Source organism: Clytia hemisphaerica, unplaced genomic scaffold (genome assembly GCF_902728285.1).
Source record: "Clytia hemisphaerica strain Z4C2 unplaced genomic scaffold, Clytia hemisphaerica genome assembly, whole genome shotgun sequence".
Classification (NCBI taxonomy): domain Eukaryota; kingdom Metazoa; phylum Cnidaria; class Hydrozoa; order Leptothecata; family Clytiidae; genus Clytia; species Clytia hemisphaerica.
The window spans coordinates 73,086-361,443 of record NW_027103571.1 but is presented as its reverse complement, the minus strand read 5'-3'; the positions used below and the strand labels follow the sequence as shown (position 1 = coordinate 361,443).

General features: G+C 34.8%; 11 protein-coding genes and 1 long non-coding RNA gene across 17 annotated transcripts in view; 4 read left to right on the top strand and 8 right to left on the bottom strand.

Moving 5' to 3' along the window:
- The window catches only part of LOC136801083 (uncharacterized), a 19,142-nt gene extending 3,831 nt beyond the window's left edge, over window positions 1-15,311 (top strand). Inside the window, exons 4-13 of the mRNA XM_067057713.1 lie at window positions 6,172-6,263; window positions 6,443-6,616; window positions 7,810-7,943; window positions 8,144-8,343; window positions 8,783-9,043; window positions 9,357-9,510; window positions 13,221-13,357; window positions 13,952-14,119; window positions 14,358-14,549; window positions 15,019-15,311. Coding sequence (XP_066913814.1) covers window positions 6,172-6,263; window positions 6,443-6,616; window positions 7,810-7,943; window positions 8,144-8,343; window positions 8,783-9,043; window positions 9,357-9,510; window positions 13,221-13,357; window positions 13,952-14,119; window positions 14,358-14,549; window positions 15,019-15,216 — 1,710 coding nt within the window. The 3' untranslated portion in view covers window positions 15,217-15,311. The remainder of the gene's footprint in view (window positions 1-6,171; window positions 6,264-6,442; window positions 6,617-7,809; window positions 7,944-8,143; window positions 8,344-8,782; window positions 9,044-9,356; window positions 9,511-13,220; window positions 13,358-13,951; window positions 14,120-14,357; window positions 14,550-15,018) is intronic.
- Window positions 4,425-5,041, bottom strand: LOC136801064 (uncharacterized). 2 transcript variants are annotated; one of them, XR_010845799.1, is made up of 3 exons: window positions 5,023-5,041; window positions 4,687-4,752; window positions 4,425-4,459 (listed from the first exon to the last, which is right to left on the bottom strand). It is a non-coding gene; the product is annotated as an uncharacterized lncRNA (long non-coding RNA). The 2 variants fall into 2 exon arrangements; XR_010845798.1 differs by lacking the exon at window positions 5,023-5,041 and having other exon boundaries at window positions 4,687-4,845.
- Window positions 15,312-17,141: 1,830 nt separating the features above from the next.
- On the top strand, window positions 17,142-20,197 carry LOC136801066 (zinc finger MYM-type protein 1-like). Its single transcript, XM_067057690.1, has 3 exons — window positions 17,142-17,582; window positions 18,111-19,067; window positions 19,259-20,197. The coding sequence occupies exons 1-3, from the start codon at window positions 17,142-17,144 to the stop codon at window positions 20,195-20,197; spliced, it is 2,337 nt and encodes a 778-aa protein (XP_066913791.1).
- An 8,178-nt stretch (window positions 20,198-28,375) lies between these two features.
- Window positions 28,376-31,243, top strand: LOC136801082 (dapdiamide synthesis protein DdaC-like). Its single transcript, XM_067057712.1, has 4 exons — window positions 28,376-28,912; window positions 29,269-29,472; window positions 29,783-29,956; window positions 30,431-31,243. The coding sequence occupies exons 1-4, from the start codon at window positions 28,418-28,420 to the stop codon at window positions 30,665-30,667; spliced, it is 1,110 nt and encodes a 369-aa protein (XP_066913813.1). The 5' UTR covers window positions 28,376-28,417; the 3' UTR covers window positions 30,668-31,243.
- A 13,075-nt stretch (window positions 31,244-44,318) lies between these two features.
- LOC136801081 (zinc finger protein GFI1 homolog pag-3-like) lies at window positions 44,319-46,831 on the bottom strand. 2 transcript variants are annotated; one of them, XM_067057709.1, is made up of 2 exons: window positions 46,493-46,831; window positions 44,319-45,469 (listed from the first exon to the last, which is right to left on the bottom strand). In XM_067057709.1, the coding sequence occupies exons 1-2, from the start codon at window positions 46,698-46,700 to the stop codon at window positions 44,841-44,843; spliced, it is 837 nt and encodes a 278-aa protein (XP_066913810.1). In that variant the 5' UTR covers window positions 46,701-46,831; the 3' UTR covers window positions 44,319-44,840. The 2 variants fall into 2 exon arrangements, with proteins under 2 accessions (XP_066913810.1, XP_066913811.1); XM_067057710.1 differs by lacking the exon at window positions 46,493-46,831 and adding an exon at window positions 45,670-46,281.
- A 25,920-nt stretch (window positions 46,832-72,751) lies between these two features.
- LOC136801080 (zinc finger protein GFI1 homolog pag-3-like) lies at window positions 72,752-74,217 on the bottom strand. Its single transcript, XM_067057708.1, has 2 exons — window positions 73,634-74,217; window positions 72,752-73,434 (listed from the first exon to the last, which is right to left on the bottom strand). The coding sequence occupies exons 1-2, from the start codon at window positions 73,755-73,757 to the stop codon at window positions 72,806-72,808; spliced, it is 753 nt and encodes a 250-aa protein (XP_066913809.1). The 5' UTR covers window positions 73,758-74,217; the 3' UTR covers window positions 72,752-72,805.
- Window positions 74,218-114,061: 39,844 nt separating this feature from the next.
- Window positions 114,062-125,085, bottom strand: LOC136801078 (kinesin-associated protein 3-like). The gene is made up of 13 exons (XM_067057707.1): window positions 124,989-125,085; window positions 123,397-123,528; window positions 122,947-123,107; window positions 122,339-122,524; window positions 121,169-121,926; window positions 120,323-120,544; window positions 119,210-119,375; window positions 118,675-118,800; window positions 118,323-118,421; window positions 118,025-118,110; window positions 117,205-117,385; window positions 116,199-116,320; window positions 114,062-115,247 (listed from the first exon to the last, which is right to left on the bottom strand). The coding sequence occupies exons 1-13, from the start codon at window positions 125,021-125,023 to the stop codon at window positions 115,014-115,016; spliced, it is 2,508 nt and encodes an 835-aa protein (XP_066913808.1). The 5' UTR covers window positions 125,024-125,085; the 3' UTR covers window positions 114,062-115,013.
- Window positions 125,086-144,911: 19,826 nt separating this feature from the next.
- Window positions 144,912-196,456, bottom strand: LOC136801077 (TNF receptor-associated factor 3-like). The gene is made up of 5 exons (XM_067057706.1): window positions 196,333-196,456; window positions 195,498-195,583; window positions 151,489-151,654; window positions 149,729-149,846; window positions 144,912-146,036 (listed from the first exon to the last, which is right to left on the bottom strand). The coding sequence occupies exons 3-5, from the start codon at window positions 151,572-151,574 to the stop codon at window positions 145,119-145,121; spliced, it is 1,122 nt and encodes a 373-aa protein (XP_066913807.1). The 5' UTR covers window positions 151,575-151,654; window positions 195,498-195,583; window positions 196,333-196,456; the 3' UTR covers window positions 144,912-145,118.
- On the top strand, window positions 191,340-195,498 carry LOC136801076 (photoreceptor-specific nuclear receptor-like). Its single transcript, XM_067057705.1, has 4 exons — window positions 191,340-191,609; window positions 192,851-193,261; window positions 193,862-194,572; window positions 195,160-195,498. The coding sequence occupies exons 1-4, from the start codon at window positions 191,597-191,599 to the stop codon at window positions 195,396-195,398; spliced, it is 1,374 nt and encodes a 457-aa protein (XP_066913806.1). The 5' UTR covers window positions 191,340-191,596; the 3' UTR covers window positions 195,399-195,498.
- A 2,035-nt stretch (window positions 196,457-198,491) lies between the features above and the next one.
- LOC136801075 (high-affinity choline transporter 1-like) lies at window positions 198,492-209,275 on the bottom strand. Of its 2 annotated transcripts, none has more exons than XM_067057703.1 (8): window positions 209,212-209,275; window positions 208,766-208,812; window positions 205,179-205,402; window positions 202,537-202,644; window positions 201,297-201,727; window positions 200,699-200,852; window positions 200,197-200,438; window positions 198,492-199,827 (listed from the first exon to the last, which is right to left on the bottom strand). In XM_067057703.1, exons 3-8 carry the CDS (start codon window positions 205,369-205,371, stop codon window positions 199,279-199,281), a joined length of 1,677 nt encoding a protein of 558 aa, XP_066913804.1. In that variant the 5' UTR covers window positions 205,372-205,402; window positions 208,766-208,812; window positions 209,212-209,275; the 3' UTR covers window positions 198,492-199,278. The 2 variants fall into 2 exon arrangements, with proteins under 2 accessions (XP_066913804.1, XP_066913805.1); XM_067057704.1 differs by lacking the exon at window positions 209,212-209,275 and adding an exon at window positions 209,076-209,139.
- A 5,063-nt stretch (window positions 209,276-214,338) lies between these two features.
- LOC136801074 (mitochondrial substrate carrier family protein S-like) lies at window positions 214,339-247,758 on the bottom strand. 3 transcript variants are annotated; one of them, XM_067057700.1, is made up of 9 exons: window positions 247,659-247,758; window positions 246,961-247,084; window positions 238,742-238,895; window positions 238,372-238,440; window positions 237,909-237,968; window positions 237,252-237,372; window positions 236,683-236,822; window positions 216,705-216,770; window positions 214,339-214,921 (listed from the first exon to the last, which is right to left on the bottom strand). In XM_067057700.1, the coding sequence occupies exons 2-9, from the start codon at window positions 247,016-247,018 to the stop codon at window positions 214,747-214,749; spliced, it is 843 nt and encodes a 280-aa protein (XP_066913801.1). In that variant the 5' UTR covers window positions 247,019-247,084; window positions 247,659-247,758; the 3' UTR covers window positions 214,339-214,746. The 3 variants fall into 3 exon arrangements, with proteins under 3 accessions (XP_066913801.1, XP_066913802.1, XP_066913803.1); XM_067057701.1 differs by lacking the exons at window positions 246,961-247,084; window positions 247,659-247,758 and adding an exon at window positions 239,619-239,713; XM_067057702.1 differs by lacking the exons at window positions 246,961-247,084; window positions 247,659-247,758 and adding an exon at window positions 239,038-239,113.
- Window positions 247,759-271,160: 23,402 nt separating this feature from the next.
- LOC136801073 (serine hydroxymethyltransferase, cytosolic-like) lies at window positions 271,161-285,756 on the bottom strand. The gene is made up of 6 exons (XM_067057698.1): window positions 285,377-285,756; window positions 276,512-276,726; window positions 275,376-275,747; window positions 274,976-275,107; window positions 272,196-272,309; window positions 271,161-271,640 (listed from the first exon to the last, which is right to left on the bottom strand). Exons 1-6 carry the CDS (start codon window positions 285,643-285,645, stop codon window positions 271,339-271,341), a joined length of 1,404 nt encoding a protein of 467 aa, XP_066913799.1. The 5' UTR covers window positions 285,646-285,756; the 3' UTR covers window positions 271,161-271,338.
- Window positions 285,757-288,358: the final 2,602 nt, after the last annotated feature.

The window sequence follows — 288,358 nt, the reverse complement described above, 5'->3', positions numbered from 1 at the left end:
TTCGTTCGTTCGTTCGTTCGTTCGTTCGTTCGTTCGTTCGTTCGTTCGTTCGTTCGTTCGTTCGTTCGTTCGTTCGTTCGTTCGTTCGTTCGTTCGTTCGTTCGTTCGTTCGTTCGTTCGTTCGTTCGTTCGTTCGTTCGTTCGTTCGTTCGTTCGTTCGTTCGTTCGTTCGTTCGTTCGTTCGTTCGTTCGTTCGTTCGTTCGTTCGTTCGTTCGTTCGTTCGTTCGTTCGTTCGTTCGTTCGTTCGTTCGTTCGTTCGTTCGTTCGTTCGTTCGTTCGTTCGTTCGTTCGTTCGTTCGTTCGTTCGTTCGTTCGTTCGTTCGTTCGTTCGTTCGTTCGTTCGTTCGTTCGTTCGTTCGTTCGTTCGTTCGTTCGTTCGTTCGTTCGTTCGTTCGTTCGTTCGTTCGTTCGTTCGTTCGTTCGTTCGTTCGTTCGTTCGTTCGTTCGTTCGTTCGTTCGTTCGTTCGTTCGTTCGTTCGTTCGTTCGTTCGTTCGTTCGTTCGTTCGTTCGTTCGTTCGTTCGTTCGTTCGTTCGTTCGTTCGTTCGTTCGTTCGTTCGTTCGTTCGTTCGTTCGTTCGTTCGTTCGTTCGTTCGTTCGTTCGTTCGTTCGTTCGTTCGTTCGTTTCGTTCGTTCGTTCGTTCGTTCGTTCGTTCGTTCGTTCGTTCGTTCGTTCGTTCGTTCGTTCGTTCGTTCGTTATTAGCTGTCTACTGGGCGAAATCATAGATTTCTAATGTAGGAATTATATAGGAAATCTAACATTTTCTATATATTTCATACGTTTTGAAAGACCATATTTCCTACGAAATGTAAAGATGGAGATTTCCTATTCAGACATTTCCTGACACATGGAATTATCATATTTACTAACTTTACATATAATGAAATGTCAAGTTTAAAACATTTCCCAAAGGAAAATTTTCATAATTATTATCTTTACACAAGGATGAAACATTAAGTTTAAAAGATTTCCAAATTGCAAATGTTAAGTTTCGATGTATCAAAATAGAGCTAAAAAGGAAGGAAGACACAAAGGTTACTTTTTAATTTACATTTCATGTTACTGATCTATTTCATCTTTAGAAGAACTAAAAATTCATATTAAATAAGATAAAGTAAATTTAATATTTAGATAATCTAAATTACAAGGTAAATAAACCAGCTGCGCTGGAAGGTCAGCCTAAATTGCTTAATATGATTAGAAAGATATGTTGTTAAAAATTGATATGATTTACTAAAACGAGAGTAAAAAAAATCATCAAATTTACGTTTGTATACAATATGGATTAACGAAAATATGCCATGTTACAATCTGTATGACAGAATAATTATTTGCTCTTAATTAGGATAGATATTTAGATAATAAAAATTAGATATACAGATGAACAGCAACAAAAGGCTACATCAACAACAGATTCAAGAAAATAAAAATCCTTGCAAGGAAGTTAAATGCAAGGCATACTGTACTTATCAAAAATCACAAAAAATTTATACACTTTTCATTTTTTATTAAGCTTAGACTTATAATTATATTCAAGCTCAAGCTGGACAAAAAATCAAAAAAGTTTTAAAACCAAAGATGCTGTAAATCAGTAAAAGTTAAAATGGTGTCATTCTTATTCATCTTAACTCGAGAGAAATAGTTTAGCTTAAAACTACATATTTTTTATAATAAAAGCAATGAAAAATTCAAAATAAGGTTTACACCGACACCCAAAATACTATTTAAAATTTATTCAAATTTAAAGTTTTATGTTTAGCATATCCGGTGTCGTCCCAGAAAGACTGTAATTATTGTACTGTATTTTCCCTAATCTGAGCCTAAATATGCTTAAAAGTGCAATATTTATCTATCAAAAAATATTTAATCCATTTATATACATTTATTATTTATCATTATTAGTCCAGAATGTATAACTTAAGTTTTCACTGCGATTTGAAAGCAGACACTTGCATTTGTTCTTTTTGACTTGGCGGATCCATCAAATCAGAGTGAAAAAATGCAAGTCTAGAAAAACATAATTTTTGTCAATAATTTGATGAAGAATACTTCAGCCTTTCTGAAATTTACATAGGAGCTGCACTTTAAATATATATACTTGATTAATTTCCATTTACGCTTGATCATAATTATCTCCAAGTCAAAAAGAACAAATGCAAGTGTCTGCTTTCAAATCGCAGTGAAAACTTAAGTCTAGAAAAAATCATTTTTCCGTCAATAATTTGATGAAGAACTTCGTTCTTTCTCAAATTCACATAGGAGCGGTACTTTAATATACTTGATCAAATTCCATTTACGCTTTATCATAATTATCTCCAAGTCGGTCCAAAAAAACAAATGTATATAACTGCCAGTGAAAAACGCAAGTCTAGAAAAAAATCATTTTTGCGTCAATAATTTGATGAAGAACTTCGTTCTTTCTCAAATTTACATAGGAGCTGTACTTTAATATACTTGATCAATTTCCATTTACGCTTTATCATAATTATCTCCAAGTCGGTCCAAAAAAACAAACGTAACTGCCAGTGAAAAACGCAAGTCTAGAAAAGAATCATTCTTGCGTCAATAATTTGATGAAGAACTTCGGTTTTTCTCAAATTTACATAGGAGCTGTACTTTAATATACTTGATCAATTTCCATTTACGCTTTATCATAATTATCTCCAAGTCGGTCCAAAAAAACAAACGTAAACTGCCAGTGAAAAACGCACACAAGTCTAGAAAAAAATAATTTTTGCGTCAATAATTTGATGAAGAACTTCGTTCTTTCTCAAATTCACATAGGAGCGGTACTTTAATATACTTGATCAATTTCCATTTACGCTTTATCAATATTATCTCTAAGTCCAGAAGAACAAGCATATAAAATGTACCTGGTATAAAATGTCTATCAAATCAAAAGAAAACACCAAGTTCGAGAAAACATTATTTTTGTGAATAATCAGATAATTAAGCTGTGAACTGTAACATATATACACTCCATCAAATTCCAGTAATTGTTGGTGGTTATTCTATATTCAAGTCCAAAATGAAAAAATATGTTTTCATGCTACAAAATAATGAGGTCTAGCAGGTAAAAAAATAACTCACAATTCAGGAAAAAACTTGAGCAAATAAGTTAAAATCTTCATACTTTAAAGAAAAAAGAACATCCTTATAATCGAACTCCAGTGTTGTATCTTCCTTAGTTATAAGTTTAAAAGCCACTTCAACAAGATATAATGATTGTATAAATAAAAGCTGGCAATGGGAATAAAAACACCGAACGAACGAAAAAGCACCGCCTTGGCAGCCATATTGAATTGTTTTTGACACATATCGGGAAACCAAACTTAGCCCGATTGGATGAATTGAAAGCGTATCCCAACCGGAACGCTGCCCTAAAAAAGCTGGAGAGCAAATACACAGATCGGGAAACCAAACTTAACCCGATCGGATAAAAACTTTAGAAATCTGGGAAACACATTTTTTTTTCTGACCCTGCTTCTTCTGCGGAATAATAGCGAAATGAATGCTCAGCTGGGGCTGACCAAAAAATACAGAAAAAATACAAATGCTATGTATACAATGTATGAGGACAAAAACTTAAGAATATTAGTCAAATAAGTTAAACTTTGGTCAAACTTTTTTTATTAAAATTCCAAGATCAGTATCCTATTATTTCAAGCAACTTTTAGCTCTTGAAACAAACACTCAAAACATCAAAGAAATCAGTAATCGTCACTTGCCAAATAACTCGATTTCAGGATCATAAGTCAATCAGCTTTCTTCAAAAATCGTGAAAATCGATAATAATATGGTCAAACTATCAAAAGTAAATATGAATCTTATCACGAAATTAACCCAAGGGCTCTGACCTTGACGGCCGACGGGGAAGTACCACTGGAGTTTGAAAAGTTGATCCTATCAGATGTGAACTTTTGGCAAAATTGGAACCTTGTCAGAACAAAAAATTAAAAGATCTCCCATTTTCACCCTGGAATGGCAAATATTAATAAAAGTAGCCGAAAAACTTTTAAATTTTCTTATTTCCACCCTGAAAATTGTCCAAAATAATCAAAATAATCGACCCTATCAGAAACTCATCTTGAAAATTAGAAAATTTTGCACCCTGTTAGATATCTTCAGAGTATAAAAAAGAGACCCTGCCCAGCAGAACGTCCCCATACCCAATTTTGACTAAGTGCCCCCCCCCCTCCGGGAAATTAACAAAACATTGGCTATAAAACAGCAGTTTATAGTAAAATCACTTTATATACATTTGATCTCTAGTTTCGAGAGAAAAGGTTATACCTTGTAAAGCAAATGGACTAGGAATAGTTGAAAAAATTTAATTGAATTCTGTGATAAATACCTTTCTCGTTTTGTCTGTCAGATCATGTAGTGTAGGCTATCTGGATTTTTTCTTTATGGTGCAGAGAGTTGTACAGTTTCAGTGCTTGATAAAGTCATTTAACCTGTATAAAAATAAACAAAACTGATGTATATTGCTCCATCATTCATTCACAAACAAAGATAATCATTTTAATCATATCTCGGAATAGTCAAAAATTGAGAAGAAAGCGTTGCCAAAAACATTTCATTGCTAAAAAAAAAACTTGAAATGCCTACATATATAGCAAATTATCCAGCTTAAAGTTGTTTTAAAAAAAGTAGCAAACAAATAAGCAGATAATTCCCTTACCTTACCCTTGATCTACTTGACGAAAAATGGTTTCGTGGAGTTTATGTTATGATACAGCATCACGACCTGTAGTGTAGAAAGACAAAAGAGTCAAACATTTTGACAACAAATGAACAGCAAAGGAAAACAACATTTACAAAAAAGTAAAAAAAAGTAGAAAATATACCCTGATCTGGGTGAATCACATGACAAATCGCAAAGGCAAATTAAAGAAACAAAAAGATACAAAAAAATCCTTAAAAATGAGTATTGTCTGATTGACCCTTAGTTTAGGATAGATAGAAATAGCACTAACTAGACTCATTTGTTGATATAAATGGCTGAGGTAATACTTACACATCATGATTTTGTGGTTGTTTCTCCTTCCATTTTTCTTACACCAGACTCCAGATCAGCTTATCACTTCCACCACTCCAACTTTAACACTCAAAGAAACCACAAAATTGAAAACTGGTTTTGAATGTTTTGATTTCGTGAAGCGAATCTGGCATCTGGTCAGGGGGTTACATTATTAAATTTTGCTTAAGATACTCTCAAAAGATCATCTTTCAAATAGATGGAAATCCTTGAATTATCATATTTTTTCAATATATTTCAGATATTTACACGTTCGAAAGGTAGACTTTCAAAGTCCGCTTGAAATTCATTGAAAGAGGCCCCCCAGCGGTTTGCGTGATGGCGTGATTGGGACTTTTTTCTTGCGTGATGGCGTGATTAGAGACTTTTTTTTGCGTGATGGCGTGATCAAAATTTTGGCGTGATGCGTGATAGGGCTAAAATTTGAGGCGTGATGCGTGATTTGGGCTATTTTTCGCTATTTTTTGCGTGATGACAAATTTTAGCGATTTTCGTGATGCGTGATGGAGAAAATTTTTTTGCGTGATGGCGTGATTAGGGGTGCCGCTGGGGGGGCCTCTTGAAATACTATATTTACAATTTGGGAAATCTATGATTTCGCCCAGTGGTCCTCATGATTGGCTCACTAGTTTTTTCTGATTTTTTGCACAAAGATGTGTAACTATCGAATGTGACGGAGCCCGATTTCGAAAAAAAAATCTTTGTGAAAAATTGGATCATTAACTTTTTCTGATTTTTTGCATGAAAGTAGGGTCACCATCATAGGTAAAAGATGGCTCAAGCAGATTTTTGCAAAAAAAACTTTGTTGGCTCAAAAAACACATGTTTATCTATAAGAATCACTATTAATAAGCATACATCAATGTTCTTAGTTAAATTACTCAATTTCTTATGAGATAGATGTTTTTTTTGCTCACAAAGTCTTGAATATGAAAGAATATTTCAAGAGCATGAAATTTTGGTTTCTAAACATTTTTTTTTATACGAAACAAACGACTAATTTAAATAGATCGTCACTATTTGTGTTCTGAATGATTGTTTAATGGTCACGCTCACGTAGATATCAATTATAAATATGTTAAATGCATAACCAGGTAGGTCCATAAAAGTATCACTTGTTTATTTTAGTTTTCCACGGATGCTTCAAGGAGTGAATACGTATTTTTCATCAAGGATTTAGCCGTAGTTTGTTTCAAACCAAGAGATACAGAGTCGTACAAGTATAACCCTGGATATATTTTTTTTATGATATCATTTTTTATTGCCCTATTCTATAGGAACAAAATCAGCTGAGAATAATAAAGAATATGCAATGAGTGAATCTGTTCAATTGGGCTATAATCCAAGTGTAAAATCTTCTTTCAACTTACTTGAAACCAACCAAATTTTCATCGTTTAGTTCTGCTGGTTCTCAATTAAAGAAAATATTTGGCGTTCAGTCATTTGGTGGAAGAATTACAGAGAAATCGTGCTTGGAAATATTTGATTTGGCATACCGTTGTGCATGTTTTGAAATGTCTATCAGTGGCATCGAATCACTAAAAGATTCTCTCATTCACCATTGGACAAAATGGTAAGATAATAAATATTTAGAAAACACTTTGTATCTTTTAGAGTTCGAACTCAAGTACCAGTGGATACCCCTTAAAACCCACAATAAAAAGTGGTACCCTCTATCTCATTGTTTAGTTGGAGTGTAAGGCTGAAACTTTTTGTGTCGAAAGTACGTTGTCTATGATTGTCTTCCCTAGCAGTGATGTTTTGTAGAAAACAGTTTTCAGTTTTTCACGAGGAAGTGAAAAAGTGCAGTTTTAGCTATTTACCCCTTAAAACCTACAAAATGGTTTTTCTCGAATAACCTTTTACAAAAAAGTTCTTTTGACCTCAAATTTTGAACAGTGATTCACTGTAAAGTTACTAATGTTATGAATATACCATTAGTACCTAAATGATCTCAAAAATATGTGTTAAAATCAAAATACCCCTTAAAACCTACAAAAATAAGGCTAAAAACCACAAAGTCCGACCCTTGCTAACGCGATACTCAAGCTGATGGATACAAATTTGGTGTTGCTTCGTGATTCAATGGTTCAAAGGCTTGCTAGAAATTCATTCCCACAACAATATTTTCATTTTTCAGGATTTCATGCCCATAATGCAATTGTGTGTGGTTTTTTCGTCAAAAACGGCTACGAAAGGCCAAAACCTTCATTCGCTTCATTTTTGACCTATGGTTCTAATGTTTTTCTAAATCTCCATCAAATTTGTGACATTTTGGTATGCAACATGACCAGGTTTTGAGAAAGTCGATTTTCAGATTTTATTGATCATCACCATAAAAGTGCTTTAAAGTAGAATTTTAAGGGCCTGTCATTTTCGTTGGGGTCTATTCACGAAGATGAAAAGGATTTTTTCATACCTACCATAAGTATAGGTATCTAAAAAGTATAGGTTTTATGACCTTAAATTCAATTGTGTAATTTCTAGGTCCAAAAAACCTGATTTTTTGAAGGGATTTTTGATAAAATTTTGAATAACTTCGAATTTTAAGATACTTTAGCATCTTTAAAATCCTTAAAATTTGGTATTTTATGAAAGAACATTTATAAGAGGTTGTAAAAAAGTGAAACATACCACATAAAATTAAATCTGGTAGTTAAAAAGCCAAAAATGCAACATTGTGGGTTTTAAGGGGTATGTGGTTTTAAGGGGTATCCACTGGTATCTTACTGATAAAAGTTTTATCGTTGATTTTTCAATTTTTAGTGAGACATTTAAAGAAATCAACTTACGTGGATATCAAATGATCAATCAAGATATTTTTGCGATCAGTCATGCTTTATCACATTATCATTTTATTTCAACAATTTGTCTTCGGAATTGTGGAATTGATAGCAAGGGTGAGAGGGTGCTTTTTAATCTTTTTTTATATCTGAAAATGTCCTGGCAGTGTATCAAAAGTATACTAAAAATGTATTTTTGAAATTCATTTCAATATCAAATTCATCAATTCAATTCCAAGGGGGTCTTAGGTAAAAGTCCTGTTATATTGTTAACTGGAATAATTTTCAATTAGATTATATTTTCATCTTTTAATCAGGGCTCAGTATTTTTCTGAAAAGTTTAACCGATTACAACGCTTTGAAATGCTTGGATATTGGAATGAACAAACATATCGATTCCAACGAAACTGGCAAATGTTTTGAAGAATTCTTGAAAACATGCAAATTGGAAACATTAAAGCTTATGAGTTGTGACATAGGAAGTGTTACTTTTTCCACATTTTTACCCGTTATAAAGGTAAGTACTAATCGCTTACAATACCAGAAAGAACACTTAAGATTAAAGTTAACAGTAAAGCACTTTCCCTGATATCGAATTTAAGAATTTTCCTTATAATCCGGAGGAGTATTTTGGCAAAAATGGTTGCTGGGGTATGCGCGGTGGCCCCTAAGGTTCAGCATTTTAACCTTTCAAAGTCTCTCTAAGGGGCGCAAATAACAGAACGTTGTCAAAAGAGTCTCTCTAAGGGTCTCGAGGTTTTAAGATTTGGCCAAAGTGTCTCATTTTAAAGTTTTTATGGGAAAATCTTTCAAATTTGAGACAAGGTTTTCTGGTCAGTTTGAGGGGTCTGGCACATACCCGTCATCCCTCAACTCTATTATCCCCCTGGGCTCATAGGATGCCAATTAACAGTGATTTGGTATTATAGTCGTTTTATATTCATTTATCATTTAAGGAGCACGAAACTCTTGAAGAAATTGATTTGAGTTTCAATGATGTTGACGATTCTCTTTGTGAACCGATTTCTGAAATCATTTCCAAAAACAACAGACTTGCAAAACTTGTTTTGTGGCACAGTTGTTTGACTGAAGAGCCTGCAACTAAATTGTATGGAGCTTTAGAAAAGAGGTCGAAAATATTTCCAAAGCTCGAGATATCTCTCCACCACTCTCAATTTATTTCAAACGACACAATTACGTTGTTCGACACCTTTTTGGTAAGTCCATTCATTTTCAATTATTCATGTAAAAGTACAGTAATTACCTATTCAAAAATCCAAATTGGAACGAAATTAAAACATAGAAAGTCTTTGAATATGTTGATAAGAAATAAATCTATGAAAGGAATTTCAATCCTGTGCTTGTCTTTACTGTTCCAAACAATACTTCGAAAGATATTGCCAAAAAAACATTAAAAAGTACATTCATACAGTTAATTGATGTGTGTTCTCTTTATTGGAAGATTATTTATTACTGCTCTGTAAATTCGGCAAATCGAAGAGGTGTTATTATTTTAACTTTTTTCCGTAGGAGAAGGTAGAAAAAGAAGAAGAAGAAGAAGAAGTAGAAGTTGGTGATGTTTGTGAAACTATTAAAATCAAAAGTAACAAGTCTGAAAATGAAACCAATTCATCTGCTAAAGATATGAACGATTTTTTAGATGTTGATAATATCAAGTTAGAAGGTATAGTCATTTGTCCAACCTTTTGAACCACTCTTTTCTTTTCTTTCGTTTTGAGCTCTTTTCTAGATACTTCAATTTATTCAGTCTTACTCTAGGGCTGAGTTAGGTCCCCGTATGCGCATCGCTCGGCGTATAGTCATTTTTTCTTTTGATCATGAAAGTATAGTCCCCGGGGGGGGGGGGCGCTCGATTTCGAAACGACGGTATGTGCCGCGCAAAATCTGCTTTTCAAAATCGTACCCTTACAGTGCAGTTCAATATGGCTGAAAAGGTACCCTTTCAGTGCACTTTCTCGTGATTTACCCAACCTTTATAGTGCACTATATTTCTCGGCTGTAAATTGCGTGAAAGAAGAAGCTTGGGAAATTTTCTGTTTCAAAGAAAAACTGAGAAAATTATTAATAAATATGTAACTTAGAAGCTTCATTTTGTAATAATATTTTATTTTATTTAAATATTAAATAAAATAAAATATTATTACAAAATGAAGCTTCTAAGTTACATATTTATTATTAAGCTGATTGCCCAAACAAATTTATTTAATTACATAAAGAAAATTATTCTTGTCAGCTGTAATTATCAGACAATAGAAACGTTTTCAAACAAAGGAGAAGTAAAAACCTTTCTTTTTAACAATTATTTTGAATTAAAATGTTTTAAAATATATACTTTCATGATCAAAAGAAAAAATGACTATACGCCGATGCGCATACGGGATCTAACTCAGCCCCTAGAGTATCACCACCGTAAAAATTCTCAATGACAAAATTGAATTAGTTCTTTGATTGAAATGGCACTATCAGTCTTTCATTTTAATCTATATATTAATAGCCGTAGTCTGTTTGTTTGTTTTCTGTTTTGTTTTCTGTCTGTGTGTCACTTTCGATTTCGCAAGCAATGTTTTGTTCTCGATAAGTTTGTTTTGATTGACAGATCGGATATAGCTAGTCTACACAATAGACAGATCCAGGCTTTTAGGCCTTACTCTTGGTCTATAGGCACTGCTATAGGCGGCCACTAGTGACCCCCACCGGGAATTGCTTGTTAATAGGATTAAAAATAGTAGAAAATTTTCACAAAAGATGTTTATCAATAGAGATTTCAAATAAAAAAATGTTTAAAACACAGCTGATTGGCTTAGGTTTCGAAACTCTCTATTGTTTCATTAAAACAGTGCGCATGCGCATGCGATTTATCTGGAGAATTTCAATATTCAAAACAAGAGCAGTGCTCATAGCATAGTAGGAGTTTTACGCTCGAAACGAAGGAAGATATGACGTAGCCTAGGATATAGCCTGGTTTAGACTTTATTCAGCCTTTGTTTTGAAATTTAAGGCCCATCTACATTTAGTAATTTTAATTTCTGCCCAGCTTTGCGTGACCCTGGTTTTTCTCTTTTCTTTTGTTTGAAATGTTTTCGAATGTATTTAACGATCGTATTTATTAATGACATTCGAAACATTTTCAAAACAAAACAAGTTTTTTATAGAAAAGAACATTTCAAATGTAAATCAAAACATAAAAATTAAAAAGTTTGTCGAACAATAACAGCATTCAAAGGAGAGTCTGCTAAATGACGCGCCTTACGCGCCCACGCGCCCTCATATTTCTAACGCGCCTTCGCGCCTTACGCGCCTTACGCGCCCACGCGCCCACGCGCCTAACGCGCCTGACGCGCCTTGAAAATTTGACGCGCCTTAAAATTTCGACGCGCCTTCAAAATTTGACGCGCCCTAGAATTTCGACGCGCCTTCAAACTTTGACGCGCCTTCAAAATTTGACGCGCCCTATGATTTCGACGCGCCTTCAAAATTTGACGCGCCCTATGATTTCGACGCGCCCTAGAATTTCGACGCGCCTTGAAAATTTGACGCGCCCTAAGATTTCGACACGCACTAGGGTTTTGATGTGCCTTAAGCTTTCGACGGTTTTGACGGACGAAATAATGGGACCGGTCTAATCATACACGATTGGTCTATAAAAGAATGTCGGCGTTAGAAAAGATTGAAAAAGTAACAAAAGAAAAGTGTTTTGTTGCTAAAGGGTCGGCGGAAGGCATCTTTTTCGTTTTTTTTTGAAACTGCATGTGCTCCTACCCCTTAAAGCATGTACTCCTACCCCTTAAACATACCTATTTTTGGGCTTTAACGAGGTGTATCAATTTAGCAGTGATGAATCTAACCAGGCAGATTGTCCGTAATTCATCAAACTCGAAACATCTTTGAAAGACCGTTAAAAATTGTTTCGTTAATTTTGTTTCAAAGATGGGGTGGGCCACTTGAAACAAAGTTTATCAATTAAACTGCAACTTGTTTATGATTCTATTTGATGAAAAATGATTCACGTGGCCCCGAAGCTTTACCATTCTAAGCGTTTTTTATGTACCCTGAATATCAGAGGTCAAGTTTTCAAAGAGAAAATATCGAATTTATTCGCGCTGTGATACTCACGGTATTTTTTATGCGTAACAAGACTCTCACCCAACGTTTGAATATGGAGGATAAATCAATAAAGTCGAAGTAATTGTTCTCATTACTGTCAGTTACTTAGGTAGTGTCAAATTATCAGGGCGGGTCGATTTTTTAGGGCGCGTCGATATTTTAGGGCGCGTCAAATTTTTAAGGCGCGTCAAATTTTTAGGGCGCGTCAAATTTTTAGGGCGCGTCAAATTATCAGGGCGCGTCGATATTTTAAGGCGCGTCAAATTTTTAGGGCGCGTCAAATTTTTAGGGCGCGTCAAATTATCAGGGCGCGTCAAATTTTTAAGGCGCGTCAAATTACCAGGGCGCGTAGGCGCGTGGGCGCGTAACATTTTAGGGCGCGTGGGCGCGTAAGGCGCGTAAGGCGCGAAGGCGCGTTAAAAATATGAGGGCGCGTGGGCGCGTAAGGCGCGTCATTTAGCAGACTCATTCAAAGGACGATAAAAAAGCAAGAGAAGAAATTAATTCATCTCTTTCTTCATATAAAAACATTCAAGTGGTGATACTGTTAAAAACTGTGTACGTCATTTTAAGTTGCACTATTCTTTGTGGCTTTCCCGCTTTTTCTTGAAAAATTCTCACTTCTACATTTTACTCCTCTTTACCATAATATTTTCTCAAATTTTCTCAAACTGAAGGCGAGCGAAGAGAGACAAAGATCTCCGGGGGAGGGTTAGAGTCAAACTTTGAAAATATCTTTTTATTCATTTGATCGTTTTTTTAAGCCAGCTTCAACATCCAAAGGACTTTTAGTGCGTTCAGCTACAGCTTAACCGGCGTGCGACACCGGATACCGGCTAGTTATTTATGATAGCAGAAATGTTTGTGCTTGTTGTTCGTGGTCATTGTCTTTGTTTTTCATCCAAAAGCATCAGGGCTGAGTTCGAGTGAACGTCCATCGCCTGGGTCGACCGCCATACTGTGCAAGGGAAAGTATGTTGTAATATCTCTGATACAATAGTATATTCATGGGTACCTTTCATCATGCACCATGGTATCTGTGTGAAGTGTGCACAGAGACAGCAATGTGTTATGATTCATAATCGAAATTAATTAATTTTTACTTTGGAAAAAGTAGGACCCACTTCCTGCACTTCCTTGATGGAGGGAAAAAACTGCAAGTTTACACACACTAATTGGCTCAATTCCACTTTATAGTGACTGTATCTAAAACATACATTGAGTACTTTACCAAAAAGATAGAATCCAATGTTTTTATCTTACCCATAGTCGGCGAAGAAAACACATTTACACTGAAAGAGATGTTGGTTGACGTCATGCTTACTCAGCAAATTATTTTAAAAAGACAAGTCTTGCAATATCAAAAACAAATGGAGCATTTTCAGCTATCCATCAATATGGTACAGGTATGTGATGAAACTTTGCCCAGTATAACATATTTGAATGTAAACAACATTTAATCATTATGCTTTTTACCGATCAAATTTCACAGGCCATATTGACCAAAGTAAAAAGTCCCTCCCTTTTCAAATGAATTTTTGGTAATCTTCCATCAAAATTGCCCAGGTATAAAACATAACCCTATCCGTGCCGAGGGTTTTTTTAAAAATGTTTTCTATTTGCCAGGGGTAATATTTTTAGTATTTTTATTTGCCATTGTCGGATATATCCGATTGGTAATACAGAAAAACTTTTTTCGGGAATAATATTTTGATAATATTTTGCGGTAATAGAGTTGACATTTTTTAAACCCCTCGGCAAAGAAACATTAAATTTTCATGTCGGATATATCCGACATCGGCAAATAAATCGAAAATTTAAATGTCGAATATATCCGACAACGGCACAAAAAGGGTTAAAATTTGCAATTTTACGATTTGGACTGACTATGACTAGGCTTGGTTGGAGAAGTATGACTTTGAATAAAAATTACTAATCACGTGAATAGTATTACGAACTAGTGTGTTATATGCGTACTGTATAATATGTTTGTTTTTTAGATTCGCACGCCAAGAACGTTCTGTATTTTACCATCTCCTGAAGATAAATCATGGAAAAAGACTTCTTCATGGGGCAAAGAAACATTTCGTTTACATTTGTTATGTGAAGGTTCAGAAGGCGGTTCTGTTGGTGATATTCATTTCCTCCAAGACCATAAAGGATATCTTGTAACTTACTCTTTTCTTTTGTTTTAACAGTAAAACTTAACTAACTATACTGCAGTGACTTTTTATTCAGAAATAATGCTTTTCTAAGCCACCAAAAGCGTTTTAGCCTCGTATAGCTAGGTTCTGCTCCACTGCAAAGACTCTAAACCCTCATCTACTTCATTAGTAGAGACATTGTGAGTTCCACTACTAAATAGAAATCTACACTTTTCTAAGACCTTTCTGTGTCACCCTTCAGATCGAACAACCGACGGAATTTCTGAAGAAAGTGTTACCAGTGTTGACGATTGGAATGAAAGTATTATCCACAGCTGCTAAGATTGCTGGAACGGCTATTGGGGCTGGTGGTTTGGTTCCCAGTGGCGATGTCTTGAAAACGTTAGGAATCGTTTCGCAAAAGTCCGGTGATATTGCAGCTCTTCTGCAAAAGGTAAAAGAATTGTTATTACATACCGGGTGATCCACAAAAGCATTTCTCCTTGAGATGAATTTTTTCGAAAATATTGGGAATTTTTACAAAAATCTTTTAGGCTAACTTAAATTTTGATGTGTCATAAATAAAATTCTGATCAATATTCAAAAAACTTTTCTTGTGAAAAATCGCCAAAAAACGTCAAAAACGAGGTCATGTTTTCGAAAATTGTCCCGCTGTGCGGGTTTAGGACAGGCTAAGAAAAAACCAGTAAGTCACTATATTCGTTGGCCCTGAGCTGTCTCTTTGTCACCAAAGTATACAGCAGAGTCATTTACTCACGAATTGCTTCACTCGCACAAAAAATAGCAAAACAAATATTTTACTGAGGGTCTTAAAGTATTTTTGGCCTTGCTGAGATGTGCAGTGCAAGCAAGTATCAGGCTATAAGATATGTATTACTTTTGATGTACTTTCTGGTGTATAGGTCCAAGAGAGTATCAAAGAATGTAATCATCACGATGTTGAGAATCCAGAAATCCAAGTCTCAACAGGGGCTGCTTTACGTTCTTTGGAAGTTTTTTTAAATGAAAATGATGAATTACGTCATTTTGGTGGATTACAATCGGTTGCCGGTCCTGATGGTCGTTGGGCTTGGGTTTGTGATCAACATGCCAAATTTTAAATCCAGTGAGCCACGGTTTTGGGATCGATTAATGAAAAATGATGGTAAAGAGTTCATAAGACGATCTATTGAATTTTATAATTTGATGAAACTTTTGCAAATGTTGTGAGTATTTTTATACATGTATTATTTTATACACATTCTTCATTCGTACATGTTTGGTATATAGGCTATATGGCAAATACCATATCAACGGGTCTGTTACAACCCTTTTATGTCAGACGAACATTTTGATACTTTGAAACCGGATAAAAACGCTCAAATAACGTTCATATACTTTAAAGGCAGAAACTTTCGCAGGCAGAAACTTTCGCGTTTTTCGCGAAAGTTTCTGCCAGGTAAGAAATTAAACCTGAAAAACACGACAGTTTTTTTCACGAAAAATAAACTTCCCTACTCAGTTTTGCACTGTTTACTAAATTTTTGCGTGTTTTATGCGTTTTTGTTACCAAAAAAGCTAAAGTTTATATGAATTCGCGAAAGTTCTATCTGTGAAATTTCGGCTAAAACCATAATTCGTGAAACTTAAATTCGCGACTTTTTGACTTCGCGAAAGTTCCTGCCCGCGAAAGTTTCTGCCCTTAAAGTAGCACTAACTTTGCTTTTGCAATTCGTATCTTTTATTATTGTCCCTTTTGAGGATGGTCTTTTTCCCATTTGGATAAAGTGTTGACGAGGATATTTGACCTTATAAACCTTATAAATTCTCATCTGTACATCCAAAAAGTTTTATTTTCAACATTTTACCGCAACTTTCACTCTCTAAGAATAGCTGTACCATTTGTTAGCTAATTCAAATTATACATTATAACATATATATACACTATAAGTGGATAAATTTTGGCGGGGATTAAATTTAACGAATTTGGCGGATTTGGCCAAAATTTGCCAAATTAAATCCTCGCCAAAATTTCCAAATTCGGCAATTCGCCGAATTAAATCCCCGCCAAATTTAGAAAAAATAGAATTATGTGAAAAATCACAACTTTTTAGTATATTATTGAGTAATTTTCACCCATTTCAGTGAGACAAAATTTCCAATTCGCCAAATTAAATCCTTGCCAAATTTTACGAAATTGATCTATCGCCAAATTAAATCCCGCCAAAAAACGTATTTTGGCCAATCACCAAATTAAATCCACGCCAAAATTTATCCATTTAAGGTAGTGCATGATTAAAATGTTCTTTTCTTTTATACAGATTTTTATTCATTTGATAAATTATTTTTGTAAAGTATTGTAAATTTTTCAGATTTTGCATTTTTCTACTTCAATTTATATTTTCACTAACAAGTATATATCGGGACCTTTCTTATTCCATTCAGGGAATTGTATGCTGTATATGGAAGCAAAATAAAGTGTAGTATCTAATTTGATTCCTGTCTCTATTGAATTGATCTCAATTTTCATAGGATACCCAAAAAGGTCTATCATGGGTAGCGTGGTGGCAGGGGGGGCAGGGGGGGCAATGCCCCCCCCCCCCAGCGAGCGTTTTTTCAAAGGGGCGCCGAAAGTGGAAGGGCGCCCATTAGCCCTTTCTAAAACTCGAGTAACTACTAACTCCCTAACTAACTTAGACTGAAATGATACTTTTTTACTGTGGCGCCCTTTCTTGTTGCTAAGAAACGTCTAAAAACAATAATTTAAGTGGGCCCAGAAGTGAAAAAGAGAGAGAAAATCTTTATTATAATTTCATTTACTTTGTTCGATATTCTGTTTGATTTAGGTGTTTCTCTTTATTGACACACAATTTTCTCTCCGTTTAGGGTCTTAAAAGGAATAACAATAGAACAGATGTCCTCCAAATTGAGCCCGAGAGATGACTTGTATGTGTGCGAGTATGTTTTAAAGATATATTGAGAGATAGCACGAAAGTACAGAAGTAGTATAACAACAAGACAGACAAAGAAAGAAAGCAACATAAAGATGAGTACTTCAAACAAGAAAAAGAAAAGTGGATGTCAAAACCGAAAATTTAAAAAGATGCGATTAGACGAGGAAGCGAAGTATAAAGTTCAGATGGACAATTATTTCAAACCAAAATCTCATGAAAGTACCGTAAATAACAACATAAGCGAGACATTAATTCAAAATCAAGAGTCTTCTACACAGTCCTTTTCAGAACAGCTGGAGTGCTCGTCTGGACCTGGAGTTGATTTTGAACCACAAATGATTGAAAATAGTACTGATTTTGAACCTCGTAATGTAAGCGTAAACTTTTCTGATGACATATCTTCAATGGAAATAGAAGACGCGTTTATGATAGAACATCGTGACCTTGACCCTCAATTAGAACACTACGACCATCAATCAGAATCTTCGGAGGATGATCAACATGATGAAACTAAATCTGATGACATCGAAAAGGTTTTTAATGTGTCTTCCGTTCTTGGAAAAAGCCTAAGCCACGAGGAAAAACTAGCCTACCTCAATCAAACCCCTTGTCAGCCTTCAAAAACTGAATTAAGCAAAAGACAGAAAATGATAAAAAACGTTAATAGACACTGTTCTGAAACTGTATTTTTTCGAAAAGACGGGTCGAATCGATCATGGCTTACTTACTCGCTTGAAAGTACAGGCACGACGGAAGCTTTTTATATCTGGTACGGCGAATGAGGAAATTTAAGCGATTTTACCGACGAAGAGGAAAACTTCGGGTATTTTTGTGAAAATCTGGTACGGCGGCCGCCGTACCTGCCGTACCCGTTGCGTCGTGCCTGAAGTAACGCGTTGTATTGTATCCCATGCCTTTTATTCTCTGACGAAACTTCCCGAGGTGAAAGTCAACGTAAAAATCAGGGAAGCGCATTTGTCAAAGAAGGATTCACAAATTGGTGTAAGCAGTACACATCAGTACCAGATCACGAGGCATCAACTACCCACATCAACTCAAAGCTTGCCCAGGTTATGTTTCAACAAAAGAAATCGATGAGAGATATTTTGGATGCCCAGGATAAAAAGCAGGAGGAATTGAGAAAGCTGGAGGTTGAATCGAACCGAAAAATATTGAAGCGAGTGATAGACACTATAGTTCTCTTAGGGAAACAGGAGCTTGCTTTTCGAGGACATCGAGAGTCGCTGGCATCTGATGAATCGGTAAACAAGGGAAACTTCCTAGAAATATTAAAGTACCTTGCCAGCTACGATGATGTGATAGTTGCCCATTTAGCAAACGTGGAAAAGTCCCATTTTGAATTAGAGGAGAAGAAAAAGGGCACAAAGAAAGGCGATAAGGCACGTAGGTTTGGTAGAGGTAATAAGTTGACTTTCTTAAGCAATGACACACAGAATAAGCTCATCGAAATAATTAGCAAAGAAATTGCAAAAGAAGTGGCAAATCTCATTAAAGATAGTGTAGCTTGGGCTATAATTGCAGACACAACCCCAGACGTTGCTAAGCACGAACAGTTCAGTTTGTGTGTTCGTGTTGTTGAGAAAACTGGATACGTAAGTGAACATTTATTATTTTGTACTCGAGTTGGTGGTACTACCGCTGAAATGTTGATTAACCAGGTGTCGAAAGAAATGAAAACTTTACAGATATCCTTCGAAAATGTCGTAGCGCGAACGTACGACGGTGCTTCTAATATGTCGGGAAAGTACAATGGCCTGCAAGCAAAATTTAAGGAGCTTGCTGGATCACACATCATTTTCATTCATTGCTATGCCCACAACTTAAATCTCGTCTTGAGCGACGCTGCTACCGCTTCTGTAGGCGTTGAACAATTGTTTGACAATTTACAGGCATTATATGCCATGGTTTCCAAATCGCAACCAATTCATCAGTTATTTGAAGATTGTCAGAAAGCACTAAAGGAAAAGTCAGTTCTCTCTTTAAAACGAATCGATACCGTACGTTGGAGTGCCAGGGAATTTGCTTTAGATATTTTTGTGAAACGTTACGATGCGATTATAGAAATGCTTCAAAAAATCGTGGGTAATGTTGGGAGGTCTTACAAAGCAGAAAAACGAAGTACAGCAGATGGGATATGCTTAAGCTATTTTCAACGAAGCAGTTTCTAGCAACAGCTTATCTGTTTAAGGAGATCTTCTCTATTACCGGTCCGCTAAGTCGAAAATTGCAAGGAACTAACATAGACTTTGGAAGTGCACTAACAATCCTCACCGAAGCAGAGAATCAATTAACAACCCTGAGGAGAAATCACCAACTCATTATCGACAACGTAGAATCTGAATTCGAAGGAGTGGAATGGGAACAAAAGAGAACCCCCAGAAAGCGAAAACCCGCACCGGAAATCGTACAAAGAGGAGACAGTGAAGCTGAAGAAACAGTTGAATCAACTCCAACTGCCCAGGATAAATGGCGAATCGATGTATTCAATGTTGCACTCGACCAAGTTACGTCAAGCTTAAAAGATCGATTTTCCGATAGCAAGCACGTACTGGAAGCATTTACGATCTTCTCACCAAGGTCGTTTCCTAATTTCTTCCAAATCTATCCAACGACGAGTCATGTCGAAGCAAAAGTCAGGAAATTTTGTCAAACCTATGAGATTGATTCATACCGTTGTGCTTCGGAATTGTTTAGCTTTGCGAAAGCGTTCGAAAAGTTCAATCTTGATGTCATCGAAACGAAAGCATACGTAACAGATGATTTGGCTGATGACACCGATACCGATGTTGAACCAGAAGATGATGTCGATGTCACCAAGAATACGTTTATTGATTGCCTTTCAATTCTAACGGACAGTACTTACAAGCTGATCGACGCCTATCCAACGCTCGTTCGTGTTTACTCTATCGCGGTCGCTATTCCAATTACATCGTGCTCTGCCGAACGGTCATTTTCCACATTGAAACGTATCAAGACCAGATTAAGATCTTCTATGCTGCAGGAAAGGTTGGAGGGACTTATGTTGATGTCAACGGAGAGAAAAATTTTAATAGAACTTGATCGAGATAATATAATTGACTTACTCGGAAAGAGTACACCAGAGCTTTCAAAAGCACTAATTTTGTAGATTGATTAAGACCTTGTTACTTTCTTACTTTTCATTCTTTCTCACTTCTTTAGAATTTATAGCTTATTCTTTTGTCTTCTCATTTTCTATTTGTTATCGTTAGTCCTAAGATTTTACATCATACGCGTTTTAAACTTTTTAAGTTCACAACAACAGAAAATTAAGCTAAAATACTCGTAACACAGGAAGATAAAAGTTAGATATTTTTAATTTCCTTAAAAAGGCCTAACTCGTAGCAACTTGAAGAAAACAAACAGTTTTTCTAACTATATACGTCGTATAGGATTTTACCTTGGAAAATAATTTGTGTTTAAGTGGTTTTTATATTCTAAAATAAAATAAGAGGAAATAAGCTTCATTCACATTATTTGTATCTGTATTCTCAACTTAATTCAACATCCTTAGAAGTTTTTGCCTAAATAATGAATTCTTAAATTCGAGGGGGCGCTTACTAGCAAAAATGGGGGCGCCAAAAAGGACAAAATGCGATTTGTCCCCCCAGCAATGAAGCACCCACCACGCTACTGCGTTGTAACTATCTTTTATTATCGTTTAGATACAAAACAACATTCTTAAAGATATTTATAAAAACTAATTAAGAATCAACATAACTTGTTCATTTATATAACGTATAGTGGACTTTCTTTTTAGTCTAGAACAGTCACTATTTTTTATTTTAAAATACAGTTGACAAACCCCCCAGCAGTGTCTGATCAGTGATCAACACTGCTTCTATTTTTCTAGTAAAGATAACAGGTGACTCATGGGTAGCAGGAAGTGCTTAATCTTTGGTACCACACCTGACTTCAGGCTCTGTCTTCATCTTGCCACAATTTTGATTGGATTTGTCGTTTTCTGTTTTATTTTATTCATTTTGGTTGATATGTCTTTTAAAATGTCTATATTTTTTGTTTTGCGTTCTTTTAGATTATTATTATTTTTTCTCAAAATAAGGTATTTGATGTCCATAGGTATTGACGCTAGCTAAGTCTATTCACGATAAGTGTGCACTCTTTTTTCTTTTTACCTATAACTTTTGAAGGAATTCTTCAATCTTTATAAATTTGGTATCATTTTTTTCTTCTTTGTTTTCATCTTCGTTTTTAGAATTTTCTCAAAAACTTTTTTATTTCAAATTGTTCCACTAGCAAATATCTCTCCAACGATACCAAATTTATAAAGATTGAAGAATTCCTTCAAAACTTATATGTAAAAGAAAAAAGAGTGCACACTTATCGTGAAGAGACTTTAGTAAAGTTCAGTGACATTGACTTTCTTATATAACTCTCTAATTCGACATTTAAGGGGAATTGGATTTTCATCAAATAAGAGAGCTTATCGAATAAGGAAGCGTCGTTTATGAGAGTTTCTTGTTGACGGGGACTTTAAATTTATCGAATAAGGGAGCCTATCGAATAGTAGAACGTCGAATTAGAGAGCATCATCTTATAATCAATAAGAGTGTATGGTGTAAAAAGGACCTTCGATTGTGTTTCTCCTATCATTTAAGGATATAGAATTAATAATATATCTGCATCCAGCAGCAGCCAGCAGTCGACAACCTCTGATTCGAACCTACATTATTGGAATCTTCCTCTTATTCAAATAGGATTCTTGAAAATCAAATTAGGGAGAGTCAATCCGATATAGCCAATTAGCATCATCCCGTTACCTTTAGTGGATTTTAAAGTACCCTTACCGTTTATTATCATTCTTTGAAGTCATTATTCATCGTTGCATGTGTGAAATTCGTTTTATGGTCTTACAGTCCTGTCAACTGCCTTTGTCCATCGAGGATTCAACTATTTCACATGTTTGTTTCTATATCCAGTTTATTGAGAATTTAAGAAGATTAAGAATAATTCTCGCTTAGAAGTGAAAGATCATTGTTGAAGGTGCTAAGCATATATTATAAAACCTTATGATATTTGTTGATATATTAAAGGTTTTATATTTAAAAGTATATATATTTCAAGAAGCTCCTTATCGGCCTTATCCCTTCTCCATCCCTACTTTAGAGGAAAATCGTCAAATTCAATGAATTCTTTTTATACAATTCCTTTTCTCTTTTCATCATCGAGTAAGATTGTTCCTGCAAAGATGCTTCTTCCAATAAATCTACTTCATTCTTTTTTTTGTTGCAAATATTAAATATCTTACTGAAAATGAGAATTTCACAATCATACAATATTTAATACAGCAATTGACAATTATTTATATGGTGCCAAGGCACATAAGATAGGAAAACAACTAATTTTGATCTAATTATTCTTAGGAACATTGTAAAACGAAAGCTATAATGTACCATAACTCGGGAATGTGTGAACTCAAAAGATAACGTAATACTTTATATTACTGAGGATGCCGATCTTTTTATTCTCGTCCCTAAAGCGACTTATACACCACTTCTTTTTTAACAATATGGACATATTCAACCTCGTTCCATGCGTATTATCGGCTTTCATACTTTATGATGGCGCTAGGTAATTCGCTTCCATAACTAAGGATTTCTTGGTCAAATTTTCAAGTCTATTATGCTGTTGTTTACAAACCGGATATCTGCGGAGTTAAAATAAATTTTGATAAAACCCTAACACAGACTATTTTCCAGATTCATTGTTATCAAATGTTTCGAATCTTTGAGAGTGGACTTTTTTTCCACGGGGCAAACACGCCTTGGTAGTCTCTTTCCCGGGGATTTTGACCAGTCATCAATTTTATTTACTTAAGATTTCTGAAAACACACGCTGTTTTTTTTCAACAAGGCATATATAGGCATAGGCAGCTGATCCACCCACAACAACACTCAAACAACTCAACAGACTTCACACCGTGCTTCACACGCCTATAATATACCTCTCCAAATGTAACATTACTGTTATTTATATCATTGTAAATGTCAGCTGTTTCATCTCATATCCAGTTTCACAAATTGATTGCTCGAACTGAACTGTTTGTAAGATATTTTTTGCAGGGTCAAGATTTTTATATCCACATACTATTGTAAGAATAGTTGATATTATTTAACCTTTTACACGGTCATGTATTATGTAGGTCAGAATCATACCATACCAAACTGTGTGATTCTCTGTCATTTTTTCAGTTCAAAATAAAATAAAAAAGGGAAAAAGATGTCAGGTCTGGGGTGTGTCTGTGGCGCTATTGGAAATTTTGAAATCTAGACTCTAGATAAACCGACTTCCCAGTCAAAAATTTGCAGTAATTTTAAACTTACTTTGTTACAATAGCATCATCATTTAAAATGAACGCCGCTGAGGCTCGAAAAATGGGACCCTGCGTGTGACTCAAAAATTGCAAAAATTAGCGAAAAAGGTGACCTTAAATGGGACTGAAATTCCCTTAAAACTTTCCACTTTTTCCCCAAATTCCCCCAAAAAGGGAAGGACCTTACTGTTTTTGTGTTTTTGTTAGACTTTACCTGGAAGTCATAGAGGTGATAAATAGAGGTGGCACATCCAGGTATCCCTTTTTGCCCAAGTGCCCCGGCCCCTCCAGGCCGATAAGTTCATTTTTTTTATTTTGACCTACTACCAATAACATCCTTATACCTTGCTTGATATCAAAAGTAAAATATTAACACCATTCCTATTTCAATACTGTATTGGGTATCAATTCGATAGATTGCACGAGGCGACGATTTCGCTTTATTTGTCATTTTGACATGTTGATAAATAAAGTGTGTCTATAACCACCCATATGGTTAAAATAAATACAGTCACACAAAAGGTCTTAATCTGTGAATTACTGAAACGTAGGATGGCGTTTGTTTCGAAATATATCTCCATTACGATTCTTTGATCGTACTTAAGACGCTAGATACACGCTTTTTCTTTTATAAGAATGCACTTTATAAGAATGTCCATGATGAAAATGGCCAATATGCTAAGAATATCACCATCATGAAATTTTACTACTCAAGCTAAGAATGCCATATTTTTAGAGCATTCTCAATTATAAATTGTCAATTACCCCCAAGTAAGGCTAATTCCTTTAACAAAAATGTCACTTTATGCTTGAGACGTATGTACTAAATGTTAAATCTAGTCTGAATTAGGATCCTGACCTTAGAATGCTGTAAGAATATTTTCGGATGATTTTTCCCAAAAAGTTAAGAATATTCATGATGAAATGGATTTACACCATTCTTATAAAAAAAAGCGTGTATGGTTCTAAAGAGGTTCTATTTTCGTATTGTATTTTATCGTCATATTGATTTTGATTTTAAAAAATTAGATTACATTAGACGCAAGTAAGATATAATCACTCAATAAGGCTGTTCGATGATTTTGAGTTGAAAGAGTGTGAATGGAATAAAATCTTTTGGCTACCAGAGCTAAGGGAAAATGGTACGAAACAAATAGCGCTGAATCGTTTTCTGTGCTACACCTCTGTAGCCTGGTATGAGGATAATAGTAAGCTGTTAAATATACCCATTGTGTTGGCTGTCGGGGAATAGCAAGTGAGGATGTTTAACCACCTTTTATATTCTCACTACTAAAAGTTTGTGCCAACTATGGTTGGAACCCACAACTGCTTCGGGTTACTTGGTGGCTGCCTCACCAACTGAGCTACATGCAGGATTATGTGATAAAAATATAGAAGTAAATAACAATGGCATTCACAGCCCCCCCCCAGCGGTTTGCGTGAATGCGTGAATAGGCATTTTCGGTTGCGTGAATGCGTGAATTGAAAAAATTTGTGTGAACGTGAAAATTCACTTTTTGATTGCGTGAATGCGTGAATCTGGGCTATTTTGTGCGTGATTACGTGAATTTTTCCTTTTTTCCACCGATCAATGTGCACTTTTCCCGATTTTCCAATATTTCCCCGATTTTTCCCGAAAATTTTCCGATTTCCTGAAAAATCGGGTTCTTGCGTGAAACACGAGGAAAATTTGCGTGAATGCGTGAATTTCGAAAAAAAATTGCGTGATTGCGTGAATTGAGGGTCCGCTGGGGGGGGGGGCCTCATTCACATTTGTCTTCATTTGATAGATTAGATTATTACAGTAGAAATTTCCTAGGCTTACAGCGGGATAAACTATATGTCAGCGTGTTTTCCTTTCCCTGCCGAGATGATATTTCATGATAATGTTTCATCGAACTTTGCATGTTTTGCTGAAAACTTTCTCCGCCTACACAGCCAAAATGAAAAAAAATTTCTATTAGATTTAGTATTTTATATTGACTTTTGTTTAAAATGTGGTACTGTCTTTTACAAGAAATATCTTGAAAATGGTTTTTGAAGATAATAGGAGGAAGTGTGAACAGATGGAAAATTCCCAAAGACAAACGAAAAGATTCTTAGATAAGGAATATTATAAACTGACATATGTTTCAATGACAAATGAAAATAGGAAGAGAAGTACAATATCTCTAAAAAATGAATGTTATATTTGACATCGGAAAACCTTTGTTTTTTAGACAATAACCAATTTAAACAAACACTCTGAGTATATATAAATAAATTTGCGGAAAATTAAATAGAATGGCTATGACAATAAGAAAACTCAGCATGGACTTGGACTAAATTATATGATATCTATCTAAATAAATGGAAGAAGTGTTTTTTTTTTGCAATGTAGAAGTGCTGTTGCTTAAATTTTTATGTATAAATCATATCATTATATGTTTTTGAAAACTTTATTGAAGTGACCTTGGTTATAAACTATTTAATAAACGACCCCTCCTTCCAAACGCCCAACCTTTCAAGATTTCAACGCTCCTCCTAAAAATCAACACATCAACAAACTCGCGCTGTGTTTATTCGAAGAAATACGGTATCGCAAAAATGAATCTGGAAAGATTTCCCGGGAGCGGGAAAGTTAGGACAGGAGGGATTTAAAGGGATTTAGGTTTAATAATTTTGTGTGTTTACACAAGAAACTTTTTTGGTTTACATTTGCTTATAACTTGTCTGAAATGTTTGGATACTTACTTAAGTAGAAGTAATGAATGTCCTTTTTCTTAATGTATTAAAATATAAAAAACTCTAGACACAATACTTCAACATACAAAAACACTAACACGTTAAACGCTAAAAACTTGGGAGTATTGTTACGAGTAAAGTTGCAAGCGACTCTAGAAGCTTTGAACGACGTGTGAAGAGGAATGCAAAAATCTACCATCTTAAGACCACGCTTGAAAATTGATAAAATGCCTACCCTAAAACTACGCCTAAATTGTTGTTTACGAAAAAACTTTAAAAACGCCCTCCGCCTCTCTCATAATGTTCTCCAAAAAAGTAAATAAATACACACAATTTTATGCAATTGTAAGTTTGCAACGTGTGTTTTTTTTACTAAGTGGGACCATTTCGCAATTGTATGTATGTATGTATGTTTATTTCATGTTGACGAAAAGGTAGCAACAAAGGCTAATACAAGTCAACACTACTTTACAATCTTAAAAAAGCTAATGTTTTGTTGGCAGCTCATCGTTGCTGCTACTGAGGCTAGATATTGACAGCTTTGGGTTGGCAAAGTTTTTATTTGTTTTTATCAAGCGAAGATTATTTGTTCTGGGAATTCCTCTCATACGCCAAATTGCAAGGTAGGTCAAATATATAAACTTCTTTAAGGAAACTGTAACGGTAAAGATCGTGCGCATAATTGTGGGTCCATTATAGCAATAAAAATGTTTTAGACCTGATATCTCTCCACTTAGTATTCAACTATTAAACAAGAAAGATCAATGGTAAGTTGAGTAAGTCAGGGAGAAAGATTGGCACCCACTGAGTTTCAAGCCCGAAGGGCTAGAGTCGAGACTCCTGGATGGGAAATGAAACCACTTATTTTCAATCCAGAACACAGGCGCGTAGTTTTTGCACAAACTCCGGATTATTATTATTCTAACTATCGCTAGATTTAAAAAATTGTAGTCCTCCAGAAAAAAGGAACCGCTAGATACAATCCGTTGTCATGATTACGGCACATTCTATGCGCGTTTTGGACGGGAAATAAGTTGCTTCAATTTCTCTTGCCTGGGAAGGGTTAAATTTTCGCCTCTAGCCCTTCGGGATCGAAACTCAATGTCAGCGCCTGTCCCTACCTCTTGGTAGAAAGTTATCGAAATAGGGTCTCCATGCCACCTTTGACTGCAGTTGCAAGACTTATTGTTATTAGGGAAAGATTAGGCTGTTTGGATAATCTATCGAATTCACAACCCTACATTTGTTGTGTATCAAAACACCAAAAGTCTACCACGCTGCTAAGAAGTTGACTAAGAAGTTGAAAGGTGTATTGTATATAGAAGAGAAACCGTTTCGCAAAGTAAGATGCTAAGATTCATGAAGGTACCGCGAAAAGCACATGATGACTATCCAAGATCTTGGATAAAGTTGATATTTTTATTCCCGTTGCTGGAAACACAACTCAAAAATGTCATCAATACTTTTTAAAAAGAGTCAGTGATAGAGAATCATAACATAAAGTCTGTCTATTATTTCGATTCAACTAAAGTGACATTTCCGTAATTAAAAGTTTAGTAATTACTGTTATACATTTTGGGATCATGTAAAAGATTTCTTTTGAAAGAAACTCGTTTCAATTACACTTGGAGGTTTCTTGGGAATATGTAAATAGTAAACAGCATACTGATACAGTCTGCTAGACATTAATATGGTAATATTTTCTCTTCATCTTTGTTTTTTTTGACAGTGATTAGATTGACACATGCGCGATAAAATTTCTATTATTGGTCTTCAGAGGTTAATATACTCGAACGGCTCCTTATTTCAAACAAGCTTTCTTATCCCTTCAGTTAACAGTACGTAATAAGCCTTACTCCATAACTAGAACTTTTATTCCCTGGTGCGTGTTCAAGTTACAGAGACTGTATTATAAACACACCCTTCTCACAGACCTAATAGGATTTTTTCAGCCAGTGGGGGTAAAAATAACGGACCATAACTCGACGAGGATTGATAGTCCCATGTCTTTCATGATTGGGGATCTGAATTTTATTTTTCGAGCCAAAAAATTCAGTGAGGATTGAAAAGAATAGCACAATATTTTGCAGTGAGGATTTGTTTATCTGATTATTTTCAGCGGGGACAAAAATTTGAGTATAATTTTCCACTGGAAACGATATTTTGGCCAATTTCTTTCGTCACAATGGGTCTAGAGAAGGGGGTGTTATAAAAGAAATACAAAATCCAAAAACAACTTAACTTTTTTAGATAAAAATACTAACGAAAACAATGCTGGTCAGAAGAATCACTGGCAAACAGTTCAAAACCACATTCCCAACACGAACTATATTCACGGAGCTGGAACAAAAAGAGCTGAACCAACCACGAATCAAATGTCGTAATAGACCTTATCTGGCAGGCGCCAAATCCGACAAATTCCCGGAATATATATCAATGAGTGTCAATAAATATTTCTCTGGTATCAAACTAAAAGACCCTAAAAACACTCCACATATGAAAGATATAGCTTTGGAATTTCGTAAACATATCGATGAGAACTTAAAAACTCACAGTGCTTTCCTACTAAAAGGTTTACCAACAAACGGTGTTGATGAAATTCAAGATTTTATATCAGGAATGGAATATAAATCGTTTTATTATGATGCAGGGAATGCAGCAAGGAGTAGTGTTGGTGAGTACCTGTACACAGCTTCGGATGAACCAAAAGATGTTTCAATCGAACCTCATAATGAAATGGCATATTTGGAAACATTCCCGAGTAAGGTAAACCTTTTTAAAGTTGTTAAAGAATTTGTCGGATTATTTCAGCCATTGGGGGGAGGGTAAAAATAAAGGACTATAAAACTATTAATTATTATATTTTTACGGCTGTGGATTTAGATTTCATTATTTTCAAGTCAGGAATTTCAGTGGAGATGGGGAAAAAAGCAGAACTTTTTGCAGTGAGGATTTTTTATTTGACTTTTTTTCAGTGGAGACGAAAATTGGACTATTATTTTCCATCGGGGACGAAATTTTGGGCAATTATTAAATTCGGAAAGGTCCCAGGTGCGGGCTGCGGGACAGGGTGTAGTGATAATTCACTGTATTTATTCTGCGATAAAAAAATTTATTTTCAGATAATGTTTTACTGTGCATCAGCAGCTGACTATGGAGGTGATTCACCAGTTGTTTTTAATCGTGACATCAAAAAAAGTCTGGATACGAGTGACGTATATGAAAAAATGAATAAGAAGAAGATCAGATACATTCGTAATTTATCACATGAGAAAAACTCACCATATTTAACATGGCAGGAGACATTCAAGACGAAAAGTGAAGAGGTAATTTGATTATCCAGGGGCACTGACTTTGACGACCAACGGGGACTGCTGCCACTAAAGTTGAAAATTTTTCTAATTTTGACCCTGAAAATTGTCCTAAATAAGCAAAAGTCGACCCTCTCAGATATACAGATATACATCTTGAAAATTAGTGAATTCGAACCCTTTTAGGTATCTTCAGAGCCGGAAAAGGAAATCTGACCAGCGGTCCCATACCCAATTTTGCCAAAGTGTCTCCCACAGGTGGAATTGTAAACAAACCTTTGATAGAGACACTAATGAGAGGATTTCATTAATTCACTATCCATAGAAAGCGGAGAAAGTCATGCAGCGTGAGAACATGGATTGGGAGTGGCAACACAACGGAGATCTTTCATTATGGAACACAGTGAGTGCAACTACACAACACCCTGTAACGAAAGAAGAAATATGGTTTAATCAAGTCACGGCTGCACATTCATCTTACTATAAAGACATGTCAATTGTAAGTTATCTTTCAAAACAATATTTCATCAGAAAGTTGTAGAGTCTGCTAAATCAAGCGCCTCACGCGCCCACGCCATTTTTTCATGCGGCTTGAATTTTTTGACATACCTTATATTCTTCACGCGCCTTTATTTTTCACGCGCCTTGATTATTTTCATGCGCCCTTGAATTTTCACGCGCCCATATTTTCTACGCGCCTTAATTTTTTTCACCCGCCCATATTTTCCAGGCGCTTTTAATTTTTTTTCACATGCGCCCTAAAATTTTTACGCGCTCTAATTTTTCACGTGTCTTGATTCTTCACGTGCCTTGATTTGTCACTTAAGAAATCCTTAAATTTAAGTTTCCCACAGTTTTAAAAGAATTACTCGGGGGTCTCAATAAGAAGAGGGGTTCCGAAAATTTCTGAAGAAAATTAATAAGCGGGGGAGACATTTATTCGCGACCTTAGAGTAATCCTTTTCTTTTCCAGAATGTGAATAACCAACATTTACCGGCTAATCAATTTCCATTACATACTTGTTACGGTGATGGTGAAGAAATAACCGACGAAGAGGTGGATGAAATTCGTTCGGCCACGTGGTCAAATGCAATGTCGTTGAAATTACAACCTGGAGATGTTTTATTACTGGATAATTTATTGGCGTTACATTCAAGAATGAGCTATGAAGGAGGAGAAAGAAAAATATTGGTTAATTTAAGTTACTAAGTTACACAAATATTCACAAAGTTTTTTGAAGGACCACGGTAATGACAGGTCGTCTAATATATATCATGACTGTCTGAACTAGACCAAACGTACTAGCAATTTAAGAGTCTTTCGTATTTCGTCCGATGGGATCTGTTTTTTGGGCGAGTGGATAGTGCACTCTATCGTCAGACAGGATAAGAACGTCGCCTGAAAAACTTGACATTAATAACTAAAAATAGTAACCCTAGAAATAAAGATTCAATCCGAGATCATTGCACAATTTTAGCATCTACATTTAGAAACATTCACGAGTATTTTAGGACCTAAATATTGGTCCACATTTGAATGTGACTATTGATCTGCAATTTGGACTGTCGCCGAAAATTAATGATTCCAAATAAAGCATTCTAAAGATTTTGCAATACTATCTTATCTCCAAACCCCAGTTTCCCAGGATCGATCGATATATTGACCTGTCAAAACCTACACCTTTTAGCCACAATTAATTAAAACGACGCGATTTTTGCATTAGTGTTTATTAATTAATTATTTTTTATAATTTGAAAATTACAGTAGCACTATGCAGAATTTCAACATAGTGATTATTTTGGTTTTTTTGGTTTTTGGGGTTTTCGTTGTTATAATGATTATGTTTGAATTAGTGTTAATATTTATGTGGGGACGCCAGTTAAATGATTTTTGTGTCTATTCATTAAGTGACAAATTGTTTTATTGTTAAAAATTTAATTAGGATTGTTAAATTGCAACAGATGTGTTTCACTTGATAAGGGTGGTCCACGGTCAATTCAAGGACTGAGCTAACCCAGTTGGAACAACGTTTTTTCGACGTTTATTTAACGTTCACAGCGTCAACGTTAAATGAACGTCGAAACAACGTTGTGTGTCAGCTGGGAAATTGATAGACACTGGGGGATATACTGAGGACAGCTAGATTACTATGGGTGGACTAAATTGAAAAAAAAATGAATTTGCGGAAAATGTTGTTGCCATTATTTTTGAAAATCCACAAAGCTTCTGATTGGTCAATCGCTGAAATTCTATTGCAAACCACGGCACACTTTTCAGCCAAAACACGCTATCTTGTCCTCCTTCGAGATTTATAGATCTGTGGGAAATTCCCCATACTTTCCCATTGTTAGTAAAGCCGTTTAGTCAAGCCCAGTTAAATTAAAAACTATAAACACGATGCATTGCAAAAGATTTTTAATTGTCGAGCACTGTCCGTTAGGGTTCTTTGTCAATGTTGCAGTGTTATTTTTCCATCACCAAAATAAATAAAATTTGATATCATTCTGACAGTTCCTTAATTTGACAGGAATATTTCAAAACGTTTGAGTACCTCTTCAAAAGTCGATTTTCTTTCTGCTGATAATTCATTCAAGCTATATTTAGGAAATTAAATCTCTACTTTGTTTCAGTCATTCTGCGATATCCTATCACGTATTAATGTTTCAAAAAAGTGGTGAAAAAAGGAAACTAATCATATCAAGGCACCATTAAAAAGATGATAATTGCTCCAATCTGATTGGTCGAGTATATAAGAGGATACATTTCTGAGGTCATAAATCTGCGTCAATTTTCACTAATCCGCTATAATGGGTTTTTATGTGTTGAAATAAATTTGTAAGTACTTCCCTCTCTTATACAAAAAGGAACGTTTTTACAACATTTAAAGTATGAAAATTTTACTGAAATATCATTTGTTTTGGATTCGATTTCATGGCAAATTTTACGAAGATAGTAGTGAACTTTAAGAAATTCACATAAATCTTGAACTTACGTGAATGTTTAAGCAAAACCCGTTTCAGCATTTCCATTTCCGTTATTTCCTTATTTCCGGTATTAATCTGCTCTTTACCGTAGATTATTATTACCGCTATTTCAACATTCTGAGAAAATTACCGGATAAGAAAATTTAAGAACAAAAATGAAAATCAGTGCTTTACGTTTCAACACGTTTTACTTTAAATCAATGGTAATTTGATGATGCATGGTACTTTTAATTTTGCTTGGTTACCTAAAGGAAATACAAACGTTTTTTATTTGAGTAATTTTTTTCGTTGTCTCTCTGAATTCTTCTTTCCCTTCCTCTTTTCGTTATGACTATTACCGGATTTTTAATTTCCTATTAAGAGCTATCATGAAACGGAGTATAATGGATATTTGAAAAAACGAATCATTGTGCCAGCATTTTGCGAAAAAGTCAACTATCTCCACCATGTCATCATTCGAAAAATACTAAATTCTATTCTCTACAGTATACAATTTGGTACCTTCCCAACTCACAGAACTCAATCCATTTAGGTCAATGTGACATCGACAAACCCTTACATTCAGCCACCACTTATACCACTCCTACATCGAGACAGTCATAAAAAAGTCTAGGCTGTCCTTAAAGAGCTTGTAATTCGCTCTACATACGAGTTTAAAGTTTATCTAGTTACTTTACTATAGGGGCCACTCACACATCGATTTGTCCCACGACTATAACGTCGTCAAAATGACGCTAAGTCCAAGAAATCCTAATAGGTAGTTTCGTTAGTTAGTGAAATCATCCTTTCATCGCGAAATTTACAAAACGTTAATTTCAATGTTTCCTTCATTAATCTGTGACCGATAATTAATTACCCTCTAATTAAATCTAGTTTTCCATGAAGTAAACCATTCATTAACTTTCGCTGAATATTGATTCAAGAAATGTTTCTTTATTTGGAAAATGATATCACCTGATTTGATTATATTCTTTTTGCTAGTGATATCTTACATTTGCACTATATCAGTCACTCGCACTCGAGTAATGAGTTATTCTGACAAACTACTGACCGTTTGGAAACGAAGAAGCTCGGTATAATCTAAACGCAAAACCTTATGATTCAGAGATACAGGTGTTTGCGCTACATGCTTTTTTTTATAAGAATACACTTTATAAGAATGTCCACGATGAAAATGGCCAAAAAATTTAGAATATGCTAAGAATATCACCATCATGGAATTTTGCTACTCAAGCTAAGAATGTCAATTTTAGAGCATTTTAAATTATAAATTACAAAGTACCCCAAGTAATAAGAATCCTGTAAGAATATTTTAGGATAATTTTCCCAAAAAAAGTTAAGAATATCCATGATGAAATGGATTTACACCATTCTTATAAAAAAAAAGCGTGTACGTCAAATTAAAGCTCTAAACCCTGACTCATAAGAAGACTTTGTGAGATAAATAAGCGATCCTTGACCTGTTAGATGCCAGGGCCTCAGTTTAATTGTTTTTTGAAAATTAAGGGGTAACATATCGATGTTTCCAACGTGGGGGGTCAGAGGCAGTGACGCTAAGAAAATCAATCAAAACACATATTTTCAGGGCTTGATGAATTTTAATTATTCTAACAGGTAAGTCATAGATATTTATTTATTTTGTTAAGTATTCTTGGTTGATTGGGCTTTTCCAGAAAAAAAACGTGCACCCCCTGTTGAGGAGGTCGAACCTTTTGTGACCTACCCCCTTGGAATTCCAGGTAATTTTAGGATCATACCCCTCTGGAATTCCGAATTTTTACAAATTTTCAATCATTACCCCCTTGGAATTCCGCTTATTTTTGACGGATTTTCGTCTACCCCTATGGAATTCCTCTGCATTTCAAACCTTACCCCCTTGGAATGAAAATGGGCCTCCTACACAGGGGGTGCACGATTTTTTTCTGGAAAAGCCCATTAGTTTGTGTAAAAAAGATAACTCGATTTAGTTGTATGGTGCATAGAGAAAAGTCAAAAAGATAGTGGACGCTATAATACCTTGGGAATCTTTTCAGTGTAATCTAGTCTATCAAAAAGCCTTATCTAACCTACTGTAGCCTACAAAGCACCATATGAAGGCACAAAATATTCTTATAAAAGAGCTTGGTAATACTCATCGCAAAGGCATGGTGATAGGATATGATAAAGGATATTGGTGTTTCTAATCCTCAAGCTTGCAATATTCTCAACTTCCTTTTCATTAAAGATTACACGTTTTTTATAAGAACCAGAAAATTTCTATTTTGGAACTGCCACTTAACTACTCCCGATATTTTACGGGTTTTTAAAGGGTCGCAAATAAATTTATGTTACTCGTAATTTTGCATGAAGCTTAAGTTGTTTTTAGGTTTGGTCAGATTTCAGCTTATCATAAAAGCTGTTCCTGTGCATTTGATGAATCAAGGTGAATTCACCACAAAAACAACGTTGCAAAGAAAAAAAAAACGAAATCGAAACCGGATTCAAAACTTCCTGGAGTATTGAAATACTGAAAGCTAATGTTGGTAGCACGTACCTATTAACAGTACTTGTTCTTAGTCATTTTCAACAAAACTCTAACGCCCCGAATATTAAGGCGTCCGAATAAAAAGGGGGCGGGAATTCGAAATTATTTCGAATTGTAATAAACGAGAAGGGGGTTCTTATAATCAAGGGGTTGGAAATTGTTCCTCTAAAAACTCCTAAATAAGGTAAGTCTTTACTAAAACTAGAGTAATAATGACTTAAGTTTGGTAAAAATGACTTTTTGTGGTTTTGACCGCCTTCTTGACCATATTTCGTCAACGATTGAAACAAAAGACCACCAAAAGTTAATTACATTTTACTAGATTCGGTCCTCTACTAGATAGATGGTAAATGAACTTTTCATTATTGGCACCTTTTTAGTCAAGGTAAAAACTTATGATCTGAAGCAACACCATGGAAGAAAGCGACTCAATTCAATACATTTTCCTAAAAAACCGTTGGAAAAATTTTGATATGTGAAGCTCAGGCTTTTACCCCCTGAAAATTTCAAAACAACTTCTTACCTACTGGAAAATGAAAGAAACTCCTTTAGAACCCCTGAAAATTCCTCTAGGATTACCCCCTGGAGCTGTTCGTACACCCCCTGTATGGATATAAGAAAGAAAGATCCAATACGAGTTGAGTAGTGACTCAATAGGAGTCAGTAGGTACTTACGAGAAAGAACACTACGTGTCTTATTGTGTTTATTTATGGTGACAAAGCAAAAAGAGTTTGTAAAAGTAATAAAAAAGGTCTTGATGGACACAATTATGACTAAATGAGTCACAACCATACTAACTTAGCAATTCCTAAAACAAAGAGAAATATTTTTTGTCAATAGGACAGTGCACCTATTGTATTTCTGATAAGCAGGGACTATCAATATTAATGAGATTCGCAAAAATCGCTTTTTCATTTATATAGGAACAATTTTATAAAAGCACCAGCATCAGACTTAGTTCCTCAGAGCAATAGCTCTATTGTTTGGAACAATCAAAATATAAGAACAATCTCAGGTTCAGCCTAAAATCTACTGGTTATTATAAAAGAATATCTAACTTTTAAGTATCAATATAATACGCATAAGTATTTTCATAATTTTGAGATATTACAAAATGTTGGATGCTACTTAACCTCAAATGATCTTAAATGAGTCGATGAAATGCATTTTAAGCTTCCAAAAGACGTAATACAGAAGAAATCACTTTTGACCGATTCACCTACGCTTCAAGCTCATGAAAGAGTGGTAATAAACGTTCTCTAATTTTTCGCTAATATCTTTTTTAATATATTTGACAAAATTTGAGACATTTTTTTGTACAATTTTCAATCACTGGAACAAAGCAGGAAAGAAGTACCTTGAACATTACAAAGTTACTCCTCTGAACTCATAGACTATAGTCTTTCAAGAGACATTTCTACTCTAAAATTCCGTCTCTCTCAGGGTTGTTTGCCAGAGAACCCAGTACTCACATACCAAACTTTCACCGTCCTTAGGAAATGTGATGAAATAGATATATAGAGAGAGGGTGGGTTCAAGGTTTTTAATGACACGATATTACCCTTTTTGTGTTTTCGGATATTACGGCCTATTACGGTATTTGAGAAAAAAATTTCGATATTTCAGACCCTTGACAAATTGGTTTGGAATTTCCTCAGACAAAGAAAGACTTACTGAATAGATAACTCGCTAAATCGTGAAAAGCTATATACGATGTTGATTATGGATAAAATAATGAATTTGATAATTAAATCGTATATTATGCCTAATTTGTATATTTACAGGTAACAATATTAAGGTTCGAAAAAGGTCTTTGAAGAATGAGAGCAAAATCATTTTACCATGAGTCATTTGGTCTAGTATTGTAGAGCAAAGCAAGAAACGGCCTAACAGAAAAAGAGAAGCAAACCTAAAATCTGCGATTTCGAAATATCGGATATTTAAAGGGCCCACTAAATCGCTAATTAACTGCTTTTAGTGGTACTACTTAATAACCACTTAAGATTTCTATAATCTTTTCGAGTGGTCATTTAAAACCCACAATGTCAATCAATTTGATTTCGCGATTTATGATGACTGAAATTTACGTGATTTGTCAAAGTAATTAATTTTGCTCGCTGATTTCTGATAGGCTAAAAAACCGTTCAATAAGGCAATCAAACAACATCAATATTAGGAAATTAATCTACGTAAATGTGTTACCAAATTTAGACCCCTTTGGATTTCCTTCTTCTTTCAAAAAAATATTGGAAATTTTGACGATTCTTTAAGCGATATCATTAAATGTGCGCATTAGCGAAAATTCTGTTCTTTCGCTATAGTAACTTTATGATGAGTTGACCTTTTACTCTGCGTCATATAGTTATACGTATCAACTTTCTTAAGCAAATAGGTCAACATATTTTGGAAAGGAAAATCCCGTTTCTTTCTTTACACACCCTTGTCTCACACGGTGAATCTCTGCACTGCCATAAGAAAACCCTAAACAGAATAGACAATAATCTAAAATTTGTTTACACTAAATATTCATCCCTACTTAGGAATACCATGGAAACAGTATATAATTCACTCATTTCAATCAAGGCGATTTGTCGCCCCTATTTCAGCAATGATTTCGCCTTTTTTAGCTCCATAAGCGAGAGATTCGCTTATAATACGGACTAGTTTACGAGATTGTATTAACTATCCCTAATAGTCGGTCAACGAGTTGCTGAGTATTGAGAATACCGAAGAGTTCTGTCTTGGATATTATTGGAATACGGTATGGGATACTCTCTCGGTTATAGAGAGATATATATGATATATGAGTTCTTCTATCACTACAACCTCAGCATACATATATATTACAACACTTCTGTGAACTTTTATCAGTACCATGCACGTATTTTGATATTACACTTTTTAACGAAGAGATAGTTTGGGTGTATTTGATCATAACATGTAATCAAAGGTCATACTCGCATAATTTAGGTTTTAACCACATACCGTACACCGTCATGGCAAGTATGCTTGCTGAAACGACAGATTAGAGAGACTAATAGATATGTAATCTCATATCAGATAATCTATTCTGTATCTACCACGCTCTGTTCTAATGCTTAGTGGTGAATATGATGAACCTGCCTAGTTTTTTAACCAAAAAAAATCAAAACCACGTTACTTTTCGCTTGATAACTAAAGCGAAGAAACAATAAACTCACCAGTTTCGTGAGCTAATCACCAAGCTCAAAAGCATATTTAATATTTATCCCAAATCTTGATTAAGATCAAAGCAGCGCATCAACCTGAGTAGATTCTCTTACGGGACCATGGCCTTTAGAGTAAATACTTGTTATGTGTGAAGTATAAGAACTTGGTGGGAGGTTAAGATATTTATAAAATCTTGATTTCTTTGAGAGAATCAATTTGACTGATGATACCCCATCTAACGAAAGATCAGTCGAAGAATTGTCTCGTTCCCCAGTAGATGATTGGGCATTTCCAGAAAAAAATGTTGAGGATATTGATTATACCCACTGGGTATCCTACTTTACTAGTAAAGACCTGCTAGATATCCACTCTTAAAAATATGCTCAACCCCCTGGATATCCTCTCTTATAAAGATGCTTACCCCTGGATATCGTATTTTTTACTTGAAAAGAAACTTTACACCCTGGATATCCGCTCCATTGTAGATATTTAACCCCCTGGATATCTGCTTTTGAACAAAAATTGTTAACCCCCTGGATATCCGATATCCTCAACAGGGGGGTGCACGGACTATTTCTGGAAAATCCCAATTAGGCATGACTTTTGAGTACAAGCAAAAGGTTTTTTGGTATTGAATGATTTTTAGGCAAAAAAACATTTCTGTTAGGCTGATCACAGTGTGTTAAATCATGGTACTTACTTAATTGATAAAGTATGACTAACTTTCTAGTCAGCGTCTTCCACCAATAAAATCTTTAAATGATAGAGATAATGCAATCAAATAACAGAATATACTTATCTATAGGGTGGGGCTTCACATTTAGAAGAATCATGATCTTTCTGATTTACTTTTAAAATTAATTATCCTTAATAGCGATTTCAGGGATATCCACAAGTAAATCGCTAAAAATATTAAGTTTTTTTTAACAGAGCTTCGAAAGGAAATTTTAATCGTAAAATTATGATATCCTTCCATGCACTCAACCAGTAATAGGAGAGAAAAGAGATACTCGATTTTTAATACGTATAAAGACTGCGTGTTAAAGGAACTTCGTAATCTACCCATTTTCATGCGGAAATCGTTCCTCTATGGCGGAAATTAAGAAGCTTCCGATTTTTCAAAGATGCAGATTTCAATTTCTTATGCATCAAAGGTAGTATGATTCAAAACATCACAATAATTCGGTTTAGTTTTTGAAAACGATTGACGAAAATGAGGGCGGATTATTTTTGTCTTTTTGATTTTTTATTGATAACATCTACCGACTGATTAGCACTCCCAATTTGGAGAACTTCCGTATTTGTGTGATTTTGATTTCCTCCTATCATCAAATTAACAGCAGTTATAGTTTTTGATTGAACTAAAACAATTCAAGCTTGTATCCAAAGACTTCCCTGCAGGTACGAAGTAGTAAGATCACTTTTTAAGAAGTCGTCGACGATTTCTTTAACGGTTCCTAGAAAATTTGCACTAAAATTTAATTAACCTTTGTTTTTTAACTACCTGATAAAAACAAGTCCCCATCGGGCCTAGGGTAGATGAACGTTATTCCAGCAGTCGTTTTTTTAATCTTTGGCTCGTTGATACACCCGTTACCTTGCAAACCCAGTAACCTGTCCTGGGATAATTATAAGTTGTAAAGTCTTGATTCAATGAGTAATTATTTTACGTCTGGAAATTGCATTTAACTTACCAGGAAAGCGAAAGTGCAGTGGTTTTAGCATTCCGTTTTGGAAGTAAAACTTTTCTTCCTTCCTTTAGTCTCATTTCCTTATAGCAAGAAGATTGCGAGTCTGTAAAGGTTTGACGTAATTGAGTAATCATATGAAAAAAAAAAGATTTTAATTTTCTTTCCCTTTAAGGAAAATAGTCCATGCAGTAGTCAGTTTTAATGGCGAGAGACAGAAACTTAATCGATCACAGATTAAGTTACTTCCTTTAGAAGAAAATCATAAAAACTCTTTTGGCTGATAAAACTGGAAATCGAAAATTTGTGCAAATTTCCTTCGTAAAATGTTTGATGTGGTTTAAAAAAAGCTGGTTTTAAGCAAAGACACCGAAAATGACGTTTTAGTTAGAAGAATATCATTGAATAAAAATTGAATTTGCAAGTGTAACTATTTTTTTGGAGATTCAGATCTTTTTGGGTGGATTTAAATTCAATGAATCTAAACTCAAATATAAACCTTCCTATCATTATGGAAAGCCCTTTCTTTTGTGGAAAACAGCAAAAAAACATTTCTTACTGAAAAGAAAGTAAGTGCTTGGTAAAGTAAAATTATATTTTTTAAAGGAGCATACACGACGATATTCTCACCGAAAAGATTTAAGATGGAACACCGTAGGATTTAAAGCTTATAGAACAAACTAGACTACAAACAATACAAACTATTAGGGATCTCAAGGCTGAATTGTTCTGAAAAAATAAGGAATATCCAGTTTTTTAGCTAAGTTAAGCTTCTTATAAAAAGAAAACATGTATATCATAATAAAAACTCATTTTCCTTCAAAAATACATGAGGAACTGAATTTTTTCTAAATACAAAAGAATATTTTCCTTAGAAAATACGGATGAATAGAAATATTTTGGGAAATTGCCTCTGAACAGGACAAATAATAAATCACCAAGGGTCAGTGACTTTTACTATACATTCGAATCTCCTTATAATTCTAACTAGAATATTGGTACCCTCAGCTAGAAAGTAAAATACTCTCTGTAATTCGAGTCCTCCTGGTACCTTGAGGAATTAGAGAGAGACAACTGTACTCACAAAATTGTGAAAATAAGAACATGTTTTAAGAACTATTTTTAGGTTTAAAACTCAAAAAGTTTTGAGCATCCAAAGGCTTCAACAGTTTTGAAAAAATCTTTAGAAAAATAATTCTTGAGACTTTTAATCATTACAGTCGCGGTTATAGTACAATAACTAATTTAGCAGCTTTGTCAAGACAGAAATGAGCCTCAGAAAAAAAGTATTTGTTCTTATGAGAAAACTAAAATTTCAATATTTATTTATTTATTTATTTATTTTTCTTACCCCTGTTTTCATCGAAACTTGGTGATGTGGCCTAGGTGATAAAACTGACCGAAAATATCTATAAATAAATAAACAACTCTATATTTGGGGAGATAACCACCCACTATCTATATATGGCCCTGTTGAGATTTGATTTTGAAGACTATCAAATTCAAATGAAATTTACAAACTGTTTCCATAGAGATTACTGTATTCTTATTTTCAGATTCACTTTAGCTTTCATTCAGCATTCAATATTTTACATCTTTCGTTGTTAATTATTCAAGGTATTCTGACGTTTCAGCCCTTGTTGTATTATTTGTTTTGTGTAGCTTGAGTTTTGCGAGCAGCCGATTTCAACATGTGAGGCTATTGACCTTTTCATGTTTCGCCCATTGATCTTTTACCAATCTAATTTTAAATTTGCAAGTTTACATATGCAGAATATTGCAAGAATGGTATCCTTGATACGTGTTTATTTTTGCAAAAACAAAGTTAAATTGTTGCTGTTATCAACACCTTTTTAAACAAACTCTATTGTCCAAACAATAGAAGAGTGAAATAAACGTGTTCTAGGTCAAGCAAAAATACTTTGTATTTTCAAAACATCAACACAAATACAAGGAGGCATATTTTTGGGTCTTTAGCCAAACTGAGGAGAAAAGCAATTTAAAAACAGTTGAATTCCATCATTGGTCGATCTACTTTTTTTGTCCTACGTCATGAAAATTAACTAAGAAATTTTGCGCGGGAGAAAAAATAACGTATTTTTGTACAATAACATATAATTAATGGAGAATGTAATTACTACATTTTTCAATCCCCCATGCACCATGAGTAATTCAAAAAGTTTTGTCAATAAAATCGGTTAAAAAAAATGAAAGGCAAGCAAAAACATGCCAAAATGAAGAATTTGAAAGAAAAGCTGATTATCAAAAGAGATCCTTGTTTCACAATATGGCTGTATTTTTCAATGTAAATATCTTCTAAATCAGCTAAATCTACCCACCTTTTGGGTGAGTACAACGACCAGGAAAGATACATACGGCAACCGAAAAAACCCTCACTTTTCTCTTTCCGTTGGCAACTCCTGAAATAGGCGGAGTTATTATAGTTATAATATGCATAATTCTATTTTAATTGTTTTTCCAGTCACGAAAATCAGCTTTCCTTGGGCGAATAAAATGTAAGAAGATGTACTATTATCCTTGGTGGCTAAAATCTCAGACCGGAAAAGACTTTTAGATAGTGTTAAGTTCCTGTATTTTCGAATGTCGACCCAATTCTTCCTTGTTTATCCAAGGTTTATCATAATGAGAGTACATAAACCAAAGTAAAAATCAATCAATAAATGTTACAACCATTTCAAAAACACGGTGCTTACAGGTTTTACATAGGGGAATACCAGAGTTTTTAAGATTTTTCTACATCGCCGTTGTATATAAGTATTTCCTTGTTTTCTACTGAAAAATAACAAGCAAAGATAACAGCACCCTTGATTGATCCGTTTAAATTAATAGGAGAAGATCTACGTTGTGTTTTGGGAAAAATTTGATTAAAAATAGGTCAAGAGAGGTATTAACGTCTCAATTTAATTGTAATTCATTCCACATGAATTGTCTACGCAATCTTTTGATATACTTCAAACAATGAAAAACATTTTTTGTCGATCTACCGTTATTTTAAAAATGTCAATCCCTTTTGTGCTTTTGTCTTCTATGACAAGTTGTGACATCGTCCTAGAAAAGAATTTTTGACAACTTTAATTTTTGACAGTCTGAAATATCAGGTTGGGACAAAAGTGAGAAAATGGGATAAAATTTTACGTGCTTACCTTCATTTCAATAGTTTTTAATAAGATTTTCACGGTTCAGTTGAATTGGCGTGATGCAAAACGCTCAAAGTAGGGTCCCTAAAGACAATAGTATATATACCCTTATTATTTTGCTATATTCCCCGCGTGAAAAACATTTTGCGTATATTTTACCCATATCAAATAAGTTTTTCGTTAGGGATCCTTTAATAGCGATATTGACAAAAATAATTTTTTTTGGTATTTTTTCAAGGCTCATCATTTTTTTCCGTCATAATCTAAGCCTTCCAGATGTTGAAAACTTGTCCGACTTTCAGAGCTTTAGCCTAGCGTGTCGTCTGAAAATTTCTACATCTGGGTGCCAGATAACTAAAGTTTCGAAATAGTGTGGATGCGCGTTCTCAAATTTCACTGGAGAGAAGTCCATGATAGGATTATCCAACTTTGTTTTTCCAGTGGCAGAATAATAGATAAATTTAATAGTTTCTGATATGACATTGACAATGTGTACGTCATCGAAAAATTAATAAAGAATTAATCATCGCTAAAAAATCCTACTCGAACTATTCAAATGTGCTAAACCTCAAGAGAGAGAACCTATAATTTTATACGAGATAATTTTTCAAAAAGAAAACGGGTCAGTAACAATAGAAAGCTTTTATTGTACAATTTGCGTGGAACAAAATAACATTTTTTGACAGTTTCAACACAGCGCGCCTAATATTGATTTTTTTTCAAGTGTCGAAAAAGGTTTAATAGAAAAATTGTAGCTATATTGGTTGCCAAGACAACCACATGTAAACATCGTAGGAGTATAAAATTTTTCTCTTCAAAGACTAGCAAATAGTCGTTTCATTTCATGATATAGCTAGACATTTTCTAAAGCCTATAATTATTTCTGAAAGGAATCTAAAACCGCTACATAATTTCTATACTGTAATGCATATTGCTGGCTATTACCCCTTTAATCCAGGTCCAGTCAGATTCTATAAAGAGAAATTTCGCTGCTAAGGGCATGCTACAATGCTGTAGTAGTTCAACCTATAAAAGCGTTGCTTAAATTTTCTTCGAAATAACGATAAAACAAAGAGCTGGTGCTTTGAAAATTTCGATGAGGGTAAAAAAAATAAAGCAGATCCATCATTTGCAAGAGACTATAATAATAATTCTGAAGTAGGCCAAGTTTATTTTTGAAAAGGGGGACAACGGAGATTTGAAAACATTGACTATACTGTTTCAATTTCTCTATTGAAAATAATTTGAGTTAGAACGAGAAAACAAAATTTAGGGTAAAAGACGACAGAAGAATATATACATACTATAGGACAAAATTTGATTTTTAATTAACACTCTTGGTTATTAGTATATTTCTATTTGACTAGCAAAAGAAATAATCGTTAATATGAAAAAAATAACAACTTTTCTTCAAAAAATATAAATCTATTGGAAAAGGGATCCAGACCCTTTCTTTCACTTTAACATATTTTCTTCAAATATATATAATATATGTACAAATTGTTTTGGTGGGGAAAAATTCTTTCACTTTTTTTACAACGCTTATGTTTTTCCTATGTACAATTTAAAATATTCAAGAAAAAAATATTTCAAAACCTTTTTAAAATGGCTGGATAATATTTTATAATACTTTTGTTACAAAAGTTTCAACATCGATATAGAAAATTTAACCAACTTGAAAAGAACTGGAGTTTCTCAAAATTTTTCAAAGACTCAAAAATTTAAGCACCTTAATCTTAAAAAGAGCATCATATATCGAACATGAGAAATAAGAACCAAAAGTTTGATTAATTTGGTTAGTAGGATTATTGTATATAAAATTTGATCATAAATTAATTCTAATGAACAAGTCCCTGTTCCTTGTGACGTAAAGTATGTCTCCTAACATCAACTTTACGGTAAAAAGCACGTCCGCAAATTTTACAAGCGAAAGGTTTGACTCCCGAGTGCCGTCTTAAATGGGTTAACATATTTGAAGATTGACTGAATAGTTTACCGCAAATTTCACATTGATGTGGTTTTTGTCCGCTGTGCATCATATCGTGTTTTTTCAAGTCTGATTTTCTTAGAAAAGATTTATCGCATTTAGTACATTGGTAAGGTTTAATGTTCGTGTGGATTAGGCGGTGAGTAGATAGAGAGGACATTCGCTTGAAGTACTTGCCGCAAATATTACAACTGAATCGAGATTCTGTCGTTTCTTGTTTCTTGATAAACGGCATCGGGACGACGACGTCGTAATCGGATTGCGACGGCATCGGTGGTGACGGAGTCGGTAAATAATATTGTTCTTGTTTGCATATAGAGTTTGAAGAGCATATAGAGTTTGAGGAACATCCGACGTCGGTGATTAAAGGTGGTGGATGTCGGTATATCGGTGACGGGATAATGTCGAGATCACTTTCACTTGTGGTTGAGGTGACTGTTGAGCATGGTGAATGTAGCGCATCGAAGTCGGAACTTGAATCTGTTAAAAAAATAAGAAAAAATAATATATAAAATATTTAAACGGAATTGCATTTTATATCAATAAAAAGAAAGTGATTTTTCATTTTTCAATGTTGGCCGTTTGAATCATGCGAAAGAAAAAATAAAAACTGAAACCCCGAGAAAAGTAAAATTTTCTGTGTGCTTGATATGAATGGAAAATTATTTTCAGACACTTACCAAATGCTATACTAAATATGTTTTGTACTGAGAAATCGCCATTTAGGATATCAGAAAATAACATTTTGTTAGCTCCAGATGAAGTTAGCGGTGCATAAGCTGATGATGTTGTCACGTCTTCCATAACTTTTAATGTTTTTTATTACAGTTTAAAAAACGTTGGTCCCTCAATCAAAATATCAATTTCCCTCTTGATCGATGTAACGAGATATGAGTGTCTTAGCAATTTGTTAAAATTAACAATTTCTTTATTTAATGTGTGTGATGTGACGATATAATTTTTTTTTCTGTTGACAAGTTGTGAAGATTGTACAACCTTTTTCCAATTATCTTATTCTTAAGTAAATGGTTTTTTTTTATAATCGAGATTGCCCTCTTCGTTGAACCGTTTTTTATCGCTGTTGGTAAAAAATTCTTCTTTGATTGAAATTAAGCTTCCCTCTTGAAAATAAATGTAAAACCAGACTTCATAAAATGATCACTTTGAAAGTTCTTTAGAACTATACCAATTAGTTGAACGATACGAAAACTGTTTCCCCTTTTCTTCTATTTTTTTTATACATGAATATGTGATCGTTGCTACTACATCTACTACGCCTCACAAAATGCGTCTCAGAGCTCATTTACAGCAAGTTTAAATAATATTCCATTTCCATTCAAGCACATCAGAATTGATCAAAAATAAATTAATTGTTAAAAAATTGATTCTCTTTCTTATTTTTATATAATATGAATTCATTCATGATCATAATATGATTTTTTTTGTATTGAGAATTCCCGAGAGAGGGAGTTGAATTGAATGAAAAAAAATCGACCGACTTACCGTACGATGTATATCTTTGTTTTGCTGTTTCTATCCATTCTCGTCGCCTGGCAACCAAACGTCGTTCGTAACTGTCAAAATAGACTGTATGCTGTTGGTCTTCATGAAACGCGCAGTCGTCAGGCTCATTTTTAGTCTCCCGTTGCGCTATCGGCTTCTCATGATAATGCCGATAACTATATTTTCGTACTAAGAAAACTTTTGGCATTTTTGAGTTGTATATCCGTTTATTATAAAATATCTTCTTTTCTCAAATAAATGAAAATTCTCAGCTCCTAGTGTTGCAACTTATAGAATTTTCACAGCTGTAGTGAGATGTCCAGCTCGTAAAAGTGTTTGAATGATACTGCTTTATTTACAAACTTTAATGCCTCATTTATACTAATTCCGTTCTACCAATATCTATTGTTCTTAATGAACTTGATTGACACATTTTTACAAGCTCAATTAATGGCTCATTAACTATGTTTGAGAAATTAATTTCCTGAAACTTTTCCAATAGCTTTCGCTCCTTAATTAACTGCATTGCAAACTCACTATAGAAGCTATTACCTTTAAGAAATCAAAAGGGCAATATTCACTACAACCTATTGTTTTTTATATTAGTCTATTGTCTTAATGAATGAAGCGTTACACTAATTATTTTCACGGTAACGACTATTTAAAAAATAATTACTTTTACATGTAAGACATTGCCTTATTCTTTTTTGGTAAAAATGATTCAACATCGCAGCGATCGCAAAATGGCGGATCAAACAAAAATAAGCTTGCCACAATTACAGGCTTTGGTTTTTCGTTTATGTAACATGGTCAGGAAATTGATGACTATTGTTTTCAAAAAGTCATCCCAATTGGGCAGGAAATTCGGGGTAGATACGGAAATATAATATGTATACTACGGAAAATCGAAAATCAAAACGAAAAAATGGATGGACCGGAATCAAGAATACAAATGAAATTATCAGAAAATCATAAAGATAATTGGTAGCAGGAAAGTAGTAAATAATATCATCTAGGATTATGATCAAAGTCGTTAACTAAATCTCCTCTGGCAAAGTCAGGAAAGATATTTTTTCTTTGACAATCACCCCTGTCTCGACCCCCGGGGGGGGGGGCACTTAGGCAAAAATGGATTGATGGGTATGTGCAGATGGTAGGGGTCGGTTTTTTCACCTTTCAAAGTCTCTCTAAGGGTCGGAAAAATCAGAAAGTTTTAAATTAGTCTCTCTAAGGGTCGGAAAATTCAGGATTTTAAGAAAATTTTTGATTTTCAGAGAAAAAAGTGTTATAAGGTCTCTCTAAGGGTATGACTTTTTTCAAAAATCGGTCTCTCTAAGGGTCGGTTTTCGGAGGTCCCGTCCGCACATACCCCTCATTCGCCAACCCTAGTACCCCCCCCCCACGGGTCTCGACCACGAAGATTGTCCTCTTTAAATTTACCCTTCAACATCACTTTCTGAATCTAACTGATGAATATTAGAATCCCAATGATTCATTTATAAGGGATTTAATAAAATTAATAGTTCACCATTTTCAGTATAGTCAGTGATTATTCCTCCAAAAGACCTTACCAAATATCACTTATCAAAATTGATATCTTTTAATTTTTTGTTTTGATATGACCTTGATTTGAAGTAAATAACGAATGTCTGGAAATGGGACGATGTCATTATTTAATTTTTAAAGACTTTTATTTGAAATTTCCATTATGTGGAGTCTCCAACTAGAACCTTTATTATTCGAACAACTTGCTGCTCCTTTTGCCTTCATAACGAACAAGCAATACCTTATAAATCTGTCTCTATAACACAAAATTTCCATAACTTGAACAAGTTTACGTGGTTAACACCCCCTTCTCACAGAGCCACTTGGAACCCTTCCCACTGGAAAAATTTGCCAAAATATCGTCCCGATGGAAAATTATACTCCAATTTTTGTCCCCACTGATTATAATTAAATAAAGCTATCCTCATTTTACCCACTGAACTTTCTGACTTGAAAACAAAAGAATTTAAATCCTCCAGTCATAAAAGATATGGGAATATCAATGCCCATCGAGTTTCAGTCCGAAACCACTGACACGTTGAAAAGTTCTGCCAGTTATCTGTGAGAAAGGCGTTGTCGGAGTCATGAAGATTATCCTTTGAAGCATAAAATGCATATTCAACCTTTTTGATTTAGATTAAACTTTGACCAAATATTTACAAAAAGTTAAAGTTGGTGAGTTCAAAATTTTGAAAGAACTTTGAGGATGCCAAATTATCATCAAATATGGCGGAATAAAGTGGCTGAAAAACAATAAGAAAAAAAAAATTTTCCTAGCGCAGGAAATTAATAATGTCTTCGTTGCCAACATTTATTCATTTCATCGGAAATTAACACGTGAAGAAAATTATCCAAAAGGAATATTAGCTTTGATATCCTTGAATTAAAAGGCCTCTGATAGGATTTTTAAATGAAATTTAATAGGTCGTCAACAATTTTATAATTCCGTCCTGCGAAAAATGATTGTATGAGTAATATCGCGTCATTCTATGTTCTCTTCAATTTTCTATGGCATAAGAATACTTTAAACTCATTATTTTTTGGGACAAAGACTACAAATGAGACCAATTGTTCTTATCCTAGACATTTAGGCCCGCTATTTTGTAGGTCCCAGACGGTATTTGATCTCCAGAGGAGCCAACAATAATAAGAAAATCCTTTAACAGAATCTTCGTGATAAAATTTGAGGTAAACTGTTTTGTATATAGATTGCAGATAGGATTTTAATCAAAATGTATCTATTCTGTATACAATTGGATCATTTTAATCTTCTTTGTCATTTATAGGGGTCACAAACAGCAGGATAGAGAGAGAATATTTACTAACTCTTTTCTTCTGCCAAAACAAGTTTTATGCACAGTATGTATGTGATAGGGAGAAAGATGAGTAAAAAGCTAACGTACCACACTTGCAAACGCCTCAGGACAGTGCAAGACTACAGATACCCAACAGCGAACACCCATGTTTTCAAGCTCTTTGACGTTCATTAGGGATATACGTAACCTTTTCATATAAAACTTGTACACGCCTGAATAAATAAAAGAATTAATCCATAAAATGTTTCTTGGAGTTATTCCTTCAAAGTCACCATTAAAGAACAAACGTTCGTTGGTGTAAGATTAAATTGTTCAGATATCATATGATATGAGCCCTCCGAATACATTCAGGATGGGTAAAAAACGAAACACGGCGCTGACAGACACTGTGACTTGACAGACGCTAGCTGCTAATTCATAGCGTATACCATGACACTCGAGCGACACTGAGAGAGCAATGTTCACGCGAGTTCGAACCTTTTGAGTGCCAGGGCACGTAACAATGTCTGTCAAATCTACCCACACTCGTGTATCAGAGTAATGTTACCCAATTCCCCTCACATGACATGGGTTGACCCGGGCGAAGGTATATTCACTTGGCAAGTGAATCGTAGAGACACGGTGGGTATCGAACTCGGGCCTCCCAGGCGAGTGTCGAGGATGATAACCCCTGGGGGAGGCATTTAAGGAAAAATGGGTACAGGGACGTGCCACTGGGCAGGGTTCCTTTTTCAACTTCTGGAAATCTCTGACAGGGTCCCAAAATTACAAAATCTCAAGAAATTGTCGCTGACAGGGTTGGCATTTTGTTGAACTTTGCCTCTGTCAGGGTAGAATTTTTGTCATTTTACTTTATAGCATATTTTTCGAAAAAGTTTAACAAAAATTGGTATTTTGACTATATGATTTATGGCAAGTTCTAAAAATTAAGAGAATGGGCCAAAGTTTCGAGTAAAATCAATATCTGACAGGGTCCATTTTTCAACCATCAGCAGTATGTCTCCGTCAGTCCCCCCCCCCCCCCCCGGGTGATAAGTGCCTAAATTGTTCATGGAAAAATTAATCTAAGGAGATTGTATTCTAATATTTTGAGAGTTTTTTGATTGAAGTCAGAAATACCTAGCCAGACCATGAAGAGTAAACAAAGATGTTTTGAAGCATGGCATTGTCAAGATAAAGTAGCTAACTAAGCTATCCGAACCTGGAGCATGGGAAAAGCTAAAAAAAATGGGAGGATCGTTTATTCTAACATGATTAATTCGAATAGCTCCACTAAAAAATTACGTTAATTATACCTTGCCCGCAAAAAACCATCCGTCTTCAATTTACATCTAATTTGCTTAATTGAAAAATGACTGTTTTATTATGAGAGAGTTCACATCATAAAAATCAATTTCTGTAGCCTGTAACAGTTAAATCTTTTCCAAACTATTACTGATCATAGTGATTTGATTAGTGAGCCTTGGTACGGGCTAAATAATTTTCCATGCAATCAAATACAAATCAAAACAAAATTTAGTTTTTCACGAGGTATGTATGAAAATTGATGTGAAATTTTGGTTTTATCAACATATTGCCATGAATTACAACTAATCTCTCTCTTTATGTATTTGATTAATTAATTTCATTGACTGTAAATCAAAATCGAATGTTATCTAATAGGTTGGGATGTTCCCAGAGATCTTTGTAAATCACATACACCATGAGTATCACAACAGCTCATTTGTTTGCAAATATTATATCGGAAAGTAAAATGCGCTGAAACCTTTTCTAATTAAAAACAAGAAAGCCTAAGCGACGTAAAGGCCATTCAGTGGTCAACATATTTTTCCACTGCAGAGTGCCATAATACAACTTAATCTAAAATGAGTGAATTTTTTCGATGCATAAAGCAACTCGAGTCGGGCGAGCGATTAAGTATTTGATTTTTTTTAGATAGGTATCTCGAGGTATTCGTTATATGTGGTTTTTTCTTACGCATGCGCCAATAGTAAGTCAGATAATTCGATTTTTAGCCTGGACTTGTCATTTGATAATTGCGCAAAGAAAGTCAAATCTTTTCGACCAGTTGCGTTTTAAAACTAGCCTAAACTTGTAAAATTAATGAGATTTTGGAAAGTCACTTATTTTATTTTATATTACTTATTTTTTGAAATGTAACAATAGATTTTAAATTCGCTACCCTTTCAAAGCAAGAGATTTTTCCACCATGTCACTGAGATAGGGTTTGCTATAGTACCAGACACAATGATGTACACTTTTGTTTAATGATGTAAAATGGGCGAATCTTTAAGCATATCCTAAATAAACCTGTCTAGTGTATTGCCAATCCACACCAAAACCAGTTTTATTGAGAACCAAACTATTCTTAGTTACATTTCCCTTTCGAGGCAACATTCCACTAAACCCTCTTTGACACCATTGAATTTTTTAAGGTACTGATTTTTGGACAAGTGAAGACAATTTGTATTTAATGGTATAACCTTGCTTCTTATTAAAATTCAACTTCCTTATTGGGAGAGACTTATTTCTCGTTTACTTTTTTCCGTGAACTTGTCATCGTTCAACTTTTCACTTGAGATTACTTCCTTATGACTCAAAGAAGAAACATTATGTGAAAACTTGAAGAAATAAAGATTTTGTAGTTGAATTTGTAATTTGAAAATGAATGCAAAGTAGAGAGGATAGTTTTAATTTCAATAAACGTAGAGCTCTTTCATTGACATGGTCTTCTACCCAGTCCAAATCGATGAATTTTGGATCTTCTCATTTCGTGTAAGTAACAAGGAAAATGTGGTTTAGCAAAATCATTAATCCTTGTTATAAAATATGGTTTAAGCTTCCTTGACAGTATGATTCATGGGTAGTAAATACTAAAATCTCTTGCAGACGACAGAAATTAGCAGTTACTTCATCTGGTGGTTACAATGAGTGCGTTGCATCCTAGACTCTCTTATTTTAACGATTACGTCATCAAAAATAAGCCTTTAAATTACGTCATTCAGGTACTTAACACAATTGGCTTTAGTTTTCCACGTACTATCAGGCTCCAAATAAAAAATGTCTTTTTGTTGACTTTTTATTACTTCTAGGCAATAAAGAAATTTTCCATTAAGCAAAACAGGCCTATGCATATAAGACTTAAAGGCTTTATTTTTACACAAGTATTCCCGTTCCATTTAAAAGACATATTTAAATTAGGATGGTGTCTGCCTATTGTTATATTGTGCTGGTATAAACAAACAAATGCTTTTCTTTTCCTCTTCTTGACCAATCTTGCTTCACATCCCTGTCAATCCAATGTGAAAAAGCTTGTTAATCAAAATTGATGAGTAAGCAAACGATATACCTAAGCCTAACATGGGACGTGGTCTCAGTTGTCTTATTGGCAGGTGTAGGTTATTGGTCTATTCAAGATAATACCATAGTGGTAACTGATCCTTTAGATGCTGGTAAATTCCAGCCCATTTAATCCGAAAATGAAGTGAAATTCTTATTTGTAGTATTTGGTTGTTTGCAAAGTAGCCGGATATCGATTTTACACAAATGGGTGTGCACAGGTGATCTCTCATCAGCTATAGTATACATGGATCAGAAAAACCGGCTAAAGTAAACAAAAAAAGACTTAAAACGATACTTAAGTAAAATACCAAGTTCGGGATATACCCAATTTCCTATTTGTTTGTTGACAAATCTATCAATCAATCAAAACAGCTTTTGTGAAAGCAAAGCAAACGTTTTAGAGAAAAAAAGGTGTAATCAAGAAAAAAAGTTAAGTTTCAATTTCCTCGACTAATCCTTGATGTTTTATTCTTTGTATCCAGTGCCTGATTACACGATGGTAAGAGGCTTTTTGAAGAAGGCAGTAGTAGTAGATGAAATTCGCAGGCTAATCAGTCTTTCTTACGAGAGACTGAAGTTTAATTTTGTAAGAATCAGATTTTGCGATAGAAGCTTGCACAACTGTTCTTATTATTTACACCCCCTTCTCACAGAACTGGTTGGATTTTTCCAGCCAGTGGGATTAGAGATAACGGACTGAAGCTCGATGGGGATTGATATTCCTATATTTTTTATGGCTGAGGATTTTAATTATTTTCTAGTTTATTTGATTACTATCAGTAGGGACAAAAATTGGAGGGTAATTTCCCAACGAGGACGAAATTTTGGACAATTTTTCTAGTGGGAACGGTTCCCAGTGGGTCTGTGAGAAGGGGGTGTTTCTTTTTATTCTGAAAGGAGACCAGAGTCTACTTCTGGCTGAACTTTTCTTTTTTATAATTTTTGATGACGCTGAGTCCAGTGAAGTAGACTAGGAGCGTTTGGCGAGGTCGCCATTTTGAAAAAGAATGTTTAAAATCCAAATAACAAAAAAACTACTTGGAGTTGAAAAATGTAATCAAAAATGAGAAACAAACATCAATAACAGATTTTCAATCCCTTATTCTAAAATAAAAACATTGCTTCGTACTGTTTTTACCTTTCAGGTGGACTGTTTTACAGTCCGCCTAGGCAAAAGCATATTACCATATACTACCGGGCCCCTTAATTGCGCCATCCAAATAGCTTTAAGTGGACCCCGGGCTAGGTTCTTTGTCAAATCTGCAGTGTTATTTTTCCATCACCAAAATAAATAACAGTTGATATCCTTCTGACAGTTCGTTTATTTGACAAGAATATTTCAAAACCTTTGAGTACCTCTTCAAAAAACGATTTTCTTTATGCTGATAATTCATTCAAGCTATATTTAGGAAATTAAATCTGTATTAATGTTTCAAAAAAGTGGTGAAAAAAGGAAACTAATCATATCAAGGCACCATTAAAAAGATGATAATTGCTCCAATCTGATTGGTCGAGTATATAAGAGGATACATTTCTGAGGTCATAAATCTGCGTCAATTTTCACTAATCCGCTATGATGGGTTTTTATGTGTTGAAATAAATTTGTAAGTACTTCCCTCTCTTATACAAAAAGGAACGTTTTTAAAACATTTAAAGTATAAAAATTTTATTGAAATATCATTTGTTTTGAATTCGATTTCATGGCAAATTTTACGAAGATAGAAGTTAACTTTAGAAATTTACATAAATCTTGAACTTACGTGAATGTTTAAGCAAAACCCGTTTCAGCATTTCCATTTCCGTTATTTCCTTATTTCCGGTATTAATCTGCTCTTTACCGTAGATTATCTTTACCGCTATTTCAACATTCTGAGAAAATTACCGGATAAGAAAATTTAAGGAAAAAAATGAAAATCAGTGCTTTACGTTTCAACACGTTTTACTTTAAATCAATGGTAATTTGATGATGCATGGAACTTTTAATTTTGCTTGGTTACCTAAAGGAAATACAAACGTTTTTTTTTTGAGTAATTTTTTTCGTTGTCTCTCCGAATTTTTCTTTCCCTTCCTCCTGTCGCTATGACTATTACTGGATTTTTATTTTCCTGTTAAGAGCTATCATGAAACGGAGTATAATGGATATTTGAAAAAACGAATCATTGGGCCAGCATTTTGCGAAAAAGTCTCCACCATGTCATCATTCGAAAATTTTGGGTTCCTTCCTCCTGGCGGTATGATCTGGTGGTCCTTTTGCGGGAGGTTAGGAACCCTTAGTTTTGTACTATTTGTTCGTGTTACATATACTATAGATAAAAAAAAAAAAAAAAAAAAAAAAAAAAAAAAAAATCATTCAAAAAATACTAAATTCTATTCTCTACAGTATATAATTTGGTACCTTCCCAACTCACAGAACTCAATCCATTTAGGTCAATGTGACATCGACAAACCCTTACATTCAGCCACCACTCATACTACTCCTACATCGATGCAGTCTTAAAAAAGTCTAGGCTGTCCTTAAAGCTATGAAAGAGCTTCTTATTCGCTCTACGTACGAGTTTAAAGTTTATCTAGTTACTGTAGGGGCCTCTCACACATCGATTTGTCCCACGACTATAACGTCAAAATGACGCTAAGTCCAAGAAATCCTAATAGGTAGTTTCGTTAGTTAGTGAAATCATCCTTTCATCGCGAAATTTACAAAACGTTAATTTCAATGTTTCCTTCATTAATCTGTGACCGATAATTACCCTCTAATTAAATCTAGTTTTCCATGAAGTAAACCATTCATTAACTTTTGCTGAATATTGATTCCAGAAATGTTTCTTTATTTGGAAAATGATATCACCTGATTTGATTATATTCTTTTTGCTAGTGATATCTTACATTTGCACTATATCATACAGTCGCTCGCACTCGAGTAATGAGTTATTCTGACAAACTACTGACCGTTTGGAAACGAAGAAGCCCTGTATAATCTAAAAGCAAAACCTTATGATTCAGAGACACAGGTGTTTGCGCTACACGCTTTTTTTTATAAGAATACACTTTATAAGAATGTCCATGATGAAAATGGCCAAAAAAATTAGAATATGCTAAGAATATCACCATCATCACTCAAGCTAAGAATGTCAATTTTAGAGCATTTTGAACTATAAATTGTCAAGTGCCCCAAGTAATAAGAATGATGTAAGAACATTTTAGGATAATTTTAACAAAAAAGTTAAGAATATCCATGATGAAATGGATTTACACCATTCTTATAAAAAAAGCGTGTACGTCAAATTAAAGCTCTGAACCCTGACTCATAAAAGAGACTTTGTGAGATAAATAAGCGATCCTTGACCTGTTAGATGCCAGCATAGTATAAGAAATCCGCGGCTGGAATATGTACCGCATTGTCTTTTCAGTTAATTGCTGTTCCATCTCTGTCTCCGAGCTTTATAAGAACATCAACGTCAGTTTATTATTGGTAGATAGTTTTTGAAATTTTGCTCTTATTTTCGTTTACGAAAAGTTTTTTTGCTAGATATCTTTGAATCTGTACCCAATAGAACACTTGAACTAATTTTGGACATATTTTAGGGGTATTTTGTGGAAACAATAGTTTTTCACCAAAATTGAAATTATAAGAAATATGTTCAAGATGACACCTTTCCTGTCATTTTGAATGATAAATTTTGAAGGTGCTGGCTTGAAATTTTCACAGTATTATCTTGATGTACTATTTCATTAATTTCTGAGAAAATTTCACGGAAATATTGTGAAGGCATTCGAGTAGCAAGCATTCGAGGCACTTTATTAATTTTTGAGTTCTTTCAGCCCAGCCATTTTGTGCTTGGTTAGATTTCTTATTGTTGATCTTTCCTGCACAATGATTTTATACATTTTATAATGCAAGTGTATTATCAAGGGCATATTATTAATGTCTAAACCGCACTGAGAAGTGAGTATTAATGACAAACCAATAAAATTTACCATTAAAGATGCTACATTACTGATTTCTTGATCAACAAATAGTCATCAAATACGACAGAGATAGAACGACAGAAATTCAGATGTTATCATTCCAGCCGCGGCTTTCTTATACTATGATGCCAGGGCCTCAGTTTAATTGTTTTTTGAAAATTAAGGGGCAGCATATCGATGTTTCCCACGTGCGGGGTCAGAGGCAGTGACGCTAAGAAAATCAATCAAAACACCGATTTTCGGGGCTTGATGGATTTTAATTATTCTAACAGGTAAGCCATAGATATTTATTTATTTTGTTAAGTATTCTCGGTTGATTAGTTTGCGTAAAAAAAATTTAGTTGTATGGTGCATAGAGAAAAGTAAAAAAGATAGTGGACGCTATATCACCCTGGGAATCTTTTCAGTGTAATCTAGTCTATCAAAAAGCCTTATCTAACCTACTATAGCCTACAAAGCACTATATGAAGTCACAAAATATTCTTATAAAAGAGCTTGGTAATACTCATCGCAAAGGCATAGTGATAGGATATGATAAAGGATATTGGTGTTTCTAATCCTCAAGCTTGCAATATTCTCAACTTCCTTTTCATTAAAGATTACACGTTTTTATAAGAACCAGAAAATTTCTATTTTGGAACTGACACTTAACTACTCCCGATATTTTACGGGTTTTTAAAGGGTCTCAAATAAATGTATGTTACTCGTAATTTTGCATGAAGCTTAAGTCGTTTTTAGGTTTGGTCAGATTTCAGTTTATCATAAAAGCTGTTTTCCTGTGCATTTGATGAATCAAGGTGAATTCATCACAAAAACAACGTTGCAAAGAAAAAAAAAACGAAATCGAAACCGGATTCAAAACTTCCTGGAGTATATTGAAATACTGAAAGCTAATGTTGGTAGCACGTACCTATTAACAGTACTCGTTCTTAGTCATTTTCAACAAAACTCTAACGTCCAAAATAATAGGGTGTCAGAATAAAAGGTGGCGGGAATTCGAAATTATTTCGAATTGTAATAAACGAGAAGTGGGTCTCATAATCAAGGGGTTGGAAATTGTACGTCTAAAAACTCCTAAATAAGGTAAGTCTTTACTAAAACTAGAGTAATAATTACTTAAGTTTGGTAAAAATGACTTTTTGTGGTTTTGACCGCGTTCTTGACCATATTTTGTCAACGATTGAAACAAAAGACCACCAAAAGTTAATTAAATTTTACTACATTCGGTCCTCTACTAGATAGATGGTAAATGAACTTTTCAGTACTGGCACCCTTTTAGTCAGGGTAAAAACTTATGATCTGAAGCAACACCATGGAAGAAAGTGACTCAATTCAATACATTTTCCTAAAAAACCCTTGGAAAAATTTTGATATGTGAAGCTCAGGCATTTACCCCCTGAAAATTTCAAAACAACTTCTTACCTACTGGAAAATGAAAGAAACTCCTTTAGAACCCCTGAAAAATCCTCTAGAATTACCCCCTGGAGATGTTCGTACACCCCCTGTATAGATATAAGATAGAATGATCCAATACGAGTCGAGTAGTGACTCAATAGGAGTCAGTAGGTACTTACGGGAAAGAATACTACGTGTCTTATTGTGTTTATTTATGGTGACAAAGCAAAAAGAGTTTGTAAAAAGTTATAAAAAAGGTCTTGATGGACACAATTATGGCTAAATGAGTCACACCCATACTAACTTAGCAATTCCTTAAAGAAGAGAAATATTTGTTGTCAATAGGACAGTGCACTCTATTGTATTTCTGATAAGCAGGGACTATCAATATTAATGAGATTCGCAAAAAATCGCTTTTTCATTTATATAGGAACAATTTTATAAAAGCACCAGCATCAAACTTAGTGACTCAGAACAATAGCTCTATTGTTTGGAACAATCAAAATATAAGAACAATCTCGGGTTCAGCCTAAAATCTACTGGTTATTATAAAAGAATATATAACCTTTAAGTATCAATATAATACGCATAAGTATTTTCATAATTTTGAGATATTACAAAATGTTGGATATTACTTAACCTCAAATGATCTTAAATGAGTCGATGAAATGCATTTTAAGCTTCCAAAAGACGTAATACAGAAGAAATCACTTTTGACCGATACACCTACGCTTCAAGCTCATGAAAGAGTGGTAATAATAAATGTTCTCTAATTTCTCGCTAATATCTTTCTTAATATATTTGACAAAATTTCAGATATTTCTTGTACAGTTTTCAATCGCACTGGAACAAAGCAAAAAGGAAGTACCTTGAACATTACAAAGTTACTCCTCTGAACTCAAATTATATACGGACTACGGACTTTAAGAATTTCATCGTGAATGTGCTAGTGTATTCCGCATGTGTGAATACCATAATAAGGTTATCAAAGGCATATAGGAAAGCAGGTAAGCCGCCAAAATATAACAATGTGTCTCTGCTTTGAGAATCTCTTTGAAAAGTCGTGTTACCCAACAACGTAGTCTTTCTAGACGGAAGTCGTTTATAATGCGTGTAGTACAGTAGTATAGGCTTTATGTAATAATACGATTATATTGTTACGGGATTTAGTTTGTATAAACTATTTGTATAGACTAAAATTTTTCCCTTCAATACTTTTTTGGAATTAGTCGTCTAGCTTACTACTAGACTATAGTCTTTCAAAAGACATTCATACTCTAAAATTCAGTCTCTCTCAGGGTTATTTGCCAGAGAATCCAGTACTCATATACCAAACTTTCACCGTCCTTAGGAAATGTGATGAAATAGATATATAGAGAGAGGGGGTGGGTTCAAGGTTTTCAATGACACGATATTACCCTTTTTGTGTTTTCGGGTATTACGGTATTTGAGAAAAAAAGTATTTCGATATTGCAGACCCTTGACAAATTGGTTTGGAATTTCCTCAGACAAAGAAAGACTTGCTGAATAGATAACTCGCTAAATCGTGAGAAGCTATAGACGATGTTGATTATGATTATGATTTAACATTGCCAATATGGATAAAATAATAAATTCGATAATTAAATCGTATATTATGCCTAATTTGTATATTTACAGGGAATATTAAGGTTCGAAAAAGGTCTTTGAAGAATGAGAGCAAAATCATTTTACCATGAGTCATTTAGTCTAGTATTGTAGAGCAAAGCAAGAAACGACCTAACAAAAAAAGAGAAGTAAAATCTGAGATTTCGAAATATCGGATATTTAAAGGGCCCACTAAATCGCTAAGTAACTGCTTTTAGTGGTACTACTTAATAACCACTTAAGATTTCTATAATCTTTTCGAGTGGTCATTTAAAACCCACAATGTCAATCAATTTGATTTTGCGATTTATGATGACTGAAATTTACGTGATTTGTCAAAGTAATTAATTTTGCTTGCTGATTTCTGATAGGCTAAAAAACCGTTCAATAAGGCAATCAAACAACATCAATATTAGGAAATTAATCTACGTAAATGTGTTACCAAATTTAGACCTCTTTGGATTTCCTTCTTCTTTCAAAAAAATATTGGAAATTTTGACGATTCTTTAAGCGATATCATTAAATGTGCGCATTAGCGAAAATTCTGTTCTTTTGCTATAGTAACTTTATGATGAGTTGACCTTTTACTCTGCGTCGTATAGTTATACGTATCAACTTTCGATATAAGCAAATAGGTCAATATATTTTGGAATGGAAAATCCCGCTTCTTTCTTTACACAACCTTGTCTCAGCCACGGTGGATCTCTGCACTGCCATAAATAAAACAAGAGCCGCAAAGATGCGGATAAATATTTCCTTTACAAATGATAAAATAATTATTGATGTCCTCAAAAGATTTCAAAGTGCTTTATCTCAGATAACATCAAGCAACACAAGTCCCCAAGAATTTCAAAATTCGTTTATGTAATTGCAAGTATATGCAGGATTATTCCTAAGATGACGAAGGTTCAAACCTACGGATTACGGAGTATATCCAAGCTGAACTCGACTGAGAATAACAATGCAGAAACCAAATTGGCTAGACAACCTTTAATTTTCGTTACTCTCGGGTACCTAATAGCCCGGGGGGGGGGGGTACTTTTCCACCCCGGGGGGGGGGGGGTACTTAGGCAAAAATAGGTGCTGGGTATGTGCAGACGGTAAGGGTCGGGTTTTTTACCTTTCAAAGTCTCTCTAAGGGTTGCAAAAATCAGGAAATTTCAGAGTAGTCTCTCTAAGGGTGGGAAAACTCAAGATTTTTAGAAAAAATTTTTGATTTTGAGAGAAAAAATTACAATAAAGTCTCACTAAGGGTAGGGAATTTTTGAAAATCAGAGAAAATTTTTCGAAAAAGTCTCTCTAAGGGTCACTTTTTCACTAAAATTTGGTCTCTCTAAGGGTCGGTTTTTGGAGGTCCTGTTCGCACATACCCCTCATTCACCAACCCTGGTACCCCCCCGGGTTTTCCACCTAGGACATTCTTATTCCAACCCCCCCGCTTATTAATTTTTGAGAAAATGTTTTTGAAAGTTCCCTTTTTTGTCCCAATTCTGCTGTATTAGCCTCCTTTTAAAAAATAGACCTTTTTTCAAAGAGGCCACCCTGTTGAATAATTATGTAGTCCAGCAGAAAAAAAGTGATAAAACCATGCATAATTATTACAATATGCATGATACAGTAATTATGCATGGCTCTATCATTGTTGTTATGGCTGGACTACATAATTATTCAACAGGACGTCCTCTTTGAAAAAAGGTCTATTTGCCACCCAGGACATTTTTATTCCAACCCCCCCCCCCCCCCCGCCCCCCCCCCCTTATTAAGTTTTGAGATTTTTTCCAACCCCCCGCTTATTCCAACCCCCCGCTTATTCCAATCCCCCCGGCTATTAGGTACCCGAGAGTAGGTGGACTTTAGTTGGATTTTAGTATTATACTAGCCGTCACCCGGCGTCGCACCCGCTGAGTAGAGTGTTGTGTTATTGAACAAGCGCTTATTGTCAGAAATATTAGCCAAAAAGGGGAAATATCTGAAATGAAAGAATGACAAAAAGGAAAAAAGTTGTCGCCAGGCCAGGAAATCACAAATTGTCAATTGACACTAAATTTTTCTTCATTTTTTAAATGCATATGTGGAAGAAAATGTCAAGTTTTAGGGTACATTGAAGAAAATATATATTCATAACAAATGTTTTCCATCTTTTAAATGCACGTGTAAGAAATCTCCAGATTTATAAAGTTTTCCAATTACAATATGCATGATACAGTAATTATGCATGGCTCTATCATTGTTGTTATGGGTGGACTACATAATTATTCAACAGGACGTCCTCTTTGAAAAAAGGTCTATTTGCCACCCAGGACATTTTTATTCCAACCCCCCCCGCTTATTAAGTTTTGAGATTTTTTCCAACCCCCCGCTTATTCCAATCCCCCCCGGCTATTAGGTACCCGAGAGTAGGTGGACTTTAGTTGGATTTTAGTATTATACTAGCCGTCACCCGGCGTCGCACCCGCTGAGTAGAGTGTTGTGTTATTGAACAAGCGCTTATTGTCAGAAATATTAGCCAAAAAGGGGAAATATCTGAAATGAAAGAATGACAAAAAGGAAAAAAGTTGTCGCCAGGCCAGGAAATCACTTGAAAAAATTGTCAATTGACACTAAATTTTTCTTCATTTTTTAAATGCATATGTGGAAGAAAATGTCAAGTTTTAGGGTACATTGAAGAAAATATATATTCATAACAAATGTTTTCCATCTTTTAAATGCACGTGTAAGAAATCTCCAAATTTATAAAGTTTTCCACGTCTTCAAACGCGCATTGAAGAAAATAAATTCATAACAAAAGTTTTCCATCGTTTAATTGCACATGTAAGAAATCTCCAAATTTATAACAAAAGTTTCAACCTTTTGCCTTTAAAACGCACGTGGAAAACAATCTACAAATTCACAACCAAAGTTTTCCACGTTTTAAATGCACGGGGAAGAAAATCTCCAAATTCACAACAAAAGTTTCCACGTTTAATACGCGCACGTGGAAAAAAATCTCCACGACCAAAATTTTCCACATTATAAATGCATGGGGAAGAAAATCTCCAAGTACCAAGTTCAAGACAATGATTCCAATTGTTTAATTCGATATTCAATACAATCAAAATTTGAAGAGTTAACATTCTTCATATTGGCCAAGGTGTTCCGGTTTATATCAGCTTAAAAAGTTTGAAATTACAGTTCTGTGAACCACAACAGAATTTTCCCCACAAAGAGAGTTTTCACTAACTGTCACTAACCAGTTAATTCATTGTTTTAGATAAAAACGCCAAGGGAAATTCAATCATTAACCAGTCAATTTTGCTCCATGTTTAAATTTTTAGCTCAAAGCTAGCTAAATCATAGTTCATCACCAACCATCGCCATCTGCGATCTGACCATTGCGCATTGGGTGGTGCATACCATAAAAGTGAGTTCAAACTTTTTTTTCAGGTATAACATGGTCAGATTTATCCACAATCACTTTAGGTAAATATACAGGCGAAATTGAAGTTAGCTTGTTGTGAAAGTTGACAAAATGTCCTGTTTTTCCAAGACCATCAAGATAAGAGATTGTATCTCTCACACCAAGAGTATGTAAACGAAACATCAAATCCAGACAATCGTACAAAAAACATGATCCAATTCAACTCATGAAAGCATAAAAACCAAAGAAAAATAGCGAAAGAGCAACATTTGTTGTCTATTTTTTGCCTCCATCTTTGTTATGACTGTTAAAAAGCAGTGTGGTCCGATCAACAATACGCTTTCGAACCGGGCGACGTTTTCCGATCGGCAAGGAGAATAGACCACCGTACGCATATTTCCTACGACGTGTCTTGGAAAAATGACGTCTTCCGCCTCGAAAAAAGAACATCCTACTGTTTTCACCGCCGGAGCTTGATTTAAAAAGAGACTCGTGTACAAACTCACGAAATTGACCAAAACCGAGCGTTAGACTTGGAGGAGAAGAAGAAGAAGAAGAAGGAGAAGAAAAATTACCGTTTTAACAAATATTTCCTTCTGGAAAGGAAATATTTAATTATATACATAAAATTTGTTCCTCGTTTGAGAACTACACTGAATATTCATCCCTACTTAGGAATACCATGGAAACAGTATAATTCACTCATTTCAATCAAGGGGGGGGCGTACGGGGTTCGCGACTTCCGAAATACCGAATAATTTTGCCAAAATTTCCAAAATTCCGCAAAAAAATACTTGCAATTCCGATACAAATTTTTTGGGTATTTTTCCTCGTTTTGACTAATTTTTCATCAAATTTCCCAAAATTCCGAAAAAAAAGGGATAAAAACTTTACAATACTGAAATTTCGAAGCTGAAATTCATGGATTTCCGATACCGAAACAATTTCAGAATTCCGAAATACCGCAGGAATTGTGCCTGATATCCGAATTTCCGAAGAAAAAAGAGTCGAATTCCGCAATACCGAAAAACCGTACGCCCCCCACTACAATCAAGGCAATTTGTCGCCCCTATTTAAACAATGATTTCGCCTCTTTTAGCTCCATAAGCGAGAGATTCACTTATAATACGGACTAGTTTACGAGATTGTATTAACTATCCCTAATAGTCGGTCAAAAATAATTCAACGAGTTGCTGAGTATTGAGAATACCAAAGAGTTTTGTCTTGGATATTATTGGAATACGGTATGGGATACTCTCGGTTATAGAGTTCTTCTATCACTACAACCACAGCAGACATATATATTACAACACTTCTGTAGACTTTTATCAGTACCATGCACGTATTTTGATATTACACTTTTTAACGAAGAGATAGTGTGGGTGTATTGGATCATAACATGTAATCAAGGGTCATACTCGCATAATTTAGGTTTTAACCACATACCGTACACCGTCATGGCAAGTATGCTTGCTGAAACGACAGATAAGAGAGACCAATAGATATGTAATCTCATATCAGATAATCTATTCTGTACCTACCACGCTCTGTTCTAATGGTTCATGGTGAATACGATGATCCAGCCTAGTTTTTTAACCAAAAAAATCAAAACCACGTAACTTTGTGGGCCTTTTTGCTTGATAACGAAAGCGAAGAAACAATAAACCCAGCGGTTTCGTGAGCTAATTATCAAGCTCAAAAGCATATTTAATATTTATCCCAAATCTTGATTAATATCAAAGCAGTGCATCAACCTGGGTAGATTTTCTTACGGGACCATGGCTTTTAGAGTAAATACTTGTCATGTGCGTAGTATAAGAACCTGGTGGGAGGTTAAGAGATTTGTAAAATCTTGATTTCTTTGAGAGAATCAATTTGACTGATGATACCCTATCCAACGTAAAGATCAGTCAAGGAATTGTCTCGTTCCCCAGTAGATGATTGGGCTTTTCCAGAAAAAAAATTTACCCCACTGTTGAGGATATTGATTTTTCGATTTTTTGATTATACCCGCGGTATATCCTACTTTATTAGTAAAGCCCTCCTAGATATCCACTCTTAAAAATATGCTCAACCCCCTGGATATCCTCTCTTATAAAGATGCTTACCCCTGGATATCGTATTTTTTACTTGAAAAGACACTTTACCCCCTGGATATCCGCTCCCTTGTAGATATTTAACCCCCTGGATATCTGCTTTTGAACAAAAATTGTTAATCCCCTGGATATCCGATATCCTCAACAGGGGGGTGCACGGACTATTTCTGGAAAATCCCAATTAGGCATGACTTTTGAGTACAAGCAAAAGGTTTTTTGGTATTGGATGATTTTTAGGCAAAAAAACATTTCTGTTAGGCTGCTCACAGTGTGTTAAATCATGATACTTATTTAATTGATAAAGTATGACTAACTTTCTAGTCAGTGTCTTCCACCAATAAATAATGTAATCAAATAAAAGAATATACTTATAGGGTGGGGCTTCACATTTAGAAGAATCACGATCTTTCTATCTGATTTACTTTTAAAATCAATTAATCTTAATAGCTATTTCAGGGATATCCACAAGTGAATCGCTAAAATTATTACGTTTTTTTAACAAAGCTTCGAAAGGAAATTTCAATCGTAAAATTATGATATCCTTCCATTTCCATGCACTCAACCAGTAATAGGAGAGAAAAGAGATAACTCGATTTTTAATACGTATAAAGACTGCGTGCAAAAGGAACTTCGTAATCTACCTATTTTCATGCGGAAATCGTTCCTCTATGGCGGAAATTAAGAAGCTTCCGATTTTTCAAAGATGCAGATTTTAATTTCTTATGCATCAAAGGTAAGATAATTTAAAACATCATAATGATTCGGTTTATTTTTTGAAAACGATTGATGAAAATGAGGGTGGATTATTTTTGTCTTTTTTATTTTTTATTGATAACATCTACCGACTGATTAGCACTCCCAATTTGGAGAACTTCCGTATTTGTGTGATTTTGATTTCCTCCTATAATCAAATTAACAGCAGTTATAGGGTGGGGGGGGGTTTGTAGCGTTCAAATTACCATTTTCCCGTCAAAATTTTTGCTGAATCCCGGAATCCCGAAAATTGAAAAATATAATAACACCGTCACACCGGTTTGTAGAGGTTAAAATACCGGCATAATGACAAAAAAATAACGCCGTCGATTTCCCGTCTCATTTTTCGTCAAATCCCGCAATACCGTTTTTAAATAGGGCCAACCCCGTCACACCGTAAAAGTGCAAACCCCCTTATAGTTTTAATTGAGTTAAAAAAATTCAAGCTTGTATCCAAAGACTCCCCTGCAGGTACGAGTAGTAAGATCAGTTTTAAAGAAGTCGACAATTACAAAAACCAATACATTATTTGAAAAGTTCTTAAAATTCGGACCAAAATTTAACTAAGTTTTTTTTGAAAATCACCTGATAAAAACAAATCCCCATCAATCAAAAAAGACATTGGACCTACAATCGATTGACAGCAATCGTATTTTTTCGATCTTTTGCTCGGTGATACACCCGTTACCTTGCAAACCCAGTAACCTGCCCTGAGATAATTATAAGCTTATAGATAATTATAGTCTTGATTCAATGAGTAATTATTTTACGTCTGGAAATTGCATTTAACTTACCAGGAAAGCGAAAGTGCAGTGGTTTTAGCATTCGGTTTTGGAAGTAAAACTTTTTCTTCCTTCCTTTAGTCTCATTTCCTTATAGCAAGAAAATCGCGAGTCTGTAAAGGTTTGACGTAATTGAGTAATCATATGAAAAAAAGATTTTAATTTTCTTTCCCTTTAAGGAAAATAGTCTATGCAGTAGTCAGTTTTAATGGCGAGAGACAGAAACTTAATCGATCACAGATTAAGTTACTTCCTTTAGAAGAAAATAATAAAAACTCTTTTGGCTGATAAAACTGGAAATCGAAAATTTGTGCAAATTTCCTTCGTAAAATGTTTGATGTGGTTTAAAAAAAGCTGGTTTTTAAGCCAAGACACTGAAAATGACTTTTTAGTTAGAAGAATATCTTTGAAAAAAAATTGAATTTCCAAGTGTAACTATTTTTTTGGAGATTCAGATCTTTTTGGTGGATTTAAATTCAAGGAATCTAAACTAAAATATAAACCTTCGTATCATTATGGAAAGTCCTTTCTTTTGTGGAAAACAGCAAAAAAGAATTCTTACTGAAAAGAAAGTACCAGTAGCGGCCTGGCTTAATTTTCTTGGTGGTGCAAAACATGAAATTGGCGCCCCTGTTTTTTGTCCTTATTTGCGCCCTCCATCATTAACCATTAAGTGAAAATATTAAACTGTAAGAGCAGTGACTGGTTGAAAGTAACGCCCGGAAACTTTGAGTTAAAAAAACTTTTATTTATATGTGGTGGTGGTAATGATAACTTGATATCTGTTTCCTTGTTATAATTTGAAATGTCATACTCATATAGTTTTCTGAAAAAAGGAAAATTTTTAAATTTTCAACTTTTAAAATGTCTAGAAATGCCCCAATTTATACCGATTTAGCATCAAAAATAAAGCTCCTAAAATAAAAAACATGAGCTGTTGATACTTGAAATGGAAGTTCTATACCTAGTAAGTCGATTTGCTCAATATTTTTTCAGAAAAATTCATACCTGATAATCTTTAAAATTTTGCGGCACTGGTCTTACTTTAGTGTCGATTAAAGATAGAATGGATGAAAGAGGCCCCAAAAGTCGAAGGTTGGCAGGAATAATAGATATTAGTAATTTGTGCGCCGCAGGCAAAAAAATTTTGTATACAAAAGGTCAAACAGCTTAAAAGATCTTCTAAAAAGGAAAAAGTTAGTCAGCATAAGACCACAAAACACCACAGCGAGCATCAACAAGTTTCGATCGTTTTCTTTTTTGGCAATCTCTAATTTTGGGGGGTGAGCATCCTCTTTAACCCCTGGTGGATACACAACACTTCTCTTGCTTTGACTTTTTGCGATTCAATGTTGATAGTATTTTTGAAAAAATTCAAGAGAAAGGATGCAAGAACGTAAAATAAAACGAAGCGCCGCAGGCAAAAAAAATAAACATTGCACTTATAGAAGGCGCTATAAACTTGTCGAAAGGCGCCAAATCGCCCAATCAAACATCAACTAAATTTTGGCGCCCCTTTGAAAAGCTCTTTTGGCGCCCCTCTCAGGTCTTTCTGGGTGGTGCACTGCACACCCTGCACCCCCTGCCAGGCCGCCACTGGAAAGTACTAGTGCCTAGTATAGTAAAATATTCCTTTTTTAAACGAGCATACACGACAATATTCTCACCGAAAAGATTTAAGATGAAACACCGTAGGTTTAAAGCTTATAGAACAAACTAGACTACAAACAATACAAACTATTAGGGATCTCAAGGCCTCTCAAGGCTGAATTTCTGTGAAAAATAAGAAATATCCAGTTTTTTAGTTAAGTTAAGCTTCTTATAAAAAGAAAACACGTATATCATAATAAAAACCCATTTTCTTTCAAAAATACATGAGGAACTGAATTTTTTCTAAATACAAAAGAATATTTTCCTTAGAAAATACGGATGAATAGAAATATTTTGGGAAATTGCCTCTGAACAGGACAAATAATAAATCACTAAGGGCCAGTGACTTTTACTATACATTCTATAACTATATACTATAATAATCTCCTTATAATTCCAACTAGAATATTGGTCCCCTCAGCTAGAAAGTAAAATACTCTCTGTAATTCGTATCCTCCTGGTACCTTGAGGAATTAGAGAAAGACAACTGTACTACTGTACTCACAAAATTGTGAAAATAAGAACATGTTTTAAGAACTATTTTTAGGTTTAAAACTCAAAAAAAGTTTTGAACATCCAAAGGCTTCAACAATTTTGAAAAGATCTTTAAAAAATCATTTTTTGAGACTTTTGATCATTACAGTCGCGGTTATAGTACAATAACTAATTTAGCAGCTTTGTCAAGACAGAAATGAGCCCAGAAAAAAGTATTTGTTCTTATGAGAAAACTAAAATTTCAATATTTATTTATTTATTTATTTTTCTTACCCCTGTTTTCATCGAAACTGGGTGATGTGGCCTTGGTGATGGAACTGACCGAAAATATCTATAAATAAATAAACAACTCTATATTTGGGGAGATAACCACCCACTATCTATATATGGCCCTGTTGAGATTTGATTTTGAAGACTATCAAATTCAAATGAAATTTTCAAACTGTTTCCATAGAGATTACTGTATTATTATTTTCAGATTCACTTTAGCTTTCATTCAGTATTCAATATTTTACATCTTTCGTTGTTAATTATTCAAGGTATTCTGACGTTTCAGCCCTTGTTGTATTATTTGTTTTGTGTAGCTTGAGTTTTGAGCAGCCGATTTCAACATGTGAGGCTATTAACCTTTTCATGTTTCGCCCATTGATCTTTTACCAATCTAATTTTAAATTTGCAAGTTTACATATGCAGAATATTGCAAGAATGGTATCCTTGATACGTGTTTATTTTTTCAAAAACAAAGTTAAATTGTTGCTGTTATCAACACCTTTTTAAACAAATTCTATTGTCCAAACAATAGAAGAGTAAAATAAACGTGTTCTAGGTCAAGCAAAAATACTTTGTATTTTTAAAACATCAACATAAATACAAGGAGGCATATTTTTGGGTCTTTAGCTTTAAAATATAAGCCAAACTGAGGAGAAAAGCAATTTAAAAACAGTTGAATTCCATCATTGGTCGATCTACTTTTTTTGTCCTACGTCATGAAAATTAACTAGAAATTTTGCGCGGGAGAAAAAATAACGGATTTTTGTACAATAACATATAATTAACGGAGTACGTAATTACTACATTTTTCAATCCCCCATGCACCATGAGTAATTCAAAAAGTTTTGTCAATAAAATTGGTTTAAAAAAATGAAAGGCAAGCAAAAACATGCCAAAATGAAGAATTTGAAAGAAAAGCTGATTATCAAAAGATATCCTTGTTTCACAATATGGCTGTATTTTTCAATGTAAATATCTTCTAAATCAGCTAAATCTACCCACCTTTTGGGGTACTCTTGAGTACAACGACCAGGAAAGATACATACGGCAACCGAAAAAAACCTCACTTTTCTCTTTCCGTCGGCAACTCCTGAAATAGGCGGAGTTATTATCGTTATAATATGCATAATTCTATTTTAATTGTTTTTCCAGTCACGAAAATCAGTTTTCCTTGGGCGAATGAAATGTAAGAAGGTGTACTATTATCTTCGGCGGCTAAAATCTCAGACGGGAAAAGACTTTTAGATAGTGTTAAGTTCTTGTATTTTCGAAGAGCATGTCGACCCAATTCGTCCTTGTTTATCCAAGGTTTATCATAATGAGAAACACCAAAGTAAAAATCAATCAAATGTTACAACCATTTCAAAAACACAGTGCTTTCAGGTTTTACATAGGGGAATACCAGAGTTTTTAAGATTTTTCTACATCGCCGTTGTATATAAGTATTTCCTTGTTTTCTACTGAAAAATAACAAGCAAAGATAACAGCACCCTTGAGTAGTCCGTTTAAATTAATAGGAGAAGATTTACGTTGTGTTTTGGGACAAATTTGATTAAAAGTAGGTCAAAAAAGGAGTATTAACGTCTCAATTTAATTGTAATTCATTCCACATGAATTGTCTACGCAATCTTTTGATATACTTCAAACAATGAAAAACATTTTTTGTAGATCTACCGTTATTTTAAAAATGTCAATCCCTTTTGTGCTTTTGTCTTCTATGACAAGTTGTGACATCGTCCTAGAAAAGAATTTTTGACAACTTTAATTTTTGACAGTCTGAAATATCAGGTTGGGACAAAAGTATGAAAATGGGATAAAACTTTACGTGCGTGCCTTTATTTCAATAGTTTTTAATAAGATTTTCACGGTTCAGTTGAATTGGCGTGATGCAAAACGCTCAAAATAGGGTCCCTAAAGACAATAGCATATATACCCCTATTATTTTGCTATATCCCCCGCGTGAAAAACATTTTGCGTATATTTTACACATATCAAATAAGTTTTTCGTTAGGGATCCTTTAATAGCGATATTGACAAAAATAAAACATTTTTTTGGTATTTTTTCAACGCTCAAATTTTTTTCCGTCATAATCTAAACCTTCTAGATGTTGAAAACTTGTCCGACTTTCAGAGCTTTAGCCTAGCGTATCGGCTGAAAACTTCTGCATCTGGGTGCCAGATAACTAAAGTTTCGAAATAGTATGGATGCGCGTTCTCAAATTTCACTGGAGAGAAGTCCATAATAGGATTATCCAACTTTGTTTTTCAGTGGCAGAGTAATAGATAAATTTAATAGTTTCTGCTATTACATTGACAATGTGTACGTCATCGAAAAATTAATAAAGAATTAATCATCGCTAAAAAATCTTACTCGAACTATTCAAAAGTGCTAAACCTCAAGAGAGAGAACCTATAATTTTATACGAGATAATTTTTCAAAAAGAAAACGGGTCAATAACAATAGAAAGCTTTTATTGTACAATTTGCGTGGAACAAAATAACATTTTTTGACAGTTTCAACACAGCGCGCCTAATATTGATTTTTTTCAAGTGTCGAAAAAAGGTTTAATAGAAAAATTGTAGCTATATTGGTTACCAAGACAACCGCACGTAAACATCGTAGGAGTATAAAATTTTTCTCTACAAAGACTAGCAAATAGTCGTTTTATTTCATGATATAGCTAGACATTTTCTAAGCCTATAATTATTTCTGAAAGGAATCTAAAACCGCTACATAATTTCTATACTGTAATGCATATTGCTGGCTATTACCCCTTTAATCTAGGTCCAGTCAGATTCTAAAAAGAGAAATCTCGCTGCTAAGGGCATGCTACAATGCTGTAGTTCAACCATATAATTCTATGGTTCAACCTATAAAAGCGTTGCTTAAATTTTCTTCGAAATAACGATAATACAAAGAGCTGGCACTTTGAAAATGTTAACGAGGGTAAAAAAATAAAGCAGATCCATCATTTGCAAGAGACTATAATAATTCTGAAGTAGGCTAAGTTTGTTTTTGAAAAGGGGGGACAACGGAGATTCGAAAACATTGACTATACTGTTTCAATTTCTCTATTGAAAATAATTTGAGTTAGAACGAGAAAACAAAATTTAGGGTAAAAGACGACAGAAGAATATATACATACTATAGGACAAAATTTGATTTTTAAGAAACACTCTTGGTTATTAGTATATTTCTATTTGACTTGCAAAAGAAATAATCGTTAATATGAAAAAAATAACAACTTTTCTTCAAAAAATATAAATCTATTGGAAAAGGGATCCAGACCCTTTCTTTCACTTTAACATATTTTCTTCAAATATATATAATATATGTACAAATTGTTTTGGAGGGGAAAAATTCTTTCACTTTTTTTACAACGCTTATGTTTTTCCTATGTACAATTTAAAATATTCAAGAAAAAAATATTTCAAAACCTTTTTAAAATGGCTGGATAATATTTTATAATACTTTTGTTACAAAAGTTTCAACATCGTTATAGAAAATTTAACCAACGTAAAAAGAACTGGAGTTTCTCAAAATTTTTCAAAGACTCAAAAATTTAAGCACCTTTATCTTAAAAAGAGCATCATATATCGAACATGAGAAATAAGAACCAAAAGTTTAATTAATTTGGTTAGTAGGATTATTGTATATAAAATTTGATCATAAATCAATTCTAATGAACAAGTCCCTGTTCCTTGTGACGTAAAGTATGTCTCCTAACATCAACTTTACGGTAAAAAGCACGTCCGCAAATTTTACAAGCGAAAGGTTTGACTCCAGAGTGCCGTCTTAAATGGGTTAACATATTTGAAGATTGGCTGAATAGTTTACCGCAAATTTCACATTGATGTGGTTTTTGTCCGCTGTGCATCATATCGTGTTTTTTCAAGTCTGATTTTCTTAGAAATGATTTATCGCATTTGGTACATTGGTAAGGTTTAATGTTCGTGTGGATTAGGCGGTGAGTAGATAAAGAGGACATTCGCTTGAAGTACTTGCCGCAAATATTACAACTGAATCGAGATTCTGTCGTTTCTTGTTTCTTGATAAACGGCATCGGGACGACGACGTCGTAATCGGATTGCGACGGCATCGGTGGTGACGGAGTCGGTAAATAATATTGTTCTTGTTTGCATATAGAGTTTGAAGAGCATATAGAGTTTGAGGAACATCCGACGTCGGTGATTAAAGGTGGTGGATGTCGGTATATCGGTGACGGTATAATGTCGAGATCACTTTCACTTGTGGTTGAGGTGACTGTTGAACATGGTGAATGTAGCGCATCGAAGTCGGAACTTGAATCTGTAAAAAAATAAGAAAAAATAATATATAAAATATTTAAACGGAATTGCATTTTATATCAATAAAAAGAAAGTAATTTTTCATTTTTCAATTTTGGCCATTTGAATCATGCGAAAGAAAAAATAAAAGCTGAAACCCCGAGAAAAGTAAAATTTTCTGTGTGCTTGATATGAATGGAAAATTATTTTCAGAAACTTACCAAATGCTATACTAAATATGTTTTGTACTGAGAAATCGCCATTTAGGATATCAGAAAAAAACATTTTGTTAGCTCCAGATGAAGTTAGCGGTGCATAAGCTGATGATGTTGTCACGTCTTCCATAACTTTTAATGTTTTTATTACAGTTTAAAAAACGTTGGTCCCTCAATCAAAATATCAATTTCCCTCTTGATCGATGTAACGAGATACGAGTGTCTTAGCAATTTGTTAAAATTAACAATTTCTTTATTTAATGTGTGTGATGTGACGATATAATTTTTTTTTTCTGTTGACAAGTTGTGAAGATTGTACAACCTTTTTCCAATTATCTTATTTTTAAGTAAATGGTTTTTTTATAAGCGAGATCGCCCTCTTCGTTGAACCGTTTTTTATCGCTGTTGGTACAAAGTTCTTCTTTGATTGAAATTAAGCTTCCCTCTTGAAAATAAATGTAAAACCAGACTTCATAAAATGAGCACTTTGAAAGTTCTTTAGAACTATACCAATTAGTTGAACGATACGAAAACTGTTTCCCCTTTTCTTCTACTTTTTTTATACATGAATATGTGATCGTTGCTACTACATCTACTACGCCTCACAAAATGCGTCTCAGAGCTTTTTTACAGCAAGTTTAAATAATGTTCCATTTCCATTCAAGCACATCAGAATTGATCAAAAATAAATTAATTGTTAAAAAATTGATTCTCTTTCTTATTTTTATATAATATGAATTCATTCATGATCATAATATGATTTTTTTTGTATTGAGAATTCCCGAGAGAGGGAGTTGAATTGAATGAAAAAAAAAATCGACCGACTTACCGTACGATGTATATCTTTGTTTTGCTGTTTCTATCCATTCTCGTCGCCTAGCAACCAAACGTCGTTCGTAACTGTCAAAATAGACTGTATGCTGTTGGTCTTCATGAAACGCGCAGTCGTCAGGCTCATTTTTAGTCTCCCGTTGCGCTATCGGCTTCTCATGATAATGCCGATAACTATATTTTCGTACTAAGAAAACTTTTGGCATTTTTGAGTTGTATATCCGTTTAATATAAAATATCTTCTTTTTCTCAAATAAATGAAAATTCTCAGCTCCTACTGTTGCAACTTATAGAATTTTCACAGCTGTAGTGAGATGTCCAGCTCGTAAAAGTGTTCGAATGATACTGCTTTATTTACAAACTTTAATGCCTCATTTATACTAATTCCGTTCTACCAATACCTATTGTTCTTAATGAACTTGATTGACACATTTTTACAAGCTCAATTAATGGCTCATTAACTATGTTTGAGAAATTAATTTCCTGAAACTTCTCCAATAGCTTTCGCTCCTTAATTAACTGCATTGCAAACTCACTATAGAAGCTATTACCTTTAAGAAATCAAAAGGGCAATATTCATGAAAATAATTACTATAACCTATTGTTTTTTATATTAGTCTATTGTCTTAATGGATGAAGCGTTACACTAATTATTTTCACGGTAACGACTATTTAAAAACTAATGACTCTTACATGTAAGACATTGCCTTATTCTTTTTTGGTAAAAATGATTCAACATCGCAGCGATCGCAAAATGACAGTCAAACAAAAATAAGCTTGCCACAATTACAGGCTTTGGTTTTTCGTTTATGTAACATGGTCAGGAAATTGATGACTATTGTTTTCAAAAAGTCGTCGCAATTGGGCAGGAAATTCGGGGTAGATACGGAAATATAATATGTATACTACGGAAAATCGAAAATCGAAACGAAAAAATGGATGGACCGGAATCAAGAATACAAATGAAATTATCAGAAAATCATAAAGATAATTGGCAGCACGAGGAAAGTAGTAAATATTATCATCTAGGAATATGCGAATATGATCAAAGCTGTTAACTAAATCTCCTCTGGCATAGTCAGGAAAGATATTTTTTCTTTGACAATCACCCCTGTCTCGATCACGAACATTGTCCTCCTTAAATTCACCCTTAAACATCACTTTCTGAATCGAACTGATGAATATTAGAATCCCAATGATTCATTTATCAGGGATTTAATAAAATTAATAGTTCACCATTTTCAGTATAGTCAGTGATTTTTCCTCCAAAAGACCTTACCAAATATCACTTATCAAAATTGATATCTTTTAATTTTTTTGTTTTGATATGACCTTGATTTGAAGTAAATAACGAATGTCTGGAAATGGGACGATGTCATTATATAATTTTTAAAGACTTTCATTTGAAATTTCCATTGTGTGGAGTCTCCAACTTGAACATTTATTACTCGAACAAGCAATACCTTATAAATCTGTCTCTATAACTCAAAATTTCCATAACTCGAACAAGCTTACGTGGTTAACACCCCCTTCTCACATAGCCACTTGGAACCCTTCCCACTGGAAAAATTGGCCAAAATATCGTCCCGATGGAAAATATACTCCAATTTTTGTCCCCACTGAAAATATTCAAATAAAGCTATCCTTAATTTAAATCCTCAGTCATAAAAGATATGGAAATATCAATGCCCATCGAGTTTCAGTCCGTTAATTCTTTTTACCACTGACACTTTGAAAAGTTCTGCCGGTTATCTGTGAGAAAGGGCGTTGTCGAAGTCATGAAGACTATCCTTTGAAGCATAAAATGGATATTCAACCTTTTTGATTTAGATTAAACTTTGACCAATTATCTACAAAAAGTTAAAGTTGGTGAGTTCAAAATTTTGAAAGAACTTTGAGGATGCCATATTATCATCAAATATAGCGGAATAAAGTGGTTGAAAAACAATAAGAAAAAAGAAAATTTTCCTAGCGCAGGAAATTAATAATGTCTTCGTTGCCAACATTTATTCATTTCATCGGAAATTAACACGTGAAGAAAATTATCCAAAAGGAATATTAGCTTTGATATCCTTGCATTAAAAGGCCTCTGATAGGATTTTTAAATGAAATTGAATAGGTCGTCAACAATTTTATAATTCCGTCCTGCGAAAAATGATTGTATGAGTAATATCGCGTCATTCTATGTTCTCTTCAATTTTCTATGGCATAAGAATACCTTAAACTCGTTATTTTTTGGGACAAAGACTATAAATGAGACCAATTGTTCTTATCCTAGACATTTAGGCCCACTATTTTGTAGGTCCCAGACGGTATTTGATCTCCAGAGGAGCCAGCAATAATAAGAAAATCCTTTAACAGAATCTTCGTGATAAAATTTGAGGTAAACTGTTTTGTATATAGATTGCAGATAGGATTTTAATCAAAATGTATCTATTTTGTATACAATTGGATCATTTTAATCTTCTTTGTCATTTATAGGGGTCACAAACAGCAGGATAGAGAGGGAATATTTACTAACTCTTTTCTTCTGCCAAAACAAGTTTTATGCACAGTATGTATGTGATAGGGAGAAAGATGAGTAAAAAGCTAACGTACCACACTTGCAAGCGCCTCAGGACAGTGCAAGACTACAGATACCCAACAGCGAACACCCATGTTTTCAAGCTCTTTGACGTTCATTAAGGATATACGTAACCTTTTCATATAAAACTTGTACACGCCTGAATAAATTAAAGAATTAATCCATAAAAAGTCTCTTGGAGTTATTCCTTTAAAGTCACCATTAAAGAACAAACGTTTGTTGGTGTAAGATTAAATTGTTCAGATATGATATGATATGAGCCCTCCGAATGCATTCAGGATGGGTCCTACCCACGAAGGTGTAGGAATCACGGCGCTGACAGACACTGTGACTTGACAGACGCTAGCTGCTAATTCATGGCGTATACCATGACACTCGAACGACACTGAGAGAGCAATGCTTGTGCGAGGCCGAACCTTTTGAGTGCCACGGCACGTCACAATGTCTGTCAAATCTACCCACACTCGTGTATCAGAGTAATGGTACCCAATTCCCCTCACATTGCACGGGTTGACCCGGGCGAAGGTATATTCACTTGGCAATATATTCACTTGGCAAGTGAATCGTAGAGAGACGGTGGGTGTCGAACTCGGGCCTCCCAGGCGAGTGTCGAGGATGATAACCCCTGGGGGAGGCACTTAAGCAAAAATGGGTCCCTGTGCCGCTTGGCAGGGTCCCTTTTTCAACTTCTGGAAATCTCTGACATGGCTCTAAAATTACAAAATCTGAAGAAATTGTCGCTGACAAGGTTGGCATTTTTTCGAGTTTTGTCCCTGTGAGGGTAGAATTTTTGTCATTTTACTTTATAGCATATTTTTTGGAAAAGTGAAAAAAATGGTATTTTGACTATGATTTATGACAGGGTCTAAAAATTAAGAGAACGGACCAAAGTTTCGAGCAAAATCAATATCTGACAGGGTCCATTTTTCAACCACAGCAGCACGTCTTCGTCAGTCGTCAGTCAGTGCCCCCCTCCCGCGGGTGATAACCACTACGTCTAAGTTGTTCATGAAATAATTAATCTAAGGAGTTTGTATTTTAATATTTTGAGAGTTTTTTTATTGAAGTCAGAATTATTATGAAGAGAGGAAAAAGCTGCGTTAAAGCATGGCATTGCCAATATAAAGTAGCTAGGTAAGATTTCCGAACCCGGAGGATGGGAAAAGTATTAAAAATGGGAGGATCGTTTATTCTAACATGATTAATTCGAATAGCTCCACTAAAAATTACGTTAATTATACCTTGCCCGCAAAAAACCATCCGTCTTCAATTTACATCTAATTTGCTTAATTGAAAAATGACTGTTTTATTATGAGAGAGTTCACATCATAAAAATCAATTTCTGTAGCCTGTGACAGTTAAATCTTTGGGTTAAGGTGAAGTAAGTAAAGAAGCAATCTGATTGGCTGATAAAGAACTGGTCATTCAGGCTAAAAATTTTCACGGGCTAAATTCATCATCAGGCTTTACATACTCTCTCAGCCTAGATTCGTCATGATTTTTTCGATTAGAAAAATAAATTTTAAAATAGTAAGACAGAATCTTGTGTTCTCCGTGTTCTTGTGTCCACCACGATGGGAAAAATAAATTCTAAAATAGTAAGACCGAATCTTGTGTTCTCTGTGTTCTTGTGTCCACCAGGATGGGAAAAATAAATTCTAAAATAGTAAGACCGAATCTTGTGTTCTCTGTGTTCTTGTGTCCAACACGATGGGAAAAATAAATTCTAAAATAGTAAGACCGAATCTTGTGTTCTCTGTGTTCTTGTGTCCACCACGATGGGAAAAATAAATTCTAAAATAGTAAGACCGATTCTTGTGTTCTCTGTGTTCTTGTGTCCACCAGGATGGGAAAAATAAATTCTAAAATAGTAAGACCGAATCTTGTGTTCTCTGTGTTCTTGTGTCCAACACGATGGGAAAAATAAATTCTAAAATAGTAAGACCGAATCTTGTGTTCTCTGTGTTCTTGTGTCCAACACGATGGGAAATTCTGCAATTGATAAAATCGGACACAAGAACACAGAGAACACAAGATTGGATTTGGGAAATTCTGCAATTGATAAAATCGGACACAAGAACACAACACAAGATTGGATTTGGAAATTCTGTAATTGATAAAATCGGACACAAGAACACAGAGAACACAAGATTGGATTTGGGAACTCTGCAATTGATAAAATCGGACACAAGAACACAGAGAACACAAGATTTGGATTTGGAAATTCTGTAATTGATAAAATCGGACACAAGAACACAGAGAACACAAGATTCAGTACCATTTTATTTAAAATTTATTTTTGCCATTGCGGACACAAGAACACGGAGAACACAAGATTCGGATTTGAATTCTGAAATTTATCAGCTTTGAATTAGAATACGGAATTAAATAGCCTGAATCTTTGATAATAAATAGCCTGGATCTTTGAAAAAATGGATAGCCAATGAGATTCGAGCTTTACTTCTTCACCACTACTGAAATTTTTCCAAACTATTACTGATCATAGTGATTTGATTAGTGAGCCTTGGTACGGGCTAAATAATTTTCCATGCAATCAAATACAAATCAAAACAAAATTTAGTTTTTCACGAGGTATGTATGAAAATTGATGTGAAATTTTGGTTTTATCAACATATTGCCATGAATTACAACTAATTTCTCTCTCTATGTATTTGATTAATTAATTTCATTGACTGTAAATCAAAATCGAATGTTATCTAATAGGTTGGGATGTTCCCAGAGATCTTTGTAAATCAAATACACCATGAGTATCACAACAGCTCACTTGTTTGCAAATATTATCTCGGAAAGTAAAATGCGCTGAAACCTTTTCTAATTAAAAACAAGAAAGCCTAAGCAGCGTAAAGGCCATTCAGTGGCCAACATATTTTTCCACTGCAGAGTGTCATAATACAACTTAATCTAAAAGGAGTGAATTTTTTCGATGCATAAAGCAACTCGAGTCGGGCGAGCGATAAAGTATTTGATTTTTTTGAGATAGGTATCTCGAGGTATTCGTTATATGCGGTTTTTTCTTACGCATGCGCCAATAGTAAGTCAGATAATTCGATTTTTAGCCTGGACTTGTCAATTGATAATTGCGCAAAAAAAGTCCGTCTTTTCGACCAGTTGCGTTTTAAAAGCCCATTTCGCTGCGCGCTGGGCCAACTACCCTAAACTTCCATCTCCACTTGAAAAAGTAATGAGATTTTGAAAAGTCACACTATTTTATTTTATATCACTTATTTTTTGAAATGTAACAATAGATTTTAAATTCGCTACCCTTTCAAAGCAAGAGATTTTTCCACCATGTCACTGAGATAGCGTTTGCTATAGTACCAAACACAATGATGTACACTTTTGTTTAATGATGTAAAACGGGCGAGTCTTTAAGCATATCCTAAATAAACCTGTCTAGTGTATTGCCAATCCACACCAAAACCAGTTTTATTGAGAACCAAACTATTCTTAGTTACATTTCCCTTTCGAGGCAACATTCCACTAAACCCTCTTTGACACCGTTGAATTTTTTAAGGTACTGATTTTTTGACAAGTGAAGGTAATTAGTATTTCATGGTATAACCTTGCTTCTTATTAAAATTCAACTTCCTTGGGAGAGACTTATTTCTCGTTTACTTTTTTCCGCGAACTTGTACGTCGTTTAACTTTTGAGATTACTTCCTTATGACTCAAAGAAGTAACATTATGTGAAAACTTGAAGAAATAAAGATTTTGTAGTTGAATTTGTAATTTGAAAATGAATGCAAAGTAGAGAGGATATTTTTTTAATTTCAATAAACGTAGAGCTCTTTCATTGACATGGTCTTCTACCCAGTCCAAATCGATGAATTGTAAGTAAGTAACGTGTAAGTAACAAGGAAAATGTGGTTTAGCAAAATCATTAATCCTTGTTATAAAATATGATTTAAGCTTCCTTCATAGTATGATTCATGGGTAGTGAATACTCAAATCTCTTGCAGACGACAGAAGTTAGCAGTTACTTCATTTGGTGGTTACAATAAGTGCGTTGCATCCTAGACTCTCTTATTTTAATGATTACGTCATCAAAAATAAGCCTTTAAATTACGTCATTCAGGTACTTAACACAATTGGCTTTAGTTTTCCACGTGCCATCAGGCTCCAAATAAAACATGTCCTTTTGTTGACTTTTTATTACTTCTAGGCAATAAAGCAATTTTCCATTCAGCAAAACAGGCCTATGCATATTAGACTTAAAGGCTTTATTTTTACACAAGTGTTCCCAGACATATTTAAATCAGGATGGTGTCTGCCTATTGTTATGTTATGCTGATATAAGCAAACAAATGCTTTTCTTTCCTTTTTCCTGACCAATCTTGCTCCACATCCCTGCCAATCCAATGTGAAAAAGCTTGTTGTTCAAAATTGATGAGTAAGCAAACGATATACCTAAGCCTAACATAGGACATGGTCTTAGTTGTCTTATTGGCAGGTGTAGGTTAATGGTCTATTCAAGATAATACCATAGTGGTAACTGATCCTTTAGATGCTGGTAAATTCCAGCCCATTTAATCCGAAAATGAAGTGAAATTCTTATTTGTAGTATTTGGTTGTTTGCAAAGTAGCCGGATATCGATTTTACACCAATGGGTGTGCACAGGTGATCCATCATCAGCTATAGTATACATGGATCAGAAAAACCGGCTAAAGTAAACAAAAAAAGACTTAAAATGATACTTAAGTAAAATACCAAGTTCGGGATATACCCAATTTCCTATTTGTTTGTTGACAAATCTACCAATCAATCAAAACAGCTTTTGTGAAAGCAAAGCAAACGTTTTAGAGAAAAAAAAGGTGTAATCAAGAAAAGTTAAGTTTCAATTTCCTCGGCTAATCCTTGATGTTTTGATTCTTTGTATCCAGTACCTGATTACATGATGGTAAGAGGCTTTTTAGAGAAGGCAGTAGTAGTAGATGAAATTCACAGGCTAATCAGTCTTTCTTACGAGAGACTGAAGTTTAATTTTGTAAGCAGATTTTGCGATAGAAGCTTGCACAACTGTTCTTATTATTTACACCCCCTTCTCACAGATCTGGTTGGATTTTTCTAGCCAGTGGGAATAGAGATAACGGACTGAAGCTCGATGGGGATTGATATTCCTATATTTTTTATGGCTGAGGATTTTAATTCTTTTCTAGTTTATTTGATTATTATCAGTGGGGACAAAAATTGGAGGATAATTTCCCAACGGGGACGAAATTTTGGGAAATTTTTCTAGTGGGAACGTTTCCCAGTGGGTCTGTGAGAAAGGGGTGTTTCTTTTTATTCTGAAAGGTACGTTTCTTAGCAAAAGTAATTTACTCTGCTTAGAATGGTTCTTATCATATGCTTCTGATCAAAAGTGGGCGTTCTGTTCTTTTAAAATTGTTCTTATACAAAAATTGTGTAGGTCTTGACATACCATTTTACTAATTTTTAAACCGATCTCTAAAAATTTGAAAATTGTAAATCAAAAGCAATTATTTTGAGATTTAACCATTTAAAAAAAGCGGATTTGATTCATCTTGAAAATTCTGAAAATCAAGCTAATCTTACTTTTACGATGTACTGCTTTTTTAATTTCACTAAGCCTAAAAGCAAAGAAGTATTTTCTATGTTATTTTATCCATGGATCAAAATTATATCTTCAAGGTATTATCAACGCAAAAACATGCTATTGAATTACAGAGGGTCGATAGTCGGCCTGCAACCCTAGTACCCCCTCCGAACTTGGTGATAACAGACCTAAATAATATTATTGAGCATTTTAGGGAGAAAAATTCCTAGCTTAACGTACAGTATATTGGGATTTATCAAGACTTAAAACTATTTATCGATTGAATTTGAAACTTTAAGACAATAAGTCGCTATCACACACGCGTTGACACACACTCTCAAGGTCAATGAGATAGGAGTGTCAGAATCTATACAGACATAAAGAACACTGCCAGGATGGCAAAAGTTTACAAAAAATACTACTGTACACAAGAGCTATAAGGAAGTTCGTTTTGTTTTCTGATCACAAATCTGAATATACAGTAGAATGAGTCATAGCTGAATGAGTTGCGAATGCCTAACAAATATAGAGGACATCGATCTATCCAATAAAAGAACATGTTTAATATCCATCATATTGCAATTAAAATGTTTGACAAACCCACGCCTATTGTAGGAAGATTAAGAAACGCAAAATTATGATTAATTTCTACCGGCCATTTTTTTTTGACGATCAGCGAAACTTGAAAAGATTTCTTGTACTTTTTGCGCATTAAAATAAGTTGCTGAAAGTTCAAAGTACCACATGATGATTAAATGTCAGCTCTGTCAGCTCTGGATACATTTGCAACTCCTTAGATTCTAATTTAATTGAAATAACACCCTTCACTTCGGCTGAATTTAATTTTTCGCTTTTTACAGGATCACAGGTTATCAATTTGATATATACCGGGTGCGCCACAAAAAAGTTTCTCTCTTTAAAACTAATTTTCTCGAAATCTAAAAATTCTAAAAGAACCATTCCTATCCCATTGGAAAGAAGAAAGATAAACTTAAATTTTGATGGATCATTTATTAAATTTGGTTCATTAGATCGAAAGTTATGCTCAATCGAATAAAAAATTTACTTTCTGAATGTGCTCAAAAACGTTAAAAATTGACCTATCAAATCAAAAAGAAGCATAATTACATGATGCATCAGTAATTTCGTTTTAGTCATCAAAAATTATAATTAGTTGTCTAAATGACCTTTTGTTATATAAAGGATGGTTGAAGTACATGAAAAGGAAGAAAATTTGTCGAAAAAAGCCAAAAGATCTTGTAAAATTCAGAAAAATACATCAAATATTGGTTTCGAGGTACATCCAGCCTTCATAGACTTTATCCAGTCTACAACCAAAAATCTGAAGAAAATCTGAAGAAAATCTCGGTAAAAGTAAATTAAAATGATTTTGATGAAGACTCTAAACCCTTTTGACCCATTAATTTCAAAATTTATGTTTTTGATTACTGAAAAATGTTCTTAATCACGTAAAGCCTATTGCGATTGCTAGTTTTAAAATAAAACTTTGATAGGTCGATTTTTAACGTTTTCGGGCACTTTCTGAAAGTAACTTTGTTTTTCAATTGAGCATAACTTTTGATCTAATGAACTGAATTTATTAAATGACACCTCAAAATTTAAGTTTATCTTTCTTCTTTCCAATGGAATAGGAATGATTCTTTTAAAATTTTTCGATTTTGAAAAAATCAGTTTCAAAGAGAGAAACTTTTTTGTGGCGCACCCGGTATATATACATATATATCATTAAAAGATAATATAAACTATGTAACTAACTATCTTAGCCTAGCGACAGGTTTCGGTAACAATTTTTCTCCTTTGACTTCGTCACATGTCATTAAAGTCGCGAAATGGAAAATATGAGTCTGAAGAATTTCTAAAACAACCAGAATAAAGGACAAATATGATAAATGAATATCCTGATCGGTTGAATACGTAACTTTAAAGCTTTCGACAATAAAGTGAACTCGCGTTGATGGGTTGAATCCAGCATTTCTATTATTTATCAAAACTGAAGCTGAAAACACTATTATTCATCTCTCAAACCGGTAAATTATTACAGTGCAGCCTGACCTTAAAATTGTCTCTCTGTCAAGTATAAAAGTCTAACAGAACTTGTAATGACACATTTTTTGATTACAAGGAAGTGTGCTCAGGATGACTGAGGTTATTAATCTATATAATTTCAACCATAACGGAAGTGGCAAAAGGATAATTGTGAAAAGAATGAAGAAATCTTAAAGTCCAGCCCACTCTTAACTATATAATTTAGCTTTTAGTAATTTCGAAATATTTTACTTAAATCTGTTCGCAAATTTTATACCATTTAGCGCTATTGTATGACTTTTTCTTTCTTCCATAGATTAAGAGGCGTAAATGATGCGTAATTGTTTCCTTCCACAAAAAAGCTCAATCGGAAATCCGTAAAAATCCGCTAAACAGCCATTTTAAATTGAAATTAAAATCCTAAATATAATTCCACAATGATTTTAACACTACTTACCTTTACCGATTATTATATTCCTTTTTATTAAGTGTTCTTAAAGTATCAGATTGAATATGAAACACAACATAAAGTTCTAGAGGACATATCATTCCCTTTAGAGAAAGCATCAAAGTCGTCCCCAATAGGAATATACCTGACATTTCTCCCCAATGTTTGGACAATAAACACGAAAATGCCATCCCTAATAGAACTGTTAAATTGGCCATATCCTATTGATTTACAGCTCAATCGTTTTATCTGAAGTTTTATCCGAGGGGCAAATCACAAAAATAAATCTCGTACACAATTTTATAAATAAAAAATAAATCAGAAATAAATCATAAATCAAAAATAAATCAGAAATGAATTAATAAATCATAAATAAATCATAAATGAATCAATAATTCAAAAATACTTCGAAAAAAAAATCACTTTTCAACTTTTTTTAATTTTTTTAACTTTTAATTTTTTGACAATAATATTGCCATATAATTACTCCCAATTATAAATTAGAGATAAATCAAAAATAATTCAAAAATAAATCATGAATAAATCATAAATCAAAAATAAATCAAAAATTAATCATAAAAAATCATAAATCAAAAATAAATCATAAATAAACCATAAATAAAAAAATAATTAAAAAATAAATCGTAAATCAAAACTAAATCAAAACTAAATCAAAACTAAATCAAAACTAAATCAAAAATAAATCAAAAATAAATCATAAATCTCGTACACCATATTTCGAGTGATTTGCCCCTCGGTTATATTCCCGCCGAGTTATAAAGAGGGTGGCTACCGAGGGTACAAAATACCGGTATGTTGGTAATTCTCTTGCCTTAAATAACCGGCGCACCGGCCAAATATATACCCCTAAAAACACTCTATAACATTTTTTAATGATGTCTTTGTATAGATTTCAATAATACTCTTATTCAATTTACACTGTTCAGTCTTAAGTTTGATCAATCTGTCATGACATTTTTTGTAAAAAGCATGACACAAAATATAGCTTAGAATTCCATGCTACGATTTCGTCTTTTTTTATACTGATGGCAAAATGAAATAAATGGTTTGGACTAGAGTTTGAATTTCTCAGCTCCTAATGACAGTTTTCAACACGGTCGATCAAACTTTCTTTCATTGGTCACACTTTCTTAGAATAAATACAACTTTCTAAACTCGTTTTAATTCTAGAAAGGGAGGACAGCGCTTTTTTTCTACTGGAAATCTTTTGAGGAAAAAATCTGCCTCACTGATTAGACCCGTTCTTATACCATCAGCTTAGAAAAAAACAGGACGGGTCTCATGTCTACACAAAATAAGAAACTTTTTATTCCATATCCTTTCAAGGATAGACCGTAGAGAGTATTGGATATTGGATTAAGTAGTCAATTTCCTTTCTTTCAACTTCCCACATATTTTGCAGAGAGCCTGCCAGTTGACCAACATCAGATACATATTGGAAATTATTCATTTCTGGCCTGAATAGGATGAACAATGAACAAATAAACAACCTCAATATATTATGAATGAATCAAATTATTTTCAAAACAGCACATTTGAACCGCCGGGGGGGGGCACTCTTTCTAAAAACGACCGAAGGCTCGACTGAAAAATTGACGGTCAAAATCGCATCCTTACATTGCAGAAATAAGCTACGAAATTTGACACCCTTACAGTGCATCATTCTGTTCATCAGACCTTTTCAATGGAACAACTCCCTTTTAAAAAGGTTTTTTTTTTAGACTTACGTTACAGATGAGAAACATACACGTGTACAAGAGCGGGAGCAGCACGCTATTGAATGATTTGATTTTCTTTCTTACGAAGAAAACAGTCATTTCATTTGAAAATTTTCATTGGGACAAGGTAATTTGCTGCACTTACAGCGCAGGTACAGGTCAAAACATATTCTTATCAAAAAACATACCCTTACGGTGCACTAGCTGAACCTTGAAAAACCAACCCTTAATTACTGCACGCCTGGTAAGTCATTTACCTTGATATGAGTGACCCTTCCCCTGCACCTTCGACTCCTTCGATGTCTTAGTGCACCGATAAACAAAGAGATTGCCCTAAAATAAGTATAAAATCCCTGTCTCACAGCCCCTTTGGAACTTATTTTCCTCAGTAGGGATAAAAATTCCTATACAAATCTCAATGGGGATAGGGATAAAAATTCCTATACAAATCTCAATGGGGATAGAGATTCTATTGTAGCAAGGTTAAAAAATCTAGTGGGATGGTTTTGGAATGCAATTTTTAAAGATTTTCTAGTGGGGCTGAACATCCTGGGTGTTTTCCCACAGGGGAAGAAATTATTGCCAAATTTTTCAGTGGGGCTGGGGTCCCAGCGGGTCTGTGATACAGGGGTGTAGTATAATTTCACTGTTCATGCTGTAATTAATCTTTTAACGAGAAGAACACACTGGAGAAAGGTTTCGGCTAGTTTTCACCAGAGAATACAAAATTTGTCTGTTTTACCACCCTAAAACCACCCAGTCTTTTTTTCGCGCCTAAAGAAAATAAAAAAAGTGTAAAAAAAGGATTGCATCGAGTTTAGGGCGGTAAATTAAATGATAAAGTGACACGCGCGCCTGACTGCGCGACTACGGTCGAAAAGGTGTATTATGGAAAACTCAAAATTCATTTTGGAAAGGAATCATGTGGTTTATAATATTACATTTTTATTACATTTTTATTACATTAGAAAAACGCGAAATTACTGAAACACGATTTTCGCAAATTGCGGTATATTAGCACCAGACAATAAGATGTCAAATTAAAATTTATAGAAAATGATCTCAATCATTACATGGAAGAAATAACTTTCAAAACTCACTAAGGAATATATGATGTGATCATTTTAATTTCGTTAGGCGATGCAAGAAGGGTTATAAGGTAAAGGTTATATAAGATGGTTTGCTTGTTTGAGATCATTTGATTCAGTTTCAGAGTATGACGCATCAATAACAAATGTTGCTAAGCCCGTTAAATAAAGTCTTTGCTTTATGCAGTAGAGGATCGTCTTAAAAATATGATACAAATATGGAGTCTCCATAACCCAGACACACACGGGGGTTTATAAAGCATTCTTACCTGACTGAACATGAAAACCTCGAAAACCTGTTCGATTTTGGGGAACAACGGTGTAAGATATGTTCGAATATTATGTAAATAATTTTTTATGCAAATGTTTTTAAAAGATTAAACGGCCTCAATAGAGCCTTCCAAAGGTTCATTAAGCTACAATTATGGAAAGAATGAGAGGGACGCTGCACTCGCAATTCAATCATCCTGCATGCATTTATTTCAAAACTTTCATTATCTAAAAGGGATTACTGGATTACCTCGCCGGTCAAAATTCAAACAAGAGAAATAACAAACAAATGGATTGATCAAATCTATAAATTGTAAAGATGTAAGATTGTTTCATAAAGGTCAATAGACCTGAGAAATAAAGTTCTATAAATTGAATTATTGGTGTTGTTTTTCGTCGCTGGCGTAATGGAGCTTGACGTAAGAGATCGGAAAAGATTGAGCTTTTTCGTAAGAGCAGGTGTAAAGAAAAGCCGGCGCGTAACTTATGTAATAGTATTGAGAAGGTTTCTAGAAGTTGGTAGTGAATCCATGTATCAAAGATTGTCAGCTTGAAGATATGTTAAGCAATATATCATTGTTTACAAAATCTGTAATGTTCGCATATTTGAGTGACGATGATGTGAATGTATGCTATAAATATCATTTACCCACGATCATACTGATGCCTGAACTATATCAAAATAATTAGTTTTGTATACAGGAATAAAACATTGTTCTCTTGAGATTGGTTAAGAAAAACACTGCGCCTTTATTAATAACATTGTTGTCTGAATTGCTGAAAAATGCGTTTTAAGGAGAAACCGATATAACAGCATATAAACAGAATGTTTATAGTGACTTTAAGATTAAGGCAAGACTCCGGAGGTGTATACGAAGTGATTCCGAATATGAGTATGTACGGACTAAAATTTGAAACATTGACCGTTTGGGAGACTGAATTTCGAAGATCTACTCCTTGATTTCTTTTTGTCCCCAGTGTTGCAGGAGTGGTTCTACCTCGTTTAGTGGTAAATGGGCTATTAAAAAGGAAGAATCAAGACAATCAATGTCTCCTCAGCTTTTGGTTGGATAGTTATTGCGTTCATACATCTTAGTTTAGTTTTACTAATCGTATCTTACGCTATTCACGCTTCCCTTACCCGTCTCTAAATAAGGTGCAAAATTCAGATACGATGTAATTTCTAAACGAACTGTAAGAGCTTATTCACGACACTGCCCAAACGCCCGAAAAATGGCATCTGTTTGAAAGGGATATCGAAAACCATTTCTTTAAGCTGAATCCTGAGGGGTTACTTAGACAATATAAGTTTTCCGTATGTGCGAGCCAGTGTCCCTTTTTTAGACCCTCGAAAGTCTCTCAGATGGGTACAGAAAAAAGGAAATTTAGAGGAAAGAGACCCAAAAATTTGGAAATATCAACGTCCCTCACAAACCTAGTACACCCCCTCCCTGGAGCTGAATTTAATGAACTATAGATATCCTACATCCTCTTCTCACAGACCCGGTAGGATTTTTTCAGCCAGTGGGGATAAAAAATCGGACTGAAACTTGAAATTTTTATGGCTGAGAGTTTTAATTCTTTTGGTTTCAAGTTAGAAAATTCAGTGGGGATGGGGAAAATAGTATAATATTGCAGCATGGGGATTGTTTTACTTGATTATTTTGAGTAGAGACAAAAATTTGAGGATCATTTTCCACTGGGGACGATATTTTGGCCAATTTCTTCAGTGGGAGGAGGTCCCAGTGGGTCTGTGAGAACAGGGTTCCTAAAAAGCTCAAACCTTTTAAATTATACTTTTTTTCTTTGACTAAATAGCGGAAAACAAAGTTTAGCACTGATTTTCTTTTAGAGATATGACAAGAAGGAAGAATTTCCAACCCTAGAAAAAAATATATTGGAAACCAATCTTCTTGTATCCGAACAGGAAACAAAAGTTTGTCGCTATTCGACGCCCAGATCGTCAGACTAGCCAGTACCTCAAAGAAAACCTTATTTTTTGATTGTTCACTGCATGTACTGGTTTAATGATCGTTTGGTGCTGGCTAAACGAGCAGACATATACATTTAAAAATCTGAATCTCAAAATATTTTAAGCAATATATTTCATATTTTCTTCACAATAACAATTTTTCAGGAAATAACACATTTGCCTGCACATTCTGGGGGAGAGACAAAATCTAGAATAATATATATATTTTTTTAAATTAGTTGATATTTTACTGTATTGGGTGAACTATTTATTGCAATGATATCATACCCTTCTTTTACGTAAATTTATAAGACCAACTGGTGAAAGTCGCTAAAAATCTTACGTTGATTTTTTAAGATGAAAAAAGTCTAATTGATCTTTTTTCACGCATTAACCCTTAGTATTTATGACTGTGTTCATCAAACTCAAGCGTTGGGAATCTCATCACCCGTCATAAATTCTTGAACTTTGGACTAAAATATAAAAATTTTGGCTGAAATTTTGGGGAAATAGTCTCTCTTAGTGTGGTGAAAACTTCCAAATACCGGTCATACCCGTCATCTCGCAGACCTAGTATCCTACTGACCTTTAAGCCATGACAAAAACAAATAGCGGCATCCTCTTATGACAAACCGTTACAAAAATAGCTTAGGATATATGTCTAATTTCTTTTGCCGTTTCTTCTCTCCTAGACCAGGATATCACTTAATTCCGTCTGTCAAAGTATTTTGTGTAAACAAAACAGGAACAAGATTTTTATGCTTTGTCATGGTGTGATATTGTCACTATTTTATCATATTAAAAAAACTGTCCCATATCGTTCCGAACTAACACACCCCAAAACAACTTGTAAATCAACTATTAAGTTGTTTTTTTCGTGATTTTTAGTTGTGAATTTTTTTAACATGATCTACCTTTATTCAATTACAGACTTAAATGAGGTTTAAAATAAAATCGTTCTCATAAAAAAAAACGTGTATGGAACACAACATTCACGAGAGCCACCCATGAAATAATATTATTACGTACTGAAAAACACCTCTGCATCCTTCTTTTGGGATTAATATCCAAAAACCACCCTAAAATACTGGTTGACGTTTGCTTTCGAGTATTACGCAATATGTGGTATTCGACCAAAATGATTTAATTATTGCAACAAATATCTATCATCAGCACTTAATATGCATTCAAAACCCCTAAATTGTATGCCGTCTGCTAAACTATACCACAAATAAACTTTTATTGAACATTTGGAGAGTCATTAACCCTAATTTAACACTAATTTGTGTGCTATTAGACATGTTAATCATATTTTTAGAGTTTCTTGATGTTTTTTGTTGCTTAGGGTAACAAGTTTGCAAAATCAGAAAATCCTTGAATTAAACCATTGAATTATTAGATTATAACAGTACAGCAAGTTCGATTTTACGCATACACAAGCCTATTACTTGATTCGTAAACGCGTAAAACAGCTGCTATACTGTTTGTTTTTTTACACACACCTTTCCTAAAAATCTTCTATTTCCCACCATTCAGGATATGAAGTATCGTCATTTTCTAACAGAAAGGACCCAATATTGAGTTTCCTCGTATTTGCGTGGGCTCACTCGAACAAATAAACAAAAACTTAAAAAGAAGGAACCAAATATAGAATTCGGTTAATTGGTATAATGCTAAATAAGAGGTATTGGAAAGATTGGTCATAATTTGAGAACTGCAGAATGTAATTGTAACAAATGATGATGATGATGATGATGAGTACGTTCTTTATAGACCATGGCCAGCAGATTGCTAAAGTTTCAAAAATAAAGTAAAAATGTGTAAAATTGTAATAGATCAAAATGAATGGTCAAAGCTTTTACACCGGCATTTTGAAAAAAAGTGGAACGTTTTAGGTGGCTGGCCACGGCCTAGTAGGCTTCCAAAAGTAAACTGTAAGGGTTAAAACAAAACGAAACTTTTTGGGCAAAATTTTGAAAAAATCTGAAATTTTTTGCCATATAATGGACAAAGCTTTTCAAGAACCTGCATCGTAAAAGGTTGATTTTTTTGCCTGAATTTACTCAAATTTGACTAAATATTCTCTGCGATATACCTCACAATTTGATATAACCCTCCAATTTTGAGACCCTAATTGACTTATGAAAGAGAAAACGGTACTCTGACCAGTAGCACATCCAAGTACCCCTTTTGGCCTAAGTACCCATTTCGGGCTAGTCTTATAAGCAAAATTAATGGTTATCTCGACCAAATCATCCAGAGTTTCCGGTTAAGTAAATTAATGTAATTTTTCCAGTTATGTTCGTATAAAGAATCTACAGTCATTTAGTAAAGTATTCTTTCCTTTAGGTGAAGACACATTATCATTTTACAAGATTACTACAAGATTACTATTACGTCGAAAACACGAAGAATTTTGAACAGCGAACGAGTTGACTATTTTTTTTTCCTTGTTGTCTGTTGATAGATTATTAATGACTTTTTCTTGTATTAATCTCCAATTTTCAATAAACTAGGATATTAGGGCATTTATTAAATTGATTTATCCCTCTCCTCAGTGCTCTGTATAGCGGGAAATTATATAATGACAATTAGTGTGTATATATTCTAAAAATCAGGAAAAGGGAAATCATACCGGGGTTTGGAAATATATTCCAAATGAACCACGTTAATGTGATTTTCTTTAACTTTTTTTTTTCTATTATTAGGATGTTCTTCAGGGGCTTAAGGAGATTAAGGAATCAGTTGGCATTTTACGAGAAATCCCAATTGATCACAAGATTTCCTCATTTTAAAAATGCATTTGTTTCGAATTCTGGACATTTGCCTTGGTAACGAAACAGCATTTCGTTTTCAATAAAACTTCACCAATGCCAATGTATAATATTTCTAATTTTCTTTAAAACAAAATCTTATAACCTTCTTAACATGATTTTCAGTTACTGTATTCTGAGCAGTTTGGAGTAATTTTGAAAAAAAAAAATTATTTAACTTTTCCAGCGCACAACTTTTTTTTGAAAAATGTGAAAATTTCCAATTTTCTTTTGAAATCTAAAATTTCAAATTGGCGCAAAAGTTACAGGAGTTGTAGCCTTGAGTCTGGGTCTTGGTATATTGATTAATTTTTAATGAATACGTCATTCGGGTTTGAAAGGGTTAGTAGGTGAAATGTTTTTCTAGGAAACTTTTGAAAAAGCCGTGGAAAAAATCTTTATAATAAATACCCTATATATCACCGATCGAGAGGAAACCTTAAAGAAACAAAAATTGGATTGGACCATAAAAATTGTTCATGATGTGAGAAAATGCCTTCCATCGAAAAACTACACGTACATCCCAATTGAAAAAGACACTGTTATTTGAAGAATTCAAACTAGATTTGGCTAATTTAGGAATTTCTACTGGAAAGAAATAGAGAAGGGGTGTATCAATGAAAAGGGTGTGTCAATAAAATGTTTTCCTTGTTAAATTAAAGAGGCTCTTGCAAATTCGCTTGTCTTTATATTACTGGATGCCACTAATACCATGGAACTATAAAAGGTAAAATGAAATAGGCAAGGTTGTCATTATTGCTTTAAAGTATATCATATTCTTGTCATTCATTTTGCAGAATCAAGGTTTTTTTATTAATCTTCTAATTTCCCACTTGGTTGATCCTTCAGATTTTGATCCCTTCCATTTATATAACTGACATGAAAAATGGCAAATACTTTTTATTCAGGCTTTTATGAACAATCCAAGCCTCAGATTTGAATTTTTCTAAGATTTCAGGAAATGTAAATTCTAAGCACCTTTGAACTTAATTAGATGAATTAAATAAGCACATTAAGTAAGAACATTTGAAGAACATTTAAGTCTGAAAGTCAGGAAAGAAATAAGAACAACTAACCAAATTTCAGTTTTCTGGCTCTTACAAAGAAAGCTTGTAACATGAAAATTGAAAAAAGAAAGAGGGAAGCAGATTGATAATTTAAGAATTTCCATAAGATTTTTTCTAAAAATAATGTTTGTAGTGTTTCTTCGGTATCATTTGAACATTAAAACCTCAGGAAATTCTGATTGTCATTTTTTTAAACCTTATAATGCCAGTCTTTCCAAATTCGTACAAAGTATAGCCTTAAATGTTTAAAGGCTATGCTTACATTCTCTAACAAAGACTATCAAAGTCATGCTTCTTATACCACAAACGACTACAAATCTGCGATCCAGGCTAAACAATCTAATGTTTCAGGCTCTTAATAAGTTCTTGGTCTAAAAAGAAACGTGCTCAATAGGATCATTTTCACCGAGGTTTTAATGGTGTTCAATGACGTCCCCATCAATCAAATTGCGAAATAAGTATATAGATATACTGTCAAGACCAAAATTCATCAACTTTTACTGGTTTTCAATTAAAAAGTAATGATTTCTCTGCATTATGGCGTCGAGGTTAACCACTTTCATCAAGATTTGAATCAAGTTTTCCTAGAAATATTAGTCATAACTTTCGAAAAATTATCGAGCTAGTTCAATCAGTCATTTTTGAACAAGGAAATTCAAAAATTCTGCTCAATAAGCGAAACCTGCTCCAATTGAAGATTAAGTTTAACTCAAACTTCGATTAAAGACTCTTGGGTTAGGGTTAGGCTAAGCTCATATGTAGATATCCCTCTAATATTTTACGTCCTATAAGTCATTACTTCTACTGAGAAAGTAAAACGAGTTCTGATTTCATCAATTTAAATAGAGACACAGTTATTATTTTTTCAATTTTTAGAAAATTTGGACTAATTTCCGATTCTCCAATTCTTTATATCTATGTTTACAACTTTGTTAACATCCGGCTATTGACACATTACAAAAATATCAACATTTCTTCTCCTTGTATGTGGAGTAATATACACATTCCAGTTTTTATGACTGCTGTCGCCAAATAAAATGATCACACATCCGCCTTGGCTACGCCTAGCGGAACCAGCAATATTCATTGAAACAAATTTTTTGTTATTCATCTTTATTGTTATTGTGGAAAATAATGTTAAAGGAAACTTGCCATTTAAGTACTGGGATGGTTTTAGTAAAACTGTCGATCACCTTGACTTCGAATGATAGCAAATAACTTTGGAGAAGATGAAGCCCAAACGTTGAAAATAATCTTGGGGTATTCCCTTCTCGGTGATGGCTCATAATACGACCCAACCAATAGCAGTTTATGGAGTAACCTCCCTTTTAAACTGGCTTGAGTGGGGTGTATTTCAACTTCTATTACACAAACAATTAATTTAAATGGGAAAGGGTTGCATTTGTAGACTGCCTTTGCTGCCGCCAAAGGGCTGTCCTTTCTTAATCAATCACAACATTTTTTGACATAATGACCGAAGTGAAACAAATAAGTAAACCCAAGGATGGACTTTGGTGTATACAACTTTTCTACCGTAGCAATGCGGTAGCCCTTTTTCTCAAGCAGAGTGTTGTGAAGTACCAAGTCTTTGGTGTGAGTGCCCGTGGTTGAACATATGCCCGTGGTTGAATATCCTATCTTTGCACTACAGTCGCAATACATAAACCAAGTTCATACATCCACAATGGGCCAAGAATCTTCACAGGGTCACTGAGACAGGGGTGTATTGTTTGAGTACGAAACCCAAAGATAAAGATCGTGAAGATAATTTTCAAGAATTTTTTCTAAAAGTTCTATCGTTTGGGGTAAGGTTCCTCTTACCTGTCATACCAGGCTAGGATTCCACGGCCATTCTCTGGAGAAAGTATACCAGAAATCCGGGTTGCTAAAAATTGGAAAGCCTAGCAGTTTCCTGACTCAACAAACTCTAGTGTCCGTACCTCTAGAAAAATCCTTTTGCAACTTTCAACTGGGATTGAAAGAAAATAGTGGAAAAGTCCCTAAAAGTTTGCGGAGTCTGAAGATTAAAATAAAAGAAATAAAGTATTACTCCCAAACAAAGGTTAATATTAACAGTTCTATTTTGAGCAAACTGCATCATACAAACATCAAATATTATGTGTGAATACATAGTTGTACATACATAAAGTGTAGAGGTACAATATAAAGAAAATGATATCTAATTTATTGTCAATTAGAATTCAATGACAGGACGTCGCCAGTCGTGAAATAGAAAGGTGATTACTATAAATAACAATATGTCAATAAAAACCTCAACTCCTCTTCCCACTTCAACATGGTTTCACTATTACTGCTGCTGATTACCCAAATTATTTCGGTATGCAAAGATGTTAGTGTTAGTTCCTTCTAGCAACAAAATACAAACAGACATACGCCCATCAGACATTCACTTTCAACCAACACGCTCGTTATCATTATTACTATTATTAGTCAGCTTGCCCGGGGGGGGGGGCAGCTGGGCAAAAGGACCGACGGGTATGTGCGGGTCCTAAGGGTACCTTTTCGAATATGTTTAAAATGCACTGTAAGGGTCGGAAAAACTAGAGATGCACTGTAAGGGTAGAAATTTTAGAAAATTCTTGAAAATTCTAGATATTTTGACCAAAAATACTAGAATTTTGACCATTTTTTGCACGAAAGGGATCGAAAATTTGGAGGGAAATGCACTCTAAGGGTATGATTTTCACTGATGTTTGCTGCACTGTAAGGGTGCAATTTTAAAAGCCAATTTTTGGCCCGCACATACCGTCAGTTCGCAAACCCAGTGCCCCCCCCGGGTCAGCTTCTCAAGTGGGTGATATAAGGTGGCATTTGTTCATTAGCTGATTTTCAGGACTCCGTCGTTACAACTTCTCTCTAAGAGATGGCTGAAGGGTCGGATCGAATTCCCGCTCCTTTAAATCTTCCGTTCAGCTCAAAGATAGCCGAACCAGTTGACCGAGGAACACGTGAAAGTAATTGAAAAACATTCTAACAGTCCTTGATACACGTAAAATATTGACTCTATCAAATTCTCCTATACGCAGGTGTTTAAGACAACTAGGAACAGAAAGGCTAACGCTCATCTCACGTATATCATACGACCATATCCATTAGGTTGTTAATGTTGAGTCCAGTCTTGTTTTAATTACTTATTGAGCTTGTTATCTTTCTACTTAATGCTATCGAGGTGAAGAATAAAGATCAAGAGAATATCCTGAGAGAAAACCCCCTTTAGGTTAGACAGGCTATCAAGAGTCTTCGGGACACTTCCGACTTAAAGGTTTTTTGTTTTTACGTTTTTACGTTTTTATATTTCATATCAGACACATGTTTCATATCAGGACAATCAATGTCTTCCTATTGTTATATTGTGCTGATATTAGCAAAAAATGTTTTTCTTCCCCTTTCTGAATAATCTTGCTCCACATCCGTGTCAATTCAATATAACTTGAAAATTTAAATTGATGAATAACGATATCACTCTTAGTTTAAAAACAAAACCTTTAATACTTCGAAGAATAATACTCCATCTCATTTAGGCCTCCCACTGATTTTAAACTTTTAACGAACAATCAACTTAATTGATACCAAGAGTTTTCTCAATTCAGTTTTAAACTCCAGAGAGTAATGAATCAAAGAGATCTATAGGTATAGAACACCCGTACCATAAAATGGTTCATAATAAACCTTGTAAAATATTCCCAATTCTCCTTAAACACCCCTTTGACACAGACACGATGGGACCCCTACTAAATGAAAAATTTGGCTAAAACTTCGTCTCCAGTGTAAAAAACACCCTCAAATTTATTTTGTTTTCATCCCATTTGAAATTATATGGAGAAATATTGCGCTTCAAAACCATCCCCACTGTTTTCTTTTGAAATGGCAATAATACAACTGTCATCCCCATTTGAATTTCGATAAAATGTTTTATTCCCGGCCGGGGGAAGAAGTTTCATCCACGCCCAAAATAGATACAGGAAATAAAAAATATCTTGGGAGAGAACGCTTTGTAATGACATTAATTTCCGCCGATCCAATTTTGTTTCTTTTTCGGTTCAAAAACTATGAAAATACGACGTAAACAAATTACATTACCCCAGTATAATGTTTTGAACTTTTAATTTGAAAGCAATTTGAAATCAGAGACATGATGTGATTGTCCCTGCTGAAAATTTAATTTGCGTTTTATAACTGCATCAAATTAGGCTTATTAACCTGTTGATATATGTAACGGCTTGATCAAGATTTATGAGCTTTCTACTTTATACCATCATCCACCCTGTAAACAAATCTCCGGCTATGGGGTATAGATGTAAAACTTTGTCAGACAAAATATCTCCAAAGCTAAGCCCAACGAACATAAATGTTTATGAACATTGAATAATTCTCATAAATGACAATACAGTATAAATATTTTACAAGTATTTGCATTTGCTGTTTATTGACTCATGACGTCAGCTCCGTCAGCTCAAAGTGCCACAATAAAAGTAGGGCGAAATTTTTTATACTTTTGATACAGCAGTTTCGTCACTTGCTGAGCCCGCCCTTCCAAGTTTATGTCCATGATTGTAGAAGAACTGGGGAAGGACCAAAATCCACCAAAAAATAGAGCAAAACTTTGTACCCGGTGACAAAAGTTTTTTGTTATTCCTTCCTTATTTGAAGACTACACTTAAACTGTTGCTGCACTTTCTTGCAAACTACGAGGGGCAAATCACTCAGAAAATGGTGTACGAGATTTATGATTTAATTTTGATTTATGATTTATTTTTGATTTATTTTTGATTTATGATTTATTTTTGATTTATAAAATTGTGGACGAGATTTATTTCGATTTGCCCATCGGCAAACTAGTTCCTATTTTTTAGGCCAAAAATTTGTTTTATCCAAAGGAATAGCGTTTCACAGTGTTTAGAATGTGCAAAAAGTGAACAGTTTTCTTCATTGCCTGACCATTTTTTCCAGAAAACTTTGGCTCCCTCACTTCAGAAAGCTCACTGGTGTAAAAAGATTCGTTCAATTCTCGTTAAGAACATTATAACATTATACATACAAAATATCAAAATATATTCTGATAGTAAACTTAACGTTTAAATTTAAATTTGATTTTCTTGAATCACAAAGACCTGCTCATTAGGTACAGGTACCATCATTCGTGTAGGTAAATAGGTATTTGTTCTTATAAAATTCTGAGGGATAACCGATGGTTCCTCAGTGTCTGTAAACACTTCTGGAACTCTCCTTCCTATTGCAGTATTGTAGTAACTGTGAATATCGGCATCCGTTTGTCTGTCTTTTAAAGATGCCAGAAATAATTTTTGTCCTAGACGACGTCTATTACCACTTATAAATCCTTGGTCAAGATCAAATGGTTGGCTGACTATATTTCTATTAATTGACATGTCATCCTGTAAAGAATCACCGTCTCCAATAGTGTTTGAATAGAGATTCGTTAAGAGTTCTTCATATCCCTGTTTCGATCTTTGGTGTCTTCTGGCCTGACGTTTTTGTCTTAAAAATTGTTCGAATAATGTTAAAATTGATAAGCGCCTTCCGCGAGGGCGGAAAGCCTCCTCTTCATCGGGGTTTGTAAGATCGTCGTCAAGTAAGTCCTTTAAATTCCTGCGGTTTCCAGTAACGCCCTCTGCGTCGTCGTTGGTTATCTCTTCAACATAATCACCAGCTCCGTCCTCCCCGCCCTGGTCGTCGTCATCCTCTACCTCAACTATAAAGTCTTTTTTACCGCCCTTACTCTCAAGGCTAGTTTCTTTTAACGCAGCTTTTCCCTTAAGTAGTTCTGTATTTTTCACATTATTTTTATCAGATAAAAGATTCTTTCGCAAAGTCTTTTTATATGCGTCAATATCGCGTACCAATTTCTTAAGCATTGATTTCCATCTAGTTCTAGAGCTTTGACTCTCTTTATTAATCTTGCGTTTCAATTTATTCAAGTCAAGAAATAAGCCATGCTTTTTTGGAAGGTCGTCATCAGTAGAAAATCCAGGGTTCTGATTCAAATACCTTGTAGTCGAGTTTGCGACTCGAAATTTAGGGTCTGTAGCATTGCTAAAATGTCTTTGTGTTGGTTTTTGATGAACATTTGATGATTTGCTATTAGCTCCAGCGATAAAAAACGAGACTCCAATACTTGGCTTATCAATAAACTTAGTATCCTCTACATCTCTGGTTTCTTGTAATGAAGCTGTTTTCTGTTGGATGCGCTCCAGAATCGATTGAGGATCATCGATAACATTAGCTTGAATATCTGATGAATCTAATGTTATGTTTGAAGTCAATGAAGGAGCTTTTTGTGAATCTGGCGATTTCAATGCTGCATTTGTTGATGAATCCAAATATTTATTGGAAACAGTCTTTGGTGTTGATGATTCTGCAGACGTTTTTGTTGTTGCGTTCACTGCATTGCTCATTGAATATTGACCAGGTGCTAGCTTCTGAGAATCATTTATGTCTTTGATGACATGCTGGTTGGGTTCAACGATTGACGGAGAGGACGAACCTGAATTTTGTGGAGTTGGTAAATAAATGAACGAGGTTAGATTGTTGGTAATGCATGTTATATACAGTAATATAAATGTTCTATAATAAATTCAGTCGTGGCAAGTTCCAAATGTTTTGTAAGAATAATGGGCTATTCCATTTTATGTTTATACAGACGAACATTTCCAGGGGATGACTTGAGCAGAATTTCCAGGGGGTCTAAACGAGTGTTGTTTTTTTGGGGGGGGGGTAAAAAAATATTTCTAAATTTCCACCGTCACTTTAAGGTATGAAAATAAATTTTCCACGGGATTTTTGTAAAATTTTTCCATTTTCCAGGGGATATCTACGCATTTCCAAGAAATGTTTTTTTGGCTTGATAAGGTTCGTCCACCCCCCCTGTATAGAAATTTAATAGAATGGCCCAATAAATTCAGTCGTGGCAAGTTCAAAATGTTTTACGCATACTACTACATCCACGAATTTCTCAAACCAAATTTTAGAGTAATTTGCAAAATGTTCAATCGTTTAATCCTAGAAGAAAATGCTCTACGAAAAGTTAGACGAAAGTCTTACCTAAATATATCTGCTGCAGCAAAGTATATAAAATCAAATACTGGTATATTCTTTTTTTTAAAGCCATTACCAATCAAAAGATAATCAAATAGAAATCAATTAATTAAAGATAATCACATATTCAGAAAGATTCTATTTACCAAAAAGATTTAAACTTAGAAATCTGTACTTTTCCAATTCAGTTTTGTTTACAAACATATTAAAATATTGCATTCAATTAGCACAATTAGCGATCTGATTTAGATACAGAAACTCTTTGAATAAGCTTTTTAATTTGTGCTCAAAATGAGTAAGTATTCAATAGCAAAATTGTCTTTTGAGATAATTTCGTAAATACATTTGAACCAGATTCCAACGATACTAGTCTGTGTTAAGCCGTAGTAAAATGATTACTGGAGTAAGGAATACTGCAAAGAGATTTTCTTGAAAACTAAAAGCCGGGATAAACGAGTCCAACATACCATTTTTTTCTCCTTTGGACGCAATGCTGGAATTGTTTACTCGAATGCAAAAATCGGAAAGGAAAAAAAACAATATGTTGGAAGAAGAAGGAAGTGCTAAATGGGAGTTTGATTGCTATCAAACATTTTGTCCAACATCTATTCCACTTAATTTCCCATCCAGAACACTTGCGCGTGGTTTTTACACAAACACTGGATCAAAAGTAAAATCTATTGCTAGATTTCAAAAAATGCAGTCCTCAAAAACAAATGAACCACTACATACAATCTGTCGTCATGATTGCGGCGTGTTCTAGCCACGTTCTACTGGATGGGAAATAAGTTCTTGCGCCTGAGAAAGGATAAAAATTCTACCCTTCGGGCTTTAAGCTGAATGACTCAGACTCAGAGTGCCATAAAGAAAGTTTCAAGGCTTAAAATTGTATCACATATCAAAGGTTGGAAGTTATATGTAACGTTAATTCAACACGAAACGGTTACACAACTGCTGCTACTGTGTCTTCTTGCTAAAATAAGTTTTAAAATTGATCCAAAAGAGTAAGCTAAGTTTGTAAGGAAAAATAAACAGAAAAGGATCACTTAGCAGAAATTTGGACGCTTAGAACATGCCACTTTCACCCCTCTATAAGTGACTGTAGAATGAAGGTAGAGGTAGCCAGCTATGGTGCTCAAGGTTGTGGGTTGGACCCCCATCTGAGTAATACAAAAGATTCCCAAAAATGGTACTTGATGCCTCTCTGCTTGATGCTCGTCAACTAAAGAGACGGATCAAGGGTAAAGTGAAGCAATCGAGTGAAAGGAGTGGTGCCTTCTTCTACTTCCAGATCGACGATCGATCGATCGATCGGTTTTCATATGAAAACTCTTAACCCTACCTACTGAGGGCTTTTTTGGCCCCTTAGAACTGAAAGGGGGGGCACTATGTTTTTGATGACGTCATCAATTGTATCAACAATTAGCAAAAATCACCCAAAAAACTCAAAAAAAGTGATGTTTCTTAAAATTGCTATTGAAACAGATCTTCATTTTTCTTTTAAATTTGAAAACTTTTACAATGTACTAAACGAAAATTAAAATTTAAATAAACAATTTTGTCTTAACGTTCTACTATGGTGCGCCAAAACCAAAGAAAATGTAATAAAGATTCAAAACCGCGCAAAATCAGAACATTTCAACTTTTTCAAGTCGGTGATACTTCTTTTTGTCATATTCATATTTATTTTTTGCTGCTAATTCTCCTGTAAGATAAAAAAGAATACAAATGAAATGAACACTCAAACTGTACCTGGTAACATGTTATAGTATCTTGGAGTAAGCACAGAAAAAAGAGCAAAATAGCCTGCACTGCAGTCGTGGGATGGTAGTGGTCACGGACAAACCTGTCATTGGGACTAAAATACTTGACCGATGAAAAAACTTTTTAACCAAAACATTTCCCATAAAATTTGATGAAAAGTCATAGCATTTCAGCTTCATAGCCTCACTAGTTAAAAAATGCCGGCCAATTTTCTAACAGAAAAAGTGCTCCCCCCCTCTCAGTAGGTAGGGTTAAATTATTCACGAACAACTAAACTGACATGGTACGTTATTTCGACGTCTGTCTGACGTTATCTTGACGTTACAGATATCAGTAAATGAAAAGCTCTAAAATTAAAAAACTCGAAGGGACAATTTTCCTGGGTGCAAATTTCTGGGGCAAATTTATCGGGGACTATTTTCCTGCTATAGCCAGCTTAGTTGCGGGTAAATGGTCTGTAAGTTTTTGAATGTTAAATAATATAATAACAATTTTCCGAACCGATGCATCTAATGTCTACAACCAGTCGAGAACGTTTAATTTTGCGCTCTTGTTGCACGTTTAAGTTGTAGAGAGTCTGCTACTGTGCTTGCTTTCAATAACGAATGTACCGAAGGGCATGCTTTTGTGCACGATTAAAAATTTCATTACCAAGAAAAGTGACAAATATGATAAAATATTTTCTTTAAAACCTAGATTAATAGATTTCATTTTTGGTGATCTCAGCGAATTTAAAGAGATTATGTGGTTAAATCTGGTTAAATTTGACGTACATTAAGTGGATAAATTTTCGCATGGATTAATTTTCGCGGTTTTCGCGAATTTTGGCCATTTTCGCGAAATTTAGTCCACGCGAAAATTTTAAAGGGCTTTGATTCGCGAAAATTAGTCCAAGCGAAATTATTTGGAATTTTACAATCGCGAAAATAAAAGTGAAATCAAAAAAAGAATTATTACAAGTGTTCAACTTCAATTTACTTCAATTATAAACTCTAGTACTTTCTTTGAAGTTTTTTGAAAGCTTCTGAGTGACTTTGTCTGCCTTTGTTCGATTAAAAAACACATCTCTTTTCTAAAGTCTATTCACGATAAGTGTGCACTCTTTTTTCATTTACCAATAACTTTTGAAGGAATTCTTCAATCTTTATAAATTTGGTATCATTGGAAAGATATTAGTGAGTGGAACAATTTGAAATAAAAAAAACTTTAAAAATATTATAAAAATGAAGATGAAAATGAAGAAGAAAAAAATGAAGATCTTGTAGAAAAGTGCTATAACTTTCATTTTCACTGAAGTGAATCCTTAATCATCGAACGTCATCACTGTGAAAAAAATTCTCTAAAATAATCATTCAGTCAAAAGATATCAAACAAAGTTAGAAGCTGATTGAAGTCTAAAAACCCTGTTTTCTGCAGTTTTTTGCTGTTTTTGGGGGTCAATCACTTATGAACTTTGTATCATAACTTTATATTGAATAAATATTCTAATAAAATTTCTTCACAGTGATTATCTCCTAAGATCAAAGAATCTCTCTAGTGAAAATGAAAGTTATAGCACTTTTCTACAAGATCTTCATTTTTTCTTCTTCATTTTCATCTTCATTTTTAGAATCTTTTTAAAGATTTTTTTTTTCAAATTGTTCCACTCACTAATATCTTTCCAATGATACCAAATTTATAAAGATTGAAGAATTCCTTCAAAAGTTATAGGTAAAAGAAAAAAGAGTGCACACTTATCGTGAATAGACTTTTAGTTACAATTTATATAGTCGCGAAATTAAATAAAGAAGGCCATTTTTCGCGAAAGTTAATCCACGCGAAAATTTTAAAGACCCTTGATTCGCGAAATTTAATCCACGCGAAATCTTTAAATTCTCGTCTCTCTCGTCTTCTTAGTCCACGCAAAAATGTATCCACTTAAAGAAATAAAGTTCGATTTTGAAAAAAGGAAAATTTTAATTCAAATATTGGTGTAGTCTAATTCATATTTGCCATAACTATACGTCAATACAACAAATTGCTGACAAAATGCTAATCTAATCATGATTTCACTTACATACGCTTAGATCATTTTCACACGTTACAGTTCCGTTTCGCTCCGGTATGATTTTCTTTACGGATCGAGTGTGTTCATATTGGTTTCGGAACGTTCCGTTCCGATGAAAAAAGTGGAACGAAATCGTTTCGATCTGTTTTGCTTTGTAACGTCTTCTTTTTGACGTTTCGAATTTTGACGTTCACACTTGTTTCGGAACCGTTTCACCTGAAATCTTTTGCAAACTTGTTGGGTCTTCCCCTCGTTGAGTCCATTGTTTCAAGAGGTTAGTTTGGGTATCCCTTAGAAAGGACAGATTGTGTAAATCTGTAAACGATTTTCCCAATTTATTTTAAACGAGTAAATATTTGGAACATGGATTTTTTAATGCAAAGTACGTGAAAAGTTTTTTAAATCAAACTACAGGGTATCCGGAAATAAACTAGCAATTAGCCATGGCTAAAAATGCCCAACAGAGGTGCAGAGCATACCCAGCGTGGAGGAACCAGGACTAAAAAAACTCAAAAGAAAGTACATTTGAATTAGCCATTTAGTCAAGGGCAGCTCCATTTTTCAGAATGAAAGCGAGTCCAATATTTTGCTTAAATCAGAAAAAAGCTGACATGATATGAACCAATACATTATTTTTTATGAGCATAACGTCTATAAGTATATATATGACGATTTAGCCCAGAGGCCTCTTAAGGCTTTTTGATAAACTGGATGATGCGATTAAGTGGCTCGGATTCTTTTTGGCAGTTCACTGCTCTAATATGCAAGTAGAATTTACAGAACGCCCAACCCCCTTTTCAGCTGAATTATGGAGACGGCAAAAAATAGTGCTTGAAATCGAAAGTACCGAAGGATTGCAAATTAGTTCTAGTATACTTTACTGAATTCAGCATCCAAATTATCAAAGAGCAAAGTTCAGCCAAAAGTAGACTCTAGTCAAATGAAGACTCAGATTTGGCAAATTATTAAACATAATACTAGCCATAACTTTCATTAAGGTGCCACCGCAGCAAAACGAACACATAGAGCTGAATTTACGTTCAAAAGGAAATGATTTTAGCCCTACAGTAATTTTTGTTAAGAGTGACCTCTCATCTGAAACAAAATTCTTTCAAATGCTAACAAATGTGTCAATGGAATGATTTACAGTCTACTTAGAGTGACATCCATGCCTTGTCTTACACGTTTTTTAAAAGAAAAATTTCATAAGAATACGAGGCTGAAATTTGGCCAAAACCTAAGAATAAATTAAGAAGAATCTGAGCCTCAGATTTCAGAAATTACTGAGAAGTACTATTTTTATCAATATTGATATTTAAGCCTGAAAAGCTCATATAAAATTTTTGAGCAGCCCAGCCAAAATCATATGACTTACTGGTTTTTCCTATAAAAAGCGTATATCTGAAGATACTGCTCTTCGTATGTTATTTTACTGATGTACACGTTTAGCAACATAACTGTTCGAATACTTTGAATAGAGTAATATTTTTAACCTATGAAGAGCGCTTAATAACTAAGGGAATTTCCCAGAAAAAGGAATTTCCTTAGATTCATTAACTCTCCAGGGATAAGAAAAAAAAAACTGAGATTTCAAAATGAGTAATCAGATCAAAATAACTCCGGAAAAGTCTTTTTGATGATGATAAAACAATAGAGAAACCGTAAGATAAGAATGCTACCGTTAAGCGGAACTAAAATACTGAATAACGCGCGCAAAAGTATGAGATGTTTGCCCACCTTCCTTATGCGTGAAGCTATGAATGCCATCCTTGGGAGCTTTAGACTCCCTGCGGTGGCAACAAGCTTTTGCAACAAAATGTTTTTTCATGTAAGTCGTTATCATCTAATACAGCACATGAAAAGTGGTCTCCTTTATGTCTAACGAGACCTCTCAGGACATAGTTTTGATCATTTAAAAACAAATTCTGTCCAAAGTCTATGTAACGATCACCTCCAAATTCTACAAGGTAGATTGTAGGTGCAACAAATGACACTAGCGATGTATCGTGACAAATATTCCCACAACTACTGCACATTTGATTTATCAATCATAACTGGGTTTAAAAGATTTTGCCAATTATGGAAGTCATCTAAAAGATTTAAGTTTAATTCTGAAATGTAATTCAAAAATATACTACATTGACAAATTAATTCTTCACCACACGCATGATCCCTTCTATTCTTTAACGTGTCTCAAATAAAGCTTTCTCCTGCTCTGAAAAATTACGAACAATACTTCCTGAAAGAATCTGAGAAAAATAAACAGGGGTTTCACTTTTACAGTATGACGGTGTTGGGCTTTTTTACCTGTATCGGTAAATTGCCTGTTTTTTTTGTCGGTATTTCGATATTTTTATCAATAAAAAACGGTATTTCGGTATAAAACTGTTTACCTTTTAGTTTCTTCATGAGTTTCATGCAGAAAATTTTCAAAAAAAAAAAGCTATTTACTGTCCACTATTTTAACCAGTAAAAGTTTCTTGCTTGCTTCGCTCGCAAAATCTTGGATGTCCTATTGCCTTATTGTCATGGTGAGGTTGTTATTCAAAATAGCTCAAAATAAGCAAAACTTTACGATTATCTAAACAAATATTTTCGTTATTTTTCTGCAGGCGCATTTTTTTAATGACAACTTTTGTGATGCAAATACTGAATCCAACGAATGAGTCTAGACAAAATTTTCTCCATCAGCACTAAATGATATGGTCGTCTCTCCGTATTCACTTATATTGCTACTACAATACAATACGCTGATACTGCAGTAACTTACAGAGATAGTAAAGGTGGTATTTACTCCTTCAATAATTAGTAAAAGTAGGTAGCTCTAAAAACATCTTGTGCAGCATCGAACGATTAAAAAATAATTCACATCATGATGCACATGATGCGTTTTTAGGCAATCTAGGCATTTTAAATTTTAAATCTTTTCTTGGGCGAAATTCTTGGAATGCAGCACCAGGTACGACAGGTACGTCGCTCGCCGTACCATATTTTTGCCAACAAATGGTCAGTGTTAAATAAAATGAAAAATTGTGTGACCAAACAAGGCAAACTTGGCTAACAATATAGTCTAGCATGCTAGACGACTTAACTCAGTAAAAAATAGGAAGTAGAAAACTTGACAGGAGCATCAATATAGTCGTCTAGAATATTTTGTGCACAACAAACTTTTCATAAAAATTCTCTTTTTTCATGTTTTTGGATAACATTTTCAGGGGGTCTTGTTGGTTTGTTTTGGTTTGTTTTTTTTTCATTCCCTTAGAAATTCTCATTGGTTGAAATTTTTATTTGTTTATATATTTTGTTGTATATGATTGTTTTCTCACCCCGCAGAAATCTGCGGGCCCTGCTGGAACTCCCGTAAGCTACGGAAACCACCTTACCCAGTCGTATATTTTAACCATATCCCGACATAAAAATTTCCCGCTTTCAACAAAAACGTTATAAACGACTGGATTCCCAGTCTACTAACAATAGCGTATTAAGGCCGTTTTTCAATAACAAAGGAGAGCGAAAATTATCGAAAATTTTCGCGCTCGCTTCACTCACGTTCTTAAACTTTAGAATTCGCGTCCTCTAGTTGTACCACAGCACCACCTCTATGAAACCTGTGTTGAAGTCTACGGCTTCTCAGACCATGATTGGCCCAAACCTCGATTTTAAATTAATTCTCAATATAAAAGATATCTTTCGGGTCTGCGAGGAAGAAATTATTGGGGGAAAGGCTTAATTTTTCATTTGCCTCCCGTAACAAGCAAGTAACTTTGGCGCGGCAGACCTAAAATATTGCTTTATGAAAGCTCAAATAGCTGTAAAAGAGACCTTAAAAAGTCGACGATATCGAGAATAAGGTCTCAAAACTAGCAAAAAACTTTATATATTGGCGAAAAAGTTGGGTATAAGAATAGGTCAATCTATTTAAAAGAGACCATAAAAAGGTTAAATTTACCCCAATAAGGTCAAAATCGTTTAACCAAAGTACTTGTTTGTACAGTTTGTTAATTTGTTACTAACTACACAATAGATTTGATAGCTGAAAATTTATTATTTTCGAAAAAAAACATAAATATAATATCGGTATCGGTATTAGGTTTCCTTCACCGACGGTATTACGGTATTTGACCCAAAACTTTGTCGGTATGACGGTATTTAAGACCCCTGACCGCCCCCCCACCCCCCCCCCTAAACATCGCAATCACGTTTTTCAAAAGATGTGCAATGTGCAATTAAGAAGTCCCAAACAGGCTGACAAATAATAGATAAGTTTTCTTCATTTTCTCTATTGTCTGTGATGTCTGAATTTAAAATGATACTGTATGACAATTTGTTAACAAATCAAAGAATAAGCTCTGTGTCTCAATTTTAGCAATGTATTGGCCAAACGTAGAATATGCTATTTCCAAAAATGAGTCTACTGCACATGTATATTACCTTTATATACCTCTATCATTTTTGTACACGTACCTCTCTTGATCTATTTGTTCTTCTTCTGAAGAAAGCTCATCAATAATTTCTGAGAAATTCCTTCATCAGAAACTTAAGAATGCTCATCATGATTTTTCTTAGACATTTTCATAGATATTTGAATATTTATACCTTTTTCTGTTTTCTTGTTCAGCAAAAAGCACAGCTAGCTACAAAAAGCAAGTCATTGTCAAATTTCAACCATCGTGGATAGCTAGGAAAACATCCTTCTCTGTCCGTGCATAGCTAGGAAATCAATACAAGTAGCAACAAAAGAGATATCGCGCGCAAACATTTTTTTAAACGCGGCGGCCCGCTCAGAATCGGAAGAAACAACATGAACATGAATATTTTTCTGGCGAGAAAGTCCGATACACGTTCTTTTTTATTATAAGAACATTGAGGCTGAAATTAGTCGAAAAATTAAGAACATCGTAAGAACATACCCAGCCTCAGTTTGGAAAAAATGACAAGAAAGTACAATTTTTTCCTCCTTTCAAGCAGTTTTAACTGAACTTAGGGATGGATTTTCCAAAATCGAGAGTCAAATATTTTCCAAATTTTATCAATTTTAAGTGCTCTTTATTTAGCATGATATTGTCGATTTAGAGTAGTCTGAAAAATTAAGAACACATTTAAGAACATTTAAAGCTGAAAATTGCTAAAAAAATAAGCACATCCAGGCTCAGCCAAAATTTAGGTGTTCTAATAAAAAAAACGTGTATGTGAAGTAACAAAAGTCCCTGCGGGGCAATTATCGAGTCGTACCACTTCTATATAGAAAGAAAGTTCTTGTGCGTGTTTCACTAAATTTGCAATGTTTATCAAAGTTTCCCTCTGTGTCATATTAATTGTCATGAGACATCTTTTTTACAAAAAACAATTCTCGATAACTTTAACCCTTTAAGTGCCATGGTAATTTTTTTCTAATTTTTTTAAAGAAAATCGCTTGTTTAAACTTTAAAGGCTTATATCTCGAGATCTAGAAGGAGTTAGAAGCTTGTTCATAGCTCGTTGGATAGCTTAGAGTCTCTTCTTTCTTTTAGGCGCCTTCGACGCCGCCATATGCGGACCTGCCTGAATGATAGAAAGATGCCTAATTGTAAAACTTCAAATTAATTCGCTGAAGGATAGAATCAAGTAAAACAGGGTCACATTTGGAGGTTCTTGTATCACTTGTTGACCCTCAACGGCTCCTGCTTGATCGAACAATCGGTGTACCAAGCGACAGTGACCTGCAACGATGAACCGGAATATGGAGAAAGATTTTATATTGGATTGGCAGAACCTAAATTTAAGAAACACTTCGCAAACCACTACTCTTCATTCGCAAATGAGAAGTACGAAAAGGAGACAGAACTTTCAGGACAGGACATTTGGAGGTTGAAACACAAAAACCGACACCCAAAGATTACTTGGAAAACAATCCGTCGTTGTCCACCCTTCAACCGTGCCTCGGTAAAATGTTCACTTTGTCTCAGTGAAAAATTTGAAATTGCAACATTCAACCAGCCTGACAAGCTGTTGAACTCTAGAAACGAACTGATTTCGAAATGCCGCCACGTGAACAAGTTCACGCTAAAGTAAAACAACACGACTCGAAAGACTGACGTCAATTGTTGTCAAAAGAAGCCAGTACATTGTTCTTCGTAAACATTTAAGATCATGTTCACACGTGACGGTTCCGTTTCGCTCCGAAACGAAATGAAGCCATTCTATTGGCTACATTGGAGTTTTTTTTTTATTCTAACTAACAGAATGGCTTCATTTCCTTTCGGAGTGAAACGGAACCGTCACGTGCAAACATAGCATAATGCGAACTCTAGCTTTTTTAATTTTATTTTCAACTGATGATCGTCTCCACGGCGTGAAACTATTAGTTTTGAAATAAAACACATTAACTTTATTCGACAATAGTAGATATCCAGGCTATATATTTTGGCTCAATTTTAATCTGCTTTTACAGTCTTTCTCGTGTCCCAAAGTATTGCAAAGATCTCAGGGTCACATTTGCTGTCGAAGTTTTGATAGATTCATATATATATTTTTGAAATCAGCCTTTAAAATGGAAGAATGATTCATCAGGTTCTTCGGGGGTGCTTTTAGTGTAATAGAATCCAATGGGATTTGTATTAGTTTTTTTTCTTTGAAATACAACCAAATTTCCGAAGCAAACAAACAAATTTAATTTAAAGAAGGATAAAAGAAAAAGAAAAAGATAAAGAGATAAAATAAATATTTTTTGAAAAATAATACAGTAATTACACACCAGTAAAATATTTCAAAAAGAGGGAAATCGAAAAGTTAACACCCCTTCTCGAATTAAAACGACTTTTTGAGATGGCCTTCAAAACAAAAGTAGGTTCAATAACATTATGCCGTGTAAATTGAAGGTAAAGGTGGTGGTTTACTGAAAGAAAGAAATTCTATTAGATTGATCCCTTCTAGGAAATGTTGATGGAAGCAAGCGATAGTCAGAGCTTCCGTGATCGAAGGGTTGAATTTACCTGTCCGGGGTGATTTCGGGTGTCCGGGAGGGGGATGAGATCAATGATATTAAGCCAAGGGACAAAGTCTTGATATGCGCATAGGGCGCGGTTAAATGTTGTATCCTATACCTCCAATGTATAACTTTTTTCAGGAAGAACATATTTTTAGTTATTTTTAGACTTTCTAGTCGAGATGGTTTGTGACAAATACCGTTTGGATAAAATCTTCCAATACCAAAACACAAGCGCTTTGCCACCGCAATTACAACATGAATACAATGACCTCTTACAAAGATCAGAAGCGAATGAAGAATTATTGGACCAAGTTTTAACACCTGTTGTTGGTATTCTAATGGCGTTTAGTTTATCGATCAATAGTCTTATGATTATCGGTATAATAAAAACAAACAAAAGACTGTTGATAAGTCACAAACTTCTTTGTTGGGTATGTGTTAACGATTTATTAATGTCTTCAATTACAATGCCTTATTTCATGGTATCGAATTTCGTAAGTGATAAATGCCTACATTCGACTATTGCTATTTGTTTTGGGGTTTTGGTATCAATGAACAGCATGCAAGCCTTAGTATTGGTCAGCCTATTACGCTACAGGTCTATTAAATACCCTTTAGATACCGTGAATAAAAATCTGGTCCGTAAAATACTCATGGCACAAATGATGGTATCCGTCTTATCATGTGGTTTGCATTTTTATTTTTACTATCTCAATATTGAAAGAGTAGATTTATATTATATCGATTGGCTTTACTTTGGAATATCTGCTTTATGTTTTGGTGGCTCAGCAAATTTTTTCAATGCAAAATCAAGTATTGCTTTAAAACGCATGTGCAAAAAGAATATGGCTGCATCAACTCACCAACACTTGCAAAGACACCGAAAAGCAGTCACCCGGCTATGCTTGATGTCTATTGTTACTTTTGTATGTTACGCACCAAATATACAATACCAGCTGTACTCAGCTGTGAGAGTTTTGACCTCAAAGACATCAATATATCATATCTTTAAAGCTACTTTAACTCTGGACATACTTTATGCACCAATTCTTCTATGCCCAGCCTTGAATTCATTAGGTTACGTTTTTTGGGACGGTGAGATATTGAAATATTATAAGACTGTTTTGAAAAGAAAACGCTCTGAGTAAAGAAATGGAATCAAAATTTCAATTGGATGGAGTCATTCGTGTTTTGATGGTACAAGCAATGAAGTATAAGCCCGAAGGGCTAGAAGTCAATCTCCTTGGTAGGATTTGAAGCCAACAAATCCTACCAAAGTTGCGCGGCCTTGAGCGGCTCGCCTGATTTTTACTCAAATGACAGATTGAAACTAAAATTTACCGCTAAATTTCGAAAAAAATATCAATCGTAAACAAAGGAATTGCTAGATTCAATCTGTCGTCAAAAATGCGGCGCATTTTTTAAGGCTTCACTTTTTCTTGCCTGAGAAAGGTTAGAGATTGAACTCTAGCCCTTCGGGCTTTAAACTCAATGGGTACAAGTACATGTCATAAATTTTAAAGAAGTAAGTTTTCAGTTGCGCATTGTTTCGTGAAACAGGTAGAATTTACTGGTCGAATGAAGGATGGATTTTAGAATTGACTGACTTTGAAATTGAAGTTTCTGAGTATAATTTCCGTGAAATAAGACTGCATACACTCTGATATCATAATAGTAGCACAATCTCCGAGAATATATGGTGTTGTTATATATGAAAATCTATAGACATATTCAAAATTACGTCACAGCGACGCTTACCTCGTTATGTAATTGATTACCAGAAGAATTTACAAGAAGTTGACTCAATTTCATTTAAAAGACTCGAGAGACTTAACACAGGAAAAAATCTTAAAATCCCAGGCCTGAGAAATGGTCATTCTCGGAGTGGAATTTTTTAAGCCCTGATATTTTTTAACGATTAGATATTTCGATTAAATTTCGGGGGTGATTTTAGCCATTTTACAACCCTGGGGAAAACTTTATGCAAACTTTCCCATCCCGAAAATGGCCATTTCCCATGCCTGGGATTTTAAGATTTTTTCCTGTGTAAGAACCTCGAAAAAGGTTTCAAAACGAGGCAATTTTTGCACTCGAAATAATTAATGAAAAGACTATTAGACATAAGAAAACTAACTGCAGAGCTAGATCTTGAAAATGTCAAAATAAGATATTTGGGTTATCGTTTATTTAGCATTTCAAAGCAAAGAATAGAGAGACTATAAATTTTTTTAAAATAACATGAAAACAATTATTCCTAAAAATTATCAACATAAAATTTACAATTTGTGTGTTTTTATTCTTTTGATTTTCTATAAAAATTCAATATATACGTTTTTTGTACAATTAAAAATGTTTGTGATTACAGTATACTCCCAGTTATTCGAACCTGGACTTACGACGCTCGCCTTGCATCTACTGACCCAACTTAGACAAAACACTCTCGGTTATTCACACTTTCAGTTATTCGAAGCGATTTCTATTCCCCATCGGGCCCATAATGGGCTAAATCACCCTCAGTTATTCGAATTCTTCTTATTGGGAGATCGTCGAGTGATAATATTAGTTTTCTGAGGATAAAACACTTTCTATTCATTACTATTTACACTCTTCAGCAATTTCCCCAAAAGTTTAATCATTCTCCTCCGGTCCTGAGGATTGAAGCAAACAGGGGATCCTCAATCCCAAAAGCCCATCCAATTAAGGTTAAGTTGAAAATATAGCGGTCTTTCTCAGACTTGAAAAAACTGTGTGTGGGCTAGTCTCAAGAAAGAACTAAATGATTTTTTTGAGTCGAGATTGGGACTTTCTGGGACTTTAATTGAATTTAAAAAGGTATCCCTCAAAGTATCTTTTAAATACTTTCTGGCAATATGCTTCACCTTCCTGACAAAATCAGGACAAAAGCATTTTGAACATCCTTCCTTCGTCACTCCCCGCTTATCAAACCCTATTCACCCAAATCCCCACAATGAAGCATGTGAAAAGGTAAGTAGGGCGTTCACCATAGAGTCTTCTGCAATTCCTTGCAAACGAATACACCACCAACAGTATGTCACATATATTATGAATTTGGGTGCTTGTAGGTCACAGAAAATCTCTTTTAATATCCACCTGGATTACGCCCATACATTGACGCATCACGCCCGTAAGCGTAATCGTCGACGTACTGTTGCTGTCCGTAATTCGGATAATCGATATCTACGTCATCATCTTGCGAGCTTCCGTAAGAATTGTTGAAATAACCTGCAGCAGAGCGTTGTTGTGAAGCATCCAACGACATGTTACTGCGCTGACCGTTTGCTGTGATGGGGCGGTCGTAAGGGTCAGTAGACATCTAAAGATACAAAATAAGTATTACAAGTAACAAGTGAACATTCATACTGTCAAAAATGGGGCTAAATGGAATATTTTTATAGTCGACGTACGCACCGCCCTGGGCTCAACTCCACTATTTTTCCAAATATTCGAAGACCATATTGTAGCAAAAATGTGAGACTCGGGATGTTAACCCAAGGAACGATTGTGAAAACTTTCAGCCAAATAAGACCATCTTAGAAGTCTCAAGTCTGTCCCAAATTTTAACTAATTTTCCTGAAAAACCCATCCCAACTAAAGTAAAGAATTTTCATTTTAAAGATAGCTAGCAAAACTTTATAATTCTACGTCTGTCGCACTTCATTGTTTCCTGAAATGGCCTTTGTAGAATAGCGAGTTTATGAAAAAAAATCTTGTAATCCGCATTTTGAGGGCAGAAAATCTGCATTTTGACAATATTAGTACCTTATTAAAAATAAATTAGAAGTTGATCATTTTGAGCTGAAAACTTTTTTTTAAATCGAGGCTGAAAATTTTATGAATCTACGTTAAGTAGACTATTGAAAATCATTAAAAACCAGCATTCTGGGAGCCACTAGAATTTTGTGACGTCACACACAGAAAATATACTTAGAATTATAGTTTTGGGAAAAAACCATTTGGGGGAAAGATTTTTGAGATGACCAAGATGAATTACAAACATTTAGATAGATTTTTTTGTAAATCACTAATTCTGAAGAAGTTTTCAAATTTGACCTGCATTCTGGGGGCCAGTTACTGTTTGTGTATTTTCTCTGTGGCGGAGACGGTTCGCTTCTGATTTGACTAAATCCTGATTGACTGAGGACCGCCCTCGGACCGGTCAAAATGCAGGTTATTCCAAATTCCTTCAGTCACACCGCCGTTCTCAAAAGTGCAAAGAAATAAACTCGCTTATAAATAGAAAGATAAAATAAGATGGAAAACTTACCACACCACGGACATATTCACTAGGGTAATTATTTGGGTCATCAATAGGACCACCTGCAGTATTGTAACCTCCATAACCTCCTGGACCATCCTCTCCGTTCTCAAAGGCTTCGTCTGGGTTCCCTGTGGTGAAAGAAAAAGAAAAAGCTCAGATTTATAGGTTTTCAGAAACTTCCGTCATTATGTAAGAGAACGTTCGATTTGCATTAAGTAATAGCTGGTTTAAATTCGAATATTTTCCTCGATAAAGTACTGTAGGGTAGGAATTTAAAGTGGATATTCACTAATTCGTATTTCTTTTTTTGAGTTGTTTTAATACAAGTTGCAGGAAAATAGAACTTTGAAATTTATCAAAAAATGGCAGCTTTTAAAAGAACGGCGAATGGTAGAGCGTCCAGACGGTAGTTTTTATTTGGTAGAAAAATCGGAACTTGTAGAATTCTAAAGCGTCTAATTAGAAAGCGTCAACTCTCACTCTCAATGCTTTTGCTTACAAAACAAGCCTGATTCTTATCGCAAAAAAAACTACCTTAAGCTTATTGGGCTATTCCAGAAAAATTTTGTACCCCCTATGTTGATGAGATCTTTTTTTAAGAAGGTGACCCCCTGGATTTTTTTCCAATTTTTCAGGACCCCCTTGGATTTTTTTCTCTCATTTCTTTGGATCACCCTGGATTTTTGACCTCGTTATACTAACCACCCCTGGATTTTCAATCTAATTTTACTGACCACCCTGGATTTTATCATTCAAAAAACCTGAACACCCTGGATTTCTTATTTTCCAGAGCACCCTGGACCACCTCCTCAACATAAGGGGTACAGACTATTTCTGGAATAGCCCATTTAGCTAGGGTTATTTTCTCACGAAAACAATTATCTAGAACTAGCCATGTAACAATTATACCACAAAGACAGACCTCTGCCATAACAAGAACTTCACGAACACTTCGATCTGCCTGTTCATTCAGGTTTAGCAGATTTTGAGTACTGAATCATGTCTTTCTTACCGTAAAAGAGATCAGTTCTTGAGAACAAGTCACCACCGTATGGATTTTCTTCATCGAAATATTGTTCGGGCATGTCCCTTTCTTCAGGGTTCTCCGTTCCCTCCACCATTTGTAACCACTGTGAATTGTGCCAACGGAATTTCTCAAGCGTGATGCGTGAACACCAATCGCTGTCACACTCCTAAAAATGAAAATCATGAGAAATTCTTAAAGCAATAAAAGTGCATAGTATCTATAGTAAATTATGGTTTTTGATCGATATATTTTCAAAAGGTACCCCTTTCTTGGTAGCCTCTTTAAAGAATATTTTCAGATTTTTCGGAAGCTGCCGAAATACTAATATCATAGAAAATATCAAGCGCATTGTTGCAAACTTACGGAGATAATATCGAGCGCATTGTCACAAACTTGCAGAGATGATATCAAGCGCATTGTCACAAACTTACAGAGATAATATCGAGCGTATCGTCATAAATTTAGAAAGATAATATCAAGCGCATTGTCTCAAACTTACGGAGATAATATCAAGTGCATTGTCACAAACTTACAGAGATAATATCGAGCGTATCGTCACAAATTTAGAAAGATAATATCAAGCTCATTGTCACAAACTTACGGAGATAATATCAAGCGCATTGTCACAAATTTAGAAAGATAATATCAAGCTCATTGTCACAAACTTAGAAAGATAATATCAAGCTCATTGTCACAAACTTAGAAAGATAATATCAAGCTCATTGTCACAAATTTAGAAAGATAATATCAAGCTCATTGTCACAACCTTACGGAGATAATATCAAACATAATGTCAGAAACTTACAGAGATAATATCGAGCGTATTGTCGCAAACTTTTCGTACTTCTTCGTTTTTATCATGCATCAGATCAATCAAATACGCTGGTGCCTCTGTTCAAGTGTATTTGGAGTTCAAATATTAAGGAGATAATAATTCCATTGTCTTTACTTTTTGCTTTATTTCTACTGTGTCTGAATTAGTCGTCTAGCTTGCTAGACTAATATCTAGACTTTTAGCATTTTCAAGGAAATTATTTATGACACATACGAATCTAATCTCCTTAGGGCAAGGACATTAATACTTGAAAAATAAGAAAGGATACGAGTTTCTTTGACGATAACATTTCGTGTAGCTTGATGGAAGACCATTTGATAAAAAACGTAAACAATTTGTAAAACCAATTCATCGTCCACTTGTTTCTCTGCAAAAGATGGCAAAAGAAACGAAAATTGTTATGTTATTGTAGTAAACAACATAAGTTTTACGAACGCAGTGGACACTAAAGCTCCCTTTTCAGATAGTGGGAACCTTACCAAGAACCAGGATTTTTCGCTCCGTTTCTTTGCATAAAAAAACGGCTAGTATAGGCTACTTCTCAGAAAGCTTTCAACCCAAATTCATAAACTGGATTGGATAGATCGTTTGTAGTGGATGCTAAAAAAATGGATGCTAACCTTTTAAAAGTTCGATGAGGTCGTGAATGATTCCAGATTCAGCAAGCAACGATGCACATCCTTCATCACTGGCAATAGTACCTGTCATAATGATCACTTCAAGCACCAAGTCATCCTCTGTCACTCCTATAACAAAAGAAACAGTTAGAAATAGTGAAAATAAAAAGATATCAAGTAATAGGAAGTAAAACCGCGTTATGGAACTACTCATAGCTAATTTAAAAATGCTTTGGAGGGCAGTTACTTTGGTCTAAAAAATCGAGATTTCCGAAATCAACGAAGTTCAAAGTTCCTGAAAAACATAAATGCAAGGATGATCTAGTGCAAATTCAAAAACCCTTAGAATTAACCACAATACTTTTTTTATCAACAACGTACTACTTTCAATCCCATTAATATCCTTCAAAAACCTTGTAACAAAATGTGAGCTATGCCAACTAGTTTGCTAGACTTTTCTCTACCTTAGAGACTAGAGCAAAAAAAACAACAACAAAAAAACGAAAAGATTGTCAAATTTCTCACACTTGTGACTTACCTGGTACGATTTTGGATTTGATAAAATTCAAGAGATCGTATTCTTTTAACATCATGGCATATTCAAGTTCAGGGATGTTCAAGTTGCCAAGGATACCAACACATTCCACAACAAACTCTTCTTCTTGGAAATTCTTGATGATATTTGCCAAGTCAGAGATGTAATTCTACAAAGAAAAGAAAAACATGAAGTTTTATTTTCTGATTTTTATATTCAATCCACTATTCAATATTCAATCAAAATTTTCATAGTACGCTCCCTCATTCCTCACATAAATGCTCTACCTGAAAATTTATCTATTGAATACGTGAAATAGTCATGAAGCCCGATCTCGCTACAGGAGAGCTAAATCCGTGCCCATCTGACAAAATGAATTGATATGTCTCAATGAGTAGCGTGGTGGCAGCGGCCGATTTTTTTGGGGGCGCTGAAATACAAAGGGCGCAAAAAGACGCTTCCGATTACTAATTTCAGCGCCATTTTTCTCTTTTGCACCTTAGATATAGCAGTTTTCGGTCAAAATAAGAGAAAATACGAAAAAAAATTTTGTGCTCGCGAAGGGGCGCCAAAATCAAAATTTCCTAAAATTGCCTCCCAAGTTTACTCGAATTTTAGTTGGCCCACCGACTGGTCTCACTTACTAAGAACTTTTTGGGGAGAACTTGACATCTTCACTAAGCTTTATCAGTAACAAGCAGCTAGGCTAAGATTTTTCTTAGAATTAATAGATGCTTCACAAGCATTGAGAATAATGATACATCAGCACTTTTCTTAGAACTGACTACACAATGTATTTTAAACAACCAGGTTTCTAAGGCTCAAGCCCTCAAATGAGTCGATTTTCTTTCACTATCTCTTAAAGTGAAATGTTTTTAGATAATCTAGCCACGGCAAACGATAACCTGACCTAGTAAGCATATATATGGTATAATATCAGAGGTGGTCACAGCAAATTTTCCATAGAATGACCTAGAATGCTATGCAATCCCCAGTCACCTCACGTACAACAAACCCTTTACAGCTATGATTTTTGAAATCTCCATAGATGTTGGGTATGTTAACAGACAAGTACGTCATCTCATAGAAGCTCGATTAGCTTTTATTTTTACCTACCACAAATTCACTTTTGGTTGGCCCATCATGTTGTGAAATGTTTCTCAACATTTTCATCAACAATGGATCTTTAAACTTGATGGCTCGTCTCATTAACAATCTGAGCCCGTTTCCTTCGCATATCAATTGAGCGTTACGTCTATTGGCTGCTAGGTTAATGGCAAGTGCGATGAGTTCAATTTCAACACGATCTGTGGGATTCTCCAGGATCATTTTCATAACCTACATTGTATAGAAAAAAAAAATGTCGTAAAATCTTAAAGAAACAAAATCAGGCAATGTTCTCCTAAGTTTGTAATCTGTGTTATATGATGATATGCTATTTGTTACAGCATGATATCAGCCTAAGTATAAACAAATGGAAACGACGACTAAAATCTGCTCCTTCCAGCATGCTAGATTATTACTTCGAATAAGAAAATTTGATACTAGAATTTTGATTTTATCAACCAACATAAGCAAAAAAGTGCGTGTTTTGTTTTGTTTCGTGGGACAAAAAGTGAGGGAAATACCCAAAAGGCACACTGATTTTGTCCCAGGGACTAAAGTAAGAGAAGCACAAATGTTATTAAAAGAAAAATGGGGTGGAGTCACGAGAAAGCGTTTCAGGCTGGTGAGATGGAGCATGTTGCATTGCACAAACAAGAAAAAAATTTCTCGTGTCCCCAAGCATTAACAAACATTAGTTAAAAAACAGCTAAAGAATATTTTAGTCTGAAAAAATTTATACCCGATAACAAATTTCTCTCAAATTAAATTTGTGATGATACGGAACAAGTTTCATACACAGATCAAGAATTAATGAAAATTGTTCGAAAAAAACAACAACACTTTGAAATATCTTACCAACGGTATACAATCCGTGTAGCTGAAATACGATCTGTATTTATCATCCATGCTGATATGATACAAGATACATGTCACCACAACACTGTGATGCTCAAGAGATATCAAATCCACCAGTTTGGGAATCAAACCACATTTAACAGCTTTATCTCTCATCTCAGTATCAAAGGTTAGATTCAAAATCAACCTCAAAGCGATATTCAATAAATCATCATTTTGAGCAGGAATCAATTGTGCAGCTTTTTCCATGACCTCCATTTCTTTCATTTGGTCCTTGTTGTCTTTGAAGATGCTCAGTTTCTTTAAGAAGGACACAACCAGTATCAACAGCTCCATGTTTTGACGTTTCATCATTTTAACCAATAAATCTATAATGCTCTTATTCTTCATCTTGATTTCAACTTTACTATCTTCAGCCAAATTTAACAGTAGGTAAACACCAACTCGCATCAAATGGTCTTGCTTTTTCAACAGGTTCTGATACTTTTTATAACTTTTTTCATATTCTTTTTTCATCTCTGGTTTCTTTTCAGCTTGTTGTTGTTTCTTTTCCAACTCTTCAAGCCAGAGTTGATGTTTCTTAGTCTCTTGTTCTAAGATTTGCAAACACATAGCACCAACTTTGTGATGTGATATGACGCTATGGAAATCTGAGAAACTGGAGAAACAAAAAAAGGTGTAGATGATGTTTGTGGTAAGTTCGGTACTTGATTTCCATTCTTCACGAAGAACACGTGACAATGCACTGAGAACGGTTTCTAAATTGAAAATGAAGAATGTTGTATCGGGTATACCTGGTATCACAGTATGACAACATTATGATACAAGCTCCTTAAGCAATTTTAGCACAACGTCAATTGAATAACAAATCAAACGAACAAACTCGTAAAGATTAATTACAAGTACCGGAAATAGCATCTACTTTTCAGATTCTTCCCTTATACACTTATTGTAGATATTTGCTTTAGTGATGAAAGAAATTTTAAGGTTGCAAGTCCCCACCCTTAATTCTTGGAAAAATTCTCCTATCCCCTCTAGTTATGAAAACGACATAGCACTATTAGGGTGTCATTTAAGAAGAAAGAACTTTTTTCTTCAGGAAAGCTTTTCAAACAAAAGCGCACAATAATAAAAAATCATCAAAGCCAGTAAAAAATGAAAAACAATTACCATTTTGCGCTAACTCAGTAAGATTATCAGGATTTCGTGCCACCTGTAATATCATGGATGATCCTTTGATCTTACTGGTAGTATCGTCGTAAAGGAGTTCCATATACTCCTCAACATCATTAAGGTTTGCACTTTCATCAAACTCGTTGCTATCAAATGGATCGATCTCTTTCTTTTTCTTCTTCTCTGCATTGATAAAAAAAGAAAACTGATGTATTTTGGATAAACAACATTTCTTTTGTTTCAATGAGCTTACAGGTATAATGGTTGTCAACCCCAGCAAATATTTTCTGTCAATTAAGGTAGAACCAATTCAGAAAAAATAAATACGATTCAATTATGAAGGTTAGTATAAAAATTCATTTATAAAGCATAACGACCTTGGAATTTTGCTCAGTGATCAAAATCGTCTCGGCGGCAATTGTCCCAAGGTGTTAATCATTGTCCAGGGGAAATCGTCAGGGGGGTGTTTCCAGTCAAGAAATTAAAAAATTCACCCAATACCCAATCTTTGAATTTAACTGGGATGAATTATTGGATATAAGCTTTTAAAAGAAGAGTTCAATTTGCATAATTTCCAATGAAGTAACAACTGACATTTTTCGTACCTAGCCCAGCATCTTTAGGACCTCCTTTCCTTTGTTGCAAATAGTATAACAATTGTTCGACTTCTGGTATTCGTGATGGATGTATGAGACTGCACTTGTCCACCACCTCCTTTGCCAACACACTAACGTCAGTGCCACCATTTAATGATTTCAATCGTATACTGAAAGTATACGAGTATGAAAAATTTGTTACATATAGGCTTATATTTTATGACGCTCTCTAATTCGATTTTCAAGGGGAATTGAATATCACCAAATAAGGGAGCATATCGAATCGTAGAGTGTTGTTTAGGAAAGTTTCTTGTTGACGGAAGCTTTCAATAATATCGGATAATATAAGTATTGAATAGTACAAAGTTGAAAAACAAGGTGAGCTAAGTTCGAAATACGATAAGGCATAAGGTATAGACAACCAATATTTCGTATACTTTTATTACAAAAGAAACTTACACTTTTTGGCATTCTTTTCTTTCCCCCATCATGGGTTCACCCATCTCCCCCAAAATGACGGCTTCCAGTTCATAATTGACCACCAGTGCATTCTGGTTAGGGTGAACATCTATGGTGCCCCCTTTTACTTTCCTAACGATAAAAAGGTATATAGAAAAAAGCAATAGAAATACATAACAAATAGTTTGAATAAGTGATACTTTTATGGACCTACCTGGTTATGCATTTAATACATATATAGTTGATATCTACGTGAGCGTGACCATTAAACAATCATTCAGAACACAAATAGTAACGATCTATTAAAATTAGTCGTTTGTTTCTTATAAAAAACGTTTAGAAACGAAAATTTCATGCTCTTGAAATATTCTTTCATATTCAAGACTTTGTGAGAAAAAAAATTCAGTAATTTTAAGAGCATTGATGTATGCTTATTAAAAGTGATTTTTATAGATATATAAAGATGCATTTTTTGAGCTGAAAAATTCTTTTTTTACAAAAATTTGCTTGAGCCATCTTTTACCTACTTTCATGTAAAAAATCAGAAAAAAACAATGATCCAATATTTCACAAAGTCCGAAAAACCCGTTTTTTAGCTGTTTTTTGGCCCAAATTTGTCCCCAAATTTTTTTTTCGAAAATCGGGCTCCGTCACATTCGAGGATTTATAGTTATGCATCTTTGTGCAAAAAATCATAAAGAATGAAAGAGCCAATCTCGAGAAAAGCTAATACCTAAGTAATTGATAATGTGCTTATAAAAAAATAACAAATTTGGCCAGTTTTTCTATAAAAACACGCCAAGCAACCAAAATTTCATGTCTAAACACACATATTCTTTAAAAGTAAGCCCTCATAAGCAAAAAAAAAACATCTATCTCATAAAATAATTGAGTAATTTGACTAAGAACATTGATGTATGCTTATTAATAGTTATTCTTATAGATAAACATGCGTTTTTTGAGCCTACAAAATTTTTTTGCAAAAATCTGCTTAAGCCATTTTTTACCTATGATGGTACCCTATACTTTCATGCAAGAAATCAGAAAAGAATTATGATCCAATTTTTCAAAAAGTCCAAAAAACCTGTTTTTTAGCCGTTTTTTGGCCCAAATTTGCCCAAAAAATTTTATTTTCGAAAATCGGGCTTCGTCACATGCGAGGGTTTATAGTTATGCATCTTTGTGCAAAAAATCAGAAAAAACTAATGAGCCAATAATGAGGAAAGCTAATAATGAACAAACGAACGGACAATATAGTACCTCCAGCGGGGTAGGTACAAAAGAAAGAAAAAGTTGTATAAATGCAATAATATGGACAATATAGCTTAATGTTCCAAGTTCCATTTCTCAATCATCTTTTCCACAGCTTTTAAGCTTGAAGTTAAATTTTTCTTAATAATTTCTAGAAAAAGTTTATATTTTGCAAATGAGGTTATGGTGATATCAAAAAACTCAAGTAGAATTCTCTCCTTCCTTAAAGTCTCTTAGGATAATAGGATGGAAAACAGGAACTTGGATGTCTGAGGGAAAAAATAAAATCATGAAATAAACAAAAATGTTTTTCCAATTATGTTTCAAAAAATGAAATTTACCTTTTCAGAAATCTTGCTTCATCTTCTCCTTGCATATTGTATTGTATTGTATTGTATTTTTTTTTTTACCTTTGTTAGAAAATCCTAATAAAAGTAAGAAATTTATTATCAGTCACTTCCTTGGATTTAAATAATGTGATATAAAACGGTCTTACAGTAGGATCTGTATAACATCAGAAACATATTTTTCAAAGCTTGCATGGATTAATTTGTGCAAAGGTTAGGTTAGGTAATTTGTGCATTTTAAAAGAAAATAATAACGAAATGAATTCTCTTCCATCAGATATAATAATAAGTATTTGACAGAAGAAATGACTTTTTCAGATGTTTTTCTTTTTTTCATTTTGTAAGTTTTCCTGCAAAGAGGAGGCATTGTTAAAACCCTTGAACAACCATTGAAGATTTCTAAGCATCAGCTGATGTTGATGATGTTTGTATTAGTGAGGTCTGTAAGCACATGAAAACGTGTAAGAATACTTCAGATGGTGATAAAAGCATGAAATTTGGCACAGATGATCCTTAGGGGGTCTTAAACTTAATTTTAAACAGTAACACCAAATTTTGCCACCTGGCCACTTGCCAGATGACATTATTAAGTGGCTGGGCAAAAAATTATTTTTTTGAAAATATTCAAAATCTGATGGTTACAGCGGAAAGAGCATGAAATGCTGATGAAAATTGATGTATGAAGCTTGCCTTGAAAATCGTTCTATCAAAAGTTATAGAGGTTGAAAGTTTTGTAATGACGTCATCACAAGCCTTTCCAGGCAAAACTTAAACTCGTAATTGACAAATTGACCAAATTCAATGTTTTATACATGAATTCATAACAAAATTCATTGCTTTTTTATTCTGGTGTTCAAATTGAATTAAAAGCTTCAAATCCTACAGAACACTAAAACTTAGATTTTGAGATTCATAAGGCAAATCAACCCAGCGTTCTCCCTTCAAGAACACAGTGTACAACCAACTAACTTTTTTGGACGTTTTAAAGGGACATAACAGTACTTGCGAAATTTGAAAACAAACTGTATGCAGCGGATACAAAATCAAAACAAATGTCACATGCCAAAATAAAAACTCAAACCAAATATGGTTAAGTTTGATTGTTCAATTGTTTTACAAGTTTGTTTTGGACGTCACGTGATTTTGATTGTTCTCTTTAATGACACGTGGTTCGCGCAATGTTTACATTTTACTACTTAAATGTCCCTTTAATTTAAGCCCTCCTTTGTCGTTTAGACCCAAGCATCAGAAGGAACTTCGAATTCTGACATGGATTCATGTATAAAACACCAAATTTGGTCAACTAGTTCCATTATAGTGGTATTATTTTTAGGTTTTGCCTGGAAAGGCGTATGATGACATCATCACAAAACTTTCAACCATCATAACTTTTGATAGGATGATTTTCAAAACGCATGTTTTATACCTTGATTTTCCTCAGCATTTCCATGCTCATAAAAAAGGCCTGATTTTTTGGGGATTTTCCCATAATAGTGTAGCTTTCAAAACGTACTACGTTGGCTGACTAGATCGACCTACTTTTTTCAGGAAGTTAAAATTTGCATTTAAAATGCAATTTTTCCCTTAAATTTATAATTATTTAAACTAGTGTTAATATCTTAACAAGATAAAAATGGAAATAATGGAAAGTTAATGGTATAGTGACCCCCACGTCTACAGCTCACGCTGCGGAAAAACACTCTCGCCTCAAACTCGATTTTAGTGCCGTGGAGATGTTACAAGATGGCTGGAGGTTTTTGTACAGAAATCTTCAAAAATGGAACTTCAAAATGGAGTATCTGAAAAACTACTTAAAGGTTGAAAGATATGTGACCCCACGTTTTCTTTCTGATGATAAGGGCTTTTCATTAAACTTGGTTTGACATTTTGAAAATGAGTTTGAAATTTTGACTATGACCACCCTAATCAAATATCCCAGGGCTTTCAGGTGCTTTGACCCCTCAACCCCCACCATGGCTCAGCCAAACAAACGGAGGGCACCGGGGACACTGAGACAAAATTGGGTACGGGACGTGCTGCTGGGTAGGGTCCCTTTTTCAGGCTCTGAAGATATCTGACAGGGTCCAAAATCTACTAATTTTCAAGATTTGTATCTGCCAGGGTCCACTTTTGGTTATATTTGGAAATTTTTCAGGGTTAAAATTTGAAAAGTTTTCAGTTTTTTGTCTACTTTTAGTCATTTTTGCCACTTGTTAGGGTGGAAATTGGAAAAAATTTAAATTTTTCGTCCTGACAGGGTCACCATTTAAACAAAAATTCATATCTGACAAGGTCAACTTTTCGGAGGGCTTAAAGCGCCCCCAAAACCACCCCTGCAATTTTTGCAAGCGAGACTTTTTTGGCGCAGACCTCAGCTTAAATAAATAACAATTCGACTTTACATTGTTTCCACACTTGACTTTCAGTCAGGACTTCCTTTCACTTTATCAATATTACGCGAACGGCAGTGTGGGCTAAATTATTTTAGTTTGGCTTTTGATTTCAAGCAAAGGTCTTAGCAACAGGACGTGCATACATAGCAACAGGACTGGGTAGATCTAAACATAGAATTAAAAAAAAATACAGATCATTGTATAGAGCACTAAAAAATACACCCCTTCTATGTTTAGTTTGTTCTACCTTGGATTATAACTTAAAATATCTTCAAATAACCTTTGTCTGCCATTAGCCTGCACGTTAATCTTTGCCTGCTTCAATTCTTAGATAATAATAAGAGAGGTGCGCTTAGCTAAGCCGTGCTCACGGGCAATAAATTTATGTTATTTACTTAACTTGTATATTTTATGGTATTTATCCAATGAAAAGGATGTTGACAAAATATGCATGGCACTGACAAATTATGCACGGTATTGATTATGGCATCATTACAGTAATTATGTTATTTTATTGCTAAATTTAGAAAGACAAGCAATTAAGAGAGTGAAATTTAATATTAGTTTCCTATCTAGATTACAGATTAGCGTTAGAATATATGGTAAATTTTCATGAAAAATATTTCGCAATGGTAATACGCCCAATCGCACCCACAGGAAAGTTCCAATGTTCCAATGTTTCCATTTCAAGAAATTTTGCGCAAGTCATCAATGATGTAAGAAACCAACGAAAGAAACCAATAAATAAAAGATCAAAGAGAAAAGCTGTAAGTGGGAAATAATGATTGTTCACCAAACTTTGGGATTTCTTGGAAGATTCCCCAGATTGGTGAACATGAAGAAATAGAACAAAAATTCACCCCCTTAAGTAACCTGAAAAGACCGGTCCAGACCGATCGGCCAAAAAGCGACAGAAAAGCGGCTTTTTAGCGGCCTAGATTTTACTTTTACCGGTCCCACTCTTTTTCTATTGGCTATGGATCGGCCACTCTCGTTTCACGTTTCACCAGCCGCTGCCGATCGGACTAAAGTCCGGTAAAAAGACCGGTCAATGCGTTTGCAGGCAACAAAAGAAACAAAACAAAGTTTTTGGAAGCTTCATTGACGAACAATCTCCAAAAGTTTTTCCCCCGGGGATTTACCACCTTTTTTGAGTTCTTCCTTTCTTTCTTTCTTGCTTTCATTCATAAAGATAAAATTAAAGACCTGAATTATGTTACCTTTTAATAAAATTAGACAACTGTAATAAAAGGGCTGACCCAAAAAAAGAGCTTCTTTTTATATTATAAACCATTTATATTTCTGAAGGAAGACCGTTCCTTGCCTTTGCCTTGTGGTCTTCATATGAGCTCAATTTATTTTGTTTTTACTCTTTCGTTTTAACGAAAAGACTCCCTGCCTCAATACGATCTTCTCTAATTGTATTTTCCTCGTAAAAAAACACCCCTGCCTCAGTTTGACATCTTCTATAATTATTGTGTCTCCTCTCTGACTAAGAACATGCCCCTGTCTCAATTTGACCTTCGTGACCTCCTCCAATTTCAATTTCTCTCGTAACAGAAAGGCACCCCTGTCTCTCTTTGACCTCCTTTATATTCTCGATATTTCGTGTGACCTTCGGAACTATAAGTTACCCCTACTTCAGTTTGACCCGCCTGTTTAACCCTCTTTTGTTTTACCAACTCTGTTCTCTACTTTATATACCGTTTGCTTACAGCCTTCTTTCCTCCTAACCAAAACAATATAGAATAAAAAATAATTATCTTACTGATCTTACCTTTGTTCTTTGTCTTTGGACGAAAGTGCTAAGCTATTTACTCATCATAGTAAATTAATCTCACTTTGCAGCTAACAATAACTGTTTTTCTAAAAGTCCCACTGTATATAAACAAAAAAGATAAAACCCATCACTGCTCTTCAAACTTTTTTCTTCTTCCTTCTTTTTGTTTTAATTTAAAAAAAGGCGGTTAGTGTAAAACGCAGGTCACAGGTCACAGGTCGCAGGTCAGTGGTGACAGGTTAACTCTAATCAATGTCATTGCAGAGGAAAATGTTTGGAAAGTACAAAGAATTATCAAAAACATAATTCTCAAGCAATTTCATCTATATAAAACCATTTCAAACATCAAAATTTAACCATGTACTTTTATCGATCTTTCGCAGTTTGCGCCGTGTATAACGCAGACCAGAAAAGATTTGAAACCATATTATACGTATATAACAGGTATATTACATATTGTAATGTTTGTAATGTTATATGATGGTTACATATAATAAAACAAATCGCTCTAAAACTACCTTCTCAGAGAACTCACGAGCTTCTGATTGGTGTAATTTTATATCCAGCCATATTGTTATCATCACATTCGGCATGCTGAATATTTTTGGTGTTTTTCTCTTGTAAGACATGATATTTTGTAATTCTGTCAATATTTTTGCGGTTAGTGTAAAACGCAGGTCACAGGTCACAGGTCGCAGGTCGCAGGTCACAGGTCACAGGTCAGTGTTGACAGGTCAGCTTCAATTACTGTAAAACACAAAGAAAATGTTTCAAAAACAGTTGTTAATGTCAAAAATATAATCCCTAAGGTATTTTATTGATCTAGAACTATTTTAAAGCTTAAAATCTACCCACGTGCTTACCACGTGATTTCGCGTTTTACGCCGTGTATAACACGGACCTGTAATACTTGTATTATATATTACATCTGTATCACACATGTAAAAAAATTATCTTTTCAATGTTATACGCATGTTACGTATGTTATATACAAAGAATAAAGAAATACTCGAATATCGATCTCACCTTTGCTTTAAACAGCCCCCTAACAGGAAAATAGCTATTTCAAAATCACTATGTCATATCTCATTTTATCTCCTGCATCACCTTGGGTATGATAACAAGAATTGATGAAAGAAGCGTCAATGGGATTTTATTTTATAAATGTTTCAATATTTTTATCTCCTGCTTTGTATTTTTGATAAAATGACGTCACTATTTTCATCTCTCTAAAACAGCTCTCTTGGAGTATTTATTGTTTTCAAAACCTGTCAATCTATATCCACTTGCGCACTTGCAGCGTCAGCATCCTATTATGCATGAAGAGTATTTTATTGTTAATTGGTGTACAAAACCTCATACTTTGAGATAACATCATTATTTACATGATTCAAGTGTCATTTGTTGTCAATATTTGGGGTTGATGATTTGTCGTTTAAGTCAACATATTTTGATATTACATTTCCATTACATATGATATGTTCAGGAACTTAGGGATCTTCTCAAAAATATAATCGATTTTCGATTATTAAAGTTCGATTAATCATTCGACTATTTAATCGAATAGCTGCCGTCATTTAGTCGAATAGGTTCGACTATTTAATCTCCTATATTCGATTATTTAATCTCCTTTATTTGATTATTTAATCCTTGTATTCGATTAATTAATCCTTTTTCGCTTATATCTTAGGGATCCTCTCAAAAATACCGAATTTCGGTAAAATGGTTTTCGGTTAAACTCGGCTGTTTGTTTTGGACAATTTTCCCACCCATCGCAAGTGAAAGAGGATAAAAAATGCTAAAAAATGATATATAAAAAAGTACAGGTTGTAATCCAATTTTCATCGATATTTTTGCCTTGAAGTTATATCTTTTTTCAAATGCTGTAACGTCAATTTTAACTTCACGTTTCAATGGAAGCGCAATTTCGAAAAAGAAATCCCTTTATTTTACAAATCACCGACACAAATCTACTCATTCTCTTTAGCATTTTTTACCTCCAAAATAAATAAAACTTACTGGTTATCCTTGGCAGTTTTTGATATCCAAAAATGAATCACCATAATAAAAACAAAGTTTAGATAAATAAAGGCTCTCATCGAAAACTGAATTTCGAAGGGAGGAAAGTCTGTAGTGAAAACTGAAGCAAACAAAGCATTCCATTTCCATACATGCATACATACCTCTTACAACCATATCTCAATGTAATAAATTTTATAACTTTCTGTTTTCAAAGTCTTTTCAAAATATGAATAAAATCACAATATTTTAGGTTTAATTTTTAGAAAATGTTTTCTTCTCAAAACCAAACTCACAAATGAATTCAATGTTTTGATTGCAACATTTTCGAATCTTTCGAATGCGTGACGCAATTTAATTGGCAAAAAATAGAACTCGCGCGAAAAACAATGCAGCGACTTCATTTTTTAGATGAGAAAAAGTGCAACAACATCAATAATTCTGCGCGATGATTCGATCTCTTATCTAGCCATTATCTGGTACTCGATGTAGAAATTTTCTTCCGACACGCTAAAGCTCTGAAGGTCGGGAAAATTATAAACATCTGGAACCTTTGGATTACGGAATTTCTCCTGACCGCGTTCGTAAAATTTAGAAAGAGTCTGGGGACGGTAAAAAGTTACTAGTGCCCCGAACTAAGAGTACACATGCAAAAAAAATTTCCCGTGCGATTTCTACATAGTGCTCCGAACTGAAAAATGTAAACAAAGCAGGACGCGAACTAAAAATTTATTGAGAGTGGCTCTAAACCCAAACTCAATTACAGTTCAATTATAGCAATAAAATGCGAATTCTTTGCTGCTACTAGAATAAATAAGTTTGTCTCCTCACATCAAATGACAATTTCACCTATTCAAGATCTTTCACTGCCTAAAAAAAGTAAACAAGCAATGTCACGAACCAAACAATTAGAAGAGAGTGGCCATGGGCCAAATTTCCCTCAATCTAGTCCAATTTATACAGCAATATGTGAACTTTTTGCTATTTCCAGAATCACTAAGCTTGCCTCAACACACCAAATGAAAATTACACCTGCACTAGATCTTTCACTACCTGAAATATGCATGTCAGCCTCTAAAAATTGAGTTTGGCGAAACAGGCAAAGATGGTCCTATTACCAAAAAATAAAAGCTTTGTCTCCAAGATACTGATACAATATATGGGAACCTCCCTCCAACTTTGTTATTGATGAAGGAGGATTCTGGCTTTTCCAAATAAACAACACACAGGTCATGATCAACAAGTTTGTTGATGTCGGTTGGGGTTGGGCGGTCCGCTGCTCTGCATGGAGGGCGGTCGACAGGCTCTAAAGGTCTAAATTGGAATGCAGCAGTTTTAAATTCCAGCATAAAATTATTGGTAAAACTAAAACAAAACATACCTGATATGCTTTCTTTGATATAACCAGTCAACCACGAAAAACAAATAAATAACAAAAGATAATAACCAATGTCAAGCATTTTTAACTTGGTGCACTTACTAAGAAATTACACTAGGTACTAAATATGATACTGAAAAAGTAATGAAACTGTCAAGTGTCAATAAATCTACCAAAATAAACCAAAAACAGCCAACAATCGAAGGTTTGAATATTTCTCAAGCCTTCTCAGGCAGCAGAGATTTTCATGCTAAATTCAGTCGGGTGCAACCGATAGTCAACCAAAAAGTGTAAGGACGGCTAGACACGACTGTGATGCGGTACATCAAACGATGACTACTATAGGTCTCCGATGGTATATTGGTCCGCTCCTTTAGAGCTTTAGCGTGGGCGGCCGCCAATACGCCATCGGAATATCAGATAAATCTAGCCATTAAAAAAAACCTGGATGTAAAATTTGAATCCATTTTTGCAAACAGAATAATAGAGCATGACGTAACTTGTAAGAAAAAAATGTTGCATTGACCAATCAAAATGCCATGATTGACGTTTGCGAACAGAACAATAGAGCAAAAGATTGTTTTCTTCCTGCTTTTATATGACGTAATGACGTATTCTTGATCTTGTGAGTGCTCTCCCTTTTATCCTTTTATCATTTTTTTGTTTTGCCCTTTTTGATTTGAACATGAACACAGCGATGGAGTGCTATTTTCGAATCGAAAAACAATAACAAAGACATAAGAAGCAACTGTGTTGAGAGGTTGATCACAGAGGAAAGTGTGTGGAAATAAAAAGATAGAAAAAGATAGAAGTACTTTATCGTGGAGAGATCGTGGAATTGTTATCCAAACATTAAGAAACTTAAAGATGATGCGATAATGTGATTCGCAAAAGGATTATTCTATCATTTCATAATTTATGATGCCCCTTGGTAGATCAAAAATCCTTAAAGGTAAGAAGAATTATGCAGTCATTGGTTGATTTGACTACGGCTTTTTGAAAATATTTTTTCTTCTGTCTTTCAAATCCACAGTAGACAAAGGCTTGTTTGCGCTGTTTTCGATCTACGTAAGAAAAAATAACCGATATTCGACTATCTTTTGGAAAAAATTCGATTATATTTTGGAATCAAAAGGATTAATTAATCGAATCATAAGATTAAATAGTCGAACCAAGGGGACTAAGTAATCGAACTGAGGGGACTAAATAATCGAACTGAGGTGACTAAATAATCGAATTTCGATTGTTAAATAATCGAAGTACTTCGATTATTTAAGCGAATTTTTCGCTTAAATTCGATTATTTAAGCGAATTTATTTTTGAGAAGATCCCTTATGTTATGAGTTGTATGTTATGAGTTGTATGTTACGAGTTGTATGTTACGAGTGCGTTACAGTTTTCCTGTCTGTAATTTGTTTGACCTGTGACCTGTGACCTGTGACCCGTGACCCGTGACCTGTGACCTGTGACCTGTGCTTTATATCCATGTTTTATATCCATTCACGCTATCTACATCACATTCTGTATTATAAATATTTTTCGTTTTTTGTCTGTTCTTGCATCATATTTTATGATTCTGTTATCATGGCTCCGAATGGGGTTCTAGGTCCCCCCAACAAATTTAGGTCCCCCCTACGATTTAGGTCCCCCCACTTTTCAGTAAGGTTCAGGTCCCAGTTGAAATATAAAGGTTCAGGTCCCTGCAAAAATTGCTTTCAAGGTTCAGGTCCCAGCAAAAAAAGCTACTGTCATTTCTGGTAGTATTATTACTAGTTTTTTTACGTATCAACATGGGACGTCAACCAACTGAGGAAGAGAAGAAAAAATTCATGTACATCATAAAAATGCGGGGTTAAAAAAAATTGGGGGTCGAAATTGAAAATTTAAATAAATGTTGCCCACCATGGTTGGGCAACGAGAAAATATTGGAATTTTAAGGGTAGAAATTTGCCACTTTAGCCTACATTTTGATAGAATGTAAGAGATAAGTTCAATAGAAAAATCCTTAAAACTTATTAACCAAAACAATAGTGAGGGGGTATTTTACAGCTTCCTAATTAGCCCCCCAGAACTTTAGTGTAGCCCTTCAGCTCCCCCCACTTTTTTAGGTCCCCCCTGAGTTTAAAAAATGAGACAGCTCCCACCCACTTTTAAGCCAATTTGAGATTTACACCCCCCCAAATAAGTGGGGGGGGGGCGGAGCCATGATATTTTTGTCAAAAATTGTCATTAAGACATTAAAATAATAACTGAATAATTAATTAGTTCCATCCTTCTAAAACCACTCTCTTAGGGACCTTGCAAGCTTCTGTTTGGTGCCATTTTATATCCATTCACACCATCCACATCATATTTTGTATAATAAATATTTTTCGTGCTTTTGTCTTGTTAGGCATCATATTTTATGATTTTGTCATTATTTTTGTAAGTAAGTGTCACTATGTCAAAATAGGTATTGTTATTCTATTCAATTGTCATTTTATAATATCTAAATAGCATGTATTACTTTTTTGTAATTTAATGCGCTATGTATTGATGTTATGTTATGTATATGTTATGTATATGTTATGATCTTTTTTTTTTTCTTCCGGTCTGCACTTTGTTGACCTGTGACCTGCGACCAGTGACCTGTGACCTGCGTTTTACACTAACCGAAAAAAGGTCTAATCACCTGTAATCACAACATCCTTTAAAATTTCGTATGTTTTTTGTCTTTATTCGAACGTTTTGAAGGGATTCAAATGTAATGATAAACATTCAAACGTCAATATTCTTGACATTCTCGACAGTCAATAAAAAGTAAAGACACCAGATAATAAAACTTTTTGGAGTCATACATAAACGGGGCCCCCCCAGCGGTTTGCGTGAATGCGTGAATGGGCTTTTTTGGTTGCGTGAATGCGTGAAAATCGAAAAAAAATTGCGTGAATGCGTGAATTGAAAAAACTTGCGTGAACGTGAAAATCCATATTTCTATTGCGTGAATGCGTGAATCTGCCCTGTTTTTTGCGTGAACGCGTGAATTTTTCCTTTTCACAGTTTGTAGAAAACCCCAAGGTGCGCACCTATCCCGAATTCAAGGGATGCCAGGTGAAGGTGCACAAAAAAATCAGCAACTTTCAAATTCTCTATTTTATATAACGATTCATGATTTAGATGCGCTTTTCTAGCAATCTAGACACCTTAAATTTCCAGATTTTTTCGCTCGGGCCAAACATGTATTGGCCCTCGAATCTTAAATAACTCTAATTTGCCCCCTTGAAAGTGTTTGTTTAAGATAAAACCATGGTTATGCATGATGAGTGATCCAGGGCCAGGGCCAGCCAGGGCTAGAGCCACTGGGGGCAGGAGGCGGCCATGACTTAACCACGTTTTTGCAAATAAAAAGAAACTTATATCAAAAAAATTTTTACCCATGATGTAGACTTTCATTTAACCTGATTTCTTGGCATTATTAGTCTGAAATGGAGTCGTATTTAAGCACATCAGAGGTTTAAAATAGAAATTTTCTCCTGTCGGCGCAAAACAAGGTTGCGCCTCCTTAGTCACTATGTTTTCGGCCCCTCCACGTTAGGAAATTAATTCGCAAGCCCTGATTAAAACCTTTCTTTTTATATTTTTTTGATCGCTTTGCTCGCAACAAATGTTCATTCTTTTAACATATTTTACAAGCTATCAAGCGATCGTACCTTGGCTCTAACGAATTTATTAGACTACATTCTTTTTCAATGGTATTAAAGAGAGCATTTTTAGCCAAACGCGAGTGACAAAAATGCAAAAATTTTCTCTCTGCGTAAACCATGGTTGCGCTTCCTTACCCCTGAGCTAAGCATCATAGTGTCAGCCTCGAGTTTGTTTGACCTATTTTTGATGATGTTTAAGCTATTTTATGTACAAAAATTCGCCTGCGGCGCATATCTTTTCACTTACTGTCGCGATACGTTAACTGCAGAAGCTTCACCTTTTCCAAACGATCGTGACAAGTTAGAAGAATCAAATATTTTGCGTGGTGGTATGTAATTAAAGTTGAAAAATTACGTAACGCTTTCTATTTGGGGGCTTCTTATGACGCTATCAAAAACACGGTGTTTTATAGTCAGGTCTACAGGAAAAAATCACTACCGAGTTAAGTTTTTCTCAAGTGCATGACCAGATCCGGTTGAATAATATCTCGAGTACAGCCTTGTCATACTTTTTTATGCAAATCGAACGTTTTACTCCATAATGGCGGAAATTACGTAAATTACGTAACTTAGCGAAATGTGCAAGACCTCTATTTTTGACATTTTCCCCGATTTTTTCCGAAAATTTCCCCGATTTCCCAAAAAATTGGGTTTGCGTGAATTTCGAGAAAAACTTGCGTGAATGCGTGAATTGCGAAAAATTTTTGCGTGAATGCGTGAAATTTGGGTCCGCTGGGGGGGCCTCATAAACCCGGCAAACGAAAACAGAATAAAAGCGGCCAGCAAAAACAGCAAACCGGTAACTTGGCCAATTTACAAGGCCGCTTAAGGCCGGTTTAATAAGCCGTTTTCTGTAGCGGACTTTTATCGGCCTTTAATATGGCCCGAACGGCCTAAGTGGACAAAAATCCGGTCACAGACTGGTAAAAGAAAGTGCGGTCTTTGGGCTGATCGGCTTTTCATGGACTTAAAATCGCTTGGGGAGTCACAACTAATATCCAATCACAGCGATATCGATTGTTTTATTTTGCCCAATCAAAAAATTGCTGTATGATTGTTTAAAAAGAAGTATCCAATCAAATGAAGGTAAAGCGCTTTCCTCCAATCAGAAAGGAATCTTTGCAAAAATAACGCTTGCATCAAATTCATCCCTTAGAATCAAAGATTGAAGCAAATAAAGTTAAGGGGTGACGTCCATATTTAAAGTCGCCACATGTACAGCGGGAAAAGACTGTTAGTGGGTAGGTATATCGGAATGTTGAGAGTTACCTGTGGCATTGATGACCAAAATGAAATTCCATTAAAAACTCCAAGGAAAAAATCAAAGACGCTTATCGTAGCGCTCACTTCTTCCCTTTTCCTTTAGCACGCTATCCAAAATCCTTTCCCTGAGCAATTTAGGGGTGGTTTCACAGTATAACATTCTTCCCTCGGGAGTTTTAAAAACAAAGGCCGTTTAAAGATTGTGATGGAATTTGGCCGTTGTAAACCTCCGAAAATAGCGACTTTTGTAGCGGGCCGTTTGTTTTGATTTTAGCGGGAATGAAAGCTTCGGTAAAATTTTGGTCAAATCATGAAGACCGTTATTAAGGAAGTGGGTAGGTATGTTTTGAAAGTTACGGTCTTTCCCCGTTACGCGTGGCGACTCTGAATAGGGACGTTGGGCGACTTCTCCTTATCCAAGGCAAGGCGGCGCTGCCGAAAAGGCATTAGGGGTCTTCGACAAAAAACTTTCGAATTTTTTATCGGCATTGGGTTGATAAGCTTCAGCCCCCTCCCCCCGTTGCTCTTATCGGCCAAAATTTTTCAAAACCAACTTTTACATGTTCAAAAACACAATTGTTTCCAATCATGTCCGCCATCGGGTTGATCTCGCCTTCTCACCTGCCATCGTTGTATTTTTGTCTATTTGCACCAACATTGAGTTTGTTCATACCCGCATTGATATTGTTATAATCAAAACGAAAGTCGCAACATTTTGAAGGAAACGGCAGCACGCTGGCCAATGAAAAAAGAATTTATTTATCAAAGCTAATTCAAAACTGTACTTTTAAAGTTGCAAATTTGTGCGCGAAGGTGAAAGCAAGTGATATTGTGCTTTCAGTGGAATTTGTGGAAAAAATCAGAAAGAAATTGGCTGGAAAGATTTTTGTCCCATTGCTTGTTTTTTTATTGGTGTGTAGTTGGACCCCTCCACCCCCTTATCGGCCCAATACCGTTAAAAAATTCCAAAGTTTTTTGTTGAGGATCCCTTGTAAAACTGCAGCGCCAAAAAGCAGGGCCAGTCATTAACCTTCATTACCTTTGATTACCTTTGATGTGTTTCAGCAAATTCTCTGCTCACTCAACCCGTGGGGTCCGGTGTTTGACCATTTCAACAATTGAATTCGAGTCAGCCATCCTGTAAGGGAGATAGGCAGGGAGAAGTGGCTGGTTGGGAACATCTTGCAGAAATTGATCAAGTTGTTTTTTAAAGGAATTTTTGGAACATATTTGGTCATGTCACGTATTTGGTAACACATTGAAAAGTCTTGGACTGGTGTCTGAAAGGCAGCTCTTCCAAATGTTCTTGTTTGTTGTATTCACTGGTTTGAGGTGGCATTTTCTTCCCAGACGTTGGTTTGTATATGAATAAATACCGCCTTCCCCTTCACCATAGTTAAAATTTGGCACCAGTTCTTCGATTATACACCATGTATATATAATTTGGTATCTTTCGCGTCTTCTCTCTAGACTGTACATATATTGAGGTGTTTGAGCTTCTCCCAATAATTCAAATTGGGTGGAAGTTGGATCCCTTTTATAAAGGATTTTTGCAGATACTCCAGTTCTTGCATCAGGGATCGCTTTGTAGGAGACCATAGCTGGGAGCAGTATATATTCCAATGTCTTCCAAAGAGTGATCATTACTGATTTATCTCTGGACTTGAAGGTTCGGTATATCCAGGCACTTATACCCTTGACTCTGTCAGTGATCGTTTGAATGTGCATTTCATATGAGAGGTTGTTTGAGAGTAGGATACCCAGGTCTTTCACTGCACTTTTTATTTCGATTGGCTGCTGTACATCTGCTGTTCATCATATACACAACAATCTCATTGGTTGAAATTTAAAAAAGACAAACCGATGGAGCAAATTACGGAAGCAACTGAAAAGAAGAGACCATTTTCATTTTTATTGACAGATTTCAATATAAAAATTGCATTGGGAATACTTATTGAAGCTTTTTGGTAAATGAGACAAAACTCCAAAAAAGCTGGTGTTTTGAAGCGCTTCCGTGCGATCGAAATATCGCTAATTGTGACGTACTGTTTATTTTGCGAAATATATACTGTAACCATTTTCTAATATGGTCTACAAACTAGCATTTCTAGAATTTTGATAATGGAAACTTAAATATATAATGAAGAAAAAAACAAACCATTTCAATTTTATTTATACCCCCGGAAAAATTATGTATTACCTATTATGTAACTTTACATTTCCCGACTCGCTAACTCATTTGCCAGGATGTGCATGACTGCCTGACTGTGACTGACGGTGAAGGCTTCTTCATAAAGACGAAAGACATGTACCGTAAGTTGGTCTAATCTCGACATCCCTCTTCTAATATCGACATCCTTCTTTAAAGATAGGAATAATAGTAAGGTCAGAATCGCGGATTGAAACTAATTTTCTTTGCTGAGCAATCAGTTGAGGAGTTCATCAGTGATTACGACCTTCCTATTATTCCTATCTCTAAAGAAGGATGTCGAAATTAGAAGAGGGATGTTGACATTAGACCAACTTACGGTATCTATTTTTCGGATCCGGCATGCGGGAATAGTGTCGACAGTTACATCAAAATGCCTCGAAAATGTCAATATGAAAATTGCGTAATCAGAGAACGTATGTCTCGCGCATTATAAAAAGGCTGACACAAACTTTCAATAATTGGATTGTAAGATCGAGTTAAGTCTCTTTTGTTAAGTCACCAGGGGGTAAATAAAACAGACCTTGATATATTTATCGTTCGTTTCAACTTGACGATTCGTTTAAAACTCAGCCTCCTTAATATTTGGGGTAGGTAAAATATGTACAAAGAAATTCATACTTTTCCAACCCGGCGAATCTTTAAAAAAGAAGCGAACAATAAAATATAATTACCCTTTCCAAATAAACCTCTTCGTTGGCGAGGGTAGTCTACTCTGACGTAATTGTAAAATTTATGTGATGAGAGTTTGACATAGTAATGTAATGTTGTTTGGGGAATTATGAAGTTCTCTGGAATTTCGATTGCATTTATTCAGTTTGATTTTGTATGACTTCTAATGGTACTTTTTCTAACGAAGTTTGATTACTCTGTTCTCACACTTATGTCTTTTTTTTCGCGTTCTTTTCCGTGATTACTTTTATTTATATTTTTAAAGACAGGTAATAAGGCATATTGATGTAACTGTCAGGACCTGCAGTCGACCTGGTAGGTTTAGGTATGAGTGTGGTTTGGGTGTGGTTACGTATCAGATTGGCTAGGAATTGCTGGGTTATCATCAGTTAGGGTTAGGGTGTTGGAGCTCGAAACAAGCACTCTTTTGTGATTTTCTCTTAATACAGTCTGGTCTGCAGTTTGTACAATAAAAATAGCCGTCAGAAGCACTTTCCTGGCATGAATCTGTGGCGCAGTGGATAAGGCATTAGGTTTCAAAACATCAGAACTTTGCATTTAGTGGGTTCGAATAGACCTTTTCGCCTTTCCGTCCGCCATCTTGAATTGTATGCAAGAATACAGGAACGAAAATGCCGTGGTTGGATTTAGTTGGAATGTATGCAAAACATATGCAAGTTTAAACAAAGATTAAAAAGACAACAAAGCATCTTATAAATAAATATTATAATCATTAGAACAATAAAAGATGGAATTTCTTAATCCAAAAGGAAATATTTACAGAACAACAAAAGCCTTTTAGGAATTTGTTCTTAAAGACATTGCATATTCTGTTTTCATGCCATAAAAAATTCCACAAAGACGGAGTACACACATCAAACTTTAAAAACACGCAAACTGAAAGCAGTAATTATGACGTCACACTTTCTCAATGTTTTGATTTGATCATTTGGCGGCTCTATTCCCAGGAGAATAATTTTCCGTCAGCCGAATACAGTGTAGACCTAAAGCTCTAAAACAGCATCTAATAACATGAAAACCAGAATATGATTCTTCAATGGGAATCAAAACTATAAAGTGCACTTACAAACATCAATTTGTCAGATCTAACAAAATTAATAACCGCACTGTCATCATTGACAATAAAACAAACGATTTTCTGTCAAGAGCCTTGTAAACATTCCAACAACTTCCATCGAAATGATCTATCACAGTTCAGTCTACCATTTTCAGTGCGGTCCGAGGATTGAGCCGAGAACGCTCCGCAAACTCCTGCGCGGGTGAAAAACTTCAATCTGCCAATCATTTTCTCAAGCGAAGAGTACGCGAAGCGATTCTAGCTTTACGATAGTGCCGCGCATCATCAATGGATAGTATTCAATTATCATTATCCCTTTATTTTCATTCCTAGAACTTTTGCAAAAAAAAGGAAATATAGAAAATTTGTATTTTTTACTGCTCTATTCACATACTGAATTTGAAAGATCTTCTATGTGGCGTTTTTTTGCAAACTTCAAAAAACTGATTTTTGTCCCGCCTTTGCGGGACTTTGGCTTAAGTGCTTGAGTGCAGCATAGGGTACAAAGTCCAAACATGCGTTTCCCGTAATTTTTGTGTGAAGAGTTAGGTCTATACTGGAATAAGGATTGTTTTTTACCTTCGCGGGTGATTTTTCAGTTTGAGTTTCTGTCTAATGTTATGGTCTTTTGAAGTCCTTGTTCTAAGAGATGAGTGAATATAGAGTACCCTGCCCAGTTGGCGACCGAAATTTTTGGATTCGAATTTTTCACTTACTTTTAACTTTTTTGAAAATCCTTTTCAACCAACGGTTAGACAACTTTTAACATGTTATTCGTGCTTGTTTTGATTTTTTATTTGAGGCGATCTTCTTAGAATAAAAAACTTTCGAAGCGAGCGGTACTAGTGCCCAGTTCCCGACCGACGTACCAGTCTGCGACCGATCGTTAAAAAGAGAAAATCAGTGCTCTACTTACAGGTAAGGTCATATTGATTGATCAGGATGATAAAAAAACTCATAAGCTTTCCCGTATTAAATTTATTTACGCTCGTTCTTTTGTTTTAAAATAGCTCACTTACATTTCCCTTCGGCATGTTTTTTCAGAATTTTTCTTCAAGTCGCCATTTTTTTCTAAAGTTTCTTTTTGTTTTGTTTTGAAAGTGGCGGTCTATGGAGAGTCTTCATTTGATAAAAACGCGGGAATTTTTTATGCCTGTTTTTTTCTCTTCGCGTCTGGAATTTTTTGATCACAATGTAGAGTCTTCTTTTTCATTTTTTGAGTTTGGTCGGTCGCAGACTGGACGTCAAATTTCGAAGCTGATTGCATCAACTTTTTTATCAATATTTCACACGAAGGAAACTGTATCGAGCTGATTTTTACAGAAATGCTTTCTAACATACTCATTGTTTTGGACAAGTATTTTTTAGCGTGGGAGTTGAAGCGTTTTTTCTTACGAAGCTTTTTTGTCCACAGGTAGCCATTTTTTATTTTTTTTGAAAAATCTGGCTTTTTCGTGTGCTTCCGTGCAAAGTTGGATCTTTCGGATTCTACTCGTTTTTTTCTAAAACCTTTTTTACACAGTACGGGAAATAGGTCAAGGCGGATAACTACCAAAAGAAATTCTCCAGAGGTTTGTTTTTGTATGACTTTTCTGGGTTCAAAGACGTTCGGTCGCCAACTAGACCGGTCGCCAACTGGGCAGGGGACTCTAATTGTTTTTAGTTTTCAAGAGAAGCTAATTTAATCTTTCTTCTACAAGATTACACTTTAATATACAGTAATGCAAATTATGCATGTAGGTTTTTAATTCATACTTTCTTTTTGCATATGTTTTGCATACTTTCTAAGGGAATTCCAGCAATTTGGCCACCATAATTTTTGCATACAATTCAATATGGAGGATGGAAAGGCGAAAAGGTCCATCTCGCCGGTGGCGATCTGTCGGTAAGTTATTCAGTAAGTTAGAAAACATAGAAAATAACTCACAAAGATCCAGAAAGTCAGAAAAACTACAAACAAGAGACTGGAAAGTACGAAATAAGTCTAGATCTGTCTTTTTTGTCTTTATGACCATGACTGCTCTGACCTGACTAACCTCTCCTCTCCTCTCCTCTGGATTAACTACACTGGTGGTTCTAATTAACCAACATAGTAGTTAAAGGTATACTTACCCTGTAGCTTCTTTTAACTAAAGTTGAAATGAACCATCAAGAGAAGACCAAAAACTCACGTACCTCACTTAACTGTACTGGTCTCACTGAAAGGTGAGCACTGATTTGTTGTTTTGGTACCTAGTTTTGTTATTCAAAATGGCGTCCGAGCAGTGTATTCGAATTTTTAATCTGCTGACTTTCCGGGTTTTTGACCACCCGTTTCTTTCTCTAACGATCCGGATCTCGCACTTTGCAAAATATCGGGGCGGGCATGGCGAGGGCGGTTCGGGCGCATGTTGGGCAGATCTTGTCAATCAGGGCGGGGAGGTACATACAAGGTACTCCATGATCTTTACTCTACACTTTAAGGAGAACGTACGGAAAAGCGTTTGATGGTTTCGACCTTTTTTTTGTCAGTTAAATCGATGGTGTGTAAAGAGCGAGCTTGAAATTCGCAGGGTTATCCGGTGAACGGAAAACGTTGTCATTACAAGGTATTGTTGAGTGACTAGCCACTACCTGCCAACGAAATTTTTTGCGTCTCAATGGTCCAGGGTACACTTTGGATTATTTCTCAAAAATCATTGTACTACGGTAGAGTATATCAAAAGTGGCATAACTCGAAAATGAAGAAGGGCATGAGCAAACCGAATAGAATTTCATAATCATATGCGAAGACCGTTCGTATGAAAGCCTTTTCTTTCTTTCTATTTTGTTTGCTTTTGTTGAGAAATTGGTTTCTTTTGCTCACTTTTTGATCACGTGATTAAATTTTGGACCAATCCGACGAGAGCGTATTTATCCACGTGATCAAAAACTTAGCAAATTGAATTTTATATTTTGTTGTTAGCAAAGGAAAAATTAGCAAAAAGTTGCATCAAAATGCTTATAGATCAGGGCTATTTATACCGACTATGGTTGAGAGTGGTCTCCGGCGTTAAGTCGTTGTCAGATTTTAGTCAAGTGTGGCTGGTGGAAGGTGTAGACTTTTTCAAATCAATTTTCAGTTGTATTTGAATGAATTTAGATGATTTTTCTTTTTTATCAGTCGAAAATTTAAATGTTGATAGCCATTCTGAAAAAAAATATTCACTTTGAAACTACGATGTTTGACGCCAAAAAGGTGCTGGACTCTTTATGTACGACTTTGTATGCAAAATATAGGTGAACAAAGGAGAAAAGTATGTTTCTTAGTAGCCTCCTGCCGCTGAGTGATTAGTAGATTCTAATTACTCCCCGTATGGCACGTATTTGCTCTAAATGACGTGCCTATGTAGAAGAATCTGCGATGTTGGCAGACAGTCTGATCTTTTTCATCCAATTGGATGAATATCATGAGCTTTTGAGCTTTTAGCTATCGACTAATGATGAATTTGAATGTTTATTTTTCCGATACAAAACTATTTTTTTAGTATTTTAAAGAAAGCTGTTTGTTGGTAAATATAACATAAAATAACAATGGTTTATATATAACATTTTATACAAAAGAATGTTTTTCATAAAAATAAAAAGCAAAGGTTTTACAAAATGAAGAAAGGTATACAAAAATAGGAAGTCACTCAACGGTAACATCAAAAAATAATACATCTTCTTTGACAAACCCTTCTGCATCTAAGCGATCGAGCGCCATAAAAAGCGGACAACCAGACGCAACATTGGTGTCATTTTTTGGCCGTTGAAAACTAGCTGAGTCTTTATTCGGTGTCATGACTTCTGTATGATCACGACGCCGATTTTGTTGATTGATTAGTGTCATCTTCACTTTCTTTTGGAAAGGCCATTCTAAGACTCGATCATGGTCGGACTTCATGACGACAAGGAAAAGGGACACGTGTGTTCCTTCTCCAACTCCATCGCCATTGAGGTAAGCACGTAAACAAAATTTGTATCCATAATCACTTGAATAACAAGGCGCACTATGTAAAGCGTGGAGTTCACCTGATAAGACTTGTTGTCTTCTGGAATGAAAGTCGTCAATCTTCCATAATATGCGACCGTTATATCTAGTGTTTTCATGTATCTGTAATCGTAAGTCAATATCATCAATGTTTCTGGTATTTTCTTCCACTGTATTGGTCAGTATTTTTAATTCATTTTGTTGTTCCGAAACCGTGTTTATGGCACGGCGGCGTCGACCCAAGGACGGTGAGTTGGGTCCACTTTCAGTATGTTTATGATAGTTGCGTTTCAAAATATTCAATTCGTCTTGGAATGTTTGAAATTGTTCCATGAATTTTTGTTTGAGTATCTCGTAATTAATATCAGCACTTTCTAAAGTAATTTGTAACTGTTCAATCCTGAGACAGAGCTCATCGTTACGTTTACGCTCAACGGCCAACTGTTGGCTTAGTTGAACAGTCATTTTGGAGTCACTTGGTGCTGTTTCTGGTGTCCTTGGCATGGTCGTTAGTGAATCTGAGGGTTTTTCTTTATCGGTATTTCTTAGGGTGTTGCTTTCTTCCCCTGGGACTTCCTGGAAAAAAAGGGAAAGATTACATTGATCATTAAATGACTTCAAGTGCACAAACATTTTACGAGGTTCCGATAACTTTACGTAAGGATAGTCAATTCGAAAAAATACCTGAAAAAGATGATAAGATTTTCACTTGACTTTCTTACTCTAAATATAGTCTATAATGCTAAAAGCACATGAGTAGCTTACTTCTTCCAAGCATCAATAAATTGATACCAAACATGTTTTTACCATTCTTTTTATCTGTATAATGGAGCATCCGGAGAAACATAAATCCCTTAATTGACATGAGATAGCTTCTGGATATTTTTCAATAATTTTTTTTGGTCCAGCGCGCAGCAGAATGGACCTTTAAAAAGCAACTGATCGAAAAGATTTTGTCTTTGTCGGGGCCTGTGCGCGCAATAAATTAACAAGTCCAGGCTAAACCAACCGCCGATCTAGAATTTTTGCCCCGCCTACCCACGCGATGTTTGACCTATGTTTTGGATTGAATTGGTAGTAGAGTCAAATTTCCTGGTTAGATTAAAGGGTTGTTTCAGGTAGGGTCAGGTAGGGTTAGGGCTAGGGTTGGGGTTGGGAGTGAACCCCTGGATGGGTTTTAGCCCCCGGGTAGAGTTTGGAGTAAATACCATGTTTAAGGAACTTTGAACTCCTTAATGCAGTTGTGACTCGATGGTCGAGTGGTTAAGGCGCTGGCGTTCTAATCATAGGTGCTTTGTATATAGTGGGTTTGAATCCCATCAGCTGCAAAAGTTTCGAAATTTCGAGATATGCATCAAAAACTTTCAAAACTTAGCAATACAAAGAAAGTGTCAAAGAATTGAGTGGAGGATGGGAAGGAAATCTTTCTGCGTCATTTAAGGAGCCCGGTACGAACGACATTCGGTTATTGCCACGTCAGCTGGACCTTCACGCCGCTCCGGCTTCTTGTCTTAAATTGGACACTCTTTGATGAAATGTTACAGTATAAGTAGGCGCCATATTTAGTAAATTGTAGTTGCTTTTTAAATACAAAAATGGTGTAACTTAAAACGGGGGAGGCGAAGGGGCAGGCTTTGTGTATGGTATAACAAAAATCGCGTGACTGCAAAAATTGAGCTAGGGCTATTATCCTATCTTAATCTATCAATTAATAGATTAAGATAATGGCCCTAGCTCAATTTTTGCAGTCACGCGATTTTTGTTATACCATAAAAATTGGAGAGGCCCCCACGGGTGTCCTGGGTGGAAAATTTTTGAAAAATCAATTAGCGGGGGAAACAGTTATAAGGAACCCGATGGTAAATAAGTCCGTCCCTGAAGGAGGTTGGCTGTAAATAAATATGAAGCTGGTCTTTCCTTTAGATTTACGTAAACATGGTTTTTTCGTTTATTTGATATAATGATCCATTATAGATATAATCGCACGATGGGTTATTTTTTCTTATTTGGCACGCCCTCAAAGAGAGCAATTAATCGTTAATCACACTCTCCAATGCCGAGCCAATGTTTACAAAATTGATTTTAATGTTTTTTTCTTACATTTTTTTGCATCGAACGTTTTAATTGCATTCGAAATTTATTTAGCGAGAAAGAAAATCAATAAACAACAGTAAAAGAAAGACATAAAGAGAAGAGAAAAATATAAAACTCTCAGTGTAATTTCTGTAATTTATTTTCCTAACTGGGAAAAAGTAGCGAAAGCCATTGTGCGATTAGCTCGTGATCACATAATAACTCGTACAATTCGAAAATTGCACTCGTGATTTTTTTGTTTTGAATTTTCCTCGTCCTTTCGGACTCGGAAAATTAATAACAAAAAAATCACTCGTGCAATTATATTCGAATTGCACTCGTGTCATGTGATTACATATACGTAACTATAGATAAAAAAATAATAATAAGACAATCGAAATTAATTAGGTCGCGCCCAAGCGGATTCATAATTTTTGAAAAGTGCCAAGAGCATGATACTCTCACTAGGTCACCCAGAAAATATGATCATAATATCATCAATATGTACTTTCACATTTTTAAAGATATCTTTCCAGAAGAGGTGTTACTTTTTTGATTTGTTTTTTTTTCGAATCAAAATGTATTATTGCTTTCAGAAAGTCTCAATACTATCTTTCCAACGATGTATAACGTTTTGATTATATAACTGACTAATTCAATTTGTATAATAAAAAATGCTTTAAAATGGAAAGATAAAGGATACACAAGAATTATAAAAGCAAACGATGCCTACCTTAAAAGTTGCTGTGTGCTGATCACAGAAGACATTTTATTGAAAGGTCGCGGTTTAAAATTTGAAATGTACACAGATCTATCGCTCAAAATACATTGCGAGAGCTCTCAGTTAATAAAGAAGTAGTTACAACGTTCACCTAACGTAATATGAATGTTGTATGTACATTATATGGACTTCGTATCAAGCATAGTCTGTTGCAATTCAATTCTACTCAATAAACAGCACTCAAGAAAAATACTTGCCACTGAGAATAAAATGGCAAGTGTCAAAGTAAGTGTGTATCGACTAAAATTCTTTCAAGATCTCAATTTTCAAAAACACTTGAAAAAGTATTATTCCAAAAAACACAAAAGTGTGAGCCAAAATAATGTTAATTGCGCAATACCACGAAACCTAGTAACCAAACAGAAGTAAGAATTTAGTATAAAAAATTGTAAAGGGCCTGTAAAGACCAGTGGCGTTGTGGCAGGGGGGGGCATGCCCCCCCCCCCAGCGGAGCTTTTTTGAAGGGGCGCCGAAAAGCAACGGGCGCCAAAAAAGGATTTTTTAAACGCCCTTATCTTAAAGATCATACTTTATACGTCTTAAATTGCGCCCCATGACCAATTTTACTGAGATAGTTTTAAATTCTTGCAATTTTTTTTGCTCGCTTCGCTTTACAGTTAATTGGTAACTTCTTTGCAATCTAGCTAATTTAATTTTGTAATTAACTTTTCGTTGACCTTTCAGGCGTTTGCTTCTTAACTTTTAAACATTCGTTTCCCAATAAAGCTTACTTAGGGATTGTCAGTTATCCTTTATTAACTATTCTGCAATTAGAACTATCAAGCTTTAAAATACCGGAGAAAACGAACAATTATAGTCAAGTAGAATTAGTGATAATTTTTTACCTGAGCCTTACCTATTCATAATTTTTCAAGAAAATCAGCCTGAAAAGTTATTTCCTTAGATGATGTGCTTATAAAATTAGAAATTTAAATCAGTCTCAATTTTATGAGAACACGAGGCTGAAAGTTGACGAAATTCCAAGAACAAATAAGAAATAGTTTGATTTAAAGAATTAGTGTTAAGCTCATTTCATTCCAATCAGTGACTAAAATAAGCCTAATAAGAACAACTTAGAGTACCTTAAGAGAAGAAATTTTGGCAGAAAGAAATTTCGGCCAATTTGGCGAATTGCCTCAAAATTTCTTCCCGCCAAAATTAAATTTCCTTCCCGCCAAAATTAAATTTCCTTCACACTAATCTCCTTTTCTCCTAAAAACCCCTTTTGTCATCCTTTTTAAGCTTAAATATTGAACAAAAAATGGGTCGTTCCCCAAAATTAATTCTCGCCAATTTTAGAAATTTTATTAAATCGCCAAAACAAACCCCACCAAATTTCTTCCCCCAAAATTTCTTCTCATAACATACTTTAAAAAAAAGAGTAACATTATGAAATAAAATTTTTGAATATTACCTTCGAGTTTTGTATGAGATGGTGATTGGTTGACCTGGACAAGGATTGAATTTTCTTGTTGCGACAGTTACAATGTGAGTTTTGTTGTGGTAATATTTGTTTATGGTGATGTGAAAACCTGCCAATGAAAAGAAAAGATAGGAATAACAATCTCATTTGATTGGCTGTTGAAATAGATAAAACAATAGGCTATTTTTCAATGACCTTCCGGAGAAGTTTTTCCTGGCTACAATAATTGCATTGCTTTTTTCGGAAGAACGAAATAGAAATTACGAGGGAAAAGATTTTTTTAAGATGGGCCAATAAGAGGCCACCGTGTAAAAAGATCCTGATCGTAAAGCGTAAAATCTGGTAAGGACCATTTTTCGTCACCAACGGTAGTCCAAACAGCGACTGTTGTTCACAAACAAATTTGGTTTATTTTCTTAGTAGGAGATTAAACAAACACCGCGCGCTGAAACACTCTTTGAAAATACGGATCTCATCAACAGAGATATGTGTACCGCGTACATGAAAGACATATTTCAAGAGCCTAAGCACAAGAGAGGAGTGCTATAACACCTCCTTGTAATGACCATATATAGAAGGTAGAACCCTCCATCAATAATTGAAACATTCTTCGTCTTCCCTCCAGTGTATGAATAAACTTGTTATTGAGTCCCAAATGAAAATAACAGGAAGGGAGAGGTGTGGAAAAAGGTGCCCACAAACATGGAATTCAAATAAGAATATCATAAGTGACCTAGTAATTACTCTATTGTAAAATATTCATTGAGCAAAAATCTCAACTTTGCGGGGAACTCGTAAAGATTCGGGTTCCGCAGTCAAGACAAGTTAAGATATTAACCAGGGGGGAGTTTTTCTGACGAAACACGACCGCAAAATGCTTTGATATGTTTGAAGTTGAACCAAAAATGTTAATTATTATCTGCTGGGGGTAAAAAGGCAGAGAGAAAAATGGGACAGAGCCAATCATGGAAAGCTTTATCTCAACGAGTTATGACTGGAGCAACAAAAGCAAAATAAAATAGGAACAAGCTAGATGCTGGATGGATTTACCTGATGATGAAAGTTAGATAAGGAGAACAATGAAAACAATAAGTCAGAAAATATAACGTTTAGCGAAAACATAACGCCTTAAATTTTATCATTGATTGTTGGTGGGAGTGGGGATAGAAACAGAAGGTTGTAAAAATCAGTTTTATTGACAATTGAATGATGGTCTTCTCAAAAATCGGAGTCATGTTTTGAAAAATTCAAGAAAAACTGTTTTTCTGGCGATTCTCGGCTGTTCCGGTAATTTTTAGAAAGTCCCAGCTATAAGAATCAGTTTTATTGACAATTGAATCATGCTTGCTGGTGGCATTGTTATCAATAATGTTTTTGCGTGAAAAAACAATGAAATATCAGGAAAAAGTCCAGTGAAAATCAGCAAAAACGGCATATTTCCCGCATTTGCGACCGGAAAATAATTTTTCTCGAAAATCGGACTGCAAAAAATCTGAAAAAACTAATGAGCCAATCTTGAGAAAAGCTGGTAACAGACGAACGGACGGACAGACGAACAAACGAACGGACAACGGTTAATTTATAGGACGCCGAAGTCGGTCCAAAAACAATATTTCTTTGTTGTTGTTTTTTTAAGAAGATTAGGCAAATTTTAGAACGAGTCCCACGAAGGGTTCATTCCTGCAAGAGTCAGCTTGTGGTAAAGGAATTGAGTTTAAAAAAATCTTTACAAAATATAATTTAAACAATACCTGTGGCAATTTCCATTACATTCAAATTTTAATTGTTGGGATATCGGCATTGCAGGATCGGGATGTCGTTGTTCTTGTATTTCCATCACGTTGTCTGGCTTTGAATCTTCTTTACACTACTTTCACTGAGTACTTTTATTCTGGATTTTATTCTTTTCAACAAATGCTATAAAAAACCATATCATATATGAATTGGCATTCAATTTTTCTTTCGATGGTAATACAAATTAATCAGAGGGGAGAAGGTTCGAATAATGCCCAGTGGGGTGGTAGAAAAAAATCTAATATAAAATTTTAGAATATAGCAAGGCAAACCAATGCTTAATATCTGGCGCTGTGGCATGTGTTTTTTTCTGCGACGAAAACGGGTACTTTCTAATTTGACTAGATCTTGAATGGCCGAGGATGACGGTAAATCAGCACTAAAACCTTCCCAGCTTTAGCGGGTCAAAAATGCGGGTTATTCAAAAAATCGCTACACCCATTCCGCCGTCAATATATGATTTTGATCTGTGCTATTCACGGTATAGATCTAGCGCTCTCGATGCATTATTGAGTATCGCTATTGAATAGTGCTATCCGTAGGTTACCGGAATTGAGAAATTACTTCCAAGGTTTATATAAAACTAAGTTGCAGAAATGACAATCCGACAAAATATTAAATATATAGAACAGTTAAGACCCAGTCAAAATAATCAGAAGAAAGTATTTGAAATGCAGTCCAAGCTATCTGAATTGTAGACCTCTGCAAAGCTGGTATATTGTATATCGTTATCAAGAATCATTTTATGTGATAGTTATCAGACAGTTGCGAGTACAATATGAAAAACATTTTAAGAGTTCCGAGATTTTTCCGTATTTTTATGATAACTGGTTTATCGGTGACCCAGAAAATTCACTTTTTGTGTTGGAAAAAAGCACAGGGCACTTTTGTAGCAAAGTGACGTTAAATTGCTGTTACTGCTACAACGCAAAAAGATCTTTTTATCAATTCATATTTTGTGCATGTAAAATACAAGATATATTGTACTCTTTTTAACCAATCAGATTGCAGACATTTTTTGGATTGCCAATAAAAAGAGATGACAGCATCCTAGGTCCAAGCAAGCCAAGCATCCTGATGTCTGGTAAAGAAAGCATCTAAACATGCGCCATCCACCGAATACAATAAATAGAATCATCTTTGAACCGTATAATATTTGAGCTGTACCAAGCACAGTTGATGTTACATCAACGAAAGTTGAAAGTAAACTAACTTTATTAAGATGTTGCGACGGCTATTTATACAAAGAAATGTGCCTTAATACAAAGCTGATATGATTAATTAACACACAGTTTCGTCAATCCTATAATAAGTTTGTCATTACTGTTGTCAAGGGCGACAAAAAATATTGGCTTTATATGTTATGACTATGCTGTAAATTTAGCTTAGCTTTCCGTCTTTTCTTGTATGTTTCAAGCAACATCTTTTAACTTTTTTTCTGCAAATTACTCCGTGCGGGGGATGGTATTTAATTTAGTTATACGCCTACTAGATTTGACGTCAAAATTGAGCTAACGCCTATGCTATAATTGCTTTAAGTAGCTCGGTGAAGTGTGCATGCAATCAACAATGAATGGTTTAAGGTGTGACTGTATTGGTTTTTAGGCTTTGAATTGGATATCATTTGAAACTATATTTTTAGATTAGACTTTCGACGTGTGAGGTCCATTTTTAATTATGGTCAAGAATACGATTCTGATGAATCAAATCGAGCATGATTCGGACAAGCTCTACTACAGTATATAAACTCTACTTGAGTCGCTGAATTGAATGAGTTCTCAACTCTGGCGGCTGAGCAGGGGGTTCTCCGTAAAGAATTTCGCTACTTCTTTGAGATTTTTACGCTATTTCCACCTTGTCTCTACACGTTTTTATAGTGAGGATAATATGAGGATTTGGTGGTTACCCCCTGAACAAGCAGCCGCTATGGCTGACATGGGCGAAATTTTCATTCTTTTAAATAGTTAAATGAGTGGTTCAAAGAACTACATGACAAATTCTAGCAGGAGTTATTGTGTCTGTGCTCTACAGGGTAGCTAGGGTTGATCAGTTTTTGCCTTCTCACTTCTACTATTGGTATACTTGTATAAAACATAGGAAGGAAGATTAAAAAGCAGTGATCGGCTCTTAAAGCCCTTAAAGATCATTAATTGATCAATATTTCTTTTGAAAAAGCAGAAAATTTTAAAATTTGTCTTGCATAAGTGTGGGCGGGGACGAACTTTGTGGTTTCTTCCGACTGTCCGAGGCTGATTAAGCAAAAAGTATGATGACCTAAGTTGGAAAAGAAAGAAAATGACACATTTCCGTATCAGAGCAGAGGAAATAGCATACACGTTTCTTATAAGAACAAACTATATAAGAACATAAGGCTTCGATGGTTAAAATGTTAAAGAGGTTAAGAACACTTTAAAGCTTTTTAAACTCTACAACACCCAATCTCTTAGAAAATTGTCAAGTATACTCAAGAAATGGTGAAAATAAGAACATCTTCAGAACATTGTCAGGCTTAAGACTCAGTTAAGTTGAGAACATCTAAAGGCTTCGAAAATTTTGGATGTTCTTATGAGAAAACGTGTAGTAGAGAATCTTTCAAGAGGATTTTTCTCTTTCGTTTTTTATCTTCATTATCTAAAATTTTAACTGTTTTTTAACATTCCACTCGCAAATATCTTGTTAAGAAACACAAAATCTAATTGAATATTTTTATCTATCTAAATTTAGAATCATCATCAAAATTTATCAACTTTTTAAGCCCTGACCAGAAGAAAATATTTGTCAAAACATATGAATGACAATTTTTTAATATTAAGTAACGACCATTCTCTTCAGTTTTAGCAAGTCATATATGAACATTCAAAATTGGTCACTTGAGTATATCATTTACTGTCCAATGCCAGTGGTAGGATTAAAGAAACCCCTGTGTCACAGACCGGCTGGGACCCCAGCCTCACTGGAAAATTTGGCTAAAATTTCGTTCTCAGTGGGAAAATACCCTGAAATTTCAGCATCAATAAGTTTGGGCCGACTATAAATTTGGGCCAAATTAAAAGTTTATAATTAAGCTTTCCTTATTTTCCAGTATTTCAAGCTTTCTCCTATTTTCCATCTGCTTGTAAATTTAGAAATTTACAAATTTTTAGTCGGTCTTAATTATTAGTCAGTCCTTAGTGACTAAATTTTTACGAGGTGACTAAAATTAGGGTCGACTAATAATTAAGGCCGACTAAAATTAAGGCCGACTAAGTTTTGGCCGATAAGGTATTTCAAGTTCACGACAGGTAGCAACAAATACTAATGAAAGTCAACGCTACTTTACAATTTGTACAAAATGCCGAGACCGTGAATATACACGCTTTTTTATAAGAACATACTTTATAAGAATATTTATAATGAAATTTGCCAAAAATTAAGAATATACAAAGAATATAACCATCATAAAATTTGGTAATTGAATCTTATAGCGGTCTTTGAAACAGAATAATTTTACCTGTACATGGTTTATTATCCCTTATCATTGCTCAAGACTTTCCCGTTCAATGTCAGTAGGTCTTTGATCGGATTTTCCAGTGGTGAGAGAGTTCAACCGACTCTCTGACACAGGGGTGTTATAACCTTATAAGGGTTTGTTTTTCCTTTAAGGAAAAATGACAGATTTTAATTTCCTAAAGAATTTGCAAAATGCAGTAGCGTAGACAGGGGGAAGGAGCATTTGCTTAGGAGAGCAGTAGTTATGTTTTTTCTGGGAAATTGACTTTGATTTTATCCCCATTCGAAATTTAATGTTTAAAAATTGCACACAAAAACCATCCCTACTGGATTCTTAACTTTGAAACAATAGAATTTCTATCCCCATTGAGATTTCAATAGTCGAACGTGCGCAACGCACTGGGCTCGACTTCAGTGGCTACAAATTATTCATAGGCCTGATTGTAGACCCCCAGATATTCACCCAAGGAACAAGTGTGCAAAATTTCAGCCAAATCCGACCATTTTTGAAGTCTCCAGGCTGCCCCGAAGTTTTAGCTTCGTTTTGGCGAAAAACTCGTCCCCAGGCCCCAAAAATCAAAATTTTCAAAAAATTAAAAAAACAACCCCAGATATTCACACAAGCGTGGCCCACTTCCCTAGTATGGAAATAGACACACCTCATAAATCATAATCATAAAAGTCTATACGCCCTCTGGTAACCTCATTGAGACTATTTTGACCCCCAGCTCATGGACTACTCGGTTCCAAAACTGTAAAAAGGTGTGTTTCAGTGATGCGGTTTTAAGGTACGATCATTTGATCAAAAGAACTCTACGGAATTAAATAAAATGATAATCTAATTATGGATATAAAAAGCATGTATTTAGACCCTCCTTTACAGATGTAAGACTAGTTTTTTTTGTTTTAATGTTTTAACATTTGTCGTACATGTTAGCCTGCCATTTGTTACCTGTGTATTGCACGTAGATTTTTACAACAAAGCACTTACCTATTTGTTGTAAAAAAAATAACTACTGCTCTCCTAAGCAAATGCTCCTTCACCCCTGTCTACGCTACTGCATTTTGCAAATTCTTTAGGAAATTAAAATCTGTCATTTTTCCTTAAAGGAAAAACAAACCCTTATAAGGTTATAACACCCCTGTGTCAGAGAGTCGGTTGAACTCTCTCACCAATGGAAAATCCGATCAAAGACCTACTGACATTGAACGGGAAAGTCTTGAGCAATGATAAGGGATAATAAACCGTTTACAGGTAAAATTATTCTGTTTCAAAGACCACTATAGCAAAATCTTTCGTTGGGGAACGAGCAGAAGCCTAAGTAAAGATGATCTGAAATGCTCTAAATTTTAGCCTAAAATTGGGATTCTTAAATTCAGATACCAAATTTTATGATGGTTATATTCTTAGTATATTCATAATTTTTGGCAAATTTCATTATAAATATTCTTATAAAGTATGTTCTTATAAAAAAGCGTGTATATTCACGGTCTCGGCATTTTGTACAAATTGTAAAGTAGCGTTGACTTTCATTAGTATTTGTTGCTACCTGTCGTCAACTTGAAATACCTTATCGGCCAAAACTTAGTCGGCCTTAATTTTAGTCGGCCTTGTGGACCCTAATTTTAGTCACATCGTAAAACTTTAGTCACTAAGGACCGACTAATAATTAAGACCGACTAAAAATTTGTAAATTTCAAAATTTACAAGCAGATGGAAAATAGGAGAAAGCTTGAAATACTGGAAAATAAGGAAAGCCCAAATTTATAGTCGGCCCAAACTTTAGTCACGAAGCCAAAATTTAATCACTTAGGGCCGACTATGTTTTGGCCGATAAGGTAGACTATTACACACATACATACAAGAAGACTCTGTAACTCCAACTTTTTAATATTCCTTGTGTGTGTTCGAGATACAGAGTCTTCTCTACCAAGGAATGCGGGTTGTTAAAGCAAAAGACTGAGAAATGTTTCCGTGGTGATATAATTATTCCACGGTGTTATGAAGGTTTCATTAACCACTGAACTGGCACTCAACATGAAAAAAATAACGATTAAAGGCTAAACAATGAATTTTGAAGCAATGCTTGTGGTACAAGCTGGGAACGATTGACTTTGCGGCGGAAAAAAGTCTAACTAGGAAAAATGATGAACAAAAAATATCAATATCTTTAATCACTTCCGTTGTCTGACTTTAATGTGTTACGATTGGAAAAACTTTACAGATGCAGTTTTATCAAGATGCATTTAGATGTAGAGAAATAATAGCTAGACTAGCAAACTAGTCTGTTAATTGAGCATGTCAGAGGGCGGGATCATAAAGGCGGTGGGCGTCTGCTAAAACAGGAGCTGCGTAGGAGAATGAGCAAAAGTTGGTGAGAGAGTGCTTATTGCCACCGACAAAATTTCTTCCTACGCTTACCTAACTCTTACGCTCACTTTTCCTGCGTAGTACCGTTCCAGTCCGAATGGCGTGCTAGTCTAAATAATAGCAAAAATTAATATTTTCTAAAGACACCAGAGACGATAGCAGAATGTCTTAATCGATACTTGGACGGCATCTTATCAAGGGGGATGATGTCTTCGGGAAAAAGGTATTATAATTTTCTGGGGTACAGACTAAAATTCTCAACTTCAAATTTTTAGAGGGTGGACACGAAGTATAAGTATAACAGAATTCAAATCTATGATTTTTAATTTAACAAATTGTATTTCGTTTTCTCTAACACGTAGCAAGGAAATCTTTATCGCCAAGACAAAAGGAGTCGACAATTCTTTTCCCCCATTAGTCTCTTTTTAGAAGGTTTGGACAGTAAAGACAAAATCCGTTTTCTACAAATACATATTTAACAGATCTTTTCTGAGTCCTGACCTGTCCAGGGTTAATTCTAACGTCTGAAAAACAGGAGAAATGACTCATTTTGAGGTCACGAGTAAAGTATAATGTCCGAAATTCCAACTTTTTGTCAATACCGTTGCATTGGAAAGAAAAGATCGTTAAAAATATCTACAGTTATGGATTTAATGTCGTCCTTATCAAAACTTTTGATCTTTTTCCGAAATAATCATTAGATGAGCACAGGTGACTATTTAGTTCAAAGAGGAAAAAATTTATTCATCTTTGGCACGGAAAAAAGAATCTGTCAGTTACCAACATCTGTCACTTTCAACTTTTACCGGTCAAAAATTTCGTCAGATAAGTTTTTTGGTTTTGATGAGTTTTCAAAATTGTCCTCATATATGACCCTAAAAGTAATCTGTAGCTGAGGCATAAAAACACCCCTGTCTCACAGACCTGATGGGACCCTAGCCCTACTGAAAAATTTAGCAAAAATTTCGTCTCCGGTGGGAAAATACCCTGGAATTTCACCCCCACTGGGAAATTTACTTTGATTTCATCCCAATTCGAAATTCAATGTTTAAAAATGGCACTCCAAAAACATCCCAACTGGAATTTTTGACTTTAGAGTTTCTATCCCCATTGGAATTACAATAAGAATTTTTATCCCCGCTGACGAATTAGTCCCATCGGGGCACAGGGGTGTCTCACTACCCTTTAAATTTTGCCTTAGAGAATGTGCAGTGGACAATAAGTTTTTAACTGTGAGCCCTTAATAGTATTCAAGGTTCTGCATAAGTGAACTGAAATAACCCGAATACCTGAAATACCAAACATCATTTACCAATACCAAACATTTTAGGAAAATTCTATAATCTTGTTCTAAGAGCAAATCATTTAAGAAAAAATCTTGAGTAGGGAAGATTTTGATCCAAACTGTTCTGTATTATTGTAAGGACGAAAATCTGAACACCGAATCCGGCAATGGGGAAACAATTAGTAATAGTAATGATATGACATTGAGGGAAATTAGGGAATAATACCCCGAGTTTCATTTTGAAATAGTTTGAAATAGCTCGAACGAAGTGAGGGCTATTTCAAACTATTTCAAAATGATATGAGGGGTATTAATCCTAATTTCACGAAATGCCATATCATTCCTGGTTAATTATATGACTGATTTTATTATTTTTTAAAGAGTTTATCCGAAATGGGGATTCCAGAAGTGAGACAGAAAATTTATGACGTTTTACTATAGAAAGATGATGTATTGCTGCTCCAAAACACAAATTATTCCATATCACTTTCAAATTGTTGCAGATATTTCATAAATAGAATGTCAAACAACAAAACCAATAATCAAAAATAATCCATTATACAACAATATTATTGGAACGAGGATTCTTCATAAAAATTGTATTTTTGGCTCCTTTGCAAAGACGCCTGTATTATTATCAGCAAGTATCCAAGTTCATAATCAGTGCCATTATTCTTTCTTTCGTATCTCCACACAAAATTGTCACAAATGAAGTGTTCAAATTAGCTATATGGTTCGTATTCGGATATGCTCTCCCATTCTATCTCCTCAAGTCCACGAAACTCTCCGCCCATTTCTGAAAAGCATTTATCTAAATGTTCGCGTTTTTGTTTTTAGAACTTTGCCATAATAAAAGAACAACATCATCCAACAGCTTGACAAATTCAACAAATTCTTCTTTGTACTTTGTTCTTGTACTTTTCCTCCTTTGACCAGACAGCTATACTCAAAATATTTTTGTATCGAATACTGTTTACTTTCTTTCTTTCTTTTACTTTTTGTGATCGAATAATGCCAAAAATATTCGAATGTTTTGGAAATTCGAACGTTCATTTCGCGTGAAATTATGTTAGGAGAAAATGGTTTTGATCAAAAATATTTAGGCGGGAGCGGGGTATTACAAATCAAGCGGGGTATTACGAAATAATACCCCGCCGAAGGATAAGGGCACGCAACCTAAATAAAATCAGTCATATAATTAATAATCGGTAATAAATAAATATCGATTAGATTTTTCATCATTTTTGTCGAAAACTTGCATTATTTGTGTATCAAAATTCGTATTATTATAACATTTTACACAGTGATCATCATAAAGAAATAAAAAATGTCCTTAATGTTCGAGGTACTGGCAACTAGCTAGCCTTCTTTTTCCAAAAGTAACTTTGAATATTAGATTTCAGTTCATTTCAGCAAAATAAACGGTAATAGATTGCAATATCTAATGCCCATTAAAGCAAATCTCAATTAAAAAAGTGTTTTAGAAGATCATCTTTCAAAGCCAGAAAATCTGTCGCTTAGCATAAATCAAAATTACGAAGTAATTAATAAACAGGTCAAGACCTGATGACCTGATTGCAAAAAATTCATAACTTTGGATTTTTTTAACGATTTATCAATATGTCTGCTGAGATCCTCAAAACAACTAATTCGACGTTCTACTATTCGATAGGCTCTCTTAGTCGATAACAATTCAAGTCCCCGTCAACAAGAAACTCTCATAAACGATGCTTTCTTATTCGATAAGCTACCTTATTCGATGAAAATCCAATTCCCCTTAAAGATCGAATTAGAGAGCGTCAACTGTATGTTTGCTTATCTCTGGTTTTAATTCCCTATATCCACAAGCTACGCCAAAACAATTTTCCCTCGTCTGCATTTTCCGCTCCTCCACGTTTTTTTTATAAGAACATTTAATAATTTTGTAGCCTTCAGATGTTATTAACTTTTTGAGTTTCAAGCCTAAAAATGTTCTTAATATGTTCTTATTTTCCCCAATTTTTATGTATGTTTGTCCATTTTCCTAAGAAATTGGCTGTTTTTGAGTCCGCGAAGTCTTAAAATGTTCTTTACTTGTTCTTAACATTTTGGCCATCGAAACCTTATGTTCTTATATAGTTTGTTCTTATGACAAAAACGAGTATGACACAAGAAAAATTATATTAAGACCTGTTGTGACAACTGTAATATACCTCCTGTGTCTTTGACCCAGTGGGATCCAACCCATACGTTATAACCCAATGATAGAATTTGTCAAAATGGCACATTTTTTCACCCCACTGAACAAATTATTCTCCCACAGCCCACTGGTAATGTTATAATTAATAATGACTAACGCACACATCACTCAAAACCAACGTTCTGATTTAACACCCTCTTAAAGTAAGCTCTACACGATCCTATCGTCTACACAAGATCACTAAAAAGGGAATAGTTTAGGAGGCGTGATAAATTTGGGCGGAGTAAGCAGTGGCGGAGGTTTTTACAGTGTTTGTTCCAAACTCTACAACCACTTTTTCCCCGTAAACCGCCCTGACGCTCTGACTATTCGCTTATATATTTTCCCGCGGTTACTGATAATAGGGGGCCAAGTCTCAGGTCTCGTGGTAACTTTTATATGACTAAACGAAACCTATTCCATTTAAAAGTTTAGTATATAATTAGAATTTTCTGAGAAGAGTCAAATTTTTAGAGCCCGGGAAATTTTTTGTGACCAAAATAGTGACGCCAAAGGCAAAACTGCAAGATGATCGAAGATCTATGATATTGACTTTCAAAACTCATTTTATTAAAACCATACTGTCATTTTAATAAAACAATATTGCTTTATTTTATTCAGAGAACTTGGTTGGCAACTGAGGTAGCTAGGTCTACTCGTCTGCCCTTTTCTTAAGAGATTAGTTTTTCCTTGAATGTAAACTATCCTCTTAATTTCGGAAGACATTTCCTCGATAACTTGAAAACCAGTAGGTCTGAACTGAGGAAAACTTTGTTAATTTCACGATCCTTCCTTATTGAGACTAAATTGACCAAATTGCAAGGGGCAAAAAGAAATTTTCCTATTTTTCTGACTTTGACTCTGAGACTTAATTTTCTGATTTTTCCAACCGAACATGGATTTCCGGGTTCTAGAAAGGCACCCGTACCCTTCACTCCCCTAGGCAACTCCCAACTCAAACAGCCGAATCCTTAAAATACTACCTCAGGTCAAATGGATTACACGTTTTTTTTTCAAAGAACAAACTATATAATATAATATTAAGAACATTTTAAGGCTTTGCGGACTCTGATACATTGAATTTCTTAGGAAAATGGACAAAAATGGCGAAAATAACAATTTTAGGCTTAAAACTCAAGAAATTAAGAACATTCCAAGGCTTCAAAAATTTTAGGTGTTCTCATAAAAAAACATGAATCGAACAAAGATTCATTATCATTTGAATGTTGTCAAAGATATCAAAACTTACCTTTTTTTTCCACTCGATCCCTTTAAATTTTTTCGGCTAGACTATTATATGGTGATAAAAGCCTACAGTAACTTCATTTCTGAACCAAGTAATTCTTTATTCTTTGGTTGGTTTTATGAAAGAAATCGGTTCCCGGGGGGGGGGGTGGTACTAGGGTTGCGAGCTGACCGAGGGGGTGCCACCCGACTTTTGAACTTTGGATTCTTACCGGGACTAAAAAGGAGAAAACAAAGGAAAATTTTGAGAATTTTACAACCCTTAGTCGTACATCTGGCGATAGTAGTGTGTTGCCTTATTAGTTCGTTAGTGAGACCCCCCAGCGGTTGGCGTGATGGCGTGATAGAGGGTTTTTCGTGGCGTGATGGCGTAAAATTTTGAAAAAAACGGCGTGATGGCGTGAAAATGAAGTGCCGGCGTGATCGTGAAATCGAGTTTTTTTTAGGCGTGATGGCGTGAAATTTGCAGTTCAGCGTGATCGTGAAAATTATATTTATTACTTGAATCGTAATTCCATGTCCATTTTAGCCAGTTTAGAGGGTTTAAATTTCAAAATTTTCTTGGTCGGCCCCAACTATGGTGGGGCCTCTTATAGATCTCATTTTAAAACATAAAAGAAACGGTGCAAACAGTTTTATTCATCTGCCATTTATCCTTGTAACTTCCAATTGTCTTTAGCAGTTGCTAGCTAGTCTTCAAAATAAAGTCGAATGCTACGAAGTAGGGTCGAGAATTAAAAATTTCTCCCGTCGGCGCAAACCATATGGTTGCACTTCCTCCGTAACTAACATTTTCGTCTCTTTCTTAGATGCTTATTCTTAGATGCGTCAACAAAGACATCAGGTTCTTTATTTCAGGAAAATATATTTTTGTAGCAAAGCTTTAAGCAGAAAGAAGCAACAGGTTTATTATGAGATGTAATTTTGAGCCGATTGGCATTGATCAAAGGAATTAACATGTTTATTAACCATATTTTGGAAAAATGAGGGCGATTTTAGCCATACTAAATTGAAAATTTCTCCCGTCGGCGCAAACCATGTTTGTGCCTCCTCGTGTTCTCCTTTTGAAAACTATCCACGCTAATTCACAATTAATGTCCATACCTCCCATCAACGGGGAGGACCAGAGGGCATAGCCCCTCATGTTTTTACCAAAGAAGCTACTTGTGCGTTTAAAATATTTCCATTATTTTTACATGAATTATTTTTCAAATTGAATTGAAATGGGTCCTATAATAGCACTTTGAGCCCTTCAAAATTCAAAAATTTTCTTCGTTGCCCAACCATGGTGGGTTTTGTCAATTTACTCAAAACCTCAGCCCTCAAACCGGGGCCCTTTGATGTGACCCACCAGATGTCAAACAATTTTTGATATGCATAAGTCGAGATAACGTCATTTTTCCTATCCGAAACACCCGAAAAAACAAGAATTTGACCCTTGTGTATATACTCTGTGGTGCCTAATAAACGTACAGACCAAAATAAACGTACAGGGAGGAAATAAAATTGGAATTAATAAACGTACAGGCTGAAATAAACGTACAGGCGAGAAATCAGAGCTAAAATAAATAATCGTACACGCTAAAGTAAATAAACATACAGGCTAAAATAAACGTAGTACAACATTAGTACAGTATGAATCGGGCGATATTGGGTCAAAATAAATAAACGTACGGGGGGATAAACGTACAGGCGTGAAATATCTTCAAAATAAGTAAACGTACAGGTCCTAATAAGGTGCGTACAGGCGGGAAATTTGACACGAAAAAAATAAACGTACGGCACCCGAGAGTAACTAAAAATAAAAAAACAGAGGTTGCAAATTCCTTCCAGATTTTTCGGGTGTTTCCGATAGGAAAAATGATATAATCTTGACTTACGCGCATGAGAATGCCGAAAAACTGATTGACAGAAAAATTAAGTTTCTATAAAGGCATTTTGTCCATACCAATCGGTCTAAACGTGGTCTTATCTGATATTCCGATGGCGTATTGGCGGCCGCCCACGCTAAAGCTCTAAAGGAGCGGGCCAATATACCATCGGAGAGAAATAGTAGTCATCCATTGATGTGCCGACATAAGTTTAGCCCTCATTTTCGGGGCCGTGCTGAACGCTCAAAAATTGTTTTTTGAGATCTGGCGCCTCAAAAAGACCGTCAAATCACTGTCGTTAGTTACCACGTCATGAGTATGTCGGCAAAAATTACAGACAACATGGCTGATGTAATTTTCAAAAAATGTGTGCTGTTATGGTTGTTTTTGGTTTCTTTTGATGGATTTTTTTGTAGTTTAACTGTACTTATCACTCCCTGAATATTAGTTTTAGTATCCAGTGTAATTTCTGTATGTGCACCAACCCAAAAAATGTGTTTCTACCACAGAAAAGTTGATAATCATAACTTTTGTTTTTGTTTGTTTTGATGGCTGATTTTTTCTGCACTTTCGCAAATTTTATACCATTCAAAGACCAAAGAAACTAAAGCAGGTATGTTCCTATGGGCTTAGGCTTTTATCAGTAACTTTCATGTTGTTCACGGCGGCAAAAAAATGAGTTATTTTCTCCCACTGGCCTCAAATTAGCTTATTAGTGACTGTTAGGTTGCCAAACCTATAGATATTCTTAAAGGATATGATTTTGCAAAAAAAATTCAAATTTCAAAAAATTTTCAAAATTCGTGCCCAGTCCCTTTTTAGCAGTTTTTCTAAAAAATCTGAATTTGAAAGTCAGAATCAAACCTTGAATCTACTTCAGTTACAAAGAGCATAAAATTCTGCGTCAGAAAATGGGGTCACTTTTTATTCTAGGATAATCTGGTCACGAGATATCGTAATTTAAAATTTTTTGGAGACTGGAACGAGGTTGCTAAATATAAAACCATAAAGTATTCAGGGGGTAAGGTCGAAAATTGTTCAAAATTCGTTTTATTGGCTTAAACAACTCGAAGTTATCTATATTTTCAGCCAAACAACTTTTAAAGCCCATTGAAGGTTTATTTCTTTCTGAATACTCAGGTTAATATCGAATTTTATGAGGATTTCTACCAGAAATAAAAGTTTAAAAGTCAATTTACTCGAAACTCTAGTTTTTGAAACATGGGACCCTATTTAAACACCCTCTTAGGGTTGTCGAAAAATCGTCAAATTTTGTAGGTAGGTTCCCTATGATGAAAGAACGATTTTGAATTTTAGAATTTTTGAAATTCCGATTTCCCGATTTTTAATTAACGAAAAACCCAAATTTTACCCCCGTCTTTTAAAAAAATGTTGCCTAGCAACAAGAAAAATGCCTTAATTGAAAAAGTCTAAAATTCAAATTTTTTATTTTCACTCAGGCTTACTTCATGCCAAATTTCAGGTCTCTACAATGTCGGAAACATACCGTATAAATACCCCTCCAAGCTTTTTCAAGCAAAATTGCCTGGTCAATCGTTGATTTTTACCATATATGGGCAAAACGAAAATCTCAATTTTTCGAGTTTCGGAAGGGTCTCGATAACAAGTGACCCCATTTTCGAGCACTACTCATTGAGAGCTATCGAATGGTCGTACTACCAAAGAGCTAACTGAATTTTTATTTTTTCGTTCTAAATTCGATGACGTCATCAGCTATCACGTGACAATTTTTTTTTTGAATTTTTTTTGACATTTATTTTGGAAATTCATATAAAGGTTGATGGTGGAACAAAAAGTGTATAGTGATCAACAAAGTGGTCGAAAATGCCGCAAGTTGTATTAGGTTGCTGAGCGAGTGGGAGAAAAAAGGCCATTTTGTGCCGCCGTGGTTATCTATCTTAGACCGTCCTCCAAATATAACTGTTGTCCACCGGCCGACAACCAACAAACCGACTTTAGTGTTCCAGAACTGAAGTTTTTTGAATAAAATCTTTATTAAACTTCACAAAAGTGTTCATTGAGGGTTAGTATTCATTTTCTATAGCTCTAGTTTTTCTTTTAGTGTTATTATAGATGCTGATTATGACTTTTCTCTTCTTTCAGGCTTTTTTGTGTACAATGTTATTTCTATTTTGTTTTTGCTTCTGTGATCAGTTTAAAGAAGGAAAAATACTTATTTGAGTATTTCTACATGCCCTCCTTGTGAAATGAATGATAATATTTTGCATGATTCCTTCTCCAAAAAGTTTTGTATTTGAATTTATTCCGTGAAACCTTTTGAAGTTTTTTCTGACCCAAATTTTGTCGGCCATGACACCTTCCCTGTCCAAATTGCACTCGGGCCCATTTTTCTAAAAAATTACGCGGTCAGGCGAAATTCCGTAATGTATATCTTCCAGATGTTGAAAATTTTCCCGACCTTCAGAGCTTTAGCGTGTCGGAAGAAAATTTCTACATCGGGTGCAAATTTCTACGTGGTCCAAAACTGAATTTATCCAGAGATTATGAGCGTGAAAACTAAATTTTCTATGAGTAATGGCGTGAAATCGAAAAAAAATTGGCGTGATCGTGAAAATCAAAATTTTCAGACGTGATGGCGTGAAATCGAAAAAAAACTGGCGTGATGGCATGAATTTTGGGTCCGCTGGGGGGGGGCCTCGTTAGTGTACTATGTAAACCATATTATAAAGAGCAAAAAAAGGAACTAAACTTAATTAAATGTTCTAAGTATCCAATTTATGGTATCAGCAAGTTTATCGGTTGCTAAGAACACGAAACACAAGTTTACACGTGACATGCATGATTTTCACCAAAAAAATTACAAGGTTATGTAACCTTTAGAGAAGATTTGCGTGACTCCATGCAAGGAATTTTTGTATAGTAAATGCGGAAAATTCTCGTATGCACAAAAATTAAACAATAAATTATTAAGATTGAAAATAGGTAACTCTTATTTCTTAAGAAAAGCAAAAATGTTTAAATCCCGTATTAATAGGGAGTGGTCAGAAAGTATCTACTAGGGGGGGAGGGGGTAGAGGATTTCAGGGGTGTTCAAATTTTTTTTGAGGGTTTAGGGGGGCTTCCAAAATATTTTCAATGGAAAACGGGGGTTCGAAATATTTCTGGCAAACTCAAGAGATAACTCATTCAAATTTCATGGTTTCACATTTGAAGATTTGAATTTTTTTTTTCTATATGCAAAGAAAAACTTTACTTTTAAATTCCAGATGATTCAGACATTGAAAGCTACATTTCTGGGCAGAATCAGTCCGAAAAAGAGCTATTTTTGAAGGGAATCATTAGTCCAAAATCAATCTTCTGTCGGCGCAGACCATGGTTGCACGTTTGAAATCAAGCCACTTGCTGCCTTCTATATAATGATGTAGTCCTCCCCACATGGGTGCACAACATTTTGATATTGAGGCTTATAGCATCACTCACAATCTGGAAATTTACTGTATTTAAACCCGCAATTTATATGTGACAAGTCGCCCTTATCCAAAAGTAGGTATAACTGAGTATAACCCCTACCTTATTAATCAGTCAGCTAGAGTGTAGGGAAAAAATTTAGCAAGGGGGGGGATTCGGAAAAAATTTCCAGGTTAGGGAAAGGCGAAGTTTTTTTTCTCAGTTTTTTGAAATACCCTCCACTCCCCCCTAGTAGATACTTCCTGACCACTCCCATATGTTCCAGGCTGGTCCTAGATAGAAGTTGTTTTTTTTTAGAGGATATTCGAGTTATGTTAAACTTAAAATATCTGTTCAAATCAGTTTAAGGTCATTTGGCATGCGCATTTGCATGTATTTTACCATGGATAGTACTTATATACTTTATTTAAAGCAAATGATAAGCTGATCCTTATTTATAAGGAGAGGCTTATAAACCTCTTATCTCGTTACGACATACGTAAGTTATCTCAGGAATTTGGTAACTCTATCATATTGGAATTCATAGAAGTTAGTCGCTCTCTTTGATGCAGTGAAAATACGATTAGTGAAGGATATTAAAGTAATGGCTCTTTAGGAGCCATAGAAATACACCTTCTTTTACAAGAACAAACTATATAAGAATATAAGGCTTCGATAGCCAAAATGTTAAGAACAAGTTAAGAACATTAAGGCTTTGTGGACTCAAAACACCTAATTTTTGGGAAAATGGTAAAAAATACTCACAAAATGGTCAAAATAAGAACATGTTAAGAACATTTTTAGGCTTGAAACTGAAAAAAATTAAGAACATCCGAAGGCTTGAAAATTTTTGGATGGTCTTAAAAAGAAAATGTGTAGAGTATGGAATCCATTATATTGGCTTAAATCATAATATCTTATTTACGTGACCAATTTTAAGCAGCTTTCATTAAAACGGTGCGGTAGTGGCTTTTTTGTGGGAATGATTACAGGTTGAAGAAACATATTTACATTTCTGTAAATGACCGAGCGCTCGGCAAAAGAATGTTGGAGCTTGAAAAAGCGAACTAAAGGTCTAAGTATGTGCTGCATTATTTTGAATCTTTTTGTGCGTTCTTTTGAAATGAATCACTGGCCCACTATTGGTTGAAACGCCCTCTGCGCCGCATTAACTCGTCTAGTCTACAATTATATCTATTTTGACCACGGATATTATTTTACCCGAATTAGCGAACACCATAAACCTACGCAATGAATAATTGCCATCAACAATTACCGCAAATCTCTCTATAGTTTCCGGTCAGCTGAAACTGAAACTTTTGCAAAAAAATAATTTATACAGTTTGACCTAATGTATATACAGAAAAAAATTAATCCCCGTAATCTCGTTTGCTGAAATTACACTGAAATTATATACAATGGAATTTTCATAACTCGAACACGCAAAGCACGGAGAACAGAAACTTGTTCGAGTAAAGGAAATTTCGAGTTATGGAGTGAGGTTTTCCAAAACACATTGTGAACTGAAGGGACGAGGAAACTTATTCGAGTTAATGAGACATTTTTACTGGTGTAACATAGAAATCTTTTTCTACACTTCAAGTTTTGGAGGGAGACCCTGAATATTCCCGGATGATTTTCTAGAATTAGTGAGCACCCTGGGGAGGGGGTACTAGGTTTGCGAGGTGACGAGTATGTCCGAATCGTTAAATTTTATGAATTTTGGACCCTTAGGGAGTCTCAATTTGCTTATCAATAGTTTTCGCATCCCCCTTTGAGACTTTCGAGGTTGTGGAAAAAGGGACCCTAATGACTTGCACATACCTGGCACCCATCTTGCCTAAGTACCCCCCCCCCCGGGTGAACACCATAAACCCACACAATGAATAATTGACAATTACCGCAAATCTCCAGTTTCCGGTTAGCTGAAACTGACTGAAACCTTTGTACACAAATAGTTTGTACGATTTGACCTGTTGTATATACAGGAAATATAAAAAAAGCTACCTTAACTATTGGACTAATTCACGCAAATGAAGATTTGAAATTCTAAAATAACATTTCAACGTGGCTATTGACACAAAAAAAAATTTTATCGGTGAAAAATATTCGTCACTTTTCTCCGACGAAAATTTTTATCTGGGGTATTTTTCAAACAAGAGTTTTTTTTGTAACTATATCTTTTTTATTCTTTAATAACATGTAATTCCATATTTTCATTAAACTCGATTTTTTCCTCGGCCTTGTTTTCACTGGTTTCTACTTTATCATCTGACTGTTTTTCTGTTTGTTCACCTTTGTTTGTCATGGATCCTTGAGGGTTTTTTCGTCAGAGAATTCGAACTTCTATTATTCGAATCTTTCAATAATTCGAATTAAAAGTGTAGTGTTTTTAATATTGGCCATAACTTTCCAAGCATATGTCGTTTAATAGAAAGGTTGGTATCGTTGGAAAGATATTTAAATACGCTATATATAATACGATATATTTAAATTTTTCACTGATTTGTTTTTCAAAATTCGTTTAAGAAAGGGAAGAAAATGGATGAAGAAAAAAACGAAATTGTTGTAGAATAGCGCTATAATTACCATTCTCGCAATTTAAAAACGGTGACTTTACTACGAAAAAAAATTTAAAAATATTAATTCCGTCAAAAGATATTTACGTAAACAAAGTGTTCAACTGATTGACCCCTAAAATGCGTGTTTTTTTGCTGTTTGTTGTAGTCAAGCACAGACAAACTGTATTTGATATCTGTTTTGATTGGATTAAAAATTTTGAAAAATTTTCTGTCCCAAATTTTGATAGGCAAGTTCTCTACTAAATTTTACACGGGAAAAAAAGTCAGAAGATTTTAATTTCCGTCGAAAATCTATCAGGGATCCAATTTTAGCTAGAAGATTCCCATGAGGGGAAACGATAAACAAGAAAACCCAAAACCTATGCTACTTAAAAAAGGTGAATTTTTTTGGAACAATTAGGATTTTTTTTCACAATTTAAAGTCACTTTAATGCAAATGTTGGCAAGCAAATTTAAAATTAATTGAGTTGTTCGGACCATTTATGGTCCACCTTTTGAACCTTCCACCTTTTGAACGGCAATACCACACCCCCGGTAATCTCTTAACAACAAAATATACAAATAAAAAAACAAACAATGATTCTTCCAGCCAATTATTTGATCCGGTGAAAACTATTTCATTAGAGTTTTTTCTCGTAGGCTCAACTCGACAGAACAGCGGAAATATCTTTTAAATTGATTTTTAATGATAATTGATGTCATTAAAAATGTAAGATAAACAATCAACAAAGTGAATCCTTGTCCTAACATCCCCTGCTTAAGTAAAAAGAAATTATCAAGATTTCCAAATAAAGATATTACATATCAGGGTATGATGGATATATTGGGTAAAATTTAGCCGAGGCAGAATTTTTTGACCTCCTAAAATTTTTGGAAGAAGGAAATATTGACTGAAAACTTTTTCACAATTTTAGGCAAATGCATGAAATTTAGTTCTGCAAAATATTCCAGTTTTCCAGTAATTACAGTAACTGTAATGCAAATGAAATCCGATGGAAAAAATAAGGTACAAAATTGCCACCTAGAGTATTTCGAAATAACGCAAGGACAAAATGGCAACTGTTTCTTCATAAACGGAAACAATTACTTGCGTTGAAGCATTTCCGTAAACGGAACAAACGTTTTCCAAAGTTATTATCACAAAACTTTATTTGGCTGTTTTTTGGTAATTGGGGAAATACATGAGAAAGGTGTCTTTATGATAATGATGAATTTTTGATAGTAATTCTACCTCAAAAATCAGGTAAAGATTCCCCTTTAAAATACTGAATACAAAAAATGTTGTCCTTCCAATTGAAGAAGAGATTTTTTTTCATACGTATGATTTTCCTTTCCAAATACAATAAAAAATTGTCTTTTCAGTATTATGATTTTCTTTCTAGATGATTTTCCTTTCAAAATACACTATAGAATATAGGAAGAGTGATTCTCGAATGAAAACAAACATTTTGATGCCAAAAATCTAGTTTGAAGATCTATAATAAACCTAAATTATCATAAAAAACATCATAGATTATTTTGGGTAAAGCTTTTCAGCTGCATTTCAGCAAACGAAGAGGGCGTATAAAGTCAATTACAAAGTCTCAAGCTGAGATCAATCATCATCAGATTAAACATTATGTTAAGACCAAAAATGTGGGAAAGGTATTCAATTAATTAGTACGTAGGTTGGGTTCCTGTTTGTTTTCCTTATTGGTACAAAATTATGATAACTGTCTTCAAAGATTTGATTTGTGAATTCCGCAGAAGCGTCAGCGATATACAAAGGGCTCTTTTAATGACAAAATCACCGGAGGCCGGAATTGACCAAAATTGTATAAGGTCCCCCTTCCACTGGATAAATTGGCCAGAATATCGTCCCAACTGAAAATTTATACCCCGACTTTTCTCCCCGCTTAAAATAATTAAATAAACTAACCCTCACTGCAAAATATTTTATCATTTTCCCATCCCCCTTGAATTCAAATCCACAGCAACAAAAAAAAAATATTGAAGTATCTTCCCCATCAATTTCAATTTTTCATACCCCTACTGACTGAAGAATCCTACAGGGTTTGTAAGAAGGGGGTATATAGATTTCGAAGATGTGTAAAGTTTTTATTTTAGCTGAATAAATCTGACTTTTGTGGCATCACTCTACATAATACATTGCCTCGGTTTATCAATTAGAAACGAATTTGAAGGCCAAAATAATAATCACGGAGGCGTAGCCAAGAGGTGAAGAGTTCACCCAGGTTGCTTATTTTTGAAAGAAAAGACTTAACAAGCTACATCTTTTGTTAATTGAGGTTTATGATAAAGGAAACGAGTGGTTTGCAAGCCGGAGGCGGAAATAGTTTGTTGACCTTTTGACATTGAATTACTTGAGTACTGTCTGTCTAATGTGGATTTAGTGTAAGCAATTTAGTGGTAAACTGACTATTAGTAAGAAGTGTAGACTTCGTTATTTTGGTCTTCTTTACGTTGCATTATATAGTTAAGTAGACAGCTTGATTTAAGCTATTTAAGCTTGATTACTCAGAAGTGGGCGAAATAAAAAAGCATCACATTGTTTAGGTTTTGTTCTATACTAGGCTCACAAACATTTTACCAATGAGTACAAAATTGCAATTAAGTTTAACCCTTTAAGTGCCACGGTCATTTTTTCTAAGTTTTTTAAAGAAAATCGCTAGTTCAAACTTTAAAGTCCTATATCTCCGGACGACTGCGCGGACCTGCCTGAATGATAAAAAGGTGTCCAGTAGTAAAACTTCAAATTAATTTACTGGAGGACAGAATCAAGTAAAGCAGGGCCAAATTTGGAGGTTCTAGGATCACTCGTTGACTAAAAATGGTCAAAAAACAGTCAAAATCTTAAAAAGTGGATTTTTATCAAATTTTTGCATTTTCTTTTTACTTTTTCGCTTTCCTCGCTGGAAAGACACACTTTTATTTTTTTTTGTTTGACCGAAGACCAATCCAATGCCTACGAGTTAGACCAAAAATGACGATTTCTAACTCAAACTGGGCATTACTAGGCTGCTTGCATCCACTAACGGATTTGTGCTCCTTATTGCCACCGCAAGGAGCCTAAAGCGACCGAGGATGGTATTCATAGTTTCACGCCCTAGGATGGTTGGACAAATAGCTCACAATTTTACGCACTTGTTTGTCCCTCTTCTTATACCGGTTAAATGGTAGCCCGGTATTAAGTTTGTCTTTTTCTTATCCCTAGAGAATTAATGAATCTGGGAAATTCCTTTTTTTGGGAAATTCCCTTTTTTATACCACAAGTAGTTATTAAGCTCTCCGCGAAGGTTAAACAAACGTGTACATTAGTAAAATAACATATGAGAGCAATATCCTTAGATACACGGTTTTTACAGAAAACCAAACAGTTATGGCTCTGGTTGGGCTTGTTATATTAATTAAAATGGAAATCTGTACTTCTCAGTAAAGAGTGTTCTTAATTTGTGCTTAGGTTTTCACCAAATTTCAGCATTGTATTTCTATAAAATTGTTATTATGAAAAAGCGTGTAAGGCAAGGCAAGGATGTCACTCTAAGTAGACACCAAAACAAAACGGGCTTTACTTTTGAAACTATAACTGTAAATCACTTCCTCGACACATTTTGTTAGCATTTCAAGACTGAATTTTGTCTCGGATCGGATGAGAAGTCAAAATTTACTGTAGGGCTAATACATTTCCTTTTAAAAGCAAATTCAACTCTGTATTCGTTTTGCTGCGGTGGCACTTTAATGAAAGTTATGGCTAGTATATATACTAACTGGGGTTTTGTAGAGGTCTGCGATTCAGACTAGGGCATTACAGGAGGGCTTCACCTTCCTACATAGCCCATGACCAATATACTCGTCATTGGCACTTAGAGGGTTAAAATCTACTAACATTTAAATGTCTTTTTAGTTTCCACTACCAATTAGACTCTAAAATTAGTTTTAAATTGGTTATAAACTTTATGGAAAATTTCGAATCGAAAGTTGAAAAACTGTCAATGTGACTAAATAGAAAGGTCGTAAGCTTTTGAACTTTCACGTCTATTTTCGGTTTCGTTCTAACTTTCGAAATTACGCTGTACGGTCAACCGGTGGTTTGTCTTGGTGATATTTTCATTCTTGGTTAATTAGTCCGGGAGCTGGGGGAGGTCAAGTATGACAGTCGTAGAGGCACGTGCAAACATATATCATCATGTAGCACTATGTCTGAAGTTTCCGAATTTACTTGTTTGCTGTACGAAATTTTCTTGTAGGTGTCTATTTTACGGACCAGAATGCAAAATAGCGATATTTGTTTGACGTTAATTGTGTTTACTAAATTGGATCTAACTTCTCAACGGTTTATTGAATTCAAACGACCTCCCCTAGCTCGCGAACTAAATGTGCCGTCTTAGGATTGATCAAATCTTTTAAACTTATGATGTGCATTTGATTCACCTTTCTTATAATGAGGGCACTTGATGTTATGTTTTGTGAAAGCTGGTCAAAAATTCCTTGAAAAGCGGTGTCTTTTTTTAAATGGGGGATGTTAAAAAAATTATTAGATTCTCTTGAAACCTTCCCAAAAGTTCGCCAAACTATGTAAAATTATGGAATATAACAAAATGTGGGGGGAAGCCCATATAAGGACCCCCAGACCCCTCTCCTCCGAAAGCCCCGACCACAAGGCACCAAATTTTCTTTTACCCCATCATAGGTATATTTATACCAATTGATGCGTAACATGAAAAGCACAGGCCGAAATCATATATCGACCTGTGTCGACCAATCCAGATTCTATTGCACCAACTCGAAAAAAAACTTCTCGTGTCCCCAAGCCTTTAAGTTCAATGTTGATTTTTTTTCGCGTCGTTGAAAACACAACTCAGAAATGTCATCAACGCTTTTTAAAAAGAGTCAGTGATAGAGAATCATTACATACATAAAAATTTGTCATTATTTTGATTCCATTGAAGTAACATTACCATAATTAATAGTTAAGTAATTACTGTTATACATTTGGGAATCATGTAGAAAATTTCTTTTGAAAGAAACTCATTTCAATTACACTTGGAGGTTTCTGGGGAATTCGTCAATAGTAAACATTTATATTGATACAGTCTGCTAGACATTAATATGTTAATATTTGCTCTTCATCTTTGATTTTTTATCAATTTGTCCGCATTGTTTGGGACACACTTTCTTTCTTTTCAACTCTGAAATAAGAATTAGTCTGATTTCCGAGATATCGTATTACTTCGTATAAACACGTCCATCCTTGAAAAGAAGCTTTTCAATAAAAGTGTGTATAAACATCTAACCTCTAAGAGGGGCGTTTATTTGAAAGAAGAAGCTGTAAGGAAGAATGGTCAAAGCCGTTTTTTTCTGTGAGATGGAAAATTTCTTCATAGAGATATTTTGGTATATAATGACACCCGCAGGCCCCACGATGGTTGGGGCCGAGGGCCAGAAAATTTTCAGATTTTTTACCCCCTAGATTGACTAGAAAGGCACTAAAATTTGTTAATCAAAACAACTCAGAATGTTCTTAAAATCCCTATCGTACAGCGAAAATATACATCTATCAAAGTTCAAATACAAGATTTCTTTCTGATGTAATTATTCTAGAGAATAAAATCACTATTTCTCGCTAAATAACCATTTCAACTGAGACGGAAAACTTTGACAAACATTTCTGTAAGACAGAAATCCGTCTGAGGCGGAAGAACTTTGATCACTGATAATAGAAAATATCCAATTAAAATCTGCAAAAATTTCCGATATTTTCAGCCGGAAAAATTTTTTTCTCAAAAATCGATCTCGTCTATATCTGCTGGCATTGCTGCGAAAAATGAGAAAAAATAATGATGAAATCTCGAGAAAATGCCAAAAAACTGTTTTTTCCGACATATTTCCGGCATTTTCGGCCGGTTAAGTATTTTTATTGAAAATCGGGCTCTTTCTCATTTTAGGTACTGCCATTTTATATCAGTGTGCAAAATTTCATGAAAAAATATAAAGTACAGCACGACAAACTCAAGAAAAGCCGTTTTTCCGGCAATTCTCGGCTGTTCCGGTGATTTTTAGAAAGTTCCGGCTTCAAAAATCAGTTTTATTGACAATTAAATCATGCTTGATGGTGGACATTGTTATTAATAATTTTTTTGTGTGAAAAAAAACAAAAGAAATATTAGGAAAAAGTTAAAAAAATCTGCAAAAACATCAATTTCCGGCATATTTTCAGAATTCTCAACTGGAAAAAAATTCTCATAAATCGGAATGAGCCATGTTTTGGTCATTGCTAATACGCATTTATGCGCAAAAAATGATGAAATCTCGAGAAAATGCCAAAAAAAACGGTTTTTCCGGCATATGTATTTCTATTGTATTGGTATTGCCATTTTTGCATCATTGTGCAAAAAATCTGAAAAAACTAATGACTAAAACGAAAACAAACAGAAAACCATAACCAATAGACCAGTTACTTTAAAATTTTGGAGATATTTTCTTGTTTTTATTAATTATAGTTTCATAAACTGTGATAGAATTTTAGAAATTATTTTATAGTTTTGATGTTTTCATATAATTTTTGAAAACGAAAGTGAAAAAATCCAAGATGGCAAAATCCTCTAGTCTACTTCACTGGACTCAGCGCCATCAAAATCATCAGAAAGCAAAGTTCAGTCAGAAGTAGACTCTAGTCTAATGATCATAACAGACTTTTATAGTCCTGGGGGCAGCTCATGGAGCATGTTATTTCGAATAAAAATAAATCCAAAAACTAATCCAATCTAGTTTTTCTTAGTTTGGGAGTGCACATTGATTTTAAGAGGCCCTTTTTAGGTGTTTTTCATCATTAGACATGATGACCGGTTAATGGGCCAAAATTAGATGCTGGTCAAATCAAAAGGGTATAAGAATTATTATTTTGGCATCTGGCATGATTTATCAAAAGATTTTCTTCAGTTTGATCGTTGCAGCAATTATTCAAATCAGCGGCAGCAATTATTCAAACATATTTTTTTGTCTGTGCCAATTTTTTCAAAGAGATATACACGCTTTTTTTTTATAAGAATGGTGTAAATCCATTTCATCATGGATATTCTAATGTCTACATCATGGATATTCTAATGGATATTTAACTTTTTTGGGAAAATCATCCTAAAATATTCTTACAGGTTAGGATCCTAATTGACTAAAAAATGGTCTAAAAATGGCATTCTTAGCTTGAGTAGCAAAATTTCATGATGGTGATATTCTTAGCATATTCTTAATTTTTTGGCCATTTTCATCATGGACATTCTTATAAAGTGTATTCTTGCAAAAAAAAAGCGTGTATAGCATCTAATGCCATAATTAATAGACCATTTTTTGACCATGAATTGTAACTAATGACCTGTTTTTAATACTGACTATTTTCACTTTCCCAAAACAACACACCGGAAAATCAGTTTCTCGCACGACGAGGTTCATCTAAACCGTACTCAAAGCTATCTTTCCAAAACTTCCCCAAACAATTGAAATAGAAAACGGTTTTCACTGAAATTTTGGAATACTTACGAACCAAATCTGGCCACCAATAATTAAAGCTGTACAAGAAAAAGTGTGCACATTATATGTTCCAGTACTAAACTGTGTTATTTTCAAAATGGCTACGCCGCACCCGAATCTTGTCACTTTCGCGCACGTTTGAATGCTGAGTATATAGAGTAGATATTCTTGGCTGCAAACCAGAGATCTCAGGGCATATCAATGATAAGAATATGACGAGCCGAGTTACAAGATTAAAGCCCAAGACAATATACATCCGTGAACCATAAGTCTAGACCCTATCAATTTATTTATCAGACTCTCATCAAAATAATTTATTTCCAAAAGAAATTTGAGAAATTCCTGGAATAACCATATTGATTATTGGTTGAGCGTCTCCTCTCCTGACAGAGAGGGTTGATTAAAGGTTTTATTTTTACATAAGTGTTCCCGTTTCATATCAGACACGTATTTTATAACAGGACAGTGTCTAATTATTGTTATATTATGCTTATATAATCAAAAAAAAATGTTTTTCTTTTCAACTTTCTGACCAATCTTGCTTCACATCCGTGTCAATCCAATGTGAAAAAGCTTATTTAAAAATACAACTTTTAATTTCGATAATAAGCCGACAGGTCGTTAAAAAGGTCATAATGCCCTCCCAGGGCTGGCTCTTCACGAAGTTTTTCGACGGTGACGAAACCTACAAAAGCCTCGTAGATGTTTAGATGGATATAAAATTTATGTCAACTTTATGATTTCCCGAACTGAACGAGAGAGGTGTACTTTAAATGTTTTTATGTGAACTATGTAGCTTTTGGCTGAAAAAAATAGTGGGAAGAGCCAAATACCCAATCCTGTAATCTGAGTAATTAAATATAGTTCGTTAACGCTACAGCGTTATATTTTGCAAATATGGTTGGATGATATCCAATCAAGTGGTTACAATTATAATTACCCGTAAAGATGTAAGGACCGAACGATTCCAAATTTTTTAAGTTTCCCCTTTCTTTGGAGAGATTAAAAATCACTTTAATTTTCATGATGCAACAAAATATTTTTGGAACCTTTATGCTCCAGTATAAGATATAAGAATTTTACTTTTTGTCCAGCGAAAGATGAATTTTGCCGGTTTAAGACTAGTCTACATAATAGACAGCTCCAGGCTTTCAGGCCTTTTAGGAGTTTTACGCTCGAAACGAAGGAAGATACCGTCGTTTTTTATAAGTTTCCCATTTCTTGTCACTTTTCCGGAATCTTTCCGCTATTTTTCCCGGGATTACCGGCATTAGATTGGAAAGGGTTTGTTTCAAATGGAAAGGAGAATCTTGTGTTTACTCACGAAACTGCCTAACTTTCCGAAGCTCATTTTTCAACTACCTGAAGTCCTGGTCTTTTTCCGCTAGTAAAGTGGCAAAGGAATCTTAGTGCGGAAATGGGAAACTTATAAAAAATGACGGTATGACGTAGTCTAGCTCAAGATCTAAAAATGATTCGTCGGAAACAATTTGCCAACTTAGGTGAACGAAGCAAAATTTTTGGCGGATATAAATAAAAAATCATCGAATTCAAATACACTTTGGTGAAAATTTCTGTAAAAGGCTTTAAAGGAACATAACAGTACTTGCGAAATTTGTAAACAAACTGTATGCAGCGGATACAAAATCAAAACAAATGTCACATGTCAAAATAAAAAATCAAACCAAATATGGCTAATTTTGATAGTTCAATTGTTTTACAAGTTTGTTTTGGACACGTGATTTTAATTGTTCTCTTTAATGACACGTGGTTCGCGCATGTACATTTACTACTTTAATGTCCCTTTAAATGTTTAGGAATAATAATGCACTTTGGTGAAAATTTCTGTAAAAGGCTTTAAATCACAAAGTGTCGTCTATGATCATAATCTGTAAACCCGTAATAATTGCATCGTCTGTACAAAAGTAATTAAAAGTTGGTCTTGAGCAAACTTTTTTAAAGATTCCAGAAAAAGAATTGAAATCATTGCTGAAATGAACTTCTGACTAAATTACAGTATTTATTCAGTTTTAAAGACAAGAAACAAAATTAGCCATACAAAACACTTTTTCCAGTCAAAGACGAAAGAATCAGCTCATCATCATAACCAGTCTGCCATTTTGTTAATTTCGCCTTAGCGAAAGTATTACGATAGGCATGGTGCGGCGGCGATATCGGACGAAAATTTAGAAAACGAAAGTACTCCATTCGGTGGACGAACTTACTAAATTTAACTTACACTTTACACGTTCGTTCCATTATTATGAGATGATATGTTTTGTCTTCTCTTCTTCAAATTTAAATGTAGATTTTAGTGCCTAGCCTATTTTGGATATTAGATGACTCTATTGTCCGTTACAGGGAACCTAAATGTAGGAGAATGTATATGTGGAAAGTTTACAATCATCTAACCTTGCATAGACTAAGAATCGCCAGGTATACTCATAGGAGAGCTCTTCAAGTTTAGAAATTTAAACTTCGAATTAAAAGGAAGAGACTTTGATTTATTATTTAGAACTTTAAAGGCCGGTCTCCACTTTTGCGCGATATGAGCAAAAACTTTTTGACTTTTTTGTAAGGTCATTGGTCGGTTGAAAATTGAAGCAATTCCATTGGTCGAAATTGACGTAACGGATGGAAAAAGTAGAACCTGCTACAACTTTTTATTTGTTCGCGCGAAACTTTTTTATGACGTAATCTTTTCTTCAGGCAAAAAAGGTTAAGAAAAAAACTGTCGCCCATTTCGCGCGAAAATGGTGGCTGGCCCTAAGTTTCATGCCACCCATATGGACGACAATCATGAGTTAAATGAAAAAATCGTTTGAAAAGTATTCATATACAATGGCTTCTTCGTTTGAAATTCTGATGTCAATTTTTCAGGTGACGCCGAAGTTCATGAGTAAATGTTTATTACGATACCGATGTCGATGTTCAATTTAAAAACTTCCAAATTAGTAAATAAAGCTTGAAAAACTTTTTAATCCCTTTTTAATTAATTGCTAAAACTGTTAGGACGTCTATTGACGTCATTAAAAGCGTTTTTATAAATGCAATTTAAGTAATTATATTACATTGTCATGGTAACAATATAAATTTAACAAAGACAGTGCAGTGCATTGTTGTTGATTTTATGTATTGGCAAAGGTTGCTGCCCGCTAACCAATACTATATACTCTTATCGATGTTTGAATTTAATACACCCCTGTCTCACAGAACCGGTGGAACTTTTTTCTTCAGTGGGGATAAAAATCCCTATCAAATTCGCACTGGGGATAGAAATTTTATTGTTCCTAGTTTAAAAATTCAGTGGGGATAGTTTTGGAGTGCAATTTTTAGACATTTACTTTCGAGTGGGGATGAAATCAAAGTTAATTTCCCAGTGGGGATGAAATTCCAGGGTATTTTCCCACCGGGAACCAAACTTTTGCCAAATTTTCCAGTGGCGATGGAGTCCCAGTGGGTCTGTGACACAGGGGTGTCTTAATAAATGTAAATTTTCCATTGAAGTTCGTGTATTATCTTACACCCCTGTGAAACTTTTTCCCACAATAGGAATGAAAACTTCTATTGAAATCCCAACAGTGATAGAAATTCTTTTTTCTGCAGCTCAAAAAATATGCAGTGTGGATGGTTTTCTAGTGGGGCTGAACTAAAATTGTAGGCCATTTTTCCCATCGAGGGGGAGGGGGATTATCAAGATGACCGGGTCTTTATCTTCAATTTGAGTGCTTGACCTATATGTGTAATGTTTAACAATAGTAGTTAGCAAATTTTAAATATAAATAGGTAATCTAAAAGAAATTAAACTGTCAAAAAAGGTTCAGAGTTAAATTTTCGAACTTGGTCAAAATTAATGTTAAAAAAAAAGGGAAAAATTAGAATATTGCTACCACCAGGGGTCAGCTGTAATGACGCAAATAAATGAAACCAAAACAAAATTATACTTTAAAATACGAAAGGAGGAACCTTAAATTCCTATGATTTTTTGAGATGTCTAATGATTAGCGGGTTACAAAGATGTATCAAAAAATTACAATTTTCCTCTTCGATCTTTTGCAATAAATTTTATTTAAAAAGGGCATATATCATGTCCCGATATAGGATGAGCCCCTACCAGGCCGCATAACCAAAATAAAAAAAACGTCGAAAAATTAATAATAATATCAGTTTGATATTTTGAAGTAAAACAGTGAATAAAATTGAAATAATTTCAAAATATTAAAAAGAAATCAAAATGTTAAAAAGGAATGAAATTTCAAAAGCTTCAAAAAAGTGATTAATATAAATTTGATTTAAGTTTAATTAAACACATACTGTGTACACCTTTAGCTGTTTTTTTCCCGACACTCAACCACCTGCTAAAATAATTTCCATAACAGTTACAAAATCTATTATAACCAATGTATCACCCTAAACTTTTACATTTTCATTTTAATTCAATATAAAAAAAAATTCAAAATCAATTAAAAACATATCCCAGCATATGTTTTAAATCAAGGGTAAACTCTCTCGACATGGTTTTAATAAATTTTCAATCTTATATATTCAATCAATCTTAAAATTTTCAATTTTTTTATAATCCATATAAATTTTGAAGAGAAGGCCCCGAAAAAAAATGAAAAATATATATACTAGATTTGACCTGATGCAGATGGGATGGCCTATCAATTCACTACTCTTAAATAAAAAACAGATTTTTAAAATGAAAATCTTTAATAGATGACCGTTAAACCCTAAAAAACATTCGAACTTTCGGTCTTCAGAATTAGCTTTGAATTCAAATAACCCTGTCCTTTCTGCCAATGCTAAATAAAATAGCAAAGTTTTTGTTTGGAGATTATCTAGCCAGGAAAATCTCTGCTACAAGTTACAATGTGTCCAGAAAAAAAGCGAAGCAGGATTTATCTAAATTAAAATTCTTACATTCTTATTTTCTGGACAATTTCCGGTAGTAGTATTTTTAGAGAGAAAATTCTAGGTTCATTGGGACCATTTATTTTTTAATGCAATTATGTTTTGATGAAGAATGTTTCAGCTCATGGAAAATTTTTTTAAATAATGAATAAAGTTTTCCTTGAATAAATATTTCTCCAACAATCCCCTTCCAAAAATTTCATTGCAGAACATCGTTTTAATAAATTACAAGTATCTTGCTTATCAAACAGCAAACATCAGTTGGGCAGATGTTGGTAGAAATGTCTAAATATCTCCAAGGTTTTAAAATATTTTTATGACCCGAAAAGAAATCATTTTCTTATGAACATACTCAATCCGAAATAAAATCGTTGCTATGCATGAATGCCACAAGCCTGAAGGCAAATAATTTTTCCATGGATTTTTTTTAAGTAAACACGTTGAATTTTTATTTTTCACATATATGGGTAAAGTCGAATAAAATCTATAGGTAAAATAGGTATTTCCCAATCTGTCATACAAGTTCAATCAATATAAATTTATGGACGTTGTGGACGTTAAATGGGTGTTTCTTTGACGTTTGATGCGGGTGTTGACTAGGACCTTTATTATTTACAATTACAAAAAATTGGTTGCATATTTATATTCTAACAAAAACGATACCTTGTTGGAAACAAAATTTTGAGTTGACAGATTTAATTAAAATTTCATTCATATTCTGTTCAAAATATTTTGAAAATTCGGATGATAAATAAAGGAGAATAAAATGTTAAATTTGTACAATTTTTGAACCTCGCAGATTTCGAATATTTTCTGATTACTAAAATTATCCAACCCTCCTATCAAACCCCTCAACTCGATCTGTTTATATCCTGATAGCACTCACGAAAAGCTGTATCGTGTCCATCAGTAAAATCAAATAGTGGTACATGTAGCTCTGGGTACGAGGTTCGAGATACGAGGTTGAAATAGGACCCACTGTGAACATTGATCATACAGTTATTCCTAATTCTTAATATAGATTGAACTATAAGGATCAGAAAGAATCCTATTTTATGTGGACCCATACTACACAACCGAATTGCATAAACTAAGCCTAAAGCTCATGTACGAGGAGGAGTCAGCTAAAAGGTGAATCAGCTTAAACAGTTAGGCTTCAGGAAGATTTCCTCATCAAAGAGGAATGAAGGGGATAAAATTTCAGCAAAAAGGAAATCAGAAAAAATACATTAAATTAGCATCAAATTATTTTTCAATTTTGAAGAACCCCTAGCGAGTTTTTAAGACGAGATCTATGGTTGATTAAGTTCATTTCATAAAAAGGCGATATCTGTTTCTTTTAAATTGAAAAATAAAGAAAAAAATTGAAAAATGTATTAAGCGATACTTCAAAACCGCAGAAACCTCTTGAACCTACCCTAAAAAAAATTATTTTTGAAATATCCGAAAAAATGTTAAATAATAAAGAAATAATGTCTTTAGTTCATTTGATTATAATCTTATCAATTTATTATCAGGTAGACTCTAGTTGTTTGGGTAATTTTTATTTTCATTTTCACCCTTTCTTACATTTTTATTTTTTTTCACCTTCCTTTACCTTTTTCAAAAAAATTAAAACAAATTTTTTAGTCATTTTTCGATTAGTCACTATATATGTGCTAACTAAATAACTAAACAACCCTGTCTCACAGCCCCGGTGACTTTTTTCCTCAGCGGGGATAAAAACTCCTATTGAAATCCCAATGGATATAGAAATTCTATCATTCCAAGGTTAAAAAATCCAGTGGGGATGGTTTTGGAGTGCAATTTTTAAACATGGGATTTCGAATGGGGACAAAATCAAAGTCAATTTCTCATTGGGGCTGAAGTTAAAGGGCTTTTTCCCACCGGGGACAAAATTTTTGCCAAACTTTTCAGTGGGGCTGGGGTCCAAGTGGGTCTGTGACACAGGGGTGTAACTAAACTAGATTGAAAATATAGCAAAGATATTCAATAGCTTCTACATGGCTTCTGCACAAGAAACTCCATCCTATCTTAAAATTAGCGGAAACCTACTCCAAAGCTATTCCAAAATATTCTGTAGCTTTGCAGGAATGAATTTTTAAAAAGCCTAGTTTTGTGGAGCTATTCAACAACCAAAATTTAGCCAAAAAAATAATAGACAGAAGAGGCAGAAAAAGATTATCCCTATATCGGTTGTAATCAAAAAAGAAGAACAACACAGTGGTTGCACCTTTAGATTATATTCCAGTAGTCTTCTCGGTTTTACACCTTTTATAAGTGCATTTTCATGGATTCATTCATTATTGCTCTAAACTGTCAATTGCTAGCCATACACCACACAAAATTTAAGACCATTTTTATAAATAAAATGCAATATGTTTAAAGAAGATGGTGTAAAACTAGGATAAAAAGGCTTGAAGACAGGCTAAAAAAAATTCAAGATACTGTAGAAATATTCTGAATTTATTCTTAAATTTGCTGTTAGTTTTGTCAGTATACATGGACATTCTTATTAAGTGTATTATTATAAAGGATTTGAATACAATAACTTGGATTTTTGACCTACTTGAATTCGAGGCTGTACTGAATATTTTTTCAATATATTAGTGTCGAGGTGTCGAGGTCTCATTAACATTTGGTGAATGTTACAGTAAAATGTACACAAATGATCCTTAAGTTATCAAAAAAATTACACAACATACATTTTGATCAAATTTTTCCTTTATACTACTTCTTCGCTACTTTTTGGCTCAGAATGTACTCTTCAAGAATATATTCATCATTAAATTAATTAAATTCAAGAGTGTGCTAAGAATACAAAATATCATGAAATTCGGCAACTGAGCCTAAAAATGCCACTTTTAGAGCATTTTCAGACATTTTCAAAAAAGTTTTTTTGCTTGAGGTATGTTTTGACTTTGTTAAAGTTAAGTTAAATTTATATTCTAACCTAAGAATACCGTTATGAATATTTTAAGATAATTTCGCCCCAAAAAACCTAAGAATATCACCATTCTTTTAAAAAAATACATACAACACAGCAAAGTTCAACAAAATCGTAAAGCATGAACCAACACCATCGCTACGAACAAAAAACAATCTAAACCTAACTTCATCTTCAAAATCCAGAGTGAACTTAAAATATGATATACTTTTAACACGCAAAAAAGACAGCCACACAACTTTTTCATAATTTTGTGTGATACGGAATACTAGTTACAAACAAGTTACTGACGGATTTAATTGACATATAAGCTGAAAACGTGATCAAAATTGAAATAGGACAATATTGTTTGTTACAAAACTGTAAAAATGTTGAGTTCGGCTGTTTCGTAAAAATGTAAACACAGAAAAAAATTGAGGCATTCGGGTCTGTAAAATAAACATGGAGACATGGATGTTTATAATTCAGCGCAAATATCATACTTCTTTACTTAAAAAAAGCACTATTGTTGTATACTTCGCCCTAATTTAGAAGCTTCAATTAACTTTTATTTTAGTAAGTGAATCCAGTTTTTTTTCATTTTGTGTACAATGAATTTAATAATTCTCAGTAAAAAAGCTAAACTGAATTTTACTTGCGGTCGATAAAATGCATATTACAAATTTTCCTTGTTAGGCACGCAATTAAAGTTGAGCTATAATAAGAGAAAATTGGACATGATTATATTAAATTGTGAAAGAATTGAATCGAATATTGATTACGCTTTTTATCTATGATGAATGAATCTATGAGAACACCCAAAGTTTTTGAGACCTTCGGATGTACTTAACTTTTTTAAGCCTGAAAATGTTCCTTAAGATGTTCTTATTTTCTCCATTTTGTAACCATTTTTACCCATTTTCTTAAAAAATCGAGTCCGCAAAAAAATGTTCTTAACTTGTTCTTAGCATTTCAGCTAACGAAGCCTTATGTTCTTATATAGTTTGTTCTTATAAAAAACGTGCAGGTCTTTCTAGTTGTCACAAAAACAATAGACTTGTTTGTTCTGTGTTGGGCGGGATACGAGACGAAAAAGGATTAACCCTTTCAGTCCCATGCGACCGCACTGCGGTCCCTTTGGACCCTTCGTTTTTTCCCAGAGGACTGCATAGCGGTCCCTGATTTATTTTTTAAATTGTGATGTTTTGGCGGGAAATAAAGAGATGCCTTTAAACAGCTTTCAAAGAAGATAAGATAGCGAGTCGTGTGCAAAAGACCGCATAAAAAAAGCTTGTTCGAGTGAAAAGTTTTGTTTACAAAAGTATTTACAAAAATTTTTGCAAGCAAAATCTGTAAGGCCGAAAATAGGATTTTTTACAACTTCTATCAATCATTTTGATTTTTTTATGAGGGCTAATCAAACAATTCTTTTTTCAGCTAGTAGATACTGGCTTCGTTTAGACCAGCCTGCCATTTGTAATTGCTTGCAGTATTCTTTTGAATTCTATTGTTCCGCGCAATTGTTCGGTTTGTCAAATGCCTAATGATGCCAGCGTGTTGGCATTTCGTTGGCATTTGAAATGCCATTTTGAGCAAAGGAATCCCCTTTTCTGGCATTTCAAATCAAACAAAGGAACTAAAACAAAGAGAAAAAATGACATTTTTGATTTTTAAAAGTATTTGCACGTTTTTTATTCAGATCTTTCTATAGATTGTAAAATTTGCACGATTTGCCATAGCCTAGCCCTACGGCAAAAAGTTTCAGTCTTAATGCCTGCAGTTTTTGAGAAATTCCATGCTTTTCATTGTTTGATCTGTCAAAGTTGAACTTGAGGGAATCACCTTTTCAGTAATGAATCTAAAAAGACGATTCCTTAAATGCCATGACAGAAAATACAATGGAAAAGCTATCAAAATCGAATCCCTCATGAGTAAATGCCAAATTACAAATGCCAGTTGGTCTAAACGCAGCCACTGTTGTGCTAAACAATTATCAGAAGAATGAATGGATTTAAATCATTTTTTCATAAAAAAAATTACCATTGAATGGCAAAAAAATGCTGTTTTCAAATTTTTTTTGCCTTTCTCTGGTCACGCGATGCGCTGATGACGTCATTTTGCAAATTTTTTTCTATCAAAATGATCCTCATACTATAAGTGAAAAAGGGTGAAAACTTGAGAGGACTAGGTTTAGTGATTCCAGAGATATTGAAGTATGAGTAAATGCATTCAAAAACTCGTTTTACGGCTCTGGGAAAGTAGCTGTGAAAACTCTGGGACTGAAAGGGTTAAAAAGCAATCTGTCTGTCTGTTCTTGATCTCCTTCAAGTGTGGTCAAAAATATACCAAATTATTTCAACAGCCAACCAATGCTGGGTTATTTACTTTACTCAATAAAAGCAAGTGCAGTTTTTGTTCAATAATTGTTGATAGGGTGGTCGAAGAAACATAATTATTTAATGATTAATCCAATGATCGCAAAATTAGACAGATATTCGATAGTTAGAATTTTATGATCTGATCACTTATTTTAATTGATAACAATGCCAGAATTCTACAACACAGTACAGTATGTTAGCATTAAAGCTCTAAGATCGTAAGCTCTAAGAAAAACTTTGAATAAGGAACTAGATGGAGAAAGAAGCTGTTTTATCATAATCATGTTAGAGAGCTAAAAAAACGCTGCCCCTCGCCTTCGGATGTTGTTAACCTGTTCTTATTTTCACCATTTTGTGTGCAATTTAAATTTTGTTGATAAAGGCTTGGGGACACGAGAAGTTTTTGGTTTCTTATTTTGTTTCATGGGACAAAAAGTGAATACCCAAAAGACACGCTGATTTTGCTGATCCTGGGACAATGGAGCAAAATTGATTCGAATCAATTTTGCTCCATGATTGTCCCAGGAACAAAAGTGAGATCTCGAGAACGAGAAAACGTTTCAGGTTGGTGGGATGGAGTATGTTGCATTGCACCAACGCGAAAGAAAACTTTTCGTGTCCCCAAGCCTTAACTCTTATTTTTCATTTTTTTAAATACCACAAGCTTCTTTTATCAACAAAATTTATTTCAAAGGAATACGAGAATACTCCACCCCGGTGGAGCTTTTTTTCTCAGTGGGGATGAAAATCCGTATTGAAATCCCAATGGGGGTAGAAATGCGTTGTAACCTGTAAAGCATACCCATCATTTTCGTCAAGTTCAAGCAATTACGTCACCCTTTCTTGATAAGCCACGAACTTATCGATACGCAAAGGGTGAATCAGTGAATTCTTTTTTCATAAGAACCAGTTAAGACTAGCCTCGTCATATTTTTTGCTAACATGCTTAGTTTATTTACCTACAGACTTCAATACCGTCTTGAAATTAAAGTTAGCGAGTCAGAGCCGAGAAGCGGTTTTGTGGTGTAAAGGCGAAAGTACCATGAAATTGGTGGGAATCGTTTATCTTCTTCGTCAACTTGACCATTAAAATCATCATTTCCGTAAGGGATCAGAGCCATGGGTTCGAGGGTGATTAATTTAGACAATTTATTCTCAGTAATTTCCAGATCCCCGAACATCAGATGGACCTCAATTTGTTCTTAGGTTTCGCCAAATTTCGGCCTATTGTGTTCTTATAAAATTTTTCTAATAAAAAGGCGGGGTTTTTATAGGATGGTTAATTCTCTGCTCCGGATGGAAGAAGGTGGATTATAAGAGATCGTAGTATTTAAATTCGAAAATCTTGTTAAAATGGCAAAAACAATCTGTTTATAAAAGGGGATGTAAAATGATAAATTTGGTTCCGTTAAGCCTAAACTTTCATTATCCCCAACAAACAGAAGTTTACAAAATAAATCTCTCTTAATTAGCAAAAATAGAATTTTAAACAAATCAAACAAAATTTATTGAAAATACACTTTTAAATTTGGGATAGAAAAATCTGGGATGGATTAAAATTCAATCTTATTTAAGGGTTTAAAATAATTTCTAAATAAAATTTATGTGATAGAGGGATGTTAATATTGAAAAAAGTAGCTTAAACACTCAGATTTCATTAATCATATGTTATGATTTAAAACCTCTTTTTCTTGTGATAAAAACAAAATTTCGATTTGATTCAGATTGAGACAAAGATTGTTCTTAAGCTGATCCCAGGATTTGATGAAAATTTATAATCTTTATTCTTATAAATTTTCTCTTAAAAAGGTGGTGTTATTGATGGTAAACGGAAAAAATAGTGGCGGCAGATTTTAGAATAAATGCTACACACCTTCACTTCTGTTTACTCCTCCACGGAACTACAATCATGTACAAAACATTTGAGACAAAGAGAATTTCCCTGCGAAATTTTGAACACAACAAATGATTTTTAAGCGCGTTAAACTACAGTTTGAAGACTTAAGACTTGTCACCTTAGGCTCTCGGGATTTAAAAGCTCCAATAAGGCTTGGAATATAGCGTAGAAGCCACAGAAATCTCAATATGTTTCGACCATGATTATACATCCATTTTTCAAATTTATCCGTCTATCAAATCTAGATTTTTCCTTTGTTAATCACCTTGTGTTGACGATAGAAACATCTAATTGGTTCCGAAATCTAAAAATTTTGATCAATAAAACATTTTTAGGTATTCAAATAATGTACCAAATTTCAGACGATCCTAAAATATTTATTCTGCAGACTGCAATCATGGACAAAAGGTCTGTAGACTTTTCAAAAATTCCGAGCAACAGTGCCAAGAAAAGCTTTTTTTTGACACTTGGGAAATTCTCCCAAATGAACCACAAGTGGTTATTTGGCAGAAGACACCTAGAGGCTTGCTAGCATTTCTTATGGCTTTAGCCCGGGGACCTCCGAAAACCGACCCTTAGAGAGACCAAATTTTAGTGAAAAAGTGACCCTTAGAGAGACTTTTTCGAAAAATTTTCTCTGATTTTCAAAAATGTCGTACCCTTAGTGAGACTTTTTTGTATTTTTTTCTCTCAAAATCAATTTTTTTTTCTAAAAATCGTGATTTTTCCCAACGATTTTTCCCACCCTTAGAGAAACTACTTTGAAATTTCCTGATTTTGTAACCCTTAGAGAGACTTTGAAAGGTGAAAAACCCGACCCTTACCGTCCGCACATACCCAGCACCTATTTTTGCCTAAGTACCCCCCCCCCGGGCTTTAGTCCTTGCAAAACTCATTATACCTTCAATCTTCTTCGCAAAAATTAATTTCCTTCAATGACGAGTGGATTTGGCTTCTAGACTTATCACATAAACCTTCCAAATCCAATAAAAACAACATTGGATCTGGTAGAAATGGGTTTTCAGAGCTTATTTTGAAATTTTTTATGCATTTTTGACAATAACAACTACAACCTTTTGTCCGTGATTGTGTCCTAAAATATTTTGAACCATATTTCGAGAACCATTCAAACCACGTTAAATTTTATGTTTCCGTCAGTCGGATTGCTAACTTGCTAGAGGCCTGTTATACAAAGTTTTTGGTAAATTTTGCCACGAGTTTGGTTTCGATCGAGTCACTAATACAAGGATTTGTTTAAACCTTGAAGATCACTGTAGCTTTTTGTTAAAAGAATGTTTAGGACGGCATCCTCCATCCAAAACAGGGGGAAACTCAAATCTAAAGACAGAATAATTAATCAAAAATTTTACAAGGGGAAATAATGATAAGTATAATAATAAAAAGAAAGGAGAGAGATTTATAAAGGAATGAAGAATCACTGAAGCGAAAATACAATATCATTAGATACACAGAGCCGATAGTCTTTTTAAGAAACTTCAATAGAATTAAACCTCACAGAACGAGAAAAATAATAAATGAAATTTTATGAAGAATTTTATTGTAAAATTGATCAAGCGCACCCCCAGATTTTTTTTTCTATTTTCCATACAGAAAAACCCGTGGTATGCATTTAACCCCCTCTTTTTATAATATATACAACATATAGAAAAAATAAATTGAAAATAAATGAAAATACAAAACGCTTTATGTTTGCTTGAATGCCGCTGATCAGTGGTAGGTCTCTAAGATTGCAAAAAGGGAAAAAAAATCTCTAAAAGAGCAAATGACCATCAGAATTTTACTTATTCAGAGTTTGGATACGGTACAGATAGTAATACACGAGTTTAGAGGACCGAGGAACAGTTCCTGTATTTTTGAACAGATTGAAACGAGAAACAGTACTGTAGTATATTTTGGGTATAAGGCATTTTGAAGAATGGAAAGAGAAGGTTAGTTGATTACAACTCTTGTTTCACTGATAAATTGGTGGTCATTATCTGGCAATTTTTTTTAAACCCCTGTCTTACTGACTTGATCACTATCTTACTGACTTGACGGTGGTCAGTTCATTACACCTCTGTCTCAGTACCCCGGTGGCAATGTCTTTAGTACACCTCTACATCTAGACTATGCTATAGTCTAAGTATAGTCTAAGACCAATCAAAGCCGAAGAAAATTCGCAAATGGGTTATGCTGGAAGGAGTTTACAGTGGGTAGAGTTTGCCAGTCTTCTTCGAAAGGCGTAGTAGTGTAGTGGTTATCAACCTTGATTCCCGTCTGGGACGTCAGGGTTCGATTCTCGCTCGATGCTATGATTCACTTGGCAAGTGAATGTACCTTCGCCCGGGTCGATACATGCCTTCTGAGGGGAACTGGGTACCATTACTCTGATAAAAGAGTATGGAGGAGGGTGAATCATGGAGGAGTTTGTCAGGCATTGCACGTGGTGTGGTGACGATACTCACAGGTTCAAAACCTGCGAAGATGTATGTCCTCCCGTGTAGTTCAAATATCATTGTCTAACACCAATAACTTTGTCGCGTCGCGCAGGGTTAGCAGTGTCTGGTAAGCGTGGTAATTTCCCTACCCTAGGGTAGGTATCCAGGGATAGGGCCTATTCCAGATGATTAGGAGGGTTCAATTCTCTTTCTCTCTTCACTTAGAAACAGCCGCTTTTTTCCCGTATACCACCATAACGATCGTAAACTCTGCGCGTATACTATTTTCACGCCTTTACTTTCACTGTAAACGGACGATAGCATTGTCTACTCGATATCCTGTCTCAGTGAAGTAACCAATTCGGACGATAGCATTAACGCAACTCAATTAGTTCTCGTTCAGTCAAGAAAAACACGCTTACCCAATACTCTTTATTTGTTGAACTAGTCTTTAATCGGACTATATTGAAATCGATACTATTAATCGAACGAATCCGATTGTCAAACTGTTCGATTAAAGTGACCTATTTTAATAACGGCGATGCAATAGTATGACTTGCTGATCTGGAGCAACCTCGTTCTCTGCGTATTATCAGCTTATTGATGCTTACTGATAAAGCTAGATGTTCTCTGACGTCTATCAGTAACGTAAATAAAGCCTGGGATACACGGAGAACGAGGTTGGATATGCAGTTTATTCAACGTGCCCTGTCTGTAAGAATAATTGTTTAACGTTTCCTTCTCTTAAATAGAAACTCGTTCGTATAGTATCGAAAAACCACGTCACGCCAGCCTTCTAGATCGCAACAACAATATACAACACCACGACAAATCATCCGATATCTCTCACAACACAAGCGATAATGAAAACGACAGAGTCGTACGTCAGTGGTTACAAGAAACCGTAACCGTCGTTAAACCTTTATCCGACAAAGACGACAGGAATGAAACGTTATGTCGGGTATGTGGCGATATATCGTCTGGTCGACACTACGGGCAATACACTTGTGACGGATGTTCCGGATTTTTCATGCGGTCAGTCCGTAAGAATATGACGTACCGTTGTAAAGGGAATAAAAGTTGTATCGTAGATAAGAAAAGAAGGAATCAATGTCAAGCATGTCGATTCGAGAAATGTTTGGAAGTCAAAATGAATAGATACGGTAGGAGATTTTCCCATTCTACGGTTACTCCTTTTATAAAGCTCCAACTCAAGGTGCATTGAAGAAGATGAAAAGTATTTGATACCTACATACTCAATCCTTAGAAGCTTAGCCTAAAGAAGGTTCTCAATACACATTTCCAACCGTAGTCGCGCGGTCAGGCGCGTGCCACTCGATTATTTAATCATCCCGCTAAACTTCAGAAACTTTATCGAATCCTTTTTTGACGCCTTTTTCTATTGTCTATAGGTGCGAATAAAAGACTGGGACGGTTTTAGGGTGGTAAAACGGACAAAGAAAAGCCCACGCAGCAATCGGCGGCTACGGTTGAAAAGGTGTATTACGTCTGCAATTTTGATGCGTTTGAAAAATACAGTTGACCCTTTCTTATTCGATCTCCAAGGGACCAAGAACTTTTTCGGATTAGAGAAGATTCAAATTATGAACGAATTTAACAATACTTTAAAGCTGAGGGGACAATTTTTTCAGCTCGAATTACAATAGAATTCGAAATATAGAGGTTCGAGACTACTAAATGTACATCTTTTATTATTCGTTGAAAATTGAAAGTTATTTAATTATTTTGCAATGAACTTATAGCGGTGCAGCAAGAGCGACAGCCGAACAATCACTTCAGTATGCAGCATCATTCATTCCATGGGCTACCACCCTACCTCTATCCAAGGTCAGTTGGTTACTACCCTCCACCACCCCCTCCTCCACGAAGTGGCCTGACCCGGATAGGCGGGAGCTCACTTCCCACCATGCATGATATACGGGAACGACATCGAGAATTCAGGATCAATTACCAACACGCATCTACTTCTTCTTCCTTGAGACAATCACCTGGATGTGTCTCACCCCTACCTACCACTACCAAGATACAGACTCCTGTTAGTCCTCCACCAAGGCTCATAGAGGCCACGAAAATTAAAACAGAGGATGCAGTACCAGTTCAAGCACCAGAAAAGCTAGAAGATATAGCGGCTCGGTTATTATATCATACAATCAAATGGGCTCGGTCAGTACCTGCCTTCACAGAACTCTCCATTAGTGACCAAATCAGGCTGTTAGAAAACTCTTGGTCAGATATTTTCGTTCTATTTGCATTCCAATGGAAACTGCTTATTGATTCTGGTGAAATTACAAAATCTATTGAAGAGAGGCTTAAAGATGATGAAAATGGTCAGATTCGAAATGAATTATCAGCAGAGTTGAAACACTTGCAAGAGATGGCTGGCAAATTCCATTCATTTCATGTTTCAGAAGACGAATTCATTTACTTGAAATCTGTGGTATTGTTTAAACCAGGTAAAAAACAATGAAAGCTTTAATTTACAAAAAAAAGAACCACTGAATTTTTAATTGAGCCTCAATTGTTCTTACTTTTTCGAGATATTCAAAATTAACCAAATTCAGTGTCGATATTTTCTTTCTAGGTTTTGATCAAAATCGAACTGTATGATTGCAGTCTGCAGTTAGTAGTCTGTTTCCTTGCATATCTGACGTTTTAGTAGTTTGTTTCTTTGCACCCTTTCATATCTGACGGTCAATAGTCAGGCAATGGGATTACAAGAAATTATATACTGATAAACCCTTGCTATTCAAAAAAGGGATCGAGTTAACCAGAATGAAATCACGCTAAATGTAATTTCAGATAAAAATACAGTATTTGACATCGACCAACCCTGTGAAACTGAAAGAAGAAAATCCTCTTGTGATCATAGTCCGTATAAAAAAACTCTGGTCTGGAAGCGTATTGTTTTAACTTTTTTCCTCTTGGGATTGGTTTAAGATTTAATCACATGATCAAAATTATACGGACTATGTTGTGTTGTGAGGGCTCCTATGTGAATATATTTTAACTCCCTTCAATGAACACATGCTTTCATTTTTAGAGGTACCAGGTCTGTTGGACCCACGACACATTGAGAGGTGTCAAGACCGTGCTCAAATCATGCTCCGTGACCACGTGGTAGCCTGTACACCAGAACAACCTGCAAGATTTGGTAAACTACTTCTATTATTACCAGAGGTGAAACGAATAACACCGAAGACCATTGAAGAAATATTATACCAACAGAATCTAGGGACTTTCTCATTTGACACGCTCCTGGCTGATTTATTCAAACCCTAATTCATATAATTTATCTATTGGTAGCAAACTTGATGATCAAAAAGTGTAAATATTATAATTAGTGTATAATTTTAAGAAATATTTAAGAATTTAATTTACCTTCGAACTTTGTGCTTGTTTTTCCATATTGGTTCTTGATTTGCTCCAGGTTTAACAATTTACATCCGTCCGTTCTCGGGAAATAGCTGAAGTTTAAGTGAAATTATAACGAAGAACTTTTACGAATACCATAGGAATATGAAAGTCTTGCCATACCATACAATCCAGTTATCCTAGAGTTATAATGGTTTTAATAGTTTGTAATTTGACGGTGATTCGATTTCTGGAGCAACAACTAGACTGTCTAAGTATGTTATAGCTTAGATTACAGTTAAAATTATCGAAACAATTAATTGCTCGTAGACTAAGGTTTTCAAAAGGCTCCACTTCACCCCTACCGATAATCCTGCAGGAGGGGGTACGAGATGACGGGTATCGAGCCAAATTTCGAATATCGACTCTGACAAAGACTACATTTCAAAAGTTTTGCCCCTTTTTTGATGGTTTTACGACCTTTCGAACGTCTAACTTCTCAATTTTCATACCTAAGAACTATTTTGCCTAAGTACCCCCACCCCCTCAGAGCTAATTATCACCTCTATCCGAAATGTGGAAATCCTTATACACGTAAATGACAAGAGAAAACTAAGAAAAAAAGAACCAAAATAACACCCCTGTCTCACAGCTCCGGTGGAACTTTTTTCCTCAGTGGGGATACAAATTCCTATTAAAATCCCACTGGGGATGGTTTTGGAGTGCAATTTTTAAACATGGAATTTCGAGTGGGGATGAAATTTAAGGGTATTTTTCCACTGGGGAAGAATTTTTTGCTTCCAGTGGGACTGGGGTCCCAACGGGTCTATGAAACAGTGGTGTAAAATAATTGTAGCACTACCTCAGAATGAATCATCACTGATCCAACCAAATCATCTCAAAACTTGAATTGATTTGGAACATTTTCAATAACTTTGCAACCAAATATTCCAGGTAATGTTCTAGTCATTTTGGATGCAGTCAGTGGTTTTGTTAGTTCTATGTATTATGTATCTATGTATCTAAAAGAAATCAAAATGAAATGATAGCAAATTTTCACGACTCCAAGATTCATCATGTCAGCATCTAGTCTGGGTCTCCATGCTAAAATTCCCCATCCTTTTTTCAAATACAAAACATATTCTTAGAGGTTCGGGATTTGTAAATAATTATTTTCGGGCACTTTACACCCACCTCTGTACGTTTTATTTCGATGAGAAAACTAGTCACACGCCTATTTTTGGATTTAAAGAGTGTTGGCAAAATCATACACCGTGTAAATCTTCCCATTGACCCAAATTCCTACTGGGTTTAAGGGCTAACTTATGGGTCTTTATTTGAAATCTAAAGTAAAATAACGCCCTCTATTTGGCATTCTTTGAATCCTTACAGAAATTTCCACATAAATTTGGTAGATTATGCTCTTGATTTTGCTTCAAAACACAATAAGGATCAGTAGATTTTTGAAGAGGCTCGACTGTTCATATCTTTTGGCACTTTTAAACCTCAATTTTTTTTCATCCCATTCTTATTTAATCGGGTAAAATTCAGGTATTTTAGGCTTAATGCCCAATTTCTACTACTTTTACTGCCCAGGTTCAGCATAGTTCGATATTGTTATTATCTTTTGCGATTTTGAGCCTCATTGTTCTAATAAAATTATAAAAACGTGTGTAAATTGTAAATTGTTACCCTATAGGAAAGGAAATACCTTATCGGCCCTTTTACGCCGGTCCCTTTTACGCCGGCCCTTATTACGCCACAGCCTGATTTTAGGCTTACGCCAATGAGGGCCTTAAATAACACCAGAATTTGTTAGAATTGCAATTTATGCTTCAGTTTACATTAAAATATCATTTTTCAGTAGTAAACTGTTGAAAATTCTATTGAAAATCAATGATTTTTGCGAAGTTTTGGATATGGAGTAAAACAATGGATAGAATTTTTCATCTTCGAATCATATACCCAAAATCCTTTAAATAGAGAAAAATGGTCAAAAATTAACGCCACTTTTAAGTAAAATTTGCAAAATGTTGGCCCTTTTTACACCAGCCCTTTTAACGCCAAGAGCCTAAAAATAACGCCAATAAAGGCCGGCGTAAAAAGGGCCGATAAGGTAGTCAGATTCTTTTCGATAGGCTGAGGTCTGAAAAAAGATACCATTATCGCTCACACATGAGCGTAACTAGTTTTTATCTAACTTCTTTTGGATCCCTGATCCACTGAAAATAAATTACCTATTTGGAATTCATTCGTCATTTAAATATCTTGGTACAATTTTGATAATGCTGTAAGATATTGACATTTTTTTGCAACTGAGATATGTTGCGTTAAGCTTGAACCGCAGGATTTGATGATAGTAGGGGGAATTTTGTTCGATTTTTTGGAATCGCTCGAATGTTTTGTTAGAAGCACTTGTTATACATTTTTGGAAAGCTAAGGGGTAGGGGAATCGAAATTACAATGTTTCCAATTTTTTTTCGGACACTTTGGTGTGATTTTCGGACAAATATGACGGTCCCAGGCAAAAATCTAGAGATATTAACCCTTGAAAACCGTGTTTTTCAGCCAGAAACAGCTATTTTGTCCAGTTTTTGCGCTTTTTGAAGCTCAATATCTCGAGTTAGGTACTGAAATCACCTATACTTGCAATATATCTCTAATCTTAATTTTTTGAGAGCTTTCCAAAAATATACAACAGGTCTCCGTTTTCTCGAGCTAAAATTTCATTAATTTTTAACCCTATGATTTTTGCCTGAGACCGTCATATTTGTCCGCAAATCACACCAAAGTGTCCGAAAAAAAATTGGAAACATCGTAATTTCGATTCCCTTACCCCTTAGCTTTCCAAAAATTTATAACAAGTGCTTTGATCAAAACATTCGAGCGATTTTACAAAATGCCCTCTACTATGATGGGAATTATAAAAAAGGTAACGGGTTAAAGCTCAACCAAGAAGATGGACCCTGGTTAGTGACTCTATCATTCAATGAGAAGGAGAATTGACAGTTCGTAACAAACTTTCAAGGAAATTTCTACACACACAGTTTTTGCTGTTTATCTAAAAAAGAATTATAAAAATATCGTTGCTAAAAATAAAATATAATCTAAAATTTACAAATAATAAAAATGTTCTTTTGGTTTGATCCATTTACCAATCACCACACCCACTTTTCAAAGAAATACCTTTTTCATTGTTTCAAGTATTGTCTTACAATATCCAAATGTTGTTTTTTGTGAAGCATCTTTACTGGACTGCTTATATTCACCTTGTACTGTAGTGATATAACCTTTTTGTCGTTTTATTGCTTAGTAATCTTTTTATTTCCATAAAATCTGGTTTGACTGTTACTTACTTGAATTTGAAATTGCATCGTCGTATCACATTTAACAAGTTGATCGTTTACACACATCACCATTAAAATACGATATGCATTGCTTGTATACATATTTTTGTTAGATAAAAATATATACAGTTTTCAAAAATTAAAATCGAAAATACACCCCTGTCTTACAGCCAAGGTGGAACTTTTTCCTCAGTGGGGATAAAAATTCCTATTGAAATCCTAATGGGGATAGAAATTCTATTGTTCCAAGGTTAAAAAACCCAGTGGAGATGGTCTTGAAGTGCAATTTTTTAAACATGGAATTTCGAATGGGGATGAAATCAAAGTCGATTTCCAAGTGGGGCTGAAATTCAAGGGTATTTTCCCACCGGGACGAAATTTGTGCTTAATTTTCCATCAGGGCTGGGGTCCCAGTAGGTCTATGACACAGGGGTGTGAAAATAAACGGATTTTTGGAGAAGCTAACAGTGAGTAGCAGAATCTTCATATTTCCGATAATTCTCTTTCATTGGAATATCTTCTTGTGGTCGAATACCATTCTTCTCTTGTCGCATCAACTTATCAGCCAATTTCTTGCGTCGCTCAATAACACCCAATGTGTCATATTTCTCAACATCCAAAATATCATTATCAAACAAATAGTTGAAAAGCTTTGAAACAAGTACCAATGTGATGAACGAACAGATCATTGATAGAGTACGGAACGGGAAATTTTGATGATTATTCTTATAGAAAGGATACTTGATCAAGGGCGGAAAGTTGATGAGTTCTTCTCCACCCGTACATCTTAAGAATAACCCTACAATGTAGGCGGCGATTGATCCATACGTATTGACGGTCGGGATGTAGACGGCGCCCACTAATTGCGGGAATAAAATACAGAACACGAGATCAGAACATAAATGGAATAACGCGTAAATACTTTCGACAGTTAAACCGACGACTGTTGCTAAGGCACCAACAACGAAGATACCAACACGAATGACCCAAATGATCTCATTGGCAGTTGCCTGAAATATAGAAACAAAATTCATATATTACTTTTACTTTTTGCATTCCCGAGGCTAAGTTTCAATATGGATCTTCATAGGTTTGTGTTAAAAGGCAAAAAATTCAATATGACGAATTAACGTCTTTGGACGTTACTTGAACGTATTGTACAAGTATGGGTTTCTGACATCCATTAACGATTTCATGCTCCTTAAAGATAACATATTACATACTACCTGCTAATTTATAAAGGTTTTCGATTCAGACTAAATAAAAGTAGGGAATTCGAGTTATTTACACGATATTCGCAGGCAAACTTTTTTTTGAATCAAACATGGAGCTAGCGAACAAAATTGATGAGCCAGCACTTCTCAGTTATGTTTACTTACATTTGGTCTGAAGATCAATTTATATATATTATGTCCAAACATGGAGCTAGCGGACAGAACTGATGAGTCAGCACTTGACATGACGGCAGCAGAGATAGCACCGAGACCAATGAAGGAAACCCAGGTTGGAGTGAGGTATTGGAGAACCATTGGTAATGTCAATCGTGTATCGGTAATGATGTATTTACCGGTTGCATTACTGATCAAACCAGCATCAATTGCTCCTTGAATTTGACTCCAATCTAAGGGTGGTATGATTAAGAAAAATGAGAAGGTATTTTATTCTCAACCTCGTCCCCGTGTATCCCAGGCTTTATTTACGTTACTGATGGACGCCAGAGAATATTATATAGCGCTATCAGTAGGCATCACAAAAGCTGATAATACACACGCATTAGTGAGGTCTGTTAGCCTGTTAGTACAAAAATAATTCAGATGTCGATAAAACGCCCCCTCTCCCGCTCTGAATACATCTTTATTATGTATCAGTGATTTTACCAACCTGCAGATTTAGCAACAGCTCCGATCAAAACAGCTGGAATGGCCATAGCAATGCAACCAAAGGAAGCGACGAAGGAGAGAGTTTGAGCACGGCCAGCTGACTTTGAAGATAATACACGTTGAAAATATACTTGCCATGGTAGGCCACCGCAAATCTACAGAAAGAAATACAAATTGTAAACTACCTGAATACCTTGGATTAAATTTCGCGTGGATCATTTTCGCAAATTTTGGACATCTTCACGAATATTAATCCTCGTGAAAAAATTTAAAATTCCAATTTTGCAAATGAGCCGAGTAAGTCAAATTATCAAACAGAATTCCAATCTTTAAAGGGTTGAAAGCTAACCATAACCCTCGCACTATCACCACATTCTTAAAATGCATACACTTTTAAAACACCCTTGATTTTAATACGTAGACCTCGAATATGGATTTTTCGACCTTAGATTTTACTTCCTGTACTGGATCTATTAGATATTTTTTTCTTCAAATCAAGCAGACTTGCCACTGACTGAAGAAAAATGTCCGGACCTCGATGTCAAACCTGAAATTGGATGTACCGACTGCTGTAGCCAAATAAGAGTTTCTAAACTTACCAATAACATGGCATAATCAATCCATTGTCCTACACGGTATCCCTCCAAATGACCGATCCATTCAGTTTTGGTGACACTGAGACTGGTTGTTACATCATTGGACAAAGAGAAAGGTACACAAAGCCACAATCCAACAGCAATGCAACCAAGCTGCACAACGTCGGTGTAAGCAACTGAGTATAATCCACCGAAGAAAGTGTAACCAACCGCAATGCATGCCGAGACAATGACTGACAGATTCATCTCCAGTCCTAAGATGACCCGTAATGTGGCACCCAGCGCTGAGAGGATAGATGCTGACCAGAACGTTTCACCAAGGAATGCAGGGATGTAGAGAAATGCACCCATGATTTTACCGTATCTATCTTGAAGTGGGTCCAACATGGTAATGTAATTGGCTTCACGCATTTTCTTGGCAAAGAAAAAACCACCTAAAGACAAGAAATGAGTGTAGAAGAAAAGCTTTAAGTTCTGTAAAATTCAAGTCAAGAGCCTTTGAATGGTTGAAATGATGTGATGAATTTGAGATCACTTAATACCCCTGGTCCCTGGAAAAATCACCCAAGCCCAATGAAGAGTTTTTCTGGCACAGCACATCATTTATACCTTACAGGAAACTAATTTTCGCAGTTTTACTTACCCAATTTTGGGCTTATTTCTTTCATTTTCCTTAAGGGATTTTTCAATTGTTCATGAAATATTACCGAATTTGTAATTCGCGGGTTCTAATTTCGTCAAAATTAGTTCCTTGAAGATAGACAAAACATATTACTAAATGAGAATATTCTATTAAGAACTATCTGTCTGGTAATAACACAATATTTCGTGATGGTGTATCAAAGGCTTACTTCTTTACAATAAATAATTCAGAGTTTTATAAAAGTGTACACCCAGAAGAATTCTAAAAATCGAAACTTTAGTTCTTTGAGTACTCTATAGACTCTTTTGAGGAGCAAGCTTTGCTTCCCCGTCCACCACAAGCGATTATGCGAAGCTCAACACAGCAGTGACAACAGCAGTCTATACTAGCTTACCCGAGCCGCACTAATGAGTCCTGGAAAGGACCTCAGCTGGCACACAACGTTGTTTTAACGTTTAAATAACGTTATTTGGACGTTATGAATGTCAAATGGACGTTGTTTTGACGTTGTGTGCCGGCTGGGACGAAACACGTGTCTGCGGATAGATGTAAAAATCGGATATAAAGCCATATTGGAGGTTTAGTGGGAAATTTGTTTACCTAGTGACAAACTGGTGGCGTAACCCCATGGTGCTTGAGCCCAAACCAGACCATCATTGTAAACTGACTCTGCTGTTCCGTTGATGTAACCACCGCCAACCCATGTCGCTAAAATGGATGAGAAATAGATGTCAGGAAAGCATGGAAAATTTGTGAATAGGACCAAAATATTGTTAAAAAAGTATTTAAGAATGTTTCTCTTAAAAAAATACCAAAAGCTTGTCTCTTGATTCTAATTTAAAATGTTTTCTTTTGATAACGCCAGCCATGGGGTGATATTAATGAGTGGAAGCTTTTCTAAGGTTATAATTCGAAAAAGTTTTGAAAGTTTTTAATTTAAAGAGAATCGCATATTTGAAGTGTTTATTTTGTCAGTGAGATTCAACCCAGAAAAATGTTGAGAGGAGAGTTTGAAAGTACTCGTAAATGTGGTAAAGCTGCCGGTTATTCTAATAGCATACCAGTGCATTGAAAAGATAATATATCTAAAGCTATCATGTTAAGACTAAAGAGAGTTTTCAAGCCACTTGACTTTCGTTTGATAATTGACACTGCACCGGTATTACTCGATCACAAAACACGTAGGGGACCAAACTGATAGACATTTAAAGTTGCAGTGCAAAACCACCCATATAACTTCCAAAACCATCAGGAGAAAGGTAGATTCAATTTAAGACATAGATAAAGTGTTTGCAGGTGTAAACCAAGCCTTTATTTTTGACTAAATTTTCCCCATGACATCGGAGAAGGACGATATCTTAAAATTTGGGATGGAAATAGTTTTTCAAAGTGTAAACCAAAACTTTATTTTTGACTAAATTTTCCCTAGGACATCGGAGTAGGAAGATGTCTTAAAAATTTAAAATAGAAATAGTTTTTTAAAGTGTAAAACAAGCCTTATTCTATTCCAATAAGACAACAGCAGGAGGGCAAAAAAATTTGGACAAAAAGAAGCATAAGTCATGACACTTTATACCTAATCTTCACAACGACATGAGATATCGTATGAAAATGTAAGACCTTAAATTGTTGACATTACAATGTGTAATACAAGAAAATGTGAAGGCTTTGGAACTTGATACAGCATAAGAATATTGGTTTTTATTCTCATAGAAAACAAATACAGAAATTTTTGACAATCAGAAAATATAATTTAACATCGTGTTAATCTAAGTAGTTGCCATTTTTACAACTCTGATTTGTTGATGTTGAATCAGCTGAATTAAAATAATACCTAAGTTTTTGAAACAAGATTTGATTTCAATATATTGCAAAAAGGAAAACTTACACCCTTTTAAAGTTTTTTTTTCCGAAATTCGTGAAATTCTGCAAGAAAAATCCCTGCAAGAAAGTAAAAGGGTGAAAGTATTTGCTTCTACACCTCGGAATCAAATTTATCACAGCTAAAGATTTTGTGCAGTAACGTTTGTATTTTAGTGAGGTACTTACTCAATAGTACACGTTTTCTTCTATATAAGAACAAACTTTCGCATGTTTTTGTTCTATAGAGTAGGTGGGCCGGTTGGAGGACGGGGTTACTTGGCCAACGTGCGACTTTAAACCCAGAAAAAAATGAAAATACAAACTTTAAAGAAAAATGTTTTCGCTCCTTTTTTAATCTTATTCTATCGTCTGTGAAAATATTGCATTTAAGCGAAGACCTGTCAAACCAGGTCAAACTTGAAAATACACATTTTTGTCTGGCCTTAAAACGCTTTTTTTGACGAAAACTAAACAGCTAAAGGCCGGTCTCCACTTTCGCACGAAATGAGCGAAAAATTTAAAGTTTAACGTTTTTGTAAGGTCAAATTGAAAATCGTCCGCCAACTAGTGGAGAGAAATATCGACTCTATGATATAATCATTTGAACAGGCTCCTTTTCTTAAAATCGGTTCCCACATATTTGAAAAACACCAAACTAAGCCACATAATGGTATAATAATTTTTATTTAAAGGTTTATAGTTTTTGAGAAATTGGCCAGTATACCAAACCGTCCGCCAACCGGTCTAATAACTCTACATAGTGTGCAGGGGGGGTCAAGGTCCCACCTAAAATTTCAGGTCCCAGCACTTGAGAAACTCCCACCTGATAGTTGACTTTCCAAGTCCCACCTAAAATAGGGATTTTATTTAATAAAAATTTTTTAATTACCAAATTTCGATGTGCTGACCTCCCCTTCAATTTTTACTTGTTCACGGATAGGAAATGTAAAGCAATTCAATGAAAAACAGATTACAGGATTCAAAGACAAATATGTAAAAATCTAAAATTTAAAATAATTTTTCTTTCAAGATTTCCATAAGAGTCCCACCTAAAGATTTCTAGTCCCACCTCAACCTATTTCCCCCACCTGAAAGTCCAAAATTTCAGACTCCCACCTGGCTGTTTTGGACCCAAAAATCCAAAACCCCCCCTGCAGAGTGGGGGGGTGCACACTATGGAATATCTACGTCAGAAACTAGGGCGCTTTTTTTAACACACCCGGTATATAAGGAGACAAGGCTTCGATGGTCAAGAATTTAAAGGCTTGCTGGACTCTTAAATACCCAATATCTTAGGAAAATACACAAATAATACTCACAATATGGTGAAACAAGAACATTTTAAGAAAATTTTAATAAGGCGTTAACTATTCTCATACCTGTCATGGTAAAACATCCTACAAACATTCCAATGTTCCTCCCCGCTAAAATCACTTCGTTGGTTTCTTCTTCAGTTGTTTGTGCTTGCGCAGTAGCTTTGTTCTTCTTCCATGCAGCAAAAACACCGATCAGGAGGATCAAAAGATAAAACACAATAATACTGACCAGCCCGGGTATGTTGATGTCCGTCATTTTGGCTGTCCGGTATTATTTAATTCGGTACCTTCGGAAAAGAAGATAAGAGATTAGATTTGAAACTAAATACTTGTTTGTTTTCTTAGTCATCGAGTTTGCAAAATTACATGTATTCCTGTGAATTTACAGTGAAGTACCGAGTATGTTAAAGTAGATTTGTTTTATTTTAGCCTGTTCATTTACTATTGGATTCCTTCCCCAAATAATTGAACATATAAAATTCCAGTCTCCTGCTTATAAGCAAATAAGTTAATTAACATAAAAAGATATATTTCACCGTTCCTTCTTTTTCCGTGATCACTTACCAACTAGTCTGTACACAAACCCGATAGCTACGGCAAATTTCAAAATTCGTTACCGTAGAGGTACTACGCTATGATAAACGTGAGGTACACTCTGATACAGTAACGTGGTTGGTCAACTAAAATTCGGGCAAACAAGGAAGACAATTTTAGAAAATTCTGCTAATCTAAGGTGTAAAAAAGCAAAGGGGCGCCGAAATTGATAATCAAGGGCGTCTTTTAGCGCCCTTTGTATTTCGGCGCCCCTCAAAAAGCCGTACGGGTAGTACTCGAAAAGTAAACAAACTTCTACGTTCTAGGTAGGTTTTTTCTACTATTGTAGAAGCTTTTGAGTAAAACTGATGTGAATTAGCAGTGTAGCTCTAGACTACATCGACTACTGAAAACTAGAAAGACAAACAGGATTTCTCTTGGCCCTGTTAATCCAAACAAGGCTTTCAAAAAACAACAAAAAATCACGCAAAGCACGAATTTACGTCAGAAATTTATACAGTAGTCAACCCTAGCCTCTATCCCAACACGCCATTTTTTTATCATCAACACCACTGTTATGTTATTTCGAACTCGAGCGCCGGGAAGGTTTGATATTTTCGAATTACGGAGGGATTTAAATTATATAGAGCATTTTACTTAGAACTAGTTCGAATAATACCGGGTGTCTCAGAAAAAAGTTCTGCTCTTTGAAGTGAATTTTCTCGAGTTCTATGAATTTTTAAAAGATCAATCCTTTTGCATTGGAAAGAGGAAAGATAAACTTAAATTTTGAGGGGTCATTTATCAAATTTGGTCAACTAGATCAAAAATTATGCTGAAATGAATAAAAATTTCACATTTTGAAAAGGCTCAAAAACGTTGAAAATCGACCTATATTGAAGTCAAATATCGGTTGGAATTATCAAATTTTTCTTTGTTTCACTTAAAATCTTACTTTTTTGATAAAAAGATACTTCCATTAGGTTTTATTGCTTCAACAATGAAAATCATGATCCATGCAATTATGCTTCTATAACAATTTGATATTTTGGCTTAACTTTTGATCCAGTTGACTAAATTTGACAAATGGCCTCTCAAAATTTAATTTTATCCTTCCTCTTTCCAATGCAAAAGGATTTATTGTTTAGAAATTCGTAGAACTGGAGAAAATTCACTTCAAAGAGCGGAACTTTTTTCTGGGACACCCGGTAGAAATATTTCAATAATAGAAGTTCGATTAGCAAGTGTCCACTGTAAAAGCAAATTTATATACCCTAAAAGTACAGTAAAAAAACCGTGGAGTCTCTATAACTCGAACAAATTGTATGGTCCCTTCAGTTAACAATGCCTTATAAACCTTACTCCATAACTAGAAATTTCCATAACTAGATAAATAGATTTGTGTTCCCCGTGCGTGTTCGAGCTATGGAAGCTCCGCTGTACTACAACCCTTAAATTCGCAACAAAAGTTTGTCCAAGTTTTTCCATTAACAAGAATTTCTACTGTGCAAAAACGCCTACACAGCACAGCACATCAATCAAAGATAATCAAATGAAACACTGATAAAGTGTCTTTCTAAAACATCCCAAAAAATTAACTGAAACATGAAAAATACATGGAAACAAAGTAAAATAGTTAAGACCCCTTTTCCATTAAGCATTTTTCAATTGGTACTGTGCAAACACGACTTTAGTAAATGAACATTCCATACACGTTTTTTTGTAAGAACATCCATCCTTTTTGAAGCCTAAAAATGTTCTTAAAATGTTAAATACTTTCACTATTTAGTGCGTGTATTTGTACGATGTACTCCTAAGAATATGGGTGTTTTGGAGTACGCAAAGCCTTTAAATATTCTTAACATGTTCTTATTATTTTGGCTATTATAGCCTTATGTTCTTATATAGTTCGTTCTTATAAAAAGCATGTAAGCGTCTTGAGGTGATTATACGTAGAGTGCATTTACATTGTAACAAGATATACCCTTTTTCCCTAGTAAAAAACCCTTTTACTCAAACTGAAAAAGGACACCAGTTTTAACTAGTGAAAAAATGGAGGAGTGAAATAGATTTTTTTACTGAAATTTGAGGTAAGAATACATTCATAGGTAGATATGTACTTTAACTGTTTATACAAAAAAAAGGTCTTCAAAATTTTGGTTGTTAATTTACTGTCAAAAGTAAATATGTAGATAAGGCACTAGAAAGTGAAATATTATAAAATTGTCAAAACCTCAAATTAATTGTGACACCGAAGACTTACAACATGTTAAAAAGGGGACTTGCTCTCAGTTACATAGAAAACCTAACAAATTTCTAAAATTCGACTCTCCAGGGGGTGGCGTGGTTCACTCAGAGCAAAAGAGGAAAGTTCGTTGAGTAATACAAATACCAAGTGTTATCCACTGTATTCTTAATAGGAGCCTAGAATGGAAATGTCCACAAAAATTCCTTTTGAAAAGTGAAGTTGGGCTGTGTAATCAGACCTTTGTACTAGTTTAATGAAAATGTTCGTAGTTCAACTCAAAAGAGTGTTAGTCTGCATGTCTAACCAATAAGTGTTATCCACCGAGCTCTCAAAAAGGCTGGAATGGGTCTCTATATAAATTTCATTTGAAAAGTGAGCTAGCCTGCGTATCAAAAAGTACCACTAGACCTTCGTGCTAGTTTAATGAAAATGTTCGTAGTTCAACTCAAAAGAGTGTTAGTCTGCATGTCTACCGACACATTATCATGGCATCTTAATCATTCCTGTCTAAGATGACACTTCAATGGTCGTCTAATGTTTTGTTTTTGTTACAAATTAAGTTTCAAGCTTATTTTATAGCAATATATTTCGCAGGTCTATAGACCTCTATGAAAAGCTTTGAATGTCAGAAAACATAATTTCAAATCGGGTGCAAAATCAAATAATTTTACACTTTTTATGAAACTCTGGGTACTTCAGACGTATTATATGATGGATGATACCCCTTCAAAATATACAGTCAGTGGAGTCTCCAAAACTCGAACATGAACGGGAAGCGCAAATTTTTTCGAGTTTAAGAGATATTCCAGTCATAGAGGTTCGATTAAAGAGGCTCCACTGTATAACAAACAGTCAAAACAAAGATTACCTTGGTGTCCAACTGATGCGCTTCCTCGATTTTGATATTACCAGTAACTGGATAAATGAAAAATAAAACATTAATAAAACTTGCGATCCTTAAATCAAAATATATAACCCTTTATTAGATTCAATTCTATGCCTTTTCCATTGAGATAGATAAGATGTTTCCTAGCTCCAACCTTGCTTGCAGAGAGAACGAATATTTGCTCAAGTACAGCCAGGCAGCCTAGAACCTCCGAGACCAATACCGACCTGTTTTTTAAACCCTGTCAGAATAAAAAGTTTTCTTAGTTAGAGCGTTTGAAATAAAAACTTACTTCTAATTTTGACCTAGCAAAGTGATGCCTTTGATTAACACGGACCTTAAAAAGCACGAATCTAATTCGAAATACTGTATACCTAAAAATATATATCTTATGACATGAAATTAATCAAAATAAAGAAATTTCTCACCAGGTCATCCAAAATGACATCTCTTGCTTTCTGGAAAAACACCAAAAAAATTAATCTGGTTATTCAATTTTGATACTAGCCAATTATTATTGAACATAAAAATATTCCCAGGAATTCAAGAATTCCTGAAAAAAATTCCCAGAGAGACAGAGAGAAAGAGAGAGAAAGAGAACAAATAACTATGCTACAAGTGCCCCACATAATTTGTTTATAAGAACAAGCAACTATTTTAAAGGCACTTTCAGAAGCAGCGGTCAAAGAGAGGTTTTTAGTCTAAGACGGAAAGTTGATTATACAAAAACTACAAAACAAATTAGTATATATCCTTGGAGTTTTGGTAAATTATGCGAAATTTTGAGATGGAAAAACCTATCTGTGGAACTTTATCTAAACACAGAATAACTTTTAACACTACAGAAGGTGTATCTGGTAGGGCAGAGAAAGATCGAGCTCAAATTTAATTTGGCTTTGAACCCCCCGAAATGTGCACAAAGCCTTACTTTACAACCCCACTGTTCTATTGTCTAAGAGGATAAGGTGTTATTTCCAAAGAAAATCAATTTTTTATACAGGGAAAATGTTCTTACTCGGATGAACAAATCCTTGTTTTTTGTGCAGGACAATAGGTATTTTGCCATGATACGTGGTTGACTATGTCTTCCAAATGACATCTAAAACTATAAGGATATTATGTGACGATGAAAACTGATCATACAATAAAACGGTCACTTGTAGTAAAAAAATTTCTTAAGTTTCATATCAATTTACATGCCATGTTTTAGATAAACCAAAAGAAATAATTCACAGAATACAGTGGAGTCTCTTTAACTCGAACAATCTTTCTCGTTCGTTCAATTAACAATTCCTTAAAATAAAGCTTATTCCATAACTCGAAATATCCTTAACTCGAACAAATTTGTGTTCCCCGTGCGGGTTCGAGTTATACAGACTCACCTGTAAAAAAACAAAAATATATAAAATCAACTTTATTAGAGGCCATTTGGCACCGGATAGTAAAATCACTGTAACCCTTGCTTGACGAGTCATGTCAAAGAATTTACATCTTTGAAAAGAAATAGTTTTGTTGAAAATCGAATAACAGAGAGTCTAAATTGTGAATAAAATATACTTACCAGCATATTTACTCTCCTTTCATTCATGTATGAACAGCTCTTTACTTACAAAATGCGTTAGTTTTTATTACAAAGTGCTGTAGGTCAATTATTACAAAGTGCGTCAGGTATTATCTCAGGCCCTTTAAGTGGATTTGTTTTCGAGAAAAAAGTTGATTCTACTAACCATTTTTGAAACATCATTACTCTATCAAAAAAAAATTTTTCGACTTCATGACGGGAAAAGATAGAATTTTAATATGGTTACAATGATACCCATCAAGTCGGTGAAAAATTTACATAAAATTTCATTAATGTGGAGAAAATCGCAAAAAAATACATAAAATGGCGCCTCCGCGGGATACAGCGTTGAGCTTTTCACCTCAACTTTTGTACACAAGTAGTTCAAGCAGGTGGCTATTCGAAACTACCTCAATAGTGAAATATTTATTCTTAGTCTTTTCTCTATGCACGAAAGAATTACCAAAACTTCAGTATTTTTACTTGAGTTTAAATTTCAAGCCGTATTTTAACTATATTGCACAATAAAACCCTTCACTACAGAGGTACTTTCAATATGCCGGCTCTCCCCCCTACTACCTTGGACAAAGAAAATCACGAATTTTCAATTTTGTATCGCGCGGAATGTAGGAAAAACGTAGTTTCTCCAAGAAAAACTTCAAAAATGGAAGGTACAGGCCAATGGGTAAACCTGTTTGTTAAAAATGCTTGATTGACAAGTAGATTCTTACGCAATAAGCCAGTAATCAAATTTAAAAGGAAGACGCAATTCTTTCGTTCTTTTGAGCATAAACCAATTAGCTCTCTCTCTTATTTTTTTCTTAAAAGAATGTTTACAAAAATAAGATTTCGTTTATTAGATAATCTTTTTAAAGTGTTGATTGATGCGTGAGGCCCTTTCATTGAACATACAACTTTGTCGGTGTTTTTTTAGACTGTACCAGAGAGATCTTAGAAAAGAGAGAAAAGAGAATTTTCGTTTCAGAACCACTTAAAGGGCCTGAGATTACAAAGTTTGGCGTTTATTACAATGTGCGTTAGTACACAGAATCTCGAATGAATTTTCTTCGAATACTGTACGTTTGAGAAGTCCACATAACTGCCAAGCCAACTCATAACTTTAACATGTCAACTCTGACCATCACATTGTAGGTGGAAAATGTAAATTGAGCCTGCGCACTACTAAGAAAAAACTAAGGGCTACCTTGAAAGACTAGGATATATCATTTATAATCTCCGATGAAGTTCAAAGAAATCAACTGAATTTTCAACGTGTGTACATCCAAGAGAAAAGAAAAGAGTTACTCAAATACTTGACCAAACAAACAAGTACAGACAGCCTTAAAATGCGTGGAAAGAAAGACGTTAAGAAAACTGGAAGAAAGGAAAAGAGCAGCATCAGTCTAGATAAAAAGTGATGACCCAAAGAAAACCTGGAAAGATCATTTTGAGACACTTCTCAACAATATAGACACAAATAACATAACAATTCACGTCAATCTTTGTCACACACAACCGCCCTTACCAAGAAACTTGATGTTATCTTTGTTGGTTGTCTTTTTTCAAATTGTGCCTTCTCCTTTCGTTCCGTATATGTGTATTTTAGTAAAAGTAATTGTTCCATTTATGTCTGTATAGTATGGTTTTTGAAATAAAAGATGATCTCCTCCGCTGCAGCTTCGAAAACTCATAGTCACGCAGAACACCTCCCATCACGCAGACCTATTTTCACATCAGCGCTATAAGTACCAGGGATTGAAATGATGGTTTGGTTTTTGTAGAAAGATATTACTTGCGTCTTGTTCCAAAATAGATTTTTCCTAATTTTCTTGAAGTTAAAAACACCAATGCTAATGCTCGCAAGTCAAACGAGGCTTTGTTCGGGACTTCATTCAAAAGAGGAGACATCAACTTCATGGCCATGTCATCAAAGGGAATGAACAGGCTACGAAATTGAAACTTTGGGATCACGTTCACTTAATGAGGAAAATAGGTCAACAGCAGAAAACACTGTAAGGTTTATTGAACAATAAACTTTTGACTCACAAAGGATGAAATAATTTGTTTGGCAACTTAAGCGATATGACGATGCCATCACTGTCAAGTGGACGAGTATAGTACTATAGTAATGTCAGCTAAACCAACCGATATAAATATCCTGGGACGTAACCTTGGTTACATATTGATATAGAGAGAATGTTACACCACCTCTAGTCTATTTTACAGAGTGTTGTACCTTTTAAAGAAAGGACTTAAAATGACATGCTAAAAAGAGCTATATACACACCTTTTTTTATACGAATACACTTTATAAGAATGTCCATGATGAAAATGGCCAAAAAAATTAAGAATAATGCTAAGAATATCACCATCATGGAATTTGGCTACCCAAGTAAGGCTAACTTCTTTCATAAAAGTGCCATTTTATGCTTGAGACGTATGTACTAAATGTTAAATCTAGTCTGAATTAGGATCCTAACCTAAGAATGCTGTAAGAATAATTCTAGGATAATTTTTTCAAAAAAGTTAAGAATATCCATGATGAAATGGATTTACACCATTCTTATAATAAAAAAGCGTGTAAGTGCACAAAATAAAAAAATTAACGGCTCAAGATTATTTTATCAAATTTCATATTTAAATTTTAAGTACTATATAGAAATAAATATAAAATATTTCATTTTTGAGGTAAATAAAATTTCTACTTTATTTTTAAATACCTTTTTTGTCTATACAAAATATCGCATCAAATAAATAATCTTCTAAAAGAGCAGGCAGGACGGGAAATTAATAAAAAGACTTCTAGATGAAGCGAGTTGACCTGTATCAAGGCCTCGGCAGAAAGAAACCATTACAAAAGTTTGACAAACTATAGCATAAAATGTAATTTTAAAATTCCACACCCTATAGAAATCCTTCTTAGTCACCCTATGAAGGTCTACCGTTGATGAAACAGGAATGCATCTTTAAAGATAAGTAATTTTTCAAATATTATGAACGATGATTAAAGCATTTTAATAACAGGGTCCACGCCACCGGGGGGTCCGGATGGCCAAGGGACCGTAGAACCCTTATTTTTAGCCCCCTTCACTTTGCTCATCATTAAATGGGCCCTGCTAACATTATTCTTGTCAAGAAAGCATCTTACTTTGAGCCCGCCCGTTGGTCCACCTCACACCTGCAAAACTTAATGGTGCTTATGTAGACTATTTGGATCTACTACATATAAAAAATAATAGCAGAGCAAAACTTACTTAAAAGCTATAAAATATAGAAAAAGTGCTCTTTCACAAAAAAGATAAATAGTAGCTATCTTTACATACTTACCAAATTCATAATATTCATGACGGAATGATTTCTACGGAAACATCCCAGTAATGCCAGTAATAGCAAATTTTACAGGGGGCACGCAGTTACTACAAGACAGTATGACACTTACTACCGTGGTGGTACTGTATTCAAAAGTTATGAAAACAGTTACTACACAATGTAGTAACTGCTGTTTGGGGGTGGTGTCAAACACTAAAACTAGCACTTTTGGTGTAGTAAGTGCTTATATTTTAATTCTTTTTAAAGAACTTTCAAAATGTTTCACAAAAAATGAATTTTTTTGTGAAAGAATTCTTTGTTAAAAAAAATATTTTTGTTATAAATGGACGAAAAAAAATTTGAAATTTTTCTCAGACCCAACTTTGAAATTATGCTTTCCCTAATTATCATTAAAATGTTCTCAACAGCTGTTAACTAAGTAAATTAAAAGAAAATCTAGCACAAAAATGGCTTTAGGTTGAAAAAGAATCGCAATTTAGGGTAATTTCGAGCATGTTTTTGATGATATCACTCAAAAACAGGGGTGGTACCTGGAAATCATTTCTGAAAACAGTTACTACCAAGGTGTAGTAACTGCAAAGGGTGGTGGTCCTGAAAAAAAGTGTTGAAAAAGCACTTACTACACATCGTGTCTTGTAGTAACTGCGTGCCCCCCCCCCTGAATTTTAAACAATTTTTTTTTAGATCCAACTTGCCCTACTGGCAAAAACCAGGGTGTTTCCCTAGAAATCACGACCGTGTGAATAAAATGAATTTCAGTGATATTGTTCGACTCCAATCGAGTCTAAAACAAAGAGCGCCGGAAATATTCTTGGAAAAGGTACAGCCAGTGACAAGCTTTTTTCCATTTGCAAAATCCAATTAAAAAAGTCTTAACAAAATAGCAAGCACATTTATGGTAGATCGACATTGGAACTGTACCAATGGCCACGAGGAAAAGAATGCAATTGTTATTTCTTCTCCACGCAAGCGATATCGTTTTGTAACCGTAGTATCAAATAATTTGTGACCGGTCGCAAGTAAAAAAATATTCCGGAGCCGCAAAAAGAAAAACTTAAAATTTGATAATCTTTCAATTACGTAATCCTAACTCAGTAACTTTGCGTTGAGCATAAGACATGACAATCATGGCACAACCGTTAGCTAAAAAACTACGGATAGACCCCGGAACAATACCCCGATACAAACCGGTAATACCGCCTCGATCAGCGTACGCCAATTTCAAACGTGATATTAGCGGCATATCTCTGAAATCAGAAAAAAAAATTCAGATTAGAAAAGTCAAAAGCAATCTAGTTCTGGCATCGTTTTTAAAGCAAACAAAAAAATAATGTTGGCACTGTTATTAGCCTGTACCACCCAACTGCCACGGCCGCTTTTTATATTTTGAAAAAAAAACTTGTCGAAGGTCACGTAGGGAACTTCGCGTTATCTTTTCAGTCAGCGAAAAAAAGTCTTGTACAGGCTATACTGTTATATGCACGCACTTCATTCAAAGGATGTTGCTCGATCTAGCAACGATTGGTGTTTTCTGCTCCTAGGCATAATTCAGGCGATTTAAAAGAGATCGCTGGCATAAATGATTGAATTAAATGAACTTCCTGTCGGTCAACCGAATGATTTTAAAAGCGACGCACGTAAAACTTTTTTATTAGGATCTTAGACTTGCCGAGCTAAATTTGTAAGCCTCAATTTCTACACAAAAATATTTCCATACATGTCCCGCAATAACGGGTTGGCTTTGGTAGAAGAACCGTATCTCGGACGAGCAATGTTCGTATGAAAGACACGATTTTGTTTTTTGCTTCGAGAAGATTTCTGAGTGAGTTTAATGAGTTGCCGTCGTTTTTGGTAAGAATCGACTTCTTGGAATCTTCCCTATAATTCCACTGAATTTTCTGGGATTTTTTCCGCTGTCTTTATCGGGATAACTTATCGGGGAAAAAATGCCAGGGTTTTAATTGGTCGAGGAAAAATTTCGTCGGGGAAAGTTTTTGTCACCTAGAGTTATTTTTGTCACTTTTCCCCGACCAAATTTACAATTTAGTCACTTCCACCCGACTAAATTGTCCAAATGAAATGGTTTCCATCACCTAGCTTGAAAAAAAATCTTGTAATTCGACGTTTAAAGCAATAATTTTGGTTAATAAAGGCAAAAAAAATTTGGATTTGAATTTTGGTCGAGGCTAAAAAAATCGGTTAAAAGTTTTGGTCGGGTGATAGAATGTCGGGGATAAATTTCGTCGGGGAAAAATTTCGTCACCTCCTCAAAATGTTCGTCACTTTCCCCAGAAATTTTTTCTCCCGATAAGGTAACCGGCAGAGGTTTTCAAAGCGTTTTTCTAGAGGTACGGAAAATAACTTGTGTTGTTTTAGGAAACAGGTTAACATTCCAATGCTCATTTCAATTACCCAGAATTCTGGTATTTTTCTGGATTCCCAGGAAGTGGAATCTTACTCTCGTGTACCTGATAGCCGGAGGGTTTGGAATAGGCAGAGGGGTTGGAAAAAATCTCAAAAGCGCGGGGGGGAGGTTGGAATAAAAATATCTTGGGTGGAGGTGTTCGAAAAGAAGGCTAATACAGCAGAATTAGGGCAAAAGAGGGAACTTTCAAAAAAAATTTCCCAAAAATCAATAAGCGAAAATCAAAAATCAAAAATGTCCTGGGTTGAAAATTTTCGAAAAATACACTCTCTCACGCGCTTTTTCTTTATTGCAGACATACTCCTCTCTATTTGTTTGCTTTGTAGTAGAATTGTCCCTATTTTGCGTTAATATAGTGATCTGGAAATCGAGACTAACTGCACAAGGAAATTCTGTGTCAAGCAAATCATCTATTGCTCGAAAATCCGGTCCAATCTGACGTAAGGGGTGAAGAAAATTGAACTACCAGCAACTTTTTCAAGTGAGCGCTACGTTATTATGTGCATTTGATCCTGCAAAAAAAAATAAGCCAAATCTACGTTAGCACGCTTGTAAAACACAAATCGGTCTTTTTAAAGAGAATAAAAGTAAAAGAAAATTCATACTTTCCATAGTTGCCTTGCACTTGTGACTTCATAACTTCAAGAGGCCAGACAACCCACCATCCAACACTAAATCGATATTTTTTACTCGAGTTAAGGTCGTGTCAACTACTCTGTGGTTTTCTAATGAGATTAAAAAATATTAAGGAACAAGCTAGATGCTGAATGGACCTACCTGATGATGAAAGTTAGATAGCAATGCGAGGAGAAAAAGGAAAAAAATCAGTCAGAAAATATAGCGTTTAGCGAAAATGCATAACGCAATAAATCCATCATTGATTGTTGATTGGGAGACAGGGAAGGGTTGTAGGAAAAAAAAGTTCTGGTTGCATGAAATAAAAATCCGGAAAAACGGCGATTTCCGGCAGATTTCCGGTATTTTCGGCCGGAAAATTGTTTTCTTCAAAAATCAGACTCGGTCATACTTTGTGCATTCCTAATACACATCTTTGTTCAAAAAATCTGAAAAAACTAATGATGAAATCTCGAGAAAATGCCAAAAAACCGATTTTTCCAGCATAATTCCGGAAATGAACTTTTTTCGAAAATCGGGCTCCGTCACAATTTAGGTATTGACATTTCACATCAGTGTGCAAAATTTCATGAAAAAATATAAAGTACAGCTCAAGAAATTCAAGAAATACCGTTTTTCCGGCGAAAATCGACTGTCCCGGCGATTTTTAGAAAGCTCCGGCTTCAAAAATCAGTTTAATTGACAATTGAACCATGCTTGATCGTGGACATTGCTATTAATAATGTTTTTGTGTGAAAAAATAACGAAATATAAGGAAAAAGTCCGATGAAAATCTGCAAAAACGGCTATTTCCGGCATTTTCGGCCGGAAATGAATTTTTTTCGAAAATCGGGCTCCATCACATTTTGGGCATTACCATTTTGCACCATTGTGCCAAAAATCAGAAAAAACTAATGAGCCAATCTCGAGAAAAGCTGGTTACAGACGGACGGACGGACGAACGAACGAACGAACGGACAAAGGTTAATTTATAGGACCTCCAGGTAGGACCAAAAATTACCAAGATATAGATATGAGTCGTCCGAATGCATTCGGGATGGGTCTTCCCCACGAAGGAGTAGGATTAACTCCTCTGACAGACACTGCGACTTGACAGACGCGAGCTGCCAAGCCATGGCGTATACCATGACACTCGAACGACACGGCACGTCATAATGTCTGTCTAATCTACCCACACTCTTTTATCAGAGTAATGGTACCCAATTCCCCTCACATGACATGGGTTGACCCGGGCGAAGGTATATTCACTTGCCAAGTGAATAGTCGAGACACGGTGGATATCGAACTCGGGCCTCCCAGGCAGGAGTCAAGGATGATAGCCACTATACCACTACGCCATCTTTATATTCTAAATTACCGAATACTGATTAAATTGTGGGATAGTCCCAGGGTTAGCTTCCTATTCTAAGATAGGCAATCAAAAATTTTAAAAACCACAAGATGACTTTTAATTAACAAAGTGTCAGACTTACTTCCAGGTTGCACAGTTTGAAAATCAAATTTTTAATTAGAGTTTTGACATTGGCTAACGAGCTTAGGATCTAAAGCTCGAAAATGTCCCAATAAGGTTGGCGGGAACATAGCATCGAAGCAACTTAAGCAACCCCCCCCCCAAAAAAAAACATATTTTCGCAACATATCAAAACAAACCGATAAAGAGAGCTGTAAGCATGATTCTACAGAATATTTGGCAAGTTTTAGATCAAAACTTAATCTCTTTGATGGAAATGTTGCGATTTAAATGAAGAATAGACTCTACAGAATCTAGAAAGTTGTTGTACATTGGTTATGTTGTATGATTTCTGCGAAAAAACTTTCAATTTGTCGCCATTTTGTTTTGTTGATACAACGCGCTTTTAGTGACTGACATAATGTTTTGTAGTGAAGATAAATGTAAATGAGATATTTCCAAGCAAAACATGATGTAACAAAGATGGAAATGTGCTTTTTAATGAGCTGGAAGTAACTTCTCGAGACACGCGTTGTCATCTGACACTTGCCACTCAAACCGCCTTCGGTCAAGTCCGTTCATTGTCAATTCAAGTCTATATGGATGAAAATATGCATCAGAAAAGTTTTTATGCATACAGAGAGTCACCCTGGACTGATAATGAACATTTGGTCACACTCTTCTGGCAGTTTCCACCCAAATTTGATGTTTTCGCAAGATCACCGCAAACTTTGCTATGTTTACGTGACTTAAGCACACATATTTTTGTTGATTTTTGGATAATTTATCAATTTTATGAATTTTTTTTCTATGATTTATGAAACCTGTATGGTTTGATGAGTATTCAGTGAAGAAATATTTTTAAAAGAGCTGTCAAGCTTAAAATAATACCCATTTTCGTCTTTTTCCTTGATTTTCTCGCGTTTCCGGGGGTTTGCTAAGGCCTATGGATTGACAAGTGCTCGCTCCATGAAATTTTCAGAGGTTTTTTCTTGCACCATTTGGCAGAGGATGAGTGAAGAAAAAAATTCAAAAAAATCTGTCATTGGTTTTAAATCTCAAAAATTACGTTTTTTAGGTTCCAGACACCCTGGAAAAAAATTTTTTTTTTCACTCATCCTCTGCCTCTGATGAATACCAACCACCATACCAAAAATCTTTTGCTAAAACGTTTTAGAAGTCTTTAAAACCTGTATTGAGAAAATTATGTACGTAACCCCCTGGTCGGTATCACCCCCGTCTGTGCTATTTTTAGAATTTAGTTTTCATACTTGAGGCCCAGATTAATGATAACTTAAACAAATGCATAGTTAGCGCAAACTACAACCTCGCTGAACAGGGTACTACAAAATCAAATTTTATACCCGGAAATTATACTACCACCATCATTCTCGCTCAAACTTGAAAGTTCTAAAAACGTTATAATACTAAACAAGAATCGCAAAATTGCGACTAAGTATTTCCTTAAAAATGAAGGTCATTATTGACATATACTAGCAATTAGCTGTCGCTATACAATTGAACCATGCTTGATCGTGGACATTGCTATTAATAATGTTTTAGTGTGAAAAAATAACGAAATATAAGGAAAAGTCCGATGAAAATCTGCAAAAACGGCCATTTCCGGCATTTTCGGCCGGAAATGAATTTTTTTCGAAAATCGGGCATTTTGGGCATTACCATTTTGCACCATTGTGCCAAAAATCAGAAAAAACTAATGAGCCAATCTCGAGAAAAGCTGGTTACAGACGGACGGACGGACGGACGGACGAACGGACAAAGGTTAATTTAGAGGACCTCCAGGTAGGACCAAAAATTACCAAGATATAGATATGAGTCGTCCGAATGCATTCGGGATGGGTCTTCCCCACGAAGGAGTAGGAATCACTCCACTGACAGACACTGCGACTTGACAGACGCGAGCTGCCAAGCCATGGCGTATAACACGACACTCGAACGACACGGCACGTCATAATGTCTGTCTAATCTACCCACACTCTTTTATCAGAGTAATGGTCCCCAATTCCCCTCACATGGCATGGGTTGACCCGGGCGAAGGTATATTCACTTGCCAAGTGAATAGTCGAGACACGGTGGATATCGAACTCGGGCCTCTCGGGCGGGAGTCAAGGATGATAGCCACTATACCACTACGCCATCTTTATATTCTAAAATTACCGAATACTGATTAAATGATGGGATAGTCCCAGGGTTAGCTTCCTATTCTAAGATAGGCAATCAAAAAATTTAAAAACCACACGGTGACTTTTAATTAACAAATTGTCAGACTTACTTCCAGGTTGCACAGTTTGAAAATTAAATTTTTAATTAGAGTTTTGGCTAACGAGTTTAGGATCTAAAGCTCCAAAATGTCCCAATAAGGTTGGCGGGAACATAGCACCGAAGCAACTAAGCAAAACCCCCCCCCCCCCAAACAAAACAAAAAATCGACCTAATCAAAGAAAAAACTTTCAATTTGTCGCCATTTTGTTTTGTTAATACAACGCGCTTTTTAGTGACTGACATAATGTTTTGTAGTGAAGTTAAATGTAAATGAGATATTTCCAAGCAAAACATGATGTAACAGAGATGGAAATGTGCTTTTTAATGAACTGGAAGTAACTTCTCGAGACACGCATTGTCATCTGACACTTGCCACTCAAACCTCCTTCGGTCAAGTCCGTTCATTGTCAATCCAAGTCTATATGGATGAAAATATGCATCAGAAAAGTTTTTATGCCTACAGAGAGTCACCCTGGACTATTAATGAACATTTGGTCACACTCTTCTGGCAGTTTCCACCCAAATTTGATGTTTTCGCAAGATCACCGCAAACTTTGCTATGTTTACGTGACTTAAGCGCACATGTTTTTGTTGATTTTTGGATAATTTATCAATTTTATGAATTTATTTTCTATGATTTATGAAACCTGTATGGTTTGATGAGTATTCAGTGAAGAAATATTTTTAAAAGAGCTTTCCAGCTTAAAATAATACCCATTTTCGTCTTTTTCCTTGATTTTCTCAAGACGCGTTTCCGGGGGTTTGCTAACGCCTATGCGGGTTTCTCTCGGGATTGACAAGTGTTCGCTCCATGAAATTTTCAGAGGTTTTTTCTTGCACCATTTGGCAGAGGATGAGTGAGGTAAAAAATTCAAAAAAATCTGTCATTGGTTTTAGATCTCAAAAATTACGTTTTTTAGGTTCCAGACACCCTGGAAAAAAATTTTTTTTCACTCATCCTCTGCCTCTGATGAATACCAACCATCATACCAAAAATCTTTTGCTAAAACGTTTTAGAAGTCTTTAAAACCTGTATTGAGAAAATTATGTACGTAACCCACTGGTCGGTATCACCCCCCGTCTGTGCTATTTTTAGAATTTAGTTTTCATACTTGACTACCTACCACCTTAAAGTGGAACTATCGATCTCACTCAAACTTGGAAGTTCTAAAAACGTTATAATACTAAACAAGAATCGCAAAATTGCGACCAAATATTTCCTTAAAAATGAAGGTTATTATTGACATATACTAGCAAGTAGCTGTCCCTAAGAATGCCTCGAGAGCTTCCTTTCGAAATATCCCTAAGTAAGCAAAATAACGCATGTGTAGATTTTAAATTCGTTTTATCGATAAAATTTAAGTCGGAGGAAGAAAGCTTGCTTTCAACTTTACTTTTGAGATGACATGGGATAGACGGTCGCTCACATCTCAAAAAGAGAAGTTATCGCTCACTTGTTATCACAGTGGAAACGCCAAAAATTCTGAAATTGATTTATTTTTATAAAGTAGACACATATAATAAAAATAAATATGCTCATCTTTTTCGCCATAATTTGTTTACTTTCTAATAACTAATTACCGAAAGGCATATTGCCTTCAATCAAGAGATATTGATTTGATTCTTATAAAGTAGATGCTTATAATAAAAATAAATATGCTCAGTTTTTTCGCCATCTTTTGTTTACTTTGTAAGAACTAATTACCGAAAGGCATATTGCCTTCAATCTTATAAAGTACCAAGTAGCAACAAAAGAGATATCGCATTTACTTTCTTTAGGCGTTTAGATGTTAAGACCTTTAGAGACTTTTTGATCAAATTTCTATATTTCTTGAAAAAATTCTCGTATTTTTGGAGAAAGAAAAATCCGTACTGTTATATTTTTGCCGTTGAGTAACCTCCCAGAGGAACTAACCAATGTGAAAAAAACGACCCTTTAGGCCTTTTATTATTACTTATTATTTATTATTATTGCTGGTTGAAAGCAAAATTAACTCTGGCGAATACTAAAGTATAATAAATTGTCGAACGTGCTATCCACCTTACCTCGACCTTCATTAAAGGGGAGTCTCCATAACTCGAACACGCACGGGGAAAACTGCTCTACTGTATATAAATCACCCAAAAGTACTAAAATATGCTAGTGGGCAAAAAAAGTTCTATTAAGTCCCTGGTCGAAAACTTCTACCAGGTTTGTGAGTTGACGGGTATGTGCCACCCGATTTTCGAGCCTCAGTACCTTGGCGAGACTAACAAAAAGAGGAAAAGTGAGATTTTTTTTCGAATTTTACGTCCCCTAGTGGAACAAATTTGACTAAATTTCGACATTTCAAGCGACGAAAAGTGGAAAATTTACTATTTTTTCGACCCTTACCAGGACTGAGATTTGAATTTATGATTTTTCGAACTTTTATAAGGACTTCCAAGAGAATGTCTTCGGAGCCATAATAAATTTCCCCATAATTGGTCGGAGAACTTCCCCGACACCTATTGGTCGGAGACCGGGGCTCTTGTTCGTACCGTAGAATATATTAGTCTTATTAAGCCATGTCTATCATGTTTAGAGCGGTATACTTTAAGCGATATTATCCAAAAAAATAAGTAACAATAGTTAACAAGTAGAGGCGATACACGTTTTTTTGTACGAACAAACTATATAAGAACATAAGACTTCGATGGCCATAATGTTAAGAACAAGTTAAGAACATTTTAAAGCTTTGTGGACTCAAAAACACCCTTTTTCTTAGGAAAATGGACAAAAATACTCACAAAATGATAAAAATATAAGAACATGTTAAAGAACATTTTTAGGCTTAAAACTCTTTCAAAGGTTTTGGATGTTCTTATAAAAAAACGTGTCTGTAAGGGTATAAAGTACATGCTTTAATTCGTCATTCTCGACTTTTAACTTCACCCTACATGTTCTGCTCTAAGTCTAAGTGGCAGGAAGTAGTTCACAACGCACGACCAAATAGTGAACGGACTACAACTTTTTTTATAAGAACAATCTATGTAAGAATATAAGGCTTCGATGGTCAAAATATTAAGAACAAGTTAAGAACATGCTGCCTTTTTAAGACCAATTTCTAAGAAAAATGTGCAAAGATAAAGGTAACTCACACAACGGTGAAAATAAGAATATGTTAAGAACATTTTAGGCTTTAACTTAAAAAAAGTTAAGAACATCTGAATTTTGAATGCTCTTATAAAAAACGTTTAAGTTAAATTTCTTTCTTATTTTCTCGGGAAATGGACACCAACATAGTGTGTTTACAATACGTCTGACCTAGTAATTTCAAATCATGTAACTTTAGAACTTTTAATGACGCCTTTTGTCCTTTAAATTATATAATTGGATTAATGCGATCGCTTTGGAGTTGTCCTCTGACTTTTGCTTTTGGCTTTTAAATGATGTAATGAAATTGATGCGAACGTTCTGGAGTTGTTTTTGACTCTTGTCCTTTAAATTATATAATCAAATAAATACAATTTTTGTTGTTGTTGTGTTCAGGCTTTTGTCCTATATTTTGTACTATTATATGAATACAAACGTTATGGTTTTGTCTTCTGCCCAATAATGACTCGCACCTTTATATTATATAATTAAATGAATAAAACCAGACCAGAAAATGCCATTTGTAGTCATTTGCTTTACCACCTGGCTAAGGGACCATGGGGAACCTGAGAATTCGATTTGGAATATGTTGTATTGGCAATGGTTCCTTCACCGTTGACCAATTTTCGTGGAAACTGATTTTCAAGGAACCAATTTTCGCTTTGAAAGTGTGTGGCATTTGACGCAGTTGATAGAAGAACTTTTTTTGCCAAAATCCTTTCCTTTTCGAATAGATTTTCAGTCAAAAAATCTTACTTCCCAGAACTTATTTTTGTGGAGGCCAAGAAAACCGGAGTTAAAAACCCGAGTTATAGAAACCAGAGTTATGAAAAACCCGAGTTATGTCGTCATAACTCGGTTATTAAGGTGCACCTTAATTTTCCGAGTTAATTTTAACTCGGTCATTTTAGGTACACCTTAATTTTTCGAGTTATGTAACTCGATTTATGATGCACTTTAAATGTTTGATTTAATTTTTTACACAACCAAGTTGGTCATTCATACTGTAAGTGTAATTTTCTCTCTTCGAATAGAGCACCACAGCGTCACTTTCTTTAGGGAAATACCCCAAGTGTATATACTTGGAATATATATTTGGAAAGCCCAATCATTCTACTTTTCGAATGCTGTGTCATGGAATTTTTTTACCAATCAAATAGAACGGGGTTTTCTCTGATGTAAACAATCCTCGAGTCCTCTCCTGGGTTAGCGTTTATTTCCTTCGAAGCCAAAAATCACCAAGTTGTAAGCCTGGAAGTATATAATATTGTTATTATACATTTTCGGAAAGGAAAAGGTTCAAACTCTCTCCAATGGTTGAATTTGAGTTTGGAGATGAATTCTTATAGATTTGAGAAAAAAGACTTCTTGGAGAATGATTTTCCATCATTAGCAATATCTGGGTTTAAAATAACTTTTATTTTGAGACACTCCATAATTATTCTTTATCCATGATTTTACAAAGTATTTCTGAATTAAGACCGTTTTAGGTTTCCTCAATTCTTGCATTATGATACAAAAATGCTTCTAAGGTTTTTGATATTCTTATAAAAAAGTTACGCTGTTTAATCGCTAACGGTTTAAAAACGATAAATTACGCAAGCGCATTACATGGCCTCCAATGTATGCAACTGACGCTGCGCCGCTCTATTCGAAGGACAAAAATTACAGTATGATTAACCAACTTGGTTGTGTAAAAAATTAACTCGAACATTGAAGGTGTACTTAAAAACACTCAGAAAATTAAGGTGCACCCACTGACCTTTATATATCCCTGGACCAAGCTTTATCTGCCATCTTTTATCGGATTTTTTTTTGGAATTGGAATCCGAGAACAAGCTATTGCAATGTTAAAAATTAACGTCTAACGGCGCTGCATCATCAAAAGTATTCGAGAAAAAGTAGATCTAGCGCTCTCCATGCATTTTGACCGCTAGTGAGTAGTGCCGCCATTAGGGTACCAATTTGAAAAAAACTCTGATCAAAGATTTTTGGTTGGCCGGGATTGAGTAACTTAGTCCATATATAAAGGTCAGTGGGTGCACCTTAAAAAACAGAGTTATGACGTCATTACTCGGGTTTTATAAGTCAGGTTTTTTAACTTGGGTTTCCAGTGATATTCATATTAGAAGTTTATCGTGGCTTGGATCACGAGATTCACTTTTGGCTAATTTTCGAGAGATTCTTCTCCTATCATCGGACAATGTGGAGTATGTTTTCCCCACTATTTGTACTAATAGACCTTCTGATTACCCATAATTATCAAGTGTAATTTCCTTACAAGGTGTGAATCCCCATGTTACCATCATAGGTGTAAGGTAAATTATCTCTAGAATTTACGAGATTACTCATTACTCTGATTTCCATTTCGCCTCTCTGTCTGGATGTTAGGATCCCAAATATTGGGTAGAATGTGTGAATGTGATGTTTATGTGATTCTTATCCTTTATCTTTATCTTTATCCTCGGGTTTTCCAGGCCTAATTTTTGTGAACTTAGTCCACCTGGCTGCCATTCTAAAAGTTTTAACGGCTAATTTAACATTTGAGAAGTTTCTTTACAGACAGGAGCAAAAGCAAAGAAAGATGGAAATGAATAATGGTTTGAAGAAAGTGTTCAACGTCTTGGGATCTCCAGACAGCGAAATGTTGGCATCGCTTTCCTTACATTTCATGCACAAGATTGCTGATCTAGAGACAGATCTTTACAAATTTTACTATGCAATTATACATCATGATGGTAAAGTAGCTTTTATAGAGCACCCCGGTGACAAATCTTTCATCAAGAGTCGCACAGAAACACACGAGTTTGAAGCCTTGTTGGAAAGAATTGAAGAAGTTAGTCCTGATGTTATCATCTATCACGTTTATGGAACCAAAGGAAGCACCACCTATCGCTCAGCTTTGGAGATTCTCGACATACCAATCTTAGGATCGACAGCAGACAAACATTTCATCACAAACAACAAAGCTTTGACCAGATCTTTTCTAGCAGCAGCTGACGTGTGTATTGCACCAGGAACGGAGCTCTATCATCAGGATGTTGACGAATGTTTGATAACAGATTTGGAGCAGAAGCACGGCTATCCTTTGGTTGTCAAAGCAGCTACCGTAGAGAATTCAGAGGGAGTTTTCATTGCAAAGAATCGACAGGATATCTTGAAGTATGTCCAAGAATGTTTCTTCTTAAGCCCAGAAGCAGTTGTTATCGAGAAATTTATCGCTGGTCGAGAAATCAGATGTGCAGTTATTGAAGATGAAAATGAAAATCCATGGTTTTTACCAGTCCTCGAGTACAAAGTCGGTGGAAATGATAATATTCGTTCACTTCAGAAGAAACTGGATACTGAAGACTTCGAGACTTCAGGAATGATGAAATTGCGACACGAAACCACTCAAACCTTTCTATGTCAAAAAGCAGATTCACAATTAATCAAAGATATCAAGCGAATTGCCTTGAAAACTTTCGCCGCTCTGGAATTGCATGATTTTGCTATTTTCGATTTGCGAGTTGACAAATCGGGAAAACCGTATATTTTGGAAGCAAATCTTTTTTGCAGCTTTAATGCGGTTAGTTGGGTGAATTACTTAGCAAATCACATAGGTATCTCAAATGAGAGACTTTTAGAAATGACAATAAATAACGCTTTAAAACGTCAAAAGAAGAAAAGCGATTCAGATGGACAGACATTTTAATAAAAATGATAGAAATAATCGTAATTATTAACGGGGATGAAAAGACTGAGTTTAAATTTAAACTTAATCACGTTCTGAGTAAAGAAGAAAGGTTTACAGTATATAAAAATCCTAATACATTTTCAAGAAGCAATAAATCAGAGAAATCATGTCAAATTATTTCATTTATAAATTATCATTTTTATTGGTATTTAACTAGAATTACGCCAGGTCAACTTTGAATAAATCGGAAAATAAAAAACTGTTTAAAATTAGGATTCACACCTTTTAAAGGTTCACCTGTGTCATATTTCATCATCCTTCAATCTATTTTCTAAGGGACCTATAGGTCGGAACCTAGTCGTTATAAAAACACTGGTCTGGAAGGCTTTTGTCACTTTTTTATCTTTAAAAGTTAGAGCTTTTACGTACCAAACTCGATTTATCTTGCAAACTTTTTGATCATGTGATTAGAAAATAGATCCCAAGAGGAGATTTAGGTAACGTGATCAAAATTGAACAAAAAGCTAAAATAATACATTGCCAGACCGGGGTTTTTTAGAATGAATATGGTCGGAAACAAGACAAAACCCTCTCTCCACAGCTTGCGATCAGCCATTGTGATACCTATAGTTCCTCAATCTCTAGCCCTGTTTTCTGGCCTCAAAATACATGTGCACTTTCTCGAGGGTCTTGGGCCAACAGGACATCAGAGTAAGATTTCCAATACAATTTCGTTTTTCGCGCGGAAACTATGACCTGAGAAAGCAAGTATCCTGCTGGTGGAGACGGAAAAATTTCTTAGGAGTTCATGATAGATCTCTTGAAGGGTTGGGGTGGTTGCGCCAATCAAGGTTTTAAACATTTTTCGAAAGGTTTATATGACAGCCATCAAGGCTCTTCAACATGGCTTTTGTCATGGTCCAAGTCTCAGAGCCATAAAGAAGAATGGGCTCGACGAGAATTTTAAAAGTTTGAAGATTTAGAGTGATCAAAATTGACAGATGTCATTCTAACTTGAATAAAGATCGATTCACTCTTTAGAAAATTTTCGCAATAATCAGAGAAAACATATCGTGTTACATTTTCATTGACTTTTGAGGTGACACTGAATTTTTATGGTTCTTGTTATACATTTTTGGCGATTTCTGTACCTATAAACTCAAGATATTGACCCTTAAAAATAGTGTTTTTATTTTGTCCACTTTTTGCACTTTTTGGAGCTCAATATTTCGAGTTAGGTGGGGAATTCATCTATACTTGCAATATATATTATTAATTTTAACTTTACGAGAGCTTTCTAAAAATATACAACATTATATTTATATATTTTTCAATTAACCAACAACGAGCAATTATTTTATTTTTGACGATATATTTCGATCTATTGATCATCTTCAGGTCTAAAATTCAATAAAAACAAGATTATAAAAATCTCCGATAAAAATGTATATGTTCACATATCTACAGTAAAAACAACCATAAGCTTACAGAAAAAAGTTAGAAATGAAAATGCTACTGCAAAAAAAAAATATAATATGTAATAAAATTGTTGCTACTAAGGAAAATCCCGATATACTACGAGATATAAATAAGAACGCTATCGACCAGAAACTTGAAGAGATAAATTCGCTACATCCGTCGCTGAAGTTTACCGTAGAAAGGGAAATAAACGGCTGTACAATCCCATTTCTTGATATGAAGATTACCCGGTCAGAGAATAAGTTAGAGTCGTCTTGGTATACAAAAGACACAGATACTGGTTTACTAATGAATTTTCACGCTCTTGCTCCATTAAAGTATAAAAAATCTGTTGTTATTGGAATGATTCATCGTATTTTCAGAGCATGTAGCTCTTACAAAACATTCCATGAGGGTTTAGAGCGTGCTAAAGTAATCCTTAACAGAAATCAATATCCCGACTCGCTAGTTGATTCTATCATACGAGATACTTTAAACAAATTGTTTGAAAAAGAAGAACCTCCTGTGGTGGAAGAAAATGAAGATGAAGAAGATGAGCCGAAAATGTTTTTTGTTGAATACAGGGGAAAATTATCTGAGGAATTGAAATATAACCTTGGAAAGTTGAAAGCCCCTTGTCGTGTCATATTTACTTTGAAAAAGTTAAAAACAGTGCTACCATCATTGAAGTCCTCCGTGGAAAAATCCTTAAAAAGTGGTGTAGTTTATAAAATTACCTGTCCACGATGTAATTCGTGCTATGTTGGCCAAACACGGCGACATCTTATCACCCGAATTAAGGAGCACGGTAGGAAAAACGCACCCGTTACCATTCACATGACGTCATGCCAGCACTCATTAACAATGGAGGACGTAGCCATTTTGAAAGGTAGTTCTCGTTCGGCAAGCCATTTAATGACACTAGAGGCACTTTTTATTAATCAATTAAAGCCTCAACTGAACACAAAAGACGAGTATAGAAGCCGTACATTAGTAGTCAAGTTTTAATTGTAGTTTTTTATTCTTTTATTGTTTGTTGTCACATGGGATTTTCCTTAGTAGCAACAATTTTATTACATATTATTTTTTTTTTTTGCAGTAGCATTTTTCATTTCTCACTTTTTTTTCTGTAAGCTTATGGTTGTTTTTACTGTAGATATGTGAACATATACATTTTTATCGGAGATTTTTATAATCTTGTTTTTATTGAATTTTAGACCTGAAGATGATCAATAGATCGAAATATATCGTCAAAAAATAAAATAATTGCTCGTTGTTGGTTAATTGAAAAATATATTGCTCATGCCACAATGTTTTTGCCATATCATTATATTTATATATATATTAATATACTTAAATTTTGACCCTATGATTTTTGCCTGATACCGTCATATTTGTCAAAAAAAAAATTGGCACCCATGTTATTTTGATTCCCCTACCCCTTAACTTTCCAAAAATGTATAAGAAGTGCTTTGACTAAAAAAGTCGCACGATTTTACAAATTTCCTCCTACTGCTTTAATCGGATTAAATTTCGCGAGCGAAAAAAATCGCGAAATCTTCTGGATTTAATTTGGCAGAAACCCTCAGCCCTCGCGAGCCTGAAAATAGCTGATAAATGGCCATTTTTGCCACAAATGGAGACTTTGGACTGGTTTATCCACCAAAAATGCGATTTTAAAAATTGTGTGGTGGATTTAATTTCGCAAGTCACGAGTTTTCGCATAAAATGGCAAAAATTCGCGAAATCGCAAAATTTAATATCGCGAAAGTTAATCCGATTAAAGTATAGAGGGGAAGGCCAATTTACCATATGAGAGAAATGGAAGTCGTTTTTGTGGGTATCGACACTACCAGACGGGTATTTGTACCAAATCTGTTTAAACTGGATAATTGGTTAAAATTTTTTGACATGATAAATTGGTAAGTAGTAAGATAAAGTAGTAAGGTTCCACCAAAGTTATATTTATGATCATTTCACCCCTTAAACGTTTACAACTACAAGTTTTTTAAAAAGAATAAACTTTATAAGAACGTGAGGCTTCAGTGGCAAAAATGTTTAGAACAATTTACAGACTCTAAAACACTTGATTTCTTAGAAAAATTGACATAAAAGTTGAAAGTTCTATTCCAACTCCAAGGGTTCGTTAAGATATTTGTTCTATTCTATGGGTGAGTTGACTTTCTTAGAGTGACGTCGTATAGTGTTATTTATCGTCATTTCTATAAGTTTTTCGTCAGAAATGTCTGCTTTTTTGGCTATGTAATTCAGGCAGCTGGTAGCATTAAAGCTGCAAAAAAGATTAACTTCCAAAATGTATGGTTTCCCCAATTTGTCAACTCGTAAATCGAAAATAGCAAAATCATGTAGTTCTAGAGCGTTGAAAGCTTTCAAAGCCATTCCCTTGATATCTTTGATTAATTGTGCATCTGCTTTTTGACATAGAAATAATTGAATGGTTTCCTGTCGAGGTTTCATCATTCCTGAAGTCTCAAAAGCTTCAGTGTTCAATTTCTTCTGATGTGAACGAATGCCATCATTTCCACCGACTTTGTACTCAACGACTGGTAGAAACAATGGATTTTCATTTTCATCTTCAATAACTGCACATCTGATTTCTCGACCGGCAATGAATTTCTCGATAACAACTGCTTCTGGGCTTAAGAAGAAACATTCTTGGACATACTTCAAGATATCCTGTCGATTCGTTGCGATGAAAACTCCCTCTGAATTTTCAACGGTCGCTGCTTTAACAACCAAAGGATAGCCGTACTTCTGCTCCAAATCTGTTATCAAACATTCATCAACATCCTGATGATAGAGCTCCACTCCTGGTGCAACACACACGTCAGCAGCTTGAAGAAAATTTCTGGTCAAAGCTTTGTTGTTTGTGAGGAAATGTTTGTCTGCTGTCGATCCTAAGATTGGTATGTCGAGAATCTCCAAAGCTGAGCGATAGGTGGTGCTTCCTTTGGTTCCATAAACGTGATAGATGATAACATCAGGATTAACTTCTTCAATTCTTTCCAACAAGGCTTCAAACTCGTGTGTTTCTGTGCGACTATCGATGAAAGATTTGTCATCGGGGTGCTCTATAAAAGCTACTTTACCATCATGATGTATAATTGCATAGTAAAATTTGTAACGATCTGTCTCTAGATCAGCAATCTTGTGCATGTAATGTAAGGAGAGCGATGCCAGCATTTCACTGTCTGGAGATCCCAAGACATTGAAAATCTTTAGAGTCATCCTGTCCTTGCAAAGAGATGGTGGTTAAAGCAAGAAACCAAATATACAAGAAAAGTCAGTGTGTTGTCTGCTAAAAAGGGCGACTCGGTTCTCTATTTATCAGGAGTTGAACAAAGCAAACAAAACAAAAGAAAAGAAAAAAGTACCGTTTTATAATGCAAGGTCCCAGAAAAAATTACAAGGACCGTACAGGATGACGGTGGTGTTTTCGAAATTATGCAGTGATTTCTAAACAAAAAGACCTTTTGTGAACCGTCTGTTATTGATATTCTGTGTTGTTTACCAAAAAATTATCTTAACACAGACAAGAAAGGCTTTGAACTTTAAACGATCTAATAATTTTATTCGGTGTTGTCTAATTCCTGATCATAAAGAAAACCATTTTCTAAAAATACCAAACAAAATCAATAATATTTCTAAATAAAACCCTGTGCGTGAAATATAAATGCATTTTTTTTCTTCAATTTTTGAGGAAAAGTATAGGAAATTGCTGAACGCACGCATAGCATGGGGCTCAACTTAAGTAGCTTCAAATTATTGTAAGACTAGATAATAGCATTTGATAACCGTTTTTCCAAATTGCGCCAAAGTTTTAGCTTCATTTTGGGAAAAGACTCATTCAAGAAAATCAAATAAAAAAACGAGCCTCGTTTTTAATAACAAAACATTATATGATGAGAAAGGGTGCATTGTTAAAACCTGGCTTCATCGCCCTCAATGTAACAGAAAAGACAGAAAAAAATTTTTTTGATTAAAAAAAGTTTTAGCCTCGTTTTGGGTTAAACCTTGTGACCACACCCAAAATTTTGATAAAATGAAAATATCACCCCCTGATATTCACCCAAGGAACAAGTGTGTAAAATTTCAAATCAGACAATTTTTGAAGACTCCAGCCTGCCCAAATGTTTTGAGGTGACAGACTGACTGACTGACAGACAGACATTCTCAGATTCTAGCTCAACACTGACGTTGAGAACTATCACGAGGAATGACAAAGAATCACCTCTTTAAGAATACACTCTTCTCGAGATGCATAAATTTATTGTTGTCCTCGTTTTCAAACAGATTTCATTGCTATAAAATTATACATTTAAACCAATTTAAATTCACAAAAGGCAAACATTAACTCTAAAACAAAAGTACTGGAAATTCAAAATGTCTCATGAGGTGTAAACAGCACAATTATCATTGAGAATATGTAATTTTATAGCAATGAAATCTGTTTGAAAACGAGGACAACAATAAATTTATGCATCTCGAGAAGAGTGTATTGTACGACCAATTGAGACAGAATGCAAATATTGCAGTATTGTATGTAGGATTGAATTTCATTTTCTAATGAGTGATCGAAATTAGAGATCGAAAAGGTCACGTGAAGAAAATAGGTTGAATAAATAAAAGTCATGTTTCAAAAAATGACCAAGGAGTATCAATTCGAGATACATTAAAGTAAAGAAAGGCTTCTACAGTAGGGTCTCCGTAACTCGAACGACCAGGGAGGGGGGTTAAAACCGTTTGAGTTATGGAGACTATTTTAGGATACGAAATAAGTGGACTCGTAATTAACCATCTTGAAATTAAAGGTATACTGCTGTATCAAAAATGTATCCAGGACCTGCAACATATTTTTAAAGCCCCGAAAACAGCTAGAAGCAAATCTCTTTCAATTGATAAAGAAAGAAAGACAATCATTTCCCAGACACGCAGTCTGCCTGATCTTCCACATATTAACGCAACACTGGGAAACAGTCAAACATACAAATTCATGATTCAACTACTTAATGACGGTGTATTCAAATTATATATAAATGTAAGAACAAGTTAAGAATATTTTAAGGCTTGGCAGACTCTAAAATATCTATCCAATTTCTTAGGAAATCACACTAAGATAATTCTAAAATGGTTATAAAGTAAGAAAAAAGTTAAGAAAATCCAAGGTATTCAAAAATTTTGGATGTTCTTATCAACAACGTATCATTGCAGTTCCACTGCACGTGCTACATGTGTCGCAATATTTTCTAAAGATTGGATCAAATATAAAAGGTTGTAAAGGTTAGATTGAAAAGTGACACATGTCATTCAATAAAGGATGAATTATAGTTGGTCAATTTCTGTGCTACTTAATGTTTCATCATGTCTGTCTTGCATGCAGCACAGGCTAGTACGCATAAATGAACAATTAAGTCTTTGTTAGGTAAAAAATCTTAAAGGGTTTCTTTATACACCCTAGTTTTGTTGTTCGACACAAAACCCTTAAAAGATAAGAGCTAAAATTCGGGCAAAATCTGATAAACAGTTCAGAGAATTTTTAACAAATTGACGTCATTGCACCGTAGCGAAAATTTATTTGAGTGGAGAATGTGCTATAAATAAAACCCAAATAGGCTTTATCATTGTAGAGCACGGGTTCGACGCGAATGTGGGTAATCCAATCTGATTGGTTACTCTTAGTTTCCAAATAAACGAGGGGGGGGGGGGTTCGATAAACGGGGGGGTTGGAAAGTTTTCTAGATTTCAATAAACGGCGGGGACCTAATTGCCGGGGGGGTTGGAAATTGTACTTCTGAAACTCAAAAATAAGGTAAAAATAGGCTAAAATCAGGCTATTTAGAGCAAAATAAGGGGCCTTCTCTTTGACAGCTGAAAATATTTTTAGAGATTAATAAACGGGGGGGGGTTGGAAAATTTTCGAAAAATTAACAAGCGGGGGGGCGTTTATTTGGAACCTAAGAGTAGGTACTGCAAGCTAAGAATGATTTTGGTGGTCCACCTTACCATTCGATATAAATATCGCAAATGCACATAGTCGAATGTGCGCAGCCACTGGGCTAAACTTCAGTATTTTTCCAACTAGGCCAGATTGTAGATACTCCAATAATTGAGTGAAAGAACTCGTACGAAAACTTTAAAATAACAGGCTTAACGGACTTTCAGCTGCCAAATCCGATCATTTTTTTAGGTTTCGAGGCTGCCCAAAAGTTTTAGCCTCGTTTTGACGAAAAACTAGTTCTCAGGCCCCAAAAATCATCATTTTCAAAAAATGAAGAAAATAACCCTAGATATTCACCCAAGAAATAGGTGTGCAAAATTTCAGCCAAATCCGACAGACAGACAGACAGACAGACAGACAGACAGACAGACAGACAGACAGACAGACAGACAGACAGACAGACAGACAGACAGACAGACAGACAGACAGACAGACAGACAGACAGACAGACAGACAGACAGACAGACAGACAGACAGACAGACAGACAGACAGACAGACAGACAGACAGACAGACAGACAGACAGACAGACAGACAGACAGACAGACAGACAGACAGACAGACAGACAGACAGACAGACAGACAGACAGACAGACAGACAGACAGACAGACAGACAGACAGACAGACAGACAGACAGACAGACAGACAGACAGACAGACAGACAGACAGACAGACAGACAGACAGACAGACAGACAGACAGACAGACAGACAGACAGACAGACAGACAGACAGACAGACAGACAGACAGACAGACAGACAGACAGACAGACAGACAGACAGACAGACAGACAGACAGACAGACAGACAGACAGACAGACAGACAGACAGACAGACAGACAGACAGACAGACAGACAGACAGACAGACAGACAGACAGACAGACATTCTACCTCAACTGAGTTGAGTTGGGAATAAAAAAGTGAATAGAATCCCTCATTCATACTCCAACCAACAGGCACTAGCGACCTTAGTTAATTAGATACTTCCAATGTAAATAAATGTATTATTAAAAAAAATGAAATTGGACATCTTCAGAGAGTTTATGCATATGTGAATTCTGGAGAACTTAAGATTGAGATTAGGGAAGATAAGAGAATCTAGCCCAAAGATCATATACACAAAAACTATTTCTAACGCATCGTCTTCCCGAGTTTTGATGTAAATGACTGCAAGTGATATACAGCTAATTATGTTACATTGTATAATTTTAATTCAACTGAAGTTCTTAATTCCAGATATTGTTTCAAATAAGTTGAAAGCTCGATTGAAGTTGATATTTACTCGATTCGAAGATCGATTTCACAAAAATCGATGAAATAATTAATCGATTGAAGGCATATACGGTAACATATATTAGTTGATTTAAGTTCAATTGAAGTTGAAAACTCAATTAGTCTATCACCATATTTCCCTAACACCCTGCCTGGTAGTGCTTGGGATTCGAACAAGTCCATTGCGGTGCAAGTCTGTGGTCGAAACCTTCACACTATCAATCGGCAGAATGTTAGTGAGACTCAATTAGAGTTGAGAGAAGTCGTTCCAATGATCGATAAAACAAAAATCGATTAAATAATGAATCGCTTTAATCTGCTAATCGATTCAATCGATTCAACCGAGATCTATTAAATTGAAGCTCGCTCAGAACATAACGATGATAAAACCAGAAAATATTATCAAAATCGATTGACATTATCAATATCCGTTTCTTAATTAGACGTACTAGTCTCCATAACTCGAACCTCTCCTTAGCTCGAAAAAGATTTTTGCTCCCTTCAGTTACGCCCTATAAACTTGTCTCCATAAATTTCCATAACTTGAACAGACTTCAGTTTCCCGTGCGTTTTCGAGTTGAGGAGACTCCGCTGTACTTATCAGCATGCTATCATTGGTTAAATTTTTCAATAACTTGTGACATGGATGAAATTACGTACGGTAGAAAAAGATACGTTGCTGCCACACCTGATATCAAGAAAGGTCCCAACAATGGTCTTTTGAAATATTCACTCATGTGTCTTCGCATTGAGTCTACCATTATGAAATAGGTTGTCATCAAGCCTACAGTACGGCCCAAAGTAACACCGAATCCCTATGGAGTAAATATAGAAATATTTAATTGGGTTTTCATATCATGTAAGTGAAAGTGAAAAGAATGAAAAGAAAAGATTTTAATATTTTTACGTTCAAATACTTATCCTCAGCGTTCATATTTTTGGACGAGTTATAAACGGCATTATTAGGAAAAGCTTGATAGTGTCATGATTAAAAAAAGAGCAAATGAGATTTGAAAATAGTAGCAGAATTTTTAAGTAGAATTATTGCCATCTTCCCAGAAGGCAAAATTATATATTCAATTTATCTGGGCTAGTAAGTTGGACAAAAAGCTGCTGATTAAAGCTCTAAGTCTTTATCGATCGACCATTGGCAAAGTCGAATAATAATTGCCATCAGAAATCGGCAGGAAGAATTGAGCGAGTGTAAATCTAAACAATTTGTTGTTTTAAAAGATCTTTAAAACCTTGTAAAGCCCTTTGAAGTGCCACGTTTGTCCAGTTTGACGGCGTACTTTGGCAAGTTCTAAAGGAGTTTCGATGATTGCACGTGCAGTTGAGGCTGCCAGTCCACCAAAAACAACACGCCTGCAGAACCAAGATATATTATTATCAAGAGTATATCATCAATATCAGTGTTTTGTTTGTAAAGGCCGTAATGTAAAGGTAGAGCATTTATAGGCTACTGCAAAAGTCCGTGGTTCGATCTCTGGAAGGGTCATATCAAAGATTACTAAAAAATAGTATAGACGTTGCTTGGTGTCTCTCTGCTTAAAGGGATAATCAGATGGTCTGAGATATTTGGCCTGCAGTAACCTTCTACGGTCCTGAGTAAAACCTCCAAGTATTTTGGTCTAACTATTTTTCAAAGTCGAGATTAGAAATTACTGAAAATGGCTTCTTACACGGCTCTAATATATCTCGACTTAGGAAGATAGTTAGGAAATATATTTTGAGGTTTTGTTTTTGGAAATAGAAGGAACCCACAAGCCAAATATCTAAAACCATCTGATTATCCCTTTAAATGTTCGGCAATTTTACAAAGATGGAGTGGCGCCCTTTAATTTATCTCTTAAATTTAAGACAGCTTTTAATAAACCAATCGTAAAATCTCAATAACTTACATTTGAAGACCTCCTGTGAATGGGATACAAGTTGTTCCTATGCCACTGGAATAAGTATACCTGGAAAAAATTGCATACTTCATGTTTATTGCATTACTTGATGGTCTATTTTCAAAACAGATAGGAAACTTTAAAGAAAAAAGCCAAAAGGAAATAAATGAGAAGATCTTTGCTCCAAAAATAACAGAAAGAGCATGAACAGTCCATGTGATATCATGGTAGTCTGCATAGTTGCGAAGCTAAATTATCAAAAAAGTGAATGAATTTCAAAATTTTAACCCATTGATAAAGGTTGCCAAATTAACTGAAACTTTGTGCACTATTTCTTGTCATCATGTAGAAACCACTCTCAATGAAATTAGTCGACATGGCATGGTTTCCACATGGTAAAATGTTTTTAAAAAATGCACACTTTGAAGTAAATGACATTTTGAGTACAACTCTTTTTTAAAAGTAAACATACACAGCTTCAAAGACAGCAAATTGTGTTGAACGGTAGATACCAGACCCCCACAAAGGTGGGACACAGCCTCTAAAATAAAGAAATAGTTTAGTTGTTTATACCTTCTGGAAAATTGATCAATGGGTGCTTGAAAAGGGAGGCTTAGTTTTATAATGCTATAGTCTGAAATCTAATTATTTGAAAATGAGATTGTTGTCTACAAGGTTGATAGAAAATACAAGCAAGCATTTAGTCAAAAGATCAAACCAATTTTAGGTAAAAGAGTGATAGATTCATTCAAGTCAACATCACTGAGTTGTTGACTTAGACGACATTCCAGTCATCACAATGAATTTACATGAAGAGTGTCAGTAATAACAAAATCTAATACCTGTATAATCCACGAATACCTTCTGCACGGAGAGTTTTACCGAAAGATTTGAACATGCCTTGGTTTTCGAAACCTGGTTGTGCTTGCATTTTGGTCTTGATGGTATCAAAAGGATGACCCGCCATAACATTTGTGGTGCCATACAATATACCAACTAGAAAAAGAGAAGAAAGTTAAAGAATATATTTTCACACCACATTGTGTGTAAAAAGTCATGTGACTCAAACCCTGTTTTTTAATTGAATGGTGGAAGTGAAATTACATGATGTGTTTGCAACAACAACAATAAGAGTTACCTGAATTAAGTTCAAAGTCAATTACATAAAAAATGGCAGCTTGAAACAAAATAAAACATGCAGCAGCCAGCTAAGCGACCTACCAAAATATTTTTTATTACCAAGATAGCGCTTCAATTTGCTAGCTCTAGAATAATAAGCTTAAATAAAATCCACTCCAATTTTGGTCAAAAGTAATTCTACACCTGTAAATGGGTTTGTGTTTAAGGTATGGTGTGATCTGACAAAATTTCCCGGGAAATAACCTTTTTGGTGTTGCGCGGATCTATGTAGGTGGTGTTCAAACGCCTAGATTTTTTTCTTGTGAAGTTGATGTAAATATTATGACCAAAATGAAGGGGAAATCACCACTTTTACATCAAATAACTCTTTTTCAGTATAGAACGATATTGGCCATACTCTCTTAAAAGTCTTTTAAGGTCTGTCTCAATCTAATCTGCAGCAGAGACAAAAAAAGGCTGCAGCTTTTGATAGAATTCGAATGAAATAGTTTCCATCAGCAATTCCGACTTCATATTATTCCTATCTCTAAAGAAGGTTGTCAAAATTAGAAGAGGGGTGTTGACATTAGAACAACTTACGGTAATATTAATTCATTATTATCTCTTTATTTTTATTTTTCATGAATGCAAGATTGACCTTTTGGATTTTTTGAACTAAGAAATATATATAATGTAGATATTTTATTTGATTATTAATTGTCGTTTGGGAGAACGCAACGGTCTTTTGAATAACTAATTACTCCATCAAAAATCTTTTAAACGATAGCGTCATCTTATTGATTTGTCTTTCGCATCAGTTACCTAGGGAAAAGATGATTTATCCTGTTTTTACTGGCTGAGGGAAAGTAGTGAAGTGGAGTAATTTGTTATTCAATAGGCCATTGCGTTGAAATAAATTGTGCTTTTCAGCTAGTCACATTAAGAAATCAAGCTTTCAGAAAAAACAACATCAGTTATCTACAGGATGCGCATTTGCATCAACAAGGATGAAAGTTACCTGAATCAAGTTCAAGTTACCAAGAAAATTAATTAAAACTTGAAAACTTAAAATGAGATAAAATGATCGATTGCAAACTTGCAGCCAGCCAGAATATCAACCAACCAAATTTTGTCATTCAATTCCCGAGACAAGGGAAGAATCTATATGATTACATCAAAAATTTTCCTGGGGAGCGTTCTTTTAGAAATTGCGCGCGCAAATATGGATTGACGCAAGCGATTTTGGTGAAAAATTTTGAGCGCGTCAAATCATTAGACAGTCAGGGAAATCCCTCAATTACAATAGTAATTTTTTACTGCAATTGCGCTACTTTTACATTTTTCATATACCGCAGTTAAAGTATATTCAAGAAACTGAATTCAAGATTCAAGGAGAAAACAGGCAATTTTTGTACATAATTGATCATATCTTTTTAACGCACAGACAAAATATTTTTTCCGTAGGTAAGATTCTTTTAATAAAGAAAAGCTATCTTCTCGTACAATTTTTCACAGTCGATATTTGTTTATCTTTGCCGACCAGAATTATATGTAGCCGTTATAAGCCTTTGTAGGCTAACCACAAATGAAAATTACTGCAATTGCAGTATACCGCAATTGAGGGATTTCCCTGACTGTTAGAGACTTTCCACAGTCACAACGAGAACAGCAACGACAATGGCAAAACTTGTGAAATAACATATAGGTGTGAAAAAATAGAGAAGTTGCCGTTGTGGCTCATTTTTGATTCCGCAATTAATTTTCACAACAACGTCTATGATTTTTTTTAAATAACGAAAAACGAAAAATCCTGGAGAAAATCTTGAAGCTTTTCTTTTTCAATGCAAACTAAAAATACTGTAATGATCAGAATTATTTTGTAATATTATTAGTAACGTGAACAAATTTAAAATCAGGATTTCAAAAATTCAATACTTGAAACTTACACATCTAGCACAAGAAAAAAAGCTAAAAAATGATAAAAAGTTTAAAGATTCTGAAATATAAGTTTCAAAATTGTCTTACTTTTTGCTTGATGTTGATTTTTATGTTAGAAATCTCACATTTGTCTGACAACGCCAAAATGAGTGAATTGCCGTCGGGCACGAAAAGAGAAAACTGCTACTGTGATTGGGGTTTACTCAGAGTTTTGACAGCTCAAAGGTGCGGTTAGTGTAAAACGCAGGTCACAGGTCACAGGTCGCAGGTCACAGGTTACAGGTCACAGGTCAACAAAGTGCAGACCGGAAAAAAGATAATAAGATCATAACATATACATAACATAACATCAATACATAACGCATTAAATTACAAAAAAGTAATACATGTTATTTAGATATTATAAAATGACAATTGAATAGAATAACAACCTAGTGACACTTACTTACAAAAATAATGACAAAATCATATGATGCCTAACAAGACAAAAGCACAAAAAATATTTATTATACAAAATGTGATGTGGATGGTGTGAATGGATAAAAAATGGCACCAAACAGAAGCTTGCAAGGTCCCTAAGAGAGTGGTTTTAGAAGGATGGAACTAATTAATTATTCAGTTATTATTTTAATGTCTTAATGACAATTTTTGACAAAAATATTAACAGAATCATAAAATCTGATGCAAGAAAAGACAAAAACACGAAAAAAATATTTATAATACAGAATGTAATGTTGATCGTGTGAATGAAAATATGAAAATAAAACGGCACCAATCAGAAGCTTGTGAGGTCCCTAAAAGAGAGTGGTTTGAGAAGGATGAAACTAATTAATTATTCAATTGTTATTTTAATGACTTAATGACAATTTTTGACAAAAATATTGACAGAATCACAAAATATCATGTCTTACAAGAGAAAAACACCAAAAATATTTAGCATACCGAATGTGATGATAACAATATGGCTGGATATAAAATTACACCAATCAGAAGCTTGTGAGTTCTCTGAGAAGGTAGTTTTAGAGCGATGTGTTTTATTATATATGTAACCATCATATAACATTACAAACATTACAATACAGTACAATATGTAATATACCTGTTATACGTATAATATGGTTTCAAATATTTTCTGGTCTGCGTTATACACGGCGCAAACTGCGAAAGATCGATAAAAACACATGGTTAAATTTTGATGTTTGAAATGGTTTTATATGGATGAAATTACTTGATAATTTTTTGATACTTGATAGTTTTTGATAATTCTTTGTGTTTTCCAAACATTTTCCTCTGCAATGACATTGATTAGAGTCAACCTGTCATCACTGACCTGTGACCTGCGACCTGTGACCTGTGACCTGCGTTTTACACTAACCATCAAAAGTGTGAATTTGATGTTTTCACGTTTTCGTCGTACTCGTTGTGATTGCTGAAAGTGCCTATTTACGAGATAAATTCATCGATCAAGTTTGATTTTATCAAACGCTAGTGTGACTAACTGGCTTTTAACATACAGCTCTCTAGCTATTCTCCGCAGAACAAATGAACACATCAATAAAACAAATAACACTGATAAAAAAGATTGAAACTACGGAGAGAGCAGCGTTATTTTAGATATACTTTGCAAGAACACAACAGATGCAGCTCCCCCTGATCAGAAGAAGAAATTGGCTCCCTGAGGCAATTTTCAAAAACCTGGAAATCTTTCCACCAGCCCGCATGTATGTATTTATAAAAACTGAGTCACTTTGACTATATCTTTTTATTTCATGAAGAGATTACTTTCAAATACCTGCTTTTTCCAATTTTCTTCGAGTTACAGGAATTAATTCCTTGTTTGTTTTGATCTGAAATTTTCAGTAGGGGTGGGCAACATGGTTCCCTTGCTCATATCAGGGGGTCCGAGACGGGGGTAAGAGAATTAAAGTTATGAAAGCTCAAAAATCGCTATTTTGGGAGTATTTTTGATAAAAAATCCCTTAAAAACACAAATTTTTGCTCAATTTTGCCATTAGGATAGCTTATTGTACTAAATTATATATAATGAAACATCTATTTTATTACTTTAAAGCACTTAAAGAGTGTCAGAAATTGGTTCAATATGCTTTAAGCACTGAAAATCCCCATTTTGAGTAATTTTCGCCTTTTTCGGTCAACTTTGACCTAAAAACCTATTTATTTTGTAATTTGTATATATGATAGAGCTATATTATTGTTATATTCTAATCCTACTTTTTCCTAAGGAACATTATGGGCCCAATTTGAGGGCTGTATGTAGTACCAACACAGCAGGTTTTAGGATTTTTTCTCAGGCAAAACCTGATTTTTTTGCGTTTTCAGTCATTTTTGGCCTAAAAACCTACATTTTTTGTAATTTTTATATATGATAGAGCTATATCATTGTTATATTCTAATCCTACTTTTTTCCAAGGAACATTTTGGGCCCAATTTCAGGGCTGTAGCACCAACACAGCTGGTTTCAGGATTTTTTTTCAGGCAAAAACCCTGTTTTTCGCAAATTTTCGAAAATATTGATTTTACAAAACCCTGGGGCAAACGGTCAATTTTAAAGATTTTGAATTAATTTTTTCATGGAAAGTCTTAGAATAGATTAAATTACCAGAAAGATTTGTCTAAAGTGCAATTCTGAAAAAAGTCATTTCATCATACACCCTATTCTTATGTTATTGCAATTGTTTCAATAAGTTCTTGTAAGCCGGAGATATCTGGCGCACAAGCCGCAATTTCCAGACTGGAGTCCCAGCCTTATCCCTCCTTCAGTAAAGCTTCCTATACCTTTTGTCCTTCAGAAAAACCAAAAATATTGGCCTTATAAATTGCTTGCTTTCAGTTCCTGTAGCCAGTAGTGTGACCACCCAGGCCATTTTTCATGCCCTTTAAGCGTCCGGTTATCGGACGCTGCCCCTCTTGAATTTACTAAAATATTGGTAAAAACAGCCTTTTTAATAGAAAAACACTGGAAAAAGTGCCCTTTTGGCCACCAACGGACGCTGCCTTGCCTTTCTAAAATATGGCCTGCCACCTGTATTTCTATTTTATTCTGCGTGGGTTTTCCAATAGAGATGTCACATGACTCAAATCCTGCAGTCTTATTGGACTAGAGAAAGCGAAAGTGAAATCGCGCGATCTGATTGGATGAGAAAAAGACCGTGGGAACTGGAACCGAAAATAATTCTCATTCTAAAACAAGATGGCGGCGAGAAAAGCATGTTTTTTCAATCTAAAATAGATGAACGAGTATTTGACTTGATGGTTATGATTCTTTCACAGAACATAGTAAAACTATTCAGGAACTTGGACCTTTTTACAGAATTTCAAAAAATCTGTTAGTTCTGGAGATATATTGAAAAGTTTAGACATGGGTAGTTTGCGTTCGTGTTTCGCGTTCCCAAACCAAACGCAAGTGGAGTGTGGGCACGTTTGCTTGAGATCTTGAGTGCGCAACTCTGAATAAGCCGAGTGTAGGTGCAAAATTTGAGGTTTTCAGGTGCAAGTTCAAACAGTTTTTTAACAGTGCGTCTCAAACCGCGATATTTCGAGAGCATGGAAGCGCTTCAAAACACCAGCTTTTTTAGAGTTTTGTCTCGTTTACCCAAACGCTGCAATCCTGCGTAGGCTTTGGGCTCAAGACTAGAACCCCCAATACGAGACATTGGCCTGACCGAAAAAAAATCATCATCATCAATTTTGTTAATTGTCAGAGTCGTTTACTCACTGGAAATACGCAACTTTCTGAAGTTTCGTTTTTTTTCGGTTGTGCTTCATTTTAAAAATAACGAAGATGAAAAGTTACCATCAATCCCGCGAGTAAAAGAAAGTACTCCGACTAGTCTACGAAAAGTGCGCTCGCGCGGCGAATAGAATATCTCGCAAATTAATATATGCATAAAACTGACGAAATCCTTTCTTTTTTATGCTTAGGTGACGTCACCATCGATCCTGACTCGACAATGGAGAACCAAATTTGGCAATGTATAATTATTACGAGCGGCCGAGAAAGTTTGTGTGACGCAAAAATTGCGCGATAAACGAAGCCCTAGAAGAACGCCCACTGAAAATTGAAACCAGGAATTTATTGAATATTTCACTAATGAAGTATCAAACTTTTTGTTTTTTGTAATTATTATAAATTCATAATTTTTAAATACTATTTTTTGAATGTCAAAGGACAATTAAAGTGAATTTAAGCTGATTGGGTGGATATTGGGCGGACGGGCGTTTTGCACGTGCCGAGATTGGAAATTAAATGAGAGTAAAAGACGGGGGCGTCTTAGTATGTAATATTAATTCATTATTCTTTTATTTTTATTTTTCGCGAATGAAAAATGAATTTTTGATTTTTGAATTAAGGAAATATAGTATAATATATTGTATTTGATTGTCAATGCCAAAAGATACTTACGAATAATCTGCTGTGTTGCTTCGCTATTTACCCCCGGATTGTTTTAGTAGGCACTTCGGTCACGTAAATAAAAACACGTGTATATGTTGAAGCCGACTGTGGACTGACCGCAATTGCAATTACATAAATTATTGTGGAAGGGAACGCTTGAGACGAATGTTTGGGAAATCAAAAAGACAACTTTTGTGAGAATGTTGAGTTTTGTTTATATGGCTGTTTGTGACGCACTGTTTAACCTGAAGTGCAGAGTTCAGCTAATCAATTGCAGTAATTTTAGCAATTTTTTGCCTTTTTGGACGAATTTCCGAGGTATAGGTACACCTTGTCCAAACCAAGATCTATCAAGTGCGGAACTTTGTACTTCCAAACATTTCCTCAAATAAGTTCCGTAAATTTCTTTAGGTTAGCTAGGAAAACCAGAACTATAAAATATAAAAAACTAGACTCTGTGGAAATAGGCCATTCCAGAATTTGTCTGTAACAGGGGGCGGACAACACAGGATTTCCGAGGGCAAAAGTTTTCACCAAAATTTGAAATTTCCAAGGCGAGAGAAGAAAATGTATGAATTTCCAAGGCAACTGAATTAAAAAAGGCAAAAAAGAGTGGAATTTCCGATGCATTTTGCAAAAGTACATGGATTTTTGTCGGAATTTCCGACCACCACTGGAAAAGAAAAATCATTTCCGAGGCTAGAGAAAATTAAAAAATGCACGTCGTCCAACGGGGGGTAACAAAAATTTTCTGGAATGGCCCAATATCCCAAAATAGTTTTGCAGATATTTTGGGGAACGCGAAGGCCTTTTGAATAACAAATTACTCCACATACATTACTTTCCCTCAGCCAGTTAGTCACACTAGGAAATCTAGCTTTCAGAAAAAACAACACCAGTCATCTACAGGATGTATTTGCACAACAAGGATGAGAGCTACCTGAATCAAGTTCGCAAGACAATTAATTAAATCATTAAAACTTGAAAGTTTGAAACAAAATAAAACGTGCAGCAGCCAAAATAAACCAACCAAAATTTGTCATTCAATTCCCGAGACAGCGCTTCGATTTTTAAGGCCTTGTTTATACGCTAAAGTAAAAATAATTCCGCACATGTAAATGGGTCATTGTTTGAGGTCCGGCAAAATTTCCGGGAAACAGCCTATCCGGTGGTGCGCGGATCTAGGTGGGTTCCGCCTCCCCCGTAGATCTTTTTCTTGGGAAGTTGATCTTCAAATTAGTTTTCAATGTTGGCTTGGCTCAAATTTTTTCATCTATGTCTCAAATTTTAGGCAATTTCTCAAAGTTTTTGAAAATGTTAATTTCATTAAAAAGCGCCGGGTTATTTTTTCAGGAATCCCTTTAGAAGTTTTGCGGCGCATTTTTTTGCTTGAGAAGTCAAGTAAACGATATAACGCTTTCGTAGCATTAATCTTTGATACGCATTTTGGCGGGACGCTAGTGTGACTAACTGTCAGCCCTACACTACATACACACAACAAAACAACAGCCACGACAATTACTATTAAAGCAAAAAAATATATATATAAAATATGAGCACATTTTAAAAATGTCATTTATATCTTTATACCTCCTAAACCAATCATTCCTTCTTTTGCCCATGATTGTCTGCTTTCATTGTGTGTCATTCTTGAGCCTCAGGTTTTCCAAATTTCTATTATCTTCTTGTTCTATTTTTTACTGGATAAAATGTAGCCTGGGAATCCAAGCGTTAAACTTTTTTCACAGTCTAGTTTATGATATTTTTGCTGCTGGTTTAACGCTTGGTGCAGGTAACTCGCCTGCAGGGAGATTTTTCCCTGCAATGCAGGTTCGGCCTGATTGGCCTGCTTTCGGCGTATTACTTAGCAGTAATTTCGCGCGCATTTTGATAATTTCGATGCGCGCGCATAATTTATGGAAAAAGCTGACTTTGCAGAAAAAAGGAAAACAAATGAAAATGAAAACATAGATTCATTTAGAAACAAAATGGCTGTTGACTGGAAGTCTAAATACATGTGGCTGATGTTTTGATGTGGTTTTTAGTAGTTTTGAAAGTCTTTAGAGCTTGTGAAAGAGTTTTTATGGTAAGTTGATTATGTGTGTTTGCCTGGGTTTCCAAAGTTCAGAAAGTCTGTCAACAAGGGTTCACACACAGACTGTTTATAACATTCTGTGTCAGACTAATCTACCTGCACCAAGCTCTATAATTTTAGAACTTTGTGAGGTGAGGTATTTTTTGTTTTTTCTAAAATTATGAGCTTGGATTCCCAGGCTAGATAAAATGTATAGGTGATGGAGAGTTGAAAGTCAAATAGACCTTTTCGCCTTTCCATCCGCCTCCGCCATCTTGAATATTGTAGAAGTGTCCGCCTTTTAGAAACTTTTGATCTCGGAGCTCCAATTTTGAAATCATCCCAGAGTGTAGCCTATACTAGACGTGACCCGCGTTTTTTTACGCATATAACGTCTATTCCACTTTGCGACTTTTTCGAATGTTTTGAGCCCGGGTTTTCGGGCTCTAAACATTCGATTTTTTGACGTCACTTTTAACTTTCGAAGCTCCTGCAGTAGCAAAATAATCGAATTTGCGTCAAAACACTTGAAAGGCTTCTATTTTTCAAAAATCGCCAAAGTGGAACTCACTAAGAAACGAGATGAAAAATCCCGGTTTTTAGTGAGGTGCTCGCTACCCAGAGTGTCGAAAATACAAAATTGGGTGCTAAAGTCCCGGGGGGGGGCCACTCGATTTTGAAACGACGGTATGTGCCGCGCAAAATCTGCTTTTCAAAATCGTACCCTTACAGTGCAGTTCAATATGGCTGAAAAGGTACCCTTTCAGTGCATTTTTTCCTAATTTACCCAACCCTTATAGTGCACTATATTTCTCAACTGTAAATCTGCGTGAAGAGAAGGAAGGAGCTTGGGAAATTTTTTGTTTCAAAGAAAAACTGAGAAAATTATTCTTGTCAGCTATAATTATCAGACAATAGAAACTTTTTCAAACAAACGAGAAGTAAAAACCTTTCTTTTTAACAATTATTTTGAATTTGTTTTAAAATTCGACCCTTGCAGTGCAATCTCACAGAAACACACCCTTACAGTGCATTTTGCGTTGTTACTAAAAGTGGTAACGGTAGGTAACGATAGGTAACGATAGGTAACGACAAGTAACGGTAGGTAACGACAGGTAACGATAAAGTAACGGTCGGTAACGATTAAGTAACGCAAGTAACGAGGGGTAACGAAAAAGTAACGAAGTAACGATAGGGAAAAAGCTGAAAATGGTGGCCCTGAGGTGTCGAACTCGGTGATTTTGGGATAACATAACGATTTTGGTTAATCTATTCAAGATGATTGTACAGTAGGATCTGATCGTTCTGGTGAATATGACTGTGGAGATAATAAATCCAATCGTTTTTATTGTAAATTGGTGTTTGTGAATAAACTGGAAGATTTGACGGCTTGGTGAATCAATGGTGTTGGTCAATGCAATGATGGAATCAATGGTGCTGGTCAATGCAATGATTGAATCAATTGTGCTGGTCAATGCAATGATGGAATCAATGGTGCTGGTAAATACAATGATGGATGGAATCAATGTGCTGGTCAATGCAATGATGGAATCAATGGTGCTGGTCAATGCAATGATGGAATCAATGGTGCTGGTCAATGCAATGATGGAATCAATTGTGCTGGTCAATGCAATGATGGAATCAATGGTGCTGGTCTATGAAATGATGGAATCAATGGTGCTGGTCAATGCAATGATGAAATCAATGGTGCTAGGTCAATGCAATGATGAAATCAATGGTGCTGGGTCAATGCAATGATGGAATCAATGGTGCTGGTCAATACAATGATAGAATCAATGCTGCTGGTCAATGCAATGATGGAATCAATGGTTCTGGTGAATTCAATGGTGGAATCGATGGTGGTGTACTGGTGGATGCAATGCTGCACTCACCAGTGGTACTGTTGTGCAGGTGAATGCAAGTTAGGGATTGTGCATTTTTTGTAAGCATCATCTTTATAAGAAATCCGTCGATAATTTTTTATTCAAGGGGTATTGACTTTCGTCGATGGCTTCTTTCAAAGCAAGTTAGGGATTGTGCCAAATGTGAGCACTTTTATTTTTTTATAAGCATCATCTTTATAAGAATACAATCCATAGCTTTTAATTCAAGGGGTATTGACTTTCGGTGATTGGTTCATTCAAAGCAACTTGGGGCTTGTGCAAAATGTGAGCATTTTTATTTTCTTATAAGCATCATCTTTATAAGAATACAATCCATAACTTTTAATTCAAGGGGTATTGACTTTCGGCGATTGGTTCTTTCAATGCAACTTGGGGTTTGTGCAAAATGTGAGCATATTTATTTATCTTATAAGCATCATCTTTATAAGAATACAATCAATAACTTCTGATTCAAGGGGTATTGACTTTCGGCGATTCGTTCATTCAAAGCAACTTGGGGTTTGTGCAAAATGTGAGCATATTTATTTTTCTTATAAGCATCATCTTTATAAGAATACAATCCATAACTTTTAATTTTGACTTTCGGCCGTTAGTTCATTCAAAACAAGTTAGGGATTGCGCAAAATGTGAGCATATTTATTTTTCTTATAAGCACCATCTTTATAAGAATACAATCAATAACTTTTGATTCAAGGGGTATTGACTTTTGGCGATTGGTTCATTTAAAGCAACTTGGGGTTTGTGCAAAATGTGAGCATTTTTATTTTTCTTATAAGCATCATCTTTATAAGAATACAATCAATAACATTTGAAGGTTTTGAATTGAATTGACTTTTGGCGATTGGTTCATTTAAAGCAACTTGAGGTTTGTGCAAAATGTGAGCATATTTATTTTTCTTATAAGCATCATCTTTATAAGAATACAATCAATAACTTTTGATTCAAAGGGTATTGACTTTTGGCGATGATTCTTTTAAAGCAACTTGGGGTTTGTGCATAATGTGAGCATATTTATTTTTCTTATAAGCATCATCTTTATAAGAATACAATCAATAACTTTTATTTCAAGGGGTATTGACTTTCGGCGATTGGTTCTTTTAAAGCAACTTGGGGTTTGTGCAAAATGTGAGCATATTTATTTTTCTAATAATCATCATCTTTATAAGAATACAAGCCGTAACTTTTAATTCAAGGGGTATTGACTTTCGGCGATTGGTTCTTTCAATGCAAGTTAGAGATTGCGCAAAATGTGAGCATATTTGTTTTACTTATAAGCATCATCTTTATAAGAATACAATCCGTAACTTTTAATTCAAGGGTATTGACTTTTGGCGATTGGTTCATTCAAAGCAAGTTAGGGATTGCGCAAAATGTGAGCATATGTATTTTTCTCATAAGCATCATCTTTATAAGAATACAATCCATAACTTTTAATTAAGGGTTATTGACTTTCGGTGATTAGTTCATTCAAAGCAAGTTGAGGATTGTGCAAAATATGAGCATATTTATTTTTCTCATAAGCATTTGAAGGTTTTGAATTTTGGTGATTGGTTGATTAAAAGAAAGTCAACGATTTCACATAAGAATAGCATTTTAATTTTAATTTTTTTCGGTTTCGTTTTATTCCAAATTGAAATAATTTAATCAGCTTATGACTAAGCTTTTAACAATACGATCGCCATTCACTGATTGCTCGTTTCTCAATTGATTCTTGTGCAATTGACATTGTAGCAAAATTTTAGCATTCCATTCTGCAAATCAATTTAACAAAACAATATTACATTGAGCATAAGATACGTTTTAAAATGAAAAGTACTTTGTGAAAAGGAGGTCAAGTCATAATTAGACTCGAAAATGTTCATAAATTCATTGAAAGTGAACCAAAAAATGCCAGTATTTGCCCTTTCCTTCGATCCGAGTTAAAAATGTTTTTTTTTAATTAAAAATGTCAGATTTCAAAAACGGCTCTTTTAACTTTTAAGAAAATAAGTGAATAAACTAAGGAAATTAAGGACATTTTGAGATTTAAAAACATTCGAGCCTGAAAATTACGTCGTGAAATCACGGAAATTTACTGGTGCTTATATAAAAAAGCGATGATGATTGAAGAAAAATGCGTTGGTATTTTGGTGTTCGTGACCCCTGTGAGAAAATCATGATTCATGGGAAAAAGCATGCAGAAAAAATAATAGGCTAGGTCAAAAGAAGAAGTCTACCCTTAGTGTTATGTAACTTTCTTGACTATTGTAATATACACGATTGTAGAGCTCCACGTGCAGTATGATATAAGATATGCTTACAAGTTGTAAACAATCCTATTTAGAAAGGAAAATCTCATCTTTATGTAAAATGTTTTCCCAAAGAAACGTACTTTCACACCTTTTAACACGAGGTAGCAGCTGTATCTTTTTATTTTACATCGTGTTGAGTATCAAAGAAAGAGATTTGTGTAAGTTTGTAAATACACTCCAAATAAGCAAAATTTGCCAAACGGAGGAGAGAGTTGATGTCTTTTGTCTTTTGAATGCTTGAATGAAAGCGTACTGAGAAAAAAAGGTGAACTGTGATACACAAATTGTATTCTTATAAATATGACGTTTATAAGAAAAATAAATATGCCCACATTTTGCACAATCCCTAACTTGCTTTAAATGAACCAAACGCCGAAAGTCAATACCCCTTGAATCAAAATTTATGGATTGTATTCTTATAAAGATGATGCTTATAAGAAAAATAAATATGCTCACATTTTGCACAAACCCCAAGTTGCTTTAAAAGAATCATCGCCAAAAGTCAATAACCCTTAATTAAAAGATCTGTATTGTATTCTTATAAATATGACGTTTATAAGAAAAATAAATATGCCCACATTTTGCACAATCCCTAACTTGCTTTGAATGAACCAATCGCCGAAAGTCAATACCCCTTGAATCAAAATTTATGGATTGTATTCTTGTAAAGATGATGCTTGTAAGAAAAATAAATATGCTCACATTTTGCACAATCATAAAGATGATGCTTATAAGAAAAATAAATTAGCTCACATTTTGCACAATCCTCAACTTGCTCTGTAAGAACCCATCGCCGAAAGTAAATACCCCTTGAATCGAAAATTATCGATGGATTTCTTATAAAGATGATGCTTATAAGAAAAATAAATATGCTCACATTTTGCACAAACCCCAAGTTGCTTTGAATGAACCAATAGCCGAAAGTCAATACCCCTTGAATCAAAAGTTATTGATTGTATTCTTATAAAGATGATGCTTATAAGAAAAATAAAAATGCTCACATTTTGCACAAACCCCAAGTTGCTTTGAATGAACCAATCGCCGAAAGTCAATACCCCTTGAATTAAAAGTTAGGATTGTATTCTTATAAAGATGATGCTTATAAGAAAAATAAAAATGCTCACATTTTGCACAAACCCCAAGTTGCTTTGAATGAACCAATCGCCGAAAGTCAATACCCCTTGAATTAAAAGTTATGGATTGTATTCTTATAAAGATGATGCTTATAAGAAAAATAAAAATGCTCACATTTTGCACAAACCCCAAGTTGCTTTGAATGAACCAATCGCCGAAAGTCAATACCCCTTGAATTAAAAGTTATGGATTGTATTCTTATAAAGATGATGCTTATAAGAAAAATAAAAATGCTCACATTTTGCACAAACCCCAAGTTGCTTTGAATGAACCAATCGACGAAATGACAAAATGCACAATCCCTAACTTGCATTCACCTGCACAACAGTACCATTGGTCAGTGCAGCGTTGCATCCACCAGTACACCACCATCGATTCCACCATTGAATTCACCAGAACCATTGATTCCATCACTGCATTGATCAGCATCATTTATTCAATCATTGTATTGACCAGAGCCTTTGATTCCATCATTGTATTGACCAGCACCATTGATTCCATCATTGCATTGACCAGCAACATTGATTCCATCATTGCAATGAAAAGCACCATTGATTCCATCATTTCATTGACCAGCACCATTGATTCCACCATTGCATTGACCACTACATTGTTTCCATCATTGCATTGACCAGCACCATTGATTCCATCATTGCATTGACCAACATCATTGCATTGACCAACACCATTGATTCCATCATTGTATTGACCAGCACCATTGATTCCATCATTGCATTGACCAGCACCATTGATTCCATCATTGCATTGACCAGCACCATTGATTCCATCATTGCATTGACCAGCACCATTGATTCCATCATTGCATTGACCAGCACCATTGATTCCATCATTGCATTGACCAACACCATTGATTCCATCGTAGCATTGACCCTCACCACTGATTCCATCATTACATTGACCGGCACCATTTATTTCATCATTCCGTTGACCAGCACCATTGATTCCAGCATTGCATTGACCAACACCATTGATTCCATAACTGCATTGACCAACACCATTGATTCCATCATTGCATTGACCAGCACCATTGATTCCATCATTGCATTGACCAGCACCATTGATTCCATCATTGCATTGACCAACACCATTGATTCCATCGTAGCATTGACCATCACCACTGATTCCATCATTACATTGACCAGCACCATTTATTTCATCATTGCGTTGACCAGAACCATTGATCCCAGCATTGTATTGACCAACAACATTGATTCCGTCACTGCATTGACCATCACCACTGATTCCATCATTACTTTGACCAGCACAATTTATTTCATCATTGCGTTGACCAGCACCATTGATTCCAGCATTGTATTGACCAACACCATTGATTCCATCACTGCATTGACCAACACCATTGACTCCATCACTGCATTGACCATCACCACTGATTCCATCATTACATTGACCAGCACCATTTATTTTATCATTGCGTTGACCAACACCATTGATTCCGTCAAATCTTTCAGTTTATTCACAAACACTAATTTACAATAATAACGATTGGATTTATTATCTCCACAGTCATATTCACCAGAACGATCAGATCCTGCTGTACAATCATTAGATTTCCAAAATTCTTGAATAGATTAACCAAAGTCGTTAGGTTCTCTCAAAATCACCATTCACCATTAGCCCTGCCGCAGAAATCTACAAATTTTGATAGCTCGACTCCTCAGGGCCACCATTTTCAGCTTTTCCCCCATCGTTACTTCGTTACTTTTTCGTTACCCCTCGTTACTTGCGTTACTTCATCGTTACCGACCGTTACTTTATCGTTACCTGTCGTTACCTACCGTTACTTGTCGTTACCTATCGTTACCTATCGTTACCTATCGTTACCTACCGTTACCACTTTTAGTAACAACGTGCATTTTGGGATGCAGAAAAACCCACCCTTAAGCGCGGCACATGACGTAGGCCAGATCATACGAGTGACCCCCCCCTGGGGCTAAAGTACTTATCTGCAGACACTAGGCCATAGAAGAACAAGAGAAGGGTTATTAAAACGCAACAATTTAGTTTTTAACAAAGAAAAGAAAATCTACAAATATAACATACTATTCATTGGCAACCGGAGCTCTCGCTTTATCCTCCATGTTCTCATCGGCTATGGTTGGCCGACACGTCGATCGTTATCGAAACTTAAGACAGACATCTCTTTTTGTCGGATTGTTCAATATAGCAGGCAACTTATTATACGTGTTACCATTCATGAGTTGGTTACCTATCTTCGGAAGATTTTTATGTGGGATTGCTGATGGTGTACGACCAGCATATGTAGGTATGTCTTTGACAAATCGCTTATTGAACAATTAAATTGGGGGTTTACTGGGACGTCCCGCTCTGCCACTGGGGTTTGAATATTAACTTTCATCATTTGGCAGACTTTAGAGGATCCTTACCTCTTTTGTCTAACTACGATTAATATCAAAGTCGTTGTTTTGAAACACTTTTTTTATTCCCTTTCAGGTGAAATTAGTTGAACATACACTTCAGATGAACTTGCACCTCTTGCTATACGATTAGATATGTATAGCATCATTGCTCATGCATTAGCACCTGCTTCCCCCGTCTTATTTGAATGGGTTAATTTCGAGCTGTTCGGCCTCCCTTTCAACCAGTATAATTTTGTTGCGGTTGTCCTAATTTTCAGATCCTCCTTGTACTTGATCATGGCTAGTTTTCTGTTATGTGACTTAACTAAAGAAGAAGGGTATGAGATATTCATTAAAACAACCAACATGAAAAGTGTAAACAACTCAACAGGGACAGATAGGATGCTTAGCTCATTGGAAATGCTAACAAACCCAGACATTGTGCTAGTCTTGGTTACAATTCTGATCATTGATTTCATTTACACTCAAGGTGATTTAGTGGTGAACATGATTGCAGTGAACGTCTTTCATTGGTCCATTGAACGACTGAGCGTTTTTCCTGTTATCACCGTCTTCATTGCAGTTGACATCATGACGGGAATACAACGTCTGAATACCGGTGTTGACATTTACTTTCTTATCATAGTCAGCGCTATTGGGAACAGCATAAGTATGAATCTTCTTACCATTCTGGCGAGCTGTGATATCGAAAGCTTTATTCTAAGATCCATATTGCTGCTCATAACATTAACATTAAATCTTGTAGTTGGATATGGCATAACAGCCTTTACAACAGTCCTTCTTTCTATGGTTGTTCCAGTGCATTCAATGTGCTCTGTCATTGGACTCAGAATGGTAGCTATCAAAATTGCCTTGTGTTTAGGATATTTTACAGCTTCAACTCTATTCGGAGTCAGCGGAGTTATTTATTCACTGATATCTGTTCTTTGCTTGGCACTAGTATTGACATACTTAGCTAGAAGATCAGTTTTCCTTCTCAAATACTGTCATCAATGATTACTAAGTACAATATGCATCTTGACTAATTTCGTCTTTTCTTTGTGATTTTTTTCATTTTTATCTCTAGTTACATTCAATTCACCTAAGTAATGATTAATCATAAACATGTCTTTCTAACGAGCACAAAACCATAATTTGATCCGAGTTAAGTTTCATCTACTTTTTAATACTAAGTCAAATTTAGGGGGCGTTTTCCACTGGCAGCGTAAGCTACAAGAGTAACAAAACGTGTAATAAAACGCTGAATAACGTAAAACTATTCATATAAGTTGTGGATGTAAAGAGATGGTTTCACGTTTATGTTTTCTTTTGCAAAAAGGAATTTTTTATTTTCCACAGCAACACAGGAGAAAATCTTTTACATTTCCTGATCCGCTTATCCTTGCTCTTTTGTTTTCTCATACATGCCCTTGACCATGTGGATTAGTGGACTAGAAAATGCGTGTAAAATACAAAAGATTTAACGATTTTTCTCCTATGTTGCTTTGGGAAATACAATATTATTCTGAAAAGAAAAAATTAACGTGCAACCATCTCGTTCGAAACGATCGTTTTTGCGTGCACATCAGATCAATGCCAATCAAATTATTAACCCCCAAGATTCTGTAGAATAAATCGATATAAAAAAAACCGAACCGGAAAGCGGTTGGTATATCATTAAGCAGACCTATACTACCTGTATTCCAAGGAAAACTTGATAGATCCATAAATACAAAAATGCTTTATTGCCATTAGCCGTGTGTCTAGCCTTGTAAATACGGGCTTAGTTAACTAGGCTAGGTTTAGTAGAGAGTTCTGCAATTCAGACTAGATTCGAATTTATTGACACTAATAAAGTTATCATGGCTGTAAATTGTAATAAAGCAAGTAACATGAAAATAAAAACACGTGAACTTTTTCGAGCAATCACATGTTTTGACTGCATCATGGATTTATTATAGAGACTCTGGATAAACATCGAACGAAACGGTGGAGAGCGAAGTATTGTCTTTATATTGTTTCAGAAAACAATCGATGTACAGGCTTTGTCCGCAAAGGGCAACTGTCATGGCGGCTCGAATGACTCTGATTTTGAAAAATGATTAATACTCTTTAGTTCTAAAAAGTTCTCTAACTTTTTCTGATCGTACTTTTGCTAGCTAAAAGTTTGAAAATAAATGCTAGAATACAATTATGAAATCTGGTGTGAAAAAAACATCATCCGACGAGTAAAATCAAACAAAAAGCTTATAATATAATGACACGAAATTTTGAATTGGGAATATCTTTCCAATATTTCTCCGAGAAGAGCTGAGGTTGACATATATTAGACGTGAGTCTCGTAGCTCCACTGCGGTATGAAAATCTCTTGGTGACACATGGTGGCACGGGCAATTTTTCGAGGTTGAAGTTTAAAAGTTTCTGGTGTCAATATTCAATTTCTTATGCATAGCATGTTTTTGCATCTTTCTCGAAATTTAAAACATCATAACGACGTATAATTAGTAATCAACTAGATGAGTTTGAATCTCGGAGGAGAACTTAAAGTCTCATTTGGGAATTGGATAAGTACTATAAGTGTATTTTGGTGAGAAATGCCATTGAAATGCTACGAAAAATCATTAAATGGTGGAAGGAGGGTGAACAATAATGTTATTACTGTGGACAAGGCTTGTACATGAGAAATTGGCAAAAATCAGCCCGTTGTTCTTCCAGTGTCTATAATAATGGGGCCCCCCAGCGGTTTGTGTGAATGCGTGAATGGGCTTTTTTGGTTGCGTGAATGCGTAAAAATCGAAAAAAATTGCGTGAATGCGTGAATTGAAAAACTTGCGTGAACGTGAAAATCCATATTTCTATTGCGTGAATGCGTGAATCTGCCCTGTTTTTGCGTGAACGCGTGAATGTTTCCTTTTCACAGTTTGTAGAAAACCCCAAGGTGCGCACCTATCCCAAATTCAAGGGATGCCAGGTGAAGGGGCACAAAAAAATCAGCAACTTTCAAATTCTCTATTTTATAAAACGATTCATGATTTAGATGCGCTTTCTAGCAATCTAGACACCTTAAGTTTCCAGATTTTTTCGCTCGAGCCAAATATGTATTGGCCCTCGAATCTTAAATAACTCTAATTTTCCCCCTTGAAAGTGTTTGTTTAAGATAAAACCATGGTTATGCATGATGAGTGATCCAGAGCCACTGGGGGCAGGAGGCGGCCATGACTTCACCACGTTTTTGTAAATAAAAAGAAACTTATTTCAAAGAAATTTTTACCCCTGATGTAGACTTTCGATAACCTGATTTCTTGGCAAAATTAGTCTGAAATGGAGTCGTATTTAAGCACATCAGAGGGTTAAAATAGAAATTTTCTCCTGTCGGTGCAAAACATGGTTGCGCCTCCTTACTCACTATGTTTTCGGCCCCTCCACGTTAGGAAATTAATTCGCGAGCCCTGATTAAAACCTTTCTTTTTATTTTTTTTTGATCGCTTCGCTCGCAGCAAATGTTCATTCTTTTACCTCATTTTACAAGCTATCAAGCGATCCTACCTTGCCTCCAACGAATTTAGACTACATTCTTTTTCAATTGTGTTAAATGAGCATTTTTAGCCAAACACGAGTGATAGAGATGCAAAACTTTCCTCTCTGCATAAACTATGGTTGCGCCTCTTTACCCCTGAGCTAAGCATCATGGTGTCATACTCGAGTTTGTTTGACCTATTTTTGATAATGTTAAGCTATTTTTTGTACAAAAATTCGCCTGCAGCGCATATCTTTTCACTTACTATCGCGATACATTAACTGCAGAAGCTTCATCTTTTCCAATCGATCGTGACAAGTTAGAAGAATCAAATATTTTGCGTCATGGCATGTGATTAAAGTTACGTAAAACGAAAAATTACGTAACGCTTTCTATTTGGGGGCTTTATATGACGCTACCAAACACGGTGTTTCATAGTCAGGTTTACAGGTCCCTACTGAGTTAAGTTTTTCTCAAGTGCATGACCAGATCCGGTCGAATAATATCTCGAGTACAGCCTTGTCATACTTTTTTATGCAAATCGAACGTTTTACTCCATAATGGCGGAAATTACGTAAATTACGTAACTTAGCGAGATGTGCAAGACCTCTATTTTTGACATTTTCCCCGATTTTTTCCGAAAACTTCCCCGATTTCCCAAAAAAAGGGGGGGGGAGGGGGGAGGCTCAATAATTCCATGGTGAAACAAAATTGAAACAAGAGCCGCAAAGATGCGGATAAATATTTCCTCCGCAAAAGCCTCAAATAGCGAGAATGCCTTAAAAAAAAGCTTTAAAAAATTCCAAAAAGATTTTCCAAAATTTCCCCAAAAATCAACTCAATTTGCTATACAAGTGTCTGATCAATTCAATAGATATCACAAAGGAAGCAAATAATCTAAATGTATTTCAATGGTATTTTTGTTTATTTCTTAGTTCAAGCATTTTTTGAACAGCTATTATAATAAATATATAATATTTTCACAAGTCAAGTTCTAACAAAAATGTAACCATTCGTAAAAATAAGTAATGAAAGGTTTCTAAAAACTTTCATTTATTCCCATAAAAACAAAAAATATGCACTACTTCTATTTTTCCGAAATAAAATCATATCATTTTGTGAAAATTTATGTCCATTATTCTCCATGCAAAATAGTGTCTGATAACAAACATTGAATCATCCACAAAACATACAATTCCGTTAATCCAAAAGTACAATCAAATTCAAAGGTACAATCATGAGAACATTCACCAGTGATACTAAAACCAGAAACGTAACATGAAACATTGCAAACAGGATAGAACGTAACATGATAAAACGTAAATAGCATACAACGTTAGCGGAAATAGTGTAAACAGGGTACAGCATAAATAGGATACATCATAATCAGGATACAGGATATATCGTTAACAGGATACATCGTTATCGGGAGAAATGTAAAGCAGTGTGACAAGCATTTTTCCCAACATTTTGATCAAGATCCGACCTTTATTTTGATATTTGTTTTTAACTTTATGCAGCATGTTTATCATGAAGAATGATTAATAAACGTGTAATATGTATTCGACTTCGCTGAGTTTTCGTGACAAATGAATGTGCATCCAAGTGTAAAGCTTAAAATGAAAAAAAAAACAATGAAATTAGAGGATTTTTGATAAAAGAAAATAAACATTTATAAGAGTCGATAGATTTCGCACTAATGTACTTCCCAATTCTCTCAAATGTAACGAATCGAGTGGGGATTGAACTTACGACCTCTCGCTTGGCGGGCGATTACTCTCCCAACTAAGCTAAGATTTAATATATATAATTTATCAAAAGTGGCAGACAGAAATTTCAAGATGTATGTTCGGAACAATAAGGAACCTTATACCCTTATGAAATTTTCAAAACCATTTTTCCAATTTCTTCATAGTGAAAAAAGATGACTAGAAATTGAATAGTTAAACTTTGTTATACTCACGATTATAATGCAATTCAATATCCAAAACATGATTTATAATTGACAAGGTTATTATTCATACGTTTCTGTCGAGGGTGACATCATACGGAATGACGACTTTGAAATATATTTGATCCAAATTCACCATGACAAACACCAACAATAATATCACTTTTGTCCATATTTATTTATTGTTCTATTAAAGTTAAATATCATTTTTAATCATTGTTCATTATCATTCTGTGGTGCATGAAAAGTATCAATTCATTTATATTTTTACAGTAGGTTTCAGAATATAAGTTTTGACTAAAATAAGACATTCTAAATGAAAAAATCAAATCAGTAAACAAAGAAATAATACAAAACTAGAATAATAAAATAACACAAGTTTATTTCAATAATTTAAAAATTCTAAAAAAAATTCTTAAAAAATCTTATCGACTGTAATAAGTGCTTCATTAATAAAGGAAAGAAACACATAATCAAGAAATGCTTTCGAAACATTGAACAATATTGTTTAGTCCGTTTAACCAGGACTGAATTTTATTAGCATCAAAAGAAAATTTAATTTTAACAAAATTTCAAAAGAGTGAAGTCTCAGGCCTTTCTTCTCACAAGTGATTTCTATTCCTATTAAAATTCAGTATAACAAAAGACAAACTCTACAAAAATATTAACTAAATACTAATTTTAGCATCTTATAAATTCATTTAAATAAAACATATCTTTTTAATTCATGTATGACCTATCACAAAGCCCCTCATATTTTTGGAAAATATCTCAAAATTTAAGCAGCTAAATAAGACAAGCGACAAGCCTTTAGTTGAGAATATTTAAACATAGATTTCACTGTATGGTAATAAAAGAACTCTTTATTTTTATATGAATGATCAAAATGACCATTATATGTCACTTTCATTCATTATACAAAAATAAACTGCCTTAATCTTTGAGGTTTGTGCCTAACGATGAAAGTTTAGATAGGATTTTATATGGCATAAGTTTGCAGGTACTGAAATATCTAAGTTGTCAGTGACTGTATTTTTAAGTCCTAGCTTGAAACTCTTGAAGATACCCAAACTTGTGCCATTTAAAAGCCTACTGCGTTAAAAGGAGTCCCTTGACTCCCATCCCCCACCCACCCCTATTGTATCATAAATTGGAAATCTGAATCCCTGTTTTCTATTAATAAAACATAAAACTATCAAAAAATTTCAATTTTCAAAACATCGTGATCTGAAAGGCATGTGCAAAATTTAAGACCATCCACCAAGGCATCATTAAAGGAGCTATTGAGGAAAATATGATCAATGGCACCTCCATCTACATGTGTTGGAAAATCAACGAGTGGATTGAAATCTTGAAGGCAGTATAATAGATTTCGTTTTTCTTCACTTTCTTTCAGCAGGTCAATATTAAAATCGCCAAAAATAATATCGATATCTGGTAACTCAGATAGCACTGTGTGTAGACTAGAAAAAAAAGAGGTCAGTGTTTCTTGATGACTGCGGTAGAGTAAAAGAATGTTGAAAGTCCTGTCACAGTATGTATTTTTCTTAAGTTTTAAATAAGAAAACCCAGATACATGCTCGTGTTCCAGAATAGAGATAGATTCTTTGTATCCAATCGCCAAGCTTTTAAATTTGTCTATATCATTGTTAAAGATCATTGTAAAAGGTTTCATGTTGTATTCCACTTCTTCAATATTTGAATCACAATTGATTTGAGTCTCTGCAAAAAAAACAACGTCAGAATCATAAACTTCTTTATGGTGCTTTAGTGAAGCAGATTTTCCTCTGAGCGATCTGATATTTAGAAAAGTCAAAACCAGATTCTCTTCTGAGGGGGGGAATGAATTGAGTGGTTCCAAAATATTTTCTTCACGCCGAAGTCTTTCATACTCTCCATCAGCAAGTTTACTAGATTTGATAGCCGAAGATGAATAATCACCAATAAGAAATAAGCCGTTGAGGGAAGTAACACGACTCAATGCAACATACATTTGACCTGGTTTAAATTGGTTTTGCCTATGCAGCTGAAAACTGACAACAATCTTTTGAAGGGTCAACCCTTGCACTTTATGCACAGTACAAGCATATGCTAGAATAAGAGGAAATTGTGTCCAGACTACTGTTACCATTTCTTTTCTTTTGGAGGTACCAAATTTAGCTTCAGTTCTTTCAATTGGAACACAACCATTGCGGCGTGCAAAGTCATCACTTTTCATTTTTTCATTTCCAGCTTTAACATCATCAAAAAGGACATATATTTTTTCACATTTACCATTCAAAACTTTAATGTGCTTAACTGTGCCAAGTTGCCCATTTACAAGTCTATCGTTTATGTCCAGATTTGTAGTCAACAAAACTCGAGCACCGACTCTTAGAGTAAGTTGATAAGTTATACCTCCAGTATCTGTATATTTTTTGTTTCTAATTTCCTGAATTTTACTTTCTGTAAGTCCACGAGGGTATTGTTCAGTGGCAAAAATATTGATAATAGGTGTTGACAATGTTTCAATCATTTTGTCATTGTGAGCTTTCACCATGCTGTTTTCTGCAAATAAATGCAAAGCATCCCACGGGTAATTTGGATCATCTTGTGAAATAAATTTGGATCTCAAGATTCTTTCATCTTCTTCTGTTATGATTCCTATTCTAATGTTGTTCAGCAAATTTACAAATGTATTGTCACCCTGTTGGCGCATAACCTCATTAAGCTCAGCAAATTTAAATTGGCGCCAAAGTTTTAATAAATTTATCACAAATCCGTTCAACGCAAACACTGGGCCACCAAAAACAGGAGGTAACTGATATAGATCACCACTAACAATAACTGTCTTATTGGCAAACGGTATACGGTCAGATGTCCCAAATATTTCACAAAGGCGTTGGTGAATTTGCAATAAAGTCTGTGGACTCACCATGGATACTTCGTCAATGAAAATCACGCTAATGTCTTGAAGTTTGAGACGAAAATTAGTTCTTTGTTTATCACTTAGTGGTAGAAAACCGTGACGGGATACCCCAGACCAGTATGTATTGTTGTACCATCAATATTGATTGCAGCAACACCGGTTGGTGCCAATCGCAAGATTTTGGCTTTAGATGCGTCACCTTTACGACAAAGAAGCTTGTTTAAAACATCATACAGACATTTGAGAAGATAACTTTTTCCACATCCACCAGCTGCAGTTAAAAAGATACGAAGTGGTTCAATTTCTTCCGGAGATTCTAAATTCTTGTTCTGTACATATCGTTTAATTGACATATAGACAACATCAAAGATTTCTCGTTGCTTTTCGTTCAAAGACTCAATGTTCAACCTCAATTCTTCCTCTGAAAAAGTTGTACTATGAACAGCAGCTGGAGCTAAATTGGCCAAAGCTTCATCATCAATATGCAGTTCTTCCTCAATATGGGTATTGTTATCTAACTCCTCATTTAGCAGATTAAATACTTCGTCATTCTCTTGTTGGGCGAAAGCGTTCTGATTTGTTAATAAATCACTCCGATAGTTTTGTAAGGCACTTTCAACCAACTCGGAGTTTGGCTCAAAAATTTCTCTGTTTCTATTGACTTTTTCTAAAACATCAGGACTGGACAATTTCAGCATATATGAGTCATCTAATTTGAGATCTTCTTCTTTGCGAAAGGGATAAAACAACATCAAAAGGTGATGAGCATACTTCTCTGGAATAAATGACGATTTGGTGTGTATGTTCGGAGAACTTTTCTCACTTTACGACATCTCATACATTCTTTAGAATTCATTAGGGGAATTTTCTTAGGAAGCGGGTTTTCAACATGGTTTTCTTCAACAACAGTGTCATCAAGCACATTAGGCTGACTGTCATTTATAAGTTCTGTATAATCAATTTTTTTATCAAGTTCAAAGTTGCTGCAAAATTGTGCATAACATAAACTATCAATTTCTCTGTATTTTCCGTTGAAAAAGCTTTGGGGTCGATCAATATATCTATCCAGTATGTTTTTCTTGAAAACATCTTCACTATCCTCAGGAAGCTCACCAATTCCTCCTCAGACTTGAACATATGAAAACGCTCCTCTGGTAAATTAGTATTTACAAACATGACCTGAGGGTATCCTTTGCGTAACCAAAGTTCAGGCATCAACTGATAGACAGCTTCTTGAACAGAACATTCTCTGTTATCACTGTATGCTTGAGCTAACTTTTGCATTGTTTCAAACTTATCTTTTTCAAGTTCTTTACACTCTGCTAAAGCCTCCTTCATTGCATTTGAGCTGGAAGTTTCATTTTTTGAAAAGTATGCACACATATATTGCACTGCTTTGTAATGATTAAACACTGGTTGGAGATCGATATTGGCTTGCCATGCCAAGAGTCCCTCTTCAAAATAGTTGTTTACAAAACAAGAATTTGTATTTCTTTTAAGGTGAACCTGAAGTCATTTTCATCTGTGGATATTGATAACGCATTTTCATAATCTGTAAGCGAAATATCTAGAGACTCAAGAACTTCGTCAATATTTGGAATATTTTCATAGTTTGGTCTTTCAGGGTACAAAAAGTTTCTTTTTTGAGGATTTAAAAATTCATCAATATAATTTTTAACTTTTGAAAATATTTCTTTTTGCTTCAATTGAATTTGATCCTTATCAGGTGTATCTGGAGGTAATGGGTTTGCAATTATTGTTCTGTGGGTGAAAAATTTACCGAATCCAAAACGACATTCTTTATTTCCATACTTTTGACATGTTTTCGAATGGCGGTGAACCTGATACTGCTCAACAAGTTCTTTCAACCTAGATGGTTCAGTGGGTATATTGGCAGAGATAGCAGAATCCAAAATTGTGTATATTCTTCAATACTCTCTAGTGTTAAACTGGCATATTTTCAACCCATAAGAGACAATGTGCATGGGGAGAACCTCTGAACTGGAATTCTATTCTAATTACATGGAATTTCACACTTTCCTAATGCCCGTTAATAACAATCTCTTTATAGAAAACTTCAACGCGATATTGAAAGTGCCTTACTAAAAGAACTGGATTACTATTCAGAAGCTCACATCTTTCAAAATATGGCAATGCGATTATCTCCTCGTCAGATAGCTCTTGTCCGTTTAACCTAGAAATTATGTAGGGCAATTCGTTCCACCTCAAGTCAGCACAGGACAGTGTCATGAAAAATGAAGGAATTCCAAGTTGTTTGACCATAGCTAACACATCAGATAACATGTTTTTCCAATAAGCAGCAGAACCTTTGACACTATTCATAAAAGTGTAAGCTTCCTCATTAACTACAAAGTTTTTCACATTTTCTTTGAAATTGCTACTTAGCATACCTGCACTGATATTTCTCCCTGAAACTTTACGCATTGCCACATTCATTTGATTACGCAAATTAGTTTGTTGTGAAACAAAGTTAGCAAAAAAGAGGTAATCAGAATCAGATGCAAATCGCTTGTGTAATTTAAGAGAACGTTGATTGAAATATTTTGTATGAGTGAGTTTAACATCTCTGTATTCTGATAAGCCAAATTTTCCAGTTGGGAATAAATCAGGAAAGGCCAATACTTCCACTTTTTCATCTTTCAAAACATTCAAAGGAGCTTTTCCTTCACCTGGAGCCACAACAATATTTTCGTCATCAACAATTGCATGAGGGCATTTCGAAATCAAAGTTGTTTCAACACAAGTCAACCGATGCTGATCCATTGGATCCTCATTTTCAAACTCATCTTTTTCCTCAAAGTTATGAATTTGCTTGACATCTCTATCATCAATAAATCTTAAAATAACTTCTGCAGATGTTTGGGATTGTTCACGACCAATAGTGGAAAAATCAATATCTTTGTCATCCACAAATCTTATGTTGAAAGCATTCTCTGTTAAAATATCTTGCACATTAACATGTTCATATAATGGGTTGACACTTTTTAGGTGATTCAAAATAGAAAAAACAATGTCAGGTCTGACAGCCTCAGATAATACATGACCATTGTAACACAATTTGCGTTTCAACTTCATGAAAATAACATTGCTCTCATCAAGTGTTCTTGGTAACACATTACAGACCTCTTCAGTTTCAATTGGAATATTGCACACAATACCCTTGATTTTAGGAAATTGTCCTTTGGCACGATCTTGATTTTTGCAACAAAAATACGCTGTGATATAACCGCCGTTCCATCTTGTTAATGTTTTGTAAATGATCTGGCATATCATACAACTCAATTTTGTTACTTACACTCTGACACGGAATTTCTTGTTCAAAAGCTTTTTATCACAAGTTTTACAAATATAAGTTGATTATCAGAAAAACTAGGATAGGACTACACTTTGGATCGAATCCACTTTTATTGTACTTTTCTTCTTTAAATTGCATGACCGCTCTTCTGTAAAGGCAACGGTGACAAGAAACACATATGTAGAGAGGACCTTCTTTAATTTTTTCTTTAAATTTTGATATTCTTTTATCCCTATCTGAATCTTTTTTGTCACTATCTTCTTTGTCTTTTTGATACTTTCTGTTTTTTTCTTTAATAGTTTCTGAATTTTTTTGATAATGTTCTTTTCTGTTTTCTTTGATGTTTTTGGAGTTTTTTTCATAATGTTCTTTTTTGTTTCTTGATGTTTTTGAATTGGTTTTGATAAGTTCTTTTCTGTTTCTTTGATGTTTTCAAAGTTATTTTGATAATGTCTTTTGATGTTTCTGAATTTTTCATAATGTTTTTCTTGTTTTTTATTTTTTGTTTTTCATAATGTTCTTTCTTTTTTTGATGTTTTCAGAGTTTTTTTCATAATGTTCCTTTTTTTCATATGTTTTCTGTTTTCTTGATGTTTTCAGAGTTTTTTTCATAATGTTCTTTTTGTTTTCTTTGATGTTTTCTGAATTTTTCTCATAATGTTCTTTTTTGTTTTCTTTGATTTTTTCAGAGTTTTGATCATAGTATTTATAATTGTATTCAGTTATACTAGAAAGATTTTCTGTCTTACGTCTCTTTTGCTGATTTCCTCTGAATGATTTTCATAATGTCGCTTGCCTTGTTTTATTTTGATGTTGACGTCCATGTTTTCTGCACTGTTTTGAAGATAATCATTATAAACACTGTTCTTTTAAAGTTATTCATTTTTTTACTAAGTTGCTTTGATTCTCAAAAATTTACTTCTATATAAGCTATTTTAATGTTGTGCAATCATCATGGATGGAACAAACATAATTGGTTACATCATCCAACCTGAAAATTCGAGCAAAATTGACCTGCCATTGTCTTTTTCAACAATTTTGCCTTCACTGTCAACTTAGACAATTAAACATGTAAATTTTATATTTTCTTTTTCAATTTACTTTCAATATTGTACGCAATGGTCATTAATAAAAAAAATTGCTCCAGTAACGTGTTCACTAAAAAGTAGACCAAAAATATTTGTGTCAACTGCACTCTCATCTTGGAGGTATCAATGCATATATCAATTGCGAACATGTTTTTCAAACTGGTTATTTTCTATACAACACGTTGAGGTATTTCATCAATAGTAACGACCGATTTAAGAAAGTATCCTTGAAGATCTCGTCCCAGAATGCAAATAAAATCCAAACAAATCTTTCCAAATGTTAATTTTCTAACCTTTGTCCAACATATCGAAAATAGTGAATTTGTAGCAGATTGTTTATCAGCATTACCCCAAACATTTTCATGAGCTTGGTTTAAAGTTTCCTTGCACAATTTTACTATTGTCAGTTCTTGGACCTGGGTTGAGTTCTATATCCCCTGATAATAGGAGTGTGTAATTAACTTTCATAAATATAAGGTTTGAATCTATAAGTCCATAAGTAACGTTCGGATATGGGACAAACATACCATTTCTGGAAAGGTGTAAAAAAACCAGTGGTGTTTCGAAAAATGTTATCTCGTACGATTTGGGAATTGCAACGAAAAGGAAGAATAAAAGGGCTACAAATCGCATCGGTCTAAAAATTTGAAAAATAGCATTATTGCAAAGGAAAGAACCAATAACAATAGACTTACAAACACCTTTTACATTTCGCTGAGCTGTAAAAGCAAAACTTCCTATACATGCGCGATAGGCTTCGATGGATATCATATTGCAATTCTGTAAGCTTTCGCAAAAGTAAGGTGAAAGGATTTCAAAAAGTATATGAATATTTGTATATATTTTATCTCACGTGTTTGGTATATAAGAAGGTAGAGGTGTAGGTATTAGGGAAAGGTTTTGTTTGTACAAGGTTTTTATTATATATACGTATATAAGTTTCAAAGTGCAGATTTCCCTTTGCACAAGTTTCTAGGAACGGATTTCCCTTCGCACAAGTTTCTAGGTACGGATTTCCCTTCACACAAGTTTCTAGGTGCAGATTTTCCTTCGCACAAGTTTCTAGGTGCGGATTTTCCTTCGCACAAGTTTCTAGGTGCGGATTTCCCTTCGCACAAGTTTCTAGGTACGGATTTCCCTTCGCACAAGTTTCTAGGTACGGATTTCCCTTCGCACAAGATTTGTTTGTAATCAATGTATTATTTGTTTGTTCAATAGTGTATACTTTGTTTCAATAGCTTTGCTTTGGTGCAGATTTTAGCACTAAGTTGCGGATATTTAATCCGCAGTTCCTGCTTTGACACAGGGAAGACCTTCACTATAGAAAATAGCTAAGAATCTTTGAATGACTGCTTGTTCTAAAAAGAACACAGCAAATCAAAGTATGTTATATGATATGTAAAGTTTTTTTTGCTTTACACGACGAAAATGTTGAAAAACACTACACTGTCTCAATGTGAAACTTGCTGCTAGCCTTCTACTGTAAAGAGAAAAGAGTGAGCTCGAAAAGGATTAGGAAATTACCTATAATGCAACAGCTTACTATCTTGATAACCCAGATAATTTCATTCCCCAAACATCCAGCCAGTTTCTCATCTACTGACTACCAAGCCAACAAACAACAAACCAGTTTCTAGTGGTTTCTATCCTTTTTCCACTGTGAGACTAGGAAACACAGCACTGCGAGCGCATTTTCTTAAAGTGTCAGCCAAGTTGGCCGAAAAACGGTAATTTTCAAGCACTTATTAATTCAAGTCGACTTGGATTTGCCAGCTTATTGCCTCATCGACGAAAAATTCACAACTTTGACGTTATCGAGTCAAAACACAACGACCACCGGCTCTCAAAAAAGATAAGGGCCGGGAAGCTTTTCGCCGTCTCTGGACGACACGCTTCGTGTTAAAAACTCACGAAATTGACCAAAATCGAGCGTTAGACTTGGAGGAGAAGAAGAAGAAGAAGAAGGAGAAGAAAAATTACCGTTTTAACAAATATTTCCTATATAGATAGGAAATATTTAAAAAATTTAAAAAATATCTCAAAATGAAGATTGAATTTGAAGAAGAAAGATAGTTTTCCCCGTGGGAAATTTTAAATTCTCCAATCCCCAAGTAAGGCAGTAACTATTAAGCCTGCTGTCCACTAGGCTATTTTTAGCTATCGCGAAATAATAATCTATAAATAACACTGTCTATCGTGAAATTAACCTGTCTATCGCGTTATTTTATTTCACGATAGATAGGGAGTGAAAAAGTTTTCACTCAAGATTATATCCAATCGCGAAACAAAGGTTTCGCGATAGTTTTTAACAATAGAACCACCTGCATTTCTTTTATTTCAATGTTTGCATAAGATCGAATTACATGTGATCGAAGAAAAAATGAGAGAAAATCATTTTGCGATAAAAACATCTTCATCACATGAGAGCATTTTTGACTTTTGGTGTGTGCCTTAGTGTAGTGTGATTGTATTGTATCCTATTTAATAGTGGACATGTAAAATCTAAAAAAAACTTCAGACATGAGATAACATTTCGCGATTACCAAAAATAGCACTAGTGGACGGCAGGCTTTCAGGCTTGATAAAAATAGATGATTACTAAATTGGGAGGTGGTTCAAACTGAAGGATTGGCGGAAATATTGCCAATTGGTCAAAAAGAATTTACTAATTTTGATTGGTTTAAATATTATAAATATGCTATTGTATTTCAAGAAAAAACATAAAGAAAGGAAAAAAGTGTCATCATATAAATAGAAGAAAATGACAGCCATAAATACAAACAAATAACAATAGATCTTATCGGAGTTTTCGATTTTTCTAAAAAAGCGATGCATTGTGGGATTGTTTCAGGGTATTACAATACAAATCTCTTAGGAATAGACGATATCGGATTTAGATAAATGCAATGCATTCTGGTTTCTAGGGACTCTCAAAGGAATTATAATAGATCAATTATAATAGATTATAATTCCTTTGAGAGTCCCTAGAAACCAGAATGCATTGCATTTATCTAAATCCGATATCGTCTATTCCTCGACGGCATTCTATCGTAATACCCCCAAAACAATCCTACAATGCATCGCTTTTTTATAAAAATAAAAAACTCCGATGTCTATTATCCCTCATTACTGTCAATCGAAGGATATATAGAATAAGAAAGAACAATAAACAGAAAGGTTTGGTATACAAAATACCCATAAAGTAAAATATAAATTAAAAAAATTATAAAAAAACGATAAAAAATATCTTTTTAAAGTTTTGTGTATCCAATCCCGTGACAAAGAAACGCATTAATCCAATCCCAAGAGTCATTAAATGTCAAAACCTGTAGAAAAGCTTACGTACGTGAGACGAGCTCTTGAAATGTCCCCGTTGTAGTCAATGTTTATTCTAGTGGTGGAGGGCCAGGCATAGGGAAGGTCAAGGCGTATGCCTCAACTCTTTGCCGTAAATCGTCAACTTTGACCTTCCAAGTTTCCAACTGTAAGGCCTCTTTGTATTGCTTGAGGGTACATTTGCCAAGGGACGAGGAAACTTCGATGGACAATTTAATTGCTTCTTCGATGAACTCGACGACCTTTTCGACATCTTTTTCAAAGAAATTTCGTGACGTCAAAGCAGATGTACCAATGCGGATGCCACTCGGCCGGAGCGCACTTTTGTCACCGGGAACGGTGTTCCGATTAACTAAGAGAAGGGAAGAGTGAATACAAGTTGTAAATATTTCAAAGTAAAGTTTAATTTATTTTTCTTTCCGTACCTTAGCCAATGAAATTTTTGGCTTTTAACAAACCATACCCTTTTTTGGATATTACAAAGTCAGCTATCTAGCTGTGAGGTTAATTTTTTGTGAAAATGTTCCCAACAACATGCTAATATCATTGGAAAACGCCTAAGCGCCAATTTTCGGCCATCGCTCGGCATAAGGTGGTTGATACTTAACAAATCACCCCATTTCCTTATTTTCGTTGTAAACTTACTTTAAAAATGCCATGGGTTAGTTAAAAGGAATTTTGGAGATGCCATTTTTGAATAAGATCCTCAATCAAAATTATTTCCGGAATCCTTGAGAACGAAATTTAGCTGAGTGGTACTTAAAGTGTTAACCACAGCGGTGCCATCAGAAACCTTTCATAAGCTATGAAGTGAAACTTGAGCCACATTCGAAATAAATCGTTAACAAGACTTACAAAAAAAGCCAGTGACTATTAAAAAGCTGGAAGGAATTTAAAAGGAACTCACCACTCATACTACAGATTTCCAACATGATGTCAACTTTTGCACCGTCCGTAGCTTGGCCACGGAAGTCCAGTAAAAACATATGAGTGTCTGTGCCGTCTGAGACCACTTTGTAACCTGTAGCGGAAGAGAATGAAAAAAGATTTTCTGGTCAAAGAAGGTTAAATTATTGACTTTATACTCTTATACACTTTTTTTATAAGAATGGTGTACTTTGGATCATGGTCAAGTATTCTTATTAAGAAAGTGCCAAATATGAGGGTGAAATATTCTTAACGTATTCTTACCTTTTTAGACTCGACTTTTTCACAAACATGAGAAATGATCAATTTGAGAGTTTTGAGTGAACATTTAGGTTAAAATTACATTTTTCTTTCTCAAAGTTTCAATTTTATCTCTAACAAAAGAAGCAGTTTTTTCTGTTAACCAAATACAAAATGACTGTATTCTTATCAAATTCTGTGAAATTCACCCTAGAGGGTATTCTTAGGGTATTCTTACAATTTTGCCAATTTTCACCCTGATATTTCAATTGAAGATATTCTTAAAAAAGCGTGTAAGTGGGCTCGAGTTGAAATTTTTGGATGGGTACAGTATATGGCCCCCAAAACGGAGACGGCCCCCGAAACGGAGGTTTTCATTAAAATGAAGATTGACTTGTAGATTTATCAGAATTAAACAATTTTTGTTTATTTTGAAAGAATGATGGTTATACTTAAAAATGAGCATGGTTTTGCTGGTTTGAGACAGATTCAAAATAACATATTTGCGTCTAAAGGAAATATTTTAACACCAAAATTAGATGAAAATTGCATATAACTCACTCTAACTCCTTGGATAGTGAAAACAAGTTAAGAAAACGGGGTATAGGAAACTTTCTACACCTAATGCCATTTAGAAAATGCAAATACATCTGTGACTTTAGAGGCTGGGTAAAAGATATAGCATCTTGAAGGTCAACCAGTATTTTGGAGCCCTAGAATCAGCATTGACAAAACCGAAAATTCTAAATATGAGAAAAAGCTAAAAATCTTGGAATTCTATTCCTTTCACCCTGAGTTAATAGTTTATAACAAAAAATTAACATTATATATAAAAATTTTCGCTGAATCGGAAAAAACGGCAAATTCTGTCATTTTTTTGCAAAATATAGGAGAAAAATATCTTTAAAGCTTAATATTTTCAGTTTCAGTTAAGCTTTTTTTCTAAAATTTTCACAGCGTATATTCCATACATGAATGAAACTATTTTCATAAGAGATTTGTTTTTAAAAACTTGATTAAGACGTTGTTAAATCAAAATTGTCATTTTGAAAATTTCTAAATTTTCAGTTTGGACTTTGCAATATCGAAAATCTTGAAATATTTCAAAAAAATCATAAATTTTGCATCCATCGGGTCGTAAATTTAAGGGAAAACACAATAGTTATATTTTTCCCCCTATTCCACTGTGCTAATAATTGATTTTAACTACACCTCCGTTTTGGGGGCCCCAAACCTGCATTTTGACAACCAGGGGTATACTGTAAAAATTTTATCAAATAAATTTATGCCCAAAACCCAAATAAACCCGTAAATTTAAGGGAAAACACAAATATGTTCATAGTTTTTCCCCCTATTACCACTGTGCTTAATAATTTGATTTTAACTACACCTCCGTTTTGGGGGCCCCCAACCTGCATTTTGACAACCAGGGGTATACTGTAAAAATTTTATCAAATAAATTTATGCCCAAAACCTAAATAATATTTCAAAACTATGGTCAAAATTTTGTATTCATATCTTAAAGATATCTCGAGAAATCGCTAAAATTTCAAACCTCCGTTTTGGGGGCCATTAGAAAAAAGTTACCTATCTTTAAGCGATTGAAAAATATTGTTGAAATTGAAAATTTTGAAAAAGAACTTCCAGGAAATAAATTAGAGATGTTAAAGTTTTTCTTGCAGCAAAGATTTTTGTAAAATCTCTTTTCCTCTAGATTTGAGAGAAATTTCAAATTTGATCGCCGTTTTGGGGGCCACATACTGTAATGAAGCAACTTATTGGGTGTTCTTTCACCAGATGCCACTTTTGAAGTAAAATCCTTCGCCAGATTTCGAAAAATGTGACGGGTGAAAACAAAGGCAGCGCTAGATTGAATCCATCATTCTAAAAGCAGTACAAATCTGAAGGTTTCACTTTTTTACTTTCTTGATAAAGGTTAGAGATTCCTCTCTTCCTTTAAACTCAATGGGCAAAATACACCAATCAAACTTAACATTGCTAATAGACCATGCCCAAATTCGAGTGGGAAACCGGATGAATAGAAAGGTCAATCATTATTTTGCACAGTGATGATGTCTTTGCGACGAATATCTCGAGCGACTATTTAGAACTAGAAAGGTCAATTAGTGATATTAATGACGTAATGTTTTATACGAAAGCACCCACAAAAAGACCAGGTGTTTGCCACTTATTTCGAATATTCCGTACTTACCTATAACAATCCAAAAGTCCCCCTAACAATCAAAAGCGCCTAAATCGTAAAAACTCAGAAATTGCTTCGGTAAAGCCACTTTTCTACTTTTCCTCGAACACATGATGATGTAGCGCCGTTAGACGTTAATTTTTAACATTGCAATGGCTTCTTCTCGGGTATCAACTCCAAAAATACTCCGATCAAAGATTGCGGATATAGCTTGGTCAAGGGATATATAAAGGTCAGGTGTTTGGAACTGGTTGTTAGGGCTTCTCGACTATCCCTTATATGTTGGTGTGCCTTAGTGGAAAATAATCTAAACAAACCTTTCTTGGTAAATAGATCAGCCATTGCTTGAGCATTCTTAATCACTTGTAAAGCGTATTCTTTGAATTCTGGGGTCAGAGCTTGCTTCAATGCAACTGCAACTGCTGCAATGTTGTTATTGTGTGGTCCACCTATTTAAAAAAAATTAGTAAATGAAAATTTTATGGCCCTATTGTAATCAAAGTATCTTACACTTGAGAGCAATCTCTAAATTATTATAGTACAGTATGTGTATCTATGTTCCGTCCACTAACATCTGGATAATGCTTTTTATAAGTAAGTATGTTAATCTGGTGGCTGTCTGTGGTGCCGAAAATAGAGAGTCTATCCTCTTTTCTATTTCTAAATCTTATATCAGGAATTATTTTTCTTTGTGATGAAACGATATTTAACATTTACCTTGTAGTGATGGGAAGACAGCCATATCGATTCGATCAGCGAAGTCATACATGACCGGTTTCCCAGATTTGTCAACAGATTTTTGTCCAATCCTATAAAAGATCATTCCTGAGCGTGCTCCGCGTAAACTTTTATGCGTCGTAGTAGTCACAATGTGAGAGTGCTCAAAAGGACTGGGAATGGCACCTGCTGCCACCAGACCACTATAGTGTGCAACGTCTGTCATGAGGAGGGCACCTACTTCGTCAGCGATTTTACGGAATCGTGCGTAGTCGATGAGACGAGAGTAAGCGCTGGCACCAGCAATGATGATCTTTGGTTGGAAAAGTTTTGCAGTTTCCAAAAGCTTGTCGTAATCTATCAAACCAGTTTCTATGAGGATAAATTAAAACATTATGTTGTCGCAAGGATTTTGCAAGGACCTTCAGGTCAGAATGCCGACGCTCGTTTATTTGAATAGAAGTTTTTCCGTTTTGGATCTACTAGTAATCGAGAGAGTACTATTTTAGAGTAATTGAAATAAGGACCTCAATAGCAAAAACAAAAACAATACTTCTAGTAGCCTGGGAGATTAGTTAGTATTATGCGATTCAGTCAGATGAAGCTAACCAAATTAACGCCATCAGATTCTTCATTATCATTAAAATAATGTGACCTTCAAACAGGTTTCATGTCGAGATTCCAGAAAAATTATAGTGGTTTTTACGTTTTTGTAAATTACGTAACTTCCGCCAACATGGAAGCAAACGTTCAATTTGTATAAGGGATCGACTCTACATATTCGAACGTTTGCTTCCATAATGGTGGAAATTAAAAACTTCCAAACAAAACTTCCGAACGTCAAATCTCAATATTCTGATTCCGAGCGTCATTTAGTTTTCCTTACTCCTTCCGATGAGTCCTTCTTCCCGTATCTGTTCGAGTTGTTAGTTATTCATATATTTTATACACATAGCATATACATTATATATGACTTTTCTTGTAAGATAAACCAATATTTTTGGGGATCAAGAAAATGTAAGTTTACAAAACATGAAAATCTCCTTACCTGGGTTGACTTTATACGGCATGGAATAGCAAAAACAATAACAATAAGATATTATAGGTTTCCTGATGAGGTTTAAGAAAAACTATACCTTGGTTGACTTTATACGGCATGGATTCGAAATAAATCGAAGAAGCTGATATTTTCTTGGTCAAGGTACGGTAGCCATGTGTTAAATGGCCACCATCAGGAAGGTCCAAACCCATGATACGATCGTGTGGTTGCAATAGGCCGGTGAACACTTCGAAGTTGGCTGGTGATCCAGAGTAAGGTTGAACATTGACACCCCATTCTTTGTCATCCAGTCTAAAAGAATAACACGAATTTTACATGAATACAAAGATATGTTATTCCTTGTATATTTTCTTACATTTTTTCCTAAAAGAAAATCATACAAAAATTCATGTTTATTTAGTATGCAGTGTGTTAGAAAATCATATTTGGCTTTCTTTTCTTTTTTGAAAGATAATACAGAGCACTAGAATTTTTGAGTTTATAAGCTAAACTTGGGCAAAATATAAATAAACCGCCGCTGAGGTTGCAGTCCCCCCCCCCAAAAAAAAGACTAGCATGAATTAATGAAGAATTCAAACAGAAGAAAGTAAACCTATCAGCGTTGCAGGAAAAGCTTTTTTCATGGAGATGCAAATTTCAATTTTTAGCCATATTTTCCGTACTTGAATGCTAGTCCCTTCTTAGAAATTAGGAAACCAAAAACCCTTTATCCACTTCACTTTTGATTGGTTTTTTGAGTCTCTCAATCATCCAATTTGGAAATTCGATGATTCACCATTTTTCTCACACTGTTTGAATCCGCTCTCCTGTAGGGATAATAATTCGGGAGCAGTGGTTCGTCCGGCAGTGTGGAAAGAAAAAGGTCAAGTTGTCTTTTGAATTTAATTTTTGTGCAGTTTGTCATATTACGAATGTAGAATGGGAGAGAATTGAAAAGCTTAGGTCCTTCTTCAGATAGTGAGCCTCTCCAAATGTTTTTAGTGTTTAGAATTTACTTCTTTAAGGTGGCATTTTCGTCAGAACCTCTGGTTTTCGTAGCAGGTGATACCCCCTTTGTTCTCAGAGTGGTTGAAATTTGGAGAAAATCTTTCTAAGATATACCAAGTATAGATGATTTGATATCTTTCTCTACGTCTTTCCAGACTGTATAGTTTTAGAGTTTTAAGTTTTTCCCAATAGTTCAGTTTTTGTAAAGAGAATATTCCATTTAGGAATGATTTTTGAAGCTGTTCTAGTCGTTGCATTTGGTGTCTCTTGGATGGTGACCATAGCTGTGAACAGTAATCAGTGTGAGGGACTGCCAATGTCTTCCATAGGGTCAGTATTACAGTGGGGTCCCTTGTTTTGAAAGTTCGATATATCCACGAACTGATGCCTTTGACTTTGTCGATTACATTTTCTATATGATTGTCATATGTCATACCCACATCTAAAGTGATCCCAAGGTCTTTGACTGTAGTCTTGGTCTCTATCACCTTTTGGGTATCAGAGAAGTATTTGGAGAATTCTTTAAGTTCTTCATTTCTACCATAATTGAGATGTTCAAATTTAAGTCCATTCAATTTCATGTTATTCAATCCAGTCCACTCATAGACTGCGTTCATGTCATCTTGGAGCTGAATGATGTCAGCATGGTTTTTGATTTCTTTCATTAGACGTGTATCATCAGCAAATGATGATAAGAAAGAGTGTAATATCTTTTTGTCAATGTCTTGTATCATTATCAGAAACAGTAGTGGTCCAACGACTCTTTTACCTATAACTTTTGAAGGAAATCTTCAATCTTTATAAATTTGGTATCGTTGGAGAGATATTTGTGAGTGGAACAATTTGAAACAAAAAAATTTCAAAAAAATTCTAAAAACGAAGATGAAAACAAAGAAGAATGAAATAAGTCGTTCTGTGTGAGAGAGAAGTTGGCTCAGGCTGGAGCTTTTGAAAATCTCAGACCTCTGAGGTAAATAAAAACTATGCGCAAGCTGGCGCAAGTGAAATATTAGTTTGAGGGGTTCCTATTTCTCTAAAAGTGTCAAGAATTCAGGCCATCTTGTGTCATCATCATTGTCAGGTGTATGGTGGCCGAAGTTTATTTTTCAAGTGGCAGTCCTCGGCCACCATACAGGTGTCAGTCTATAATTTTCTCAGGTAATCCAAATTTTATGAGAAAATATTAAATGCAACCATCAACCAAATTGTGCATTATAAACTTAATCTACAAAAACAGTCACTTAACGCTCTTTTTCTTTCTTTGAGTGTAAAAAAAGTATTTTTAATGGATTTTACATTAAACTGAAAAGCAGACAGTTGTTGAAAAGAAGTTCTTTGAATTTATTTTTGAGGTTTGAATGGAGCAAAATTTATTGAATTTCTTAAGATCTTTCATCTCTTTGTAAAATTTACTGAAAAGCTCTCTTTCATATAAGACCCTTCAAAATTTTGCATTAACTTCTATGCTGGCCAGGCAAGTAAACCACAAAACCTGTTATCAGCATTGATCTTTGACATACATAAAGATTAAGAAACGGTGTATCTTTGACATATTTTGAAAGAAGGCTAGATTGGCTATCTACTTATCTGGTTATCTAACAAGTCAATGGGTCACTTTATCAGTGCAGTTCCTTCTTTGAAGCTTCAAACAAAGACCAGTCCTCCAATAGAATGAATTTCCACACGAAAAGTGAGTATGGTGTGGTCACAAGTGAAAAGTTCATTTTCATACCTTAGGACATACATCTTTTTCCCAACGAGGTGAACTAAAGTCTATTCACAATAAGTGTGCACTCTTTTTTCTTTTACCTATAACTTTTGAAGGAAATCTTCAATCTTTATAAATTTGGTATCGTTGGAGAGATATTTGTGAGTGGAACAATTTGAAATAAAAAAATTTCAAAAAAATTCTAAAAACGAAGATGAAAACAAAGAAGAAAAAAAATGAAGATCTTGTAGAAAAGTGCTATAACTTTTATTTTCGCTGGAGAGATTCTTTGATCTTAGGAGGTCATCACTGTGAAGAAATTTCACTAAAATATTTATTCAATGTAAAGTTATGATACAAAGTTAATAAGTGATTGACCCCAAAAAACAGCAGAAAACAGCGTTTTTAGACGTCAATCAGCTTATAACTTTGTTTGATATCTTTCGACTGAATGATTATTTTTGAGAAATTTTTTCACATTGATGATGTTCAATGATTGAGGATTCATTTCAGTGAAAATGATAGTTATAGCACTTTTCTACAAGATCTTCGTTTTTTTCTTCTTCATTTTCATCCTCCTTTTTAGAACTTTTTTAAAGATTTTTTTTATTTCAAAAGGAAAAAAGAGTGGACACTTATCGTGAATAGACTTTAATCTCAATCTAAGATTTTCAGTTTGAAAAAACACATCAGATTACCTAACTTTACACATACCTTAAATTCTCAACATCCTCTCAGGATTTCTTTAATTTTTTTTCATAGTTCAATCATGTAATAAAGGTTTTTATATGACTATTATTGTATTTTTATGTCAATTTGAAAAACCACTATTTTCGTCAGATTACCTAACTTTACACATACCTTAAATTTTCAACATCCTCTCAGGCTTTCTTTTATTTGTTTTTATAGTTCAATCGCATATAATAAAGGTTTTTATATGACTATTATTGTATTTTTATATGTAGCAAGAATGGGCCTTTGGGCCTGATGTTACTTAAAATATATAGATAGAATATATAGATAGACACGGTCCAAAATGTAACGATTTTGAATAGATTTTGATGATTGATTTTATCTATTAGGTACATCATCGTAATTTTAAACATGAAGGATAAAAAAAAATTTAGTTAAAACATTAGGGTACCACTTCTTGGCGAATTAAGTTTCTACTTACTATGTTGGCTATATCTTCTAGGCAAAAAGCGGTAAAAAAAGATGCGAACATAAATCTCTTTAAGAGTGTGTCAGACTAGCTCTAAAGCTATAAAACAGCATCTAATAACATGAAAACCAGAATATGATTCTTCAATGGGAATCAAAACCATAAAATCAATATGTCAGATCTAACAAAATTAATAACGGCACTGTCATCATTGACAATAAAACAAAGGATTTTCTGTCAAGAGTCTTGTAAACATTCCAACAACTTCCATCTCAGGCGAGTTAAGGCAAGTCTCAAACATATTTTGTGTGACGTGCACCGCTTCCTATTGTTCCTTAACTTTCATATAGTTCAAAAGAAGCGTATTAATGAGAGGATTTCAGAAAGTGTTGGGCCGAAAATTTAAATTACGCCAATCTCAAGATATCGACCAAAAACTGATTTTGACGTTATGAAATACATCGAAAAACACGTCATAAGTAAGATTCAAATGACTCATTATTGAAAACAGCGATAACTTCAAGGCTATTAATGCAATCAACACTAAATTTTGACTGGAGACGTAGATCAACGATTCTAAAATATTTGTTGAGAAATTTTCAAAATTTTTCTGTCAGTAAAAACTAAAATACGTCAAATAATGATGACATCATCAAAAAATTTCAATTTTTTTTCATGCATTATTTCAAAATCAAATCAATGAACGTCTCCAGTCAAAATTTGGTGAGTTATGGAATCGAAGTTATCGCTGTTTTGAAAAACGACGTCATTTAACTTGTCTTTTTGACGTGTTTTTTTTACGTATTTCCCAACTTCGATTTCAGTTTTTGGCCGATATCTTGAGATTGGCTTAATTTAATTTTAAATAGAAAGTTGTATTTTTTACTGCTCTATTCACAAACTGAATTTGAAAGATCTTCTATGTGGCATTTTTTTGAAAACTTCAAAAAACTGATTTTTGTCCTGCTTTTGCGGGACTTTGGCTTAAGTGCTTGCGTGCAGCATAGGGTACAAAGTCCAAGTATGCATTTCCCGTAATTTTTGTATGAAGAGTTAGGTCTATACTGTGTGTGCTGGTCTTAGTGACCATGATCGAATAGTTATTGCTGACATCATCTGTCACCCACGACGCAGCCGTCCAGTAAAAAGAACTGTCCACCTATGGAATCGTGCCAATATTCTAGATGAAGCACTATAACTGTATTGTGCACTCTTTGGATGTTTGCTACGCATTATTCATTGATCAATATTCCTGATATAAAAAAACTCTGTTAAATCTGACGTTACAAATTTTTGTCAGAAACATAATGAGGACACTCCAGTAAATGATCTTTGGAATGATTTTGTCAACCTCACCGAATATGCCATGTCAAAAGTACCATCTCGTCGTCAAACACGGGCATATAGAAAAGCTAAGCGGACAAACGATGAAGACGACTGGATAAGGTTTCGCTCATTGCATTCTAACAACAAGAAAGCCTGCCAAAAAGCATATTAACTCTTACGTCAATGAAACTTTTATGTCTGATGATCCTAAACGTTTTTATAAATATATTAAAAGTAAACGCCAAGACAGTGTTGGAGTATCCACTCTAAAAATCAATGACCAAGTTATCATTGATGATGCAAAAAAGACAGAAGTTCTAAACAACCAATATTGCAGCGTTTTCTCAGAACCAGATGGTAAAACCCCTCCTATCCTTAAAATCAACGAATGGAATCGCAAAGCTAATCAAATCCTTGAAACCTTCCAAAGCTACATGACCAGATGGTATCAAAGCTAAATTCTTGATCGAATTCGTTGATGAAGTCTCACCAGCCATTAAACTAATCTTCGATGCTTCCCTGAAACAGTCAATAGTTCCAACAGCCTGGAAACATACCCTTATCGTTCCTGTCTACAAAGGAGGTGGCAAGTGTAGAAGCAACCCCGAAAGCTATAGACCTATATCACTTACATCAATCGTATGTAAATTGCTTGAACATATTCTATACAGCAAAATGATGACTCACCTATCAGATCACAAAGTTCTATCTGAACTTCAACATGGATTTTGAGAAAAGAGATAATGCGAAACCCAGCTTCTCCTTACTACCAATGACTTTGCGAAAGAGTTAAACCAGGGAGGCCAAATGGACTCAATTCTCCTCGATTTCAGTAAAGCGTTCGACAAGGTAGACCACAATAAGCTATGCCATAAACTCAACCATTATGGAATCAGAGGTAAATATCTTTCATGGATTGAGTCTTTCCTTACCACTCGATCCCAACAAGTCTTAGTCAACGGCAAATCATCTTCGCCAGCACCACTGAAATCAGGTGTACCTCAAGGAACAGTTTTGGGTCCCTTATTATTTCTGGTGTACATCAATGATTTACCTCTCTGTGTGAAATCAGTCTCTTTACAGATGACGCTTATCTTTACCAACCAATAGCTTCACGGTCTGACCCTAGTATTCTCCAGAGTGACTTGGACAGTCTCCAAACGTGGGAACAGTTGTGGAGCATGGAATTCCACGCAATCAAATGCAAGCTAACGAATAAGATTTAAACCTATATTATCAGATTATACCATCCATAATGAAAAGGTTGAATCAGTTGATAGCGTGAAATACCTTGGAGTCATTCTCAACAAAAAACTGAAATGGGATGCTCATGTTAATATGGTATACAAGAAAGGTTCACAAAACCGCAATTTTCTACAACATAATTTAAGAGGTTGCTCCAGAGCTATCGAGGCAAAGGTGTATAAGACGTATGTAAACCCGATTTTGAATTACGCTTCCACCCTATGGAACCCTGTTGGTGAGGGTAATCAACACTTGAGAGACAAGCTTGAAATGGTCCAAAGAAAATCAGCTCGTTTCGTGCATGCAAATTGGAACCGATACTCAAGCCCATCAGCTATGCTTAAAGAACTTGAGTGGAAAACTCTAGGAGCAGCATAAGGTTTGTAATTTGATAATGATGCACAAAATCATCCATAAATCTGTCGCCATCCCAGAATCATTCCTACCAAGTAGAGCGAGATATATAAACTGTATCCGTTTCCAACAAGTACATGGTCGCATTCTGGCCTACAGAAACTCATTTGTACCTTTCACTGTTTATCTTTGGAACGATTTAAAACCTGAACTTACAAATATTATTGAACTATCGTCTTTCAAATCAAAAGTTGAAAATTCTGGCTAAAACCACGTAATTTTAATTTATACCGGGTGCGCCACAAAAAAGTTTCTCTCTTTGAAACTGAATTTCTTGAAATCTAAGAATAAAGAAACAACCATTCCTATTCCATCGGACAGAAGAAAGATGAACTTAGATTTCGATGGTTCATTTATGAAATTCGATTCATTAGATCAAAAATTATGCTCAATCGAATAAAGAAGTTACTTTCAGAAAGTGCCCAAAACGTTAAAAATCGACCTATCAAATTTTTATTTTAAAATTGGTAATCGCAAGAGGCTTTAGCATAACTTTCAATCTAATGAACCGAATTCAGTAAATGACCCTTCGAAATTCAAGTTTATCTTTCTTCTTTTCAATGGAATAGAAATGGTTCTTTTGAAAATTCTAGATTTCGGTTTTTAGTTTTAAAGAGAGAAACTTTTTTGTGGTGCACCCGGTATATACATTTTTGCATAAAATCAAACATGTAAATAATTTATTTTCAAACTTTCACAAACACAATATTTAAATATTTATATCAATTTTTACCCAATTAATTTAATTTATATTATATTATCAGCATCTTTGTGCCTTAGTCTCGGCCTTATTCTAGTCTTCTTGAGCACCTTTGATAATAACTTCTAGCTAATTTCAACTTAGCCTGCTCGAGTCTCTAATTTCTATGCATCAGTACTTTACACTAGTTTAGCATTTTATCCCTATTACATTTATGTAACTTACTAAATAAAATTTATTTTTAGCAATTGTTTTAATCCAGGACTCTCCCACTTCAAATTTTAGCCACTATTTTACAACCAGCTTTTCTTTATCTTTGTATATATACCTCTTTTGTTTTTTGTTTGGGGTCTTGTTGCGCACCTTCCTAGTTTTGCTGCTTGTTCTGCCACTACTTTTACTTTAATTCAGCCTACTCTAGCCATTTCTCTAATTTAGCCTACTCAAGCTATTTCTTTGTGTCCTCTATTAGTGCAAAAAATTAGGTTATTCACTTTTTATTTTTATACAATCTTATAATTTGTATGTATGGATAATGGGTCTTAGGATCTTTTGATAGTTAAAATATAGATGGATAGATAGATGTGGGTATGCTTTTTTTGATACAGTAGCAACCGCATACAGGTACTCACCAAATGTTCTTATCTGGCTGTGTTTGTTTATCTCTACAAACAAAGATTTATTATAACTCTTATTGAAGTTTTAGATAAATGTTAAAGAATAGTAACATTTTCCAGTAAAAAAATCTTCTAGGGCGGCAATCACAAATATCTTCATTTTGAGTCCTCATTGGGTTTAAAAATTGAGTCGGTCAGTCATAAAAATTTTCGATAAGATGAATAAAAGATCGATGCATGATAGATTGATAAATAATCGATAAATAATCATAAGCTTAAAAAAATCTTGAGTATCGATCTTGAGTGTCGATCTTGAGTATCGATCCTCTATCGATCTCCTATCCTGATCGTTAAGTAATCCATCGATCACATATCGATCCGTCATCGAGCCGTTCCGATGATCCATCCTATTGAGCGCGGGAGTCTGGACAAAGTCAAAATGCCGCCAATGCGCTAGAAATCGCTCGCAAAAAATCGGCATTAATAATAAAATTTTTGAACGAAGGAAACGTCATCGACAGAAAAAGTCCGACAAATTTACCGACTCAATTCTACTCAATTTGCGAAACGAAGATATTTGTTATTGCCGCTTAGCTAAAGCTACCTTCAAAAATAGAGTGTAAACACGTTATGTAAAAAGACAGACAAATTTGATTTGTTGAATGAAAATAAAGTGTCTAATTTATATAAATTGTAAAAGAAAGAAATTCCACAGAAACAAAAAATAGGAATTTTTGAAATTTGATATATATTTACTACTACTATATATATTTATGTCATACCTGAAAGCAGCAAGAGCCCTCCTCTTGCAAACAATCTCCATTTCATCGATGAATTGAGCACCGCCATAATAACGATTCCCAATCTTTCCCTCTGAATATTTATTTGTGAAACAAGACCCAAGAGCTTCAAAAACAGCTCTGCTTGTAAAATTTTCTGAGGCAATCATTTCTAATCCTGATCTTTGCCTTTCATCTTCCTTCTTCATGATTTCGTACATTTCAGGGTCATTTTCTTTCAAAGGTTGTCTTAAATAATCTTGATTATCCATAGCTGAATTCAAAGGTGATGTACAAGAGCTCGCTAAGATAGAGAATGAAAAGAGGGTGCAGTTCCCTTGCAGATGGTTTTTGTCAGCTGGCTGAGGTCTGAAGTTCAGTGTCCACGATGGCAAAATTACAAAACATAAAAACACAAAGCACGTTTTTTTAGGCGGGAAAAGGATATCGGGATCAAAAAACGGGCTCAAAATCCCGCTTTTAGGGCAAATCGGATTAAAATCGAAGGTTTCAAAATGGTAGCGAAGAAGTGTAAGACAGAAAATAGATGAGAAGGACAGAGAAGGTGGTGTCTGCATTTGAACAAATGAACAAATTTTAGAACAATTCACATATTTTCGAAAGGTCGTGGCGTCTTCGTACGGGTGAGAGTAGATCTTGTATATCTCTATCTTTGATCTGGAGTTCCTGAACCTTTAGGATGTAACTTGGTCTTGGCAGTTTCCATCAATATTAGGCAGTGTAGACCTAACTGTTCATACAAAAATTACGGGAAACGCATATTTGGACTTTGTACCCTATGCTGCACTCAAGCACTTAAGCCAAAGTCCCGCAAAGGCGGGACAAAAATCAGTTTTTTGAAGTTTGCAAAAAAACGCCACATAGAAGATCTTTCAAATTCAGTATGTGAATAGAGCAGTAAAAAATACAACTTTTCTATTTTTCCTTTTTTTTGCAAAAGTTCTAGGAATGAAAATAAAGGGATAATGATAATTGAATACTATCCATTGATGACCCACGGCACTATCGTAAAGCTAGAATCGCTTCGCATACTCTTCGCTTGAGAAAATGATTGACAGATTGAAGTTTGTCACCCGCGCAGGAGTTCGCGGAGCGTTCTCGGCTCAATCCTCAGACCGTGCTAAAAATGGTAGGCTGAGCTGTGATAGATCATTTCGATGGAAGTTGTTGGAATGTTTACAAGGCTCTTGACAGAAAATTGTTTGTTTTATTGTCAATGATGACAGTGCGGTTATTAATTTTGTTAGATCTGACAAATTGATGTTTGTAAGTGCACTTTATAGTTTTGATTCCCATTGAAGAATCATATTCTGGTTTTCATGTTATTAGATGCTGCTTTAGAGCTTTAGGTCTACACTGTTAGGGTGCGCACTCGTCGGGATTTTTTGCGCGGAACGAGGAAGAATTTACAAAAATGAACTTCAATGCATTAGTACTTACCTTTGAATCATCCAAATCTGTTCATTCTTTTTTTTAAATCAATCAGGAATTATCAGGGAAACAAGTAAAAAAAACTGCATCCAGGTATCTATTTTCTTTCCAAAGATATTCATGTTTTTCGACGTCAAGGTGAAAACGCAATTTAGCGCCGACCACGGCACCGGAAAATTCTCGACCCACATTGAAACAAGTGGCTGTCGCTATTGAGCTGGTTCATCTTTTCAATCGCGGTTTTTTTAGTAAACCCAGGGTAAGATTAGGCTACAATCTATCACATGCTGCTTTATTTAAAAACCTAAAGGCTGTCTGGAATTTTGAAAAAATAGAAGGAATTGCAATTTTTCAACAAGATTGCGGATTTTTTCATGTAAGCAGCATACACTATCTGAAAGCTGAGGATTTCAGCTTTCTAGTGGTGAAATTTGTTTTTAGGGGTCGGCGACAAACGACTTTCCTTTTTTTTAACGGCCTGAGGCCGTTAAGGTTCAGACCCCCTCCCCCCTACGTCTTAAGCGGCCAAGAAAATTCTTCAAAAGTAAATACTTTCACTGGTCCATGGCCGCCATGTTCTTTCAATTCGTAATCCTCAAAGTTCTTCTTTTCGCACGGAAAAAACATGTGGTTTTGAGCCGTGACCTTTCAATTTTGAAACTCCAAGCCCCGCAGCAACTCAGGGCGGGATGGGCAGTGTAGCTCTAAAGCTCTAAAACAGCATCTAATAACATGAAAACCAGAATATGATTCTTCAATGGGAATCAAAACTATAAAGTGCACTTACAAACATCAATTTGTCAGATCTAACAAAATTAATAACCGCACTGTCATCATTGACAATAAAACATACGATTTTCTGTCAAGCGCCTTGTAAACATTCCAACAACTTCCATCGAAATGATCTATCACAGCTCAGTCTACCATTTTTAGCGCAGTCCAAGGATTGAGCCGAGAACGCTCCCCGAGCTCCTGCGCGGGTGAAAAACTTCAATCTGTCAATCATTTTCTCAAGCGAAGAGTACGCGAAGCGATTCTAGCTTTACGATAGTGCCGCGGATCATCAATGGATAGTATTCAATTATCATTATCCCTTTATTTTCATTCCTAGAACTTTTGCAAAAAAAAGGAAAAATAGAAAAGTTGTATTTTTTACTGCTCTATTCACATATTGAATTTGAATGATCAGGCAAATTCCTCACCAAGGAAACTTCAATCCAATTCAGTTCCAATAATCAACAACTTTGCTTTTTTTAATGTACAAGGACTGTGCCCGCAAACTGTTCCAAGCAAAGTTCCTTTTATCGAAAATAACATATGTCATAAAAATTTACTGTTTGTTGGCCTATCAGAAACATGGCTCAACAACCATAAAGATGCAGAACTAAAAGTAGAAGGTTATACTTTGTTCAAATGTGATTCATCACGCAAGAAAAAATCAAGAGGGAGAGCAACTGGAGGAGTCTGCTTCTACATAAGAGATGATATAGCTGCTTCATGTGAAATAATCTACTCCCATAAATCACCAAGTGT

Excerpts from the sequence above, each read along its gene's own strand:
- LOC136801066 (XM_067057690.1), top strand. The coding sequence starts at position 17,142 with ATGAGTACTTCAAACAAGAAAAAGAAAAGTGGATGTCAAAACCGAAAA. Across the intron at positions 17,583-18,110 it reads AATCTGATGACATCGAAAAG|CTTGCCCAGGTTATGTTTCA; the intron begins GTTTTTAATGTG and ends ATCAACTCAAAG. Across the intron at positions 19,068-19,258 it reads CTTTAAAACGAATCGATACC|GAGATCTTCTCTATTACCGG; the intron begins GTACGTTGGAGT and ends TATCTGTTTAAG.
- LOC136801082 (XM_067057712.1), top strand. The coding sequence starts at position 28,418 with ATGCTGGTCAGAAGAATCACTGGCAAACAGTTCAAAACCACATTCCCA. Across the intron at positions 28,913-29,268 it reads TGGAAACATTCCCGAGTAAG|ATAATGTTTTACTGTGCATC; the intron begins GTAAACCTTTTT and ends ATTTATTTTCAG. Across the intron at positions 29,473-29,782 it reads TCAAGACGAAAAGTGAAGAG|AAAGCGGAGAAAGTCATGCA; the intron begins GTAATTTGATTA and ends CACTATCCATAG.
- LOC136801081 (XM_067057709.1), bottom strand. The coding sequence starts at position 46,700 with ATGCCAAAAGTTTTCTTAGTACGAAAATATAGTTATCGGCATTATCAT. Across the intron at positions 45,470-46,492 it reads ACAAAGATATACATCGTACG|ATTCAAGTTCCGACTTCGAT; the intron begins GTAAGTCGGTCG and ends TTTTTTTAACAG.
- LOC136801080 (XM_067057708.1), bottom strand. The coding sequence starts at position 73,757 with ATGGAAGACGTGACAACATCATCAGCTTATGCACCGCTAACTTCATCT. Across the intron at positions 73,435-73,633 it reads CATATTTAGTATAGCATTTG|ATTCAAGTTCCGACTTCGAT; the intron begins GTAAGTTTCTGA and ends ATTTTTTTACAG.
- LOC136801078 (XM_067057707.1), bottom strand. The coding sequence starts at position 125,023 with ATGCAAGGAGAAGATGAAGCAAGATTTCTGAAAAG. Across the intron at positions 118,422-118,674 it reads CCTCATCGAACTTTTAAAAG|AGAAACAAGTGGACGATGAA; the intron begins GTTAGCATCCAT and ends CATCTTTTGCAG. Across the intron at positions 117,386-118,024 it reads ATACGCTCGATATTATCTCT|GAGTGTGACAGCGATTGGTG; the intron begins GTAAGTTTCTGA and ends TTTCATTTTTAG.
- LOC136801077 (XM_067057706.1), bottom strand. The coding sequence starts at position 151,574 with ATGGAAATACAAGAACAACGACATCCCGATCCTGCAATGCCGATATCC. Across the intron at positions 149,847-151,488 it reads TGTAATGGAAATTGCCACAG|GTTTTCACATCACCATAAAC; the intron begins GTATTGTTTAAA and ends TTTCATTGGCAG. Across the intron at positions 146,037-149,728 it reads ATCTCATACAAAACTCGAAG|GAAGTCCCAGGGGAAGAAAG; the intron begins GTAATATTCAAA and ends CTTTTTTTCCAG.
- LOC136801076 (XM_067057705.1), top strand. Across the intron at positions 193,262-193,861 it reads AGTCAAAATGAATAGATACG|CGGTGCAGCAAGAGCGACAG; the intron begins GTAGGAGATTTT and ends ATGAACTTATAG. Across the intron at positions 194,573-195,159 it reads TGTGGTATTGTTTAAACCAG|AGGTACCAGGTCTGTTGGAC; the intron begins GTAAAAAACAAT and ends TTTCATTTTTAG.
- LOC136801075 (XM_067057703.1), bottom strand. The coding sequence starts at position 205,371 with ATGACGGACATCAACATACCCGGGCTGGTCAGTATTATTGTGTTTTAT. Across the intron at positions 200,853-201,296 it reads TTGATTATGCCATGTTATTG|ATTTGCGGTGGCCTACCATG; the intron begins GTAAGTTTAGAA and ends TTCTTTCTGTAG. Across the intron at positions 200,439-200,698 it reads AGCTGTTGCTAAATCTGCAG|ATTGGAGTCAAATTCAAGGA; the intron begins GTTGGTAAAATC and ends TACCACCCTTAG.
- LOC136801074 (XM_067057700.1), bottom strand. The coding sequence starts at position 247,018 with ATGACACACAATGAAAGCAGACAATCATGGGCAAAAGAAGGAATGATT. Across the intron at positions 237,969-238,371 it reads TTTGCTGTCTTTGAAGCTGT|GTATACTTATTCCAGTGGCA; the intron begins GTATGTTTACTT and ends AATTTTTTCCAG. Across the intron at positions 236,823-237,251 it reads ACTTCAAAGGGCTTTACAAG|GGATTCGGTGTTACTTTGGG; the intron begins GTTTTAAAGATC and ends TTTACTCCATAG.
- LOC136801073 (XM_067057698.1), bottom strand. The coding sequence starts at position 285,645 with ATGGATAATCAAGATTATTTAAGACAACCTTTGAAAGAAAATGACCCT. Across the intron at positions 276,727-285,376 it reads AGGGCTCTTGCTGCTTTCAG|ACTGGATGACAAAGAATGGG; the intron begins GTATGACATAAA and ends TTATTCTTTTAG. Across the intron at positions 275,108-275,375 it reads TGTCTTCCCATCACTACAAG|GTGGACCACACAATAACAAC; the intron begins GTAAATGTTAAA and ends TTTTTTAAATAG.